The sequence below is a fragment of the Uloborus diversus genome, chromosome 7 (genome assembly GCF_026930045.1).
Source record: "Uloborus diversus isolate 005 chromosome 7, Udiv.v.3.1, whole genome shotgun sequence".
Classification (NCBI taxonomy): domain Eukaryota; kingdom Metazoa; phylum Arthropoda; class Arachnida; order Araneae; family Uloboridae; genus Uloborus; species Uloborus diversus.
In genome coordinates, this window is record NC_072737.1 from 132,766,517 (window position 1) to 133,054,874 (window position 288,358).

The window sequence follows — 288,358 nt, forward strand, 5'->3', positions numbered from 1 at the left end:
TTTGCTAATCGAAGCCAAAGCAGTACAGCACCGAAGGATCTGTACTTTAGTACTTCGGAAGAACAGAGATGTCTACCAACCCACTGGAGGTGGATCGTGCGATTTAGCCGTCGCTGGGGGCTAGTATGTTATTACAAATTGAATATTTAGTACACGATATTGTAAACGGTGTTGTTGATATGTCTGACTATTTTAAAGAAAGAGAGAAAACTTGTATGAACTGCTTCTGTTTTTTATAGGGAGGGGGGGGGGAGACAAAAGTGCACCAACCCAGTAAATGAACAATCCCAGTTGACAAACAGTACAATTTATGGTCGTTTCTCTTTTGGAATTGTATAGAAGGAAGTTATTGTTGCAAATTCGTCAAAGAAAAAGCTTTTGAAACCTTATTTTTTAAAACATATTAACTGCTCATTCACTGGAGGGTGTTCATTCTTTGGCGGGTCTACTCTAATTGCAATTTTGATTTTTGTTGAGATTATGATAAACTCAATTAAATATTTTAATAATTTCATAGTTGCAAGACAGGATTTATTTTTTTTCGTTAGGAATGAATATCTAAATATCCTGTTGAAACACATGCATGCTCTGTACAGGATGCACTGAAAGGAGTTTAATGAACACTCCTTTTGCCCAAGCAAGTTTTTGTTAACCAAGAAATGATTGCACTATCACCTTGTTTTGAAAAAGTAATTATTTCTCAGCTCTCAAGCTTATCTCAATGAAAATTTGGAAAGACTTTATATCTGTACCTCATAGCCAGAAGAAGGTAAGTCACATTATGATAATTTTACAAGAGTGAAGAAAAACTTTTTTTTTGGCACACGCAAAAGATGAGATGCACGCTCTTGTAACCCTGGCAAAAAATTTTAAGGATTTAGTTTTAAGAATTACATTCATATATCTCGATGCAAAATATGTTTCTGCATACAAATGCACTAATAAACGGAGAACCGCAATTTTTGGACTTATGTCAGTCTGGCTCTGAGTTACATATATTAGACAAAGAGTAAGAGTTATCCACAATCTCTTGATTTAATATCTGTAAAGCATATGACTATTGCCGACGAGAGGCCATGTCAGCTTAGTCGGAAAGTAGGGGCCCATTGCTTGAGGGGGCCGTCTCGTAAAATATTATTAATATAAATTTGGCAAGTTTTAGGGTTTGAGGAGGGCCTGACAACCAAACTGACAGGGGGCCTGCCTTGACCCTCGGTGGCCTCGCATATAACAGAAAAAAATATCGTATGAAAATGGCAACAATCCTAGGAAAGATTTAAAATGAGTTATTCATATGTACTACACCAGTTTTGCACTATTTCCTAAAGACTAATTAATCAAGATCAATTCTTTTTCGTAGCACAATGCACACTCTACATATATTTCTTTTACTCTCTTTATATAGTTTTGCATTTATTCTAGTCAGATTTTTGTTTATTTTCTTTCAAAATTTTTTTCAAATATTGTTCATTTCTACATATTTTTATAATGTGCTTACCTAATTTGAATTTATTCTTCAGCCGTTAATCATTCAAAAAAAAAAAAAACATTTTATTTCAACGTGGAAGAATCTAGTCTTGATTAAAATCTTCCAGTTGCGATATATATTTTTAAAAAATATTTGTGATTGATCTTATTATTTTACTCCTTTTAAAATTGCATTCATTTTTTATAGTCAGGTTACTATTGTTATTATTTTGTCTTTCTTCATGTTCCTAAAAGTGATGTATTTGAAAAATAATTTTATGAGCTTATTGCTGTTTTAATGTGTCAGATATACTTGTACATTATTATATATACTTGTACAGTATTTCAATAAAAATATTTGTTGTTAAGATTGCCTTTTTTTCAACATTTCTCTGTGTATTATAGTGGAAAGAAACAAAAGGAAAGGGAACCACGAAACAAAAGCATAAAATAAGATTAAATATTTTATTGAAGTTGAAATTTCTAATGATTTAAATTATTTACGTGTTTTATTTAAATTTGTGTTATATAATTGCGATCACGGTAGAATCTTTGTCACAGATGCCACATTAACAAATGAGTGATATAAAAGTTAAGATAGTTTTGTTCAAAGGGGCAAGTGATAGCTCTTTTAGGGGCTGTCCATAAATGATATCACACTTTGTTTGTAACAAATTTTACTCCCTGCCCCCCCCCCCCCCCACGATTGTATAATAGTGTCATAATTCACCTTACCCCTCCCATTGTCACATGTCACACTTTTTTTAGAAGCATATTATTTTAAAAATGCGTGATGTCACACCTCTTGTTGTACTCTCCCTTTCCCTTGTCACAAACTCACAATCCCCCCCCCCTTTCCTTTCTCGAAGTGTGTTACCATTTATGAACGACCGCTTAAGTTAAAAGAATAAATGAGGTATTTTGAAAAGGATGGCAGTCATATTGTTTAGTGTTATATTTCAGTGAATTTTAACTGTGTGTTAATGTTTTTGATAAAAAGCTTTTTGCTCGAGCACATTTTCATTTCAATCTGTAAGCGTACAAGTTAAAAACAAAAATGAATAAATAAATAAAAACGAAACGAAAAAAATGAACTGAATTTTAATAAAAAGTACTTTTATTATTTTTAGCATGCTTTCAATTTCTACATAGTATCAAATGAAATCTCCAAAAAGTGTGTGTTTTAACACGCAAAACTCGAGAACTCCCCGGGTTGGTTTCGCTGATACTTTTAGTTAGTTTTTTTTTAACCCCGAAAAAGGTTTGTAGACCGATTAGAAAAAAAAAATCGAATTTTTAGTTCTTTTTTTATTGTAATTTAGGCTCAATTTTCAAATTCCCGAAATGGGGGTGAAAAATTACCCTCACATGTTATATATCGTTGGAAAGAGCAGATGTTTCTGCTTTAATTCTCTGACGTAATTATGGCGGGAGTTAATTGCGTGTTTAACTCCATTTTTTTCAAGGCTTCGCTGCACTTCAGGCACTACCTTTCTTCATTGAAACTATCAATAAAAAGTGAATGAATTGTCCCACAATTTTCTTTTTGACACCATTGGAAAGAGGCACTTTTTTTTTACTGCTGATCAAACTCGACCAAAGGTCGAAGATTCAACCTTCTATCTCAATTCGATAAAAACTGCTGAAAATAGACTTGCTGTAATAACGGCTTGCTGCTGTAGATAATAATAGACTTGCTGTAATAACTTGCGGTAACTTGCTGAAAATAGAATTGAGTGAAGTTCAAAAATCTCTTCTCCATTCAAGTTATAACCGTTTTAATTTGTGCTGCCCCCCCGTAGTTATGCTTTTTAAATCCTTCGTTTCTTTTTTTCTTTCTTATTTTAATTTCTTAAAAGTATCAGCGATCCACAAACCTGCTATGTTAATTATATTTGGGGAAATGCCTTAGAGTGGTGGGTGATAATAGGGAAAAAAAAAAGATTTCTTTGTATGTCAGAGTGGGATGGGAAATTTACATTTGCTCTAAGAGCTTTGTATTCATTTTATAGTACGAGTAGGGTCGTGCGGGTTCAGCTAGTATATTTGTAAAACGTGAGAATAATATTGTTACGAGTTCAGCCACTTTAAGAAATTCTTTAAATGACTGCACAGTTCTTGAGAAAACACAGGAGATTTATTTATAACTATGTACAAGAAATATCGTTAGCAACTGCTAAATTAACCATAGCAATTAGGCAAATATCAATTAACACCGTAAACTTAACGGTCACACACGTATTTACATCGAAATACGCAAAAACACAGCGCAAAGGCAAATACACATTTTCCAGCCAACGGCTCAGACCAGTCGAACTTTTTATGCGGCGGAGGCTATTTATAAATCCTTGAAAAGTTTTCACAATATTCCATTGAGAAATTTCGATTACATTCTACCAATTTCTGATATTTCCTTTTTATTCCATTCACAAATCTTATCTTTCAGAAATGGAAGGAATATATACTTCATTCGAATGTAAAGGGGTTGTATATTCATTACCTGAAACTATTTACAAGTTACGTTACTAAGACAATTTTAGATGAAAAATAACTGAATAAGCGCCGAATTTAGCCAGATTACAACAAATTAATCATAAAAATAATTAAATTTATTAATATTTACAGAATTTGCAACAATATTTTAAGAACAATCAGAACCGCAATCCTTATATAAACACTTAATTTAAGCGGAAGACATTGAATTTGTTGTTCTTTATTTCATACTAGTGGTACCCCGCACGGCTTTGCCCGTAATAGAAAAATTAAAATGTCTTTTGGTTCGCCTGTATATTTACAAATAATGTGTGGTGAATTTTCTTGCCAATTGGCTTGTACCCATGTTATGGTTCTACGTTATGATAATTTCGTATCTCGCCAATTGGCTTGTGTCCATGTTACGGTTCCACGTTATGATATTTTCGTAATTTACTCGTCCATCTTATGATATTTTTGTTCTTAAAATTGGAATAAAAAAAGAACCACACCGAATTTTCGAAAAATCGCTTCGAGGTGCCCACTCCCATGCTATAAAATAACTTTGTGCCAAATTTCATGAAAATTGGCCGAACGGTCTAGGCGCTATGCGTGTCACAGAGATCCAGATACCCTCCGGACAGAGAGACTTTCAGCTTTATTATCTTTATCTTTACTAATAATAAAGCTGAAAGTCTCTCTGTCTGGATGTCCGGAGGATGTCTGGATCTCTGTGACGCGCATAGCGCCCTGACCGTTCGGCCGATTTTCATGAAATTTGGCAAAGTTAGTTTGTAGCATGGAGGTGTGCACCTCGAAGCGATTTTTCGAAAATTCGATGTTGTTCTTTTTCTATTCCAATTTTAAGAACAAAACTATCATAAGATGGACGAGTAAATTACGAAATTATCATAACGTGGAACCGTAACATGGGCACAAGCCAATTAGCGAAAAAATTCACCATACATTATTTGTAAATATACAGGCGAACCAAAAGACCTTATAATTTTTCTATTACGGGCAAAGCCGTGCGGGTACCACTAGTTAGTAATAAAGAAGAAAGAGTAGCTTATTTTCTTCCCTTTCTAAACAATCATCTTCCCCGTCTAAAGCTTTTTCAAATAAAATTTGTTGGAAGGACATCTGCCTATTCTATCAGGTTTCGCGACGAATTCACACTTCACAACAACAATGTTGAAGTTTGTCGAACTCTTCAGAATTGAATCGGGGGGTGGGGGAATCTAATCGGAAAGCAAAACAAGGAACTGAAATGACCTGGAGAAATTCTTTTGAACAAAAAACGCTCGATTCGAGTGTGAGAATTCCCTGGAATGTTATTAGGAGGGAGTAAGACATTTTCTCTTACTCATATAACCTTACTTTCTTTCATTTTCTTCTTCTTTTTTTACCAGCATTTTTTGAAGCATTTAGGTTTAAATAGTTCATTTAAAGCTAAATGCTCATTCGCTTTCATTACCTTTTCAATTTCTTATACTTCGAAATGTTAAAGGATTCTTTCCTGAGAAAGGTTTGGTTGAGGTGGACGTCAAACAACATTTTAAGACTCATTTTTTTAAAGCTGGACAAAGTAAATGGGGGCCTGATAGTTAACAACTTCAATTTTTCTGAAACTTTTAGGATACTTTATAGTATTGTGATTACAAAAAAGAAAGCTTCTTTCCTCTCAAATTTGACTTTTTGGCTCACGAGTGGAGGTCAAAGTTTAAGATCGTGAAAAGATCTAAATACTATTTGATTGCTTTACTTCAAAAGCAATGAGTGAACCAAGCCAATTCTTTTAAATTAGGATACTGCTTGATACTAGGTACATTCTAGTATAAATATTATGGTGGCTCATGGCTTTGAGGGCAAAGGTCAATTGAAAATGCAATTTTTAAAGCTTTTTTTGCCTTGTTTCAGTCTGGATATCTGCTAAAGCCGTGAGTCTAAAAATCCTATGAGCTCAAACTCACATAAATACTAGAACGAATCAACAGCCAAATGTACTTGAAACTCCCAAAATTTAATGCTTCCAATGTTATAAAATTTTCTGTAACCTTGACTACAACATGACAATTCTTCTCACTAAGTTGATCCGCCATTTTGGAGCACTATATTTTGGAGATCGTAGATACTCAGGAATTGGATCTCGGAAGCTGAAAATTTGCATAGGTTAGTTTCAAAGACATCTCTACACCTCTATGAAATTTCATCCCCTTCGGGGATGACCAAGCAGGGACAATTTAAAAAATTTTGGTCAGTTGACGTTGGAATCACCCTGATATAATAACATTGTGACAATTCACATGCATCCTTTGTTATTTTTGGCTTTATTACAGTCATAAGCCAACAATGCTATATTTTAGGAAGAGGATTGCAATTGGGTAAGAGATTGAATGCATAATTACAGTAGAATTTGCATATACACTACTTAGTAATAAACTTTTATAAATAAACAAATTTATTAAATTTCGCTCAAAAGTAAAAACATAAATAGAACTTTAAAAAAATAAATAAAAAAAATAAAAAAAGAAATTAAAAAAAAAACAAGGAAAAAAACAACAACACAGGTTTGTTTGACAATAACAAAAAAGCGAGTGAAATGTGCATAAATGTTTATATCAGAATGATTCCAAGTCAACTGACTTGATTTTTCAAACTGTCCCCACTCAATCATCCCCGAATGGGATGAAATTTTATAGAGGCGTAGAGATGTCTTAGAAACTGGTAGAATTACGGTAACCGGGTAGCGGCGATAAATATTTCATTCTGGCAACCCGCTACCTTACCTTGGCGACGGAACAATTTTGGTAACCCTAAACCAAAGTTGATTTGCTATTCGTTTGGCCAATCATCCATTTCAGAATTCACCTTTACAAAATTGAAATTTATTTCCCCAATAAATCTTGTTTTTAATTCCATAGAATAATATTTTTAATTTTCTCAAAGGATTTTTTTTCTGAAAATTGGCAACATACTGTGTTTTTTCAATTTTTAGATCTTCGAAACATTTTGTGAAATTTTACATCGCGAAATGTTTGTTACTTTTAACTTTTTTAAGTTTTAGAATTAAAAATTAGTTATTCATACCTTTTGGACACTTTTTTGGAATGTTTTCGCAGTAAGTTATTTTCTTCATGTTTTATTGTTCTATCTTAAACTTAATTTTATTAAAATTTACCGCATGTTTTTATTTTCAAATATTGCAAGTATTTTGATTGCTATTAAAATTCGCAATCGGAAACTTTTCAGACAACCTGTAAGACATGTTGAATCTCTATGGGGCTTTAAATCTGCAGAAGGCTTAGAGAGTTTTTTTTAATTCTTTTTAGTTCGTTTCAAAAGCTTTATGAATTCAAAAACTATTTATTACAATTATATTCTGCCTTTTAGTATTTGTGTGTGAAATTTCGATTTCGATTTTGAACACTTTCATAAGACAGTGACAACGGCATTTAAATTGACAAAAACAGAATTTAGTTCTTTTTTTCGTTAAGAAAGTAACCGAACAAAATTAACTGAGCAATGAAAAACTCCGTAATTTCGAAATTCTTCGGTTTACTTACTTTCTTTTTCAATATTCTAATACGTATATTAAAGCAATCAAATTGTGGCGTTTTAATGCGTCACCTATAGCCTATAAACAAAAATTATTAAAAGTTAAAAAAATATTTTGATTCGTTCCATAAATAAATGGTTTCTTAAAATTGATGGACAAAACAATATTCGTAACTACAGCGCCCGAATACGCAATCATTACAAAATTTTATTCATTATTATTATTTCAATTTATTATTCGAATATTTACAAAACTGCCGAAAAAACTAAAACATTGCCACATTGCATTCCCCGTGTGTCTGTTGACGTAAACACAGGCAGTTTGTTCTGAGTATTTATTAACGCAATCTATGTATCTTAGATTGCTACAGAAATTGTTTCGTCCCTTAGCAGTATTCTCGAGCTTCTCAAAATAATGTTAGTTTTCCTTATTTCCTTCTAAAACGTAAGTTGATTTAGAAATGATGAAAGCGTTCACAAGAAAACTCTGAATTAACAAACTTGGATATCGTTATACCAGGTAAAATTTTTTATTGTTTTGTGTGAATTTTTAAGAATATGGTTTTTTTTTTTAAAATCTCAAATTAATTTAACTAACCATATTTTGCAGCAGCATTTAGTTGGAATGGACAGTATGCAAAATATTTTCTTGAATATATTATCGTAGAACAAAATGAAAAATGTTCAACCGCAAGAAAGAATTTATTTTACTGCTTTTATTCTCAGCTGAAAGGTTTCGCCAAATTTGTTTAGGGTTATAGTTTTAGTATTGTGCGAGCTAAGTAACCTTGGCGAGATTCCGCATTTTAGTTAAACCATTTTTATTTTTTATCATGAGTGGAATAAAATGGTAGAAAGATTAAACAGAATTCGATAAGTAAAAAGAAATAATGGTATATATCAATTGAAAAGAAAACTACCACCATTTATTCGTGAGAATTTTGTTGATGATTTGCATAGCATGACAGAATTAAATCATAATTCAGAAATTAGAAACATACGAAACATAAAAATTTTTAATCAACCGATTCGGCAATTTGAGAAAAATAACTCAGCTACAAATGCAAAACAATTAGAGCTAGCCAAGGAAGGTAATGAATTATCATCTTCTACTTTTGATAGTAATTCGTAATGTCATATAATTAAACTAGCTGATTTGCCCGGCTTTGCCCGGTCTACCTTGAAAATAAAAATTGTGTCAAGTGACGTATATTCAACAATCAGGCGTAAAAAATAACTAAAACAAAAAAAACCATCATGATTTCCCTTCCAAACAATGACGACAGATATTTAAATACTTTTAAGAAATTAAATCCAGAAAGATGATCTAAAATGCGTAACCATGGAAACACAAAATAAAATAAGATTAAGGAATTAAAATGCGAAAGAAAATGGTTCACAATTCGAATGGAATCGCGATTTCTTAAATTTGATTTAAAAAGGCTTGTAACTTTTTTTCCTTTTGAGATAAAAGCTTATTTTTTCGACCATAGGTCGAGTTAGATCTGGAGTAAAAAAGGTCAATTTGTCCAATGGCGTCAAAAAGAAAGCTGTGGGACAATTCCTTCACTTTTTATTGATTTATTTAATAAAGAAAGTAGTGCCTAAATTTCAGCTAAGCCTAAAAAAATTCGAGCTAAAAACGCTAATAACTCCCGTCGTAATAAAGTTAGAGCATTGAAACAAACTGCGTAGAACGCGGAAAATTCTACCCTTTCTAACGATATGTAATATTAATATGTGCAAGTAATTTTTTACCCCCATATTTGACAATTTATGTTAAAATTAGAAGTAAATTGGAATAAAAAAAGAACTATTCATCGAATTTTATTCGAACTGGTCTGCAAACCTTTTCAGGACTTAAAGGAACAAACTGTGAAAATTTCAGCACAATCGGCCGGGTAGTTCTCGAGTTTTGCGAGTTCAAACACACAGACGGTTTTTGGGGACTTCATTTTATACTATGTAGAGATTATCTAGCATTAATTGTTATTCTTGTCAGTCTTATGGCCACAATGAAAATGTAGTTCCATCAAAAATTGATAAATATCGAATTCAACATCGCGGAAATGGCTGCTTAGAACTACGAACTACGTAATTTGCTTTAATATTTGACGTTTAGTAATGCTTCTTGAATTCTCATTTCTTTCTACGTGAGCCAGAATATCAACAAGACTTTGAAAATAAATTTAAAAAGAATAAAGTGAAAAAATCATGCATACGAACAAAATTTACTAGGCTTATTAGCATTTTCTTCGTTACCACGTGCGTTTGTTTTACCCTTTTCGTCCGCCATTAGATTGTGGCTACAGTGCCCCCTATAGTTCGTTGGAGTTGCGAATTTAAGCTTTTCCGAACGGATTAAGTTTTAACATAAAGTCGTGAAAAAACGCTCTTTTATACTGAAATCATCATTTTTGAGACCGTTTAATTAAGTAATATGATTAGATCTCATGGTTTTCTGATATGAGTCTAAAACTAAACAACGTATAGCATAATTACAGCTCTTGTTCAAAGTTATTGACTCAGGTGTTATAGAGTAATTGACCTAAACTTTGATTATTGTTGTTTAAAATATCGGCTTTGAGACCGCATAATAAAAAAAGTTGATTAGTTTGCCAAGGTTTACTAACCTTGGCCTTTAAACTCCACCACTCAGACTATAACTACAGCTGTGTCCCAAAGTAGTTGACTCGTAGCGAACAAAGTTGTTGACCTCTAAACTTGACCATTTTTAAAAAAATCATTGACTTTGAGACCGTTTAACTACTAAAGCCAAGAAAAACGAAAGCTATTTTATATTTTTCTTAGTTCTATACTGTGGTGAGTAATTAATCATATACTTATTTCCAAGGGTTACTCACGGCTTTAGCAGATATCCGGGCTCAAACAACGCAAAAAAAAGTTTTAAAAAATTGCATTTTCAATTGACCTTTGCCCTCAAAGCCATGAGTGAGTCACCAAAATATTTATACTTGAATGTATGTAGTATCAAGTAGTATCCTAATTTAAAAGAATTGGCTTGGTTCACTCATTGCTTTTGAAGCAAAGCAGTCATATATTTAGCTCTTTTTTTCTCACGATCTTAAACTTTGACCTCCACTCGAGGGCCAACAAGTCAAAATTGAGAGGAAAAAACGTCACTTTTTCTTATCACAATACTAGTAAAATATCCTGAAAGTTTCAGGAAAATTGAAGACATCAACTATTAAAAGTGTCCAGCTTTAAAAAAAAAAAAGACTCTTAAGAACCACTAAAATATTGCTAGCTAGAGCGCGCCTTGGTTTTTTTTTTGTTTTTTTGCCCACAAAACTGTGACTTCGTTTTTCTTTCCTTTCTTGCGCTCTGAAACCTATGCGTCATCGTTTTATCTTGCTTTTCTTTTTTTTTTCGCCCTCTAACTTGTGCACCTTTTTTTATGCATCATCAAACCTGTGCGCGTTCGTTTTTTTTTTTTAATTTTTTTAATTCACTTTTTGTAGTCAAGGTTGGCGCTCCCTTGCAGGACCCAATCCGCCCTTGGTTACAAGCGAGTTTGGCTGTATTTTACAGCCAAGCATCAGAACGTATTTTATGTACTTCAGAATAATGTGAAATGTATTTATACTTTTTTATGAAAATCGGGGGGGGGGGGGGGGGGGGGGAGAGGAAACATCCAGCATCCCGTCCCTGGTATTCATTTAAATTTTAACGTCTTGAATTTACTATATGTTTTTCACCATCACGAACGGTGATAGGACCCTACTCGATGGGTTTTTTGTTTCTACAAATGGAAATGGGGAAGAAATTCGCACCCGTCGTATTATGACTAGTGATTTTCTAGAGTTATTAATACGAGGCATATCTATAGAAAAAAAAGAAATGATGATTAGGATGCAGTAATAAAGATAGAGATATTGTTGCCAATTCGCACCAGTACGCGTATCATAAAGCTTTTATTTACAGCGTATACCATAATGGTATTTTTATCTCTTGTCAATCTTAAATGATGGAAACTTTGCATTTAGATGGAGATTTACCATTAAGTTTATTTCTAGAGGCGTTTTTCCTGAAAAACGGCATTTTATGCAAAAAAAGAAAAAAAAAACTTTTTTTTTTTGAGTAATCACGATTGCTTATTGCTTTCATTTGACTGTTTTTGGCGTGCTATCATTTTTCCCACCGGCGGGCGCGGCACCACCCTCTGCCAGCACCACCCGTCGCGTCGGCCGGCCTCACGATGCTGCTCCTCTAGCGAAAACCGTCTCCAGGTTGCGTCCATATCCTACACACACACGCATACATACACGCATACATACACGCACCAATCCACACGCACACACAAACACATACACACACGCATGCATACAGACAGGGCCGATCCTAGGGTGTCGGCCGCCCGTGTGCAAAGACCTAATGTGCTGCCCCTCAAGAGTAATTTGCATATTTTGACTAATCTTTAACGTCTATATAAATCTTTCTTTAAATTTCTATGCCAAGTTCAAATTTAAAAAAGGGGGGGGGGTTTCAGAAGATTGATTTTATAAAAAGGAAGAAATTTTTTTTAGTAAGAAACTCCTTAGGTACAATTTATATCTTTGAAGAAAGTAATAGATACCAAACTTTACTAGTCGTAAAAACGCATTTTATAGTGAGATAAATACCTTTGTGCTGTTGTAAAGAAACGAAAAGTAACAACGTATAAAAAGCACAAATTTGCATATTACCTTCTGCGAATTTGTGCTTTTTATACGTTGTTACTTTTCTCATTTTATAGTCTTTCTTCGGTGACATCAGAGAAGGGACGGAGGAAGGGGAAGCGTGGGGGGGGGAGGTGTCAGGGGTTCAGGGGAGGAGGATTGCTCCAAGAAAATTATCGAAATTGGCGTATGAAAAATGTTTTTGTTAGTCTTTAGTTGTGTTTGGTTGCAAAGACATAAGAGTCAAGTATATTCAAGGTGCATGGAGAAATTTTCGAAATTGCAAATATCGCAATTTTAGGAACTTTTTCGAGACTTTAGGTGAAAGTAATGTTGCAGTTCTTTGCTAAAATTCTTTCAAAATTGAAATCAATTTGAAGCTATTTTTTAAGACCGTAGCTTAGGAAGGATCGGCGTTCTTCCCGAAAAATCTCCGAAACTGAAATTTTAAACCCGCAATTTTGGGTTACCTTTGTTAACGTTGCAAGAGGGAGGGAGATTCAATCGTCTCCCATCGAAAGATTTCGAAATATAAGTTTAAAACGCAAATTTAGGCCGTCTTTGGTGACGGTAGGGGATCTGGCGGCTATTCTCCGGTAATTTCTCGGCACTATTTTTTCGAAAACCCGTTTTTGGCTATATTTGAAAACAATAGGGAAAACGTGAAAATATTCCGAACCAAAATATTTTTCGGAACTGAAATCCATTATAGGCTATTTTTGGGAAGGAAGGATTTGGGAGCTCTTAAGCGGATATTTCTAAAATCGCAATTTTATATTATCTTTGGTGCCGTTAACAAAACTGGGAAGCTTCTACGGATCTTTCGGATATTTTTCAACATTAATGTCTGAAAAATACAACCATAGACTTTTGTCCACCTCACTTCGACGATTGATGTATATGCCCTACCACCGTGAAAAGTTACATAAGCCTGGCACTTCTCCGGAATTCTTTAGAAATATAAGTCCCAAAATCGTATTTTAAGCAATGTTTGATAACGATGGGACTAAGAGCGGGCGGGGGTTCAGTGTGCCCTCACGAACTGTGTTGTTGAAACTGAAGTCAATTTCAGGCTAGTTTAGGCAGGAAGCTGTGGCTCCACGGAACCCTCTAAAACGAAATTTTCAGGTATAGTGATTGCGTGGGAGAAAAGGGGGATCCGGGGTCTTTCCCCAAAAGTTCTTGAAACTGATGTTTGAAAAACGCAATTTTAGTTTGTTTTTCAATACGTTAAGTGAGAGGGGGTGGAATTAAGGGCTTCTCTAAAGACGCTAATTGAGACTGTCTTTGGTAGTAATGTTTGTGAATGGATTTCGGGGTCCTCCACTGCAAAAATTTTGAAAAATGCCAAAGCAATTTTATATGACGTTTGATGATAGGAAGGGCTGTCGTCTGAAAATACGTTTTGAATTTCGGAGCCAACATTTTTAGGCTATTTTTGATTAAGTTAAGATGGAAGAGGTGAATCAGATACTTAATTGAGTCCTTAAGATCGAGGGTTCAACCAGCGAAATTTTCCGAAAGTAACGTTCTAGAAACAATTTTAAGCCTTCTTTAGTTTCTTCAAGGAGGTCATGGCATCCTTTTGGATCTTCGTTTTGGAGCTACATTTAAATTTGCTTCCGGGGGCAAGGGCCCTGTCCTCCTACTTGATCTGAAACCGGACAGTTCATTCAAGATTTTAATCACAAAAATTGTCGTAAAGGGGGAAAAGTACAACATTTTAGTTCATCATTCATATATGTCACTCTCAAGGGAGTCGCAATTTTCCACTTTCTCTCCACGCATCCACGATTGTTAAACACAGAGTTTGTTACATAGTTAGTTGTTTGAAATGCTTGCGAGAGTATCTAATCAGTATAGCTTTTTTTTTAAATAAATGAAATATGTCTTCATTGTTTAGGTTTATAAAAGCTTGGGGCGTAAACATTAGTGGCCGCCCTCGGTGCTCCTTTTAGACGGCACCCTTTCATGCTTCAGAAGGGGGCCTTTCCCCTCCCCTGTATGTATGCCTGATTACCGGTTCTGTCACAAACTTTGCAACCAAATGAAGCATGTGTGTTAAGAGTAGACATTAATCGACAATGAACCAACACAATATTCCCTAACATTCTATTTTTCTAAAACTATGCTATGCTGTCGGGAAATCGACACATACTTTGACAATTGATTATTTAAAAATCAGCATATTTATTCTATATTATAAGTTATCTTGTGAGAAATTCTTGAAAAATTTTGCTTGATTATAAGAACTATATGATGCGGCCTGCGGCCGCCCTTTGCTTTGGCCGCCCTTGTGCGGCGCACACTCTGCACACCTGCTAGAATCGGCCCTGCATACAGACACCTACACATGCACACAAATACACACAACTGCCCACACATTCATGCCTGCACACAGACACAAACACATATGCTTACACACACATACACATACCCCGCCCCCACGCACACAAACACTCATACACACAACTACCCACACACTCATGACTACACACAGACACAAACACACATGCCTACACACATACACATACCCCCCCCCCACACATACACACACTCGTGATTGCGAAAAACATAATTTGAACTCAAGATGACAAAATTCAAATTATTTTTTTTTTTTAAATTGTTTAATTTGTTTGAGTTAGCCTTGTATGAGCGCACATGATTTGTAACCATGACAACAAAAATTAGTCTCTTTAAAGAAATATTAAAAACAACGATATAGACGTATTCTCGTCGTCATGATAATCTGAAAAATCACAGGAACATAAAAAGTCGTCAAATGAGGTAAATAATTCGTCATTGCTCAAAATAAATTAAGAGGAAAGCTTACAGTGTAACAGAAGACCTGCATGCTATATGTTAATTTTATTATCGAAGTTCCATTTACAGGTCCTTTTCTTACATGAAGTAACTGCAACGCAACAAATTTTGAAACGGCTGTATACTCTCCCGCGGTCAAGTAGGTTTTAGCGATTTTTACGAGCCAAAATAGGGGAAAAATCTATTGGCAAGTTCAAAGTTCTTTGATTTATTGCGGTTGAACTTATTCAAGGTTAAGTAACTCTTTTTCATACAGATTTGTAAAATGAAGCTGCGTTGCTGCAAGCTGCGATATCAAAAGTTTTAAAGTTACATCGTTGCCTGACGTAGTATCATTTCACAACAGTTCTCGTTTTTCCGCAAAGGGAGAAGCTGTGCAGTAGAACAAGATGTACAGCGTAAAACATCGCACCGAAGTAGCTTCCGGTGTTGATTCATAGCTGATTTGTGAGGTGTTTGATTGAGTTTATTTAAAAAAACACTTTTTTAAAAATCTTGTAAAAATTGTTAAAAAATATGCAGTTTTGAATAAAATAATAGCAAGGCCATAACGCACAAGCATGAAAATGAAGTATATTTTTTGTTTCTTTTACTTGTTATTATTTCTGCAGACGATCAATATTTTAATGTTTTTTTTTTCATTGATGATTTTTTTTTCACAATTTCTTTCGCATTTGATATTTGCACGTTATTATTTTGCTTCAGATTCTTAGAAATGGTTATTACCAGACTAATCCACTATAATATTAAAATCTGTTCGCGTCCGTCTGTCTGTCTGTCTGAAGATCAATCTTCTCGAGAACTGCTGCGAATCGAGAGTCAAACGAGATACCGATGAATTCGAAAATTTCCAAAGAAAACAATAGGACTAATCTCGTAATTGTGCGACTTTAATTAGCGGAGATATTAATTAAAACCTTAATTAACATAACGTTATTCAGGAATTTTTATTTCTTTCCTGTTGCCATTTTGCATATGGGTGAGCAAGTAAAATTCTAATAATTCTTTTAAAAGAGTTTTTTTTTGGCTGCTATCCAAATCTTAAAACAACGTTTCCATCTAGAAATTTTATCCTTTATTTTATCGTCTGTCTTTTTTTTATTTTTTACATTCAACGTTCTTAACTCTTTTCAGCATATCAAAGTTGTTTCTTTAGCTATGTTTATTGATTGTAGTGAAGTTTATCATTCACCGGCCTCATATTTTGGTACATTTAGGATGTGCGACTAATTATGTTTATTTTGTTGGATTTTTTCCAGTCACATGGGTGAGTTTTCGAATTGTAATAACTCTCTTTTTCCTTCCTATTTCTATTTTTGAAATACAGTTTGTATTGTTAAAAGAACATGTTAAAATAAAGATTGTTTGGATTTCTTTAAGTGAAGCAGAGTTGAACAAAACAGATTGTTTTCAAGGATTTTAACTAAGCTAAATTGGAATCTGATGACTTGGTATTAAATTAATGCTTATTGGTATTTATTTAGTCTTGGTGCTTTAGTTTCACGTAATCAACCAAAAAGTGTGTGTCATTTTATGTAAAAAGCTGATTGTAATTGTACATAAATATTTCAGATATAGTCTATCAGATGTAATTCTCATTTTAACGTGAGCACAGATTATAGTTGATAATGCATATATTTTTATCTTTTGTGCTCCTTGAAAATACTCATAACTTGTATCATTGATAACTATGATTAACGTTAAAGAGATTTTTGCCAAAAATATGCTCTACTGGTGTTTTGCAAACCTTGCATTAAGCGCATTTATTTACTCCTTAGCGCTTTAGAAACTGATGTCAGAGTAATACAAAAACATCAGTTGGACATCTCTTTCATTTTTTAAGCAGCCCGTGCAACGCCGGGCACGCAGCTAGTCCACTATAATATTAAAATCTGTTACGTCCGTCTGTCTGTCTGTCTGAAGATCGATCTCCTCGAGAACCGCTGCGAATCGAGAGTCAAACGAGATACCGATCAATTCGAAATTTTCTAAAGAAAGCAATAGATCCAATCTCGTAATTGTGCGACTTTAATTATCGGAGATATAAATTAAAACGTTAATTAACATAACGTTATTCAGGAATTTTTATTTCTTTCCTGTTGCCATTTTGCATATGGGTGAGCAAGTAAAATTCTAATAATTGTTTTAAAAGTTTTTTTTGGCTGCTGTCCAAATCTTAAAACAACGTTTCTATCTAGAATTTCTTTTTAAATTCGTTTAAAATTGGTTGCTCTATTCGGACATAGCCTTTATTTTATCGTCTGTCCTTTTTTTATTTTTTACATTCAACGTTCTTAACTCTTTTCAGCTTATGAAAGTTGTTTCTTTATAGACGGAGAGCCCAGGGCCACCAGACCTGGTCAGACCTAAGTTATTTTCTAAGTAACAAAATGTGTAGGACAGAATAGAGTTAGCATGTACTTTGAACGTACGCGTAATTATTAACTTGGACCGAGGGCCAATTTGCAGGTATTGGGTACTGAATGTACGAAAAAACAGTGCTAACCTAAGTTATTTTCTAAGTCTCAATTTTTATATTATGATACCCAGGGAGCTATTCCAAAACATTTTGTAAGCTGCCAGACCAATCGCATGGGCCAAATATCCCGCCAGACACAGCTAAAACAACCTACCAAACGGCCAGACACATACCGTGGGCACTAATGGCTGCAAGTGGCGCAACCTTATTTATTTTCTAAGTCTCAATTTTTATATTATAATACTCAGGAAACTATTCCAATGCATTTTGTAAGCTGCCAGACTGGTACAGGTACTGGGTACTGAATGTACGCAAAAACAGTGAAAACTTTACTTATTTTCTGAGTGCTGATTTTTCACGTGCTCGTACTCACAGCGACGTTTTAACTGTGTCTGGCGGGATGTTTGGCTCATACGATTGGTCTGGCTGCTTACAAAATGTTTTGGAACAGTTCCCTGAGTATCATAATATAAAAATTAAGACTTAGAAAATAAGTAAGGTTGCGCCACTGGCAGCCATTAGTGCCCACGGGACGTGTCTGGCAGTTTGTTTTAAATGTGTCTGGCGGGATGTTTGGCGCATGCGATTAGTCTAGCAGCTTACAAAATGCATTGGAATAGTTTCCTGAGTATCATAATATAAAAATTGAGATTTAGAAAATAAGTAAGATTGCGCCACTGGCAGCCATTAGTGCCCACGGGACTTGTCTCTACCGTTGGGGCGATTTTTGAAATCTTTGTTGGTTTAAAGTTTGTTAAGTTGAATGTTCTGAGCCTTAGAAACAAATTTCTTCAACGTGACTAAAATCTTAACTGATATCAATTCAAATTTGGTTTCAATGTATTCGAAATAGTACAGTTATGGAAAAAGAATACATTTAAACATCGAAAATGCACGAACAATTTATGTATGCTTCTGGTAACAAATTTCAGTTATATTTAATACACACAGATAAGAAAAACAAACCATATAAATCAAAATGTCTTTAATTTCAGCAGTTGTTAGAAGCACTAAACAAGTTTTTATTGAAGGAGAAACAACTTCGTAAAAATTAAAAATAGCACAGCAGGTTTTGAAACATTTGGAGACAAATTATACATATCTAAAGTAAAACTTTATGTCGGCTGATTACCAACTGAGTAGCAAATAAACAAAATATTCTTCGCCATTTTTATTTTGCCAATTTGAATTTAAGCTTTTATTCTTTCGGAAAAAGAATGATCTTCCATTGTGCTTTATTGAACTGAATCTGGTTAATAGCAGCTTTAGCGTGGTATTCACACGGAACACAGAATTCGATGTCTTTGGCAAAAATGGCAGCAAAACTACACTTGAGTTATGTCAATTCTGCAATAGTTCTTCTCTTCTGTCTTTTCTTTTGTCTAGTTGCAGACTTTGAAAGTTCAATACAATTGCTAGTCGTGTGAGATCAACCTTAGCATTAAGTGCTAAAGAAGAATTTCGTTTGAAACACCTTATAGTATTGTTCTTTACATTTCCATAATTTAGTTAGCTATATCATTTCATAACTAACAAATGTATTTTAATAACTAGAAAGACACCGTGCAGCATTAATATGCTTCGGAAACATATGAAGGGTACAGGAGAAAACGCCCGCCCGTCAGTTTTTCAAAAAAAAAAAAAAAAAAAAACTTTTGAATTTTCAAAATTAATTTGAATTCTGAAATTTTGAATTTAAATTATGTTTTTCGCAATCACGAATTGCGACAGGGCCCATACTCATTGGGGGCTAATGTTTCTAGAAACAGCTCCTGTACCCCGAAGTCTACCCCTCCTACTGGGCGGTTACGTGTGTATAGTTGTGTGTGTGTGCAGGCGAGTGTGTATGTGTAGGCACGCGTGCGTGCATGTGTAGGCTTGTGTGTGTGCGTAGACCTGTGTGTATGCACGTAGGCGTGTGTGTATGTGTGTGTGTGTCTGAGCGCGCGTGTGTGTAGGACATGGACGCCATCGACCAGGAGAAATGAATTCCAGGAGGCAGTGCTCGGAGCCGCGACTGCAGAGGCCGGTGGGCGCTGGTGCTGGTGTCCCTGGTCCAAGCTGAAAAAGGAACCAAACGCCAAAAACGGTGAAATGAAAGCAATAAGCAAGCGTGATTGCTAAAAAAAAAAAAAAAAAAAAAAAAAAAAAAAAAAAAAAAAAAAAAAAAAAAAAAAAAAAAAAAAAAAAAAAACAGAATAATGATGTTTTCTAGTGGTTAAAGAAGTATACTTTTCGAATTGTTTATCATCGGTTGTACGAAACCCCGCAAGCCAGCTTAATATTTGCTTGAAAATAGGCGGTACTAGGGGATTTTCACGTCAGTCAAAATTCAGATACGTATTTCTTAAAATTAACTTTTTTTTGTCTGGATCAGGATTTCCCCCTGTACCCTTCATATGCATTTCATGCTGTTAATTCAGGCAATATTACATTAATCATTGTTTTTGGCATTTTTACTTAAATGTGAGTGAAATTAAAAATGATTTTTTAAGAAATTAATGTAAGAGATTTTTTGTTCAAATATTCTAATAAAATATTTTATTCAAATTTTAGACACTAAAAAGTTTAGGCAACATTATTGACCAAAGTAAACGGTGTTAGACAGCTGTAAAGCTCATAAATACAAAAATCACATGAAAGAACTTTACGTCGTTTAGCACTTTTAAGCTTTTACTACGCAAACTTCAAAACGATCCATTTTATACCCCAGCTGCATAATAAGAAATATTGGGCTTTGTCTAATTAACTACTTAAAACTTCAATGCACTGCTTTTAATTAATTAAGAAACAAATTCTAGGCTCTTTTTCTGCACATTAAATTTCCTATTTTTTTGATTTATTGACGAATTTCATATCCTTCACGAAAAATTAAAAGAAATTTTACGTGAAATCTCTTCATCCATATAACTTCTTTTGAGCCTTCAATTCTACTTAGTAGAAACGTAATGCTTGGTAACGTTTCTACTTAGTAGAAACGTTCTTGCTATTTAAGAATGCAATTATGTAAAACAAATCTGTTTCTTTTCTTATGAGCGGGATCAAATATAGCTAGAGTAGTGCTTTGAGGTCTAAATTACTCAAGACAAAACTAATATTTGCTGAAAATTTTTGTATCATAGAGCCCTATCGTTGACATACCATTACAATAAACTATATCCCTAACATAAAAAATTGCAACGTTTACACTTTATAAAAAATACCCTCAGGATTCTGCAATTTTTTATGTTTTGATGTTAAAGTGTTTGATTCTGAGCTACAACTTTATTTTAAGACTTAAAAAACGAGAAGGAAGAAAGATCACACATATGGACGCAATATCACACCATTTTGGATCGTTTTTTTCTATTTATATTGGTACAAACGATCCACTTGATTCTAGACATAATAATCTGAATCACATTTTGCTTATAAATTATAACCGTACTGATCAAAACAATCAATACTGTATGTACTCCACTAGCTCATAAATAAGGAAATCGTGCAAGAAGAGTTTTGTGTCGTTCAAAACTAAACGATCCACACTTCTGTCGTCTTTTGACACATGAGATATCACTTATTTAGGGTTCATTGCTACCCAAAAGCTGCTGATTACAAATGAGTCACGAAGGGTTCATCAGCAGGGTAAGTTAAGAACTGCTTTGCTGTCCACTTATTTAGGGTTCATTGCTACCCATAAGTTGTTGATCACAAATGAAAGGTTCATCAGCAGGGTTAGTTCAGAACTGCTTTGTTGTCCTTTGTACTGAAGCAGTTCTTCTAGAACTGCGATACACACACGACACGTCGCAAGTAGGATGTCCATTTTGTGCCCCGGTTCACGTCACAGCTGTTGAAAAGCAGCCTTGTTCAATAACACTGATATCCGCTTTCGATCAGGGCTCGTTCAATATCCAGAAAAAATGTAGTTTCAAGGTCTTCCAAGCGTGCAATTGTATACTTGAGCAGAGACGTAGTCAAAATGGACGATGCAAGTTGCAGCATTGTTGTCGTAGGAGAGTTCAGCTACTTTCAGCTCTGGGTTGACTGAAACCTATTTCAACAATAAAAATATAATTAGCAACATGTTTGTTTCTAAACGGAACATTAACATCTTCATATAAATATGACGTCATATATCTAGTATAACTAAAAACACAGCTCCGTAGCAGCAGCCACTGGCCGTCATTGAACGCGCGAATCTTGAACTAAACGGGCAAAACGTAGACTCAGGATGAAACTGCAACTACTGATTTCAGTGGAGGCAACGCTGATTGCATCCTCGGCAAAAGTTGTTTGCACGCATGTGCTTTTCGGGCCCTTGCAGAGAGACCATGTAAGCCTAGTCGAAAAATAGGGGCCCGGGCCTTGGGGGGGGGGCGGCAACACGAGCGCAAAAAAAAGAATATAAAAGAAAGGAAAGAAAAAAAGAAAGGAAGAATTAAAAAAGGGGGGGGGTGAAGGGGGACTCCGAATAAGAGAGAACGTAATGATTAAGTAAAATTTACTCTTCTGGTATTTACTGTTGTGGCCCTTAAAATAGAGTTAATTGCTTTCCAGTAAGCAGTTTTGATTTTTTCCCCTTCTTTTTTCCCTTTTCTTTTCTCCCCCCCCTTTTCTTGTTTCTCCTCCTTTTTCCTTCTTTCCTCCTTTTTTTCTTCTTCTTTTTTTGGGGGGATGGAGGGGCCCTTGCCCATATATTCCGTTGCCCATGGAATCAGTTTCTCGTTGTATATCTACCAGTAGACTTTGGTTTAACGCGGGGGTTACTTTCTACAAAAATGTCGCGCAAACTAAGATCGAATATTAATGTTAAAATAAGTGTTATGTTCCTAAAATAGAGGTGCGACATCGATGTCGATGTTTTAGAAACGTCGATGTTGATGTTTTTGTTGAAACATCGATGTTTCACTGTCGATGTTTTTTGAACATCGATGTTTGGGTTCGATGTTGATGTTTTTGTATTTTAATTGAAAATTATGATAAAATTTCTCGGAGAGAAGCAACATCGATTGTAAAACATCAATGTTTCCAAGCATCGATCTTCAAAAAAAAAAAAAAAAAAAGTGCAGGAGCTGAGCTCCTGTTAGCTACCATGCAAAATAAGCTGAAATAAGGTTGACAACTGCTCCACAAAAATTGCGAAGCTCATGAGCTCCGCAAAAAAGTTATTTTGCTTCGTATTTCCCGGCCGAGCGTTTTCGAGCATGACATTGTGTTTAAAGCGGTTTTTTATTTTTATGCTAGTGCTAAAAATGATTATCAAAGCTCAAAATCAATTTTAGACAAGTGGTTCTCGTTTTTTTTTCTTTAAATTGAATTTTATGCAAAATACCGAGCTGCTCCACAAAATCCTCAAATTGTTCTTCCAAAGTTGGCTCAGATATACACGGAATCTTCCTTGCTTGGAAAACAACTTAGAACAGAATCAATGAAAGTAAACCCGCTGCTGCCAGTATTTAGATTATCTGGAATTTCCCAAAACTATTTCCGCTTCAACTGAGTTATGTTAATGAAATTTCTGGAATAATAGTTATAATTTGACGAATTGATGCAATGCCGAAAAAGAATTCACTGATCCACTAAGAAACATTTGTTAGAGATTATCATATATGTAAGTCTGTAGTGCAGTATATGGAAAAATGTATGCTGTACATAGTTTAAACGATCGATGTTTAAAAACATCGATGTTTTTTGGTCAATTTATCATTACCATCGATGTTTTAATTTCGAACATCGATGTTTTGAAACATCAATGTCTTGCCATCGAAGTCGCACCTCTACCTTAAAAAATACTCTTCATTCTAGTGATAGACAAGCACATAATGAACTGAATGTATAATTATTTCGAAGTCTCTGCTAGAAGTGTATAAGGAAAATATGAATAAATTAACTGTTTACAAAAATAGTGAGTTGTGATAGTCTGTTGGCAGTTATTGATCATGTTTTTGTGTAGTTCTTGGTAGGGCATTAACGCATCCATGATTTCTCACTTCACTTCCATAACGGGATCTTCTTTCACTAAAAAAAACCCAGAAATATCATTTGCCATTGTCAAGGAATGTCTCAAAACTTTCAATGCGAAAAATGTTGACTGTATGTCATCAATGTCTGTAACCTCGTTAGTTTCGTACTCCTTCGTCACTTCTAAAAGTTCTTCTAGACTTCGGAATCCAATTTAAAAAAAAAGTCGTCAGTGGCCAAAGATCGCTTACTAGCACGCAAAAATAATGTTCATTGCATGCTATCAGCATTCTCAAAAGTTTGGATTCTGTAGGAAGGGAAAGCTTTTTCCGTTTACAGTGCCGCTTCTACGTAAAATAAAAACTTTTCCACGTAAACAACATAAAGACGTTAAATCTTAAACCCAGTATAATCAAATCCGCTTAAAAGAAATCCGTGTAAATTGATGGTCTACTGTGAAGCATTAAGATATAAAAGACAATAAATGTTTTCATACATATTTCTTTTTAAATTTCACAATATTGTATTTTAATACATCTAAAATAAGAATTTACAGTTTCTGTTCAAAATATCGCTTACTTTTGACCAACAGAAGCAGCTAAGCTTACTCTGGCTACTAACTTAAAAGCTGCTTTTTTCCGTCTGATCTATACTGCTTTAACGCAAAAGGACAAACAGCGAAGAAATGAGCCATTTGAGGACCTCAATCACGTTTTTGGCTTGGAAAAGAGCAAATTAGTGCCAAGCAGACGACGAATGGGAATACTTTTGGTTAGCTTTATTTTTCACTGTAGAGAAAATGTCCACAGGTAACATAGTGGCAAACTTTCCGGCAACCTATGGTCTATGTTTTTGGTGAACAGACTGTAAAAGCGTTTATGCTGTTGCTGATATAAACAAAAGAATTAATTACATTCAAAGATGCAAGTTTGGATCTACCAACAATTATCATTAATAAATGTTCATTCGCTAGCAATATTGTTGCTGGACCAGCTCGTCTCTGGACTGATATAAACAAATAATCGGGCTAGATCATTTTTGAATACTAATAATTTGTAAATTATGTTTTTTTCATGCTATGTATGGACATCAAATTCTTAATATTAGCAAAACAAAAAAAAAAAAAAAAGAAAAGAAAGGAAGAAAAGGTGAAATTATCGTTAAAAAAACTTTTTTGTTGTTGTTGAAAACACAGGAAACTTCAATGCTCTACTGTAGTGCTCATGGTCTTTAAGGGTGAAAAAATCATGGTCTTTAAGGGTGAAAAAATAAGATACTAATTAAAAAGAAATCTGATTCCTTGTAAAAACGAAACTGATCATGTTTATCAGTACAAAATCAATCACGAGTTTGTGAATAACGCAAAAATAGCCCCCCCCCCAAAAAAAAGGGGGAGGGGAGGCAGTTTATTTATTTTCAGACAATTTTATGGGCAGAAGTTAGTTTCTTTTTTCCCCCCAAGAAAACAACTTTAAATTTAAAATTCTCCTGCATATGTACTGTAAGTATTAAAAATTTCTTCCCCCAAAAAATAAGTCTATAAATAAATAAAATAAAAGAATCTTTAGTAGGTTAATGGGGGGAATGTAGGGCAGAGTGGAATAGTTATGCTAAATTACTTTGTTTTGAAATGAAAAAAAATTAAATATTTAATTTAAATGTATAGTACATAAAGAAGAAAGCATGTATTGAAATGCTATCTTTTATGTTTTGGCAATAAATTTGTTCCTTCAAAAAAAGTGAAAAATTTCAATTTATTTTATTTATTTATTTAGTTATTTTTTTGCATGGGAAAGGAAAAAATGAAATATTTTTCTGTTGGAACATTTTTTATTTACTTATATAAATATTTTTTATTGAAAAAAAAATGAGCCCATAACAAAACAAATCTAACTAATTAGATAAATAACGAATAAATAAAAAAGAAATTAATGAATAGTTAAATTTATGTGAGCATAAATTGGAGTAAGATGAATAAGTAAGTGAATAACTAATTAAATGAATGCATAAGAATTTATTAACAAATGAATAAGTACACTAATATGTAAATGAATTAATAAATAAATAAATTAAACAAACTATTCCACATTGCCCCATATGCACTTAACAATTCGACTACACAATTAAAATCTAATATTAAATAAATAATTACAGACCTGAAACTCAGTAGGTCTCAACAGCCAACCCCTTCCAAAATAGAAAACATTTAAAATGAAACCAAAAATTAAAAAAAAAAAGATTAATTGAGCGTTGCTTCAATTTTAAAACTAACCGATGAAATCGACTCTAGTAACTTCGCGTATGTTTTTGAAAGTGATAGTTCTGCTTTTGGAGCTCATTGAAAAGTGAAGTTATTGGTGTTAAGTTGATTTACCATCGCAATGCCACTATGAAGGTAACGCAAGGTGATACACAATGAAAAATATTTCCCTTTTCCACAAGTTCCCCACAAAAAAATCTTATTTCTTTTGCAAAAATGTTTTATTACACACGACCCTCTTCCCAGTCACCCCCTCCTCCAACCAGTCAGAATTTTTCGGGAGGGGGGAGGAATTGACTCCTCTGACTGCTCAAATGACGTATCTGTCCCCCCTTCCGTTTTGAACTGATGTGCCTTTTTCTTCAGAAGTACTCCATTTTTTTTGACCGATATCAACAACATGGTTAGTAACATAGTTAAAGCGTTGACCGATAGGCAGCGTTGCATTGCAGTAAATTATTTTATCATACGACTTTTTCTCGCTTTTTCACTTCACCCCCATTCCCTTGCATAAAGAGCATACAAGGTACATATGCTCATTAGAAAGAAAAAGAAAAATCTTTTTGAAAATGATTTTTTTTCTTTTTTTTTTTTGTTAGTAAAGGTGATTTTGTAACAGGAAAATTCACTTTCCCCATTTGATAAATCGCTGCTGAGATATAGCATCCTTATACAATTTCCACTTCCAAGGTATAACGTTTTTTGTTCCGTCATTTCTTTTAAAACGAGAAATGTACTTTCGCTTTTTCTTTTGATGACTCTCTGATGGCACCAGAGGTGAAAAAGTTGAGAAACAATGCATAAAGCCGGTGTATATGACCTAGATCTCTTGATAGATAGCGCCATTTTGCATTTCGGATGTTTTTAAGTGAAGATTCTTGTAGATACCTGTAAGCTGATGCAACCTACATTTTATTCCAAATAGCTGCTTATTCAAAACGCTTGAGTTTTCGTGTCATTTAAGTGATTATTATCATATAGATGTAGGCATTGCACTAGCTAAGAAATTTTTAAGAAGGTGCAAAATTGGAAAGTCTAGTTAGGTAAAAAAACTATTGGATTGCTTAATTTGAATGCATATTCAGATGGACTTTTTTTTTTCTTTCTAACTAGAAAATCGCCCGTCATGGTATGACAGGTGAAAATTGCTTCTACATTTGAACGAAGTCATTGCCTGTTTGGTGATATTTTGGTAGCTGAAATTGTAATCCTAACTCCAGTAGATAAACCCTAAACTCCAGTAGGTAGCGTTACCATTATTTATTATTACCAAAGTTATTTTTACCATTTTTTCGTATCTTCATTCCCCTGAAATGACACAATCTTATCAGTAAAACAGTTAAGACCGGATCGAGTTCAGTCTTGTCAGAATAAAGCCTTTCCCTGCATGTTAAACATTACCAAAATATATTATCAAATTATCATGCCATGGCGCAAGTTTCATTGTTGAATCACGCGCGTTACTCAGTTTGCGGAACAGCTCTAGGAATTTAATTTTGCCAAGAGATACTCCTTGCCAAACGAGTACTCGAGGGATCTTTTACATACCGCATAATCATACGACATGGACGCTGTTGATTTTCTGCATCTTGAAAATCCACCGACGAGAGCCAGGACGGAACCTGCGCCTTTGTTCAGATGGACTATAATATGATAAAGAATGCTTAAAAGTATTTTGCTCAACCTAGGGGGTTCCCAAACTTTTTTGATTTATGGCACCCTTTGAAGAAACAGAAGTGTCTCTGCGGCACTCTAGTCTATCTCTATTATGAATATAGGGGAGGGTGGTCCAAAGCGGGTAGACTTTCATATGCCTCCCTCCCCATGGTGTGGTGTGTAAGCGGCGATGCATACGTATGTCGCGTTTGCATGAACACCCCCGAGTTTTAATCAGTCCCAGCGAAGCGGCAGTGAATCGGCAGGGCGCAACCAGGCTTAAAATAAAAAACATGATACATATCTTTAAAAAATAAATAAATAAATAAATAAAGAAACTTGGTAACTTGTGATAAGTTGAAGACCAGCTTTTTTTTTTTTTTTTTTTTGACTGTCAATATTTTTACGCTATTCTGACACCATCCACCTACAAACTACAACAGTCATTTCTTTTGTTTCTTTTTCAAATTTAGGGTTTTATTATTGAAATAAAAAACATGCCTTCGGGAAAAATGGGTCGGGCAAAGCGTGTATGGGATTTAATGATATATTTATTTATAATTTCGTGACTCGAGTGCTGACTTACGTTTTCTATTTCAATATGATAAGTATAACTTTAAAAAGTTATTTTTTAGGACGGCACAATTAATTAGTCTATTAATTTTATCAGGTATTTCTTTATGTTTTATAAACAAATGTGCGGACCCTAAATTGGATAAGTACAACTTTTTTATATATTTTTTTATAATGGCAGGTAGTTAGTCAATTATTTTAATCATTTATAACTTCATATTTGATTGGCAAATGTACCAAATCACAATTAATTAAACTTACTCGCTTTGGGCTCCCTGGTAGGGCAAGGCAGGTTTTTCAAATGTTTGTAAAATTTGATAATAAATAAATAGTGGGTTTAAAATAATGCAAAAATCACTTTTTATTTTGAATTTCAAGAACCATACTAGGAAATAAAATCGAAATTTTTGCGATAAAAATCCAAAAACTACAATTTTCGAGCGTTCTTCGAAAACCTATCCGCTTAGGGCCACCATCCCCTACAGTGAAATCCCGCTACAAGGAATATCAATGCAACAACATATCAGTTTCAACGAAATAAATGTTCAGTCCTGTTTTACTCTCTATTACCCCCGTTGCTTGAATTTCATTACAACGACATTCCCGTCACAGTGAAAATAATTTGCGCTCTCTTGAAGTTTGCTGTAACGGGATTTTACTTTATATTGATACCATTGGACTTTGCTCGGCCCTCCTTGCCTCTTCCTGCGGCACCTATTTTGGGAACCCTTGGCTCAAACCATTGCGCGGATATTACATTTTTACGTATATTTGCAACCTATTCACGTAACTTTAAAGTTTGGTTTTGAACTTTTAAATGTTTGTAAAAAGAAACGATCATGTATTATACTATAAAGTATAACTTTCTAAAAAATATTTTATTTAAAAAACAATACAAGTGTATATGTTACGGGTGTGATCGAACAATCACTCTAGTAACACGTAAAAATCATTATTTTTTTAAGGATAAAAATTTGTTTTAGAAAGTTAATTACTTCATAGAATGATACATAACGGCTCTTTACACTCAAATACATAACAATTAAAGGCCATAGTTTAAAATTCTGAGAATGGAGAGGAAATATACATCGCTCGTTTGGAAGAAGAGTGCTACAGTAAAAAAAAAAAAAAATTAATTTCCTTTTTTTTCCCCTCGCTTAAAGTCCTTCAAAGGACGATATCTTCTCTGGAAAATAATGACAGATTTTTTTCTCAAAAAAAAAAAAAAAAAAAAAAAAAAAAAAAAAAAAAAACAAAACGTTTGTGGAAGAGTGCCACAAAACGAAAACTATTTTACCACGCTTTTTAAAATATAACACTAAATACTTCGATTATTTTTCGATCACATTGTGTATATGAAAGTATTTCATCTCTTTTTACAGATAAACACTATTTCAGATAAACACTGTAGGAATTTATTTTTGATTAGTAATTTGAATAATTTAGAAATTTAAGACGGTCTGAGAAACAATGGTAAAATATTCTTTGATAAAATTTTAACGTGGATATAAGTTTCTTTTAATGCAAAAAAAAAAAAAAAAAAAAAAAAAAAAAAAAAAATCGTTTAAATTGTTGACACTGTAGAGAAAACAAAAAGTTAAAAAAACTTGAAAGAAACAAAAGAATCAGCGGGTTACGACTGCCAGATAGATTAAGGAACACAATGGATGGAAAAATTTGAAGGTAAGGCGAGAAAAAAAAATGAAGAAATATTTCTGACTTTGACAATGAAAACATCGGAGATTAATCAACAGGCTCAACTTTCCTTTTTGAGTGGGGAAAGTATCGAATAAATGAAACAAAAGACTAGTTCATATTTGGTAAAATGACCTCCATTCGACCTTGACTCACTATTCCGAATGCACTTCCTCCGAGTATGGATATTTATCCATCAATAGTACTTAACGGGATGGTCACAAAGCCAACACAAACACAATGCCACTTTTATTTCCCCATTTTTTATCCTGGACAGCTCGCATTATTTCTTCTCAAATTGGATTCTCCCTAATGGTTTCCAAAAGGAGTGGAAATGAATGAGTTTTGTAAAATTCCGAAATAATATAGCGTGAGGTTATTCTTTCACGCTATTATATTTTCTGTGAAATTTCGGGACTGTGACAACAAGAAAAGGGCATAAAAAACAATAACAATAAAAAAAGGTCACGCGAAGCCATCTTTTTATTGCCTCTTCTCTTGTGCTCGTGTTTTAAATAATGAAATGTGGCAGTTAATTTCAAAATATGAAATATTTGAGGTCAGAAACTCTCCCTCTCTTTCTCTGGACACTAGACGTTATATTCCCGTGAATGTCTTGGAGATTGATGGTCTTTCAACAATATTACAGTGAACAATGCCTATTATGAATGCAAAAAACCCACAAACGCAATTTCAATTGTGCTTTGCATAATAAACAGGAGGTTAAGAAATATTCGAAGGTAAAAACCGTTTACTTATTTTTTAAAGAGTTTTAGCAGTGAATTATCAATTAAATAATTTCGAAACATCTGCTGAATAATAGTAAAGAATCTGTAGTAAATTATAGTGCAGATTCAAAATGTGGTGTGGAGGAAAAGCTTTTCTCTTAGAATTTCAGTATCCGTAGAAACTGAAATCGAATCACAAATTTATATACAGTATAACCCCGATTTAACGCTTGTCTATGGACTTCAAAAAGTTATCGTTAAATCAAGGATATCGTTAAATCCAGATGCATATACATCAATTAAGCAGTTAAATCCGGACTAGTGAAATGTATCATTAAAGTGAGGAAATCGTTAAATCGGGTATCGTTAAATAGAGGATATACTGTATTTATAATTTATTCGTAACAGATTTTATATTTTTTTACATATTGCATTGATTCACATTTCTTGCGCTATAGCAATTCAACAACGAAATTACACGTATGCAACCTGATAGGATTATAGTCACTCGATTTGAAGTTTTAAAAATGCTACCTATTTGAAAATAGAACTGTGATTGATTTTTAATCTTCCGAACCATTTGATTCTCTGCTTAATTTAAATCTCATTTGATGAATCACTCAATGAAATCCAAATGAAATTTGAAGACAAATCACAGTGTTACGCTCATAAGAATCTGGTCTCTGGATCTTGGATTTTATGTGCCGTAATATGGAATTTTTTCTACTGCATTTCTAACGTATTTATTTTTTTCAGTAGCCGAAAATCGACATTTTGAAACACCAATATTTATTTTTGCTTTTCTTCCGAGGGAAGGAACTTGATCGATTTTTTAAATTCTGCGTCACGAAATTATGTAACAAAATTTTTAGAAAATGCCAGTATTACAGTCTTAAAAATGTTTTGCAAAACCGTGCTTAGCCAAAAAAAAAAAAAAACTTTTTGTAGTTTTACAAACATAGCAAAATGTTATAACACAATAAAATACAGAAACAACATTGCGTGTAAGAAAAGTTTCACATTTAACTCATGATATTTATCCGGCAACATTTTTGAAATGACAATCTCTTTTTTGTAACCCAATTGAGAAAATTTTCAACTGTCGGTTATCCATATTCTTCAGTCTTACCTTGTCGAATATGCTTAACCTTCTCGAATATGTTCATTCAGTTTGAAATTATTACCAACATAATATCGAGGAAAGTCTTTCAAATCGCGGGCGGCGAAATTTTAGATAAAATTTTAAAGTTTTAAATGTTGACACTGATTGCTTATATGGATGGCCACACGTCAATTGCACTAAGTCGTATGCTGTTGGTGGTTCTATGTCAGCTTTCGGCTCCTGGGAGTACCATTCCTTTGAAAGTAAAATAACTTTAAGTAAGGCTATGAAATCGTATTTGTCGAAATTCATTGGCAGTCAGTAGTCTATCAGTATCAGTCAGTGACCTCCCGATAAAATAAGTGCGGAATTAAAATTCAGATTTTGTTTTAAAACTTATATAACTTCATATCCACCTTCCTCATCAATAGAACAAGAAATGTTCAAAAGTCGAATCTTCAACCTAATCAAACATTCACCGATCTTGAATTTTATTTAAAAGACCAACACAGTTTAAGCGTGAAAGTCAATAAGTATTAGACGAAACTGAATGGTTTTACGTGTTGGCTTTCACTTTAAATTCATTTAATTACCTAAATTAGCAGCAATGGGTGCAACTTTTAACCACTAATTAGGAAAACTTACTGTTGCATTTTTTAAGATCATCGACTTTTTTATGGATATTTCCATCCAATCAATATTAATGGAAATGTTCATGAAGAAAAAAAAAGTCATGAATATTTTAATTTAATCAAAGAGTCACTGACCTTGAAATAATATGTTCCTGGACGAATGTCAGTGATGTCCACCCACTGGCAATCGATGTTGTGGTGGTAAGTGTCGACGCATCCTACGGATATGCCTTGATCTCCGTAGTTGGCACAGGCGTACTTTTTGGGAATGTTGGTGTGACATTCATTGTCCTCTAAGCAGAAACTGGCCTTATGGCCCTCGGCAACTTTGTTTCCCCGTGAATCAATGAGATCAAAGTGTGCAAACACCTCCATGCTGTGGTAATGCCTGAGAAGAGAAAGAAAGGGTGAAAAAATCGATTAAGAACGCTCAACTTTCAGCAACCCCAATTTTTACAAACCCTTCGCAATACTAGATTGAGTAATGAGCTTTGCAATAAATTACCAATTTAGTAATGCATTGTTAACTTTAGAAACCCATTTCTTGAAGTACAGCACATCATGTTCTACCATTTTAAGCCATCTTTTAACCAGTTCTTCGATGTGAGGCGATAATAACATTTTATCATGATTATTACGACGATAATCATAACTACTATAATAGTTATTATTTTTCTGTTACAATAACTATCTTGTTGAGACGATGCCGATGTACTCTACGAAGCTTTCACCTTTAGCATGGCATGTAATTTCCTTTTGTCTTAGGTACATTACGGTCTTGATCGAACTCATGAAGCACAAGTTCTCTAATAATCTTAATTTGCTGCTCATTTTTATTGAGCCCACTACACATACCTTGGTGTCAGAACTCTATGATACCAGTTTTTTATTTCTATATACAACTGTTCAGGTACATATGAAACTCGCAAACAGTCCGTTGCAAAAATTTACGTATGCAAAAGATTGCAAAACTTTTGACTCACCGCAATAAATACATGTTTGTATTAAGATTTTAGTCAATGCTTTTTGCCAACCCTAATGTATGAAGCAAGAAGTTATGTAAGTTTCACTCCGGATATGACAAAGGAATATTGTAAACATTCTAAGTACGTTATTGGTTCTACACTAGTTAGTGAACAAACCCTCTTTTTGGTCTATTGTTTAATCATTCATTGTCCCTTATTCCACCATTAGAAATTACCATTCTTTCTTCCTAGTGGGTCATGTTTTGTAGATTGTGCTTTAAATCTGAGAACAGACAAATGTAATAGACAAATTCCGCAGACATAGAACAGACAAATTCTACCGTCTGATAACAGTTCATTGCAACAGATGTATTTGATTGTCGTCACATTCAAAAGGAAACCAGTATAAACCTTAACCAGCAGAGAATTACGAAGACTTGTGACAATCTAGATGTTCAGAAAGATTTTTAATCGTATCTCAAGAAGGGACCAGAATAAACCAAATCGATTAAAAACCAAACTACGGTGTTTTATGAAATGGAAATTTCTTTTTTAACGCTAAGTGTTTGAAAACTCTTTGTGTAAGTGCAACAGATGGATCTTGATATTATATCGTCAAGCCATGAGCAATTTTTCCAAGGATCACCTGAATTCGAGTCATTTTGTATTGAGTTTTTCAGTTCAGTAAACTTAAACTAATTCTTCAATAATTCCTCTGAAACGTAACATAAATTTAAAATTTAAGTGCATGCTCGAAATACCACATCGAAAGAAATCTCCATAGAGTGCAACTTAATAAAACATAGAAATTTGTTTTAGCAATCAGCAATAAGACGCAAACGTAGTAAGGTATGTGCTGGATCGCAACTCTTTACAACTTTTACATGAAATGTTTTGGGCTTTATTAATTTATCAGCATCATCATATTTTGCCACATCTATTGCAAAATTTCGCTTATTCTCTCGTTATTTACTAACTACGGTTTAGTTAAGGTCTATGAAATTAAAGTCAATGAATAATTATTCATGGACTCAGCTTAAAATTCAACGTGTTTCCTCGATAACATTTGCTCATCATTAAAGTTTATTTTGAAATTTCAGTCAAAAATTATCTAACATTTGAGGACTAGTTGAGCTTAATAATGAGCTGCGAGTAAATAATTAAAAAAAAAAGCCTTAACAATAAAAGGCAATATCCATAAAATATTGAGCAATGACCGTCACACAAGTAGTCAATAATTGCACCATTAGTGATAATCATTGGAGATATTACTCTGTGTCATTTGAGATCATAGCTACTTCGATTCTGGCATAAGATAACATATATTTAAACCCCGATCAAGAAAAGCAAAAGTGGAGAAAGTCATTAACTACTACCTCAAGCCAGTTGATCGATGACTTGTCGGGAAAGGTATTTGTCCCACCTTAGATATTGGCAACTGTCTTATCACGTACCGTACTGAAAACTGGTTATCAACCTCTTTGAAAAATCCCAGAACAAAAACGTGGGATAGGTTTCTGTGGGACAGAGGTCTGCTATTGTTGTTTTCGTCTTTCTATTGATGAGCCCTTTGATGGTATTCATGAGTAGGCTTTGCTTTAAGCAAAAGCATGTCTTCCTTTTCGTTCACCCCACGTTAAGCCCACAAATATAATTATGCAATTCAATAGCGTTATTAAGTATGATATATAGCTTTATTCATGTAGGCAGGATCAAATAATTTTTAGATTGTTCCAAATAAAGAAATGAAGCATTTCATTTTTTCCTTATAAAACAACTCTCTAAAGATGAGAGGTGTATTTAGAAAAAAATAGTGATTGATCGATACATATACATTGATATAACTGGCATATCACTAGATAATGACAAGGTACATGCAATTGCGTCCATACATTTACATGAACTGATTTTTTTTTTTGACATAAAGTTAGATTATCCAGTATACAAGAAAAAAGTTGTCACATCAGTGACTCCCAACCTTTTTGGACTCATCGCCCTCCTCCAGAGATTGATTGGCCCTTATCGCTCATCCCCCCCCATATTGCTTGAAAAAACCATAAGTTGGCGCTATTATTAAAAATAAAAATGCCCACTTTTAATTTGAAGTCAAATGTATGTAACATAAAGTAATTTAATCCAATCACTCTTAGCTCAAAATAAATACTGTCAAGCCCGCTTGTTAGAATATCGGTTGAAAGAATGTCCCGCTTAACGTAATACATTTTCAATGTGCCAAACCGTTGTTGTCCATTATTTGTATCCCGCTTAATGGATTATTGCGCTCATTAGAACAATTTTTCGTTTAAAATTGGCTGTTCCATTGAGAAGGCGCGACTGTAAATGGATAAAAGTCTACCTTTTACGCATTTTTGTTTTTTTCCAACAAATACTGATTGGTATTTGAGGATAAATAATTTTCTAAGATCATTGACGAACTTTTCAAAATCAGAAGTAAATTTTTATGAAATTATTTTCTTTTTTAAATGGAATCTGAGGGAATTAAAAATTAAAAAACAAAATTGAACATTTGAAAACGTATAAACTTGGCAATGAATGATGAAGTAACTCCTTAAGATCCTTAGCCGAGGTGTGAGGAAGAAACTCCTTCGTTTCTTTTTTGACTTTTGATATTTGTCTGCACTCTTTAACAATCAGTTTCGAATACATTTTCAATGATGATATCCGCTGGATTCATGTTATTAATGTCATTTTGTCTTTCAAATGCTCATCGCCTCCTATTGCCCCTCAGGAATTTATTGTCCCTTTGAGGATCCAAATAGCCCATTTGGGGGTGATCGCTCCCAGGTTGGGAACCATTGTGAACCTCCGTAATGACTAAATAGATTGATCACTTTTTGATCCATCATAAGTAACCGTTTAAGTAACTAAACATTCTTCTCAAAAACTATGAGCAACCCCTTTATACCTCGAAGACTTCCCAAAAATGAGAGCTCTATCCCCAAAAGAGAAATCCCTGAAAACACTTTTCTTAAATATTTCAATGGCACAGTTTGCACCAAGACCCCACTCTCCTGGTGGACACCCCAGGATAATTTAAGCATTAAGTTAAACATTTACAGTCAAACTACGTATTTAGTTTTAAAAGATATTTTTCGGAACATTATGATTCAGAAATTTCTCTTTCAAACTGACCACATCACCACACCAACCAGTGTCCTCACCAGCAAGTACAGTTACACAACTGATAGTATGCTTTAAAGTTGAAAGATAATCAACCACTTAAGTTCACATTTATTGAAAGAAACCACGAAATCAATTTCATTCTTCTAATATCAAATCCTTGAGAAATAGGATATCCCAACGAAATCTCTTTCTGCTATGTCTTTTAGGTGTGGTGTGGGTCGATGATTAGAAAGTGAGTAAATGACTCGGCAATGATTTCGCTTTCTCTTCCATAATCGGCTTCGGTTGTTTAGGCAATTTTTATAATCGGAGCACTACTAATCAAGTGGGCAGATTCGGCGCCATCGTTCTGCAACCCTTGCCTGCCACGGCGGTGAAAGAAAACAATCAATTCTTATTCACACGGTCATAAAGTAGAATTATGTTCCCTACTTTCAGAGACGGTTACTTACTAGCATTTTCTAGTTGCTATGTTACACGGTTTTTTACAGTCTAAGATAAATGCACCTAATGTGGGTGGAGTTCCAAACTTGCGTTATTTAACCTCTGAAAAATGATCTCACGTAAGAGGATGATTGAGAATAATTTGGGAAAGCGTGTGTTACTTTGGCGCGTGGATAAAAGTTTTGATGTGTGCAAATGAAATAATAAAAAACATCATTTTCTATGATGTTTGAAACCTGCTGTTAGTTCTAAAGCAGCTGCATACTGGATACTTACCATTTTCAGATCTAGTTGCCGGATATTAGCAATTCTTTTTTTCATGTGGTACCCTTATCGGTAGATATCGTTGCCTCTTGACGTTCTGCTTCCAACCAGATAGAGGAACTTGAGTTCTTACAATGCGAATTGAACTTGTATTTTAGTTTATCTGAGCGTGTCAATGCAGTGAAAAACAAAGCAGTGTAATTGGCTATTTTAAGTTTTGAGTAAAGCGCATACAAAGTTCAAATACCAGCGTTCGTTGAAAAGAATTTCTGAGTTATACTCTTTAGCAACAACTACCAGGGTCACTCGTACCATATCTTGATCCAAAACAGTTGGGAGTTCCTTCTTTCACTTGTACTGCATTCTGTTCATGGAATACATAGACCGAAAGTAAACAAAGGGTTTATAGAATGTTTGTCGCTATGAAACTTTCGGGGATTTTCTATTGAATAAAAAAAAGTTAACCAAAAGGATTCGCTTTCGCCTTTTGCTTGGCACCAATTTATTCTTGTCCAAGCCAAGCACGTATTTGAGGTCACCAAATGGTGCAATTATTCAATTATTTTCTGCATCATGAAAGTTCACTAACTAAATGCGCATACTTGGGTGTAAGAGGCCAATGCCTTACCTCTGCAACTCTTTGTCATACCTAAAACATCAACCACATAAATGTTGATTACACTTAAGATGTCTGCAGCGTATGCATAATTGTGCTTTCGCACCATGACTTTTTATTTTCGACAAACATATTTTTCTGGTGGATGAAATCACCAATCAGGGTAATGCAAATTACTTAGGCCACTAATGCAAAAAAAATATAGGCTAAGTGCTTAGTATTATGCGCCAGTAGCACCTATTTTCATGTCAAATTTTGAATAATTTACGAATTTATAAAGCTCTGATCTTTGGAAATGATTCGAGCGTAGGTTCTTCGCTACTGAAATTTTTATGGCTTATTTTTTTCTTCTTTTAGATATAAAATTTAATCTTGTTTATTTTGGAAACCTGTATTTTGAATTATCGAAGGCTAGTTAATTTTTATCCTCTGTTTCCCAAAGTTTGCCATTTTATATGTAGCTCGTATTTTCTGACTTTTTACAAATTTTTGGCGTAGAATATGCAAATTCTTGCCTTAGTAAACCAAATTCAAAAGAATTGAAAGAACTAGTCAACTAATGTTGTATCGGGGGGGGGGGTATCGCAATTTTTATTTTAGATTTCATTGTGTTAGAACGTTCCTTTTTATAACTTATTTTTATACCTAATGTACAGAAAAAAGTATATAATTCTTGAAAATCCTCAAATTTCGACGGATTTTCACGTTTTCAGGTGTGTTGAATCCATTTTGACCATTTTTGGAAAATGTGTCTGTCTGTGTGTAAGTTCGGGGCACTCCCTGCCAAAAAATAATGGGTACACTGTAAAAACGATTCAGAAACGTTTCTGGAAAATCCCAATCTCTGCCAGAAACATATATTGCAAAATACAGGAACGTTTCCCACTAAGTGTCAGTAGCCTTTTTGAAATTATCATTGAAACTTTCTGAAGAATTTGGTAATCTCCCCAGTCAAAGCTAGTCCTGTCTCAAGATCCTTCAATTAAAAATAAGTAGGTTTAAAGAACATTAATTAGAGCTCTTATGATTTACCAAGCGAAAGCTCCAGAAATATTAATTCAACCTTGGCCAAAACTAAGGCAGAATTGCAAGTAGGAACGAAACATCTCCCTTGTCTGCAATTCTTACCTTGCAAAGCTTCAGCTATCCAGTGACTTATTCGCTCTCATTGGCTCAAATGTTTTCCCTAACTGCGAAAAGTCTGCATTCATGCAACTTGTATCAATTTAGGAAACTTTTCTGCAAACATACTTGATTTTACGAGGAAACAGATGAAAAATTGTGGAATCTTGAAACTTTCCATGGAAATCATCAGTAACATTTCGTAATTTTTTTACTGAACGGTATTAGTCATATATTCTGTTTTGTTTCGGGAAATTGTTGTTAGTCTTACCTCTTTAATAATCTTTGGAGAATTCTAATTTGAACCCTCTGAAAGTTTCCGAGATTGGGAAATGCAAAATTCTAGATAACTAAGACTTTGACAATGCAAATATTTAGTTCTCAGTAAAATAAATCTTTGCATAATCTGCGCCTTTTTGGAGCAAATTTGTTAACACTCCGGCACTTAAACAATACAAATCTACCGATAGTATGGATCTTTTTAATATGAAACACTAGATATTTTGGATGATTTTCATGCAAAGTTACACTAAATATATAATCTGGGTCTCTCTAATTCAAATTTCTGGAAACTTACCACCTGTTTATAAAGAGAAGTACCGAAGAGTCACGGAAAAAAAAAGACATATTCAAGTCATCAATTAAATAGTAACTTGCGTAGTGCAAAGTAATGAAAACACAATCAAGAGTGGTTAAAATCCTGTACAATATTACATTCATAAGTTGGCAAAATAGACCTATTTATTTAGATCAGTTTAAGTTTTTTATTAATATTAAGCTAATTGTTTTAATACAGAGTAGGTATTTAGTAGATATTTAATCTCTTGAAGTAAAACTTTTTTATTATTAAATCAGCAGCAAGCGTTCTTTCAATTTTTTCGGAAAAATAAATCGGTTCTTGCCCCAATTAAACTGGATTAACCAGATTCTACGATATTCTTTCATTATTAATTATACTACTTTTTTAACTATCTATTGTTGGGGAAGAACGGGGGCAATAAAAGAAAACAAGTTTCCTCTCTTTTAACGAGGACTAGTTTGAATTACTATTGGTTGATGAGAAAAATTTCCAGGCTTCCAGTTATAATACTAATTAGTTGAATTTCAGATTGACAGCAATGAATGAAATCTTCTGAACCTATTTCTGAAACTGGAACTGATATCAGATTTTAAGGTATTCGACTAGAGGTTTAGATAAACTTTTTTTCAAACCTAATTATAACACAATATTAATGTTTTTTTTTTTAAGAAACAAAAGTTTCTAAAAATACGCATTTCAATTATAAATAAATCATAAATCATTCAGTTTTTGAATACTGGTGATTGTTTAGTAAAAATGACTGAAACTTATGTTATAAGAGAAACGTTCAAAATTAAAAAAAAAAAAAAAACTAGATACTTACAGTTTATTTTTATAATTTTACATATATATAGATGTTTTAAATGTACGGAAATATAAAATAGTTAAGTCGACAGAACTTTTCCCAAATGAATAAATTGGAAATTTGTTTTTAATGATACAATACGTAAAGAAAAAACATTATATTTCATAATGATATTCGCATTGAAACAGTGTTTTTCAGTTTTGGCTGTAAATTTGAGACCTCAAAAAAAAAAAAAAGGTTGAAAATTTTCACTTTTCTTTTTCATGGGGCTAAGTGATATATTGAATATTTTTCTGATAAAATATTTTCAATTCGATTATTAAAAATATTTTTTATCAGATGAATCAGTAAATAAAAGGTTGAGTAAATAAATGAAATTGTAATGAAACTGCAAATAAATAATTTAATAAATAAATTAATATATGAAGAAAAATAAAGGATTGAGTAAAAGAATGAATGAATAAGAAATTAAGTGAATGGGGAATTAAATATTTAAGTACAACCTCCATAAAGAATAAAAAATTAATAAAATAATGAAGAATGAAAGAAGAAATTATCCTCTATACTTGAATATTTTTTACACTAGAGAGATATAGGTGTCCCTTTGTCAGGATTGATGTGCAGTAGGATAAATCAGTGAAGGAATTTTCTAAGTGATTGATTTCATATTAAATAAGTACTACATAAACTTTTAAACACTTGAGGAGATTTTATATATAGATATCGAATATTTTATTCAAAATTGTTAACTGCGTTTGCTATTCTTAAAAACACATTTTACTGTATGCGTTTTAGGAGCCACATACAATTTCTGAATGCATAAAAATCGACCTTTTTAACAAAATTGGGAAAAAGTAAAATCACTGTTTTTGATTAAAAGTTTCTTTAAACTTACGCATTAAAGCGAATAGCATACCTCTGTTCCTTTTACTCCCCCTTGATGTTTGCTTTTTCCGCTTTGCTATCCCTGACTTACAAAGTAGCATATTAAAAATAATAGTAGTCTCTTCGTAAATATTTTCTGTTTTAATGGTCAGAATGCAATTAATATGTCCAATAATACTTCACATGTTTCCCTAACGCGCATGACCGGTGGAATAATTAAGATCGTGTTGGATTTATTACTTCCTTTTACAAAAGGGAAGTATTGTACTCGAGAAAAAATTTCAGTCAAAAATCGACCTTAATTTCCATTTTACTCATCTCCGAATGAATATTGAGTTTTCTTTTGTGCCTAAGAACGTATAGACAGGTGAAATATCCATAATGACGATTCTTGAGTTAATTACAATGGATTTTCTCGTGACGTCTGCATGTGTGTATGTCGCATAACTCAAGAACGGTAAGTCCTAGAAATTTGAAATTTGATACGTAAACTCCTAGTAGGGTCTAGCTGTGCACCTCCTTTTTTGGTTGCATTCGGATGCTTCTAAAGGGGTCTTTTGCCATTTTTTGGGGAGAAATCATTGTTAATTTCGATGTAAACTCAAGTGGAGTTATAATTTGGCGGACACTTGGCGATATATCGCCAGTCTTTTGGTCGCCAAGTTTTGTCGACAAATTTGGCGATTTTTTTCAAAAATTTGTTTCAATTTGGCCACTGTTGGGAATATTTAGTAAACTATTGAAATATTTGAATGAAACTATGAAGTCAAAAACAAGTAAGCTGGAAGAAAATGCAAGAAAAATCGGATTGAAAATAAATGAAGCCAAGACGAAGATGATTGAAATCAAAAGTAACAAAAATGAAAAAAAATAGTATAAATGGAAAGGAAATAGATGAAGTTGACAATTTTATTTATCTTGGGGCATATGTTTCATCTGAGGAATTACTAATAATGATATATTAATAAGAATAAAAAAAAGCTCAATATACCTTTAAATCTTTATATAAAATATTTAGATCTAACAACATACACACAAAACTCAAAATACAAATTTTCGATTCAACAGTTAGAGCAGTCCTACTCTATGGAAGCAATACATGGAAGCTAACTAGACAGCCAGAAAAAGAGCTTGATGCCTTTCAAACTAAAAGCCTAAGAAAAATATTAAACATATACTGGCCAAATAAAATATCGAATTCAGACCTGTACAAACGTACAAATTGCAAGCCGATAACCACACTGATAAAAAAGCACAGATGGTCATGATAGGACATGTTCTCAGAATGCAGGCAATAGACCCTACAAGAACTTCTCTCACGTGGACCCCTGATGGCAAGAGGAAGCGCGGGCGTCCAAAACTAACCAGGCGACAGATGGCCATACAAGAAAGAAATGCCTTTGGTTGGCCAAGCTGGGGGGGGGGGGGGGGGGGGTGCCAGGGAGACGGCATTAAACCGGTCGGGATGGAATACCACGCTAGCGGCCTCATGTGCCACTAGGCGTAAAGAGAATCAAGTCAGTCAAGCTATTGAATCACATTAAAATTGCCAGTAATGGGAAAATGACATTGGAGTAAAAGGAAGTCATGTGATACACACATCAACTCGTTTTTATTTCAGGACTATACATGTCTCCCATGGTTACAATTTTAATTCGGAAATGATGGGTAAGAGTCACGGAAAACAAGAGACACTTTTATTTATCACGACCTTTGTCACGGGAAGTCAGGCAGAGCACTTTCATTAAACACGGAGAATTTTTGTACTACCCCTTAGTGACGAAATCGATGCGAATGATAATGCAGTCGGACCTCCATATATCGAAGTAGCATATTGCGGGACAAAAATTCGATATATAGTGATTTCGATACATGGAAACGATCTTATTTTATCATAAAAGTATCCTAAAACATTAAAATAAAAGCTAATTTTCGTGTATGAAACCCAATTTATAATTTATACGAACATCGGATGAAATGAAAGTTGATGATTAAAATATTAACAGAAATTACATTTTTACGCCAACCATTCATCTTCATGTTCTTCGGCGATTCAACTTGATCGCAACATTAGGGGATTTTCGTTTTAACAATGTGATCGAGACAAAAGTAAAAAATCAATTTACTTAACTTGAGTGATTTTTACTGAAGCTAAGAAGACTAGGAATGATAATCAACAAACATAAGGGATAATTTGAAAATGATTTTACAGTGTTACTGGTTACAGCTAAGATTTGAAATAAACTTGAAGGAATTTAAGAACTTCAGAATGGAACAACGACTTAATTACACACCCTTCAACCTCAGATTTCTCGCGAATTCCGTAGCAACCTTTAGTGAACGTAATTTTCTCCTCTAACTTTCATTTTTCATGAGACAAACAGCCTAAAGTGGGAAAAAAAATCTACGAATGTCTCGAAAAAAATTTCGACACATAGAGATTTTTTCGATATATAGAAACAATTTTCTATATAATGAAAATAGAAATTTGCTAGGACTTCGATATATAGAAAATTTCGATATGTGGAAGTTCGATAAATGGAGGTTCGACTGTATAATTGAAAATTGTGATTAATATTTTTGAACTTATTTATCAAGGAACTTATTACTTATTAAATTGAATTATCAGGGTTTATGTACACTGAGTTCTTGATTAAGTTGTTTGTTTTACAAAAAAGTCTTGATTCTTCTTCCATCCACGATCCGCCCTTATCTGTACCCACTGTTAAAGTAATATCTAAATACTAGAAAATCGCCCGTCAAAGTATGACGGGTGAAAATTGCTTCTACATTTGAACGAAGCAATTGCCTGTTTGGTGACATTTTGATAGTTTACATTTTAACACTAACTCTAATGGATTAACCCTAAACTCCAATAGATAGCGTTAACTGTTGACCCCTTTTCGGATTCTCTGTTCTCCCAAAATGAGTCTAACCAGTAAAACAGTTAAGTTAACCGGATCCAGTTCAGCCTAGTAAAAACAAAGCATTTCCCTGCATGTCAAACATTACCAAAAAATTTGATCAAATTATCACGCTGTGGCACGAGTTTCAGTGTTGGTGACGTCAGGAGCGTTATTCGACCAGTGAATTAGCTATTACATATGAGGATATTTTGATTTAAAATACTGCGAATTATTAATTCAAGCATTTTTCTATTTCTGAAGAAGCTGCTAATCGATATGATTTATTGTTAATTCAATTCTTTACTTAAGTTTATAATTAAACACTATTGATTTTGGAAAATCGTTCTAGAGAGCGAAAACCATTATGTGCAGATTTCAAGGGAATAAAAGCCATTGAATTTGTCAAAAAAGAACTAGCAGGTCTTGAAATACGCAAGCTATTCTTATTCTCACGGAAAGTATTTGCAATGGGTGCTATGCAAAGAACAATACTGAGGCTATTTGTGAAGCTTCCAAACCATAGTTGAGGCATTTTAATTAACATATCTTTAAACTGTTCCTTGTTTTAAAGCGTGGAACACCTCTGAACAGAAACACGCATAAATAAGAAAAAAAGATTCCATTGTTTACTATATTTACAGTTAATAGACTCTGTTTTGGGGAACATTTATAAGGTATGTAAGCAAATGAAGCCAGCTATAGAGATAGAGTTGAAAAAAAAAAAAAAAGGGAAACAGAAAACCCTATTTGTCACAAAAGGTTATTACTTCTGTTGTTTAGCTAAAAATTTTACACCATAAGGTGTTTTTTTCAAACACATTATTTAAAAAAAAAAAAAAAAAAAAAAAAAAAAAAAAAAAAAACATGTTGATAAATAAAAACATTATACCGAGAAGTTAAAATTTCAAGCAATGCGGAAAACTGGCACTACTATGGCTGTTGTCATGGTGTGAAACATGCTTTATTATATTCAGTAAATTACCGCCCATTAGCCAGGGCTAAAGCAGAAATACATGAAATACACCGCCAACTCAGTCATTTCCAGCAGAGGACTGCAGTTTCGTGCTTATTAGCACTCATCAGCCCGGCATAGGAAAGTGACTGAGCTGGAGATGGAAAACCTCTTGGAAGTCAAGAGGGCCAGACAAACTGGTAGCTAATGTAGAATTAGCACAGACCAGCCGAGTGACCGAAGCAATGGTTTGGTTCAACTCGAAAATTGATGGCAAGGCATGGTATATTCAGTAAATTACCGCCCATTAGCCAGGGCTAAAGCAGAAATACATGAAATACACCGCCAACTCAGTCATTTTGCCGGGCTGATGAGTGCTAATAAGCACGAAACTGCAGTCCTCTGCTGGAAATGACTGAGTTGGCGGTGTATTTCATGCATGCTTTATTAGTTATTCTTGTGCTATAAAAAAGGAGGGGGGGGGGGTCCTGTAACTACGAAGCAAGTGCATGCAATGTCCTTTACAAACATTCGCCTTACTTAAATCAGAATTAATAAAGTAAATCCAAAGAACAAAAGTACATGCATTACTTACGCTCGAAATTTATGCATTTAAATTCTTTTAAGTATGTATTTTTTAATAACATTTTTTTCAATAATTTTAATTAAAAGAAGATTAAGTTTTATTACCACTGCATTTGACTTTTCTTCGTTTTTTGTGGGTGTTTGATGAAAATTACATTGTCTTCTAATAATGTACATATGAAATTAATTTCAAAATGTTTTTATTGTTCGCAAAAAATGACCAGATTACAACTAGTATGTTGAATCCAACTAATGGTAACAGCACCAAAACTTCCGTTTGTGCACTTCGAATTTTATTTCCTATTGTCGGTGGCAATGTAATAGTAGGTTTTAAAGTAAAGACTTGTAGGGGTGTTGACTAGGAGGGGGGGGGGACTCATGGCGCAGATTGCGCCATTGAAATTTTTAGGGGAATATTTTTAGAGGTGCTTTTTTCTTTTCCAGGAACTAACGTCTTTGTGGTGTTTAGGAAGGGGATGCGCCATTGCTCTCTGAGGGAGAATAGGCACCTCTGAATATTTTATTACGTTTCAACATTTATTGCCGTTGTAAAACGAACTGACCCACCAGTTGACGTAGTTCATCAGATTGCTAAAACAGTTTAGATGTTTTCCTTACAAGTTAAACTAATCAATCCAAACTCAGGGCCTGAAATTATTTTTCTTTTTTAAAGTATAAGATTAAGTTAAAGTTAAAAGAATCAACAGCATCCATCACTCTTCCATGTCTTTTGACAGCTCAATGAAAATGTGCAGATAGGAATAAGAAAAGATTATTGCTGTTGGTATGAAATCCAAAGCATGTGACCTCAGCTGTTTCTTCAATATGCTATGCATCATAACGCTTAGTAATATCTTGTTCAGTATTTGACTAAATAATTATTTACAGATTTATTTTCCTTCTTTCCAGGTCAGGAATGTAAAAGAAAAAAGAATCAGTAATAAGTTTCAATTTTTAATTTTTATTAATTAACCCCGGGAAAATTAACATATCTAATTCGTGTATTATAAATGAATTTAATTCAATTTATTCGAAGGCATAAATAGAATCCATGTTTTATAAATCATTTTAATTTATTTACCATTATCTATTATTTTAAGGGCTGCCATAAGGAAACTACTCACAAAAACACTAAATCGAATATATTTGATAAGAAGTGACTTGTCACTACAATCGACGATAAAATTAAACGATATTCATGATAAAGTGAGGAATGAATATATGAGGAAATGAAGTGAGGAATGAATTAGCATTATTGCATATTAGAGGCATTTTCTGAAGTCTTTATAAAAAATGTAAATATTTACCATTGCGGAGAATATTACAGGTGTTGATGACAGAGTTATCACAGACAAAAATGAAAGGTATATCGCAGACACTTGTTTCAGGGTTATAAAAGACCTCTTTTATAACGAAAAAAAAAATAGCTTTTGGACCGTCCTGCTTCACTGTTGAGCTTCACTGCAACGCAAATTGCAGTTACATTGCAGTAAGATGGCCGTTCCTCGAAATACATCGTTTACTAGTTGTAAAAATAACATATATTCATTGTAAATTGGTTTCAAAGCACCTTTAAAAAGTTTTGAATGCCTGTTTTTTAAGTTAAAGCTGGCATAAGTAAGTTAAACAGACTTTTTCTTGGCCCCAAAAAATCCGTCTATCATAGAATCTACCCTAGAAAAATAGCATTCCTGCAAATGTTTTCTTCCAACTATATCACTGAGTGCAACAGATTAGAGGTTAAAACCGAACTATGGCAAAAAGTCTACAACGATAAATTGAGAATGGATAGAAAATTTCGGAAAAATGATTGTAGTAGAAACTTTGAGTAACATCCTTGAAAGTGCAACGAAAATTAGACACCAAACTCCTCTTCCCATGAATCAAATACTTCAAATCGAACAAAATCTCGTCCTCCCAACTCGTCCTGAACAAAAAGTTAATTAGGGGGTACTTGGTGTTTCTTCCACATTAAAAAAGGGGCAAACTGCTTCCAGATAAAGAGACACTTCCGGTAAGTTAATAACGGCAATTAAAAAAAAATGTAAGAGGAAAAGCTCTTTAATTTTAGACCATCTTCCTACTCCATTCTAGTGGGTATGGAAAACAAGGGATTTAAGTTTCATGATGAGGCTTGCGTGAATTTTTACCATTTTAGAAAGAAGACTTGCTTTTGTGATCAAGTGTTGTTAAACTCTAAAGGGACATTGATCATGCATTGAAGGATGCAAAAATGAAGGCAAGGTGCACCGAAGGTTGCCTTAAAAGGAGCAGGAAGCAGCGTCCTTTCAAAAGTGTCTGGGGGGGGGGGGGGAGGGGGAGAACACAAGTACACTGTTTTGAATCAAAGAATATTGTAAAATTTTAATAATACTTACAAATGACAAGCATGCCATTGCCATGACGTTTTTGGCAAGAACGGTCTGAAGTCTGTTGTCCCAAAGTTTCCGATTCTTGCTGTGAAACGAAGTACTCGGCGTTGAAGAAATTGCCAGCCTAAAAAATAAATAAATTGTTTGCTTGTTAAAAATTAGCCGTGTGAAAGAGATTAGCTAAAGTATTTATTTGAGTTAATTCTGTCAAAGTTTGTTTACACTCCTGTAAGGTTAGCACTTTCAGAAAAAAAAAGACATGCATGCATTTTCTCATCGCAAAAGTAAAAGTCGATACTTTTTATTGCAGTTTTGAACAATATTCGCCGAAGGGAGACTTTATCTGCACTTTTAAAATTAGAAATAGATAAATTATTCGGAAGTTTGGAACATTCGGTGTGTGTAATATATTGTAGTGTAAACAGCAGGGCAAATACAACTAATTCCTCTCTCTCTCTTAAGAAAGAAATAATTTTATTTGTAACTGCAATATGGAGTCATTTTACTCAACTTTTAAGGATATTTAAAGAATGATTATGGTTTAAAAAGTGAATATTTACACATGATTGTGATATAGAAAAAGGAAAAAATCCGTCATATCAGTTTTTAATGTTCAATTGCAATTTCGGAAACGAACTTGTAGATTAGTTGGATACGGGAAATCGGTGGTAATTTAGACATTAGTTCCGTTTGTGGTCCGGGAGTTACGCACATGACTGAGAACTACAGTCAACGCTCGATTAGACGAAACTTGATTTTATGAACACTCACGATTTTACGAACTGCTTGCCAGTCTTAAAATGCTTTTCTATTTTACGAAATCACAATTTTATGAGAACTTTTCTTGGTACCAAACGTTCCGTAAAATCAAGCAAATCGTCAACTGTAGTAGGTCAGAGATTCAAACCCCACCATTGCCAGGCGCTACTTTGCGGCCTTTTCACAGTCTGGTTTCCCTTTATTCTGATTGCTACAATATTTTCCATCAGGGGCGCACCAAACTCGAATTTTCGGAAGGGCGGAAATTCTCAATTTGCAGAATGGAACTCCAAATTTTGCCGAATGATGATAATTTTGCAGAATGGCACTCCAAATTTCGCCGAATGGTGATAATTTTTTAGAATCGTCTGACAAAATTTGCCGAATAAGAACATTTTTGGGAGGTCATAGTAACCGCTTACCGGTGCGCCCCTGCTTTCCATGTAACAAAAATTTTGAAAGTTTGACTGATATCTAAAATGCTGTTCCCATATATTTTGCTCCAAGACCAATTGATTTTTATCGAGCAGAGAATGAAAATTTGAACACTATATTTCAAAATAATGTTGATTACAAGAGTAATCAAACACTAAAAAAATTCATGGAAAATAATGGACAGCTAATGCGTCTAATTTATGCCAGGAGCGAATCTGGTAAAAAATGGGAAATTTTTCCGCTAAAAGTCCTTCCGGAAATTCAGCTGGAATCTTTCTGAAGAATTTAAAAACCTTCCCAATAGAAGTCAGTCCTGTTTCTGGAATAAAGCAAGAACTTTAAGAGAAAAGTTAGATATGTGTATAGTAATAACTTGACACCATTTTGATTCACCAGGAAAAACTCCGGCATCAAATATAGGCAAAGCTCTAGCAGAATTTCAAGCGAAAAATAAACGGCTTATGTGATTGCAATTTTTTCAAAGCTATAACATCAAAACGCTGCATTTGGCCCTTGTTTAAGGCAAAGTCAGTCAGCAAAGGTCGTAAGCGAGCTGAAGGAGAAACACCTAATAATGAAGCATAATATACTTTCACACCGGTAGACAAAAATATTTTCATAACAATGTGAAATCTGCCTTCATAAAACTTCTAGCGATTAAGAAGATGTTTTCGCAAAAAATACTTGATTTTCACAGGAAACTGGTGCAAACCCGTGAGATCCTGGAACGTTGCCTGGAAACAATCTGTGACGTTTCGCAATTTTCTTACAATGAATTATCGATCAAAAATAAAAACCTGTCAAAAACTTATCAGTTTAAAAAAGTGACATTATTTTCCAGTCCCCTAGTACTCGTAATGGAAGCTGCTGTACCCACGGACGGTTGTACTTACGGACGTTGGTCGGGAAATTCCGGGTATTGTAGAGAGAGATCGGATGGGGGGTTCAACGTGTGTGTCTCAGCCCTCTCCAGTACTTCATAAGTTTTCAGCGCCATCAAACGAACATGTAAGATTTTATCACATATTTTCGGTTTCAGTAGGATCTAATTAAAGAAAAACCCATGTATAATTTCGTTTTGTTTGTTTCTTTATTTTTTGTACGTTGACGATTGTATTATTCCTTTTTGTTGCAGGTATCGTGTTTCCCTACGTTTTGAAGGTGTTGTTTCTGATTTTTAATGTCTTGAAACTGTGGTCTTGTTGTTGTGACTTTCTTGCAAAATCAAAATGGCGTACCTTTGTACCCAAGGACACATGACCATATGTGCCCACGGACTGCAACTCTTAGTGTCTTTGGGGCACACCTCAGCTTTCTTACAATGTGAAGTATTTCAAAATGGTGTCCCGTCATCAACGTCTGAAATTTACTTTCAACAATGATGATTAATTTGGAGTAAGTCTTGAAGATATAGTGTTGAAGTAACTCCCACTTGTTGTAGGATATACAGACCGTCAATCCCAGCTGTTTTCATTTGAAGTCGCATTTTTTTTGGTTTTTATTGGGTTAATCTAAACTCATTTTTTTGTAATGAGTTAGTAGTTTTGTTAAAAGATTCAATTTTTATATAAATTGAAGACATTATATAAGAACATAGAGAGCCATACTGATCATGTATCTAGGATTTTTTTTTGTTTAAAAACATATTAGACTCTCTTAAGAGTAATATATTTTTTTGAAGAATTCACTGATGTTAAAAATTAAGAATAGTTAAAATATGGAAAAAAAACCTTTAGGTAACTAGTATGTTGTTGTTACGAAACTTTCTTCTATATTTTTCTTCTTTTTTTTCTGATCCCTCCCCATGCTTGACGAGGAAGCAATATTCCCAACAAAAACAAAATTACACATGCAAAAATTTGAAGACCATCCCAATGTCTGAATTATTGCAAAAGCAAAGCAAAGAGCAAAAATTGAAAGTTATTTTAAAAGCCTTGCTTGAATTAATTACAAATATTTTATTTAATAACAAATATAAGATGGCAACAGTTAAAAATTTTAAATCATTGAGATAATATTTCTGATCATTTCCATACAATTAAAATCACGAGAAATACGCAGACGACAATCTATTACGATATATCTTTCTTATTGTTGCAATAATAAAGCTATTTTTATTCACAAAAAAAAAAAAAAAAATTTGAATTTTGACATCTTGAATTCAAATTATGTTTATCGCAATCACTAGTGTGTGTATGTAGGCGTGTGTGTTTGTGTGTGGGGGTATGTGTTTGTGTGCATGGGTTGTGTGTATGTGTAAGTAGGCATGTGTGTTTGTGTCTATGGGGGGTATGTGTATGTGTATGTAGGCATATGTGTTTGTGTCTGTGTGCAGGCATGAATGTTTGGGTAGTTGTGTGTATGTGTGTGTATGTTTTTATGTGTGTATGCGTGTGTGTATGTGTTTGTATGTATGTATGTGTTTGTGTGTGTAGGTGCATGTGTTTGTGTGTATGTGTGTGTGTGCGTGCGTGTGTGTGTGTAGTTGTGTATGTATGAGCGTGTGTGTAGGACATGGATGCAACCTGGAGACGGCTTTCACTAGAGGAGCAGCATCATGAGGAGCCCGTCGACGGTGATGGTGCGGAGGGTGGCGGTGGGAAAAATCAAAGGAACGCCAAAAACAGTCAAGTGAGAACAATAAGCAATCGTGATTGCTCAAAAAAATAAAAAATAAAAAAAATCGACGCCACTTGGAGCGATTGGCGTCAAAATTGAACCAAAGCCTGTTTAAATATGGATTCACATATATTCCAAATTTCAATCAGAACGTAGCATTACTTCTTAAGATAGGGCACTCACAATGGAAAAAAAGAACGGACGATTGAGCTACCCCCTTTTTATTTGTTGACACCAAAATAAAGTCAGTTCTTATACCCACTAATGGCTACTTGCCGATAAATTTTTCTTTCATTCCGTTCATTATTTCTTGAGATACAGCAGTCACAATTGACGACAAAAAACGTTCTATAGCTCAACCCCCGTTTGAGTTATTGACATCAAAATTGAATCAGCACTTGTTCCTGTTAATGGCAACATATGGACCAAATTTTGTTTGATTCCGCCAGTTACTTCCTGAGGAATAGCAAGCACGCGTAACTCAAAAAACGTCCCATTGCTCCACCCCCCTTAGAGGAATTCGCGCCAAAAACCAATGGGCACAAGTTCACATAGGGGCACATATGTGTACCAAATTTCGTTCGATTTCGTGCGGTACTTTTTGCTATAGAGCGACCACAAAAAACTGGTCACACACAGACGTGACACACACACGGACATACACACATGCACACACACACAGTCAGACATTTTCCAAAAATAGTCGAAATGGACTCAGTACACCTCAAAACGTTCGAATCCGTCAAAATTCGAAATTCGAAAATTTGCACGAATCCAATACTTTCTTCTATATATTAGATATAGAAGAAAGTAAAAATTGATTTAAAATTCGGTTAATTTTCAAAGTTTGATTTCTGTTGGATTTTTTGTTTGATGTTATTTTCAATGGATGTTTGAAGTATTTCAATATTAAATGGCTTATGAAAATGTAATCAGTTCTTCCTACCTATTTATTTATTATTACTTTCTTCTATATCTAATATATAGAAGAAAGTATTGGATTCGTGCAAATTTTCGAATTTCGAATTTTGACGGATTCGAACGTTTTGAGGTGTGCTGAGTCCATTTCGACTATTTTTGGAAAATGTCTGTCTGTCTGTGTGTGTGTATGTATGTGTGTGTGTGTATGTATGTGTGTCACGTCTGTGTGTGACCAGTTTTTTGTGGCCGCTCTACAACAAAAACTACCGCATGAAATCGAACGAAATTTGGTACACATATGTGCCCCTATGTGAACTTGTGCCCATTAGTTTTTGGCGCGAATTCCTCCAAGGGGGGTGGAGCAATGGGACGTTTTTCGAGTTACGCGTGCTTGCTATTCCTCAGGAAATTAATTTCGGAATCAAACAAAATTTGGTCCATATGTTGGTACAAACAGGAACAGGTGCTGATTCAATTTTGGTGTCAATAAATCAAACGGGGGTTGAGCTATAGAACGTTTTTTGTCGTCAATTGTGACTGCTGTATCTCAAGAAATAATGAACGGAATGAAAGAAAAAATTATCGGCAAGTAGCCCTTAGTGGGTATAAAAACTGATTTTATTTTTGTGTCAACAGCTAAAAAGGGGGTAGCGCAATCACCCGTTCTTTTTTTCCATTTTGAGTGCCCTATCTCAAGAAGTAATGCTACGTTCTGGTTGAAATTTGGAATATATGTGAATCCATATGTAAACAGGCTTTGGTTCTATTTTGACGCCAATCGCTCCAAGAGGTGTTGATTTTTTTTTTTTTTTTTGCGAATAAAAATATTTTTATTAATGCAACAATAAGAAAGATAAATCGTAATAGATTGTCGTCTGCGTATTTCTCGTGATTTTAATTGTATGGAAATGGTAGGAAATATTATCTCAATGATTTAAAATTTTTAACTGTTGCCATCTTATGTTTGTTAACAAATAAAATATTTGTAATTCATTCAAGCAAGGCTTTTAAAATAACTTTCAGTTTTCGCTCTTTTGCTTTGCTTTTAAAATAATTCAGACATTGGGATGGTAGTCAAGTTTTTGCATGTGTAATTTTGTTTTTGTTGGGAATATTGCTTCCTCGTCAAGCATGGGGAGGGATCAGAAAAAAAAAGAAAAATATAGAAGAAAGTTTCGTGATGGCCACAACATACTAGTTTTTTATATGTCCATGGGTACAAAGGTCTCTGTTCGTGGGGTGAACGGGTTGTTATACCCAAGGACAAAAAAGACGATTTTAAAGAAAAAATTTTTGCAGTTAAAAGCTTTTAGATTTTCACCTGACAAAAATTGCCAAATTAGATGATAAGTTGTAGATTCTGTCAAAACATTTTACCGATCGATTGTTCATTCACAGAGCCCAGCAAAAATTGAAAAGTAAATTTTGTCCGTGGGAACAGCAGCTTTCCCTATGGTGTGAATTTTCCTCTCTTCACTATACATATCAGTGCTAGACGAGCACCCCGCTCAATGTCCCAGTGAAAGACATAACCAACAATCCTTGTAGAACACGAGTAAATCAGAAGACGAGTGATGGCAATAAGTCTACAAGGCAAGACCAAGGGCATCCCAAACTTAAATTTGAGGGCGGAAATTCTTAATTTGCCGGATGGAACTTCAAATTTTGCCGAAGGAAAAAATATGGGTATGCACATGCACACCTATGTATAGTTGATGAAAAAGGTACATACGGGCATTTAAAAATTGCAATTATGTTTCCACATTTGTTGGCAAACCGTCGGACGAAATTTGCGAGGGAAATTTTGGAAGTTTGTAGTGACCTCAACCGTGACCTTCAATCGTGGCACCGGCCGCTGGGAAAGACGCGAGCATAGGAACTTTTGTTTTACCACTGGATGATCAATGCTTCCCTGTACTCTATTTTTACGCAGTGTAAATATCCTTTTAATTTACATCAAATGTTCCAATGGTCTCAAAAGGTGAGCTGTAAATTGCTAATCTAAAATTTCTCAATCCTTTATATGAGAGTCGAGAAATGATATGTTCACACTGAATGCTTCTCGTGTGAAATTCGGAAGTGAACTGTTATTAGAACAAAATCATTCGGTCCAAATGCAGCGAATGTGCAATGTGATGAATATGCGTATTGAAGACAAAAGATCAAATAACCATTCGGGCTTTTGTATTTTTTGAGAAATTGTAATGCTTTTCGGATGCTATTTTTTACTCAAGGCAATTTAGTCCATTTTTTGCAGCTGTTGAAACTTTATTCCAAACATTTAGTGCTAATGAAGGAGACGTTAACGATTTTGCGCTTTTGTGCAAAAATTGGTCAATGAAAATTTCCTACACAATGCGCTTTTCTAGTTTAACCACCGTTCCCTACCAATTAGCAACGATATCTATTAATCAATCGGGCAACAAAAACGTATATTTTCCCTTCGTTCTGACTATATCTCTTTTTGTTCAAGTGTCAAATTATTTGCAAGTCTTAACTCTGGGAAAAATTCTTATAAGTTGTCTTTTTTTATGACACAATAGCCAGCTAGACTATCCTAAAGGTTGGAAATTTATTTATAGCTACTGTCCGTATTCATGTTGCTTTTTGAAATACAACTTGTCAACTTTTTACTTATACCTGAAATAACCGTGGGCTGTCATGACTACAGAAGTTGATCATGTAGCACTTGTGAGCGTATTGACCAATGATACAAACACATGTGCATCAAGTTAATACACTGAATGTATTCATCATATTCATAACTTTTTTACTTCCTTTTACAAAAAAGGAAGTATTGTATTCGCGAAAAAATTTTCACTCAAAAATCGCCCTTAATTTCCATTTTGCTCACCCCCAAATGAATGTTGAGTTTTTTTTTTCGATTCGACCACTTGCGGAAAAGTGCCTAAGAATGTATAGACACGCGAAATATCCATTTTGACCATCACCGAGGTAATTACAACGACTTTTCTCGTGACGTCTGTATGTATGTGCGTATGTGTGTATGTGCGTATGTGCCTCGCATAACTCAAAAATGGTATGTCCTAGAAAGTTGAAATTTGGTACATAGACTCGTAGTGGGGTCTAGTTGTGCACCTCCTATTTTGGTTGCATTCGGGTGTTTCTAAAGGGGTCTTTTGCACCTTTTTGGGGGGAAATCATTGTTAATTTCGATGCAAACTCAAGTGGTGTTATAATTTGGCGGTCACTTGGCGATATATCGCCAGTCTTTTGGTTGCCAAGTTTTGTCGCCAACTTGGCGAAAAATTTGGCGATTTTTTTTTTTTTTTAAATCTGCTTTCAATGTGGCCATTGCTAGTGATATTTAAAGAGTTAGAGAGAGAATCCCATTAAAATTGCAATAATAGGGAAATAGCATTAAATTGGTGTAAAAGGAAGTCATGTGATGCACACATCAGCTCGTTTTATTGAGCGTTTGACGTGCTCTGATAGGCTCCTTTATTCCGAAGTTTTCAAGGGGGTGAAAGTAAAGGGTATAAAATCAATGCATTTTGTATGAAAAATGCATCAAAATACAAGCAAAAATGCATAATTGCATTATGTTTTTGAAATTCAGGGTGTGGGGGGTCAACTGAACCCTCCCCCTTCTGACTGCCTAAATAGAGGACCTGTGCTGCCGTTAGTAGCAATCACTGGGGACTGAATACTCTTCAGCTTAATATGTATCTTGTACGCGGTGTATTAACACACTATAATATTGTTCACAACCAAATGTTTACTACCGAGCCCAATACAAAATGAATCGAAATTTTTTTTCCTCGATCTATCTCACCCCGGCAAAGAAACAAAGACTCAAAAAAGAAAGAAAGAAAGAGAAAAAAAAACAGCATTGGAGAAAATCGAGGTATACAACAAAACTTAAGTGATTTAGTCTCAAATATACGAACAAAAAAGTTAGGATGTGATGTTTACTGGTTCGTTTTTGTTTAAGTTAATAGTACATACTTTCAGTTCAAAAAAATTTTCTTCTAAATTATAAAATTTTAATGATGTATTCCTATTGATTAATCGTTTTTTACGCCACCGCCCACCAGTGATGTAACTTTGTGCGAGTTCTACGACAAGAAAGAGCACGAAATGTAGATTTTAAATCAATGACTAGTATATTTCCCCCAAATTTTGAGTTGTGTCACTTTCCCTGCTGGGATGCCATAGATTGTTTGATAAACGATGTTAACATTTTAAAACACTACATTTAAATGGTTATAAAACATTTTATTTTTCTTCTTATTAACGAGATTTATAAGCATATTAGCCATCTAGGGGAAAACTTTTTCCAAGCATTGTAAACATGAAACAGCAGTGAATGACTTAAGCCTTCACCGAGTGGTCATTTTCATCCGGTCGACACCGGTAGCTTGCACCGGATGCACATATCGCATACATAGAATGAAAACTGCATATCTCTAAAAATATTATCATCATATACGTGCCCTTTTCATTCTACCTGTGCGATATGCGCCATAGTCACACTACAGGCAGAGAGGGGAAGGACCCCCCCCCCCCAGAACTGTTAGTTTTAACACATATTGTCAAGCCTAATTTTTTCTGTTTAATTTTATCATCAAACTTGAGAATCTTTCCAGCATGAAAAACTTAGGTTATAGCCTGTTTTAGATTTACTACAAGACATGAGAGATTTCCTACTTAGCCACTCATATAAAGTTGAGCTGGCCAAGGGATAGTTATGTTTCAAGGAGTTCTGTTTTCGTAACTGGTTTGTTCATGCTTGGGGGGAGAGGAGTGGGGGTTGTTATTTGAAACAACTAAAATGTAGAGATTTAGGCAAGGTGGTCAACGAACTTTTTACGCTGAAAGTGGTATTCTAAAATTTCGTTTAGAAACTTCAACTTCGTAACAATTCCGGGAGAATTTTTCGAAACCCCATTCCCCTTACTTCATCAAAGTTCGTCTAAAATCACGCTTTTTGGAACTTCAGTTTCGAAAAATTACTGGGGGAAAGTCACTAAACCTCTTATTTCCCCTAACACTGCCTTCCATATCTAAAATCACGTCTTTCAGATTTAAATGCTGCCAAATGCCCCCGGGGTGGCCTCCAGACTCACATTGCCAAAGATCATCTAAAATTGTCTTTGTTGAACTTCAATTCCGAAAATTTTTCCGAGAGGGAGACTCGAACCCCACTCCTTTCCTCAACGTCGTCAAAGACGGTCTACACTTTCGTTTCAGGACCTCAATTTGGAAAAATTACTAGTTCAGGGTCCCTCAAGGCAGGGGCGATCGCCCCATCACCCTTCCCTTGTATCCGTTCTTAGGAGTGGCAGATTCAATTTTCTGTCCTCTTTGCAACCGTGGAGTGCCTAAAGAGCACCTCAATGTCCGACATCAGACGTAATATCCGTCCGACATAAAGCATGCCCTATTGCCATCAACTCTTTTCCTTTTAATGCTTTTGACAGTATTTTTGATGATTACTTTTATCCTTCCTGTCTGTATGCTGTTTGTTGACTAATGACCGAAAGGTCGAAAGAAAAAGAAAGAAAACCTCAGAGTACATAATTGAAGCTTACCTGGTCTGGATCTGTCATATGCAGTTGAAGATAAACAATTTTCTTCCAATGCACATTGTAAACTAGACATCGCAATGTTATCGATGTAGGAGGTTCTTTCAATTTCTTTTTCGTCAACGACTAAGTCAGGCAAAGCTATAAAGAGATTTAAAAAAAATAAGAAATCAATTTAAAAAACATTTACAAATGTATAGTTTCTGAGTAGCATTATGATTTTTGCAAACGAAAATTCACTTTTAAGATGAAATTAGTTTTAAAAATCAAAAGAAAATCACCACATTCGATACTAAAAAAGTAGGGGAAAAGGGGGCTCGTGTGAACACGGGGCACATGTGAACATGGTTTGTTTTACTAAGATCACTTCAAGCAAAAAATCTGAAAATTTCTCAAATAAGGGCAGTACTAGTTGTACGTCTTGGACAAACATTAGAGCAACAATCTGTGGTGGCAACTTCTTTGTTTTAGCAGATGTTGAAAAAATTTTTATCGCTGTCACGTGAAAACAGTTGCTTCACGTGATAACATTTTAAAACTAACTGCCAATTTAAATCTAAGTATTACGAACCATTGTATGAGCATTCAAGTAAATTTATGACTATGTTTAATTTTTTTCATTAAATAAAAAATATTTTATTTTTGCGAGTTAGCTCTAAAGCAGACGATGAGGCATTTGTGAACACAACATGTAGGGACACAAGTGAACAGTTCCCATAGCCGCTCTCCGTAATATTATTATTAGTGAAGGATATTTTAAATGTTTAAAAATGTGCAAATACTCATAATTATTATTTTCCTGTAATTAGTTTTTAAATTTATTGTTAATTGTTATTAATATTATTAAATATTTATTTATTTATGTTTATTTTTTTTAAATATTTTTTTTGTCACTAAAAAGTTGATCAATAATTTAGTTATATATATTACTTACAGGACATAATAAGACACAAAATGTTTTAATTTAATTAAAAACTGAAATTCAAAATCATTTTAAAATACAATATCAAACAATGTATGAAGCTTAAGAGAAAAATATATGTAGAATAACCCTTACAAAATAAAAAATTCTTTGTATTATGTAGTCATGTAAGTTTTTTTCTAGTCTATTCAGTGACCAGGACAGGCTGCGAGACTTTAGAATTTGACAGTGAGCAGTTATATGTTCGGAAAAAAAAATCTTAGTGCGTCCATTACTATACAATTGAAACTGACGCAGTATAGATTACAAACCTTTCAACGTATTTATTATTTAGGTACATGTTTCATATTGAAGAATTTTCCTTTAAAATATGATGCTTCTCCTGCAGTTTTTACCCACGTTCATATGTGCCCCTGGCTTGCTCACATGTGCCCCCTTCTAGGGGCATATGTGAACAACTGCAGACGTTTTTTAAAAATATCATAAAGTAAAGAAATATATTTTTAAAACGTCCCAAAAGAAAATCCATGACACATAGAAAAGTGTATTCAATCATGGGAAAATTTTTGCGTTGAGAAATTGATAATATTTTTTGAAAAGTAAAGAAATGAAATAAATTGTTCACATGTGCTCCTTTTTCTCCAATATCTTCAAATATAAATCTCTGTGTTTTCGTTTGAGCAATATACAATCCCAGAATTCAGACATATTAGAACAAAGTAGATACAAAAACCCAGGATGTCAGCAGAAGAACGTAATGGGGAATGCATTTTAAAACGTTCAATTGATTAATTAATTTCATTTTCAAAGGTAATTTCACGTAGTTACCTCTTTTCAAATTATAATTAAGTTAAAATTTGCTTGAAAAATGGTTCAGGAAATGGTACGGATATATTTACTGATCTACAAGGGTTAAGATTCAAATTACGAACTCAACTTTTGCTGAAGGAGCATTTTTCATCGTGTGGTGAACCTAGATCTCAACATACCCTTTCAATTATCGTTTAAACACTTCTCCAAAATAAAGTATAGTGAACTTAATGTACAAAGTGAAATTAGTGTAACAATGAACAATGATCGAGGTGTTGGCAACCGAAAGCTAGACGGTGGCAAACTCTTCTACTGTTTGACCACGGATTGTATGTAATTTGGCAATCGGCCAAGTAAAGACGATTCCATGTAAATGAATCTGGCAGAGGAGGAGGTAAAATAGCGATGGGATATTGATACACGCATTTTATAATGTCACTTGTGCTTTATTCATTTATTGCATTCTCTAAAATGAAATAAGGGGAAACATAAGTAGTTACTATGGAAACAACAAAAAGAAAATAAAATGTTTTCATTTCGTTCGGGAATGTAAAAGCAAAATGGTAAGCTGAAAACTAGATTGTGAATGAATAAATCAATTAATTTTTGTAGTGAAAATATAGATTGAATATACTTTAATTAATACTTTAATTTTTAGATTAAAAAATATTGCTGTGAGCAAATTTTCACATTTACAAAAATGGAGCTAAATATGCAAGAGTGCACGTCTGTAAAATCAACTAACACCCCTATAAACTAATAGATACGTCCATTTCCGCCTATAAACCGGACATTAGCCTTTCGATGTAATCAATGGTCAGACAGTAATCTACAAAATAATTCTTGCTTATAAAAAATTTTGCTAGAATTCCAAAAAAGTTGTAAGAAGATGTAAGAAAGTATTAAAAAAAAAAAAACCTAAGTGTTTCTTTCATTTATCGAAGTATTAGATAACCTGTAATGAAAATTTTGTTTTGGGAAAATGTATTAATATATAATAAACATTTTAATTTAAAATATTTTTTTTTTGCAAGTCGAAAGTTTGAAAAAAGCACGTTAGTCAATCCTTTATCATTTACTGCACCAATGAAAAGAACGAAATTGCATGGAAATAGAAAATAAAGAAAACGTTATGGAAAACCGGTTATACATATTTCTTGTTTTCGTTTGTTTCTCTGTTTATTCATTCATTTATTTAAAAATCAAACATAAAATCCTTAGTGAAGTCCTATAAACTATTTAGTTAGTATCAATTAGGCACAAAAATATTTTATTTTTCAAAGCAAAACAGTTTATTTCGAAAGTAGTTATAAAAATGCTTTGAGAACTGGTTCTATTTAATAGGAAAAACAATTTTAATTAGCATCGTTGCTGTCCAAGAAGCTTTTAGACAACCGGAACAGACCACGCCCTGTAAACATGTTTGGAAAATTTAAAGCATATTTTCGACACCTTCAACAAGGTATTTTACAGTTTGTCAAATAAAACAATCGTGCAATCAGAAAGAAATGGGGTAAAAATAAAATCGAAAAACCTTTAAAATTTGGTACGCATTTTGCACAGTAACTGCCGTAAATATTCAGCGTGAACCTAAACATTTCGACATTTAATCTAATTTAGAACTCAAGATTTTTAATGTAACTTTCGTGATTAGAATCATCATGAAAATTCCGTTATTTCCTTTAAAGAAAAGTGTTTTGATCTGCACTAAAAACAGAATGTTTCCATGTCCTCATGTCTGGTAATCGATTTTCATAAAATTTGGTTAAAACATTCATGTGAAGCATGGAGGTGTGCAAGTTTTTCTAAAGTTTGATTTCGTTCTTTTTCATTTCAATTTTTGCTCTTTCTTAGCGAGGGAATTACTTAATCGTTTTGAATTTGGTACCATTAGAAAACTCATAAAACCTACACCAGACAAATGTTGCTCTCTATGTTGAAAATCGGACATGCTAAACTAGAAAAAGGGGTCTTTTTTTTTTTTTTTTTGCGTTGGCGAAAGTTTATATTCAAAGCTCAGCTCAGTTTTTTTCATCGTATGTACGAGGCATTAGACGGTTACAGTAATAATGGACGGAAATAAGGAATCGAATTGAAATATTTTCCCAGTTTAAATGTCGTCTGCTTTTAGTAATGGAACTGCACTTTCGGAAAATACATAAATAAACAAATAAAGAAAAAATTAAAAAAAAGGGGGGGGGGGGAATGATATTGCGAAATTGATTCTAAAATGATAAATTTAAGGAAAACACATCTTTTTAAGCTTTAAAGATAAAAGTTTTTTCATTTTTTTAAAAACGTTTGTAACTCTACGCTGATTAATAAAAAAAGATCATCTTTTTTGTCTTACTTTTTATACATTTAATGCATTTTAGGTAAATTAAAACTAAAATCCAAAATTAAGTTCATTAATTGTGCTTTACCATGCACATGGTTCAGTTTAATCCTAGTAGAGAACCAATTATCCGGGAAGTTCGGGATCATCGCTGTCCCGGATATCTGAATTTCCCGGTTTTCTGGATCACTAAAAAGCGCTATTGGCCGTTTGTTTATGAAATTTAAATTACTATAATAAATAGTAATACAGTAAAACCTGTAAAGTTGACCACCCTTGTAAGTTGACCACCTGTCTATGTTGACCGCTTTTGTCAGGAACGGAATTAGTTCTATCTCATATAATGAAGGAAAGCCTCTGTAACTTGACCACCTCTCTATCTTGACCACCTGTCTATCTTGACCACTAATGTTCGCCAAATTTGGTTAGGAGTATTGTAAAAAACCCTTTGTAAGTTGACCACTTGGTTTATTTATTTATTTATTTTTTTTAACTTTCTTCAGCAAATTATTTTATTTTATTACTTATTTTTTATTATTATTATTATTATTTTTCATAGCTTTCCAAGAATATTTTTAATGCTTTGATGACGGAACAGCATTTTACTAACTAAACAGCAGCATAAAGCTTAACGCTGCTCTTTATTCTTCAGACTTGTTTTTCATTTGTTGTTCTATTTGAGATAGCTATTTGTACTCTGTTCAATGAAAATAGGTGTCAGTAGTAAAGTTCAAAGTCTTTTCTTTCAGTTGCAATTGTTGTGACAACACAGGAACTGTACTAAAAAGAGAAGGCCCGGATCTATACATTTTGATTCCCCTGCAACAAAATATGTAGCGCCCATACCTACAGGCCAGCAGTGTCTCTTAGTAAAGTCAAGAAGTCTTAGTACTAGTTTTTTTTTTTCTATTTTTTCTTCAATTTCTAGGGCCGTTAGCCCCTTTAAGGACGCGGGCCTCTCGCATTGCGAGTACGCAGATCTGGGCTTGCTAATGAGTAAAGTTACATGTTTCTGGTGCAAGGGATTAAGAGATAGGACATTTTGATTTTGCCTTTATGAACTGGGAGAGTCGAGCTTGTTGCTCTTTGTGCTATAAGTTTTACATAAAAAGGCTTCAAAAAGAAAATTAGCTGAACTTGAGATTAATAAAAAGTATGAAATATTAAAATTAACTGAAAATGGAAAAAGCCAGAGAATATTAGCTGGCATATAAGGAATTTCTAAAACTAAAGTGTCTAATATAGTTAAAAAGTATGGTTATAGATTGCACCATCAACTATCCAAAAAATACGCAAATCTAGTTTTCGGTGTTTCCCGCGCTTTTCCGACATTACTTATGCTCCAAACGGCTTTAATTAGAGACTATTCAATAAAATACTGCATTAGAATGTGACAATATTCATTTCTTTAGTATTCAGTTGGAATAAAACACGAAAATTTCAGAGTGTACTTTTTTAATTCAAGAAAATATTTCGGAAATTTTGCCCCGCTTTGAGGATAACGCTCTGAGTTCGTTTTTGAAAACATTTTCCCGAATTATAGATGAGTAATATGGTATTTATTGAAAAACCGCTCATATTATTTTAGGTACTTTAAAAAAAAATGCTTAGTTTTCAAAAATTGCCGAAAATGCGCATTTTTTAAAAATGGCGGGAAAATCGGCAAAAGGTTGCCGATTTTCTGGTTTCCCGGTTTTTTGGTTCCCGGATAAAAGGTTCTGCACTGTAATTTTACTTTATAAAGTGCTACATAATAGTATCTTTCTCAAAACATTTTCGTTTGTTTTTTATTTCAACACTGAATTCTTATTTTCTAACACTGCTTTGTTTAGTTTCCTTCGCATGCAGAAGTGTAGCTTTCATTGTTACTAGAAATTCATTAGAAAACAATGAACTGCAGTATCTTGACTTCTAGCGTGCGTACATGAGTAATATGCGACTGTAATCTTATTTTATTATTCCTTTTTTTTTTTCGTTTTTGTCACAAAACATAGAGTTATTGCTTTGGTTAATCAATTGGTCGTCGTTGGTGACAAATTTTCAATTCTGACAAAATAATGTTGGTATTGAAAAGGAAAAAAAATAAAAAAGAAAAGAAAAAAACAAACTACTCTATTACTATATACATGACTTGAGCAAAGGCAACTCAACTGGTCTTTTAGTTTTCTACCACGGACAGCGCCGTGTAGATACCACTACTTTCAAATAAATAAACAACAGTCAGTATTTTTTACAAGCTCTGAGAATCTATGAAGTGTTGCGGAATTAACTAAACAATTTACTGTGATTTCTGCTAAAAAATGGCAAACATTTCGATGAACCTATGTTTATATATTTTAAACTATAAACATTTGAAGTAATAGTTTATATACAGAAGACCGTTTTAAGGAACTAGTAGGTTACGGATGCACGCATTTTAATGAACTGGTCCGTAGAAACTAGGTACAAATGTACAAATGTCGAACGTGACCTTTTAGAACACTGCAAACCGTCTGAGTCATGAAAAAAAAATTATTTGATCAGTCAGTTTTAAGGTTTAGAATTGATGTAAGTAGTGATAGATGATTCTGCTGTTACGCGTGGAAATTTTTTGATAAATATTTCCTTGCAATTTCACATATGTACAAACTAATAAGGGATGAAAGTTAAAAAATTTGTTGATGCTGTAAAAGTACTTGACATTTTTGAACAGAAACTAACTTTTCGTTTAAAGAAGAAAACCTTTTTTGAGGAAAATACTTGGGGAAAACCGGGGCACGTTTACGCGGATTTTTTTCATTGTTATGTTTTAACTTAGGAAATTTTAAATATTGCGGTTTTATGAAAGCGTTAATGGAGTCAAAATTGGTATATTCAGTTGTTGCTCAGCTTGTGTTTTTAACCGAAAAAACAATTTTTGACTCCAAGTCGGTTGCGTAAACTTGCCCTGGACACGGGGAAAGTTTACGCATATTCATTTTGACACCTAACGTAGTTCTGTTAGTGTTTTGAACATGTCTTACCATCGCTAAAATAAAGCAAATTTATTACAGACTGAAGTGTATAAAGTTGAAGCTTAAGGGGCATGAAGACAGCACTATATGATTGTTAGCTATGAGATACGAATGCGTAAATTAATTGAAAATTAAACGGTAATTTTCAAAACTAAATAGCCTGAAAATACTAAAAAAATTTGAGACAGTTTGGAGCAAAAGAAGTGTCAGGGGCACGTTTGTGTAAGACACAGTAAGAACGATCGTAAAGGTGCACCGACGTTCAACGCTTAAACTTGCCCCGTCACCAAGCTTGGAATTATTTTTAACGTGCAGAAAATTTTAATATTTCAGTTCATACAAATACAATTATCAAAAAATGATAAAATTCTGCTAATTTATACATGTTTGCTTTTTCTTAACTAAGTATTATTTATTCACTATAAGCTTCAAAACGTTCAACACAAAATTCACTCAACTTGGTAGAAAACAGATTATTCTTTCTGCATGCTGGACCGAAGCTTGACTGATGCTCAAAACTTGTGAGAATACTTGCAAGGGAGTAGCATCAAACTGTTATGAATGTTGGCTTTCCAGTTATAATTCGTTTTGAGAAAAGGGCACTGCGCAAACGTGCCCCGGTCTACCCTATTGCTACGAAAAAAAATATCGAAACTCTAAAAGAATATTTTTTGAACACGGAACAGAAAAGTTACGAAAGATCAATGGAGAGATGAGCTGCATATCCGTTGCCAACGTGAGCACAATATTTTCCTCAATTCCTTTTATTCGAAAAAAATGAGAGAGGAAAAAAAGGGGATTTTAAAGTTCATTTAAAACTTAACTTTTTTTTGCCTCTCTCATTCAAGTTTTATTGTTCACCAGTGGTACCCGCACGGCTTTGCCCGTAATAGAAAAATTAAAAGGTCTTTTTGGTTTGCCTGTAAATTTGCACATAATGTATGGTGAATTTTCTCGCCAATTGGCTTGTGCCCATGTTACGGTTCCACGTTATGACAATTTCGTAATTTACTCGTCCATCTTATGATAATTTTGTTCTTAAAATTGGAATAGAAAAAGAACCACATCGAATTTTTGAAAAATCGTTTCGAGGTGCACACCCCCAGGCTACAAACTAACTTTGTGGTAAATTTCATGAAAATCGGCCGAACGGTCTAGGCCCTATGCGCGTCATAGAGATCCTGACAGACAGAGATCCGGACAGAGAGAGATCCTGACAGACAGAGATCCTGACAGACATAGAGAGATCCGGAAAGATAGACTCTCAACTTTATTATTAGTAAAGATTTTCAAAAAACTTTTTATTTATTTGTCTATCTTTGCTGATTTCGACATTTAATCAAAAACGCTAACCTAGGGGATAGATAGGAGAAGCACTTACTTGCAGAACAGACAACTCCAGCAATGTTGTCTTCGCCAGGACAGAAAACTCGACCAACTCTATCGTGTACGCAATCAGCTATGTTGTGTTCACTACCCTTGCACTTGACGCCACTTAGCACCATATTGCTATGCTGGCCTCCGTAAGTTCCACTCTGTAATTAGAAAGAAATCGTTTTATCCAGTTTCACGCAAGAATATCCATAAAATAATGTCCCTACTCATATTACAAGCAGAAGACTTTAAATATCCAGCCTAAAAACATTCAAAGAACTCTTATTGCCCTTTCTATTGTATTTACCAGTAATCACAGTCTAATTTAATTTCCTTTTCACTTGTATACTTTGTTTATTTTAATCTTTTATGCTTTTGTATGTGTTTCTGTATACAGTGGACTCTCTATTCTGAATACACATGGGACCAAACAAAAGTAATCAGATTATGGGGTGTTCATTATAGAGGGAGAATGGAGAATACATGTATATGTATTCTACTGCGTTAATGCACTATGTTCAGTACTTTGCCTAGTGCAAGTGCAATGTCTAATTCAACTCAGTAGGATCTAAACTCTTGCATTCCTTTCTTTTTTCTTAATTTAAAAAGTTTTACACAACATTCTACCACAAACTATTACAATATAGCTACTGGTACAATACCTGGAGCGAGAAAAAAAAAGTAATTTTTAATCTGTTTTTGCAGTGTGTATTCTCATGCAAGACACGTGTGCGTAAGTACGTATCCAAGTGAAAATACTTCGGATGATTATCAGCCGCATTTTGCTTTTAGGTAATTGCAGTTAAAAGGTCTTGAATACTACTTAACACAATGGCTGGATTCTTGAAATAAATTCAGTGGCAGAAACTTCAGGCTCATATTGCTTATCTGAATGATTTTATGTGATGCAGTAATATCAGGAAAATAATTTTTATTCTTCCTCTCTCCATCCTCCCCTTGATACCCTTTTTTACTTCTATTAAGTGCCTAATACACCACTGAGCTCCACCTCTGCTCGCTGACGCTCACCAACCCACAAAAATTGCTTCGAAATCTTATTTAGTTCGCAAAGATTTCCATTGTCTGTAAGAAAAAATAAAATTGAAATACGCATTACGATTAGAACAAAATGAAAATCTCCCTCCCGTAGAAAATAGAATTTAAGTAAAAAACTCAAAATAATTGAAACAATATTTAAATCCTGCTCCCACACGAAGACATAAATAACTTCATGGGAATATGCATTATCAAGTTATATAAATAAAAGAGAAAAAACTTTTGAGGAGCACCCCTTCCTCGGGTTCCAAACTAACTTGCACTCAGTTTCACATATCATGCCTCAAACCATGCTAAGAGGCTTCTGAGCTTTGCAGGACGGCAGTTTTGTATCTTGATAAGTTGTTTTCAAATTTATTGTCTATAGCAACATTTTGTGCTTTGGTTCCACGTTTGAACTGAGTTAAGCCTAGGAGTTTCGCTAAAGAAACCGTTATATCTTCTGTTTTAATTAGTTGAGAAAATTGGAACTAGTTCAATCTAATGCAGAAAAAAAATGCTCTTTCGAACGACACAGAATGTTATGAAGATGTAAAATCTTTTATTCCTTTAACAGGCAATTTGTGAGTGATTTTGGCTTAAAAAATTAATTCCAGAAAAACTTGTTCGAAATTTGAAAAAGCGCTCTGAGGAGCAAACCCCCGGAACTCGAAGCAATTATGAATACAATTTCAAGGCTGTAGGTGCTATATTGACTCTTAAACACAGAAACTCCTCAAACATGCTTTCACAATTTTTATGGCGTTACTTTTTTTAAAAATACACAGAGGAAATTTACCGATTGCTTTATTATGTCGTTGGCTTCATTATTCGTTTTTTGTGGAGGGTAAATTTTATTTTCATATTGTTTTTAGAATTATGCCAATTGAAAATACTTCCTAAATTGGAGACCACATGGCGATGACGTATTTCCAAAATAGCGAAAATGGGCCGAATATGAGATGCCTAACCAATGTCGATTCGATGATATTTGTAGAAATTCCCTCAGAACCAATGACAAACATTGTCAATGCACTGTCTGTGTCAATTTGGTGATATTTGGAAAAAAATCTCAAAGAATCAGTGACAAATAGTGTCAATGTAATCATGAATCTCTATAAAACTCTTTCCTCCTTCGTTTTTGCACAAACTAGAGGGAGTAAGTATTAAATCTATTCTTTTACTTTCTTCAAGGTATATAATTTTATACTGTACATGTGGTGTGCACATCAGATCCCCTCCCCACTCTAATTTTACTGTTTATATAGTATTTTATGCAGGTTAAACATCACTCACCTGTACTGAAGATTTAGCATGTCCCAGCCCCAATTGGTTGCAGACTACATTGGCTTCCAACATGCCCCATCCATCACCGCAAAGCAGGCCCCATCCTTGAGGCATACGAACTTCAACCCTTCCTTCTGTTGTTGTTCTGCCTCCTGCCAGCCTGATGGACAGATCTTTTTCCGTCACAAGCTATAGAAAAAAAATTCGTGTTACTTCTTTCGGAAAAATAGACAACTGCAAAAATATAACTTAAATACACACGCATCATGTTTATCAAACCTGTATTTGCCTTCTAATTATTTCACTTAGGGGGGTTCTCTTCCTCTTTTTTTTAAGCAGGCGATTGCTGATGAAAACTCTTAAGTCGACTCTTAAGAAACCGTTCTGTCTCTTCTTACCGTCGCAGGCCGCCTAAGTGCTTACTTCAAACACTTCACATGTGCATGCTGCAGGCATCGTTACCATGTTGGGAGCATGCGTATGAGATGGAGTTTTTCCTTCGAACAGCATGCTAGAGAACCTTAAGAACATATGGAAAATTCCGAGTACACATGGGCAACATTTTTGAAACGCTTCAATTCCAATAAAAGTGTTCTAGTTGTCTAAATGTGCATTGAAATCTATTACGAATAAGTTTCGTTAAAAATAAAATGTACTGAAATATGCTCCAAATGTGTCTCGCCAAGGAAATTTCTTAAATTTAAACTTGGGGAAACACATTTGATAACAGGTTGGAGGCACAAATGAGGGTCAGATTGGGAACATATTTGGGAGCACTTGTAAAATCATCGCTTTCTTCCGGACAAATACGACTCCAATTTTCTTTAACTCTAGTCAATAGAATCTTTCAATATCATACTAGTAGAAATTTTGTTGCAGTGAGTCGTTGTCAATTGGTGCAGCGAACGCCGTCAAAAAGGATGGTCTTCCCTGCTGGAAGGCCGTCTATTGCCTGGCTGCAGTTTACATCTGCCCTACTGGTATGATCAAACGAAATTCTTAGGCGTAACGCTAAAAGGTGGCATGATGCGGAAAAAAGGTATGATCATATGAATGTTCCATAAGTGCTGTAAAAAGTGTCCCAATATATGTGTGGTACAAAGTGTTTTAAAAGAAGAAACAAGTGTCAGGATTCAAAAAAAAAAAAAAAAAATCTCAAATGTCTCCCCAAAAGTGTTTAAAAAGTATTCTGAATCAAATATGTGTTTTGAATATGCTCTCAGAAGTGTTTTAAAAGCTATTTTAAAACGTGTGCGCCAAAGTGTTCTGAAAAAGGGGATAAGTGTTCGTGTTCAAAAGGTGTTTAAAAATCTCTGACGATTTGCAATGCTTCTTGAGTTACGTGAACTGCAAGCATGTCCGTAAAATTATTAATGTTTACTTGTGATGCATAAAAGTAATGTGTATTTAATGAAGGTCCTTGTGCAGATATTAGATATTCTATTTTATTTTATATAAGAGTTCTATTTTATAACCATAAACAATAATGGTTGTTTAGTTCCTAGAAGGAATAGTGAAAATATTTAAGCCCCAATTGAGGCAAAAACAAACTGCTACTTTTGAAAAAGACCTACAAAGCGTCTTTTGCTCAGTTGGTAGTAAAGTGAATTGATAAGGAAGAATGAAGCTTCAATCATATATTTTTTTTCGTTTCTAAGATAAGCGACGATGACTGTTTAATTTCTTAAATCGGTACTGTCAAATTTTAATTTATAAAGAAGGTTACGACATTTCGCTGTTGAAAGTAGATAATATCGAGCAGTTTTGGACAGGAAATAGAGATGCACGGAGAGATAAGCGTTTTGAAAAAAGATAATTTGGGTTAGGTCACCCAATATGACGGTACTGTCTATTTTGGGGTACCCATCTTTTTCTTTTTCATATAGGGGAAAGGGCGGCACATGTGAACATTTGTTTTCTTTTCTTATTTTCTCGAAAGATATTATCAATTTCTCAGAACAAAAGTATCCCCATGATTGACTTGTCTTTTTCTTGTGCCCTAGATTTTTTTCAGATTGAAAAAAATATATTTCTTTACTTTATGGAATTTTTAAAAAATATCTTCAATCGTTCATTTGCGCTCCTTGTAGGGGGACATATGTGAAAAAGCCTACGGCGCATATGAACAGGATCGAAAAATTCAGGACAAGTGTATCAAATTTCAACGAAAAACTCTTTAATGTGAAACATATAGGTCTATAACAATGGGGTCGTTTCTAAAATTTTAAAAGCATATTTTTCTGAAAGAGCATGCTTAAAAACATAGGATCTGACCATTTTTTAAATAATTTATTTAAGTTTAATATTTTAAAAAAATTACTTAAATCGGTGCGCTTTCATTGTTTACACTTCTGTCGTGTGACATCACAAATGATGAAATGCCATTCAATGGTGCCATTCACAGAACAAATATTTAATTCGCATCTTTTCTCACGTGTATTGGTAACGATATAGTTGATAGCAAGCGTACAGCGCAATTTTAATTCGCTGCTTGATTATCATAACGTGGAAACGTAGTAGAAAGATGCGCCAAAATGCATCATTTGTGACGTCATAAAGACCACGCCTTGTTTTCAACCACACCTTATTTGAAAAATCGAACATTTTAAAAAATTAATTAAAAAAAAAAACTGTTGGGAAAATGAAAGCATTTTCTGGATCCAAGTAATTTTTTTTGCTCATTCTATCCATTTCAGTGACTAAAAGTAGTACTTTTGACTGAAGGAAACAACCCCATTGCACTATAGGGTTTGCTACCTATACTGCGTCAGTTTAAATTGTACAGTAACTGTTAACAGAAAAATATTTTTTCCGAATTGTGTAGCTCTGCTAACCGTCAAATTTTAAAGTTTCGTAGCATGCTCTAATCACTGGATCGACAGAAAAAAACTTATAAGGCTAAACAATACAAAGATTATTTTATTATGTAAAGTTTGTTCTTGTTATATAGTGCGTTAAAGCTTCATACAGAGTATGATTATGACTTTTAAAGTTATTTTTAACTTCAGTTTTTAGTTAAAGGAAAATATTTTGTCTTTTGTTTCTTTCTAAATATTGTATAAAATTAAACTGTTGACTAACAATTTAGGAATAAAAGAATTAAAAAAATAAATTATAAAATAAATAATTAATTAATTGACAATAATGAACATTTAAATTTACAAGCTTATTGTATGAAAATAATATACATCTTTACACCTTTTTTATAACACTTTTAATAAACCTACATTGATATTATACAACGGAGAGGATATGGAAACTTTTCACATGTGCCTCTACATGTTGTGTTCACAAGTGCCCCGTCATTTACCTTAGAACTAATTTTCAAAAATAAAGGATTCTTAATTTAATTAAGAAGTTTAAACATTGTCATGAATTTATTGAATGTACGCATAATGGTTTGAAATAATTAAGGTAAGTTTATTAGTTAGTTTAAAATATGTTTTCACGTGAAGAAGACAGCGATAAAGTTACATGCAACATCTGCAAAATCAAAGAAGCTGTCCCCACAGAAACAAAAACTGGCTCCTTGCTATAAAAGTTTGCTTCAGAAGTAGAACTGGTACTGCCATTACTTCAGAATTTTTGAAGATTTTTTGCTTGACGTTATCCTAGTAAAACATACCATGTTCACATGTGCCCCCTTTCCACTACATGCTTTTAATATCTAAGGAGAATGTTGGAAATAGCTCACTAAGATTTGATGCTTTGTGTTGTGACCACAAAGAATGGTATGAGCTGTATTTTTGGGAGTTATTGGTATTTGTTTCTCACTTCCAAAGTTTTCACAGTGCTGCAATAATCACATAGCACTGTTCTTATCCGTTAAAAATTTATTAAGTTTTTATTTCTATGATTTTGATAAAGAATTTTTTTCGATAAAGAATGAAAATCAAGTTAGAGGAGCGTTCAATATGGTGTGTTGTGTGACGTAGTGCAAAATACGCGCAATAAGTGAAGCACGTTTGTTTCTTCAGAAAATGAAGAATGGAAAAGTGAAATGAAGATGAAATTGGTGTTGTGTGTGTCTGTTGCTCAGAGTGCTTTTCTAAGATGAGACTGTGCGGACAGTGAAGGGGGTTTATGTTTTTTATCCATAATACAATTTTCCTCGAAATAAGGACGATTTGAACAAGGTGGAGTAGATTTAATACAGGTGCTATAAAGTTAGAAAAATATTATTTTTATGCTCACACTATACTTTGACAGAGATAAAAAGTATTTTGTATTTTTTGCGAATTAATTCTGTATGTTGAATTCACTCAAACCTGTTTTTGAGCCGTGGACCGCATAAAAAAATCCCATTAGAAAATCACCCAAAACTTCACCAGTGGCTAGAAAAAATTGTTTCCGCAACACAATTTAAAAACATTTTTTTTGTGCGGTAGATAGTGACGGTATAAAAAAGTATCAAGTTGAAAAAACTCAAAACTTACGAGCAAATTTACTTTGCTCAGCTTGAAGCATTTTATTGAAATAATCTGCAAATAATGACGATCTTTGCAAACTGTCATTAAATTTACACCATAATCATATAAACGACGAGTGTTTATTCAAATTTTAGACAAACGAATGAAATGTTTAAATTCTCACTGTTAACATTTGTCCTAGTCAATGTTTAGGCCGATGAATATTAGTCAGTTTTATGAAGTTTTAATTGTTAGACAAAGAATTCGGTCAATAGTTTGAAAAAAAAGTTAAAACTTTTTTTCCGATTCGTTGCTCAAAATTTTGTGATTACTAAATTTTCCAAGAGTTTCAAAGCTTTACTCAAAATTAAAAGAACCAAGTATCGTATGCGTTACTGTTTTAGAAGTGGTCTTAAGTAAACATTTGTAGTAACTAAAAGTACCGAACCACAGTAAAAAGTTAAACTTGGTAAGCAAGTATTCAAGAGGTTAATTGCAAATAAGAATGTATTTTCCTTTCATTTTCAAGTACGATTTGAAACGCTAGGTACCTACCAGGGTTTTCTTTTTTAATGTTCACATCGGAAATAAGTTGCGAAATAACGCATATCAGAGAAAAAAGAAAGTAATGTGCACAAAAATCGTAAAGAATGTAAAAGCTTATACAAATCATAACACACACTTACGCTCCGATAAATTGAAGCAAATGGCTAGAATTTCAACGAATATACTAATTTTTTCACTTTTTCGTTAACAGAAATGCAATGTATTAGTAGCAGCTAAGCGATTCGTTGAACTAACTCCACCCTACCATAAAAAATAAGAGAGTGAGAGATAATACAGAATAAGAAGGAAAAAAAAGATAAACATCAGAAATATGCTTTTGTCGTAGTCTTTTGCGGTTAGATCAGCCGCAATAAACCTTTTTTTTTTTCTTGGACAGCATACAAATAATAACTATTTCCTACAGGCTGCATAAAAACTATCAAACACTAGTGTGTCATTATCCGATAATTTCGCTGGCTTAATCGAAAACACGGTCGAAAAAAAAAGCAATTGCTTTTAAGTTGTATCTGTACAAACATGTCTGTGAATATCATTCTCTTATACGACTTCCTAAAAGAGACTGAATATTTCTTCGTTTTTCGGAAACGAGAGGAATGTTTACATCCAGTTTGGATTAAACAATTGAAAAGGAAGTGAGCAACAATCAAAACAAAACTAATATCTAAAAAAAATGTAGTTCAAGACTTTTAAGAATAAAAAAATATTTGGAAACACTGAAGGTAAAGCATTGTGAAACAATTATAAAACAATTTTTTTTAAAGTAGATAATAACTCACCAAAACTTAAGAGTAGTTGCAATTTTATCAATAAATAAATATAATGACAAAGTTGAAAGAGGCAGGAGGAATTGATGCTCATTGAGCTTCAATTCCTAGAAGATCACAGATTCTATGATTCCTAGAATCTTTGAGATTCTATGATTTACTTTACATTCACGCTGTAATGTTTTGCGCAATAGTTTCAAAAATAAAAACACTCACCCTTATTGCAGTTTTTTCCACTGGGTAAGGAGGTATAGAGTTGGGAGTGTTTTGGGGTGCCGGTGACTGATTAATCGCCCTGGCCCGCTGTCCGTCGCAGATGACTCCGGCCGCTTCCGCATGGTTGCAGTCATGAACACCCCAGCCGTCGAATCGACATCGGTCCAACCTGAACTCTCGACCCGTGCAGAACATGTTGTCCATCCAAATGAGATCTGTAAATGAAAGATAGCCCACGTTGATTTTCGTTTATAAAATTCAAATTGAAAACATTAACACGAAAAACTTACACTGAAAAAGGTTGAAATGAGACTTGACAACGAAGTTGGAAGGAAGGTTGAATGACGTTTTTAAATTAAAACTTAAAGCATGGTTTTATCTGTAACTTCACAATTTCATTTTTGTAACATCCCCCTCTCCTAAAAAAACAATAATTTTGACAAAAGATATTACGGGCAATGAACTGTAACGAGGGCGTGCTGTTTTCTCTGCATTGGATCATCCCTGACAGAGAAACAACTTTTACAGAATTTGTTTTTTCGATTATCAGCGCATTCAAGGGGCTGATAAAATTAGTTTGCAAGTTTACAGCTAGAGAACAAAAGGGTTTCTTTTTTACAAAATAATAATAATAATAAATATTTAAATAAAACTTTTCTTGGTGTTAAAAAAGTGCCAAAAAATATTTGTTCGTTAAGAATAAGGAAAATAGTTATTGTAATACTTATACATAAGTAAAAAAGTTACTGAAAAATCATAGAAAAGTGCAATATTTAATCGTGGGAGAAAAAAAAACACCCACGTTAAAGATGTAAAAAAAATTATTATTATTATAGTATTCTTTTTTTATTTTTAATTTCATTTTATTATTTTTATTTCTTTTTATTATTTTCTTGAGTAACGAAACTTTTTTAACGTGGACGAGCTATAATCTCTGAAAATCAGTCACATTTTTTGGCTGACCGGTTCCCCCTATATATATATATATATATATATATATATATATATATATATATATATATATATATATATATATATATATATATATATATATATATATATATATATATATATATATATATGATAGCAATATAAGGAATGAACAAGAACTAAAAATTCTTTTAAAAGAATGAAAAAATCCCAAAATACCCTGGGGCCTCATCAGGGGGTACTCCCCAAGGATAGGGAAAAACCATGAGATGTTTCGTGAGTGCTGCTGGCTAAATTTGCCTAAAAAAGCAGCACTAGCCCCCGACATCTCACAAAACAAGCAATTGGGTTACTGAAAGTCCAGAATATCAGCATGACATGAAATACAAACATTGAACCTTTTAAAAACGAAAAATACAAGTTTTATCTAAAGAAAATAGAACAATATTTAAGCTACAAGATTTATATAAAGAAAATAGAACAATATTTAAACCACAAGAGAAACAAAATTCATACCTGAACTCAAAATCAAAATAAAGAACGTACAACCATCAAATTCATGGAACAGAAAAATCAAGGAACTGACAATTGACTATCGCTAGTCCTCCACAAGACTGCAAATGAAATGCTTCGTAAGATGCTCCGGATATTGGTTTTCAGTTAGGGTAGCAGTTAAAATTCGAATCTCTGTTTTCAGATTTGTTTTATTATTGCATAATAAAACTAATCTGAAAACAGCGATTCGATGCAATAATAAAACAAATCTGAAAACATCGATTCGATGCAATAATAAAACAAATCTGAAAACAGCGATTCGAATTTTAACTGCTACCCTAACTGAAAACCAATATCCGGAGCATCTTACGAAGCATTTCATTTGCAGTCTTGTGGAGGACTAGCGATAGTCAATTGTCAGTTCCTTGATTTTTCTGTTCCATGAATTTGATGGTTGTACGTTCTTTCTTTTGATTTTGAGTTCAGGTATGAATTTTGTTTCTCTTGTGGTGTTCTGTTTTCTTTACATAAATCTTGTAGCTTAAATATTGTTCTATTTTCTTTAGATAAAACTTGTATTTTTCATTTTTAAAAGGTTCAATGTTTGTATTTCATGTCATGCTGATATTCTGGACCTTCAGTAACCCAATTGCTTGTTTTGTGAGATGTCGGAGACTAGTGCTGCTTTTTTAGGCAAATTTAGCCAGCAGCACTCACGAAACATCTCATGGTTTTTCCCTACCCTTGGGGAGTACCCCCTGGGTATTTTGGGATTTTTTCATTTTTTCCTTCTTTTAAAAAGAATTTTTCGTTCTTGTTCATTCCTTATATTGCTATCAAATGTGTTATCTACCAGTATCATAGAGCAGCCTGTGGCGCCTATTGAATTGAGTAGTGAAGTTCATTTTGGTTGACTTGTCCAGATCATAAATACAATATATGATAGTGTTTCTTTATATATATATATATATATATATATATATATATATATATATATATATATATATATATATATATATATATATATATATATATATATATACTTCGATCGCCAGACCCCCAGTTAAGAATCGCTGATCTATAGTAACACACGTAAGTTTCGAGACTATCTGGGATTAATTGCAAAAATAGTTCAAGAGATCAAATGAAAATTAACTGTAAGTAATTTAGTGCAAATTTTCTTTAAATATAAACTGTGATAACTGCTCTAAATTGATTTATATTATGAAAGTGCTTTGATTTATTTAAGTTCAAGCTTTCCTTCAGAAATTTCACGCTAGTGCAACATGAACACTTTTGAATATTTATTGCGTTTTTTAGTGCAATGTCACTGAATTAAAATCCAATCACAACCATGTGTTTGTTTGGAAAAGTAGAAATTTATGTAACACATTTAAATAAGTTCATAATAAAAAACACAATCTTATTATAATTAACATAATAATTTTAGCAGTAAGAACCGACTCAAAAGTTTAAAAAATAAATAAATAAAAGAAAGAAAAATAATAAGTGTATGTTCTTTCTAGTGAATTTTCTTCCACAGTAAAAACCCAGAATAAAATATTTTATGTTTGGAAACAAAACAACAGTTCAAGAAATAGTGATTTTATTAGAATGTTAAAATGTAAATAAGACCTCAAGAAACTCAAAATAAAAATTAAAAAAAAATATTTAGTAAATATATTCCTTCAGTTTTCTAAGTCAAAATAGATAGGTTTCATTTGACTTTATTAATTAATTCCCAACACATGTCCTCTTCTAACGATATTTACGCACTCATTTGTTACGAGATAAGAAAGAATAGTGAAAGCTGCTTTCAAACAACTTTTTTATAATCATTTAAAGAAACATTATTTTCATTTCAAAACCGCACAACGGAAATAGTAAAAAAAAAAAAAAAAAATTTGGTGAGAAGATGACGGAAACGTTTAATAAAATTACTCTGTAGTCACTTAATCTAATCACAAGCCTTAAGGATAAGTCACGGTTAGTAAGTTTGCACGGAGATGAGCAATTTTTTAATCATTTACATATTTACATAAAGGTAATTCCTCTGTTTGCAGTTATCCGTTTTGCGGAACGGCTGTTCGAAAAAGAGGTCTAGACTCAGTCATAAGCAAATTTTTGGAACTTTTTCTTACAATGAAATAACATATATGTGAATGTATGTAGGAGGTTGTGGGGATTAGTGAAATAGTTAAAAAAGTTATATTTTGAAAAATGAACAAAATAAACATTTGTTATGAAAATTAATGCACATAAACAAACAACAATGTATTTTGTAATAAAGCTTGAACTGAAATGTTATTTTTAATTTTTCGTGGTAAATGTGTATCTTCACACAAAAAAAAAAAAAAAAAAAAAAAAAAAGTGGAATGTTTTAACTTTGCACTATACATGGGGTAAAGTGTCAATATCTCATTTTCCGAAGCAAATATTTTCTATTTCGTATTAAATACATATTTCTTCAAATGGTTGAATAAATATATATTAAGCAAATAAATAAATTAATAATTTTTTGAGTTAAGAAAAGAGTGAATGAATAAGGAAAAAAGTTAATGAATAAATCAAAGAATGTAAAGGAATTAATTAATCAATTAACACGTAAATGGTTTAATAAATCATGGAATAAATAAGCGAACTAAACTATTTCCCTTTGCTCTATTTACATTGACCCGCGTACACTTGGAAAATTGAACTAAACATTAATTTTAAGTCAAAAGATTAAAGCCAAAATTTACTTAATACTAAACAAATAAATACTGCACTGAAGATGGACGAAATCTTTATAATTTTTAATAACAAAAACTAATTTTGATAAACCACAAACTATTACAAAATGATTATCGGATTTTGAAAATGACTTGTATTATTATATACCTTGATTACTAGAGTTTTCTATTTTTTATTGGAATTAACTAGTTATGTTTCACAACTTGTTAAGATTTGGCAAATACTTGAAAGAGCTAACTATTAAATATTTTATTACTAGTGGTACCCGCACGGCTTTGTTCGCAGTAGAAAATTAAAACGTTATTTGGTTCGACAGTATATTTACAAATAATTGATGATGAATTTCTCGCCAATTTGCTATGTTCATTTGCTTGCCCATGTTACGGCTCCCCGTTATGATAATTTGGTAATTTACTCATTCACGTTGTGATAATTTTCTCAGCAAAATGTTCTTAAAATTGGAATAGAAAAAGAACAAAATAGAATTTTCGAAAAATCGCTTCGAGGTGCACACCCTATGCTACAAACTAATTTTGTGCCAAATTTCAAGAAAATCGGAAAACTGTCAAGGCGCTATGCGCGTCACAGAGATTCTGACAAACAGAGATCCAGACATTCAAATATCCAGACAGAGAGACTTTCTGCTTTATTATTAGTAAAGATTTCACTTTGCTCCATGTATTTCCCTAACGATATACAGAAATAAAAGAATATATATTTTATACATGAATGCAAAAAATCACATACATAGATTGCTATTTTTTACCTACTGCTTTGGATTCTTTCCGTTTGGGACATTATCCTTCAGGACGATATAAAATGGGCACGAGTAAACGATAGAATTCAGGATGATATTTGCGACAACAAAAGCAAAGCAGGAAGAGCCATTTTATGGCGTTCCATGTCGTGATAATTCTGATTCATAAATCAGTGCTTGAAAAAAAAAACATTTAAAGTCAATTTGCCATAATTTAGATTTATTAGTTTTTCTGAGGCATTTTTAAGGCAAGTTTCGTTATGTGTGGTAGCTTTTAATGATGATTTTTTTTTTTTTTTTTTTTTTTTTTTTGGCAGTCAAAATTTTACCTTGCTGCCGAGAACATCATTGAAAAGAATGTCTGAAAATGCAAATAAAATAAATTTTGAGCTTTGTTTTTAGAAATATTTTATGCTGAAGGTTTTCAAAAGATAAAAACTGTTCTGGAAATTTTGGCATTTATGCTTGAAATATCAAATTCTATTGTGATTTTTTTGTGTGTATTTATTTGAGAATGAATATAAGGGAAATTCTCGAGTGTGTACTTTACAAAGCAATCTCTTCAAACAATTTCTGTGATACTGATATTATATCAAATATGGAGTTTTATAGTTCCAGATATTTTGTAGTAGTCTTATTAAATTGAAAAATGTTTAATAATGAATAATCAACTTACTTTGCATGTTTTCCAACCTTATATGCATTTTCAATACTAATGCGTATTACACCAGCACTTATAGAAAGTTATTTGAACCTTCATATCTTTTTATAACAAAAAAATCTTTTGCTTCGCACTTAAAAATTGCCAAATTCTCGCCTTTTTATCCTACTTGTTGTTCACAAATGTTTTTTACCTAGTATTTTTTTTTTCAGGTAAGCATAGATTTGATTTCTTAAAATTCACTCTTATTATTATACAGTAGAACCTCCATTAAGGGACACCTCTATTTAAGGGACATTTTTTCTGATCCCAGTCCCTTTGAATAGGGGCTTCCATGTATTTACCTCTTATTAAGGGACACTCTGTTTAAGGGACAGTTACAAAGCCAAAAAATGCAAAAAAATAATTTATTACCGCATAAGAAAGAGTGAAATTACTGGAATTTAAGGTTCACTTTTCCTCCAAAAATATAATTTGAGGTAAGTTTGACGTAAACATATGTGAAGGAAACAAGTAGCGTATTGTAAAAAAAAAAAAAAAAACTTGCTGAAATTAACATGCATGATTTGCCCTCTCAACAACTTATTCAAGTAGGTTCAGGGCCGACGGAGAGTGCACAGCAACTTATTAGCTTTGTACATAAAACTTGAAATTTGAACATTAATTGTAGTTCACATAGTATTACATTGTAATTTACATAACATAAAGCAAATATATACGATGAATTACTTCAAAATTATTTCTGTATTCTACAAAACCTAGCCATTACAAAAAATGTTATTAAATTTTAATTAATAAAATAATATAAACTTAGAAATTTGAATAATTGTGAATTTTATTTAGCATATAAGAAACATTTTCAGTATTTAATCATAAGTGTAAATGTTTATTGTGATATTATGCTACTAAGCACATGGCATGCATCAATTCATCTACCTTTGAATAAGGGACACCTCTATTTAAGGGACCAAATGTCTGGTTCCCTTAGTGTCCCTTATTGAGAGGATCTACTATATTTAACAGTTGGCGCCGCCACCTATTTTACAAATTTTAACTATATTGTGAAATGTATTTTTGATTCCAGCCAAAAAAAAAAAAAGCTCTAATAATCAAGGTATATAATAACACAGGTAATTTTCAAAATCAGATACTCATTTTGTGTTTTTTTGTGGTTTATCAAAAGTAACAGTATTTGGTAAATAGTGACTTTATCGTTGTTCAGAGTATTGCAGCTTTCAGAGCAAGTAGCAATGGTTATTTTCTTAATTTTTTTTCTTTGGTAACCCTTTTAATTAACATAATCGTAATAACTGTATGTAATTGTACAGAATGTATTTATTTATTTATTTTTTACTTTAGATTTGCTTTTCAAGTGTTTGAAGTCTTTTTATATACCATTAGTACAGCTGGTAGGCGAAACTTTGATTATCATGTAAGGTATAGTTACGTCATTTTGTTAATTTTCACATGCCATTGAAATCTAGGGTCTCTTTTTCAACAGCTCGTGAACAGTAAAATATGAAGTTTCTCAGTAGAATTTTATTTTAGTCAGGGTGTCTATTCTAGGTTAGTCTTCAACTTCCATGCCTTTTCCAACGATCTTACTTCCATAACTTTAAATAAATTACAGAACTCAGATCTGGTTTATTGCAAAGTAGATAACTAAGGTGTAAAATCAGTCCTACTCACTAAAGCAGCAAGCGACAAGCAAATATCTAGAGAAAACTCGATTTAAATCCCTTTGGTTTCAAAGTAAAGATTAATTGTTGGGATCTTCCAACAGGAAAAGGGAAATAATGCAAAGCCATTTGGAAAGGATTCATCAGTTTTCACTCCTTTATGGACCGAATTAAGGAGGGGAGATGCAACAAGTCAATTATTCTAATATCTTTGGCACTAGCACCTTAAGAGGATGGTGAACATTCAAATTCAAAAAAAAAAAAAAATAATAATAATAATTGTTCTGAAATGTATCACAGACATTTACATTATTATTGCATAACTTTCCCTAAAATTTATAAACAAATATTTAATTTAATAGATTTATTAAATGTTTTGTAATTAAAAGTGATGTATAATTAGCAAAAAAAAAAAAAAAAAAGTTTCAGGCGTGTTAAGTTTCAAAATACAATTATAATATTAACACATATCATTGCTTACATATAATGTATAAATAAAATTAAATATTATTTTTTGGCCTAGCACAAGAAATTTAAATGAAAAAAAAAAAAAAAAGAGAGAAATACATTCAACAATTCTTTTTTACTGAGACTTTAGAGTTTACTAAGACTTTTTCCCCCTGATATTGCTATTTTATGTTTCAAATTTTAATCGGAAAAAAATCTGTCCTCTCCTCAGGAGTTATAAGTTTTTTTGACTTTTAAAGTTTTTCCTGGTGTCTGAAAAATCTCACTGATTTTTCTCGATTTTCTAGGTGTGTGGATATAGGTACCCTGTTCCGCTGTTGATGACTTTTTACACACTACATTTTTGCTTTCAGAATGCTTTGATGCCTTTCTCATAAAAAAAATGAGGAAAGAAAAAAAAAGGGGGAATCATGACCTAAAAAAATGTTCTTCCTTAAGATTTGGAAGCCGATGCGTGTTCAGAGACTTCGAATGCCAAATCAATTTACCTGCCGTAAGCGGAAAACCGTTAAGAAAATCGTTTGGACCCTGAGGTGGAAGCTCTTTTGTGACCTCTGTCACATTTACGTCAATTGTAGTCACGTGATATTAATATTTATGACTAGAATAGTTTCGCTTTCTACTTTGGCATCGAAAGTTCCGCAATTTAATATTGAAGATTTAAGTTCATGTTTTTTCGACATTATTAACACGATGTGGATCATTTACAGGATTTGGTACATAAGTTACATCCTTTTGTACAAAAATGTAAAAGGAAAATCATAGGAATGATCAAAAACAGTGATTGGATCGTAGTTTAGAATAAAAGCTAAATTTACTTTTCTGTAAAAACTATGAATATTGAAGCACAAAATTGCAAGGCGTATTTTGGGTAACAATCAATTCTTTATAATGAACATTTTTTTTTTGTAAATTTGAAAATTTGCAATTTTGCTTTTAAATACGCAATTTTGTTTGTAACAATACATACCAGCGAATGAAAAAGCAATCTAATAAAACATCCTAATCTATTTTTTCAAAAATAAATAAATTAAATGAATATTTTTCCAAACTTATTATTGAAGGAATGTAAAAATATCACAGTAGTAGTGATAATAGACACGTATTAGAATCAATTAATCGCATTAGACGCATTGCAATCATTTCACAGATGATTGGGGGACAATTATGTAAAAGGAATCATTTTGAGTAAAAAGAAAATTAAGAAAATAATCTACAAACTGTATACTGTACTAGCGATATTTTTAACTCCTCTACAAGCATCACCCCACTAGACTGTCACACACTATCTCTAATGGGGAGATGCTACAATCATATTTCACGCATTGAGCATCGGAAGTATATGCTTCAAAAGAATAGTCAAGCCTATTTGAGCCTTTTGCGTTTTTTTAAAGATACAACACACCTCTCTCTAAATATCAAAAATTAAGAAAGTTCAAATACAGATATCCTTTTCTTGACGTCTTCCATTTCATCCTCTTAAGGTTAGTACAAGTATTTGGAATTGATTACTATTATTGACTTTATTGCTTCCGCATAACAACTATTACTTTATTGTTTCCAAAAGCAACGTTTGTGTAGAAAATCACTCCTCCGAAGCGAGTTTCGCACTTGTAATAAATGTTATTGAGTATTTCCACGCTGTGAAAAACACCCTAGCAATATCTGAGGCTGATACAATAGAAACGGAATGCTACATTATAGTACGTTGTTTTAGAGCAGCTGAAGAAACACACATACTATATATATATATATTTACGTACACGTGCGTGTCGGTATGTACATAGATGGATAAGATAGCTAGATTTAACTTCACTCAAATATCAATGCGAGTTTAATGTGCAGCATACAAAGGGAAAAAAAGTATGCTTTGCATCAGACCATAAAAAAATAGCGGATCATTAGAGCAACAAGATTTTGATTTTTTTCTGCAACAACAAATGAATACAAAAAATAACTATATCAGGCGAAATTAGCAAGTTGTAGCGGCTTTCACAACTCTTCTCTCCAGAAATGTCGAAAAACGTGTTTAAGAAATCAAGTTTAGGTAAATTAGCCACTCCATATCGATTATTAAGTGCTTGTGTCTTTTTCCACTCTCCGCAAGTGGTCGAAGTTATGTGGGTCAAGACTGCCCCGAGTCCGTGAGATGGCTCTCTTGAGCTGTTTCTTAACAATCGGAAATGTTTCTTTACCGACACCTGCTGTAGCATTCCAAAGCAATTAGAGTGTTGACTTTCCTAATTTCTGCTCATATAGAGATCGGGCGTGAATTCTTAAAATAGCTAGTTCAGTTCCTCTGGCAATATGAAGGCTAGAATGGACGAAAATCGTAAATTCGCTGCTGTCAAATTCCTGTCAGATATGTAAGCAAAAAGGCAAGAAAGCACTCATTTTGACTAAAGAAAAAAGTTAATTAGAATGGTTTGGTTTGTTGGCGTTATGATTTTTTCTGCTTCCGAAATTGCACTGTCCTTTCTCGCCTCGCAAGTGCCTCATGTTTTGTGAGGGCAAGAGGAACTATGCCATTTGCACCAAGTTCCTCAGTAATTAGGTTTCTACTGAGCATATTCTTTACTGTAGGTCACTATCTAGGCTGGAACTATATTCTGATTCTCTTCTTGTGATGAACTTAGAGTCAACAACCTTTTAGACCTTTTCTCACTTTGTCTATATTCTGATTTTCTTCTTGTGTTGGACTTCTCGAGGCACCAACCTTTTAGACATTTTCTGACTTCATCTATATTCTGACTCTCTTCTTGCGTTGGAATAGAACATCCTTTTAGACTTTTCTGAAATTGTATATATTCTGATTCTCTTCTTGTGTTGGACGCAGAGTCAACTACCGTTTATACTTTTTATGACTTCGTCAAATATTAGCGTATCAGTAGTAACAGCAACGACATCAATAGCAACTGTTCAGTTTCCTTTTCCAACTCTATCTTGTATCTTCTTCCAACTATATTTTTGCTATTTTTTTTCCATTTTTACTCTTTCTTTTTGGCATACACTTTTGAAAAAATAGCTCAAATTGGTAACAGTAGGCACAAAAAAGAGCAAAAACTGTCTGAAAATAAGCCGTTTTGTCGATGGAAAATGCCAAAATTATTCGTTCAAACGTTGCTCCTGGCGTTATCAACACGAATTTACGGCAATATTCTCAAAAGCATTTATTCAATAACATGATTTTAATACGACATGCAGAATTCACTACCAAAAAGTGAAGAAAAATAGAAATAACTGCAGGATTCGTTCAGCGTTAATGCCTCTTACAACATTGTTACTCCGACAGCATTGGAAAAATGTTTAAACACGATTAAAGATATTGCCTCTGCTTTTGACGTTTCCGCATCACTGCAGTAAAAACAAGACTACATATCCACCAGTTCGATTTCAGTTTCTCTTTGTTACTGCATGAAGAGAGAGAGAAAAAATAAAAGTTATAAAGTGCAACGAAAAGCAGACTTGAGTACAGAAAAAGAGAGAGAAAAAAAAGGAATTCAAAACTAGAAAAGAAGCTATCGACAAATATTCCATCACAAAGAAAAAAAAAGGATTTTTCTTTAATTCAAAAAATATGATCTGTGTTGAACATAGCTGAAGACTGGACTTCTTAAGGGATTAATGTTAATTAAATGTGTGGACTGAAAATGATCGGTAGTACATTAGAGAACTATTAACTGTGACCCGGGAGAGAGAAACCACAGTTGTCTTTGTTTCATTTTGCCTTTTAACGGAAGAAAACGGAGAAGAGAAATTTTCCAATGGGGCAGAAGTGGAGAAATATGGAGCAACTACTTAAGAGGATCCAAAAGGGCTTCGCTAATTTCATGTCCTCTATTTTTAGTTCTAAGAATATTTCTTGACCCCGTTTACAGACACGTTTTTAGAGAAGACTTGTTTTCGCTTTCGATTGCTCTATATTGGATTAATGCTTCATTTAGAGTTTTAACTACATATTTGGAATTTGTCTTGTAATTTCTTGCGCATGACAAGTTGTGCTTAGTTAAAATTAAACATAAAATAATTTTGTGTTATGAATAATAAGGTAATTGAAAATGCTTCATTTAGTTGAGCAAATCTAAAACATTTTATTTTTAAAGCTATTTTAATACATTCAGTTATAGTTGGGGCAAACCTAACCTGGCCGCATTGTGAAGGCTGCGCAGATCCTAATTACAGCAGTACAACACTGCCAGGTTAGATTTGCATTTTATGTGTCGGAAGCGGAAAGCAAATGCGTCATCATCATCATGATAATCACCATTATCATCACTTTTTCCGTATCAAGAGAGTTACATGTCTCAATAAAATAAAAATAGTAGCTATGTTTGAGAATGGCTTAACATGAACGGAAACGGGTGTCTGCGTTACAGCCGTAGTGTAGTTGCGAAAATATATTTGCTTAACCATTTAAATTTATCTATCAACTAGTGGTACCCGCACGGCTTTGCCCGTAGTAGAAAAATTAAAAGGTCTTTTGATTCGCCTGTATATTTACAAATAATGTATGGTGAATTTCTCGCCAATTGGCTTGCCCATGTTATGGTTCCACGTTATGATAATTTGGTAATTTACTCGCCCACGTTGTGATAATTTGCTCGGTGAAAAGTTCTTAAAATTGGAATTAAGAAAAAAGCGAATTTTTGAAAAATCGCTTCGAGATGCACACCCCCATGCTACAAACTTTGTACCAAATTTCATGAACATCGACCGAACGGTCTAGGCGCTATGCGCGTCACAGACATCCAGACAGACACTTTCAGCTTTATTATTAGTAAAGATACCTAATTCAAATACTATAACTACTTGTTATAGATCTTCATTTTCAGACATTTTTTAAAGTATGATTAAGTTAAATAACTTTTTTAAAAAAAAGTTTTATTTAGCAGCTTTCTTCGGATTTTTCGTTAAGAAAAATAATTAAAAGAGGACAAAACAATAATAATCGTAAATATAAAAATATGAGAAGCTATGTGTGCTGTAAAAATATTAAAGAAAGTCATATATAACAAAAAAGTATCATAAAATATTATGTACCCAGGTCTTAATTTCTTATAAGTGAAGTGCGGGAGCTCTATAGTCTTTGAAACTTACTTTAATGCGTAGATGGTCTGAATTTTGTCCAATATGAAAAATGAAAGAAGGGTGGGACCACCTGAGTTTTCGTGAGTTCTCATGAAACTAATAGTTGCATGTACGTCAAAAATACGACAATTGTAAAAAAAATCTTAAAATAACACTTAACGAAATTAATTTATATTGTTTAAGTTGATAAAAAGGAAACTAAAACTAAAAATCTTCTGCTTAAAAAAAATCTCTTAGGATGTGTGAATGCGTGTATCTAATTGTTTACTTTCATTATTTTTTTTTGTTTGTAATATTTTTAATTTAAAAGCTAAGTAATAAGAACGAAAAACCTTCATGACTAATACCGAATCCTTTACAGCATCCGATGAAGCACTCGTCAATATGTTCTTTGAAAAAAAACCCGAAATCTTTGAGTAAATTTAATTGTTAGTCATAATGATAAAGACTTAACGATTTCCCTGTTGATAAAACTAGTTATTTTGCTGCAAATGTTTTATCCTTATATTTGTGTAACAAATAACAAACGCAAACACATTGCTACTAATTGTTTTATTCCCTGGATGAATAACATGATTTTATTTTACTTCTCAGACAACAGGCAAAGAAAGAAACGTCGTTTCAGAACATAAACAACGCTTTGATGAAATGGAGCACATCGCAAAGGTAAACAACATTCTTCAATATTTACAAACAAATGATCATTAACAACCGGAAAATACCTTGAACAAAAAGAAAAAGAACCCTCTGCGTCATTTCTTGTCAAAAGAAAATAGACTTAATTTGTGAATAACTTAACATCCCAAACGTGACCTTCTGTAACCAAGATGCATCATCAACCACCCCTCATTAGGAATGATTCAAGGTTGGGAAGGCAACAAAAAGTCCTTGCGTTCCATTTGAATTTCTGCTTGAGAGTTAATAAATTCTTTAGTTTAGCGCAAAAAGTTGCAGATTTACGCCTTAAAGTTTGCGTGCGTAGGAAAATGCACCCTGAATAAGTTGCAAACGATTTCATATCGAGCAATTTTAATATTGTTAATAGTAGTAATAATGCAGGACACCAAAAAGACCTTGCGCTCCATTTAAATTTCCGCTTAAGATTTAATAATATAAATGCGTTAGCTTAATGTCGAATAGTGCAGATCAACGCCTTGAAGTTTGCTTGCGTAGAAAAATGCACTCTGAATAAGTTTGAAACACTTTTAGGAGAAGTATTTATAATAAGTTTCTGTTGTAATAAAATAGGAATAGCGATCTAAAACATAAAATATTAATACTCTGGGAATTAGTGTTTGGCTTATGCAAATGATTAAATATCGAGCAATTTTCTATATTGTTGGTAGTAGTAATTTAACAAAAGGCAACAAAAAGACCTTGCTCTCCATTGAAATATTTCTTCCAAATGTAAGATGTAATAAATCTATTAGCTTAATGTAAAAATTGCAGATCTATGTCTTGAAGTTTGCTTGCTTAGAAAAATGCACTTTGTTTTGAATAAGTTGGAAGGACTTTAAGGGACAATTAGTATCTGTTGTTATAAAATAGGAATAGCCACCTAAAATATATAAGACTTTTTAAAGCTCTGGGAATTAGTGTTTGGCTTAAGCAAATGATTAGATATCGTTATTATTAGATATCGATGAACGAGTCATTTCAATATTGTTAGTTGTAGTAATCAATAACAAAAGGCAATAAAAAGACCTTGCTCTCCATTGAAATATTTCTGCTTAAGGTTTAATAAATTCATTAGGTTAACGCAAAAGGTTGCAGATTTATGTCTCGAAGTTTACTAGCTTAAGAAAATGCACTTTGTTTTTGAATAAGTGGACTTTAGAGAATTATTTATTAAGACAGTTGTTTATATTTATTATTTATATAAAATAGAATTAGCATTCATAAATACAATTCATAAAATTGCTCTTTTCTAAACGTTGAAGGAAAATTTTATACAATTTTTTTCTTTTATTTAAGCCTAATTGTTGAACAAGCCTCATTTGACACAACTCTTCTTTTAGAGGTAGATCATGCAGTATCGGGAAACAGCTAGTAAATAAACAAATAAACACGCGTGAAATAAACTGAAAATTATAAAGCATTTTATAACGGCGATACTATTCCCATTTCTGTAAAACAAGAACACTGGACACGCAAGAACATTACTAAAAGTGGCCAATCTCAGATAAATGAACATTTCAGTTTTCATCTTTTTTTTTTTTGTGGCAACTCGCCTATCGTTTCCCTTCAAGCTACTCAAGATTAAAAATGGCAGTTGAAAGTGAACTCTTCATTGTTCTTCCTAAGCAGGAAGTTTAGGAGTTATTTATAAAAAGTCGGAAACAAAAGGGAGAGTTTGGTTAAACATACTTGCTATTGTATTCACTCTCTAGAGCTGACGATAAAAGGAGGTTACGGTTATAAGCAAATAGTTAAATCAAATTTCTTTTCAATGATTCCATCGCTAAATCGAGATTTTAAAGTTAAAATTATTTTAAAAAGACATAGAAAATAATATTGTGGTATAATTCTATCACCTTCTAACAAGCGTATTTCACGCATTTGTAAACCAGAATCTGCTCAAAAATTTGGCGGAGTGTATTTTTTTCGCAATCTTGCTTTTCTTACATCTTGAATGAAAGTTTAACACCTTTCAAAATGGGAGGGATAAGCAGTTGGAATTTTTAAAAGATTACATTTGGATGTTTTGTTATTTTTGTCAACGCGTCAAATACTCTAAATGTTAAAAATAAAAATAGTTAACATCTTTCATGTCTCTGCAATATTTCATGTCATACTTAGAGAGTTGTTCTAGTTATGCAAATGATGTTCAAAAGACCACTTTGAAATTTACAGATATGTGTTGTAATATTCACAGCAGTGGTCCAAAACAGCACCTTGTTAAATGAACAGCTACAGTTTGCTGTTGACTATGTGGGATGTAAAAATTTTTTTGTAAAATTTGAGAAATAAAAATTAATAAATAAAGAAATAAAACAAAACATTATCGTCAGTATATTCTATTGACGTATTTTCTGTCAAAAGCAAACAATAAGTTCGTCCAGACTTAAATAAACCTACTATTGCACATTTAGCAGGGTCTGTTTTAAAAAAAATTTTACGATGCGATTATACATACTTTTGTTTTTACTATTCAAATAGCTTTATTACCGTATTTCATTATTTCAAACTCACTCATTGCGTTAAAAATCTTCTTTAGATCAGAACGAAGAATCTACATGCTCTCACATGCGTGTCATCGTGAAGCTATCCAACCAAATCTAACACCAAGCACAATCTATTATTTCATTCCTTTTTTCCTCGGAAAAGATAATTTGAGATTCATTTAATTAAATTAATTAACTCGAAAAACTGCAACCAAAATTTGTAGTTTGGTTTTAAGCGGAAGTTAACGAACTTTATGTTGTCTCATAAGGAAACGTATATTTATAAATATTTTTCATTTACTTCAATGCAATTTCGTTTCCGCTTAAATGAGATTTTTTTAAAAATCAGAATTCAACCTTTTTTTGAGGAGACCGAACATGTTACTCTAATTAAAAGCAGAGCTCCAGAGTCGGAATCCGACTGATTTTGTGAAAAATGAGTCGGAGTCTGGAGTCGAAGGTTAACAATCTCAAGAGTCGGAGTCGGTGATTTTCCGTCAAATCCCGCAACGCAGACTGCTTGTGGAGTTAGAGTCAAAGTCAGAGTCGAACTGATTTTGGGGTAAAGGAGTCGGGAGTCGAAGGTTAACAATCACAAGAGTCGGAGTCGAATTGATTTTAGGGTAAAGGAATCGGAGTCGAGAGTTTGAAGTTAACGATCCCAAGAGTCGGAGTCGATCATTTTTCCTCAAAGCCCGCAACGCTGACAGTGCTTGCGGAGTTGGAGTCAGAGTCGGAGTCGAATTGATTTTGGGGTAAAGAGTCGGAGTAGGAGTCGAATGTTCTAAAATTCCCAGAATCAACTATTTTCCCTCTGACTCCGCAGCCCTGATTAAAAGTGCAGATCTCGATAGTGTTAGAAAATTTACGAATATTTAAATGAAGATACAAAGAATCAGCAAATTTTACAGAACTTATTTTTTCCAGAATATTTCGCGAGTACATCTTAATTTACAATAATATTTTAAAACTTGATTGTTGCGGATCAATTGGGTGTATGATCAATAGAAAACCGATTCCATTAATTAGCTTCACTTAAACTTGGGTAGTATCTTATGTGTTTGCAGTAAGCAAATAAAAAACGACAGCCAGAGTTTTTATTTTTCAAAAGGAAAAATTAAGCAGTTTTTACCATCTGCCAAAGTAGTAATGTCTATTATACGAACAACATTTGACAGAATAAAAAACAAAAATTGCGGCATCCGTTAAAAAAACCTTTACCAAATAAGTCATTTAAATTTCACCATATATGAAACAATAAATTCTTGGCAACTACTTGTCTGTATTTTGTAAAAATCAAAATGATGCCACTCAAGATACAAGGGAGAAAGATTACTGTACTGTTTAAGTTTATCTAGCCATTTTTTTTTATGTAAGTAGAAACTTAATTCAATTATTTTTTCTTCTGCAATTCAACTTTTGCAATTCGATTTTTCCAATATATTTTTCAGAATTTACCTTGTTATTATCACTTTTCTCATAATCTTATTTCTGGCAACTAACAGCTAAATAAATGTGAGGGGGTGGGAGTGGGGATCTTGAAATTTATAGGGGATTTTTTTTTCTCTTTTTAATCAGCAGCTGTTAGAAACATGATTTGATGAGAAATTGAATTCATGTGAAAACTTACAAAATTATTTTTTTTGTCAACATACGTTTAACAATTATACATTTAAATCGCGCACTGACCATAATTTTAAATTTGAAAAAATTCCGAAGACATTGCGGCAGATGCATTTGCGGAAAATAACAAGAAAGTTTTGTAGCTGCTAATTTCCAGAAAAGATTCATTTTTCACCGAACTAATCAGCTAAAAGATTTAAGCGTTCTTTTAACTTAAGGAAAATCCCAAATGAATAAAACAATTATTTTGTCAGGGGAAAAAATTTTCTCTTTCTATTTTCACGCAGCTAGGTATTTCCCGTTCATTCTTTCCTTCACGTTAAAGGTCCACGTGACATTCCAGTGTTAATGGACCCTCAGTGATCAGCTGACGGGAGTGACATCACTGTTACGTCACGCTTTGGGGATAACCTAGAATTTTTTGTTTCTCTTCTGAAGGAAGCGAATCGCAGATGAACCGATGACTTTTTTAAGTTATTTTCGTAGGAGACATCTTTTCAAAGAAGATTTGTGCAATGGATCCCCTGCGGGGCAGAACTGGTAAAATTTTCACTTGGTGTTTTCGGTTTCGTCACAAGAAGCGAGTTTTAAGCGAGTTAGTGACGAAGTCGGAAAGTTTTTAGGGCAGTAGGTGCTTCGCTAAAAGTGGAGAATACTTGAAAAATGAAGTGCTTAGTAGTGAGATTGATAAGATAAAACAGCCGGGAAAGGTATATTTTAGCCTCAATGACAAAAGTTGAAAGATTTTAAGCGTTTAGTTGAACTTCAGCACTGGATTATCACTCTGCAGAGATTTTTTTTCTTCCTTTTTTTGGTAATGGTGTCCTGGTCTGCTAGTCATTGAAAAAAAATTTCTACACTTTTTTTTATTGGGAAAGGAGAAATTTTTGACAAGTTATTATCGAAGCAAAACTGCTAAGAGTGCGAAAAAAAATCAAAATGTTACCAGTGACAACTTTTTGCAAACATGTTTTCAACGTATTCCATTTGTCATAATTTATCATAGATTTCTATTAAAATAAAAAATATGGTTTCCGTTCCTAATTTACATCATTTCCTGAGCAATGTCTACTAATGTTTAGAAAAAAATATTATTAAAATGAAACTCCCTTAGTCGCGCTTAGTAATATCGTTACTTGACATAGCTCATCTTGATTAAAAAGGGATATCGCCACAACATAGAGGCGAGATATCGAAACGTTACGTGAATTTGGAGAATGTTGTATTTAAAAATAATATGAGCACATCAGTCAAAGTAAAAAATACATTTCATTCGTCATAAGGTCTTGTTTTTCAACCATCAAAATGAAAATTATAGGTTTCGTTTTTGTACAATGTCTAAAACTGCTTTAAAAAGTATACTCTTAAGCCGAACCTCAGTTAGCGATGTATACTTACAGCGTTATTCGACATTGATCGTCTTGATTAATAGGGGATGTTTTCTTACAAAACAGCTAAGGTATAAAAATGGTTTAAAAAAAAATGTGTAGAATGTCCTCTAACTACATACAGCTGATTTTTTATTTAACGACTTTCAAGGGACCATTAAAAACGTTCTTTAGTATAAAGCGTCTATGAACAGAATGTAACGTAATTTCATATGCTTTCCTACTGTTTGGTATCTGTAGTCTGATTTCACTTTAAAAGTACCTTGAATTTAAAAGCAAACATAACTAAGAATTGGCAAACAATATTTAATGCAACTAAATTTCCTAATCACATGTAGAGTTTTCAACAGTCAAGTTTAAACAAAAATCTAATAGAAATCAAATGCCAGAAAAAATATGAGTTACTGAACATGAACTAAAATTAACAGGCATTTTATAGCAGTATCTTCCTGCGCCACCCACAGTTAAAATCAAAGTTACATAAGATTCTAAACACAGATTTTTTCTAAAACTACAGTGCAGAGTCCGAGACATAAAACGTCGTCTTCAAATAGAGAAAGTCGTTAATTAAAGTGTCGTTAAATATAGAACAATCTGTAGTATGAAAAAACCTATTAATCAACAGTATATTTCATTTGCCATTTTTCTTATTTTTAACTATCAAAAATCAAAATGCAGTTTCGGTTCCTAATGTATGTCATTTTCTGCGCGATGTCTAAAATTGTTATTCAGAAAAGTATATTATTGAAACAAACCTCACTGAACCACGTCTATACTCACATCGTTACTTGACATTGCTCACCTTGTTTTATGTTCATTATAATTTCTAATTATTTAACAAACAAATTAAAGTTGTTATTTCGTTCCTAGTTCATGTCGTTTCCTGTACAGTGTCTGAAACTGTTTAGAAAAGCATATTTTTGAACCAAAACTTCTTTAGCCGCGTTTGAGCGCATATTTTCCTGAAATTTGCTTATCTCGATTGATAGCGGTTATCTTCTTACGAAACAGGTGAAGTATCAAAAGATTGAATTAATATGGAGAAGGTTCTCTTACTGCACAATATAGGCAAATAAGGTAACAAAATGTATAGAACAATCGCCACAATTTCTAAGTTTTTTTTACAATCAAAATAAAAGTTGTAGTTACCGTTTCTAATATGTGTCATTTTCTGTGATTTAAAACTATTCCATGCTTAAAACTATCTAGAAAACTACATTCTTGAATCGAACCTCCCTTAACCAGGTTAACTCACATCGTTACTTGACATTGCTCATCTTGATTAATGGGGGATGTTTTCTTACGAAACACGTGAGACATCAAAACGTTGAATGAATATGGATAATTTTCTCTAACTACGTAATATCAACAAATCAGTTAATTGTATGCATATTACATTCACTATCTATTTTTTTTAAACAAAATAAAAATTGTACTTACCATTTCTAATGTATGTCATTTCCGGTGTTCTAAAACTATTTGGAAAACTACATTCTTGAAACGAACCTCCCTCAACTGGGTTTACTCACATCGTTACTTGACATTGCTCATCTTGATTAATAGGGGATGCCTTCTTACGAAACAGGTGAGATAACAAAAGATTGCGTGAATTTTTCCTTTCCAACTTTCGTAAGACCTGAAGGCGTGATATAAATAATGCATTTTTTATATCACCAAGTTAGAAACAGAGAAAGAAAAGTGTTGACCGGTGATACTTTGTGCATTTTTCAGAGGTTTTTGTTCACTTGTAGATAAACGTGTTACTGTGTCAAGAACAGATTTACGAGAAACCTTAATGGAAACGAAAACAGATCTTTGAGCTGAGATAGGGGCGATTGGTTAAGGTTAATTTGCAATGCAACACATGTTAGGAGGCACGCGAAAAATAATTTTAATGGTATTTCAAAACTTTGAGGTCTTGTAAAGGATGCTCGTTTATGAATGTTTTTGACGATGTATAAAAATATCATGATACTGTCGCAGCAGTCACTGAAATCCCTGATACGTTATGACGTAGAAAACTCGGCCTGAACTCCATAATCGTTTAGAAACAGCGAATAAATTGTAATTGTTCACACGTGAATTAGCAAATTTACTCTTGTAAACATTGTTTTTGATTATGTTTTAAATATTGGTTCTCAGTTTATTTTTTACGTCCTAATCCCAGAGTTTTCCTTCCAGTTTTTACTTGTTGCTAAAAAACAATGAAAAAATATATAAATGTTTTTTTTTTTATTCTAAAGAATATTTCTGTATGCTTTTTTCGCGCTAAAAAGTATGAAATAAATTAAGTATATGCTTCTGGATTAAAATACTAAAAAATGCAGTTGATCTTAATAACTTTATCTTGAATAATTCTAAAGCAGCCAATAAAATTTTAATTAAAAATTGAGCGAAAAAAAGTAGGCGGTATACAACTTTTTTACGAATAGCTTTTACTATACCGCCTCGATTTCTTCAGCGGTGTAGAAAGAACTAAAAGAACTATTTACTTGGAAGTACGTAAAAAAATTAAGAGACTTTAATGGAATGGAAATGATCACATATAACACTGGTTTGACGATTTTCTACGAACGGGATTGAAAGAGGATCTAAACCATTCGGGCTGTTTTAATTATAGAGCTTATTGATTGCAGAGAATAGCTAATAATGATGATTGGCTTGATGTAGGCAAATAGATAAATATACAGACGAAACATAAATAGTTCAGTATGAGAGGCTCCCTGAACTTAAATTTTTGGGAGGGTGGATACTCCAAATTTTTCCGAATGATAAAATACGGAAATAATTAAGTACATCAAATGAAAACTGACATTCGGGGTGCTTAAAAATCGCAATTGTTGCAACATCCTCAAATTTACCGAATCGTCAGACAAATTCGCCAAATAAGGATTTTTTGGGAAGTCATAGAGACCTCCCGTAACCTTGCATCGGGGTGCCGTACTCTGTACATATACGAGCAAGGTTTGAAAAACAGGGCACCTGATCGCCCAAGTGACTAAACAATCTACTTTGGTAGTTAGTTCTTTCAAAAGCCTGGTAGCACTGAATTCGCTAATAAACTGTGTGAAATAATTTATGTGGAACCAAAGATTCAACAAGTTTTCGGCACTTTCCGTGCTTTAGCTGTTACGTTAAAAAAAATAACTGTGACTGAATAAAAGATAAATAATATACTTCGCGTGTGCTATGGTGTTTAGTTTGATATATTATTGAATTAAGCAAAAACTTAACCGGAGTTGTTTTTATGATGACAGTCTTATGAAAAAAAAAAAAAAAAAATCTATGTTGCTAAATTTCTGAAGATGGAAAAATTGTGACATCTTAACATCATAAGTTCAAGATCAAATCAAAAGTCATCTGGTTTCTTTCGTGTTTTTTCAAAAAGTGTAGGGAAAAAAGTAAAAAAAAAAAAAAGACAAGAGGGAGGAAGTGGGAACATGAAGTGTGACATCACGCATTTTAATATGAAATATGTTTATGAAAAACAGCATGACATGTAGCAGGGGGGGAGGAGGAGGTAAGGTGAAGTGTGACACTCTGTGAGCCAAGAGGAAGTGGCTCAAATTTGTCGAAAAACGTGTGATCATTTCATCAAGTGTGATGGTGATAATAATAATAGTAGTAACATAATACTACTACTAATAATAGTAATAATGTTGACAATAATAGAAAAAATGATAGCACTGTTACTAATGATGATGATGATGATATTAATATAATAATACCACTACTACTATTATAATGTCGATAACAGTAGTAATAATCATACTACTACTACTACTAATAATAATAATAATGATACTAATAAAGTAATAACAATAATATTGATAAGGATGATACTAATAGTAATAATAATAACACTGATAAGGATGATACTAATGGTAATAATAATAATACTAATAATAATGCTACTAATAGTAATAATTCTGATAACAATAATGAATACTTTAAGGTGTAGTTCAAATTGCCTAACGATAAAAAAGTAATTCCGAAAACTTTCTACCCGGAAACTATATAAAAAAGAAAATAAATATCTACGACGTTTAAACGCGTAATGAAAAAGAGAGAGAGAGAAAAGGCCCTCGAGAAGGGTTCATTACTAAGGTTAGTAGGATAGTGAAGAAAAAGCGAAGCAACACATAATCAAAACGAGCGTCAGCCAGTTCTTTCCCATTTTATTGGAACGTTCGTCGATTCCTCCCCTCATCTTTTTTTCCTGGTGACCTTTGTACCGTCGTCCCACCTGTGTGTTTGTGTACCAGTGCTGCCGAGCGGGGAAAAAGATATAAAAAGAGTGAAGTTCTTTGGCCCGATTATAACAGTGAATAACGACCTATTTGTGGGTTGCAAGATCTTGTTGAGGAGGGTGGGCCGCTGAGGTAGTTAGCTTAATGAATTGAGTTTTTTCGCGCAATCAAGTTTCCGAAATCTGGCGGAAAAAAAAAAATACTGCGTTATTACATAAGCGCCAACTTTTCAAGTTTCTTGACTGCGAGGCGATCATGGGTATATTGTTTTTCCACTAATCGGGATGATGTCGAATAATACCTTCAGGTTGGATAATGCGAATGAATAATAATAATAACAATAATACTAACAATAACAATAATAACAATATTAATAATAATAATTACAATAATAAAATGATAATAATAATAATAATAATAATAATAATAATAATAATAAAAACAATTTCAATTTTATTTAAAAAAATACTAAGTTCTCGCTGAGATAGGGTTTTTTTCTCCATTCATACACCGAAAATGTTGCAAAAGATCTAATCACGGAAGAAAAAAAATATTTAGGGGGAAATAAGTCAGATAGCAATATCGAGGGAAATCTTACAGTCACGTAAAACTTTTGTTTTTTTACAAACAAGTATCTTTTTCAGGTAACTTTCGTGAATTTTGTAAGTATTGTTGGGCTAGGGAGTGATGGTGCATGAATTGGAAGCGAAAGCAGAGCACTTACATTTGTAATAGGTAGGATTAGCAAGAACGCGACAGTAGTATAGTTTGCATTTCCTTATGTTAAACTTATGACCCATTTAAACAAAAAGAAAAGTGCGAAAAGAGTCTAAATGTCTAAAGCCTAGGTTATTCAATGTGCTTTTTATTTTTTTTTTCGCGTTTTGGAACATTTAAAATTCCAAAAAAAAAAAGATAGCGGAGATTTTTTTAATTTTATTTACTAAAAACCTCAGGACAAATGCAGAAAAGACGAAAAATACATAGCCTAGCATTATTTAAAAATAGTTTTTAATCGTTAAGTATTGTTGATCCGATAGATTCTTTCCTCCCCTTCCCCAAAACGTTCTTCTTTGAAACGCCTTTTTTTAAAAATAAATATTCATTTTCTATCACGACTAAAGGTAAAGAAATGAGCAAATGGTGAAATAGAGAACTTTTTCCTTTGTTGAAACGATGCAATAAATTGGACGATGAGAGAGGATAGTGACTTTCATTTTAAAAACAACCTCGTCCCTTGAAAAAACAAAAAGTAATTATAATGGAAACCTTAGTTTTTTTCTTTTTTTGTTCAAAACTTTTCCAACGAAATGTCCTTGGTTGTCGGTGTTTTCACCTTTGTGAATATTTGGTTTCAGTGGTTCCTTCACCTTAATGTGTACATGCTGTTCAGAAATGCGTAATGTAGGGGGGGGGGGGAATAGATTAGTCAAAAACTTGCCATCCAATCAAATCCCGTGGGAAAATTTCCTTTTGACTGAAAAGGAGTGGACTTTTTGCCGCTTTCTCATTAAATTTTTGCGAAACTTTTTTATAAACAAAGAACAATTGGTAGGGCACCATTTCTAACTTTGATTTATTTTTTTTACCGAAATTGTTTTCGTAACTATTGATATTTCCAGTGTTTGTATAATGAAAGTGTTCCCACCAGTCAAAAGTACTACTTTTTGGCAATGGAATTGATTGGCAAGCAAAAAAAAAAAAAAAAAAAAAGAGCCAGAAAATTCTTTTAAATTTTTAAATTTTCACTGATTAGTTTTTACATTCACTTCTTACTTTCTGCGGCATTGTTTGTCACTAATACTTAGAACATTTTTTATCAGCATGTTAAGATTAATAAACTATTTTTAGTATGTTAAGTTATTCCTTCGTTTTCGCTTTCAAAATCATTTATTGTAAAGCCTTTTAAAATGTAGAGCATATTAGCATGCGTCGCTATTTTACGTTTTCTTTTATTTTCAGAAGTTTTCATATACAGTTGCCTCCGCTTACATAAATCACGTTCATCCTAAACAATTCTGATTCCATAAAGCGTTTGATTCAACAAAGCGGCTAATTCAATAAAGCTTGATTTCGTTCTGTTTCTAACGATTTGATTTATTAAAGCAGCTGATTCAATTAACCGGCGTCCACTGTATTTATGACTAGTGGTACTCGTTCTAGAAGATAATTACTCGTAGATGTTACCCTGCTTCAGAGATATTTTTTACGAGAGTGTGTAACGCATTGAAAATCGAAAATACGTCTCAAAAATTTAATCGAGCCTCTTTTGACGCTTTCTATCTAAAAAAAGTCTATCACCGTGAAAATTAGGAGAAAAAAATCACTTTGAATTTTTGTATTATTATTCATTTATTTTTTGTTTTTTGCTTTTTCTTACTTCTTTTAAATTCAAACTATCAAAATTACGCTGGTCGAAAAATCGAAATTGTGCACCATTCTTTTCTTTCCTCCCATCTTCCATTTCTCCCTTAGAAAATTAGCTTTTTATGAATTGATTGCAGTTAAGGCTTTACTGTTTTCGAGTTAAAAAAAAAAAAAACCCCGAACTACTTGTAACCGCACAGTCATTGCACACACGAAGAAAACAACGTTTAAATTGTTCAATCTAGAAAACAGAGTTTCAGTATTTGTTCCAAATTTCTAAGAAGATAATGTATAAAAACCTTTCAATTCGTAACTCCAACGAACTATAGGGGGGCACTGTAGCCAATTTGAAATGGCGGACGAAAAATGTAAAACAAACGTACGTGGTAACGAAGAAAATGCTAATAAGCCTAGTAAATTTTGTTCGTATGCATGATTGTTTCGCTTTATTCCTTTTAAATTATTTTTCAAAGTCTTGTTGGTATTCTGGCCCACGTAGAATGAAATGAGAATTCAAGAAGCATTACTAAACGTCAAATATTAATGCAAACTACGTAGTTTGTAGTTCTAAGCAGCCATTTCAACGATGTTGAATTCGATATTTATCAATTCTTGATAAAACTAAATAATAATTGTGACCTCACAAGAATAACAATTAATGCTAGAAAATTTAATATGACATTACGAATTATTATCAAAAAAAGATGATACTTCTTTGCCTTGCTTGGCTAGCGCTTATTGTTTTGCATTTGTAGCTGAGTTATTTCTTTCAAATTCCCGAATCGGTTAATTTAAAATTTTTCTGTTTCGATGTTTCTAATTTCTGAGCTATGATTTAATTATGTCATGCTATGCAAATCATCAACAAAATTCTCACGGATATATGGTGGTAGTTTTCTTTTCAGTTTGATCTACCATTATTTCTTTTTACTTATCGAATTCTGTAATCTTTCTACCATTTTATTCCACTCATGATAAAAATTAAAAATGGTTTAACTAAAATTCGGAATCTCGCCAAGGGTACTTTGCTCGCACAATACTAAAACTATAACCCTAAACAAATTTGGCGAAACCTTTCAGCTGAGAATAAAAGCAATAAAGTAAATTCTTTCTCGGTTAAACATTTTTCATTTTGGTCTACGATAATATATTCAAGAAAATATTTTGCATACCATTTTCCATTCCAACTAAATGCTGCTGTAAAATATGGTTAGTTAAGTTAATTGGAGATTTAAAAAAAACCCATATTCTTACAAATTCACACAAAACAATAAAAATTTTTATCTGGTATAACGTTATCTAAGTTTTTTAAACCAGAATTTTCTCGTGTTAACGCTTTCACCATTTCTCAATCAACTCACGTTTTAGAAAGAAATAAGGAAAACTAACATTATTTCGAGAAGCTCGAGAGTACTACTAAGGGACGAAGCAATTTCTGTAGCTGAAAGCAATTGAAGACACATCGATTCGTTAATAAATACTCAGAACAAACTGCCTGTGTTTACGTCAACAGACACACGTGGAACGCAATGTGGCAATGTTTTAGTTTTTTCGGCAGTTTTGTAAATCACCGCAAGGTAGCGTATTCGAGCGCTGGAGTTGCGAATTTATGAACTTAACTCTGGGAATGACTCAATATGAAGACTACTCCTTAACAAAATTGTATTTTCACTGTATACTGTTCTTATTCCTCAAAAGTTCTCACATTTCTTGTTTCAGCTTATCAGGATAATGCATCTGCAGTAGAAACAGAATCCACTATAATATTAGAATCTGTTCGCGTCCGTCTGTCTGTCTGAAGATCGATCCTCTCGAGAACCGCTGCGAATCGAGAGTCAAACGAGATACCGATCAACTCGAAATTTTCCAAAGAAAACAATAGGACCAATCTCGTAATTGTGCGTTTTTATTTCACGGAGATATTAATGAAAACTTTAATTTACATAACGTTATTCAGGAATTTTTATTTCTTTCACGCTGCCATTTTGCATATGGGTGAGCAAGTATAATTCTAATATTTGTTTTAAAAGAGATTTTTTTGGCTGCTGTCCAAATCTTAAAACAACGTTTCCATCTAGAATTTCCTTTTAAATTAGTTTAAAATTGGTTGCTCTATTCGGACATAGCCTTTATTTTATCGTCTGTCCTTTTTTTATTTTCTACATTCAATGTTCTTAACTCTTTTCAGCATGTGAAAGTTGTTTCTTTAGCTATGTTTATTGATTGTAGTGTAAGTTTATCATTCACCAACCTCATATTTTGATATATTTAGGATGTGCCACTAAATATGTTTATTTTGTTAGACTTTTTCCCGTCACATGGGTGAGTTTTCGAATTGTAATAACTCTTTTTTTTCCTTCCTGTTTCTATTTTTGAAATAGTTTGTATCGTTAAAAGAACATGTTAAGATTGTTTGGATTTCTTTAAGTGAAACAGAGTTGAACAAAAAAGATTTTAACTAAAGCTAAATTGGAATCTGATGACTTGGTATTAAATTAGTGCTTGTTGGTGTTTATTAATACTTGGTGCTTTAGATTCACGTAATCAAATACACAGTATGTGTCATTTTATGTAAAAAGCTGATTGTAATTGTACATAAATATTTCAGGTATAGTCTATCAGATGTAATTCATTTTAACGTGAGCACAAATTATAGCTGATAATGCATATATTTTCATCTTCTGTGCTAATTGAAAATACTCAACTTGTATCATTGATAACTATGATTAACGTTAAAGAGATTTTTACAAAAAATATGCTCTACAGGTGTTTTGCAAACCTTGCATTACGCGTATTTATTTACTCCTTAGCGCTTTAAAAACTGATGTCAGAGTAATACAAAAACATCAATTTGACATCTCTATCATTTTTTTAAGAAGCCCGTGCAACGCCGGGCAAGCAGCTAGTTTAAATAAGAACGGTTGAATGATGTGCGCACTCTTAAAAATTACATTTGTTGCCTCCAATTCTATAAATTCACTTTTTTTTTAAATGGGAAAATATATACAGTCGAATTTGTTTATAACGCCCTGATTTAGCGAGAACCCGGACATTGCGAGTAAATCAGAAATACTTGGATGGTACAATGTAAAGTCTATGGGAGCATAACTCGCTTTTAACGAGCGAACCCCGATTTTAACGGCAAACCCCGCTTAAACGAGCAATATTTTTGTGATTTATAAAATTTCTATAGACTTCCAGCTCAGCTTAGCCCCTTTTGGTAAATTTTCTTTAACATTCCAAAGTTAACCGACGTTAGTGATAAATCATGAATTCTGAGAACAAGCAATGATAGCACTTTTTTAAATTTGTTGAGTAAAGAAACATTTGAAAATTACATATGCTTGCATATGTGCATTCTTCAAAAACGATGACATAAGAAAGAGACGTTCAGACAGTTCAAAGCAAATTAACTAACTTCTTTGGTACTGTACAGTGACAAACGAGCTGATATGTGCATCACATGACTTCCTTTTACTCCAATTTAATGTCATTTCCCCATTACTGGGAATTTTAATGTGATTCAATAGTTTACTCTCTAAATATCAGCAACAAAGGCTAAATTAAAACAGATTTAAAAAAAATCGCCAAATTTGTCGCCAAGTTGGCGATCTAAATGGTGATATATCGCCAAGTGTCCGCCAAATTATAACACCACTTGAGTTTACATCGAAATTAACAATGATTTCTTGCAAAAAGGGGCAAAAGACCCTTTTAGAAACACCCGGAGGCAACCAAAAAGGAAGGTGCACAACTAAACCCCACTAAGAGTCTACGTACCAAATTTCAACTTTCTAGGATCTGCTGTTCTTGAGTTATGCGACATACATACGCACATACGCACATACATACATACGTACATACAGACGTCACGAGAAAACGCGCTGTAACTAACTCGGGAATCGTCAAAACGGATATTTCGCGTGTCTATTAGGGTGGAACGAAAAAAACAAAGTTTTTATTTTCGAATCGTAATAGTGCGGAAAAGTTGCGATTGGTGAAGACTTACAAAACAAAACAAAGATTTTTAAAATCGGATAATATCTTCCGATCCCGCAACGAGCCTGAATATTTGAAAAAATGGAAAATTTCGTGTTTTCTTAGTGATTTTTCAAACATTTTGTTTTATGTTTCTTTTTAAAGCTCTAAGATGAAAAGTTACGATTGGTGAAACCTTCAGAAATTAAAAAAAAATTTGAAATCGAATAATACCTTCTGATTCAGAACCAAGCCTAAAAAATCGAAAAAGTTGAGAATTTCAGGATTTTTCCGAATTTTTAACATTTTTGGATCAATGTACTTTTTCAGGCTACAGAACGGAGAAGTTACGTTTAGTGAAGACTTCAAAGTGAAAAAAAAATATCTTTTTGAAATAAAACAATATCTTCCGATCGCGCAACGAACCTACATGTTTGAAAAAATGTAAACTTTGGGCCCTTTTTTCAGCTTTTTTTTTTCTTTTAGTTTAACGATCCTCATAAGTTCGGTATGAAATACTAATGGAAGAACGTTTGTTTATAAAACAAATGTGATATTTCAGTACTAGAGCCTGCCTGTAAATTGTCCACATGGCCCTTTAATCCCGCGATACTTATATTTGTTTATGCCGCTTAGTACAGTGTATGCATCTAATACGCCCCATTAGCGAAATAAAGAACCGCAAAAATTTCACAGACGATGCCATTCATGGTTTCTGAACAATTCAAATCTGTCGATACTTACCTGACAATCTAAAACAAGTTGTTTGCCCAGTCATTGAAAGAAACTCTTTCTTTGCGCATCCCGAAAACTTATTAATGGCAATGGTGTTTAATGAAAGGGGGCACATAAGAGAACTAGCATTTAAAAACGTCTTAAAAGCCAGAGAATCTGTTTCTAAAGGTAAAAGCATTAGAAACTTTGTCATTCCATCTCTAAATTTCGAAGCAGAGGGTTACACAGAGATAATTAATTGGAACACGACAAAGCTATCTTCTCCACCTTTTCTTCGAAAAGTTCCTAACAAAGACATTGAAAATTTTATTGTAACAGGCACAATACCCGACTGGGATATAAAACTATTCCTCTGCCATACGCAAGCTGTCGAAAGATGTGTGAAGCTAATGACGGAAGCTTCACTCAAAGTGTGTGGATTTAAATCAAAAGATGGCTACATAAGAGCAACATTGAAATCCAGATCAATTATGCCCGAACTTTCCAAAAAATCTGATTATAAATTAGCTTCAACAACTAACACTTAAAACAATAAGACTTGTATACTGGATTGTAAATTTGGTAAATATTTTATAACTTTCTATTATTTGAAAATGTTTCATTGTTGTAAAGAATGGTAGTTTTGCTTGTTTCGAATATACCTTAAAAGTCAAGAAATAAATTAATGTTTATGTGTAATATAGGTTTTTTTTTAAAGGCTTTTCCCTGTAACACCGGGGAAAAAAACAACAAGAACAATTTTATTTTTAATCACTAAGAAAAGATGAAATTCTCATTTTTTTTACTTTTCATGCTTGTTCCTGGATCAGAAGGTATTATTTGATTTCAAAATGTTTTTTTAAATTTCTGAAGGCTTCACCATCGTAACTTTTCCGTCTTAGAGCATTAAAAAGAAACGTTGGAGCAACATTTTTAAAAAATCTCTAAGAACACATGAAATTTTCCATTTTTTTTCAAATTTTTAGGCTCGTTGCGGGATCGGAAGATATTTAAAAATTTTTGTTTTGTTTTTTAAGTCTTCACCAATCGCAACTTTTCTACACTATTACAATTCAAAAATAAAAACTTTGTTTTTTTCGTTCCACCCTAGTAAACAACTTGTTTTAGATTCTCAGGTAAATATCGACAGGTTTGAATTGTTCTGTGAACATGAATGGCACCGTCTGTGAAATTTTTGCGGTTCTTTATTTCGCTAATGGGGCATATTAGATGCATACACTGTACTAAGCGGCATAAACAAATATGAGTATCGCGGGATTAAAGGGCCATGTGAACAATTTACAGGCAGGCTCTAGTACTAAAATATCACATTTGTTTTATAAACAAACGTTCTTCTATTAGTATTTTATACCGAACTTATGAGGATCGTTAAACTAAAAGAAAAAAAAAGCTGAGAAAAGGGCTTAAAGTTTACATTTTTTTCAAACGTGTAGGTTCGTTGCGCGATCGGAAGATATTGTTTTATTTCAAAAAGATATTTTTTTTTTCACTTTGAAGTCTTCACTAAACGTAACTTCTCCGTTCTGTAGCCTGAAAAAGTACATTGATCCAAAAATGTTAAAAATTCGGAAAAATCCTGAAATTCTCAACTTTTTTGATTTTTTAGGATTGGTTCTAGATCTGAAGGTATCATTCGATTTCAAATTTTTTTTTTATTTCTGAAGGTTTCACTAATCGTAACTTTTCCATCTTAGAGCTTTAAAAAGAAACATAAAACAAAATTTTTGAAAAATCACTATGAAAACACGAAATTTTCCATTTTTTCAAATATTCAGGCTCGTTGCGGGATCGGAAGATATTATCCGATTTTAAAAATCTTTGTTTTGTTTTGTAAGTCTTCACCAATCGCCACTTTTCCGCACTATTACGATTCGAAAATAAAAACTTCGTTTTTTTCGTTCCACCCTAGTGTCTATACGTTCTTAGGCACTTATCCACGTGTGGTCGAGACGAAAAAAAAAAAAAAAAAAAAAACTCAATTTTCATTCGGGGGTGAGCAAAATGGAAATTAAGGCTGATTTTGAAGTGAAATTTTTTCGCAAATACGATACTTCCTTTTTTGTAAAAGGTAGTAAAGAAAAAGCAACTATGATGAATTTTTATGATTTTTTCACCAATTCGTATTATACTCGCTTATAACTAGCAAATGTCGCGGTCCCCTTGCGCTGGTTATAAGCAAGTTCGACTGTATACATTTTCTATGTACATTGAAATATCTATACAAATTATGAAAATAATTTTTATGTTTATCCCTTTTAGTTTTGGGAGAGCAAAATTTTTCGAATTATTTTTATTGCTTACTCGTGCAAACTAAAACGAATTCATTAAAACGAAAATTAAAATTAGACAATATTCTAAGCGTTAAAACTATTTTAAATGTATTCTTCTTAATTAATATTATGATGCTCTTTCAGTGGGGCTCTCTTTCTATGGGTGCATTCATTATGGAACAATTTCAATCATTTTTTCAGTTTATACGCGTGACAGTAAACATTTAAATATTAAAGAATTTATTTGTTCTCATGTGGACAGAATGTTTTGTAATTTTTTTTCTTTCAATAAAATAAAAAATAACAAAATCGAACTCATAAAAATTGCTATGAAGTGCATTTTACCAAGTGCAGAGCAAAGATTTTAATCATTTGTCTCAGCGCCATATTAAATACAGTCTAACAACAATACTTTTGATATTTTTATTAACAAAAGAGGATCACGTTTACTAAACAGCTGAATGTTGAGAAAAAAGAAATAACTATCTAATTATTTAATTTACATTCAATACACTGTATACATTTTACCCATTCAATAATGCATATTCGAGAACTTCTACTGCGATATAAATCAGGTTATGTTTCACGAGAGGTGCTTTTTATTAGGAGAACGGGATTCGGAATACTTCACAGCGCCTATTAATTGCCTAATGCATATTTAAATAGGTCTCTCTGAGTTTAATTATTCAAATTAGTAAAGTATAATAAAATTGGTTTTCACGTGTCAGCGAAGTAATTTCCGAATCGAAAGTATTTTGCGTTGTGGGGGATCTTTATTACAGTGAAAGCAATCCAAAGCTAATAAAAATTTTCAAAGAAAGAATAGAAAAATGGTAACTTGCAAATAAACAATTTGTATTTCGAACTGTCAAATTAATTATATAATGAATCAATAGAGGTATTCATAAATAGAATTTATAAATATACATTTTCGCGGATAGCAAACTCGGGAAAAAGTGAACTATGAATTTTCTTCCGGATTCGGCTTTTTTTGTTACAAAATAAAATTGCGTAGTTACTGCGTTGAGTTAAGATTTTTATTCAATCATTAGTGGCACTCGCACGGATTTGCCCGTAGTAGAAAATTAAAAGATCATTTGGATCGCCTGTATATATACAAATAATGGATGATGAATTTCTCGCCAATGTGCTATGTTTATTTGCTCAACCATGGTCATGTTCCATTTATGATAATTTGGTAATTTACTCGTCCATGTTATGATAATTTGCTCGGTAAAATGTTCTTAAAATTGGAATAGAAAAGGAATCAAATCGAATTTTCGAAAATTCGCTTTGAGGTGCACACCCCCACGCTACAAACTAATTCTGTGCCAAATATCATGAAAATCGACCGAACGGTCTAGGCACTATGTGCGTCACAGAGATCTGGACAGAGAGAGATTCAGACATCCAGACCGACAGAGATCCAGACATCCAGATAGAGAGACTTTCAGCTTTACTATTAGTAAAGATTTTATGCATTAGAGGAGAGTAATACATTTTATGAAATCGCATTTTCCAACTTATCAACAACCAACTGATTTCTCAAACGCTCTTCGGCTGCCATATAAATAACGTCTCTCTCAAACTTTTTTTCTCTCTCAACACTTAATCTTACACTCTTCCCTCCACTTGTCACGTGTCACGATAAATTACATACACATATCGTAACGAAAACTGTCTTGATTTCGGTCACGTTTCTGGTTACCCCCTCTCTCCCCTTGTAACAAACTGTCACAATTTCACGAACACTCCTCCACCCCCTTGCCCAAGAGTAATATTATTTTGGGGCAACCCCTCATTAAAAAATGTTAATTTATACTAGATATTTTCCTGAACATTACTGCTTATTATTATTCGTATTTATACAGAAAATTTTAAAACATGAAATATGTGAAATTTTAGTCCTATAAACTGTGAGTAAAAATGGTTGATTGTTCTTATGTACGCGCAATAGAAATTGTATTTTTAAGTTCATAATTTAACGATTTTTTAAAATTTTTCAATGAATTTTTAAGCGCTTTCCTAGGTTTTCAATTTAAAGAAATTAATGTTTCTGTTGTCGTTTCAAATCTGAAATTACAATAGCAATAACTTAATCGAACTGTAAAAGAAACAAAAGTAAAAGGGAAAAGTGAGGAAAGAAACATTTTAAGGACCTTTAGTTCGAACGTTGTTGCGAACCAATGCAGGAAAGATAGGTTTATAACGATAGTTGGCCGAAAGCTTCCCAGTGGTATAATATGGATTTCTACGAAAAACTCTTCTCAGTTAATGCTAAACTGGCACTACATTTTCCAGCTCATTTTAGCCGCCAAATTTGAAAGGATATCTCCAACTACTGTCAAAATTATGACGTCACTGCCATATACATTCTCCAGTACATCCGTTTCATGTTGAATTTTTACTCTTATCGCCCCCTCCCCCCGCTCCCTAAAAATGTATAACTTAGAAAATCCTCCTGCTTGTATTTTATAGGCTTAAAAATTGACCTTGAAGCTATTTACTTTCGGGAAAAACAAAAGGATATCTTCTAGTCGCATCTCCGGTGACTCCACTATCCATATTGTGCGTCACAAACAAGGCTAACGAAACCATTCTTTAACTTTCCATGCACATTCTATCTATTATAATTTATCACTTTTCACATGTTTAATTTTGCAATAAACTAAAAAACTTTTTACTGTATCGGAAATTAAAAAAAAAAAAAAAAAAACAATCTGGCGATTTTTTTTTAACTTTAATTGCTACAAATCAAATGATCCGCATACATAATGCAACCACATTTTGCATCCTACGAAGTAGATAAATATTGATGCGTAACTTTAGAAAGCGTTTTATCACGCGTTGTATACAACGTGTTCAATTTCCTTTTCGCTAAAAAGATAGGACACTGACCCATTAACACTCAAGATCGTAAAAGGTGTCAATCACATGGCTAAGTTTTATTATATAGCGGCCTTTTTCAAACACAACTTTTCCTGAACAAGTTCTTGCTACGAAAGTCATGTATTTACTTATTCAAATCAAGATATTGAAAAAAAGGTTGTAATAAACTTATTTTTAGCTGCTTGTGGTTTTCGCACAAGCAACAAGTCAACGTAGTGTTGGTCAAAGAAGACATACCCACTTTAGTATGCAAATAGCACGTCGTATCTTGTTAAAATGCATGAGTGACTGAAGTAAACTGTTCATAAACGTGCTTTGAGGAGTGTTGGTGATAAAACAGTCATTAAATGAGTTAAACTCTGTTGCTAACTGGGAAAAATGGTCTTAATTGTATACGGTTGAAACTCTTGCTTTTTTTTCTCTCGCCAATTTGGAAAGTATATTTGGATAAAACATGCATATGACTATAATATGCAGTTGCGCTTTCTTCAGGTTATATTTTTGCCTTGCTACGAACTTTATTCACTATAGGTGATAAAAAGCAATCTTAATAAAATTGAAAATAAAGATATCAAATTTTCTGGTACATCTCTTGCCCCAAAACAGAGTAGAGTTTCTTCTACTACTTGTACTGGTTCTCGCAAATTTTTATATTTTGGCTCCTTTTGCTGCTAGCTACTTCAAATGAAAAGTATAATTTCTTGGAAATTTTTGTTTGATGAACAAAAGAAATTAGTATGCACGGGAGCTCACTGGAGCTTAACTCCTTTATTTTTTTCAATTCGGCGAAGTTCAGATTATTTATACATTAAAACCTATTCTGAAGATTAGAGCTCCCATACTTCTTTTGTAGATATTAAGCATTGATTGGAAATCAAAGGCATTTATAGATTGGATTGTCCTAATGGAAAATCACCTGTATTGGACCACTGCCTAAATTGGACCCCAATCGTTAAACCAACACAAAGTCTTGTGCTGCCTTTTATCAGTGAAAAAGCAAAGATTTTGGTCTGCAGGTTCCGAAGGTAATTACTTTTAAAATCTCATTTCGAATTCTTCTATCGAATTGCATAATAATGCAAAGACATGAACTGAAGGATGTGTTTCATTATTTTTATTCTTATTGTTCTTTTTTTTTACCGTGCAGTGAAATAAGTAATGCATCATTTTAGCCTTCCACAAATTATTTTCCCAACTTTTGAAAATCCATCTAAATACAAAAGAAAAAATAAAGAAAAAACCCCGTTATGTCTGAAGTAATTTACCACCCTCAAAGTTCGAGCAGGTACGTTCCCACGATTCATAGTCAGTTCATCTTTGCAGAATTCCAAGACACGTCTGGTTTCTACAAAAACACCAAAAAACATATCATTCTGAAGATTTTTTCCCCCTTTATCGAAATCCTTTTTGTAATTGCCAAACCACGCAAATTACGGAAGATATTTTTTTTCTTCTTTTCTCTTTGTTGAATCTGCGAATAAACAATTATACGACTATAAGAAGAAAGAACTTGGAATTCACGCTTAAGTGATGTAAAAGACGTAAGAGGGCGTAAGTGAGAGCGAGATATCTGTTGGGCAAATGCCCCTCCCACCTGTTTCTAAGAATTAAAAATAAGTTTAAGTCGTGTTTTCATCAACGACGTAATTTAAATAACAGAATTTAAAAAAAATACTAGGCACTTTTCATATTGCGCTCAAAAGGATAAAATAACTTTTCTCGGTCAGAAAGGACAGTTTCAGTATTCCTGTAGTTTTCAACTATTCCAAGAAAATGACAACTCAAACGAAGAAAAGTGCGGCTCAAGTCATGTAGAGAATTTCTCATTATCCAGCTTTTAATCATAAATTTGAGTGCTGAAACATGCATATTTTTTTTAACGGAAAAGTTTGGTTTGAAATGATTTGAGCCGCACTTTTCTTCGTTTGTGGTGTCATTTTCTTGGAATAATTGAAAATTACATGAATACTGAAACGATCCTTTCTGACCGAGAAAATTTATTTTATCCTTTTGAGTGCATTATGAAAAGTGCTTAGTATTTTTTTTTTTTTAATTCTGTTATTTTATTCTTTTTAGTGTAAATGTATTTCAGAAGTAGAAAAATGTTACCTTCACGAAACGTTACCCTAAGTTTTTATGTAAATGCTCCATACTAAAAGAAAACGAATCCTACATACAAGACTGAAACTTTAAGCAATTGCGCCAAAAAATGTATCCTTGTTCCTCTCTAAGATATATTTGTGTGCTAAATTATTAGAATCATTTGTATATGAAAAGGTTTCCAAAACTATTTTATGATTCACAGCAAACAAGTTATTCGCGATTAAGATCTTAATATATCTCTTTCCTTAGCCCCGTCATCGTTATCGATTATGGGCATAGATGAGGATAAAAATCCTAAGAAAGCAATGATATTGAATACATTTCATGCTTGCTTCGGAGAAGCCTTGATTCAAAATTTACATTATGATTGCTATTAACATTGCTATTGCAAGGCAAAAAAAATTGTAACAATGGGTTTTATATTTAAACATTAACCGAAATAATAATTTTATTTTAGAATTTTAATTTTTCAGCGTTAAGTTGTATCTTAGAATGAAGCAAATCATTTAGTGAAGTCCCGAAGTCTCTAAGTGATCTAGATGTTGAGATAAAAGCAAAATCAGGCCTCAGATTACTCCGTGACAATCAGGCCAAGCATGATAAAAGTGCTTAAAAAACCACGATCATTTCAGATCGTTCAATATACATGACGAAGCTTTGTTGCACTTGGAAATTGTTTTGAACATTATAGTACACAAATAAAGAGTAATGTTAGAGTATGATGAAACGTGTGTTAAAAATTTATTTTTATTTTCGGCAGTAAATTTGTACCTTCAAAAAAAAGTGAAAAAGTTTCGCTTTTTGTAGCGACAAATAAAATGTTTTTCTAATGAAATAATTTTTATTGGATTATTAAAAATCTTTTTTCTCGAATGAATAAATAAATAAGCGAGCATTGAATAAATAATGAACATTAAAGGAATAAATCAATAAATTATTATATGAGAAAAACTAACTGAGGGTATAAAACAGTGAATTAATAAGAAAATAAACGAATGAAAGATTAAATAAGAAAGTGAATTAATAACTGAAGGAATGTAAATGTTAAGTTAATGAATGAATACGTAAATGATAAAATAAATGAATGAAGAAGTAAACGAAATTATCTTTGCCCCACTTTGTTTTAAATAATTTTGTTGTTGAAAGTAGGAAAATTCTTTGATATTGCAACTATATTTTTTCAAGTTGATGAAATTGGTTTTTACACTGCTCAAAAATCCCAAAAGGAGTTTAATCGAACATCTGATGCTCTTATAAAAAACATTCAATAGGATCCACGATTCAATATCAAATAAAAGACTTTGGGCAAATTTTATAAATAGGCTGGGGAAAAGAAAAAGAAGCTTTAGAAAGGAAGTTTGGCCTGTGAATAGGCATGTGTTTCATTTCAGTGACTTTTTTTTGTTGGTTAAAAATGATTTGATGCAAGAAATATCACCAGTTAGTTCATCAATACTGTGCTAAAGAAGAACCAAATCGAAAGATCACTTGCGAATCGTGTAAAATAACTATCGAGTTTAATCATTAAATTTGCTGACATTTACCTTGTTGGTACAATTTAAGATGCGCATGGTCCATTTTAAGGACAGGAGTATATTCCTAATTTGGATTTAACATTGTTAAAAAATACTTTATTAAAATACTATTTTCGTTTTTAAAGCAATCATGTCTATTTGAGACTATTCTATATAAATGTTTCTTATGATGGCCGATTTTTTTCTTTTTGTTTTGCATAATCCATAATAACACAGGCCTCTTGTGCCTAGCGGGTCCAATGTAGGTGGTCTTCCCCTAAGATTTTTTTTTTTTTTTTTGTGTCGTTTTCTGCCAATAATGATTAAAACTATTTATAGATGATTGGAGCAGTTAAAAATAGAGAAACTGTGGTTCAAAGTCCTCTTGACAAAGAGTTTAAAGCTTAAATCACGTTTCGTTATTCTATTCCCTCGCTATCGGCATGCTTTAATTTTTGAAATGCAAAAAATCGTCAGCAGCCATGAAGTGCTAAAGATTATTTAATTGCCTATTTGGCTCTGACACTCCTGGTCAAGGTGAATTCCTCGAGCAATTCCCCATCGTAATAGCCCAGGTAGCATCTGGTACTAAACTGGGCGTCAAAACTCTCGGTACTATTGACATCCGCGACTTAGTAGCGATGGCACATGAAAGACTGGATGCCATTACGGAACATCGCACTAGGTCTTCAGGAGGCATCGCACTAGGTCTTCAGGAGGCAAAAAGCTTCTTACGTAGTCCCATTTCAAAGAAAAAGAAATCGCTATGCTTCAGTTTAAGGATGATAGATACGGGAATCTCATCCCCATTGATGTGTTTCGGTAATTAGCCCGACGTAAATCTCAGCTGAGGGTGGGTTGGGTATTCGCATAGATTAAAGTCACTCCATCTAGGTTTTAATCAGGATCTCCTACGCTAGAAACGTCACGTGCAATAGGGATCAACGCTCTGCAACAAAACCACCTCAAGGACAACGGCCTATTTAAACGGAGACGGAATAACAAAATGTCGGCTGCCTTGATGGGTGTTTGAAAGAGGGGTGGAAGGAATCGTGGTTTTCATTAAATGGGACAGATTTCTGCTTTTTTCCCGTAATGATATGTTTCGTGTTATCAACAACAATTGTGAAATTTGGAAGTGGATTAAAAATTCTAATTCAATCCTTAACACAAAATTGTGTGTATGGTTTTTGGAAAAAATACATTTTGGATAATTTGGATACACGGGGCACCGAGTGCTCCATCAAATAAAACGCGTTTAACCAACCACACAAAAATTTATTTGCTGATTAAAATGTATTTTAAACAAAGACAGTATGTAAAGTTATTATTATTACTGTAGTCGAGCCCGATTTATATGGAATAGCTAATTTGTCGCGAAAAATAATTCTAATAAGCGGGATATTCCATTATCCGGAATCAAAACAATGAATTACAACGGTTGGCACATTAAAAGTATATTACATTAAGAGGAATATTCCATTAACCGGGATTCTTATAAGTGGGCTCGACTGTTTTCTTCTTATTACAGTGAAATCTCTCCAAACGGCCATCTGTCTTAGTCTTAAGCGACCACCCCTCTTAACGGCCACTTTTTTGCTGCACAGATTTTTCAGCCCATAGACTTAATTTTAAAAATACCCCTAGCAACGGCCACCCAACCCTTCTGAACGGCCGCCAAGTGGATGAGTCCATTCCATTTTTCAGGAAAATCTATTCACTTTCTGTTTCTAATCTGCAGCTTTTCAGTTCAAAGAGGAGAATTCTTATTGATCTTTAACGAATTCCAATAATTTTGAAGGAAAACTCATTCATGTTTATTTTATGAGTTGGTCAGTTTTTACGTGTAATCTGGGTTGAAAACAACACTGTCGGAGATCATTTTATGAATCTCGAATTACGTATTGAAACTCTGAGCAATATGAACGCAAAAAATCGCCAAGAGAACTAATAGAGTATGATTCCGAATTCTTTCCAGCACGAAACAGCAATGGAGGTCTTTGATAATTACACTGTCGACTGAGAGAAACATTTTCTGGTTAACGAGTCAGCGAAAATAAGTGTTTTTCAATCAAATCTAATGTTAGTTTCGGATTGGTTTAAATTAACTAATCAATTCGCTGTGTGTAACTATCGTCTTTTGAGTAAATACATTTTTATACCTTTCAGGCACTAATTCGGCCTCTGACAATTAATTTGCGTTTGTAATCATGAGCAGACTAAACTTTCAACTGAAGTGATTTTGAGGATAATAAATAAAGTCATCGGAAATTCAGATGCAATGACAAATAAATTGGTTAAATTAATTTATTTAACCTTTTGAATTGAAAAAAAACATTTTGGATTGCAACAAGCAACATTTTGAATTCGGTTTTAAAAGCAATTGTAGGAAAAGATGAAAAACCTAAATCACAAAATGTATCCTTTCTTCGAAAAATGTAAACAATAATTAAATAACATAATATTTTCCTTTTAGAACAGGCTCAAACTTCATTCTATGCTGCTGTTATTATTGTTATTATTATTATTATAAATACTATTATTATTGCTATTGTTATCATTATTACTGTTTTTTGTTGTGGTTTTTTTTGTTGTTGTTACTATTATTATTAATATTATTGCTAAAAAAAATCTTGGAAGGGTGCCCTGTATACCCTTTGTAAGCACTGCCGTGTTAACAGGAGACGAGTCTTACCAGAGTTGGACGTTGACATTCGAACATTTTGTAATATTGTTTTTAAGTGTAAGTATGACACTTACGGTAATGCTCCAGTTGTATTAATGACAATAAATAGTACAAAATCACTAGAAATTTAATGCTAATTTGCTTAAGCAAAAACATACTTTTGGAGTTATATACAACCTATCTCATCACTTATGCTGCAAAAAAAGAAAAAAAAACATCTCACCAATTATAAAATATTGTTTCGTTAATACAATAATCAAATCGTTTAAAACGAGCAATGAAAGTTTGCAAAATATTTTACATAACTGTAGTGGCAGTTAAAAAGTACTCTCCTTGAAATATTATTTTTATAACTACATATTTTTACATTAGTAAACTATTTAAATGGGTTTTAATTTCTGAATCGTCCAAAGCATATTTCATTATTTGATAAATTATGTGAAATACTCATTAAAGGATGCAGTAGCGAATTATGTGTTTTTTAACTTCTTATTTCAGTTACATAATTTTAGGAAGATATTAAACATGTTTAGAATGATTAAAATTTCTGTTAGAAAGATTTATAACTTTTATATGATTTACCTTTTTAGGTTTTATTTTCTGTTGTGAAACAAATTCTTATCTGTTCAGAATTCATTTAACTTTTGAAAACTAAGTTTAACGTTTTCATTTCACTTTCATCATGCTTTGTTCTGGACCGGCAATGCAATTACTTTTAAATTAAGCTTTGATGAAGTATTTAAATCAGTGCTTAAATTGTTTTGAAGCGTTCTCCTTTTCTTTTAAGAGTGAACTTTTACCTGCGGGGAAAAAAAATATTTAAAAGGCATTTTCAGATTTCCAACTATTGTAGAAATAGGTCATCATTCTGCAAACACAATGATAGCGAAACCAAAAGAAAAATATGTCTTCACAAAGCTAGCCAAGTTTCAACAAAAATATTTTATAATTATGCGCATATCAAAATGACAGCTTTCACTCTTTTTCTTCTAAACTTTCAAAGACCTCGTTTTCTTTTAAAACAGTTTAAAATTGCATTTTCGAAAAGGCTTTTAATCTTAAGAATAATTTCAAATGAAATTCATTGCAGAATTGCTATAGACATTGAAACGTAGAGAAAGCTGACCTCTGCTCGAAGTCCAGTTGCATAGAAATACGCGGGTGAAAGTGTGTGTGTGGTGCTTCAAGTCATTTGTGCTTCTTTTGCAAATTTCATTCAAAATATTCTTTCATTCAAAAGCCCTCAACAGAAAAGAATTTTAAACTGTTTCAAAAGGAGGACTCTAAAAGTTTAGACGAATATCAGCATTAGCTGAGAAATAAATATATTTCTGAAACTTGTTCGTTGTATGAAAACATATTTGCTTTCTGGTATCACAACTTTTGAGTTTCATAATGATGCTCCAGTTCGACAACCAATAGCCAAAAGTCTGCTTTCATATATATATATATATATATATATATATATATATATATATATATATATATATATATATATATATATATATATATATATATATATATATATATCATCGAGGAATTATTTTCCAAACATATTACGTAATAACTTTACAGGGGGGGGGGGAGAAATTTTCGACAGACACATAGCAAGACATTTACTAAACTTGAAGAATTCAAAATAGAAAATTTTGCTAAGCGTGAAAAAAAAAAACTAAAGAATTTGAAACATTTCAACGGCATTCTAGACAGGAGAAAATGAAGCATGGAAACCTATAATAAGTAGGTAAATAAATCATACGAAGGCAACTTGGACATATATGTAGAATTCAGATATATATTGTATAAAAAAGCGTGGTAAAACTGAAAAGAATATCAAAAGGATCTAAAGGATACCAAGAAAAACAGAACCCGTAGAAAGAGTATTTGAATGGGAATTATTTTCTCCTTCTGTATCTTGAAAGATGACAAAGTGTTTTTAAGGAGTGTGAACAGGGTTCGATTGAAAATTTAAAAAAAAAAATGACTGTTATATAAAAAGAAGGATTAGCTGTTATTTGCTATTCACTGCACACTTTAACAATAATCTTATTACAAAATTAGATACAGTAAAGAACACAACAAGAAATTATTCAATGTTTTTTAGCACAAATAAACAGATGATTGAATACACTTGTTTCGGGGTTAGCAAGAACCCCTTTTTTAATTCAAAGTGTGAGCTTGTGTGCGTTAAGACACATTTATTTACTTTTTACAGTAAATAACACTTTTTCTTTTAAATACATTTAGAAACATTAAGAGTTATTTCTTTTCATCAAGTCATAAGAATGTGCTGTAATATTTTTCAGTTTTATTAACGATTAAGATTTTTCCATTCTCTGGAATTTTATTTTCAACATTCGATGGCAAAAAAGAAGCTTTTACACTTCGAAGGCAGAAAATCCTTCAATGATCTCTTCTTAGGCTAACAATGTCCTTCCTCCAAAGAACAACTTTTCTTCTCTACAAAAATCCTTTCCCATCTTTGTGAAACTTATTTGTACCTCACGAACTTACAAAATGAAATCGGCAGCAATCTTTATTCAATTTGTTAAGAAGATTACCGTAATGTCGGTAGTTTCGCTAATCCTCCCCCTGCGTGATGCTTCACTTGTGCAGACGTTGTGGAGTTATTGTTAGAATTTCTATAAAAGAAGCCGCTTTTATCATTTGCACTATCCATGACAGTAGGAAAGATTAAAGCTGTGATCGCTAATGCCTGCTTTTTGAAGTTGCAATTCGACGCGTGAAAGTGAAAAGCATTAGCGATTCCATTCATACAATGGGTTCTATTTTGGCTTAAGTGGATGAGATTTGCTTTCAGTTTTCAATGAAATGCAAAGTTTTTTTTTAATGCTTAAGTTTTTCACTACAGTTCCGTGCACATTGAGAACACGTTCGGAGCACTTTTGTTCAGAAAAGTGCTTTAATTGCCTCAATCCGTACTAGAATGAGCTCCTTTAAAAAGGAAGCGTACTGAAATATCTTCCGAATGGGCTCCGTTAAAAAGAGATTGTATTAATATGTGTTCTGAAAATGCACCGAATGTGTCCTGCTTGGGATATTTGTTACAGTTAAGCTAAAGGTCATATTTGAGAACAGATTAGCAACATATTTGGGCACACTTTTGAAATCGTCGCTTTCTTTTTGTCCAAGCTAAAATTTAACAGTTTTCTTTAATTATTAGTCGCTTGAATCCCTCAATATGATACTACTAGAAATTTTGTTACAATGAATCTTCACTGCTTCTTTTCGCGAATGGACCCCTAAAAGATGCCCCTTCCCTGATCACAGACCGTCCATTGCCCGGCTTCTGAGAACTGCCGAGGCAGACGTAAAATTAGCAGCAAAAACTTCTGTAAAATATTTAAGGGATTTGGGAAAAGATGAGGATTCCATAAAAGTCTAAACAAAGTCCTAAAAAAGTGCGCTAAAAAGTGCTCTAATAAAGGTGTCATGTTTTGGTGTTTATATATTTTACAAAAAGGGTTCGAAAATTGTGCTAAACCAAATAAGTGGTCTCAAATAGGTAATTCTCAGAAGAGCTCTTTTATTTTAAGTGTTCCAAAAAGTGTGCTTCAAGTGTTCTAAAAAAAAGAGACAAGTGTCCGTACACAACATGCGTTCAAAAAGTGTTTTAAGATTTGCAGTGTATTCTATTTGAACATAAATAATAAAACCTAATCCAATAAATAAAGAGGAATTTATAAAAAATGTTTTTAGGACGGAGGAGTATTTTTTTTTTTTTTTTTGAGTTTTATTTTTTCTTTAACATTTTTAATAATGATTTTGAAAAGGACTCTTTTTGATCCAGATATTTTTATTAAAAATGTTTTTTTTTCCAGTGGGCGTTTAAAAAAATCATTGACTGATTACTTATTTTGCACTATTGTACCATGATTGAGGTGCTATAGCTTAAATATATTTTGCTTTCTACTGATTCAAAATAAGTAGCTACATACAGTTACTTAACTGAAAAGTTAAATACAGTCTAACATCAAGTATTACAAACTCTATATCTTCTAAACAAATACGGCTAGAAATAAAAATAGTCGGAAGAGAAATGGGTAAAATTTACCAAAGTAAAATAGTAAGTGAAAGGTTCCAATTAAAACACCAATGAGAAAAGATTATTCTTTTATAGCTCCACTTAAGAAAGTTGTACATGTTAAGCAGAAACATATCTATTTTTTATGAAAATAAAATAATTTTTCATTATCTATGCTAACCGTTTTCAGATTAAATTGTCATTGAAAATAAATGAAAGAAATGGGACTCTTCATCCCACTTCTTCTGGCTAATCAAATGGAAAAATCTTTCCACCTTTTCACTCATTCCATTTCGATAATATCTATTCATAATTGCTTAAGAAACATTTTAAGTGTCCAAAATACCACTAGTATAATATTTGTATGTAATCTTATAGGAAAATCTTAAGCACCTTTCATTCACACTATTTTGATACTATTTGTTTTTAACTCTTTAAGTAACAATTTATGGTGTCAAAAAAAAAAAAAAAAAAACCGTTATAACATTTTTTATGTAATCATGAGAAAATCTTAACCACTATGCCAGCCATTCTATTTCGATACTTTTCATTCATAACTGTTAAAAGTAAGATTCTAGGGTGTCAAAGGGAAAAAAAACAATACTGTAATATTTTTATGTTATAATACGGGAAAATCTTAACGACCTTTTCACTCATTCCGTTTTGATAATATTTGTTATATTTGATAATATTTGTTGTTGTTGTATATAACTGTTTAAGTATGATTTTAGAGTGTCCAAAAAAAAAAAAAAAAAAAAAAAAAAACTATAACAATTATTATATGTAATCGTATGAGAAAATCCTTTTCCACCGTTTCAGTTATTTCATTTCGGCAATATTTATTCGTAACTGTTTAAAAAACATTTTAGAGTATCTAAAAACGCCATCGCAATATTGATTTAAAAAAAGATATTAGAAAAAGCTCTTTAGTTAATACTTGCAGGATGAAAAGAAAAAATACCTAGGTACGCAACTTCAGCGTTTGAAAAAATCGGCTACAAGCGCTTCCTCAACAAATACTTGAACATTCTGAATTCCCTCTTTTTTGTAACAAACGGTCTTCCAAGCAAAAGTGATTCCATTAGCACTATTACGGTCAATTAATGATACATTTTATTGATCGCAATAATTGAAAGGTTTCGATGTCTGATTCTATTTCAATGATAACATCAGGCATTCAGAAACGATTGTCTGGTCCATTGATCCATATCCAACGAAAGGGAAGTCTTCGGCTCCAGTTAATATAGATGAAGCGATTGGTTAATGAGCTTAGACGGTTTTCATGCTTGCATTTCCTTACAAGGAAGCACTAAACTTACATAGATGAGTGCAATGTCCAAACGCATCGCTTTTACTTTCGTGAGACGCATAATTGATTCTCCGAGATCTTGCATGTGCAAGTGAGTTTTAAGGGATGTAACAGTTACTATCTCCACTCCCACTTTACTTATAGGAAATGTGAAAATGGCTATTCTTTACTGTTGACAACTGTGTGTATCACTTTACAAAATGTTTTATCCTTTTGTATGAAAAAAAGGTAGTTGTTTTTCGCTACTAGAAAATCACCCGTCTATTACTTTCGTGAGACGCATAGTTGATTCTCCGAGATCTTGCATGCAAGTGAGTTTTAAAGGATGTAACAGTTATTTTATCCACTGACTTCACTTCTGGGAAATGTAAAAATGGCTATACTTTACTATTGACAACTGTGTGTAGCCCTTTACAGCATGTTTTATCTTTTTGTGTGAAATATAAATATGGAAGCTAAATTTCGTTACTAGAAAATCACCCGTCTTTTACTTTCGTGAGACGCATAATTGATTCTTTAAGATGTTGCATGCAAGTGAGTTTCAAAGGATGTAACAGTTACTTTCTCCACTCACTCTTTACTTTTAGGAAATGTAAAAATGGCTATTCTTTACTGTTGACAACACTTTGCAACATGTTTTTGAGCAATCACGATTACTTATTGCTTTCATTTGACCGTCCTTGATGTCCGGTTCCTTTTTCAGAATGGACCAGGGGCCTCTGCAGCACCGCCGTCCATCGGAGGACGGAACTGCTCCTCTGGTCCTAGCCCCCACTAGCAGCACTGTCTACCGGAATCCCCTCCTCCTAGGCGGTAGCGTCCATGTCCTGCATACACACACGTCTACACACAAACAAGTCCTTACACACATACACACACGTAACTGCCCAGGAGGAGGGGCAGGCTTGGGAGGACATGAGCCTTTCTAGAAACAATAGCCTCCAATGAGTAGGGTCCTGTCGGAACTCGTGATTGCGTAAAACATAATTCGAATTCAAAGAGTCAGAATTCAAATTGTATATATATATATATATATATATATATATATATATATATATATATATATATATATATATATATATATATATATATATATATATATATATATATATATATAATCTTTTTTTGTGTGAAATATAAAAATGGAAGTATTTTTCGCTACTAGAAAATCACCCGTCTCTTACTTTCGTGAGACGCATAATTGATTCTCCGAGATCTTGCATGCAAGTGAGTTTTAAAGGATGTAACAGTTATTTTCTCCACTGACTTCACTTCTGAAAATGTAAAAATGGCTATCCTTTACTATTGGCAACTGGGTGTAGCACGTTACAGTATGTTTTATCTTTTTGTGTGTAATAATAAATATGGAAGTTAAATTTCGTTACTAGAAAATCACCCGTCTTACTTTCGTGAGACGCATATAATTTATTCTCCGAGATCTTGCATTCAAATGAGTTTTAAAGGATGCAATAGTTACTTTCTCCACATACATTTTTTCTAAAAAATGTAAAAACGGTTTTTTTTACTGTTGACAATTGTATACAGCACTTTACACCATGTTTTATCTTTTTGTGTGAAATAATAAAATTGGTAGTTGTTTTTCGTTACTAGAAAATCAAGGCAAAAAGCTGGAAAATTGTTCCAATTCTTGTCTTAAATATTTGTGAGTTTATATGTTATTTGGGTCAGTTTGCTCACGTACACTTAATATAAACAGTATATTTACAGCGCATACCATTATGTTTTTTTTTAATCAATGTTTATTTAAATCAATCACTGTTTTGCATTGAAAAAGACTTTCCATGAAACGCCGAAATACGTGACTGCAGTAAACTGTAATTTGTGCTATTCGACGTTTTTATTTCTTATTATTTTTACCTTGATCTGGGTTTTGCAACTGGCTGTTCTATTCAATTTTTTAGAAAATTACCAGTCTTTTATCGGATGTCTTTGCATCCAAAAGCTCACTATTTTGCATTGAAAAAGGCGTTCATTGTAATGCCGAAACACGTGTCTGCAGTAAACTGCAATTTGTGCTATTTGACGCTGTTATTTCTTATTTTTTACTTTTTATACACAAAAGTATTTATTTAATTCAGATCATGGTAGTTAGAATGTTAGGATATTTTTCAAAGTGCCGGAATCCTTTTCAAAATACTTTCCTTATTTTTTAGCTTCAGGAAGGGAAAAAACTGATCCATTTTAATGAGTTATTATAAGTGATAGAATTTTCTCACCAGCTGTTATTTTTAAAAATTTAAATTCACGTACACCTTCTAATATTGAAAAGCGCTCCTTTGTTCAAAAGAGAAATAATGAAAAACTAACTGCAATTGTTTTAATATGTAAAAGGTAACTTAAAAATTTTCTGAACGAATTACATATCATAATTACATAAAAGGCAAAAAGCCAATAAATTACTTAAATTCTTATATTAAATATTTTTTAATGAAAATTAGTAATTTTTCTTTCACAACAAATCGGAAGTCAGAAAATCCATTCTTTTCCTTATTTGACGAAAACGATGTGTTGACGTCACATTTGCCGTTACAGTTACAGTTGGCCACCCATCTGCCATGCCGGAAAAATGATGTCGGAATAAAATGAAACTACCGAGATTCACGTGTCGTCTGCTATGTATGAGATCAGTGGCGTGTACAGAGCGATAAAACTGATGGCTACATGTACGTTTTTACCAATAGATTATTTTTCTATAGCGTGATTGTTAAGTGCTTGACGAAAGATAGGAAAGGCAAGCAAAATGTCACCATTTATTATTCAAGGCCTAATGTGACATGCAGGTGACATTACTTTGAATTAAATGTCAATTTATCTATGCATGGATTTTGTATACAAGGTAACCTCAAGGGCTGATAGGGTAAAATACTATAAATGGACCCACAAACGTTCGATGATTAAAAATCGGAACCACATCTCTTCGTTCTGTAATCATGATAACTATGAGAGGTTTATTTTCTTTATTTTTTATTTCAGGCAAATGTCAATGATTTATAATGTTTGAAATATGTGATAAAGAAAGGGTGTGGGTACAACTTTATTATTCATCCATTTTAAATATTACAAAGCACAAAGTGTTAGTATGATCAAAAAGCATCATTGAAATTATTAGTTTTCGTTGTTTAAAAACTACTTAACGTAAAGTTCTTGCTCTTGAATTAAAACCATGAATAATGGTGCTTTTAATTTAAAAGGAAATTTAAAGATTTAACTTTGATTGAATCTTTGAAAGCTCTCCTTTTGTAAAACGGGGAGTGGCCACTTTCAGTGTTAGTGCATTTTTAGTTCAAGGAAAATTCAACGATTAATACAATAGGAAGTCATGATTGGTAAATTTAGTTCAGAGTTTTTAAAAATTGACTACAATTCCTCTTCCTCTTTGTTTATGTTATTAAAGCATTACTGTTTCTAAGTTAGTGGGATGCTTTTGTAGTTCATTTGCATTTGCTACACTTCCCATTAAAAAAAGGGTGTTCGATGGTACCCAGGTAGCATCAACTCATCGGATTTTGCTCGGCCGATCATCGACTCCTCCTAAACTCATCGCGTAATGCACGCTGATAACGTTACGATCAGAATCCGAGAACGGTTTTCGATGAGCTGTTTTTTATCGGAAAACTATATCCTTACGATCAAATTTTCCGATGAAAATTTGCCGAGCTGCATTTCATCGGAAAAAGAGATCGTAACGATCAAATTTTCCGATGAAAATTTGCCGAGCTGCATTTCATCGGAAAAAAAAGATCGTAACGATCGAATTTTCTGATGAAAATTTGACGAACTACATTTCATCGGAAAAAGAGATCGTAACGATCAAATTTTCCGATGAAAATTTGCCGAGTTACATTTCATCTTAAAAAAAGTAGGTCGTTTAAATTTTCCGATAAAAATTTTCCCAATCTAAAATTTTTGGAAATCTCCCAACTGTTAAAATAGGATAAGTTTTATTATTCGAATATCTGACTATTGATCAATCGTAAGGCTATACGGATCAACATTCAGGGTTGAGAATCGGAGGTAAAATGACTGAAACTTGACTCCGAATCCGACTCCTGGATTTTGGAAGGGTTTACTCCGATTTGCTGCAAAATCAATTCAACTTTAACTCCACGATTCCAACCCCGATTACCTCACTGGAATTGCGAACAAAATGAGACTCCGACTCTTGAATGATTTCTCTCTATCTCCAAAACAATTCCACTCCGTTCAATTTGACTCCCAAAATTACCGATTCCGACTCAGTTTGCGGGCAAAATGATCGACTCCGACTCTTCACTAGCTGGCGCCACAAGTATATTCACTGAATAAAATTCTCACTTTCCGTTCAGAAATCTGTCATGACTTTGCCATCCGATACATGGCGCCACAAATAATTTTTCATTTAATACATTATTTTCCTCATTGGAAAGAGCATTACTTGTATAGTGGTTAGCATATGAATCTCGTATTCCAGCGGTCTAAGGTTCGATTCCTGGCTAAAGCGACTTAGATTGAACTCATGAATTACGTTTATCAAAAGTTGGTAAATTAGAAATTAAATAAACAAGGTATTAAAATATATTAAATAAATGTCCCAAATGACGTCATCCGGAAATACCCCTCCTGAAAGTTTTCAGGATGGCGGAAGGGTCACGTGATCATCCAAGATTGCGGATTCCCCTTCCCTCTGTTAATTTTTTTTTCCCTCCTGCTTGTCCCTATATCGCAGTTATTACTACTTCTCATCGTATTTTCATCCAAAATTCATCGCTTCGGAACAGCACTGCTCGTATATTGCTCCAAATCTCATCGGTATAGGGAGCAAAATTCATCGGATTCCGATGATCGGATTCTACTATTGCCGATGAGACATATTGGAGCAATTTCCGATGAAAACTCATCGGAATCTGATCATCGCCCGATCAAAGTTTGATCGGATTTCGATGAACGGCCGATGATCGGCCGATGAGTTGATGCTACTCGGGTATATTTTAACTTATTCTTTTACATGGCAATCACTGAAAGTTAAATACATTTAATAAAATCCTAGGTTATTCTAATTAGTTCTGAGTATTTAAGAACTGAATGTGCTTAAGATTTTTAGGAAAACAATTTATTAAAGAGCATATTTGTCTCCGCAAAATATAAAAAAGAAAAACAAAACGGTTTTCAAACAAAGTATAATCACTTATGAATCATAAATTAGTTCTATAAAGAAAATTCTGTCATGTACTCATTTCTACAATGTAACTCTTAACTGCTATGGACGGACATGTTCTGGGTCTTGCATTACTGTCTAAATCATTCTAATTCATTTGAAAAAGAAAAGACATTAAAAAAAATTGTTTGGATGGAGCCCAGGAATTTGGAGAAAAATAAATCAACGGTGAAAAGTTTGAGTTTTAAACTCTTTCAAATTAAAAGTTTTTTAACTTGAAAGTTTTTTTTTCTTTATTTTTCTGAAAACTCTGATTTAATCACACTACTAATACACATATCTCAACCTGTTAAAGGTGCAATCACCTCAAAGCATACGTGTGCTTTTGTGTACATCTTATATATAATAAATATTTTTAAAAAAGGAAACAATTTTTTAAATAAAATAAAATCATTGTTATAATGCTTTTTTCCTTTAAAAAAGTTTTTGCCATCAAGTTATCTTTTTTATGATTGAACGCTTTTTAAAACTGAAAAGAAAGATTTTTTTTTTTTTTTGAATTTAACAAATCTGAAAACTGTCTTTTATCGTACAGTTTTATGTTCTTCTAAAAGTAAATAATAAGTAATCAAAAATATGTTTTTAAACTAAATTGAATTTGCTGACTTTCGCAGAATGAATTGTAACTAGGATTTTGAAAGTTATTTAAACAAAATCGACAACATTTTCTCTTAGTGCGAAAAAAAAATGTTTTTCAGTTACAATGTTAAATATGTTTCTAACTTTCGATATTCAGCACCTTCATAAAAAGAACGAACAATAATCATTACAGCTTGATTATTTTTTTTTTCTAAAGCTGTTTGATACTTCTGTATAAATGCATTATACAAGCATTGATTGTTTGCAAAAATTATTTTCTTAGGACATCTTTTTACGTGAATAAGGAATAAATTTATAAAGTTTAAAAAGAAAAGCAATTTACTGCCAATTTCGATTGTAACTTGGTTCGTTTCCGGAATTTTAGGGTCTGAGCGCGTTTTTTTTTTTTTTTTTTTTTTTTGAACACCCCTATAAAGTATTAAAGTGATTGAAATATACAAACATTCATTTCTTAATATAAAACAGCAAAAGATAATCAAACGTAATAAGCAATGGCCATTGTAATGAAGCAAAATTACAATTAAAGCGACAATGTTAACATAAGAAAGTAATATTTTAAAAAATTGCACAAAGTAATCAAGAGTTATTTGCTACAGGAAAAAAATAATAAATGAATAAAAATCAACGAAAAAGAAAATAAAAAATATATTCTGAAAAACTGAATAACTTTGTCCTTAATTACTTTGAAACGAAAATATAAAAAGAAAATAAAATTTGACTTAAAAAATTGACCCTGAATTTTCAGGGTCTATTTTGTAGAATTTCAATGTGGTTAATAATTTTACAAATTTTATATTCAATTAAAATAATATTCAAAACCGTTCGTTGTTGCCGCGAAAACGTTCCTCAATATTTTTTCAAAACTTTTAGTTATAATATCAAAATTTTCGTTTATTCATAGCCTCCGAAGTGTGTAAAGTAATGAATTACTGATATGAAAATTGCCTATTTCATATAACAGATAGGATGAGGAGTTCCAAAACTACTAATGACATATTTTATGATGTTAAAACTACTGGAATCGGCGAGGGGTTGAAGAAATAACTGTTACATTTTCCATAAACAGAAATTAACGAAATTCCGCGTTGACCAAATTTGTGCCTTTTACCCCAGAGTGCGAAATGTACTCTTTAACTCCCGCGGAGCAATATCCGCCTCTAAATGCCTTCTCCTGTCTCTCTTCTTCCTCTTCACGTATCAATGCACCGGTATCCGACCTCACTTTCGTCTTCGACCTCACTCCTTGATGACGTCATCTTTCCTTTCTGTCCGTTTTTCTGACGACCTCAGGTTTGCGGTCGTGATACATTAGTGATTAGACGGCGTTAGTCTGCAAAACAGACCCTCAGGCTTCCCATCATCTGCATACATTTACAATCAGTGAAAGGTGTGTTTTTACGATAGCTCCATAAAACTTTTTTTCCCAAAATACAGCTTGCCTTTCGAAGATTGCAGAAATAACATCATCTCTAATGACATTCCGTCATTCACAGGCACAGATATGAGGGAGGGGCGATGGGTGTGACCTCTTGAGACACTCTCCGCAATCTTAATATTTCCATATTTTTTTTAATTAAAAATTAGAAACTTCCTCGTGTTCACAAAGTGTATCACGAGGCTTACAGGAGTAAGTAATAAAACAAAAATTAAAAATTAAATTGTGTAAAAAGTTAAATTATTTACAAAGTCAAACAAAATGATAAAAAAGGAGGCTAGCGTAGGGGGATGTTTTCAATATTAAAGTTCAAAAATGTATTTTTAGACGAAGTTTGGTGCTAGGGGAAGGGGATTTCGTGGCTTTTGTCCGGAAACGTTTCGGAATAGAATTCGTCCGAAACAGATGTGTAAAATCTGAATACGTAGTAAACGGTAAGCAATAAGAGTGAATCACCCCTCCCTTGAAATATTTCTTAATCCGCCTTTGGATTCAAGGAGTCAAAATTTCTGTATGGTAAACTGCCACACACATATTTTAACTGTTTTGTTAATTTATTGGTATACAAAAAACGATATACCCCGAAACAATGATATAGTTGTTCAAAATTAGGAGAAATTGATCTATATATAGATAAAAATGGAGTTTGATAAATTTGTTCCTTAAGATCTCAGAAACTACCCGGCTGAAACTTTCACCATTTGTTCAGTTTTGTGCTGGGAAGATTTGTAGACTAGTTCGAAAAAAATCCGATTGATAGTTCCCTTTTTATTCCAATTTTCGCATAAATGCCCCAATATGGGGGTGGAAAAAAACGTGCACAAATTAACATTATATGTCCATCGAAAGCGCTTATTTTTCTGCTGAAGATGGCATTTGTTAGAAAGTTCTAAGTTGTATGAAAAACGAGTTATGAGCTTTTTCTGATCCATGTTCGAAGGCTTTCCTCAACCCAATTCATTATTTAGTGTATCATCTCAACTCCCAGTTCATAGTTAGAATTGTTGAATGTTTTTGTGTTTCGTCTGACTGTTTGAGGCTTTTCTCAAGTCAAATCTTAAAGTAACGTTTTTCCACAAGATTGGCTAAAAATAAATGGATTTGGCTGATCATTTTACTTTTAAACGGAACTTATGTAATTAATGGTTTATTATTATTATTTATGCTGATTGGACACTTGCTCACTATATCCAACCAACCAGCAGAAATATCGCCAGAATTTTTTCAGAAAGATTTCAGTAGCTGATGCATTTGGCAGTTTTTTCCACTGTCGCTGTTTTTGAGCCCAAAGACTACGTAATAATGTTTCTCAGTTTTCACCACATAAACAAAATATCGCCAATCAAAGATACTTAAAAAAAAAAAAAAATACTGGGTAAAATAATTCAACAACTAAATTAGGCAAATCCATAAACCGCACAAAAACTTCAATTAATTTTTCTTTTTGCACGATTTCAAACTATCGCCAAATTTTACTCCTTATTTTGGAAACATTTCGGATGAAACCGTTTAGCGCCATTTTTTTTTTTTTTTTTGACCAAAAGTATCTTAGCATCTGGCAAAAATATTTCTATAATAAAAATTAGTAAGGAGAGGGAGTATTATCGAAAGTGTCCCAAAATGATTCTCGCAAATTTGGTAAGATTTTAAACCGCACCAAGTGTTTACAAAAATTGAAATTTCCCAAAATAACTAAAGCAAGTGTAAGGGGAACACGGGCGGCTACATTTTTTAAAACAGTTCGTACATCAATAGCCATACAGAGAAGGTGTTAGATTTAAAAAAAAAGTACTAACAGATAAATCTTTTTAAACATGTAAAGTTTAATTTCATATTTCGGAAATTCTTCAAATTTGTATATGCTTAAATGTCGTGCTTTCGTTTCTAATTGAATACTATTTTGTTCTTTATACTTATTGCTATTTTAGTTTAATGAGTAAGGAAGAAGCTCGATTTTTAATCACGTCAAAAAGGTTTGTTTTGAATTGTTGTTCCTCATAATTATTACTGACCCAGGCAACGCCGGGTATTTTTGCTAGTTAATTTATAAAATTCATGTCAGAAATGTGACACAAAAAAGATTATTTCAATAGATGTAATGAAACTTTAAAGCGAACAAATAAAGTGTTCTATGTTTAAAACTCTTTCTTTGTACTTAACAACGTCACAAGATTTCTATCATTTATAATTAACTTATTTCATGACCTTGCCGGGAGAATACAGCCCGAGCCTTCTAGCATTTTTTCATTTTCTTAAAACAATGATATTAAATATTTTTACTCTAAAATAACTGCTATTTTTTTTTATAAAATACCACATTATTTTCATATTTTTTTAATTTTCAATCAAGCAGTTTCTAACTAAATTATTTTTTTCTCCTAAATCTCGGAAAACTTCTTAAACGATTTCCGCTGTATATATGCGAATGAATATTGTTAACAGTGTAAAAAAAGTATTGTCTTTGGTACCAGGGCTGCGGAGTCGGAAGGAAAATGGCCGACTCCGACTCCTGGATTTTGAAGCGCCCGACTCCAACTCCGACTCCGACTCCGGATTTTTTTTTTTTTTTTTTTTTTTTTGATTGTATTTTTTCAACTCCCTTTCTCCCTTCAGGGGAAGGGGGAAAACCTCTAAAGATTGAAATATGAATTACTTTTTATGAAAATTTCGCATTTTGTTTTTTATTGTAAACCCAAGACGCATACAACGTTAGAAACTCAATTTAAAAATCAAATTTTCCAATAGTTACGAGTTAAAAAGTGAGATGACTTAAAAATCCCGTTTTAAAAAATTTGAAAATAATTATCTGTAATTTTCCCCCCTTTAATGTTTAACGAATAGATATTGATCAAATCGTGTGCTTTCAAATTTTGAAAGCTGTATCTTGAGAGAAAAAAAGCTTTTTTTCTAAATCCAAGCTCTTTAGAGGGGGTGGTTTGTCCCGGGTGTCACCCATCTGATAGATGACACCCAAAGTTAATTTCAGAGTTTAAAAAATATAAATACTTTAATTTTGAAAATTTTCGCAAATATATTTTAAATTATATTTCATCAATAAAATTTCAACGAAAATAGGGCACATATACGTCAGGAGCTAATTTTACACAAAATGCGACGGTATACAAATTTGTACGAATAGCTTTTACTATACCTATATTTCTACTTCGCTAAATTTTTAATTTAAATTTTATTGGCTGCTTTAGAATTAACCTTAATATGAAAATTTTAAGATGAACTGCAATTATTGAGTGTTGTAATCAGTCATTTAAATATTTTCTTTCATACTTATTAGTGAGAACCAAGCTAATAGAAACAGTCTTAATAAAGAAAAAAAAACATTAGATTATTTCATCGAATCTTTTGGATTCGTGCTTTCGCGCCAGAACTTCTTTGAATTTGCCGATCATCCTTAAACGTTTCAACCTTAGCTACGGGCCTCGACTTTCTAATTTGTTACGTTTCTTTTACTATTTTATAACTGAGATCGAACAAAACACTATATTTCTATTTTTATTTGAAAGTGATTACTTGAAAATGTTAGGCAACAAAACCGTTTGCTGACAGTTGCTATTAATTAAGTTAAAAAGCAAGCAAACTAGGGGACGGCTACAGAAAGTTCGGTAAGCACTCAAGCTAGCTGACAGTTATTTTCTCATTAGTATCTTTTTATACATGTAATCGAACCAATTGGTAGTCAGTTTTTAAAAAATAAAAGGAGAGTCAGTGAAAAGGAAAGAAAAAAAGAAGCCCGGAGTTGGAGTCGGCATGTTTTCTAACGACTCCGACTCCACAATACTGTTTGTTACTAATTTTTGAATCTAGTGTTTATAAGCATTTTTTAACAGTTTGTTACGACATTTTCATTATAAAGCATCTACTCGCGTGAAAAAAAAAACATTACAAACACCATTCTCAATAAATACTCTTAAATGAAAATCAGCATGCTATGGGGAGTAAACCCAAAATTAACACCATTTTTGTATTTTAAAAATGATGAATGCATATGATTTCATAATACGATTTGTAACTATAATGTTTTTCATTCAGTTTTAAGAAAAAATAATACTCTTGATTGTTTTCTAAATTTCATTGGCATTGGAATGTTCTAATGTTCTCAGGACATCCTTATGCTCGGAGAGTAATTTTTCATATTTTTTTGCATCTTGACATATTTTTTTTTGCATCTTTTGCATTAACTTGCGTCTCAATTTTTGTCTGCTGATGTTCAAAAACATTTTCTTTGCATGTGAGTGGTGATTCAGGACCTAACACTTCAATGTCGAAAAATTCTACTATTTGAAGATGGTAATAGTTTCCCTTAAAAATTTAATGATTAATACTCTGAAAATTAGTCTCTATGTAGTTGTTGGTGATTTTTCAAATTTAAACTTTCGTCTAAACTAATTTATTATTTATATAATAATCAACTGTTAAAAAGTTTCTTTATACACAAAATCTTTGAATTTACCGATTGGTTCAGAGTCCTGGCTCACTAGAGTCCTCGTGTCAAGTGTTTGAAAATATTTGTTGCTCACTGCATTTAAGCATACTCTGTGGTTAAATATATTTAAATTTTTTACTCAAGTCACTAGTTAAGCTGACCAAGTCAAAATAAAAGTATAAATATACTAGCAGAAATTAAATCTCGAGAGAAGAACACAGTGATACAATAAGTGTAGTAATCACTGCAGTTTTATAATCTTGAGCAGCTGCTTTTTGCAAAACTTTAATTAAAATACACTGTATTTAAAATTATTTGCATTTTTTACTCAAGTCACTAGTAAAGCTGGCTAAGCCACTATTAAAAGCAAACATGTAAGCAAAAATTAATCTAGGAGATAGGAACACAGAGATAGAATACTTATAAGCATTGCAGTTTTATTTCAAGCTCCGCTGCGTGATTGCCTTTTGAAAATATTTAATTAAAATATACTGAATTTAAAAAATGTTTACTTAAGTCATTAGTTAAGCTGGCTAAGCCAATATTAAATGCAAAAATATATTAGCAGAAACTAAATCTCGAGCAAGGAACATAAAGATAGAATACATGCAATAATCAGTGCAGTTTTACTCTAACTCCGATACATAGTTGCCTTCTTCAAAACTTTAACCAAAAGTCACTGTTTTTAAAATTTTTAATATTTTTTACTCAAGTCACTATAGTCAAGCTGGCTAAGCCAATATTAAAAACAAAATTAATGAGCAGAAATTAAATATCGAGCCAGGACATTAGAGATAGAATACGTGCAATAATCAGTGCAGTTTTATTCTAACTCCGCTGCATGGTTACCTTCGGCAAAATTTTAAAATTGCTTTTCTCAAACGCATTTGAATAAAACTAAAATTATCTGTTTAGGCAAATATATATCGTCAGCATTTCCTTTTCGAATTCATCTGAAGAAACCAAAAACATAATAAAAATTTAGTTTTCCTTTTGTCTTCACCCTATTCAGGCCAATACCACTTAGGGTGCAATATTTCTGAGCGTAAGCATTGGTCGTCTCTACAACGCTGACAGTGAGTGAGAAAAACCCGTTGGAAAAGAACGCAAAAAGAGAAGGAAAAACATGTCAAGGGTTTCGATTTGCGTATCAAAAGAAGAAAAAGCGAAAGGAGAAAGCGTAAAGTAATGTCGATAAAAACTGAGGACTCACGGCGTACGACAGCATTATTGTTACTTGAAGCAGAAACAATTTCTGAGCTGTTGTTATTCTTTTTTTTTTCTGGGAGAGATTCTTTGAAAGAAATATCTAGCGTGTTTTCGTCACTTTCTTTTGCTTTTTTTTCTCTTCTTTTTTACGAAGAATCACCCATTCTTATTCATTAACAGAAATTTCGCGGGCATATATTTGCACTTATTTTTTATATATCTGATAGATACAAGGACGATAATTACATTAAAATTTTCACATGATTTTTAGATTTTAACTTGGTCAACAATGTTCATTAACATGTAAAAAACAATATTGATTTGTTTTTAGGGTGGTTCGACAAAATCCATTTCCTTATTTCGGAATCGCGTTACCTCTCAAAAGTTGCAGTTTGGTATCCTCAATTGGGAACAAATAATAAAAATATACTAAGTTGACGTATTCAGTTCGCGCATGTGGATGAAAGTTTGAAAAAATATGCTAAAACCTGAATTTTTCAAAAAATAAAGAAAAATAGTTTTTTTTAAATGTTTTTATAACGCAACAACTTGTCAGTATATAGCGTAGTTTGAACCTAAAAAGAATATTTTATAGCTTTTACATAAGATCTTTCATTTGCGTATGCGCTATAAATTGTGCTAAAATCTCCTGCCCAATCTAAGGCGTTCGCGCAAATTAAAGATCTTATGTGTTGTAACTATCTGGAGGTAAACAAGGCTTCTTCAAAAATAACGTTTCTGATTCTTTTTGCTAGTTTCAACAGGAAAAATACTTAAAAATATATTTACATCTTTAAGTACTTTTAACTTTAAAATGAAGTGGAGACTACCTCTAAAAAGAGGCCGCTAATGAAATTGTTTCCCCTGGCTACTAAAATTTTTTCCCAAATTTAGGTAAAACCTTTGGTTTCAGGTAAAACCAAAAGTATTTATTTTCAACTCGTATGTTTTAACGACGAACTGATATTTACGCTTTTGAAGGATAATCTGGATTTTTTCGGTAAAAATCAGAAGAAAACGTATTTTTGAACAGTCGAGGACACCTTGCAGACACCCCTCAATTTTGTTTCAATTTTATAAAGTAAAATGAAGTTTGAACAAATGTTCCAGTGTTATGGATTAGTAATTATCGCCTTAATTTTAATTTTCTTATTCGTTTCTATGAAACAATAAATCGCATAGAAGCATAACAAAGATTTCGATACAAATCCATATTTTCTTCCTCCATTTTAGAGCAAGTATTTTTATTACTTACAAAAGATGAGAAAATTATTAAACGTTTCAAGACTATTTTCCTGTGTCTGAATTGCATGTTTTTCCTGGAAAAATGATTCAAAATATCACAAAATAAAGTAACAGTTCATACTTTTTTGGATAAGTAAAAAACTACTTAGCACTAATTTTTTTTTTTTTTGCTTAAAAATGCATTTCGCAAAAATACAATAAATTTAAAGGTAATTATATAGATTTAAGTAAATAACGGCATCAAAAGACGATCAGCAGATATATATAATTTTTTTTTTTAGATATAAGTATTTTTGAAAAAACTCCTATACTTGGTAGCAGTACTTACTATTTTCATTTAACCATTTATTAAGGAATTATATTTATTTTACTTAAGAAAGTTTTACTTTTTTTATCAATGAATCTATTTATTTATTTACTTTTTAATTAAAATATCACTTTATTCATTATTTTTTTCAATTCAGTAATGATTTGTTTTTAATTCATATAAATGTCTTATTTTTCTGTTCTCTTTGGGTTTTTAAAATTACTTACTGTCACGTAATAAAAAAACGCAATTAATACTTATTGAACTAGTTTAGTTGACAGATTATAGGGTTATTAGTAAAATGTATCTGCTAAGAAATTAATTATCTACTACCAATAATAAATGCTAATTTACCAGTTAAAACAATACTGAAAAAATACATTAAAAATAGTTATTTTAGTTTGACTGTTAATTGACTCAAGGTGCTGATTTACTGCATAAAATTGTAATTTCAAAGTTAAATATTTAAATCGTGATTCCACAATCGTTTTGGAAAAGTTCGCATGACCTAAATATTCGCGGAAGCTCAAAATGAGACAAAAATAAATATAGTATTACAATGAAAAGCAAAATAAAACAAAGCGTAAATATTTACACATAAATATATCCGGCATTCTGTGAGAGATTGACACAAAAGTTTATAAACTCCGAGGCCACACCATTCAAGCATTAATACAATCGGATGGTTTTCAAAACGCAAAGCAATACTCATTTTATAAAACGAAAACACTATCTCTGAACGCCTTCTTTTCTTTCTCATCAACACTGTTTTATTTTCTTATCATGACACGTTTTCCAAGACTACAACAATAAGTTTTTGTTTCTGATAGTGATATACGTTGTCTTGGTTGTTTTATGTGGTTTTCAAAGAATGTATTCATTGTAATATTTTATTGATGCTGTGAAGATAATGAAAATAAAAGGTAATCGCCTAAAGAATGATTTTTTTATCTGGTGATTTAAAAAAAAGCCTTTTTTAAGTTCAATGTTTCAACGTTTGGTAGTTAGATTTTTGAAAAGGGTATTTTTAGTCAATATCACAAACAATTACTCAAAGCATAGCTGAAGTTGGAGAAGGGGAGGGGTTGAGGCATGTGAGGGAACGCCGTTTTTTGAAATGTTTGGTTTGTTAGAAACAATGCAAATTTAATGTAACTTAGTTTCAAACAGTTTTTTTTAAAGTAATTTATTTAATACAATAATTGTAATAATTCATACAATAATTGCTTTTGAAATTAAAGCAATACGAAATTTAAATAAGCAAAAATGACACTTTCTGAACTTCCGAAAATGTTATCCAGGAAATCTATCCTATAAAAAGGATAGATGTTCCCCGAATGATGTTTTTCCAAATACAGCAATGACTCCAAGCATATAATTATTTCGCAAAAAAAAAAAAACTATGAAGCAATGGCAATTATTACGTTTTCGTAGTGTCGATAGTTTAATCCAAAACCGCTATTTTACGCAAGTGGAAGAGGCAGGGAAACCAAAATTACAGATGGAAGAAGTAAAACCGTACATATGCATAATAATTGTATTGATACCCTTAAACTTAAACAGCATTATAAAAACAAATAGCAAGATCGCGCAGTGAATTATGAAACTACTTTTCAAAAATTCTGCAAAGATGTTGTTAGCATTATTATCATTATTATTATTTCATTTTATTTAAATTTTAGCATGAATTATTTTAAACGGAATCAAAACAATTGTCGCATCATTTGAAAACTGTTTAGAAACTTCACAGAATAAAATTTACTACGACAAGCGAAATAATCGATTAAATCGTGAATAATCGATTTAAAACACTTCAGAGACCAAATATCATCGATTTTGTAATTGTATCGTCAAATGAAATAAACTCGATTTCTTTATTGAAAATTGAATAAAACAAAGTAATTTCATGTCGCTCGCATTAATTTTATGAGTGTTATAAAAACACGAAATAATACGATTTCCACATATTCTCTCACCCTAAATTCTTAATTGCACTGCAATCTTCTTTTACATTTAAATATATGTACTATTACGTTTATTTGTGTAGTTTGTTGGTATTGTTTTAAACATTTCATAAAAATATCTAGCATAACCCACTGTTTTTCAAAACATATAGATGTGTAAGATTTAATATTATGGGGACAGAGAACAATTTTCTGCCAAAAATTATTTATATTGCAATTTATTTTAGCTATCTCTTCTTAAGCAGCTTTGTTTAAAAATGACGAAAAGTCTAGTTCATTTAACAAGTTCATAAAACAACAACAAAAAATTATAATAAATAGAAAAGATTAAGGCAGCAAAAAAAAAAAACTAAATCTTTTCTTCTTTCTCTTCTATAAAGGACTGATGATATAATTTTTAGATTTTTTTCTAACTTAAAGTACGTAAGTGCTTAGTATTTCTAGGTTAGAAAGAATGTTTTTTTGAAGGGAATTAATCATTCGGCACTGATAAAGTTCTGATGCTTCTGAGAGATGATAAAGAATACTTTCAGGCAAAAATGACTTACTGAACCAGTAACTTAATAAACAAACATGTTGGTAACACACATAAACACCATCAGCCTTAGTGGGTAAATGTGCACTTTCACTAAGCTGGGGCAAACCAGATCGTTGCAACTAAACTACGCTTAAGCGAATTGCTGAGTAGTCTACTCTCACTAATTCAGTGACATCACGTTACTAATATATGCACATTAACATGATAATTCAACTGACGTTTTAACTAAGAGTACTTTACGATGTTAACTTGAGGATTGAGAAAGTTGGAATGTTTATAAAGCTAAAGTAATGTATTCAAAAACTTCGATTCGGTGCTGTATTTCTTTTTTATTTTAAGAACTTTATTACATTGTGATGCTAATTTGCTTGTTAATGGTTCATTTACAAGACATAAAGGTATTTACAGATGTAAAAATGTTGACGTTTATTAGTGGGAAAATCTTACTTTTTCTTTCAACGTTTGTTCAAGACATATTTTAAGTGAGATAACCATACAAAATCAGTTATTTTCACCAAAATAAAATACAATTTCAATCGTACTCTGCCTTGAGAAATTGATTTTTAAAACATCAAAATATCTCTCAAATGTAGTTTTTATAGGTTAATTTTATATGTTATATAGTTGCTGTTTAGTTAACATACTTGTTGCAGTTTAACATGGTATTTATCCATGAGAATAATATTTGATTTATTATTGATTTTTAAAGCATCAAAACACCTTTTAAATGTAATTTTCGTAAGGTTAAACTTTGATATTACGAGTAAATAGTTGCTGTTTAGATAACATACATGTTGTACTTTAATATGACTTTCTTTCCTAAGAATAATACTTGATTTAATATAACTCTTTTAGTGATAATAGTAGTTACTTTATTTGTTATTTAAAAAAATGCAATATTTCATTCAATCTGATTTCGTCATTATGGCTTGAGTTTAAACTATTAAAAGTTATTTTTATGTAAAAACCATTTAAAAAAGTTTTCACGGGACACAACAACATATTTTTTATTTGTTAAAGCAATTGAATTAAAAAAGTACCTCAAGTTTAAGTCTCATTTCGAAAACATTAAATGTTATTGAAGGGTACATAAAAATAAACATATCACTATTAAACTAGTCACTAAAGCATTGAAATAGATTATTCTTATCTTTTTTTTCTCTACATATGTGAAACATAAGAACTGTATTCGTTTTTAATTTCCAACTTATTTTCGTTTTTTAATGCAAATATACACAATTGCAGTCTTAGAGTAAAAGTTGAGTTTTATGATTAAAAAATAAATAAAAAAGCAAGAATGAATTTAAAACTTCTGTCTTTGTTTTCATTTTTGTCATCATTGGATAATTTATTTAGCAACTTTAAACTGAGATTTGAGAATTTAAAATGAAATTTATTATTTAAAATTAAATTTGCCCATTAGTTTGAAATTTAACCGACTCAAACGAAGACAGTACTTATGCAAATTTTAAACTTATCGTAGATGTTCTGTATTTCTTTTCGGAAAGAAATTTCATATATGTACCCAAACATTTACGAGGGATCACGAAAAGGTTTGGTAAATTAGATAAGACGATCTAATGATAAAACAATATTTTACTTACCCCTTCCTCGCCCAAATTGAGAGTTGAAAGTTGCCCTTACGGCTCTGTTATATCCGAGCATTTTGCAGACGATGTAAGCTTCTCGAATGTCCCATTCGTCGTCACAGATAGACCCCCATCGTCCTCTATAGTACACTTCTACGTTGCCTTGGGTAGGATCCCTACCCCCAACCAGTCTGATAGAGCCATCTGGATAGGCAGGACTATCTTGGGCTTGTACGATAGCCCATAGAGTCAAGAAAAACAGCGGTATCATCACTATTGACTTTCCTGAGGACTGATTATGCATCACAAATTTTGGTGAAATAGTTCCTTGGAGAAAGATGGTTTAACAGGATTTAGTCCAGTTTGGAGTTTCTGTTTGGAGAACTTGGTGCAGAAGAAACGAAAGGGTTGAAGCAAAGGAGAGAAGCAGGACACGGCAAGTTTCAGTGTGTTAAGAAAAGTGAATCCAAGCAACCACTGGTCGGAGAGAGCAAGGAGCAGCCAGCAAGGCAACCAGCCGTTGACGCGCGTAACCTATTTCCCCAGGAATCAGCTGGACCGTCGAACAGCGTAAGCCGGTTGAGAAGGTTTTCTTTTCTCTCTTTCGCTCTTAGCTCTTCTCAAAAACTAGGACTGAAGGCAAAGAGCAACAGGTAGGGTTCTCCAGCCACGCGCTCCTCGACCGTTTTCGCCGGCGGAGAAAGTTCGTTTACAGGAAGCACTATTAATCCGGATCGTTTGTTATCACACACTGTCTTCCCACTGCTCTCTCGACGGATGAATCCTCAGGAGCCAACAGGTGGTTTCGCCAAGGAGAGGAAGCGGACTAAAGCCGTAACCAGGAGTGATGGGTCCTTTTAAAACCGCGCTGGTTTCGCAGATCGAGTTGTCTGTCTGTCTATCTTACCCGTCCTCAGGCCTCTCTATTTCTCATCCTACTCTCCCTTTCGCTCTCCCTCCCCCCTCTCTAGAGATCCCCGCCTCTCCTCTCTCCTCCTTGGCTTTCGGTTTTCCTCCCCCCCCCCCCCTTTTGGTTGCAAGGTATTGGATATTTATCTGTTTATTTTACCGCCAGAGTTAAGTTTGGTATTGTTTATTTATTATTTGTTAATGTATTAGTTAACTCCGGAACTGGGAGGGAAGGGGGAAAGATGACGTGCGCTCGCTCGTTTCGCTGGTTGGACGATCGCGCTGGAGTCACGTGGGAGCACGAGCTCGCGCTCGCATGCACACAGGTTTTTCGAAGGTTAACGGCGACAACAGTTGACTCTCTACCGGTTGCGGTCCACACCCACACTACTCGGTGCGAAGTACGGACGATCTCTCGCACGCATCCCACAAACGGAGGCGAAAGATTCGATACGCAAGAGTTGAAGTGAAAGTTTTCTCGTTGTGGACTAGCCTAAAATATCGACATTTTACGGCAAACGAATTTATAATTTTGAGATCAAAGTCACGCATTTTCTCTCTCTCTATATATATCTATCTGTCTATCTATGTCTATCTATCTATATCTATATCTATATATATATATATATATATATATATATATATAACCATTTTTCTTTTTAAGATAAATAAATACCTTTGTGCTGAATAGTAAAGTCAAAACAAACAACGTATTATCTATCAATGCACAGCAAAACTATACGGTCCAGAAAGCTAAAATTTGGAATATTAGAACGTCGGAATTCAGAATAATATTTATAACGTGAACCCTCACTAAGAATAAATTTTTGGAACTTTTTATTTCTAAGGGGTAGGAAAACCAAAACATTCGAAATTTTACGAGGATCGTGTCTAAAAATGTCTTATCTTTGTAGAGCCTTAATTAAGGGATACAGTTAATGAAAACTCATTTTTACATCCACCTGGACTTGCATCAATGTTAAGAAATTTTCCAATTTTTTAAAATTGGGAACCGCTGAAATCCGTTAAAAAAATACTGCCTTAAAAGGTTTTCTGAAGTCTCTAAACCTTGAAGTGCTTTAGCTGTCTACAAAAAAGTTTTAAGCATTTTTGAGTGAGTGAAAAGTGATTTCCAGAAAACTGTCTACACGAAATTTTAGCTCTAAAAAATTGCTCAATAAAATATTCTTGCACTTTTCTCCCCCCTTTTTTTGAGTATCGTGAAATAAAATTCTTGCAATTGCTTTTACAACATTGCGGCTCTGACGGTAACCGCGGAATTTAAAATTTCCACCTTTTGATTATGTTTTCACGACTTGGTACGTAAGGGACTGTGAGGCAAAGGAAAATAGTTAAGATAACTTACTTTTTTCGAAATGAACAAATTGGAAATTGTCCTGAAAATTATGGTACATAAAGAACGAACAATATGTTTTACAACAAAACTTGAACGGAAATATTATTTTTTATTTTTGGCAGTAAATTTGTACATCCAAAAAAAAGAAAAAAAAAAAGATGGAAAATTTTCACTTTTTTTTTCATGGAGCAAAGTGAAAAATAAAATATTTTTCGAATGAAATATTTTTTATTCTGTTATTAAAGATATTTCCAATCAAATAAATGAGGAAATAAAAGAAGGAATCACTAAATAAAAAGAAAATTGAAACGTACTCGACTAAATAAATAAATTAATTAATAAATGAGAAAAAAATGTGTGAGTAAAATAATGAATGATTAAGAAAATAAGTGAATGAATGAATAAATAAAAGAATTATTTAATTTAAAGAGAAAAGTAAATGAAATAATTAATGAATAAATACGTCAGTGATTTGATAAAAGATTTAGCAAGTAAACGAAAAATATTTCACTTTACCCCCGTCCATTTTACCCTCCATGCACTTGACTAACTGTATACAGCATTTAAAATGCAAATTAATTTAATATTAAGCAAGTAAATGCTTCACCGAACATGAGAAAATCTCAGTTAATATTTTTAACGTTAAAAACAAGAAATTTATCATTTAATAATAACAAAAAGGATTTTTGACTTACAGCCAAAAATTACAATATGAGAATCAATTTTTGAAAATTACTTTTATTATTTTATTCTTTCATTTGCTGAGGTTACTTTTTCTTGACTAGAATAGAATACATGCATTGATGCATTACTACATAGTTAAAATACTACCAGATAGGTGGCTCTTAAAGCAAAGTAAATTTTTCACTATTTCACTTTGCCTTACGTTCCCCATGTTTTATGATGCCAACAGACCGGTTGATGTATATCATTTAAATTTTGATTGAGCTTTTATCTTCAAAATAATTGAGGTTTTGATAGATAATTTTTAACGTTATTTAAAAATAATTGTAAAAGTCTTAATGACGTTAATATTAAAAACTGATCATGATGCTAAGGATTTTGCGGGACTGTTGTCTTGGCGACGGATGATGGAAAATTCCCTCATTCATTGGAACAATTCCCCCTGCATTGAAAAATATTGTACTTGTTTTAAGAAGTGTTTTTTTTTCCCGTGTATGTTATTAGACCGCTTTTGATAGAGATTTTCTGAACTATTCCAGTCGAAGATTTTTAGAAGAAAGCCCCCTCCCCATGATGGACATTTGAAAACTGTTCCCCTTATTGTATCGGGGATTTTTAGCCATTGATTTCCTTACTCTAATGAAAATTTTAGGGAATACTTTTCTTCTTCTAAGGTAGAATTTTGAGTACAGTCAAGTCACGACTTACGCGAGGGATGCGTTCCAAGACCTCTCGCGTAAGTCGAAATTTCGTGTTGTGGAAAAGAATACGTGTAAAAACTTTTATAAATATACCCAATTGTTTTATATACTCGTAAACACCACCTCAAACTGTTAAAAACCGTTTTTAACTATACATTACTGTTTCTTACATAAAAAAAACTAAATTTTTATTTATATTTCAAAGAAAAAAAACCCGTCTTATTAAGCACAAAATACTGCTACGATGCACGAAATCAATGATCAATGGGAAAGAAAGACATAAAATAAACCAATACGGTACGTACAGAATGAAGTAAGAAAAACAAATGCACAATAGTTTTAGTGTACAGTTGATCCAGTACTGATATTTGTAACTTTAGAAAATGAAGATGTCGATGATTTAAGTTGCGTGACCAAATCGTTAATTCTAATATATTTTTTCATGCAATTGCTTTGCTAGTTCTTTTAACAAGTTTTCATCTATGGCAACACCCCTATTCCCGCTTTTTTAAATTCCCAATACAAGAGCAGCTTCCATTTTCATATTTTTTGCATTTTTCTTAGTTACTACTGAGTAACTTTTACGGATTTCCTTTTTCTTGACTTTTAATTGTACATATGGACGATTCACTCATACCTAATTGTCGTGCTACCTTCGACGCACATAGTTGTTCAAGCATATAATCTTTAGCATTTCTTTAACTGTCAGAAACTTTCTCCTTTTCTTTCGATCTTCACAAGATAAAACATCATTCTTAGATGTCATTATATTTCAACAACTTTCATATTTAGAATGAAAAAAAAATAGAAAATGAGGAATAATAATTTGTGTAAGCGATGTATCAGACCAGTACGGTGTGGGAACTTCCGCTCTCAGTGATACTAAGGGGATGAAGGTCCATTCACGAAACATTTTTTTTAGTAACCAATAACAAAGCCGATACTTACACACCGCTATTCCTTTCCGAGAATTTTCGTGTTGCGGGCGAGAAGCTCACGTTATGTCTAAAATTCTTAACTTTAAAAAAGTCGCGTTATAGCCTTTTCGCATAAGTTGGATCGCGTTGTAGCGGGAGTCGCCTGTACTATTATCCTCATTTAAAGAACTTTTAGAGACTGCTGCTCTTACTTTACTGAACATTTTTAACATCACCATTAGCGTTATTTGAGAACTATTGTTTTCCTTCTGATGGTGATTTGTAGGGACTGTTCTTTTCATTCTAATAAGGGTTTTTCAGGATTTCACTCTAATAGGGCTTATTCAAATGAAGATTTGTTTACGCTATTTTGGAAGTTCCTTTTGCTCTAAACTGGCGTAATGGCGATTTTAGTTATATTACGGAGGGGTGGGGGGGGGGTTGTAGAGGGGAGGAATCACATGATATTTGACACCCGTTTCTTCCTCCTCCAGGAAGAGATGCAGCAGATATCTTGCGCTGCGCCGGGCACAATATGATTTAAATTGGTGTTTCTAAGGGGTGTGCATGTGGTGTACCCGAGGTGAGTAGGTGTTTATCCGCCACACAGATATTTTGGGAAGTTTTAACCGATCGTAACTGCGAAGCATAAAAATGCAAGTAATATTTCAAAATAATAATATTCAAGTAAGACACGATCGGCTGTTGATAATGAAGAATCAGGACCAATGCATTGGTCCTTGTGGGTCTCATATTAACGTTCTGCACCCTGGTTTTACTATCGTAATTCGTCTTATGTGCTTCGCTTACCATGATAATGACGGATTATTACCAAAATGGGTCTAATGTTAAGGGTCAGTTAATTAATTTTTCATCGTTATTAGCCCAATATGTCGCGTTTAGCTTTTCTTGAAAGTTTTATAACCCCTATTGTCAAAGTTAGGGAAGATAATCAAGAACTTTTATTTTACTGTCTTACTTTGTAATTGGAAATTGAAGAAAAAAGAAGGAAACACTTAACTGCCCATCTTAAAAAGAAAATCACAACCAGGTCTTCAGAAAAAGCTAAAGAATATTTTCAGACATGCAGCATCATCGTACTGAATTTCATTAAGCTAATAATGAAAATGACACTGCAATACAACTAACTTTGCAAAAAAATGATGGTTGACATCAGAAAAAAAAACCCTGATTGACGGATGGAATGAATGAAAGGAAGAGGAGATATGAACTGTGTGTGTGAGGGGGGGGGGGGGGTTACTAGAAATACAGTTTTGATAGCCACGATGCTATCCGAGTAAATAATGCAATGATTTGGTCAACACATAACAGATATCGGTTAGTAATAGACGACCAGTTCCTAGTTTAATTAATGGGTTGTACCTGGGATATAGTAAATGTGTTGCATTGATGTCTTAAAAGAAATGATGAACACAAAGTGAAAGTGACTCAGCTAGTGGGATCAGTTTCAGAACACTTAGCAAATTCTCATGGTGAAGCAGTATTAACTGGCACAACGATCTATGTAGCTCAGATTTTTTGTGGGGATAATACCATCAATGTTTTGATTCCCTTTGAATAGTTTGGAACTTGACTGTAAGGTGGTAAAGGTGCTGCCAGCCCCAAATATATTTTTATTATGTTAAGCCCTATGACAAAGCATGTAATTTCCAACCCCTCACTCATTCACGTCGCAAAAATCTTCTCAGTTCAAAATCTGCAATCCGCATTTCTCAAGTCAAGTGGTGCTAATCACAAGAATTTTACTCGTTTTGTTATAATTCTATAAATACATTCGCTCCCCCTCACCCTATTATTCAGATTCCAAGAAAGCATTTATTAACCGTGTAAGATAATTGAACACTTGGGAATGGACGTTCATTTACAGCAGCTAATATGAGAGGTTGGTGCGGTACACTGCTCTGGACAGGTAAATAGTTTTTTTTTTTTTTGCAAGTTTTTTTTTTTTTTGAATTTTTGTCATTTACTTTACTTCAGTGTTATTGTAAAAACAAGCTTATTTGAGGCAGTGAGAAACAAAGGGATGTAAGTGGACATTTTCAAGTTTTGAGTAAAACGCGTTTAAAGATAACGTCCTAGGAAGACTTTCGTTGAATTTTTTTTCTAAATCATGCTGTATAGCACCAACTACCAGAGTTACTAGTACTATCTCTTGTCCCAAGACAGAGGAGAGGTTCACCTACCATTTTTATTGGTTGTCTCGAAATTTTTAATTTCGACATTTACATCCCTTTGCTTCTCACTGCCTCATTTGGTTTACGCTGAAAATCAAGCATTTTTTTAAACCATTAGCCTAAATTTAAACAACAAAATTTAAAACATGTTTGTGAGAAATCAAAAGCATGTGAGTGTGTTTTCTCTCATACCTCAAAAACTCATTTCCTGTGGGTACTGCCATTGACCTATCCTTGTCATTTCATACCATGCCACGTTGATTGTTAACGAAAAAAAACATGTCTCGACTTGCAGCATTTCCGTTTTGATTGCATAGTTGCGGTTGAAAATAAGAAAAAGACTGAAATTACTCCTTTCATTGAAAACAAACAATATCCAAGAAAAGTGGAATATCGCAGGTACGTGAAATTAGTTTTAGCAAAGCATTTTAATATCCCATCTTTGACATTGTGAAAGGCGTTAAAAAAATCTGGAGGTAATAATCCACAATACCTGCTCTAATACGAGAATCTAGAATTCAGTCTAACAAAAAAGGTTGACAAACTTTGTTGTTATGGTTTAAAGAAGGTAATGACTCGTATATTCCTCGTAATGATGCTTTATAGTTTTCAAACTGTTTTGAAATAGAAAACTTTTGTGTTTTATGGGAATGCATTGGAGAAATAAAAACAGTATGGCTTAGTAACACGGGTCTTTTCTTGTGACTGCGAAACTGTTGGAAACAATGCTGCTTGGATCAGAAAAAGGAAAAAAAAATTTTTTTAATTACAAAAACATTTCTACTATGGACTATAAAAAATAAATAACACACAGGTACTAACGTACGATTCGTTGTCACCATGTGTTCTGATTAACTATCCTAGTTATGAAATCAAAACTTCCACAAAGCGTTCAAACTGCAAAGTAGGGTGTTTTTTTTAATTTTTAAATTTTTTTAAAGTAAAAACTTCGTTTGGCGCGTGAGGCCTTTTTTTGAAATGGAAAAAGACAATTGAACTCGAGACACTGTTACTGACACCAGGAATGCAATGCATGCGCGTTTTGAAGTGAAGACTTCTTTAGGCGCGTTGGGCATCTTTAAGCGAGTGCCCGGTTGGCCGAATGGCTAAGCAGCTAGACTGCGGGATCGGAGATAGCGAGTTCGGGCCTCAGGTTCGAATATTAAATAGAATTTAATTTAACGATGTCCAATAATTGCAATCTTAGCAGAACGAGACATAAAACTACAATTGATGCAGTCTTTACAAGGTATTTAAATAGATTCGAATAAAAATTGTTTGTTTCCTATTTCAGTTACCATAAACCAAAAGTATCGATTTTGGAATGTAATGATGATAATCATGGTGTGTGTGGACAAAATGATGATGATGATAGAAGAGTTGTTGAAATTGTGGATGCAAATTCATAAGTTTCACCGGGATTCATTTCAAAGGATACCAATTAATTAAATTTCATATTTCATGTATTTGTAAATTTACGTTTTAAGCAATCGATTGCAATTTTTGTATCTATACTAATATTATAAAGCTGAAGAGTTTGTTTGTTTAAACGCGCTAATATCAGGAACTACTGGTTCGAATTCAAAAAACATATTTGTGTTGAATAGTCCATTTATTGAGGAAGGCTATCGGCTGTTCTTTTAAAATCAGATTGACCGAAATATTTGTAATTGGAAATTAAATGTTGGATGAATTGTTTAGCTCAGTGAATTCGTAATAGATGACGGGGTAAGTTAACTTTTTGAAAGGGCGCTGGTCGACAGTGTTGATAGCTTCAAGGAACCATCTCATGCTCGGATGCGTGGATTTTCTTTTACGCTATTGTGATCAGCGAACAGATTTTTGAACGCTTTTTTTTTTTTCGATGATCAGGTACATAATTTGATTTTGTAGAGCTTTTCCATTGGGTTTTCGTTATTTCTTCAACTTTTTTTTTGTTCTTATAGTTGAAGATACGTAGTTACTTATCTAAGTAAATACTTTTATTTGTCGTATATTCAATTGTGATTAATCTTTATAAAGTTTTTATTATAGCATTGTTTATTTGGCAAAACACTTTAAATTGCAGGTGGAAAAAACCGCTTCACTCGCTAAAGGGCAGGGTTACGATAGCGTGGTTGCTTGGCACGTTAAGCGATTAACTATGTAGTTGAAGGATTAGTTTGAGTTTTAAAGCTACTATTAATATTTTTATGTGGTTTGGAGAATAGTTTTAAATTCCTAAGAGACTTTAATAGGTTTTTTGAAAAAGTGTGTACGCATTTAAGTTGAAGAAAAATGATCATTTCACATCAGAAGAGGGCGGGGGGCGACGATTTTTTTGGTCTAACGGGCTTCCTTTAACTTCTTAGCACGGGCATCGCCGTGCGGGTACTGCTACTGTAAATTATGCAATATTTTTCATGTACAATAACGCATTACATGAGACTTGTAACATAATTTTCATGAACGAAAAAAAAAACACTTTATTTAAAAGTATCTCCAACGAAATAAAATATTTCCTGACGATTCAAAAAATTCAAGTTTTCACTTCTGACTGCACTTTCGGAATGACTTTTCCCTTTTTTTTTGTTGAGTACTTAGGATGTTTACGCACGTATGATACTCCTATATGAATATTAAAGAAATTTTCTAATGCGAAAAAAAGAGAGAAAGTAGTGCATAAGGTGTATTTCTTGAAGCAGATTCTTTAAAGTTCAAATTTCAAGCTAGATTAGTTTTGGAGAAAATTGAGAGCCAAATTATCATTGAAAATCGGAAGAAACTTGATATGTTTCACACTCTTCAAGAAAGAGGTTATGATCCTGTGAAAGAGTGGAAAGAAGCTCAGAAAGCCATAGAGAAGGACGATAAGGAAGGAAGTTAATTCCTCTGATAATGATAACTGCTTTTGGTGGACCTTAGTATGACTAGTGCTGTATACAAAATAAATGATAAACGTGAAGTGAAAGTGGCGCAGTTAGCGGGATCAGTTGCAAAACAGTCAGCATATCATCATAGTGAGGTAGCTTTAATTGGTGTATAATAATCAACCTAGTTCAGAATTTTGTTGGCAATAATGTCACCAATCCTTTTTTCTTCGGATAGTTTGGTACACGAATGCAAGGTGGTATAGATGTTGCAAGCCCCAAACATATAGGGTGTCCAAAAAATCGTTGACACATTTTTACATTTCATAAAAAAGGAACAAATATTCGTATTAATATGCAGTTTGCTCCATAATACTTCACAGGCTCATGAATTTGTTATGCCATCGCAAAGAAAAAATAAAAATTTTTCAAATAAAAAAAGAATCGACTTCAAAAAACAAAGAGGAACTAAAAAGTAAAAAATGATTGGTCATACTTGCATACGATTTCCTACCCAAAAGTATAAATCAAATTTATTTTACAGTTCCGGTACAAAATTCAACTAAACTAAACACCCAATTATAAAATAAACACTGATTTTAGTAACTATACAATGAATTATTTTATTACCTAACTAATTATATACGATGTCTTAATTTTTAATAACCATTTGAAGTAAGGGCCTCCTATAAACTACTACCTAAGTACTAAGCTGTATACTGCCTACATTTCTTCTCTCAAATTTTTTCTTTAAATTTCACCAGCTGCTTTAAAAATAACCTAAATGCTGAGATCTTAAGATTAACTGCAATTTTTTGAGTGTCATAATCAAGAAATCATTCCTTTTCTTTTCTTTTCTTTTTTTTTTTTTGTACTTTTTAGTGCGAAGCAAGATTGTAGAAATATTCTAGATTTAAAAACCAATTTTATACTTTTCTTTCTTTCTTTCTTTTTTTTTTTTTTTTTTTTTTTGACTGAAAAATTCAATTTTGAAAAATATATTCTAAGTTATAAAAAAAAAATAAATAAAATTAAATAAAATTAAAAAAAAAACAGCATTCGTAACTGAATTCATTCTTATTAAATGTCTAATTAAATATATAGGAGTAAAAAACATACTCTTGCAACAGTAAACAATGAATATTATTTTGTTTGTTTAGCAAATAAAATGAAATTCATATGGGTTTCTTTCGTGATAAAAATCAAACTTTATGCTCAGAACACCTTGATTACTGGCCAACTGGGATCAAAGGCAATCCGTAGCACCGGAAATCCCGATGGTCCAAGTAGTAAGGGTAAAAAGCAAAACAAATGCTTTAATATGGGGACTTACCGTTTATTTCGATAAACATCATGTTTTGTAACAAAATCACATAAAAATCTTTACAAGGCATTAAAAAAAAAAAATAAAAAATAAAAACATTTTTTCTTAACAATTAAATTGGCCTGTCACCTGTTTGGAATAAATACGACGTTTGAATGAAACTTAGCCACGTGATCCTATTGTTACATTCTTGCTATTATAATTTGCAATAACTACCTATGTAAACATAAATTTTAGAAGAAAGGACGAATTCGATCCGGATCATCTGGATATCCGGGTACAATGGTCCGGATAAATGAATTCTTCTGTAGGTACTGCTCCTCAAAGCTAGTTGCAACCATGGAGCAGGAATAAGTAAATGGAGGGAGCAAGTCCAATCATTGGCTAAGCAAAAGATTGGGCAAAGAGCTCAAGTCACGTGACTCAACAACGACGAATGGTTGACACGCTTTGCGTGAAACTAGCTAAGGACCCCTGATTTCTTCCAATGCTTTTCCTTAAAATCTATCACGTGACAAGGAATCTTTCTTTCACGAGTGAAAGTCTTCCCTCCCTCCATTTTATCTCTTCTCAATGGTTGCAACTATGCTCAATGGTTGCTATCAGAGCTGCAGAATCAGAGTTGGGCTGATTTTGGTAAAAAAAAATCGGAGTTGGGAGTCGAAGGCTTAAAATTTCAAAAGTTCGAGTCGGAGCAGACGGTCAACTCTTCCAGTGCTTGCGGAGTCGGAGTCGGGCGGATTTTGGGATAAAGGAGTGTGAGTCGAAGACTCTAAAATTCCCGAGCTGAAGTTGGTCATCTTTCCTTTGACTCCGCAGCCCTGGTTACAACTTCGATTACAGATTTTAAGGGATTACATTACCTCAAAAATAATCAAACGATCAAACGAAATTTTATTGCTCATTTTGAAACTAAAATTTATTTCAAACACAAGGGGAAAAGTTTCATGACGTTAGCTCAAATATTTAAAACGTTATTAGAGGCTTCAGGTCATGCTCGATATGTTTTCTAATACAAAAGAAAAACTTTAAATTGCTTTTTCTCGATGATCGTTTTTTTTTTTTTTTTGGTATGTGTGTGTGTGTGTGTTTATGTTATTGAAATTCCTACGGATTTTTTTTCCTAATTAAGATACAGTTTTAAAGTAATATTTTTTGCAGTCAAGATGATATATTTAACAAAATCGTGCATTGAATAAGCATTTTATAAATTGCTAAAATGTTTAGAGCATGTTATACCTTTAAAAACAAAATGTAAAAAAATGTTTTTCGATTTTTTACATAACTAAGCACAGACAATTTTCTAATAAATTATAAGCAAATGAATGCACAGATATTTTGAGACGATTATTGTGATCGTTCAGCAAAAAACATTTTTTAAACAAGTGGAAGAATAAAAAAGCCTTGGGAATTTTAAAAAACTGAATTTTTCCTAATTTTTTTCGAATTTGTAAAAAAATGGCAATATTTTAAAATTTTGAAAATGAATTACTGGTTGCTAAATAAGTATACATGTTAAGGTTTCAAAGAATAACATAATTTACTAAAATTAAAAAAAAATTGTTTTTAAGATATTGTGACCCCTTGAAAACTACTACTGATCAGAATAGATTAATTACACATGTAATATGTTCCAACTGTAATTAACTGCAAACATTTTCTCGCGGTCGTCACGGAAACTCCTGTTTTCATTTTCTCAGAAAAAAAAAGTGCTTAGCATTTGAAGGGGTTTAAGCAGCACTTAGAACGTCTTGCTTTCGGACATAACTGGACCACTGCTTACAAAAAGCTGTTTGGAAGTCATGCAGTATATCAAACTATGCGTTTTTCCTCTTCGTGAAATGAAAATGACAGCTAAATTATTTCCCTCGATTTCCGGGATCATCAGATTCTTTCAGTTTCCAGTTGTAACCGAGTAAGGTGTCTAGAACGCTTCTCCATTATGTCTCATAGGAAAATTTTATGAAAGTACTTGGAAATACCCCGTGTTTTAACTTGAGATATACAGATCGAGTTTTTACTATTTTGTAGGAAATCTATGCTCTTGTGAATACTAAATTGAAGAATTCGTATTAATATCAAGGAGTCTCTTGCAATTATGTGAAAGCTTCCGATATAGCTGCAATTTCAACTTAAAAACAAAACTTCACTTTTCTTGTTCTTTCTCGTTTTTCTTCTCTTTTTTACTCTCCCCCCCCCTTTTTTTTCACAAATCCTTTGATTTTTTTTATTAAATTGAAAACATATACCGATTTTTCTTCTCAATGACCAAAGGTTTGTGTTTCAATTCGCAACTCAAATAAACGGCGCTGCAGCCACTGTCTAATGGCAGATGAAAAAGGTAAAACAAACAAATGCCGTAACTTATAACTTACTTTGACGCATTGTGAATGACAGTAATTTTTCATCGTGTTTGTGGGATGCTATCTTTTTTATTCTGAAATTACATTGCACCACAAACTGTCTGAAGCCTGTAATTTACCCCAAAGAAAACACGTGGAATGGAATGTTTTACCTTTTTCGGTAGTATTGTTATTCACCGCAAGGTAGCGTTTTCAAGCTCTGGAGTTGCGAATTATGTTTTTCGCATGATATTTATCGTCTGCTTTTGTTTTCCGCCTACGATAAAAGTATTCCACATTAATTTTACTAGGAGTTGCAAATTCGGCAAAATGATTTCGTGGAAGAATTATGAACAAATTATGAACTAAGTTAACGATGCAGAATTTAAATTTAAAAAAAAGAGAGAGACAAGGAAATGCAAGTGAATAGTTCGAAGTTACACGGAACTTCTTTTTTTAACCAAAAGGATGTGTTTAAAGACATGAAGACCTATAACTTGAAGTAACTGTATGTGATACGTATTTTAAAAATTTTGCACTTTTTCAACGTTGTTGCTTACAATTTTTGTTTTTAGCAAAAAACCGGAATTTATTTTTCGAATTGAATGTGTTAAATTTTAATCAATAAAAGACGTTTTTAATTTGCTTTGAAAAAACTATAACTTTATAAATTGTATTAAAGTATTAATTAGGTTTCTTGAAATGTAGTTTTGAAACACAACATTTGTTCCAGTTTCATTTTATTTCTTTCAATGTGAATTATTATTCTTATTTTTGATTTTAAAAGCTAATAAATTACATTTACTGCACCTTCTTTTTTTGTTCTATTCTGAAAGTAAAATGTAATTTTTTTTAACCACAAGAGCTACTTAGGGGCTTTTCATTAAATTCGTAGGGATGATTTTGGAAATTTTTGACCTCCCCCCCTACCCACATGTAAGGGTATGTAAGATTTTTCAAACTTCTCTCCCCCCCCCATTCTTACGTAAGATTCTATTCCGTTTTCCAAAATAATAAGATGATGCCGCTCGGCGAAATTAAGTACGCGGCGTGTAACATAAAAAATATCTCAACCACTGATGTGTAATAGTAACTTACTGTTTGACCATGGATTGTATGTAATTTGGCAATCTGCCAAGTAAAGATGATTCCATCTGAATGAATCTAGCAGGGGAGAAGGGAAAATAACGATGGAATTTTGAAGCAAGCATTTTATAATGTCACTAGTGCCTTATTCATTTACTGCATTTTCAAAAATAAAATAAAGGGAAACAAAAATAGTTACCATGGAAACAACAAAAATAAAAGAAAATATTTTCATTTCGTTCAAAAACGTAAAGCAAAATGGTAAGCTCAAAATTTCGTTGTGAATAATAAATCAATTAATTTTTGCCGTGAGAATATAGATCGAATATACTTTAGGTTTAAAAAATGTCGCTGTGAGCAAATTTTCATTTTTACAAAACTAAGGCTAAATAATAGTGAGGCAAAAGTGCACATATGAAACAAACCAACTAACCTCCCTATAAACTAATAGATACGTCCATTTCCGCTTATAAACCGGATATTAGCCTTTCCATGTAATCGATGGTCAGCCAGTATTGTGTATATAGCGTTTCATATAGCTCGATGATCTCAATACAGCTCTTTGACTAATGTATACAAATCTTACATCACTGGAATCGTTATTATATTCACTATCATTAAATTATTTTTAAAAACCTTTTGTGTAAAGAAGTATTTACTAAAAAGTTCGAATCTGAACTGAATGTTTTTTCAACATTTTTTGTATACGATGCGACACTAATTAAAAATAAAACATGCCATACATAGTGCATTTCTTTTATGATATTATGCACTATTCATTCTTTGTAAAACAAGTAAAAAACAGCTCATCCTAATACGTTTGTACCTTCCAGATGTGAATGATATATTATCCCTGCCAAACCACTTGACTGCGCGATTTCTAATACAAAATAACTTATAAAAAAATATAAGGGGGAGTAAGAATGGGTTTGACCTCTCCGCACGCAAAGTAAGGAAATGTGGAGATTTTTCCAACCTCCCCCCTCGGGACCTTTACATAGTTAATAAATGACCCCTTGCTTGACACAAATTAGATGAGCATATCTCGGTTTAAAAAAAGTATTATTTAGTTTTAGAATTATACAGCTCATTACAATATTTTCTAAAAATGTCTTCTTAAACATTAGAAAGAAGTTTATGATCCTACTTTGTGCTTAAAAACTTAAATAACCTTTTTCTTGGGGATAGAAGCTAATAGAAGACACCTATTTGTGTTCTTTTGTGCTCGTGAGTAATTTGCATGCCATTTATTCTCTCTCGGCAAAGAATAATTTATGTTATGTATGCGCATCCAATTATTTTTATAAGTTTATGAAGCAAGAAGTTCTTGTTGTTGTCGTTTCATAGTTAATAATCACTCTAAAGATACGATATGCTTTTTTTGGGTAAAAACAAAATCAAGAAAGTGAATGAGTAAGGTCGTTGATGTTACTGGAGAGAACTAATTATCACTAAATATTCCTTTTTGAAGATGGTGCTGGTGGTTATCGAGCGTTCTTGGCTATTTAACTTGCTAAGGGTTTTAAAAACCGTCTTATGTCTCTGAATTTTAAACATTTTACTGGGTTAGCCCAAAAAAGAAAAAAAAAAAAGATCGGACTTTGAAAATTTTATTTTGAAACTATTATTCATATCCAAGTGATTGATACACGAAGTTGAAAAAAAATGTAGCAAGTTCTCTTTTTTTCTTTTGCAACTACTCAAAATGTGAATTTTTTGCGACACGGAAAACGTTTTATTTGTTTAATCCAATTCATCCCATCCCACACGTTGTGTAATATCATACTGCCAATGGGGTGGTTTCCTTCACTCAAAAGTACTACTTTTAGTCATTGAAATGGATAGAATAAGCAAAAAAAAAAAAAACATGGACCAAGAAAATACTTTCATTTTCCCAATATTTTTTTAAAATTAATTTTTTTAAATGTCCGATTTTTCAAACAAGGCGTGGTCTTTATGACGTCACAAATGGTGCATTTTGGCGCATCTTTCTACCACGGTTCCACGTTATGATAATCAAGCAGCGAATTAAAATTGCGCTCTACGCTTGCTATCAACCATATCGTTGCCAATACACGTGAGTAAAGATGCGAATTAAATATTTTGTTCTGTGAATGGCAAGATTGAAAGGCATTTCATCATTTGTGATGTCACACGACAAAAGTCTAAACAATGAAAGCGCAGAGATTTAAGTAATTTTTTAAAAATATTAAACGTAAATAAATTATTTAAAAAATGGTCAGATCCTGTTTTTAAGCATGCTCTTTCATAAAAAAAATACTTTTAAAATTTTGGAAACGACGCCATTGTTCGTAATGGTGCGCAAATGCGTCGGTCAATTGAGTCAGTGAGAAGCATAAGGATGAAAGTGGACATTTTCAAGTTTTGAGTAAAACGCGTTTAAAGATAAGCTCCTAGGTAGGTTTTCATTGAAACAATTTTCTGAATCATGCTGTAAAACCACACCTAACAGGGCTACTAGTGCTATCTCTTGCCCAAGACAGATGAAAGGTTCATTTATCATTTGTAATGGTTATCTCAAATTTTTAAATTTTTCCACTTCCCTTTGCTTCTCACTACCTCAATTGTTCTTAGAGAGGCAAAAAATCCAGTTTTTGAGCTACAGGAATAAACTCGGGAATTATGGGGAATAAACCTGGAACTTTGGGGAACATTGGGAACTTTGGGAGTAAACAAATTCTGTGTTTTTCCCACGTTGGTTCTAGGTTCAAAACACGATTATGTAAGAATTTTTCAGATATCAGTGCAAAAAAATCTTTTATGTTCTCTGAATAGAACAAGCTATTTAAAATTGAAATCGAATTAAAACTAAAAATATTCTTATTGAACAAGATTTTTTTTTTTTTGAATAAAACTCGAATTGTTGGCTGACGTCCAAAAATAACTCCGAAGCAACTTTTGCTGACATGATAAGTATTATGAATGATATGACTCATTTCAATAATGTTACTAAAGCGTGCTAAATATACAAAAAAAAAGAATAAAATAATAGTTTAAAAAACTAAAAAAACACGCTTTCGTAGCAAAATGAACTAAAAAGTGAAAAATAATCTTTGGGTGATAGTAGTTGACCAATCACTTAATTTTAATGTAATACAAAAAAGCATGGGGTGCTGTCTATTTACATTTTTGCTTGGACAACAAATGGAAGAAATTCAAGACAACTGATAAGAAGCCCCCCACGCTTTTTTGATATTACATTAAAATTAAGTGATTTGTCAACTACTATCATCCAAAGATTATTTTTAACTTTTTAGTTCATTTTGCTACGAAAGCGTGTTTTTTTAGTTTTTTAAACTATTATTTTATTTTTCTGCTTTTTAGTCTTATGTTGGAGAATTATCAAGTGACGAAATTATTTATAAAACGAGTGCGAGGTAATATCATAAAATTAAGACAAGGGCACCCCGATGGAAAGCTACTGTGAGTCATCGATGTATGTTTGCGGAAATCATATTTATACTACTTTGAAAATTTGAGATGCATTTGAATAAAAGTTTTGTTCAACAATGGTCTGATCAGCAATGAATTTCCAATTGAAGGCTCACCTAAATTTTGGCATGAAATTAGTTAAAAACAATTATATTTCATGTTCTAATTACCTTGGAACATTGGAACAAATTTTGTCTGATGCAGAAAAATTTAGGGTTTTTGTAGATATTTTTAAATAATTTTTTGCGAGCATTTTTTATTGTATTTTTTAAAAATTTTCCTTTTTCACATTGTTGGATTTATGCCAAAATATTTATTAAAATTGGAGGAAACTAACAATTAAAAGAGTTAATTAATTAATTTGATTATAGAATATTGCATTGTCATCGGGTCTGAGATCGCGTGCCAAATTTCAAAAGAATCCGATCGCAGGAAGTGGGCGAAATTTGAGCTGCAAGATTCCATTACAAGATACATACATACATACATACATACATACATACATGTGAAGCTAATAAAAGCGTGTTAAAAAGAAAAAAAACGCAGATTAGTAGTGTTCGTAAGAGTTTTTAACATCAAAATCATTCAGTTAAATACAGTTTCAATTCAAACCAATTGAAAATAATCAGTTAAGGATAGCTAAACAATCTATTTGGCATAGTTGTTTTAGAAAAAAGTTTCGTAATTTGCATTCATAACAGTAAAAAACATTAAAACTTTCAAATCGTCTAGGAAAGTTGTTAAAATATGAACCTAGTTTTCCTTTCTTTAAACTACTTGAAAATTCCCGGAATTTTTCTAAATTTCCTTCTCGAAAATTCTGATTTATGCCTGGGAATAAACCCGGCTTTTTCCTTCCTTTGCAAAGCTAATTAATTGTTCGTGATGCCGCACAAATACGAGCTTAAAAATCTTGTAGCATTTTCGGCATCGGTGTTGATAAACTGTCTTTGAAGTAGCACCATAAAAAGAAATCACATAGCATGTGGAATGAACTGGGTTGAGATTAAATGTTCGTGGTGTTACCAAAGGTTCACATATTAAATATATTTGTATCGGGAAGAAAAAAACTTGATACATTTTTCTTTCATTTCTGTATCAATTATTTTGATATTACTGTTCCAAAACTACAACTGTATAAAGTACCACCATCCTTTTGTGCTAAACCTGTAAATTTCCTTACGCATTTGAAAGGGATGATGATGCAACTTTTGTTGCTGTAATAACAATTACTCTTTATTATTTTTTAAGGGACGAGAACTATTTTTACTTCCTTTTACTGAAAAGGACGTATTGTATTCGCGAAAAAAAATTCACTCAAAAACCGACCTTACTTTCCATTTTGCTCACCCCCGGATTGAATGTTAATTTTTTTTTCGACTTGACCACACGTGGATAAGTGCCTAAGAACGTATAGACACGCGAAATATTTATTTTGACGATTCCCGAGTTAGTTACAACGAGTTTTCTCGTGACGTATGTATATATGTATGTATGTATGTGCGTATATATGTATGTGCGCATGTATGTCTCATAACTCAAGAACGGTATGTCCTAGAAAGTTGAAATTTGGTACGTAGACTCCTAGTGGGGTCTAGTTGTGTATCTCCCCTGTTGGTTGCATTGGGGTGTTTCTAAGGGGGTCTTTTGCTCCTTTTTGGGGGAAAACCATTGTTAATTTCGATGTAAACTCAAGTGGTGTTACAATTTGGCGGACACTTGGCGATGTATCGCCAGTCTTTTGGTCGCCAAGTTTTGTCGCTAACTTGGCGACAAATTTGACGGGTTTTTTTTCTATTTTTTTAAAATTTGGTTTCAATTTGGCCACTGTTGGTGATATTTAGAGAATAAATTATAGAATCACATTAAAATTACCAATAATGGGGAAATGACATTAAACTGGAGTAGAAGGAAGTCATGTGAGGCACACATCAGCTCGTTTTCTTTGACATACAGCAAAACGTTCTATGTTTTATTACACTTAGCATTGTTATTTATATTTATTGACAGAAAAATAAAACTGAGACGATCTGCTGTACAAACTGACTTCAGGCCCCCCCCTCCCCCACCTCCATCAATTAAAAAGCATCACATAAAATTGATTCCTTTGATCAATTTATTATAAAATCCATCTTCAAAGTGTTTGTAACAATAAACCTTGCTTTACTAAAGGTAATCAAGCAATTATTCAAACGAATCCATCCTAAATGACGGCTGTCCCTGATTTTGAGCTTCTATTCTTTCTTTATGTTCCAAATTACAACTTTTGAGCTCTGCCATGGTAAACATTAAGTAAATGACCCTAAGTTTGAAAAATTATGAATATTTAGTGATTAAGTATACCAGTCTGAAGGCCAAATCGGAACAAATGAATAAATGAGATGCTTTAAAAAAACAGACAAAAGAAAAAAAGAAAAAAGAAACTCGCTTTGTAATCAGTCAAATGAGATGAAAATTCCCAGCATCTTGAACACGGCCTTCGATATTTCTTAAGAATAAACCAAACCGAAACGACCACATCTTAAATTGAACGAGGAAGAGAACTCTTTTTGTTTGTTTTACATCGAAAAGAATGACGCGAAAAGCACACAAGACCTCATTCCGCCGTTGGGTGTTAATTGTTTTAAATTTTCATGGCCAGACCACGGAACTTCCGTGTACGCAAATGTAAAGATGACAAACAGGACGAACAATTAAAAGCACAGATGTCACCGACGCCCCTGAGATGCGAAGCAATTAGACAACACTGACTCGGGTTTCAAGAGCAACTTCGGAAGAACCCTGAATCTTAACCTTTAGACGATTCTCAAGAGTTTTGATGAATTAGTAAACGTTCAGGTGTGAACTTCTGACGAAGGAATTAATAGTGTTAGATACAATGTACTAAGAATCAGTTTGAGTTAGCGTGTGTCAATATTTAAAAATTTTCAGCTAAAGGGAATAATCAAAGATGGATAGTGTAAACTTGACATATTTTTCAAATGCTGAGAAGGAATGGTGGTTTAAATTTAATTTTTATAAATTAATCTCAACTTTTAGACAATTCTCAAGATTTTGAATGAGTTAGTAAATGTTGAGGTGTAAACTTCACACGGAGGAATCAATAGTGGTAGGTACAATGTAAGAATCACTTTGAGTTAGCGTGTGTCAACATTTAAAAATTTTCAGCAAAAGTGAATAATCGACGATTGATAGTGACATATTTTCAAATACTGAGAAAAGAATGGTGGTTTAAAATTTATTTCTATTAAATTATTTTGATTTCTCTTTTTGGTAAAAATCTAATATAAAAAGCACATGGTGTTAACTGGAGATAGATTTAAATGCTGTGAAGGAATGATAAATGGAAATTTTAAAAAAATAAACTATTTTGATTTTCCTTTTTTTTTGGTAAAAATCTAATGTAAAAAGCACATGATGCAAACGGGAGATATTTTTAAATACTGTGAAAGAATGATAGTTGGAAATTTTCTTCTAATAATAAAGTACACTGTTTTAACTTTATGGTAAAGTGAATAATTGCTGGTACATATAGTAAACTCATAATATTTTCAAATATTGAAAATAAATGGCAATTGACAAATTCTTTCAAATTAATTTTGATTTTTCTTCTTGGTAAAGTGAATAATCGAAAGTACATAGAGTATTACACATTTATATACACTTGAGATACTTTCGAATACTAAGAAGAATGGTAATTGAAAATTTCCTTTTAATAAATGATATCAGTTTTCTTTTTTGGTAATTTTAATGTGTAAAATTGAGAAAAAGCAATGTTGCAAGAAGGTAATTACAAGCTGTGTAAATTGGGATTTCGTAACTTAAAGACATTTCTTCGTCTCAATACAACAATTTAGCTACAGATACATCAGTATAGCAGAAAAATAACAAACACGTATTGATTAGTGAATAAATTATAACATGTATAAAATTTCAGAAGTAATCATATATATATATAACTCGTATATTATAAACAGAGTTAGTTAAAGAGATGATAGATGACATTTAAAAAGTTCATAAGAAATACACTTTTGTAGCGCCAAAATTCCCCCTGGTGGTGACTTTTGGTACTATTTTCTTATTGCAGGAATCAAAATCCCATGGTCAGCTATGTACGCCCATGAAATTTGGCGATTTTCGTCCAACACTTCACTACTTCACTTGCTAGAGGGCTCTGAACACCTCACGTGTTATTTTATAACCACTATATATATATATATATATATATATATATATATATATATATATATATATATATATATATATATATATATATATATATATATATATATATATATATATATATATATATATATATATATAGGGAGAATGTGAAAAATAATATATTCTACACTCAACCAGCGCATAAATGTGGCTAAAGCATTAAATGTATTTTAAATACTTGGTGTTATGCATGTGTTGCACCTAATCACCGCAAGGTTTTCGCAGTTTGTTCTTTTAAATCCTGAAAAGGTTTGCAGACCAGTTCGAAAAAAAAATCGATGAGAATGCATTGAAAACCTTCGAAAATTTCCCGTTTTTTAAAGTAAGGATTTCATTCCGTTTTTTTTTTTTTTTTTTTTTTTTGCATTATTGTTTTCTGTTTTTAGGCAAATTTTGAAATTTGCTTTTCTTTGATGATACAAAATATTATTGCCTTTTGTTTCTTCGCACCTTGAAAAGATTTTTTCAATTAAGACAAATAAATGAGTCAACATGAACATGAATACCACTAAAGTATACTGTTATGCAGAACTTCTTTAATCGCATGTAAACTGGTTCTAGTTGTGTAAAATAAAACGTTATTTAAGTTGAAACTTTAAAAAGATTAAAACAAATTATAAGCTTCTGAATTACAATAATCTGACGTGTTGGAACACATTCATCTCTACATAGTACAAAATGAAGTCTCCAAAAAGCGTCTGTGTGTTTGAACTCGCAAAACTCAAGAACTACCCGGCCGATTTTGCTCAAATTTTCACAATTTGTTCCTTTAAGCTCTGAGAAGGTTTGCAGGCCAGTTCGAAAAGAATTCGATGACTAGTTCTTTTTTTTATTCTTATTTAGGCCCAATTTCACATAAATTCTTGAATATGGGGGTGAAAAATTGCTTGCACATATATTAATATTACATATCGCTGGAAAGCGTAGAATTTTTCGCCTTCTACGCAATTTCTTTCAATGCTCTAATTTAACTGCGGCGGGAGCTGCATTTTTAGATCCCATTCTTTTAGGCTTAGCTGAAATTTAGGCACTACTTTCTTCACTAAATAAATCAATAAATAGTGAAGGAATTGTCCCACAATTTTCTTTTGTTACTATTGGAAAAAGCGGCATTTTTACTCCAGATCTATCTCGACCTGTGATCGAAAAAAAGGAGTTCTATCTCGAAAAGAAAAAAGGTTACAAGCCTTTTTAAATCAAGTTCAAAAAATCTCATGTCCCATTCAAATTGTTAACCATTTTCTTTCGCATTTTAATCCCTAAACTTACTTTATTTTATGTTTCCATGGTTACGCTTTTTAAATCCATCTTTCTGGATTTAATTTCTCAAAAGTATTTTGAGATCTGTCGTCATTGTTTGGAAGGGAAATTTTGTATGATGTTTTTTTTTATTTATTTATTTAAGCCTGATTGTTGAATATACTTCACTTGATACAATTTTTATTTTCAAGGTAGACCGGGCAAACCCGGGCAACGCAGCTAGTATTTATATACATGTACACTATTCTTACCGCCGTCAAATTTTTAAAGCAGCCGTCGAAAATGCTTCTTTGCGTAAAAAGGTGAAATGCATAAAAAGCAAATAGTGCTAAAAGGTGAACCATCTCGCTGCCTTGGCAGCAATTTCAAAATTATAAGTAATGATAATAATAATAATAAGTTCATATGGGTGCAAATTCAGTTGAAATGTAAAAAAATCTGAGATAGAACAACTTTGAATCAAAAACAGTCGTCCAAACGAAGGCACACTATTTTCAGTTACATTTACATCCATTAGAAAGAACAAATTTAGAACACAAATAAGTTTCGTTCAAATCAACTTCGGCAAACTTTTAAGCCAAGAAATCTTATTTGATGTAACATAAAAATATTTCTAACTGGTGTACATCCTTCTACGAAAACAACATATAAATAAATTAACGGGCCACCCTGTATTTCGCCTCCAAGCAAAAACATATCACAAAATTATAATTTTTGCCGTGAAAAAAGATATTAATATTCCAGGCCATGATAAAATCATTCAAGTTTTAGACTGGCCCGGGGCTCTTCTTCGAAAGGTCGCTTCGATATTTTCATTTTTCTTTCCATCTCAGAAGCACTTTCCTTAGGCTGGCAATTAATTAGTTTCTATTTCATCCATCGTTTTTCTTTTAACTTGTTCGGCAGTGGTGTATTCCTCTTATTATGCGATACCCTGGACGACCCCTATTCACTCACTTTCCTTTATGAAAGGAGAGTTAATTATGGCGCTATTCCTCCTAGTAGTAAAAGTATTTTTTAATGTTCTCATGCCCCTATTTCTCATTTTTTTATCATAGGCATTCGCGCATTAGGTAATTGATGTGGTTATAAATTAGGCTGTAATGTAAAGAATATGAAATGTGGCAGCTTTGTAATACTCACACAAAGGAGGATGATAGTTTTTCACTGATTGTTCACAACAGATTGTAACAGATTGTTCACAGAACGAAATATTGAATCGCATCTTTACTCACGTGCATTGGCAACAATATGGTTGATAGCAAGCGTAGAGCGCAATATTTAATTCGCTTCTTGATTATCATAACGTGGAACCGTGGTAGAAAGATGCGCCAAATTGCATCATTTGTGACGTCATAAAGACCAAGCCTTGTTTGCAAAATCGACATTTTAAAAAATTAATTAAAAAATAACTGTTGGGGAAAATGAAAATATTTTCTGGGTCCATGTTAATTTTTTTACTCATTCTATCAATTTCAGTGACTAAAAGTAGTACTTTTGACTGAAGGAAACAACTCCGTTGAATGTGCGTATACGCACACATTTTAACATAACAAGTGCAAAATAAAGTAAGAAATAACGTCAAAAAGCACAAATTGCCGATTACTGCAGACACGTGTTTCGGCGTTATACGGAACGCCTTTTTCAATGCAAAAGAAATGAGCTTATATATAAAAAGACATGCGACAAAATATTTTTTATACAATCCTATTTTTTTTTTCTTGCCTCTTTCTTCCAATGACATTAAACCTTCCACAGTCACTGAAACCTTAAAAGTTGAAACCATTTTTAAATTAACTCTACGTACTGCTTTATATCTACACTACTTACGTGCGTAAACGAGTGACCGGAACAGTATGTTCGAAAAAATTCTTCTCTCTTCTCTTACACGTATTTGGTGTAGTTTAGCTTGATCTGTTTCCGTAAATCTGTTTGCAGGATTACTGTCTTTTTGCTGTCTCACCTAATGTATTACATACATATGCGATCCGTTTGCGATGATGAACGATCTTTTTTTTTTCTTTGCTTTTACATACATTTTTTAAAAAATACAGTAAAACCTGTAAAGATGATTATCTGCCTGAGTTAACCACCCTTTTAGGTAAATGATTAGTTCTATCTACATAATATATATATATATATATATATATATATATATATATATATATATATATATATATATATATTGCATATGGTATATACGTATATGTTCCCTATGCAAATCCAAAAATCCAAAGTTTTCGTCGGATGTCGACCAAATTTGGCAAGGAATTACTTGGGCACTCGAGAAGAAATATAGGAAGGTTAATTTTAAGGCCCGAAAATGGCATTAAATGGCTCTTTCTACCCGAAATAATTATCCGATTTCTTTCATTCAGGTCATTTGAAAGCCAGCGAAGAACACCCAAAGAGTTCATTCATTTCCTTCGAATTTCAATAAAAAAGATTGCAAAATCACCGGGAAAAAATTAAAAAGCACTGCTAAGCTTAATGGAACAGGAATTTTACATCGGAAAATTATCGTTTACGCTATCTTATTTTAAATTCGCTTTCAGAAGGTTGCCACTTTTTTTTTCCTCAGCAGTGACTAAATAAAAATTTGTTTTTGTTTTGAGGTAAAATTTCGCCTTTTTGATTATTATTTGGCAATTTATCTTTTTATTTTTTTAAAATTGTATTTATGGAAGGTTGCGTTTAATTTATTCGTAACTTTTGATTTGCCCATTTTTTCTTTGAGAAGGATTATTTTGATGGGAAATTTTGTAGGATTTTTTTTCTCTAATTGAAGCTTGGTTGTTGAACATGCGTCACTTGACAAAACTTTTATTTTCCAGGTAGACCGTGCAAAGCCGGGGAATGTAGCTAGTATCATATAAATCATCTTCTATAAGTTGACCGCCTGTTTAAGTTGATCACTTAAGTGGTTCATCGCAAGTGGTCAACTTACACAGGTTTCACTGAACAGTTATCGCTTTAGCTATAGTTTAAATGAATGAAAGTGTATGATTTCTTGATGCTATTGGATACACTGATATCGTTATTTCCCCCTATTTTACGCATTACCCACGGATTCGCTTATATGCGGTTTCCTATTCCGTGGATAATCGAGAGTTTACTATATACCCAAAGGTGTATACGTGGAGAATCTCCATTTTCGAAATTTGACGGATTTGTGAAATTTAATATACTCTGAACACATTTTGACGAGCTTTGGAAAATGACTTTTTTCCTCTCTCTCTCTGTGTTTGTGAAAACCTTTTAAATAGAATTTGCAGTGAGCTCTAAATCAAAACTAGTATGTTGTGGCCATCACGAAACTTTCTTCTATATTTTTCTTTTTTTTTTTTCTGATCCCTCCCCATGCTTGACGAGGAAGCAATATTCCCAACAAAAACAAAATTACACATGCAAAAACTTGACGACCATCCCAATGTCTGAATTATTGCAAAAGCAAAGCAAAGAGCGAAAATTGAAAGTTATTTTAAAAGCCTTGCTTGAATTAATTACAAATATTTTATTTGTTAACAAACATAAGATGGCAACAGTTAAAAATTTTAAATCATTGAGATAATATTTCCGATCATTTCCATTCAATTAAAATCACGAGAAATACGCAGACGACAATCTATTACGATTTATCTTTCTTATTGTTGCATTAATAAAGCTATTTTTATTAAAAAAATCAACACCTCTTGGAGCGATTGGCGTCAAAATTGAACCAAAGCCTGTTTACATATGGATTCACATATATTCCAAATTTCAACCAGAACGTAGCATTACTTCTTGAGATAGGGCACTCACAATGGAAAAAAAGAACGGGCGATTGCGCTACCCCCTTTTTAGCTGTTGACACCAAAATAAAATCAGCTCTTATACCCACTAAGGACTACTTGCCGATAAATTTTTCTTTCATTCCGTTCATTATTTCTTGAGATACAGCAGTCACAATTGACGACAAAAAACGTTCTATAGCTCAACCCCCGTTTGAGTTATTGACACCAAAATTGAATCAGCACCTGTTCCTGTTAATGGCAACATATGGACCAAATTTTGTTTGATTCCGCCAGTTACTTCCTGAGGAATAGCAAGCACGCGTAACTCGAAAAACGTCCCATTGCTCCACCCCCCTTGGAGGAATTCGCGCCAAAAACTAATGGGCACAAGTTCACATAGGGGCACATATGTGTACCAAATTTCGTTCGATTTCATGCGGTAGTTTTTGCTGTAGAGCGGCCACAAAAAACTGGTCACACACAGACGTGACACACATACACACACACACACACAGACAGACAGACATTTTCCAAAAATAGTCGAAATGGACTCAGCACACCTCAAAACGTTCGAATCCGTCAAAATTCGAAATTCGAAAATTTGCACGAATCCAATACTTTCTTCTATATATTAGATATAGAAGAAAGTAATAAAAAAAAAATGTAAGAAATCGAACAAGATTCAGTACACAAATGGTCTTTCAAAGGTCGCACCCGAGAAGATGCTGTTGTTGGTTGTGCAGAAAAATACAGAGCTGCGGAGTCGGAGTTGGAGAGTCGGATTTGGACTGATTTTGGGGTAAAGGAGTCAGAGTAGGAGTAGGTCTTTTTCTCTCTGCATTTACAGCTCTACCAGGGTTACTGAGTCGGAATCGGACTGATTTTGTGATGAAGAAGTTCGAGTCGCAGGCTCGCAGGCTTAAAATTCCAGGATTCGGAATCGGATTTGGTCATTTTTCCTAAGAATCTGCTGAACTGGAAAAATGTCTCGTCTCACTGGCTGAAATTGTTTCTATGACAACAGGCGGAGTCAGGAGACTATTGGATTTTGAAAAGATATTTCCCATTTAAACGCAAAAATTAAATTTGAGGTTATTGCTCTTCACTGCATAATCCAGCAAGAAACCTCTTTGTACACAAATGTTTCCAAAAGAACTCAGCAAAACTATAATGAATTAATTTGAAAGGTTTTTTTTTTGGGGGGGGGGGGAGAATACCGGCGAATATTCAGATAATCTTTGAAACAACACGCTCGCTTGCGGCTACCGCAAGTTACACGACACGGCATTTGTCTTAAGAGGCAACAAACGATTTACTATTTGCTTAATAGGTAGGGGTGCAACGATGGAGGTCGTGAGAGGTCACTGTGACTGCTAAAATAATTTCTTGTTCGGCTAGTTTTGCTGACAATTCAGCAAATCCAGAACTGTTCTTATAATTACTACATTCTCATTTTATTGATACGAAGTTTCCATCTGTTTTTTAGAAAAACATTTCTAACCGTTTGCCTTCGAATGTGCAATAATCATTCGCAACACCGAATACCTGCTGTTTTGGTAGGTTTCAGAATATATTTTTCGATTCGTTACGTTGAACATAACAACTGGCCACATGAATCGGCTTCGCGCGGAGTACATCTGGCCCATGGGCCGTAGGTTGGGCAGTGGGCACCACTGTTCTAAACGTTTTTATAGCTGATTTAAAAAAAAAACAACTTTTAATTTTATTTTGCAAAATTATAAATTTATTCATACAAGTAATTGTATCCAAATAACTAATTGTAATCTTAATACAAGTAATTATCCATCACACAAGACTTAGAATCCATTCACAATATGAGTAATGTAACTTTTAAAACTTTTTCCTGGAAAGGAAGTTGTAGATCAGCAAAAATTAATGTCGTTGCAAACGTTCAGTGAATAACGTATTAAAAAAAAAGGAAAAAAAAAAAAAAAAATAAATGAAAAAAATATACGGTATTTTAAGAAACGCCCCGATAGGTTTCAAAATGATTTACAACAAACATGTTTCGGCTTTCCCATTCGTAAAGCCTCCCTATTACTCTCCCAATAAACTTTCTGCAAAATTAGATGAAAAAATTTAAATCCGAAAAAAAAAAATCTAAAACCACAGATTTTTCATATTAAAACCATTTTTTTACAAACTAAAACATTCAGTCTTAAAAAATAAACTATTTTTCTCTTTTAATTTGATCAAAAGTGTTCTTTCGAGTTTTTCAAGGATTCACCATAAAATAATGCGTTTAAAAGAATTGTCTTACAAAAAATAGAAAAAAAAGGAGAGGGAAAAAAATGGAAAATCAATAATGTCATTTTTACTCTCATAACCTGAAAATTGCTTCACAAAATTTTTTTACTAGTTAACTTGTTTTCATTAGTATTAACATGCAAAAAATATTTCGATTTGACTCGTATCAAACATTCAAGTAGTGATCTTTAAGAAGGGGGTTCATAAATCGTTTCCTATGAGCTATTTAACCTAAATTAGAAGCTGTCAACACGCTATTGAATAAGTTATCTGTTCAGTTATGCTTTTCATTGTTGTTCGGACACCTCAATGTCCATCATCGCCTTCGACCTCAGCAGTGGTATTTTCAATCGCCTTGGAGCAAGTAGAATGAGCACTTTAAACAATGGCGGACACTTTCCCACAGAACATAAAACTAACCGCCATAGAAAGACTGAAAAGCGACATTTTAGGCAAAGGCCAGTTAGTCCGACACACGCTTTTGACCTTTTGGACACAAAAAAAGAGTAAAATTTTAGCATTGTGGTCAACTGTTGGAATTCACGTAGTTCAGAAAGGAATCCTTGACTGTTGGCGGACAATAGCCACTACGTGAATTTTTTACTTTATTTTAAAGTCTCGTGAAATGTAAAAAAATATGAATGAATATATTTGAGCCTGAATATGTATAATATAATAAAGAGAGGGGATTTAGAACAATGCATTTAATACTAAAATTAGGGTTTAAATTTTACCAGCTTTGTGGCTTCAAAGGAATAATTTGTCACGCGTGTTGTCATTTTATTTGATTTGAATTCCAATGCTTCTTTGAGAATGCTATCAATATTTACGATCTGAGCGAAATATGATTGTGTGAAAAAAATTTATTTCTGCTTTTGTTTTCAAGGATGGGTGTGAATAGGGAATAAATAAAACTGATTTGGTTTAAACTGAATTATTATGCTTTTTTTTAACTCCAAAGGATGCATAAGTAAAATTTGAATCTCAATCTTTTTTCAGAACAAACCTCATTGGAATAAATGTACTTCCTTTGTTAAACTTCTTGGATTTTTTTTTAAAATTACGGTTGGAAAATAAAAAGCATTATTTCGAATACAAGTTGTATTAGCCAAAAAAAACAACCACAAAACTCGTAAAGACACGTTTAAGGACTTGGGTATTGTAATTAATAGAGACTTTATTGTAAAAAAAAATCATATGCAAATCCTAAGTTACGGAAATGAATTGTAATTTTTTATAATGCATTATAAGCCTAGCATTAATAATACATTTCTACCAACTTTGCCTTAATTCCCTTTCTGTTTTTATAAGTAGTTTCGCTTTAAAGTGAACTATTGCTGCTTTATCTACTTATTCGATTCTAAAATTTACATTCACTACTTTTTACATGAATGTGGTTCACTAATAAAGTTATTTTCATTTCAAGGAATTTTCTGTTTTAATTTCAAGTAATTTTCAAAAGGATATGAATTTATTTAAAAAAAAATTCTCATCTTTTATCATCCGAGTTTGTTAATATAAGGCATGACACAAATGTCTGTATGCGAATTTGAACGCGTATTTCAATATGCTGATCTTCATCCAATAAATTTCCCAACTTTGCACCCTTTCCCGTAAAAGTAAAAGAAAGAAGAAAATATCTTGAAGCAAGGCTTTACGCATTTCCAAATTATCGTTAAAAACAAAAACAAAAAAGTCAAAATGAATAAATAAATACATAAATAAATAAATGTTGAAACATTATGAGTTGGATCTCGAGGTTTTGAGAAAGGGAAAATGGGTGACTGCCAATCTGTCTAGGTTCTGATGCTTTGTTTGTTTGCTTATTTTCTACTGTATTATTCAATCCTTTTCGCAAATCATGAAAATAAAAAAATTTCATACATTTTTTTTAACAATAAGTAATTCCTGCAATTATAGACAACATATGAAAAGACGACAACTTAACTCGTTCTTTTTTTTTTCGTAATTTCAAATTGTGTGACCAGCTGCTTCAATCAATACTAAGAAGTCATGCAATGAATAAACCAAAACAAATATAGCAAAATACAGACAGATGACGAGCTTAAATGAAAGAGAAAGTTCAATGGTAAAAAAAAACACTATTAAGACGAAGCAAAATCGTCTTCCAACCTTCATTCAAATAAAAAAAGAGATCAATACATCATTTTGTAATGCACAGTTTGTGCGGCATTATAATTGTAATTAGTCTCTATTATTTCTTAATTTCAGAGCAACTGCTGAGTATAAAACGTCTTCAGGATGATCTTCTGCATTAATAGACGCTGCAAGCAATATTGCTTCCAAATGGGTTTAATAACTGTGCTAACTCTCCTCCTCGACCGTTAAAGGTCTGGACTTCGTCCATGTTTGGTCACCTGTTGGAAAATGGTAAGATAATGCAGAAAAATGAGATTCCTGAATGACGAACACTTTAAGTTCTAGATTAGTGGTCGCCAGTCGCCAACGGGTGAATATTTTATTAAAAATGGCAACCAAAGTCAAGTCTTAGTCGCCAGAAGGGGCAACCATTTATTTCTTTATTTGTTAAAAATCACGCTTCCGATTTTTAGACATTCAGCGCATCAATGCACTCCATCTTGTCAACATAATCCTGAGCTAATTCTCTTTTGAGGTTATTATTATTATTATCATCATTATCATTATCATTATCATTATCATCATCATTATTATTATTATTATTATTATTATTATTATTATTGTTGTTATTGTTATTGTTATTGTTATTATTATCATTATTATTATTATCAATATTATTATTATCATTATTATTATTATTATAAATAACATTATCATTATTATCTAACTCAGTGTTTCTTAATTTTTTTGATAAGTGGAACTCTTTTGAATGTTTACTTTCTTCGTGGAACCCCTGATATGTTACCCTTAATAGTATAGTTTGCATGCAACATTGCATGCAATGGGGGTTTTTTTCCCCCGATAAAAGCGCTTTTTTTGCTTTAAAAAAATATTTTTCGACTTAAAACACGAATTAAAAAAATTAACTCAAATTTCTTTGGATACTATCTACAACTCGTTTCAAAGAAAATTTTAAAGTTAATATCGTTAAAATATCGAATAGTTTCTATTTTTACTATGACAGATACATCCTTAAAATCAGGCTTTCAGGGGAAAAAGTGGCATTCTCAGATCAGCACTATGTCTGTGGTGATATTTAGTTTTTGTTGACAGATCAGTTGAAAATATAAATTTAGTTGAAGTAGTAAAAATGCCAACAAGAAATTTCGTGACAATTGAGGACACTTATCTTCAAAATTTTACCAGAATTTCACGGATGGTATTATTTTAAATTTCTGGAGCAAGGAAGAATCATTTAACCATAGACTAATAATAAGAATAGACCGAGCTATGGCAACCCTTTTGCTGCTCATAAACCAAACCATGTGACTGGTAGATATCCTAGCAACAGCGGGCGTTGATCGTAGCAGACGATCAACGCCCGCGAGAAATAAAATAAACAGAATTGATAGAACACGGAAGAATGATCTTTTATGGAGTACGATATGCAAATTTGTTATTCTAAGTTGTAAATATTTTGTTAAGATAGTGAGTTAGGTAGTACCGTGTAATTTTTTTAGTCAATTTCAATAACTCTCTAATCAATTAAAGATGCAAGCGCCTAAAAAGAATCGGCAAAGGATAAGATTTTTACCTACAATTTCCATTTAAGATACCGATTAGCACATTTTTGCGTTAACGCAAAACGTTTACGCCAACGCTGACGTAGCAGTTCCGAATGAAATAAAAGTTACTGAAAACTGTGATCAAAAACTAATTACTAATTTCAAAATAATGCATAACTAAAAGAGAAACAGTTCAATCTTTGCACATGGAAAAAAAATTATAATAAAAAGACATTACGTCTTAAAATACATGTCGAGTGCAAAACTATAGATAATCCTTAGCAACCATGCTGCCAAAGTTTTCGCCAAGCCTCCCACCAATCACATGATGTATCCATGAACCAATTTTTTCATCAGCAAGTCTGGGAAAGCTCGGTTTACTCTTATTATTAGTTTATACATTTAACATTTCATTAAAAGAGTCTTTTTATAGAGCTGACATAATTGAAGGACATACATTACCAATGAATGGCTTTTTAAACCACGATTGACATTTTTTCAGTGGAAAATATTCATTAGACACTTAACTCAAACCTAATTTTTAAGTAACTAATTCGTGGAACCCTTGAGTGATCTCCATGGAACCATAGGGTTCCGCGGAACACAATTTAAGAAACACTGATCTAGGTGAAGATATTTAAAAAAAATAGTGACGAAAATTCAAAAGTGTCACTCATTTTTTCTCACTCTTGTAGCTACTAGCTACTATTCAGAATGTCTAGTCTAGAGCTTTAACAAACACCATCGAGAATTTTTGTATCCTTTAATTTTTGACGAGCTTTTTCTAAGGGATTACGTCTATTTTGTTTTCCAGTAATAATTTTCCTTTTGACTGAAAATGTTTTTAATGTTTTTTCTAAACATTTTTGGTACATAGGAATTTAAGTCGAAAGCTTTCATTTTGAAATTTGTATTGTTGTGTAGCAATCCTTCCTATGTTTAGCATCTCCTATCAGATAATGATCCTTTCCAAATCCAAAAACTTGATCCGCCTTTGTATATAACGTAGTTGTTCATAATTTCTAAGAAATCTAATGTTTGAAACGATTTTTAGAATGAAAACTACCAATATGCATTTTATTTTTGTCTCTACTTTCATTTTTACAGTATTTGAGTGTCGAAATCGGAACATTTAAATTATAAAATGAAAATCTGAGTCGTAGAATTATTTTCATAGTTGATTCCGTAGCTGTTATACCGTTGCTAAAATGACACTTAAGTCCAAGGTAAGATTTATTACTTCCATGTCAAATTCCAGATCTAGTAATTGTTTCGAGTTGAATTTTCTACATTAAAATTAACTTCTTGGAATTGTGTCGAGAGCTTTGGACTGTTGAATGTAATATATTTCACTTTCAACAGTGCAATGCAATGAGTTGTTAAACAGGTATATCTGATTGGAATCCGGTAGTTACTGTTTTAGGAGGGATTTCAATACAAAGAGCGAGACAACGGTTGAAACTAATTTAAACCGTTCTTTTCAATTTTTCTGAACAAGGAAAACTATGTTTTTTGAGCATAAAATGAGTTTTGAAATCCGTTATTATTGTAGTACTCTGGAGCTTTGTTTATTCATCACTAAGGAATTAGTGTGACAAAAAGGATTGTGAAACTTGAAAGGTTGTTTACATATACAAGATTGATGGCCAAACATTAACAATAGACGGTGTAGTTGCATGAGTCCATGTCGAAAAGGACCACTAAATACTTTCTAAAACCTATTTATGTTTCAGTAGTTTATGGAATTTCCGATTAGTGAAAACTGTTATCCTTCCGTGATGAAATAAAATGGGGCGGTTTCCTTCAGTCAAAAGTACTACTTTTAGTCACTGAAGTGAATAGAATGAAAAAAAAAAAAAAAAAAAAAAATACATGGACCCAGAAAATACTTTCATTTTCCCAACAGGTTTTTTTTAATTAATTTTTTAAAATGTCCGATTTTTCAAGCAAAGTGTGATCTTTATGACGTCACAAATGATGCAATTTGGCGCATCTTTCTGCTACGTTTCCACGTTATGATAATCAAGCAGCGAATTAAAATTGCGCTCTGCGCTTGTTATCAGCCATATCGTTGCCAATACACGTGAGTAAAGATGCGAATTAAATATTTTGTTCTATGAATGGCAACATTGAATGGCATTTCATCATTTGTGATGTCACACGACAGAAATGTAAACAATGAAAGCGCACCGATTTAAGTATTTTTTCAAATATTAAACTTAAATAAATTATTTAAAAAATGGTCAGATCCTATGTTTTTAAGCATGCTCTTTCAGAAAAAATATTTTTAAAATTTTTCAAACGACCCCATTGTGAATGAAACAAGCAAATTTATTTGGAACCAGATTTCCCCTTTTTTCTTTAAAATGTTATGCTATTTTTTCTAATTTTAAGCTTTTTTTTTTTCTTCTAATTTATTTTCATTTTTTTTATTGCTGCAGAGGCAAGAGTTGAGAGGAAACTTCATTTATGCCGGAATAAAATGTGACAAATTCTTTGTAACTTGTCCAGTAGAAGTAGTTGCTTTACACTCTTGCTCAATTCTATCTTGTTACATTTGCTAATTTTTAACATCATAACTGCATCAGTCCCGTTCCTCCCAACCCTCCCCTACATTAATAAATAGCTAAACAATGCTTTCAATTTCTTCGTATCAGATGCTACGTATGTAGTTCATGTTTAACAGTATTTAAACCAGTTCCATGCGTAGATAACATAGCAATATGGTATTTAAAAAAATCCAGAGTCGTATAACCGATTTAAGTCTTTAATCAATTGTTCTTACATTGTACTTAAATAGTTATACCTATTTTTTCTTTTTTTGCAATAATCAACTTGACTCACAATATCCAGAGTTCATTGAGTTAAATCAAGTGATTAAAAAAAAATCATTGATTTATATCAATTGATTTGAATCAAATGATTTTTTTTTCAACAAAATCATTAATGAAAATCAGTTCATTTTTTTTTATCTATTAATTTTGCATTTTTTTGAATGTGTTGCTCTAAATTTAACTACACTGCATTATGCAATCTTAACTTCAACAAGAAAAACTTCATAGATCCCCTTTTCCGTGTGTGAAACTGATTTTTACTCTTGCAATATTGCTTTTACTCCAAAGTTAGAGTTCGATTCAGTACATAACCAAATTGAAAATTTGCAGTTTTCCTATACACCATCACTAATATGGTTAAGAAAAGTGATTGCTCAACATATTCTTTTACACTAAAACATACATGATGATGGAAACTTTATTTTTAAGCAACGCATATAACAAAATCACTTCTTATCGAAGAGTATTCTAACATATTTATAAATCTTTAAAATGTATTGGATAGTTAGAGAACTTATCTTAGCTTTAAAAGTGAGCTGAATAGATTCACCTACTGAATATATTATGTTTATAAATGCTAAGTAATTAATAACAACAATTCCTTGATGATTAAAAAAAGAAATCCGATTTAATCAATTAATCCTATTTAAACCAAAAAAATCCGACGTTTTTTATTTGGAAAAATATCACAAACCCTGATGGATCACATGTATCCATTCTGCAACACATGTGCGACTCATACTACACTGAAAATTAGATTAATGTGATAAAATATTTTGAGGTATGCCTTAATTTTTATAAATATTTTTAAATGTAGCTACAGTTCTTGAATCATGAAACTGGGAATCAATGCAGAAAATTTAATATAATGTATTTTTTAACAACTAAAAAAATATTAAGAGGACTTTTTTGAGTGATGTCACTTTTTGAGGGGTAAGGGGTGTTCTTGAATTGTGATACTTAGTGACAAAGAGGAGAGAAAGGGTAACAGGAAGTGCGACATCACACGTTTTTTAATTTTTTAATATGCGTGTGAAAAACAGCGTGACATGTGACAACAGCACGTTAGGAGCTAGACGAAGTGTCACACTTAGTGGCAAAAAGAGGATGGGATCATATTTGTTGAAAAGAAAGTGACATCATTTATGGACTGCCCCAAATGGGACTCACACGTTGCTGCTTTTTTAATTGAGATAGCAGTTCTAGCTCTTTATTACTTTCTAGTTTTACATTACTTGTTTGGAAAAGTGTGAACTCTTCACAGATTTCATTACACAAAGTAAAAAAATAAATAAATAAAAAATTCGTCAATTTTTTTTACCCATTGTATAACCAAGCATTTAATGCCCACAATAGCAACAAAAAGTACACATATGCTTCGGGACTTCAAGAATCTCTTTTTCAATGCAAAAGGATGTGAGCTAGGGAAAACCATAGGAAATTAATACATTGTATACTTTCTTGTAACATGAAACGGTAACATCTTGCAGGGGCGTCCCGAAATATAATTTTTGGGAGGGTGGAACTTCTCATTTAGCCGAATGGAACTCCAAAATTTGCCAGTTGATTAAATACGGGAACGCTAACATAAGTAAATGAAAAAGGACATTCGGACATTTAAAAATTGCAACAGTGCAATTATGTCTCCAAATTTGCCGAATAGCCAGACAAATATTTCCGAATAAGGAAATTTTATGGAGGTCACAGTGACCTCCCATCATAGCGTCCTTAATATCTTGATAGGGGAATTTGAAAAACATTTTATTTTGTTGTACAACATAATTTCCTTACCATCAAATGCCATAGGAGTTCCATAAAATGTTCATGATTCTGACAATATTTAGTCGATGGAAAATAGACCAAAAATAATCACATGAATTCCTCGAGACCAAAGATGGCTGCCCTTTGCGACGTGTCTTTACCCACTCTAATTTGCTACCACGCTTCTTTGTTTCAACATAAACATAGAACGTCTGTCCACCTCTTATCAGCATCATAATTACGAATTCCCATTGCTCCCTCCTTAAATTCTGCACTCTGAGACCTTGACTCGACCTTGGGGATTTTACCGTCGTCGGGTCACAGACCCCTTGACATGCGATAAATATCTTAATTTTAGAGACTAAATTGTTAGAGCATTAAGTGAAAGTGATGCCGCCAAGAGTGATGATACTTTGGCACGAACGATTGAAAAAACACCCATAAAATGTTTCGTCGATGGTGCTGAGAGTTATCTGAAAGCAATTGTTTAAAATTGTTCAAAACAACTGATTTCATAAAGCTATCAGAAGAATGTTTTATTTCTGTTGTATTCTGATAATATTTAGGCCATTCTTCAAAAACATTAAAATGGAAAACTGAGGGTCCTTAAAGAAAATTAATTAATTGCAATAAAGTTCTTTATGATAAGCCAATTTTCCGGTTAATAATGAGTAAAAACAAAAAACATCTATTAATGCTGAGCATCTATATAATCTAATGCCAATGGTAAATTTCTTTTATTTTATTTATTTTTATTTGGAATTCAGTTTCAGTTACCGTCATTTATTATGGTTATGAGACTCAGAATCTGCTCCACTTATATGACAGCAAATGTCCATGCCCTAAGAAATTCTCAAGATTGCTTAAACGGGTCATAATTATACATACTTTCGACCGGGAGAGGAAAAAAATCCAAACCATATTGTTCATTCAATTGTTGTTCGTTAATATCTGTTGAAATTACGTTCAATCTTTCTTCCAGATACTTATTAGAAAGCACGGTATTGTCAAATGATGTTGACATTGTGATTGTTTTCAATGTATTTAGACGTAGAACAAGATGTTGGAAATATTTTTACAAAATAACTAGGTAAACCCAAATTGAAGAGAAACAATAAAAGGCACTTGAAACCTGGAATTACTTTCAGGGTCGAAAAAACAAAGCATTGAAATCCTGATGGATCACCTCCCCACCAACAGGGTTAAACCAGAGATGCAAAACTCAATATCCTGCAGGTGGAATAACCAGCTGCCCGTCCATAGTTATCTCTTATCAGAAATATATCCTGCTTATCAAATCTCTTCAGTACAAAGGGATTCCTTCTTCTTTCTGTATAGGAGTGGTCAACAGTCTGAGGGCGTGTGCCTCGGTTTATCCCGATGTCGGTGTAATGTGACTTGAGGAACACCAGGGTTATTCCGAAGAATCCAAGGACGACAGCGTCTACAAGGATGCTCGAAATAGCCAACGGCTTCTCTCTGGATGATTGGGCATTATTTTAGAAATGGGAGTGAGTTTGAACAAATACTTTTGACAGAACGAAAGGATTCTTTTGTTTTTTTCCTGCTTTTTGAAGGGACTTCCCATATTAGCGTATTATTGAAAAAAATAATTGCAGGCTAGACTTGTTTTCTTTTTTTTGTGAGGATACTCGAATTTCAATCAGAAAGAAGTTAAGATTGCTTTTGGAGGGAAAGTGTACATACTTTGTCCTCTTCAAGCAGTTGGTAGAGAAATAGAGCAAAACAGCAGTTTGTTCTTGAAGTTTACAGATGAAATTCGTAACTTGTACGAACGCATCTCTCTAGATAAGCATCTTTTCTTAAATTTAGACTTTTAAGATCTTATATCTCGATAACGATCCTGTTTCAAACATCCTGCAAAAATATTTAATGAAGATTTTTGCTTATAGCATATTTTGTGAATCACGAAACAAACAGTACATTTCCATTTTGAGTCGCAATAATTTACTTTCATTTCAAATATCCTGCATAAAATATTTGATCAAGATTTATGATTTTTTTTTTTGTAATAAACTACTAAACAAACAGATCACTTCCGTGTTGAATCTTAAAAATTTGCTTCTCTTTCAATCATCGTTATTAGTAAACTAATTCGTCATGATTTTGGTTTTATTTTAGTTTTTAATTGTTTATTTTTATGTATCAGGACTTGATCATTTTGTCAAGACTCCATAACGTTTTGGAATCAGTAAACCATGATTTATAAAGCTACACAAAAAATAAATTTTGCTTTAATCTCCTCTCTCAGAGGCTGGTGTGATCACGCAATCTTTTTTTCCCCCCTCCCAGAATTTCAGCGATAAGAATACCTGCTTTCACTACCAAGTTCCCCCATTTTCACGTATGTAGGCTAATGTTCTAACCTTATTGTTTTTTTGTAACGTTAGGATGAGTTGAAAAGTAAAAGGATATTGCGTTCTCTGGAAAAAAAAAACATTATACTATTCCTTTTATTGGAAAATGATGAATTTTCAGATCTGTAAAGAGGAAGGGTAATTATTTATTTATTTATTCATTATTTTATTATTATTTTTTTACATCTACTTAATTCATAGATTTTAATATAATTTCTCCATTCTACTCTGAGTACGGAAATGAATAATGTATTCAATAAATACATTTTTATGAGATTTGGAAATGAGTGATTTATTCAGTGCATAATACTTGTATAATAAAATTAGATTTCAAACAATTAAATTTGTTAAATTGAAGCTTAAAACTTGCTCTACATTATTTTCCTCAAAAAGAAAAAAAAACAAAAAAAAAAACAAAAAAATAATAATAATAATAATAAATAAATAAATAAATAAAACACATATGAAATGGATACTAACTTACGTCAGCGTTTTCAACATTTTTTGGCTTGCGAATCGGTGAAATTTGTTAGAAAAACTCTCGGATTATTTTTTCTTTTCTTTCTTTCATTTTTTTCTTTCTTTTTTTTTCTTTTAAAGACGTGACCATAGTGCAAATCCTCACTAACTCCGCAATGAAGCGACACTAGTTGAAAACAGAGCATTGTGGGGGGGGGGGGTCTAGTTTTTAAGCAACAGTAATTTAAAGTGATGTAGTGTCTCAAATATTACAAGACATGCAAAAAAAAAAAAATAAATAAATAAATAAAATCGTATGTGATATTAACTGGTTAATTTTTCTTGTCTAAGTGAACAAAGCATAGTTCTAGTTCGAAAAAACTACTTTTGTATTATGAAATTTCAACAATGTGCTACAGTTGATTATATCTATCGTTTTTGTGACACAATGCACCAGCTATGTAAACTATTTTCTGCGAGTTTTGTAGCTTTAAAGAGCATTAAATTTAAATTTTAAATCAATAGTGAAAAAAGTCAAATATAACTAACTAAATTAACTATCTAAAAAAATTAGGTTGACAAATTTTCAATAGTTAGTTTGTTTTTCCAAAATGTCGAGTTGTGACACTTTCGTTGCCAGGGTGCGATGTGATTAAAAAAAAAGAAAAAACTACAAAATAAGTTAAGAGTAGCGTTTTTAAGTTGACTTTCTTCCAGCAATATTTAAATTCAGTTATTGAAGTATTTATTTAGACTCATATTTTATACCACACTATATGAATTCGGGAGCAAAACAAGATTTCGCTCTTTTTTTAAGTATTTCATTTTATTATTTATGAAACAAACCTCGTGAAATATTCGATAGGAGAATTATCACGAGGTACCAGATCATCGAATTTGATTGGATCAAACGGTTCAAACGATCGATGCGTTTCAGCTTCTACATTAGGGTAACGGCACCAGTAACAGACATGCTTAAGACATCGCTCCCAGGTTAACTCAATTTTATAAGCCTTTTAATGTATTTAGACCTTTAAAACTATTTTTCACTCATGCAACTACATCTCATCTAATGTTTGGCTGCTTCTGGATCATGGAAATTAGTTAATTCTATTTTTATTTGCTCAATTTCGAAAAAAGGCCCGAACCCCAATAACAGTCACCGACAATTCTAAACATACCCAGCAACAGGTAGGATGAGGAAAGGATGAAAAATGTACAGAATCCCACTTTTCGCTTCAAAATGTTCAAAAGTTTTTTACTTTTAGACCTAAAACCTTCTTAAATTCAAATGAAAATGAAACACCGGTAGACCTCGTTGTTGCTGTTCATAACCTTCTACCAATGCCTTGTAAATACCAACTGGCTCATAAATTTCACTCTGATATAACTAGATGGTTACACCGTATTCATGAGTCGCAGCAACGTAGGTTTTACCTGCCTAAAATTCTTATTATTTAAATCCGAATTTACGACTTTCTGGACCCTTGTCTGTTACTGGTGCCGTTACCCTAATGTAGAAGAGCCACCAGTAAGCCCTTGATACTGGAACTGTATTCGCAACTCCAGAGCTCGAATACGCTACCTTGCGGTGATTAACAGTACTAAAGAAAAAGGTAAAACATTCCGTTCCACGTGTTTTCTTTGGAGAAAATTACAGGCTTCAGAGAGTTTCTGGTGTAATGTCATTTTAGAGGAATAGAAAATAAAGTTTCCCACAAACACGATGAAATATTACTGTCATTCATTAAGCTTCAAAGCAAGTTATAAGTTACGGCATCTGTTTGTTTTATCTTTTTCATCCGCCATTAGACAGTGGCTGCAGCGCTCCCTATAGTTTATTGGAGTTGCGAATTAGAATAAAACTTGCGCTCTCTCAATTGTGAGTGCAGGTTTTTGTAAGTTTTCCGTTTCAAATTGGGGAAGCTCAAATAAGCATCTATAATTATTTTGATTTCATGACTAAATTTTAACCTTAGTTTACGATTAAGAAAGAAAGCCATTGAAGATTGCATTGTGACGCGCGAAATTAAAATTTATAACCCTAGAACATTTTTACATTTTACTAAAGATTTTTTGTTGCTTTTTTTTTCTCAGACTTCTTTTTTAGGTTTAAAGAAAAAAAAAATAAATACTAATAATAATAATAAAAAATAAATAAATAAAATTAAATTAAAAATAAAAAAAAATGAATTTTGACATTTTGAATTCAAATTTATTTTTTTCGCAATCACGTGTGTGTGTGTGTATGTAGGTGTGCGTGTTTGTGTCATGGCATGAATGCGTGTGTTTGTGTGCATGCATGAGTGTGCGTGTGTGTTTGTGTCTGTGTGCAGGCATGAGTATGTGTGTATGTATGCGTGCGTGTGCGTAGGATTTGGACGCAACCTGGAGACGCTGCTCACTAGAGGAGCAGCATCGGGAGGGGCCGGTCGACGGTGGTGCTCCAGAGGAAGGCAGAGGGAAAATAAAATCATAGGACATCAAAACAGTCGAATGAGAACAATAAGTAATGTGATTGCTCAAAAAACAATTGTACTTAGCTGAAACCCTTCGTCAATGATATGAAACCTCAAAGTTAAGAGTGGAAACTCGCAATGGCACCTTTCCACAATACCCATGATCAAAATTAGAAAAAAAAAATTTTAGGACCACCATACTAGATAGCTGTGTTATTCCATTACTTATCCACTCATTAAAAGCGATTATTTTCCTTTTAACGTTTTTAATGATTGTTTTTATCGTTCGTTTTTATATTCGCAAACTCTAATAAACTTTAGGGGGCGCTGCAGCAACTGTCTAATGGCGGATGAAAAAGTTAAAACAAACGCAGCCGTAACTTATAACTTGCTTTGACGCTTAGTGGACGACAGTAATTTTTCCTCGTGTTTGTGGGAAGTTTTCTTTTCTAATCTTCTGAAATTACCGTACACCACAAACTGTCTGAAGCATTTACCCCAAAGAAAACACGTGGAATGGAATGTTTTACCCTTTTCTTTTGTATTATTAATCACCGCAAGGTAGCGTATTCAAGCTCTGGAGTTGCGAATTGCGCTGCTCGCCGTTTTGTGACCAAAAAAATCGAGACTTGCATTAAAAAGAAATCCATTCCTGATAGTCAAATTTCCAAGGTTGCGCTTAATATCTCCCGGTTTTTACTTTCATCCACTTTTTTTCTTCCAAATCTAGAAAAAAATAAGAGACACATAAAAATACAGCCGACATGTAAATAAATTTTGAAATTAATATTTCATCGTTCAGTGCAACCTATTCGCAACTCCAACGAACTATAGGGGGCACTGCAGTCACTGTTTAATGGCGGAATTGAAAACTAAAACAAACGCATGTGGTAGCGAAGAAAATGCTAAAAGTGTTGCGATTTTTGTTCGTATGTATGATTTTTTCGCTTTATTCGTTTGAAAAGATTTTTCAAAGTCTTGTGGATATTCTGACCCATATAGAAAGAGATTAGAAACCAAAAAGTATTACGAAAGTAAACAATTAATGTAGAACACACAGTAAGTTGTTCTGAAGCAGCCATTTTCACGATGTTGAATTCGGAATTCATAAATTTTTGGTTCGCTTCGAACGGCATTTTCATTTTGTACCGTTTTTTCTATACATTAGTACATATTAAGTTCAGTTTCGTGACATTTCCAGCATTTGTTGACATTTTTGTCACATAGTGCACATACGTGGCAGACTGTCAAGAGTAACGTTTAACACTAGATAATTTATTTCTATGACTATATGATTGGATATCCAAAGAAATCATGCATTTAATTCATTCGTCATGGAAATAATTTACCTGATATGCGAAATCTTGTCAAGATACATTATTCTTTCACATAATTTTAAAACCATAACACTATAAACAGATTTTTGGCGAACTTTTATTTTTTTTGTTCAAATTCTTAACGTTCTTTCTGGATTTTTCAATCTGTTCTGCGATAAATATTTTCAAGAAAATTTATTTGCATACTGTCTATTTCAGTAGGATACTGTAGTAACAAATTTTATTTAAATCATTTATGTGGAATTAGGTTAAAGAAAAGTGTCCAGTCAATGTTGTTAAGTTCGTTTTTTTTTCATCGAATTGAAAAACTGATATTTATTCAAATTCACTCAGAACAAAATAAATAAAATGTGTACTCACAGTTTATATATGGTGGTAGTTTTCTTTTCAGTTGATTGACCATTATTTCTTTTTACTTATCGAATTCTGTAATCTTACTATCATTTTATTCCACTCATGATAAAAATTAAAAATGGTTTAACTAAAAACGCGAAAACTCGCCAAGGCTACTTTGCTTGCACAATACTAAAACTACTATAACCCTAAACAAATTTGGCGAAACCTTTCAGCTGAGAATAAAAGGAATAAAGTAAATTCTTTCTCGGTTATTCATTTTGTTCTACGATAATATATTCAAGAAAATATTTTGCATACTGTCCATTCCAACTAAATGCTGCTGTAAAATATGATTAGTTAAATTAATTTAAGATTAAAAAAAACTCATATTCTTACAAATTCATACAAAACAATAAAAATTTTTACCTGGTATAACGTTATCCAATTTTGTTAATCCAGAGTTTTCTTGTTTACGCTTCCACCATTTAATACTTTTTTGAAAGAAATAAGAAAAACTAACATTATTTTGAGAAGCTCGAGAATACTCTTAGGGGAGGAATTAATTTCTGTAGCTGAAAGCAAACTAAGACACATCGATTGCGTTAATAAATACTCAGAACAAACTGCCTGTGTTTACGTCAACAGACACACGTGATGCGCAACGTGGCAATGTTTTAGGTGCAGACGCAGTTTTATTAATCACCGCAAGGTAGCGTATTCGAGCGCTGGAGTTCCGAATTCTCTTTTTTACGCGGACAATAAACCCCGTAAATATATGTTCTTCTAGCATTTTGCAGCTAAGGACGAATTTTACATTTATTACAAAATAAGGAATATTCCGAGAGCTGTTACGACTCGCTTGGAACGCAAATGTTTTGCACTCAACTCCATTCCACGCCATTTTTACTTCTATTCGAATTCTTCGCTGAAAATTTCACACGTTATGCTAAATTTTCAACAGTAAATCTGGCAGCAGTGCTATTCGTCAAAGTAAGATGACAATTCATTTATTCACATGGGCCTAAAGTACAACGCTTTGATGCTTTTTCTGAAGGCTGGTAGGAGCGTAATGTTCTCTTTCAATAGAACGCAGCGTCCTTCGTTTACCAATAGCAATTACGCACACTACAGAAGATTGGCTTTGCGCCCTTAAAGTTCTTATTTTTACTTTGTGAACAAAGGGTATTTTGTTTCACGGCGATATTTTAAGTAGATATTTATTCGCTTGAGGTGTTAATGTAATCAACCATTTTCGTGTGAAATTGAAAAATGGATAATACTTTTGGTAAGTGCGAAATTCATTTCAGGTCAGGGGCGGCATTTCAACATTTCATTTGGGGGGTCGAGTTTTTTAAACATGAATTTTCACAATATGAAATAAAATACCAGTACATTTTTTTAAGTAAGTTCATTAAAGAAATTCAAATTTTAATTTCCACGCTTTTAATTTATTTTATAGTAAACTGTAATAGAAAAGATCTTGATACTGCCGTTTCTAAAGTAAATTTTTAATGTTCGATTTTTGGAATCCAGAAAAAAGGAAATCTTGGTACTATATTCCGTCAATGTCCAGTGGCATGCTCTTGGCAGTATAGCTAAAGATGAAAGTCTTGTTTGTCCCATCATGCACCAAAGGAAAAAAAATCTCTAACCTTCTGAGACACGAAAATGATCTTTCACAGTTAGCTGAGTTGATTGGAATAGGTGAAAAATAATTGAAGCTACAAAGTTATGTTAGAAAATGCATCTTTAAAAATTTTCTCTTTAAAAAAAACACGCAAGTTTAAAATTTGTGCTCTAGTCTTCATTTTTCATCATTGAAGTACACTGGCTCTTCACAAAACAATTCTTTATACTTCGTTCAACAACTTTTACATGTAACTGAAATATTTTATTTATCTTGTTCAATAACCTGCAGATATAATATTGAACTTAGATTTATCACTAAATCTTGTGTTAATTTCATTAGAAACTGAATGAATCTATTATTTGATACAAAATATTGAGACAAACATAGGACTTTGCATCATCATGTGAATTTGTGTCACTTTTTTAAATATTTTTTTAAATGGGTCTAATAATTCCAAATTAACAAGAAACTCATATAATAGGAGCTCAATCAAGAGTTCTAGCTTTAACTTTTGAATACCATTTTGTACCTCTCAGTTAAAGAAATACAAAAGTAAACCCAACAAAAGTATTTGTTGATGCACGAATTTTTTTCAAAAATAGCGTGTCTTTTGTAAGAAGTTTCCATGAAAATATACAATGTATTGAATTGCTCAAATATGCCTCTTAACAGGAGGAATCAATGTTAACCCACTAACTGAACGTACATTTAAAATATAAGCGCAACAATGAACTCAAAATACCAAGGAACTTCTCGTAAAAATCGGGCCAGTCACACCTGTGCACTGCCCTTTCACATTAGAAGCAGAAGCATCATCTTAACTCAGAACTTAAAAGTATGAGGCATTTAACCCATATGAGGAAATTTCTTCTTCAGTTGAAACAAACTTCTTCTCCATCTGTTTTTTATTCTGGAAGTTCTGAAAATGATTCATGAATTTCTAAGTTATTACCCTAATAGCGAAAAACAGTTGCTCGTGTCTGGACAGGTCTCGAATTTCATCAACTTTTACTGAAGATCGTCTGCAGATTTTTTTTTTTTTTTTTTAAATTATTGCATATGATCACTGATTCGCGCGTTATGTGAATTGAATTTCCCGATTTCTTAATATTTTGCGCAAAATATTTGGGGGTGCAACCGCCCCCTCTTGCTCCCCCTATTTGCCGCCCCTGGGTTACATTCGGATGCTCCAAAGGGAGTTTTTTGCCCCTTTTTGGGGGGAAATCATTCTTAATTTCGATGTAAACTCAAGTGGTGTCATAATTTGGCGGACACTTGGCGATATATATCGCCAGTCTTTTTGTCGCCAAGTTTTGTCGCGCCTGTTGGTGATCTTTAGAGAGTAAACTATTGAATCACATTAAAACAGCCAATAATGAGAAAATGACATTAAATTGGAGTAAAAGGAAGTCATGTGAAGCACACATCAGCTCGTTTATTTTCCAGACAATGCTAAAAATTGGGATAAATATACTGAAAGGTAGATTTCAAGGTGCAGTATGAAGTTATGTGCATCATACATGCATATTCACAAGACGTCAGACCGCATGGTTTGTAAAGGCAGAAAACGATTCGACGACCTATCTCTAGACGTTCGAAGTTACGCTCAAAGAGCAACTTAATACTTCTGAAATGAAAATTCTGATTTTCAAATGCAAAAGTTTTAGTTAAATATCATTTAACGTTTCTTAAACACTTTTTCCCAAATTTTTCGGTGGGACCCTTACTAAGAGGCTTGGACACTCAAGGGGTTCACGGACCACAGTTTAAAAAACCCTGAACTTTATGATGAAGAACTTAATTAAAATATTGTTTTATTGCGCTGAAATATGAAATTATTATACAGTTTCAACACGCCTCGTTATTTCACTTTATCTTTCACCCCCTACTTTTGTTTACGCTATCGGACATCAAACTATTATAATACTTTTTCGAATCGATTGAAATTTAAGAGAAACTCATCAATCATTTGTGTCTTGAGGTGTGAACAGTTATTGGAGGAAAATCCTGCTTTCCTCACGAAAATTCTGTTTTAATTATGTCCCAGCTGACAAGTAATGTCAACATCCAAAGTTAAACGACACAAGTGGTATTTTATTTACCATCTTTTACAGTTTATTTCCGGTTGTATTCCAGTTTTATTTCGAGCTGTAACGAGTGAAAACCTCGTGAGGTTTTCGCCCATGCAGGGATGACTCAGAGAAAAAAAGAAGGTTCTAAACAAGTTTAATGGAATGAGAGTGAGATGTTTTTGAGTTTGGAATCTTGTAAATGAGCGACTAGTTAAATAATGGAGGCGTTTCGGTCACGATTTGGAAATATTTGCATTTTTGCATGGGCAAAATTATGGATGTTGCTGGGAGGTTGAAAAGAATTGTAGGGATTCATTGTTAAGATAGAACTCTACCTTGAGGTTAAATTGTTGCTTGTTACAGCTGTTTTGGCAACAATGTTTCTTACTTCACTGAATTTGACACATGATTTATGCGAACTAAATGGTTGGTTAAATTTTTCGATTTTGTATGTTTGGTTACGAATAGGTGAATTTTGAAATATTTATATTTGCAGCAATATGTTTTTTACTTCCTTTTACAAAAAATGAAGTATTGTATTCGCGAAAAAATTTTCACTCAAAAAATCGACGTTAATTTCCATTTTACTTACCCCCGAAAGAATGATGAGGTTTTTTCGACTCGACCACACGTGGATAAGTGCCTAAGAACGTATAGACACGCGAAATATCCATTTTGGTGATTCCCGAGTTAATTACAACGAGTTTTCTCGTGACGTCTGTATGTACGTATGTATGTGCGTATGTGCGTATGTTCGTATGTGCGTTTGTTCGTATGTGCGTATGTTTGTTGCATAACTCAAGAACGGTATGTCCTAGAAAGTTGAAATTTGGTACGTAGACTCCTTTGGGGGTCTAGTTTTGCACCTCCTTTTTTGGTTGCATTCGGGTGTTTCTAAAGGGGTCTTTTGCACCTTTTTTTGGGGGGGGGATATTGTTAATTTCGATGTAAACTCAAGTGGTGTTATAATTTGGCGGACACTTGGCGATATATCGCCACTCTTTTTATCGCCAAGTTTTGTTGCCAACTTGGCGACAAATTTGGCGATTTTTTTTAAAATCAGATTTTAATTTGGCTACTGTTGGTGATATTTAGAGAGTAAACTATTGAATACCATTAATATTGCCAGTAATGGGGAAATGACATTAAATTGGGGTAAAAGGAAGTCATGTGATGCACACATCAGCTCGTTTTTTTTTTTTTTTGTGATGTAAATGCACTTTACCAAAGTAGTTGTCTGAATGAAACATAAGTAATAACAACTTACCTGTAAGAAAGTGATCACAAAATGGAAGCAAAAAGAAACATTCATCACAAGATTACTTCTACGTCTCAAACAATGACGTTTTAGTAGGGGAAGCTGCTGTACCCACGGACAAAATTTCCTTTTCAATTTTCGCTGGTCTCTTTGAATTGATAATCGATCGGCAAAATTTCTGGCAGAATCTACAACTTATTACCTAATTTTGCAATTTTTGTCAGGTGAAAATTTCAAAGCTTTCAACTGCAAACATTTTTTTTATTTAAAATCATCTTTTTTGTCCCTGGGTACAATACCCCGTTCACCATACGGACAGAGGCCTTTGTACCCATCGAGATATAAAAAAAATAATTAATAAATAAGTCTGATGAACTCAATTATACTCAATACATTTTGATAAGCCGTTTTGTATTGAAATACTTCAAACATCCATTGAAAATAAGATTAAACAAAATATTTAAACATAAATCGAACTTTGAAAATTTACCTAAGTTTTTCCCCCTTTCTTTAATCGACCCTAATGTTTAACATCAGTGAACGCTTTAAAAAAAATTATTTCCCTTAATAGAGCCTAATACGCTTTTAAACAAAAAAAAAAAAAAAAAACTAGATACATGACTAGTATGACTCTCTATGTACCTATATAATAACATCAATTTATATGAAAATGAAACCGTTAACAAATTTACACAATACAAAAAACTCAGTGTAGATTAAACCAACAGAAACCTAGAAAAGTCGACATAAATGAAATAAGTTGGGATTGACGGTCTGTAGTAGAGCCTACAGCAAATCGGTGTTTACTTCACCTTATATCTTCAAGCCCAACTTCAAATTAGTCATCATTGTTGAAAGTAAATTTCGGACGTTGATGATAAGGCACCATTTTGAGGAACTTCACATTGTAAGAAGACTAAGGTATGCCCCAAGGAGACTAAAAATTGCCGTCCGTGGGTACCCTTACAAAAATGATTGATAGAGCTTTATAGAATTCTATAGAAATTTATATAGAAGCCTATAAGAAAGTTGCTACAGAAATTATTTCTATAATAATTCTATAGATATCCATATAGAACTTGAGAATGAAGTTTCTATGGAGAATTTTTTCTATAAAGTTCTATAGAAACTGTTATAGAATTTGAGCATAAGGTTTTCTATAGATAATAAATTCTATAAGATTCTATAGAATTTGATCAGAAAACTTCCCTTACTGTAGAATTTTGTAAAAACTTGAGAATTCGTTCATTTTGTTTACAATTATAGTTTTCATTAGTGTTCATATAATACTTCTAGTTTGGAAGGGCTAAAAAGCCCTAATTAATTAGGAAGTTTAATCCCTAAAATGAAATGGTTTAATTCCTAATTAATCTATTTAATTTTAAGAATAATTATTTTGACAATTAATTATTTGTTAAGGTCATATTTTTTATTACAATGGCGATTTGTAGTATGGTCTTTAATAATAATACTGTTGCATTTTGTCATAGTTCGATGAAAAAAATCAAACTTAATTAAATAAAAAAATCTACTCATAAAACATAAAAATTAATTATTATTTACAATGTTTAAGTTATTTTATAGTAAAAATAAAATTTCCAAACATTGAAATTATTTCTAAGTGTCTTTGTCATTGTCATTGTCTAATAAATAAAATAATCAAAATTCCAAGATGCAACTCCGTATTTTGTCGCGAGAGTTTGCCAGCAATATTTCTCTCAATCTCTTTGCGCATGCGCCAGTCTGTTTTCCCCTTTCTGCCCCCAACGGCGATAATCGTCCATCTTGCACGTGCGATCGTCTATGCGTTGCGCTCAAAATGGCTGAACCTTGCCGAATTCGTTAAAAGTATATTATTTTTGTGTTGTTTTGTTATATTTATATTTTTATTGTTATATTAAACAAATTGGGAATGAAAAAAATTATAAATAGTAGTTATGAAACAAAACTTGAATTTTAAATCCAGAATGAACTTCATTATGCATCAGAAATAAGCATTTGATTTTACTAAATAAATAAAGCTCATGACTGAGTAATGACATTAATTTACTAGTGATTTTTGCATTAAAAATTTATATGTAAGTAACAATAACCGAAAGTCTGGACGTGTTAACATTGTTTTTTATACTGATAGGGGTTTAAATATTTAATTAGCACTCCCAAATGGTACGACTGTCCAGCGTTATGAAGTGTCTTTATCTAACAATAATGTGTAATCGTTGTAATAAATTGCTGCACCTAATATTTTTAGGCATAATTTGGTTTTGTCAAACATATATTAATTATGTAAAGCATTGTCATTGTGTTTTATGAGACTCTTAATAGGATCTAGAGGCTGTCTAGGAAGATCTATAGAGGCTCTATAAAAAGATCTATAGAAGTTCTATAAGAAGATCTATAGAGGCTCTATAAGAAATACCTGTATAGAGTATTATAGAATTATGGCCCAATTTTCTATAGGATTCTATAAAAATAACTCTATAGAATTCTATAAGAAGTATATAGAATTCTATTGAACTATTTTTAAAGAAACCTATAGAATTTTTCTCTATAGAATTCTATAGAAAACGGCCTATAGAAAATTGGGCCATAATTCTATAAGACTCTATATAGGTATTTCTAAAGAATTTTTTTATAGAATTCTATAGACCATTTTCATAAGGGTACACATGGTTATGTGTCCTTGGGTACAAAAGTACGCAATTTTGGTTTTGCAAGCCAGTCACATCGACAGGACCAGTGTCACGAAATTAAAAATCAGAAACAACGCCTTCAAAAATAGGGAAACATGATACGTACATTAAAAATGAATAACACAATCCTCGACCTTCAAAAAGAAAGGAATTGTATATGTATATATAAAATATATATATATATATATATATATATATATATATATATATATATATATATATATTAGGGTGTCCCAAAAAAATGAAAATCGTTTTTTTAAAACGCATACCCCTTTATTTTTTTCCTTTTATATAAAAACCGTTGTAAAAAAAAGTTTCATGCAATTTGAAGCACGGAAACCCGTGCCGTCTTGCACCTAAAGGCCTAAACGTGTAAATAACACGTGTTTAGCGACGCGATACTTTGCGAAGCTCAAAGCAACTGTAGTGCACAGAAAACAAATGAAAACAGAAAAACATTTGTTGGGGGGGGGGGGCTTATCCGTGGCAACTTGCAAACTGTCAAACGTGTCAGTACGAATACATTCCGACGAGCAACGAGCGCTTTATAGTCATTCCATAGGGAACGAAGCATGGCAATGGAATAGCAAAGTTCGAAAAAAGAAATATTTTTAATAGGAGTCACGTAAAGCACTAAATTACGGGCTTGAAACTTCCTTCTAACGGACAAGTTCTGTCTGTTTTGTTTTATGACATTCGAGAAGTAAATTTAACCATCAGTGAAAGTGCAAATCCCGCTATTCGGTAATGCATCATCTTTTGGGAAAAGACACGCATTCCCACCAAATCGTTGCCAAATTGTGTGAATAAACTTAAAAACTTGTATCAAATTTGGAGATACTTACAAAAAAAATGCAAAGAAACTGCAAGAAGTATTCAGGCAGGGCCAACAAGAATTTGAGAGGAATTTAAACAATTTATTCAATAATTGCACATGCTGATGCAATTCGGTTAATCAAAATAGAGAAAGAGGGGATTTTCTTGCAACTCCAAAAAGAGCCCGACCGACGTAGTCACTTTAGGTGGAGCGGATAAAAAACTGGCCGGCAAAGAGGAAATGGCTCGACGTTGAGCTGTCAAGGAAGAAAATAGGCGCATTAAATACGATTCCGCTTCAACATCCTCGGCATTGTATGAACCTGTACAAGAAGATTCCTCTCCGAGCTTTAGTGAAAATATTAATTCGGAAGATTTCCCTGAAACATATAAATCGGTACCTGGAACAAGTTTATCAGAACCTGGAACAAGTATATTAGAACCTGGAACAAGTATATTAGAACCTGGAACAAGTATATCAGAACCTGGAACAAGTATTCCAGAACCCGGAACAAGTATTATCAGAACTTGGAACAAGTAAATATGTAATGAGGAGCGATTTTTTTACTCCAAAGTCAGTTGTTTCATTGGACAGGTGTCCAAGTATACGAGATTATGTGTTTATTCTTGAAGCTACTATTGACGCACTTGGATATAACATTGATGAATTTCCCATAGGTAAATCTTCAATTCAAAGAATTCGAACTGAAAAGCGGAAGGAGCACGGAGAAAGAATAACAATTGGTTTTCAGTACGAGGTACCATATGTAGTGAATTTATCTTGGGATATGAAGCTGTTGCCTGTTTTGGGTGCTCAGAAATCAAAAGAAGATCGCATATCTATAGTTATTTCATATGGATATGACGGAACAACTCATTGCTGAGTCTAAACTGGATAATTCTACAGGAAAAGAACAAACACAGGCTGTTTGAAAGGCAGTTTTAGATTGGAATCTCGAAGACAAAGTTAAAACTCTCTGTTGTAATACTATAGCTTCCAAAACAGGTCCTTCAAGTGGTTCTTGCGCTTTTCTTGAGCAAAAAAATTGATACAGAAATGCTTTCCCCTTTGCTTGCCGCCATCATATATATGAACTAATCTACCCCACTAAAATACAGTGCTATGGAGGAGCTTCGGAGTTGTTCTGAACTGTACCCAAATTTGGAAAATTTACTTGGCTTTTACCGTGCTGAACTTACTAATATTACGGTCAGGGATGACTATCAAGATTTGATAGAACTGCCTATCATATTTTTAGGTGGAAATACAGAAAATGAATTTAAAAGAATACCACCGGGAGCCATGCACCAAGCTCGATGGATGGCTAGAGCAATTTACTTCTTAAAACTATTACTGTTTAGTTCACAACTAAAATTAGATACGAAGGAAAGTGAAGCATTGTTTGATGTCTGCTTATTTTTAGTGACAATATACATGAAACTATGGCTTCAATGCATTTTGCCAGTCAAAGCGCCCAAAAAAGATTTGTGCTTTTTGAAACAAGTGTACGAAAATGTAGACTCAATTATCTCAAAAGCTGCTGTACAAAAATTCATCCAGCTTTTATGGTAGGGTCGATAATATTTCATTCCTTGATGTGAAAAAGACTGTCTCAATGCTTAGAGCAGTAAACGATGCAGCTGAAAGAGCGGGAAAAATGATGCAGGACTTTCATGGTTTGCTAACAGCTGATGAGGAACAAAAACAATTTGTGTTACTTTGCGTTCAAGAACACCGGAAGCTCTATCCTGACTGCAAAAAGCAAACATTGAAATAAAAATATATACATTAATATTTCTTGTAGTCTAATATTGTTGTAAATATCTGCTTCAAATAAATTGATATTGCGTGTAGTAAGGAATTTTACGATTAGCAATCTTTACACTGTAGTCGCCGTACAGGATTTCAGGTCCAACTTTGACCTCAAGTCGGCACGGGTTCCCGTTATTTTATTGCAATAAAACTTCTTTCGCATGTTTCTGAGGTGGAATGGAAAAAATTTGGAGGGTATGCGTATTCGATTTCACATTTTTTTTTCGCCACACCCTAATATTCGGACACCCTAATATATATATATAACTTAGGTCCTACTATAACCGAAAAAAGTGATAAAATCTTACATGTTCGTTTGATGGGGCTGAAAATTCTTGAAGTACTAGAGAGATCTGAGACACATATGTTGAACCCGCCATCCGATCTCTCTCGACAATACCCGGAATTTTTCGACCAACGTCTGTAGGTACAACCGTCCGTGGGTACAGCAACTTCCCATACCCTGCTGTTCCCGAGCTAACGACTGCTCGGGGTAATACTAGAATAAGAGAAATAAAAAATATTTAAATGGTTCTGTTAATTTATAAGGGGCTCCCAAAAATGCATTACGACGGGTTCCAAAACCAGTAAATTCGCCACTGTACCTAAGGAGTTTTCAAATTCATTGTGCATAGTGGGAAACGAAATTTTTTTTCAATTTCAGAAAGCTTTACAATTTAGAGAAACAGTAGAGAAATAGAGGATGCAAGTGATTTTTGTGTCTATGGCTTTACAGCACTTACAAACAATGCTCGTTTTCCCTTATATTAAATTACTATTGGTAACCGTACGGCTTTGCTCGTAATAAAAAATTAAAGGTCATTGGTTCGTTTGTATATTTACAAATAATGGATGATGAATTTCTCGCCAGTTTCCTATGTTCATTTGCTCACCCATGGTACGGTTCCACGTTATAAGAATTTGGTAATTTACTCGTCCATGTTATGATAATTTGCTCGGTAAAATGTTCTTAAAATTGGAATAGAAAAGGAACAAAATAGAATTTTCGAAAAATCTCCTCGAGGCGCTCACCCCTATGCTACGAGCTAATTTTGAGCCAAATTTCATAAAAAATAGGCCGAACAATCTAGGCGCTATGCGTGTAACAGACATCCAGACAGAGACAGAGATCCAGAGACAGACTTTCAGCTTTATTATTAGTAAAGATAGTCAAAAATAATCTCGTTCCCTGTTTTCCAAATTTTTCTCTAGCAAATAGAAATTTTTTCTTATACCTTACCAGTTTCTGTGACTTTAGATGAAAGCAGTTTCAGTAAATTAAAAATTGCGAAAAATTATTTAAGGAATTATATGAAACAAGAAAGGCTTTCAGATTTGGTCATCATCTATGGAAAATTGATTTCACCGAAATTATTGCCACATTTGCTTCACAGAAAAGTTATTTTATGGCTTGTTTTTGGTAGTCTGTGTAGAAAGACTGATTTGCAATTTGTGCTACATGTTTTTTTTTTTTTTTTAATATTACATTTTTAGAATGAATACTGTTGCATTTCCAATCGTAAAATGTCGATTTTTCAAGGTATTTTGTCGCTTGTATAACCTATTAACTGGCCAGGTTTTGCACTTCATTTTTCTTTTTTGCATTTTCATGAATATTTAGAAAGAACAATGTGTTTTGAGGTACAACTTGCATTGAAAATCATTTTTAATTTTTGGCAGTAAATTTTTACCTTAAATAAAAAGTGAAATATTTTCCCTTTTTTTTTCATTGGTCAAAGTGAAAAATGAAATATATTTCTTATAACATTTTATTCTATTCGGTAGTAAAAATTTTTTTGATCAAAAAAATGAGTAAATGAAAGAATGAATGAATAAATTATAAGATAATGAAACAATAAACATATAAATAAATAAAATAGTGAATGAATAAACAAGTGAAGTATTTAATGAAGAAATTTAATTTAATTGATTACTGAATAAGTTAAAGATTTAATGAATGATGCAGTAATTAAACGAAATGAGCCGTTTCACTTTTTCCCATGCACTTTGCCCCGCATGCACTTGACTGACTAATTGTGCAAATCATTTAAAACACAAATAAGTTTAATATTAATTAAATAAATGGTGCACCAAATATTAGTAGGCCTCAATTAATAGCTATAATGCTACTAACAAGAATGTTATCATTTCCTAATAACAAAAACAATTTTTGACTCATTACGAAATAGTACAATACGACTTTCAGTTTTTGAAAATTGCATTATAATGTGTTTTGATCTTCAGAGATAACGTTTTTCTGAATGGAATAGACTGCAAGTGGTACTACATGGTTAAAATAAATAGGTGGTGCAAAAAAATTGAGTAACTATTTCACCATTTCACTTTGCTCCACATTCCCCTAGAAAGGCTTATGTCTATCCATGAACTAGTAACAATGCTTAATCTAAGAATGAATAAGAAATCTGGACAGGTAAACTAAAATGTATGCCAACTTGTCACTTTTAGAATCTCGGAGTAACCACGTTATTGCAATAATTCCCCCCAAGAGCAAAGGGACCCTCTAAATACCACAAACCCCCCTTCCCAGAGTGATCCCCCCTCCCAAAAATGAAAAAGATACCCCTAAAAACACCCCTCCCCTCTACCTTAAAAACTTCAATGGCACAGTCATTTGCCATGATTCCCCCCCCCCCTCTAGGTGGGCATCCCTGTCTTACAGTCTATTATATACCTTTCAACGGCATGGCATAGCAGAGATGCGGCCAGTCTGGCTAGCAGGAGATATTGTCTTCTTCTGTGAAAGTATATTCACCGGTACTAGTATAGTAGTAAATTACTCAATATTTAAATGAGTTCACTTTAGTTCATTTGCATCCGTATCTCTTTATATTATCCATGGCATTTAAGACAAAAGAATTCCACTTTGGGAGGCAGCGATTATAATACAGTAAAAACTGTGAAGTTGACCACCTGTCTAAGTTGACCGCTGTTTTCAGGCACGGAATAATCCTAATCATATAAATCAACCTCTGAAAGTTGTCCACTAAAGTAGTGCACCGCAAGTGGTCAACTTACAGAGGTTTCACTGTATAACATTTACGCTGCTCTGAGATATTTCACAAGACGTAGAACTCGAACACTGAATAACTTATTGAATAGCTTAGAGAACAAAGTTTCAACGATTGTTTGTTAAGTGAAACCCTTTTCAATATTCACTTTTTTCATGTAACCCCTGATTTTTTTTTTCTTCTTAAGAAAGTTTCGAATTTCATCATTCTGAAAATGATTTACTAGTACGTAACACAAAGAAATGTTATTGCAAATAATATGTATTATTTTTGAAAAGTAAGTATAAAAATTAATTCTCAAAATAAATCTAAGCTATCTGTTTCAAATAAAATTTTGAAGTTTAATTAAAATAAGACACTTATTTTACAATCGCAGATATCTTTGGTGTTAGGCTTCATTGATGAAAATTGAATTCGTATGTCAGGTTTAGTATCAACTGTGTTGCAGTATTTATTTTACTGCCGAAGAATAAGATGAGAACCTCTTTTCACGTGGAATTCCATTAACGGTTGACAGTTAACCTTTAAATAATTAACAACACAGGCACGGATCCATGGGGGGTCATGACCCCCTTCCTTAAACGACTAAATTTTGCTTTAAGTTGCATTTTGGGGACTTATGTATCAAAAAATTTGCTCCAGACCAACATGTTCAGTCCAAAAATTGCACTCTGACCACACCCCTTCTGATAATAACTCCCTTCAAAACCGGCAGCTGGATCCACCCTCTCAAACAACGCCAATGCATAACAGTGAAAATTCTACAATTTCTTAGAGGAAGCAATCGGAATTAAGAGTCATTTACAAGAATCAATTCACAGATTTCGAAACACTTTCCTAATCACAAAGCAATACTGACGCAATGTTACAAGCCATCAGACTCAAACTCTTCAGGACCAGAAGCCAACTGTTTTGCTCATTCTTTGTTGCATGGGCGTTGAATCCAAGACGTTGACGCACTTTGTCATTCCAAAGGTCGATGATCCTCATGTCGGAGAATCTGCCAGCAATGTGAATCCCCCTCTTGAATTAAGTTATATCCGACCTCTTTTGTAACGCCTATGTAAGTACAGAAGAAATTTCGCAAGGTCACTGGGGCTTTAAAAGAACTACTATCACTGACCTACTAAATGTTGGAAATTGAGGAGGAGTTGGTCCTTTAGGTTCTGTGCTGGTTGTGAGAATGAAAGTGTGCCATTTTCAGTTTCGTATATGGAGCTCCCTTTTTCCCTCACCAGAGTTCGAGGAAGAGAAATATAGTTGTTTTCCCATGATTAAAAATAGCTTCAATCTGAAAAAAATTTCTTTTGTGAACGTAGTTTTCAGAAAAACACAAAGTATATCATATAATTTTGATGGAAAATGCATGTTCACTTAAAAAAAAAGAGAGATAGAGAAAGATAGAGAGAGAGAGAGAGAGAGAGAGAGATTGATCTGAAGTGCCCGAAGAGCAAGAAACAAGTGATGTAACATTCTTGTCAGCAGCAGTTTGTTAAAATAAACATTTAGGAATCAGATAAAATAATGCTTCACTAACTTAATCGCAATGCTGACAACGGATCACCTGACTTGCTATCTACCCAAGTTTAATTGCTTTTAATTTCTCCTAAGAAATAAAAATCAATCACCCCTTCAAGAAAGGGGTGATGGATTTTTATTTCTTACTCCTTTCTGTCAATGGCAGATTTACCATGTCGGAATTGCTTAAATTTGTCACGACACAGAGTCTCCGAAAGAAATTCAAGACATATGAAAAATCCTTTTTTTAGTACTGTTCATCTTTTAAAACCTGTAAATTCGCTACTACTTCCAAAAACAACGAAATAGAATCGTCGAATACCACGTGACGAAAGCGAAGCCAAGTACCTTCTCCTGGTCAACGAACAATACCCTTGATAAACTTAAAGCCCTTCCCATCTCCTCTTTTTGCCTCGAAGGATTAAAAAGGGAACGTCAAAAGCGCGTCACAGAATACAGAAATTATAGTGAGTTAGAAAAACAAGTTAATGAAAAATACAGCCTTCTGTTTCGATGATTTGAGAACTGTATAATTACATGCATATTTTAACTGATAAAATGGTAATTATAGGAATGATATATGAAAATGAAACCAGAGCTTTTTTTTTTAAAGGTAGAATAGCTTTTTAAAAGGATTTTTTTCTTCTTCTATTCGTTCATGAAGAGTGACAGCATGTAATAAAAACTATTTTCATTCCAAATTATATATTTCGTGACGAGTGAAGCACAATTCAGTAGAGAAAAGTTAAATGAGATGAAATAATTTATTCCTTGAGTACAAAAGTGCGTATATCCGGATAGAAAATTGCATAGGGTGGTCTAGCATTACATCTTCAACTCCATAATTTACATTTATCACAATGTAGCAACGTAATTGGTTATTATTCATTTCGAGATTATTGTTATTAATTGAAAAAAAATAATGGCAGACAATTGACTGCTGTTATATAAGTTATGAGGATTTTTTTTTCTCTTCTGCTTTTCAACTGTTTCATCTTTACTTGTTGAATATTAAAAGTGTCTCAGCGGTTTTAGTTGCAAATCATTTGCAAAGAGAGTATGTTCTTAAAAAAAAAAAAAAAAAATGCCGTTATCTTGTGCAAAGAAATGTAACCAACAATTCGAAGACGGTTGGTGGGATCGATTAGGTTTAATGTCGCAAGAGCTTTTATGGCGATACTGCGCCAAACGGTTGTTTTGCATGACGAAAATTTGCACTGAAAGTGTTTAATAGAATAAAGGACACATAACTTCCAGAATTTTGAAATATATTGTCGAAAAATACACATAAACAAAGTTTTAAATTTAGAAAAACAGGACAAAAGAATGCACTGCAAGAAAGTTTTGGATTTAGTAAGAAAATTAACAAAACCTTCATTGACAACATAAATACAAACACAATGAGATGAACACTAAATTAAATAAAGAAAACCAATTTCTCAAAGGAATGGGATCAATTTAGGATGAAGTACGTCCCCCAACAATCCCCTCAAAGACGGATTGAAATGACGGAAGAATTTAAAACGAAAATGATTGAAGTTTAGACAATGATAAAGGATATGCAACACTGTTTCGAAGACGGAAAGACAAAATTGCATCACATGCAGCTTGGGAACAACTACACAGAAATTTAACCCTATTGAAGTTATAATTCTCTCTCTGTCTCAATAACGTCGTAATTATAGTTACATCAAAATTGGATTTTCAATTTCAAAACGATAAATATTGAAATTGCTTTAAGTAAAAAAAAAAAAAATGTAAGACGAAAATGAAATCAATAAAAATTTGCAAAATGTAATTTTACTCTTTAAAATCAATTGTTTTCTCTCTTTATGAAATCATTGTTAGAAAATTTATATTCATGTCCACCAGACGCTAAAAGCAGGTTCTTAAGTATTAATATAAAGGCTGTACGCCTTTAATTGAAAAATATTTACAGAAGAAAAAAGAGGAGGTAAAATACTATACCACTATATTGACTTTAATTTATTTCTTCAATATAAGCAAAAAATGCCAAAAACATTTAATTCATAATACCCTCAAAAAAAAAAAAAAAAACTATTTACATTTTTTCGCTGCCAATTTTTTTGAATTATATAAGTCTGATCTTTAAACTCTATTTTAATTCGCAACTCCAGAGCTTGAATACGCTACCTTGCGGTGATTAATAATATTAAAGAAAAAGGTAAAACATTCCATTCCACGTGTTTTCTTTGGGGTAAGTTACAGGCTTCAGAGAGTTTATGGTGTAATGTAATTTCAGAAGAATAGAAAAAAATGCTTCCCACAAACACGATGAAAAATTACTGTCATTCACTAAGCGTCAAAGCAAGTTATAAGTTACGGCGTGTGTTTGTTTTACATTTTTCATCCGCCATTAAACAGTGGCTGCAGCGCCCCTATAGATTATTGCAGCAGCGAATAAAATGTCGTCTGCTTTAAAAGACAAAAGAGGAAAAATCAAAATGAAAAATTGGATGAAAATAAAATGTGAATGTAACTGTGACAACCATGCTTGATTTTATTCGCAACTCCAGTGCTCGAATGCGCTACCTTGAGGTGATTTAAAAAATTAAAGAAAAAGGTAAAACAATGCGCTCCACCTGTGTCTGCATGTAAGTATAGGCAGTTTGTTATGAGTATTTATTAACGCATTCGATGTGTCTTAGATTGCTTTCAGGTACAGAAATAGTTTCATCCCTTAATAGTATTCTCGAGTTTCTCAAAATAATGTTAGTTTTCCCTATTTACTTCTTAAAAATGAGTTGATTGTTAAATGGAGAAAGCGTAAACACAAGAAAACTCTGGATTAATAAATTTGGATAACGTTATACCAGGTAAAAAATTTTATTGTTTTTTGTGAATTTGTAAGAATATGAGTTTTCTTTTTTTTTTCTAATCTAAAATGAATTTATCTAACCATACTTTACAGCAGCATTTAGTTAGAATGGATAGTATGCAAAATATTTTCTTGAATATATTTTCTTAGAACGAAATGAAAAATGTATAACCGAGAAAGAATTTACTTTATTGCTTACATTCTCAGCTGAAAGGTTTCGCCAAATTTGTTCAGGGTTATAGTTTTAGTATTGTGCGAGCAAAGAACCCTTGGAGAGATTTCGCATGTCAGTTAAACCATTTTTATTTTTTATCATGAGTGGAATAAAATGATAGAAAGATTACAGAATTCGATTAGAAAAAAGAAATAATTGTAGATCAATTGAAAAGAAAACTATCACCATATATCCGTGAGGATTTTGTTGATGATTTGCATAGCATGACAGAATTAAACCATTATTCAGAAATTAGAAACATACGAAACAAAAATTTTAAATTAACCTATTCGGCAGTTTGAGAAAAATAACTCACCTACAAATACAAAACCATTAGCGCTAGCCAAGCAAGGCAAAGAAGTATCATCTTCTTTTGATAATAATTCGTAATGTCAGAAAAAAATTATGTAGCATTAATTGTTATTCTTGTCAGGTCACAATTATTATTTAGTTTTATCAAGAATTGATGAATATCGAATTCAGCATCGTGGAAATGGCTGCTTAGAACTACGAGCTATGTAATTTGCATTAATTTTTGACGTTTAGTAATGCTTCTTGAGTTTTCATTTCTTTCTACGTGGGCCAGAATATCCACAAGACTTTGAAAATTAATTAAAAAACAATAAAGCGAAAATATCGTGCATACGAACAAAAATTTACTAGGCTTATGAGCATTTTCTACGCTACGGCATGCGTTTGTTTTACCTTTTTCATCCGCCATTAGACAGTAGCTGCAGTCCCCCTATAATTTGTTGGAGTTGCGAATTCGAAAAGAGAATAGTTCGACACGAACTTTTTTTCTTTCTTTTTTTTTTCAGCTAGAACATTTCATCCTCATATTTCATTTTTTGATTTCAACAATTTTTCGTTCAATTTTGAACAGATCAAAAATTTTAGTATTAGTGCCTACGGGAAAATGTAAGGCAAATAAACATCACGAACCTAAAAGTGGATTTGCTTCAAATAAACTTTGTTGAAAACAGCTCTTGAAGAAAACATGTACAAAAAGGAGACATGTACATGTCTCCTTTTAGGTGTACTTTGGGATTTTTTAGAACAAATAAAATTATTTTAACATTAACATCTATGGGTGGGGAAGGACATTTCAAACCTTCTCTTTCTAGAAAATCAATTAATACTAAAAATTAATTTAATTGCAACAAATTGAGAAAATTATGCAGACGATACCCATTAAGCCGTTTTAAAAATATCATCCTCATTCATCTCGGTCGCCACTTTAACCATAAAACTTCGATGGAACTAATTCTATCTGGAGCAGACGGCCAAGTTTACAGTATTTTCAATAATCTTTTCACCTAACTTTCCAGTAAAAATTATAAAAAGAAAATAAGGAAAGATGAATTTTTGACGTGCTGAATTCAAATTATGCTTTTCACAATCACGAGTGTGTGTTTGTGTGTGTGTAGGCGTGTGTGTGAGTACAGACATGCTTGTGTAGGACATGGACGCCACTGCCCAGCAGTTCGCTGGAGGAGCAACATCGGGGAGCTGGTAGACGGTGGTGCTGCAGAGGGAGAAGGAGAAAAATATAAAATCAAAGGACGGATGAAAGGATGCTTAAAACAGTCAAGTGAAAACAATAAGCAATACGTGATTGCTCAAAAAAAAAAGAAAAAATCATGAAAGGTTTAATGCATTGTAAAAATATCACTAAAAACAAACAAAAAAAAATAATAAATAAATAAATTAATTAATTAACGGAGCGGTATCGACAAATAAAAAATTGGAAAGTTGGGCTTTGAGATGTTAAAATGTTTGTCTGTCGGATTGTGTGTCCCTCTTTCCTAAAGTAAATCAGAAAATAATACAGAGCACCTTTTAAGAACGATACCCATCTCCAAATGAGATCAAAAACCTTTCTGAAATTATAGTCCAGTCATTTGGTCGAAAAACAAGAAGTTCTGTCTAGAAGTAGACGAGCCTACTTTCCCGTATACCCATACTACTTTCTAGTACCTGATCAATATTCTCAAAAATAGCTAAAATCGCAAATTTTTCAAACATATTTTTAAAATACTTTAAGCTGATTTCTAGGAATAAAATATATTCCTCACTCATCTAAAAACATTAAATGCTTTAAAAAAAAATAGCAGCAACTTTTAAACAAAGCAGCTAATACACTTTTTTACATTAAAAAAATCTTTAACAGCTTTCAAAACGAAAAAATAATATTTAAAATTAATAAGCTCATTAAAATAAATACATCACATCAAAAAAAAAAAAAAATCGTTTCTTTTTCCCCTGTTGCCAAAAACGATTTTTTAAATGAATTAATGCACTCACCAAAATAAAAAAGAACAATAAAATTTCAACTTAAAGAAATAATTTTCATTGTCAAAAAAAAAAAAAAAAAAAAAAAAAAAATCGTCTGCGCATATCTTTATGTAGAAACATAAATGACTTCGAATTTATTTGCCGAAAACTGAATACCTAAATTAAAACTTTAGCATAAAAATAAAAACAAGTCAAATCAACAATAATTATTTCACAGTCAAAACCATAGCTGTGGAGTCGGAGTCAATCTCATTTTGGGGTAAAGGAGTCAGAGTCGAATATCTAAGAATCGGAGTCAGTCATTTGTCCTCCGTGTATAAATTTTTGCCAAAGCTACGAAGTCAGAGTCAAGTCGGGGAGTCGGAGTCCGATTAATTGTCGGGCATAGGAGTCGAAGTCGGAGTCCGATTAATTGTCGGGCATAGGAGTCGGAGTCGGAGTCAAGTGCCCCTAAATTCTCGGAGTCGAAGTCTGGAGTTTGGCGTCAAGAGCTATTTCCAACAAAATTTGTTTGAAAAAAATCCGCCTTCAAGTACGGAATCTACATTGACTTTCAGTTTTTCCGTAGGAGCTAATGTTAAGGGATTTGAACTGTTCAAAATTGAACGGAAAATTGTTCAAATCAAAAAGATATTTTATATACAAGTTTTTCATCAAACGCTTTTTCCTACAAAGTTTGTTTGAAGCAAATTCGCCTCACAGTTCGGAATTGCCTTGAATTTCCCCGTAGGCGCTAATGTTAAGTTTTTTTGAACTGTTCAAAATTGAACAAAAAATAGTTCAAATCAAAAAGTGAAATATGGGAATGAGGTGTCCTCGCCGAGATCTTTCGAACAAAAAAAAGTTTTTTCGAATCGGACTATTCATTCAAAAGTTATTAGGGGGGGGGGGGGACAGACAGACCGACAGACATTTTTCCCCATCTCAATACCCTACTTTCCAATTTTTAATTTTTCAATATTTATTTAATTATTTTATTTATTTTTGACTTTTTTTTTTGTTTTTTGCGATATTTTTAAGATGCATTAAGCCTTCTTTCAGGTTTTTTTCTTCTTTTTCTGACTTTTACTGGGAAAGTAGGCTAAAAATTGGTTACCTGGAAAGTTTTCCGGGAGTTTTGAAAATTGGTAATTTTATAGATTTTGATGTGCTCTTTTCGATTTTCCACTTTGCCACCCCGTATCTTTGCCGCTCGCGCCGCCATATTGAAAAAATGGCATCTAAAAGCGGTATTTTGATGATATCTCCGTTCTGACTTATTTTACGATAAAAACATATTTTACAAAATTATAAACTAGAGAAAATTTCCTACAGTTTATGTCACAACAGTTTTTTCGTAAAATAAATAGCTTTGGCGTACGAGCGCCGCAAAGTATTATTTAACACGCGTTATCACAGAATAAGTCGTTCCACACCACTTTGAGGTTTAGTTATCATAACACATCGAGGAAACGCAGAGTTTAATTACTAAGCATATAGTACAAACACAAATTCAATTGATTTACAAGTTAATTTACTAACTGCATAAAAACTCACAATCCACAAATTAAAATTCCTTTTGTGGTAGAAATGAGCGAGAGGAAAAAGGCAATACGGAAACCAAATTCCATTTCAGTTATTTCTTCCTATCTGCACTAAAACACCGACTCTTCCTACCAGGCGTCACGTGGATTCCCCCCTCTCTCCCTTTCCGAAATTTCTACCTTTAGAACTCAATAAAATATTTTAGTCTGCGTCATCAATATATTTGTTACGAAAAAATTATTGAAAAAATGGCGTCTAAAAGCGGTATTTTGACGATATCTCCTTTCTGACTTATTTTACGACAAAAAAAAAAAAAAAAATACAAAATTAATTTAGGCATTATATATATATTAATTTACATACAAAATTAAACAAGAAAAAATTCCTAAAATTTATATCATAAAGGTTTTTTTTTTTTTTTGCAAAATAAATAATTTATGCGTACGAGCGCCGAAAAGTGTTATTTAACAGCATTTTCGCGTAGATATTTTTGATCGACCAAGAGTTATTACTTCACCGTCTTCAGTATCGATTGAGACGTCATGCAATTTCTTCGACATCATCTGCGATGGGATCATCAAATTCATCATGAGCTTCTTTGTTTTCTATTCCATCATTCGTTTGCTCGAAAACCGTCTCCGTTTCTTCCTCTTCATCGTTATCATGTGATAAACTTTGCGAATTCTCACAATTACCACCTGTACGATTAGTACACATAACGGAGCATTTTAACCCGGCTTTTCTGCATCCACAGGCTTTTTGACATCCTTTTTGCATTTGCAAGAAATAAGTCTTAGTAAGGTCTGCGGAGCTGGAGGGTCAAGCGTCATAACCCATTAAGCACAAGCGGATTAACCCATTCTTATTTCTATTCCACCCCCTCAGTTCTGGGTATTTTCATTCCTACACCACTGCTGAATCTGGTGATAAGATCGAAAAGAATGTTGTCTTGCTGCTGCTTCTGTTGGAGGTAGCGACGAAACATTAAATTTACTTTTATATGAGAATTTTTCAAAGCACTCATATCTGTAGGCGTTTAAAATCATGTTCTTCTTCTTTTTTTACTTTTCACTTTACTGAAACCGTGTAAGTCAAGAAGGAAGTCTTCTCCAGCTTTAGCAATGATCTCTGGATCAACATTTGGATTTTTAAACGCTTTAATAGAATCACTTAAATTTGGATTTTTTCGTAGTATGTTAATAAATTTCTTTTTCCCTTGATTGAGAAGGGCACATGTTGTATCACAGCCACTAAAGGCATGCAAGAATAAAATATGATCGGCGGGTGACTTATCGATGGTACTGTCAGTTGTATATATTTGTCGCGAAATTTTTCCTTTTCCTGGTTTGAGCATATATATGTTTGGTCGTTTAGATAGAGCTGTCAAAAGAATAAGAAGATCTACATCTTCGCCTACAACAATTACGGAATCGAATGCTGAAGAAACACTTATCGCAGTATTAATTATTAAAGTGTCTGCATCTTCTGTGGCTTGTTTGACCACAATATTAAAAAAATAATAATAATAATAATTTGAAATTTGTCATCTTGAATTCAAATTATGTTTTTCGCAATCACGAGTGTGTGTATATGTAAGCGTGTGTGTTTGTGTCTGGGGGGGGGGGGTTTGTGTGTGTGTGTTGGTATGTGTGTTTGTGTCTGTGTGCAGGCATGAGTGTGTGGGTAGTTGTGTGTATGTGAGTGTGGGAATGTGTGTGTATGTGTTTGTGTGTGTGTGTTTGTGTGTGTATGTGTTTGTGTATGTGTGTAGGTGTATGTATGTGCGTGTATGTGTATATATGTATATGTGTGTAAGTGCGTGTATATATGCGTGTAAGTAGCATATGGACGCAACCTGAAGACGGCTTTCGCTAGAGGTGCAGCATCGTGAGGAGCCCGTCGACGGTGATGGTGCGGAGGGTAGAGCTGGGAAAAATCAAAGGAACGTCAAAAACAGTCAAATGAAAGCAATAAGCAATCGTGATTGCTCAAAAAAAAAAAAAAAAAAAACCTGGTGATATAAATTGTAGGAAATTTTTCTTGTTTAAATTTGTATGTAAATTAATATATATATAATGCATAAATTAATTTTGTATATGATTTTTTTTTTGTCGTAAAATATGTCAGAAAGAAGATATCGTCAAAATACCACTTTTAGACGCCATTTTTTCAATAATTTTTTCGTAACAAATATACTGATGACGCAGACTAAAATATTTTATTGAGTTCTAAAGGTAGAAATTTCGGAAAGGGAGAGAGGGGGGGAATCCACGTAGCGCCTGGTTGGAAGAGTCGGTGTTTTAGTGCAGATAGACAGAAATAACTGAAATGGAATTTGGTTTCCGTATTGCCTTTTTCCTCTCGCTCATTTCTACCACAAAAAGAATTTTAATTTGTGGATTATAAGTTTTTATGCAGTTAGTAAATTAACTTGTAAATCGATTGAATTTGTGTTTGTACTATATGCTTATTAATTAAATTCTGCGTTTCCTCGATGTGTTATGATAACTAAACCTCAAAGTAGTGTGGAACGACTAATTCTGCGATAACGCGTGTTAAATAATACTTTGCGGCGCTCGTACGCCGAAGCTATTTATTTTACGAAAAAACTGTTGTGAAATAAATTGTAGGAAATTTTCTCTAGTTTAATTTTTTAAAATATGTTTTTATCGTAAAATAAGTCAGAACGGAGATATCATCAAAATACCGCTTTTAGACGCCATTTTTTCAATATGGCGGCGCGAGCGGCAAAGATACGAGGTGGCAAAGTGGAAATTCGAAAACAGCACATCAAAATCTATAAAATTACCAATTTTCAAAACTCCCGGAAAACTTTCCAGGTAAAACTACCAGATGACTGAACTATTACCCACCTGGATAAAGCTTTTAATGGCGCAGTCTGCTCGATGTCCTTAACCCTTCCCATATCCAACCCTGATATAAAAGTGCTGTGGAGTGAAAAGAGAAGTATTTTAACTTTAAGTTTGTTGGGGGGGGGGGGGGGGAGGGGAAGCAGGACGGACTGTTTTACTTAGATTTTCAAAAGAAATTTTGAAAATCGTTTAACGTGGGACAATGGGAAGCTCACGAAATATCACGGATTTCTCTTAACTGATAGGAGATTTAGCAGTTCACGGTGTCAAAATTGGCGAAAAAATCTGGCGAACTGCACAATAAAAAAAATTCCGAGACATTTCTGGAAAATACTGGGCAGCTAATGTGCTTAATTTCTGCCAGTAACATTAGTAGAAAAGAGGAAAGTTTCGCGCAAACAATTAAAAACGTTTCTGAAACTAACCTGGAATCTTTCTAAAGAGCTCAGAAATCTTTCGTTAAAGCCAGTCATATTTCTAGAACAAATCAGGAACCTGCATTGAAAAGTTAAATGCGTTTGTAGTAATAGCTTTGCAGCTTCCAAATTTACCGGGAAAGCTCCTACAACAATTATCGCTGAAGCTAAGGCAGAATTGCAAGCAAATAGAGAACAACTCATTTATCAGCAATTCCTGCAAAGACACTATACCCAGAAACTGCAATTCTCCTCCGTTTGGGGTTCAGTCAATTCAGGGCCGGATTAAGCCAGCGCGGGGCCCGTAGCAAATGTTTCCAAGGGACCCTCGTTTTCGAATGATATAGTAAACAATATAGAACTTCTTCATAGAAACGGGAGGTGTACTTATAACATGCATGAATACATAAATGTAGATATAGTTTTAGGGCGTTACGATGGTTATGATCCCCTCCTATTGCCCCTCGTCTTCCCGTTACTACATGTTTTTAACTTTCAATTCCAAAAACGCAATTTTTGGACGATATAAAGGAAGGGGCGTCCGGGGGTTTACCCCCCGGAAAATTTCCGACATTTCAATTCTAAAAACTCAATTCTAACGACCCCTGATCATATTAGGAAGAAAAGATTCGGATGTTATTATCTGGAGAAACTGTAGTCAAAGAACGCGATTGCATCCTATCTTAGGTAAGATCAAAGGAAAAAATTTGGGTTCACAGCGACTCTTCAGGCAGTTTTTTTAAATTGAAGTCTTAAATAAAACTTTAGATTATCCTTAATGATGTTGTAGAGAGAGGAAAGAGTGGTGTTCAAGGAGGCCCCATTGGAAAATTTTTGAATTTATTATCTGTTACTAATCTAAAAAAACAATTTTAAGCAAAAATTATTGAAATTATATACTCTGAAATGGTGTTTTTTTACGTTCTTTGGTGATTTTGGGGTGGATTTTGCGAAAGACATCCCCTAGAAATTTCTCGAAAGTGAAGTTGTGAAAACGTGATAGATAGGCCATCGCGGGTTACGTTTCGGTATGGGGATGGGGTTCAGGCACTCTCCGAGGCAACCCGGAAAATTTTCGAAGTCTTAAAAGTACATTTTAGACTATTGTTAACAATGTTAGAGGGGAAGAGGTATACTTCCATTGAAATTTTACGAAATTATAGTCCAAAATACGCATTTGTAGGCCACTTTATTAGAAGACGTTATAGGACGGGATCATGCTCGAGATTGCACCCATGGAAATTTTTCGAAACTGAAGTTCCAGAAAGCAGTTTTAGCGGGTTTTCGATTATGTTAAACAATTTTCTTCCTGAATATTTCTGAATTTCAAGTTTGAATAAAAAAAGTTTTCGGCTACCTTTGGTGATGCAAAAGAAAGGGGTTAGGTTCGGGGCATGGGTGGCAGCTTTTTAGTTCCCTCCCACTCAGAGGAAAAAATTAAAAACGATATTTAAAGTGTTTCTTCTACACCTAATTATTTTAGTTTATCAAAAAATAATATTCTCTTAACAATCATTTATTTCGCTCAGCATAAGTGTGAAGTCTCAGAATCTTTTTCTTTTCTTCTATCATGATCTCTTAATTTTGCTCATTGTTGTTTACAGTGTCGGATCTACGGGTTGTGTTACGGGCGGAAAATTTTGAGGGTGATAAATTGACATTAAGTTAAGTAACCAAAAAGAGTTTAGGATGACTAATAATTACATTTTCAGGGCTCCAATTTCGAAAGCTTTAAAAAGAAAGCACTTTTAAACAATTTCTGGATGGTAACCCTTTTCCCTTTCTTGTCTAACATCACCAAAGAGAGCCTTAAAATGTGGTTTTAGGATTTGTGCTTTAAGAATTTCTTCATCCTCCTTCTCCTGCTATCAACAAAAATTGCTTAAATTTGAGTTTTTAGAGCCTAAATTCCGAAAAATTCTGGAGAAAGCCCTTAAATTTTTTTTTTAATTTCAAAAAAAAATTTCGAAAGGAGAATACCCACCTACTTCCCTAGCGTCTCAACATTCGGGAGAAAAGGCTCTAAAGCATCACTCTTTACTTAAAGTTAGAACTAAAGATAGCCTGCGTCTTGAATATTTCAGTTTCTAACATTTTGCGATGCAAACCCGTATCCCCCCCCCCCCGATAACGTCTCCAGTGATAATCTAAAACTACGGTTTGAAACTTAAAGTCAGAATTGTTTCTGAGGGAGTTCAGACCCTCATACCTTTCTCTAATCTTCCCACATTGCTTGAAATTTTGTTTTCAGCTATACCATGGGTCGATTCCTCAAACCCTTTCTTCCCAAAGATAGCCAGACATTGACTTCAGTTTTGAGCACAATTTAGGAAAGAACCCTTTCCCCTTTCCTCTATTGCTATGAAACAACCAAAACTTTTTTTAAGGCTTGAATAGCTGAAAGTTTTAGGACCCTAACTCCACTCCCTTAAATTTCCTAAGATACCTTAAAATTGACTTCATTTTGAAAAAAGAAAAAAAAAAAAATCCAGAGAAAACCCAATTCTCCGTTCTCCAAACTTTGTCTAAAATTGTAATTTTTTAGGTCAGTTTTGAAACTTTTCTGACCCAACGGAGTTTTTCTCCTTCCACTAAGAAAGATTAAAACTAAGAAAGACTAAAATTGCGTTTTTAAGACTTCAATTGGGAGAAATTTCTAGAAAGCAATCTATCGAAAAAATAAGATTTTTAATTTACCTGAGTATTTAGAAAAGTTAAATATAAAAAAAATTAAAAAATTAATTTGAATTATGAAATTTTGAATTCAAATTATGTTTTTCGCAATCACAAGTTGCGACAAGACCCTACCCATTGGAGACTACCCTACTCACTTTTTTCTAGTCACGGCTCCTGTCCCTCCAAGTCTACCTCTCCTCTTGAACGGAGAGGTGTGTATTAGTTGTGTATGTGTAGGTTTTTATGTGTGCGTAGACCTGTGTGTATGCACGTTGGCGTGTGTGTATGTGTGTAAAGGCACTGTGTGTATGTGTGTGAGTGCGTGGTGTATGAGCGTGCATGTGTGTAGGACGCCACCGACTAGGAGCGGCTACCGGGGGACGGAGTCGCACCTGCAGGTGACGATGGGTGCTGAAAAAGGCACGGACACCAAAGACGGTCAAATGAGAACAATAAGCAATCGTGATTGCTCAATAAAAAGAGAATGGTAGAGAGAAATTTAAACGGATTAAAGTACGGAAAGTAGTTTCTTTTCTGGATTTTTTTGTCACGGCGCGGGGCCCCCAACAGCGCGGGGCCCGTAGCATTTGCTACTTCTGCTCTATTGCCAATCCGGCCCTGAATCAATTTGGAATGACTGTAACTGAATTGAAGGCAAAATTCCTAATAAAGAAAATGAATATATTTTCACACTGGTAGCTGAAATTGATTTTCGCTATATTGGGAAGACTTGTAGCGATTCAGGACTCTGTTTCGAGATTATTCTTGTTTTTCACTGGAAACTGGTGTAAACCATTGAAATCCAGGAACTGGTGTAACCATTGAAATCTAGGAACATCTGCGACGTTTCGGTATTGTCTTACAGTGTAGTATCCAATTTATAATGCCGCTTCCGTTTGCTTTCTGTTTCATTTCTTCCGTTTTCTGCTGAACTTTTACCTTCATCGAACCAAAAGAAGTGTGCAGTTGGACTCTCTTAATACGATCACCTTTAATACGAAATCACGGCTAAAACGAACAATTTGTTCGTAAAGTTTAGTCCAATCTAATTGCATTAAAAATTTCACGTATGATACGTACATTAAATTGAAAGTATCGGCTAAAATGAACAAAAATTTATGATCTCTATACTTAAAATGTTTGTAATTGAATACTGTAATTTTCTTTTTTAGAAATTATTCATCATTTTTGTTAGGTATTAGAAGTATCATTGTGTATCAAGAAAAAAATGATGAATATTTTGCATAGAAAATAAAGCTCGTACATTTGTTTACCTAAGGACATTTCAATTATTTCGAAGATAAAACTGTTCATCTTTCATTGCGGATTGCAACCTATTCCGCGATTGTTATCTTTCTTTTTCAATATTTCCAAAAACATTCATGGAAAGAAATATGCGATTTTTTTTTCTGAATGTACTAACAGTTAGGTTACAATGTAAGTATTAGTAGTAGTATTTTTTAAACGTCGATAAGCATTACTTTGTTTTTTACTGTATCACTCATTCGTGGTTGTTACGAATGACGGCTTATACGAACAAATTAGTGGATTTTCGACATTTTGTGTTCACCGAGTTCAACTGTAATTACAAACCATTTTTATTTAAAGTAAGTACTAAATAGAAAGTTTCTATGTTAAAAAAACTCGAGTGAATGAGTATTCTTTCGTATAAAAATGTAATTATAGTTTGGCATTCCTATGTGCAGTAAAAGTGAAAGGCTTAAAAACTTAATTATCACGTTGAATACATTGTTCTTTTCTCCTCCAGGCTAAACGGTGCAGTTAATAACACATGGGTAGCAGATTATTATCAGGATCGACCAATTCTTAGAGGTCATATTGAAGTAGGTTACTCGAACTTTCATACATATTGGAGTATTTTTTTGACTCGGGAGCATTTAGAACGTATGAGTAATGATTCGGATCCCTGGAATTTAGAATTAAATTGATTATTCATTGAGATTTTATTGTGATTTCTAGTTGCACTGAGCTCAAGTTGGTAAATGAGCTTTTATATGGTTTTAATAGCCATATCATGCTATATAAGGGGACTCATAAAAATTTAGATTTTTAGTGTTTAAAAACATTGAAAATAATTTGGGATTTTGAAAGTATTGCAGCACGTACAGAGTCGAATCGGTTTCATTTCGGGTTGTAAAAATAAAATCAAGACACTAAAAAGTTCGAGAGAAAATGTAGTTGTATCTCAATTCGCAACTCCAATAAACTATAAGGGGTGCTGCTGCCATTGTCTAATGGCGAATGAAAAAGGTAAAACAAACAAATGCCGGAACTTATAGCTTGCTTCGACGCTTAATGAATGACAGTAATTTTTCATCGTGTTTGTAGGAAGCTTTCTTTTCTATTCTTCTGAAATTACATTACACCATAAGCTGTCTGGAGCCTGTAATTTATCCCAAACAAAACACGTGGAATGGAATGTTTTACCTTTTTCTTTAGTATTGTTAATCACCGCAAGGTAGCGTATTCGAGCTCTGGAGTTGCGAATTAAGATGTCGACTCTAAGTCTTTTAAATTAAGTCGTTAACTGCCAGCCAATCAGCTATAAACTTCGATTTTATGATCTGAAAAAGCAATTAGACAGACTGCTCAACTTAGAATTTTCTATAAATGTCTGGAGCTTGGGGGGGGGGGGGGGAGCAGGAGTTTTCATTTGACGTACATCAAGTTTAAAACTGGTATATTTTAAACAGTAAGCAAACTACAGAAAATATAGCCATGCTTGAATGGTGGAGAGTGGAGAGTGCAGAAAGACAGTCAACAGAAGTTTTAAAAATTCAACTGTCAGTTAATCAAAGAAATACAGTTGGCTCTCTGTTTAACGACTTTCAAGGGACCACAAAAAATCGTCCTTAAGTAGAAAGCGTCCTCAAATAATATGCTTTTAAAACTATAGTGAACCATCTGGGACCGTGAAAAGCCGTCTTTAAATAGAGAAAGTCTTTAAATAGAGCGTCGTTAAACACAGAGCCAACTGTAGTTGTTAAGTTGAGATACTGAAATACACAACATAACAACGCCTACAGTAGCAAATGACTAGTTATGTGCACCCAACCAGTAATGGGCAGGTTTGTCTTGCATTGTCAATCTCAAGTTTGTAAGGTATTCCAGGAACACCATCAGTGGATTTTCAAAGTAGCATCTTTCGAGAGCACCTCCACTACATTTCTTAAACATAAGTTTTATGCACAGTGTAATTTATAATGTTAGTGCTATTCACCAATAGTGAATTTTCTTTGCATTTAAGTTTTTGAAGTGTTTCTTTCTTACGGACCTGAGATTCCTGTTTTATCAGTTCGCAGTTTTATTGCTACGTACTCATTCTTAGCTTACAGAACGTATATTTTTTCCATTAATTAAAATATTTATTTATTTTTCAAGTCAAAACTCCCGTAGCTAGTAAATGATAAGTTTGTATTTATGTTATGGGTCTCTATGAACATAATTAATTTTTTGGCCTTTCTTACTCAAAATTATTATTTAGAATTGACGATAAAACATGAGCTAAATTTGACAAACAAAAAGTATAGCAGGAGAATAGTTTTTATTTATTTATTTATTTTTGTTGTTGCTGTTCAGATAAACCTTTCAAAATCAATTTATCAGTTATGCACTATTTGATATTAATGTTGCCCGTAAAAACAAGTCAAGATATTTTAACTTGATCTAGTAAAAAAATAAGTTTTTTAATTTTGTTGAATATTTTTATTTATTTATTTATTTATTTTTATTTATTTATTTTTATTTATTTATTTTTATTTATTTATTTTTAATTATTTATTTTTATTTATTTTTTGTGTGTGTGTGTAAATACTGAAAGTAATTGAATTCATCTAGTTTGACATTTACAAGTTTTTCGTATGCCCATAACTAAGCGAGTGTGAACATAACTGGTCAATTCAATCCAATTGATACCCCTCCCCCCAAAATGTATAAATCACACTTGAAAATTAATGCCAATTAAACCCTGTAAAAGCGCAGTTTCCAAGTTCAAAAACCATGAAAAAAAAATGTTTTCATGAAACGGAACTGCTGCATTACAATTCAAGAATGATCCAAAATTAAAAAAAAAAAAAAAAACCTTAACCATACCCATAACTACTTGTTTACCCTATTATATTTGCGATTGGGGTTTTTACGGGGAGTGAGCTCTTTTTGGTGCACTCCCATGATAAGTTGAATTCAACAACTTGTGCTCTTAAATAGTTGTTCAGCATTTATTATCGAATTAACTATTAAATGCTCTAAATTTATTCAAAACGGTGATTAACCTCGTTCGACATTGGCCATTTTTAAAAAAATCCATGTTTATTGTTAGTTCTCTTTGCTGAGAAAAATAAACTGTTATGTAGCATTAGTAGTAAATATTGCTTTATAATGTGATATAAGTAATTACCAGGGCTGTTGTGTCGGAGGGGAAAAGATCGACTCCGACTCTTTGAATTTTAAAACCTCCAATTCCGACTCCTTTACCCCAAATTCAGTCCGACTCAAGCTCCAGGAATCCGAGTCTACAGCCCTGGTTATAACTACTAAAAATTGAAAGATTATGTTAAACAAACAAAATGCAAGCTGGATTCTTACAAAAACAGGGGGGGGGGCTCTAAAAGCAGGGGCGCAGCTCCCCCCCCCAATATCGTGGAAACCCCCCAAAAGCAAGAGCTCCCCCCCCCCAATGTGAAAAATACCCCTAAAACATCCCTCCCATTAAAAATTTCAGTAGCGCAGCCTGCGCCATGCCTTTTAGGTGGTTTAGGTGGGCACCCCTTACAAAACATACGGATTTTAAATAAAATAGGTTTAGGAAATATTCTTCTATGAAATCAAAAGTGTGGTAATTTGATAATAGTATTTATATTTTTACCTAACACAAAAACAAATTGATTTAAAGTTTCCAATAGAAACTACAATAGATTTAGCAATATAATTTTTCTTTAAAATGAGACGTTATTTGAAAAGAAAATCATTGTTAAATGAAGCTTGTTTTGACCATACTTTATGCTAATTTTCATAATAAATAATCGTCATTAATTGTTCAAAGTACAAAGTAAATAAAACAACACTTTTTATCTTTAATTTTCTAGACTAATTTCGAGCTATTTGAGCTTTCAGTTTTTTTTTTTTTCTTTTTTTAATACAATTTTTGTTAGTGTCAAAATCTTTAATTGTCAAACAAATTGATTTTGTTCCTTCAATGTTCTTTCTGCTTTTCAAGACTAAACTTCGAGCGCAGAAAAAAACTCTTAATAAAGAGATTGTAACACGATATCTTATACGGAAAACGTGACAGAATGTATGTTGCCATTGGGTAGGGTAGACCGGGGCACGTTTACGCAGTGCCCGTTTTTTCGAAACGAATTATAACTGGAGAGCCAACAGGCATAACACAAGTTTTTGAACATCAGTCGAGCTCAGATATAGCATGCAGAAAGGATAATCTGTTTTTTACCAAGTTGAGTAAATTTTGTGTTGAACGTTTTAAAGCTCATTGTTAATAAATAATTCTTAGTTAAGAAAGAACATATATATCTAAAAATTTGCAGAATTTTATCCTTTTTTGAGAATCGTATTTATATAAACTGAAATGTTATTAAATATTTTTGCATATAAAAAATAAATCCAAATTTGGAGGCGGGGCAAATTTACGCGTTGACGTCTAAGCACCTTTACGCAGGTTCTTACTGTGTCTTACTTTTAAACTTGCCCTGGCGCTTTTATTGCTCCAAACTGACTCAAAACTGTTTAGTATTTTCAGGCTATTTAGTTCTGAAAATCACCATTTAATTTTTAATTGAATTACAAATGCGTATCTTTTAGCTTACTATCATATGTAAGCTATGTATTATGCTGTCTTCATTTCCGTTCACTTTTTTACTTTATACACTATTCAGTCTGTAATAAATTTGCTTTGTTTTAACGATGGTAAGACATTATTCTCAAAACACTAACAGAACCACGTTAGGTGTCAAAATAAATATGCGTTAACGTGCCCCGCGTCCGGGGCAAATTTACACAACCGACGTGGACTAAAAAATAATTTTTTTTAACGGTTAAAAACACAAACTGAGCAACTACCGAATATACGAATTTTGACTCCATTAACTGATTTATAAAACCTGCCATGTCTAAAATGTCCTAAGTTAAAAAACATAAAGTTTAGAAAAAATCCTCGTAAACGTGTTTACTCTACTTTTTGCCCAAGTGAAGGTGATGTTTCTTGATAAAAAATATGTTTATTCTTAAACCAAAGTTTTTTGATTATTTAATTTTGTAATACACTTCATTAAAAAATACAGATAGAACTAATTTTCTGCAAAAACGTTGTTTCAACATATAAAAAAGGGTTCAAAATTCCTGAAAAAAAACTTTTTTAGGGTTTTTCTCCTATAGGTATTTATGTATAAAAAACAAAATACATGAAAAGTGCTAAAGTATGCTACCGTATACGGCCAAAAGAGCCATGTGGGGTTTACATAATGAAGACCGAAAATTGTTCAGCACTTTTCTATCTCAAATATTTAAGTAAATGGGTAATTTATTAGTCCTAAGGGAGTCATGATCTTCAACATAAATATGAACTACAAATTTCGATACTAGGATAAAGCAAAATACTATTAAAGTTCAAAGTCAAAATCGAATCTCAAGCAGCTCCAGGCGTTGAAAGTTATTTTCAAAGCAAGGCGTTTGCTTATCTCTTTAAGTTGTACTCCACCCCCCTCCCCCCAAGATACAACCCTCTTGGAATCGCAAAGGCCTTTTACACAACACTACGGGTACACTGTAAAAATAATTCAAATACATACCTGGAAAATAACGGGCAGCTAATGAGCTCAATTTCTGCCAGTAACAAATTTTTCAAAAAACAAGAACCTTTTCTGCGAAAAGTCAGCAACCTTCCTAGAATTATCCTTGAATCTTTCTAAAGAATTGAGAAATCTTCCCGGTAAAAGTCAGTCATGTCTCTGGAAAAAATCGGGAACCTTACCGGAAAACTTCGGTAGGTGTAAAATGATAGCTTGGTACCTTTCTGATTTACCATGAAAGCTTCTAAAGCATTATTGCATTCACGGCCAAAGCTATGGCAGAATTGCAGGTAAGTACCAAGTATCTTACTTGCTAGCAACTCCTGCAAAGCTGACGGAATCCAAAGACTTATATTTCGCTCCGGAGTTTAGTTAATCTGGAAGGCCCGTAATGGAGCTGAAACTAATATACTTGGGGGAAAAAAAATTATATTTTAAAGCTGGTTGCTGAAAATGTTTTTGACAACAGTAAGAAGTTTTCATTCGTATAACTTGTAGTAATTTAGGAAACTTTTTGACAAAAATACTTGGTTTTAACAGGAAGTAGTTGTAAATTGGTGAAATTTCGGAACGTTCCCCAAAATTAATCTGTGACGTTTCGGAATTTTCTTACAGTGTATCTGAATACGGATACAAAAATTAATTTGTAAATAGTCCCTATAATTTAAAAGAGAAAGTATCACGCCCTCAAAAACTTAAGATTTCGTTAAATCTAGTGTATTTATACAAAAATGCTTTCAAGACCTAGTTTAAATGATATTTGTTTGCATTTTCCCATTAAGAAACACTTGTGCAACAAAGAAGGATGTTATAAAATAAGGACACTGTTTTAAAAGTAAACAAGCAGTTGAGGCTCAAGAAAAGCAAGACCTTGACACGCCTAATGTAATCTTAATAAATACGTTAAATACGAAAAGAGTGAAATAAATAGCTTTTATCGTTCCATATGCAAAAACAAAAAAGAATACAAAAGAGTTCGCCATTGAGTTTTATTGTAAAATGCCATTTCTACCTGAAAAAGCGGAGCAGTCATGGAGATAAAAAGGCCATACATTTGTATGAATGTAAACGATAGTTAAACTGCAAGTCACACCGAAATGAAAAAAAAGCGAGAGAGCATCGTGCCTTTTCGCTGCATCCCTCCGAGTACACTACTAAGTGAAAATTAATAAAGGGGACGAAAAGGCTTAATATTCCGGATTTTTTGACGAAAAATTAAAAAATTAAACATCAAACACAATCATAAAACAATTTTTTTCTTTATGGCGAATGGGGTTGTTTCCTTCAGTCAAAAGTAGTACTTTTTGTCACTGAAATTGATAGAATAAGCAAAAAAAAAAAAAAACATGAACCCAGAAAATACTTTCATTTTCCCAACAGTTATTTTTGAATTAATTTTTTAAAATGTCCGATTTTTCAAACAAGGCGTGGTCTTTATAACGTCACAAATGATGCCCTTTGCCGCATCTTTCTACCGCAATTCCACGTTATGATAATCAAAAAGCGAATTAAAATTGCGCTCTACGCTTGCTATCAACCATATCGTTGCCAATACACGTGACTAAAGATGCGAATTAAATATTTTGGACCGTGAATGGCAAGATTGAATGGCATTTCATCATTTGTGATGTCATCGGACAGAAGCATAAACATTGAAAGCGCGCCGATTTACGTAATTTTTTAAATATATTAAACTTAAACAAATTATTTAAAAAATGGTCACATCCTATGTTTTTAAGCATGCTCTTTCAAAAAAAAAAAAAAAAAAATACTTTTAAAATTTTGGAAACGACCCCATTTATAAAAATACTGTAGCGAACCTTAATGACTGAATTTAACTGTAGTCTGCAGCATTTATTACTTCGAATTTGTGTTTTGTTTCAGTTCGCACCTCCAGCGCTCGAATACGCTACCTTGCGATGATTTACAAATTAAAGAAAAAGGTAAAACATTGCGTTCCACGGGTGTCTGTTGGTAAACATAGGCAGTTTGTTTATGAGTATTTACTAGCCGCCTGCGGCGACCAGCTGGTTCGCCTTCTTACGCCATTCGCCTTTCTGTGCTAACAACCACCTACGGCTCATTTACCTTTTTAATTCAAGTTTGCCGCCTTCGGCGGCTGTTTAAATAAATTTGGCAGCATTATCAATCAATCCATCTCTATCTTTTTTTTTGTGCCATTTTTACGCCAAGATTGGCGCCTTCGGCGGCTATCTACCTTTACGATCCATCTCTAAATTTTCTTATCCATCTCTATTTATTTTAACATCCCCGCCTACTTCCTAATAAAAACAAAGATCACTCAAAAAACCGCTTTTTTATTTAAGTAGAGCAAAAAAAAGTTATCTTCAAAATTCCCCGTAGTGTGCAAAAAGTACCGTTTGACAAAGAAAAGAAATCTCCCTGCTTTTAATGAATTAAATGCGCACAACTATGAAATGTAACGTAACATAGGTACAGCAAAACGACCGGCTTGGGGGGGGGGGATGGAATAAGAAAAAAATGCAATCCCTAAATAAAACAAAAAAAGGAAAGAAAAAAAGCAAGCGCTGCCGGAAAAACACGTGGTCATCACGTCATAAAATGTAGAAGTAAGCTATATAGTAAAAAAAAAAGAAAAGATTAATATTGCTTGCGATTAAGATTCCGTCGTAAATATCGAATCGAAATCCAAGTAGTGACGTCAGAGGCATAAAGGAATGAAGAACCTTTTTTCGACCGATGCGTGGAAAGACATGATGTGTTCAGCATTAAAAAAATTGTAAAAAAAAAACTATTGCTTATTTTTAAGAACTTTTTTCTTTTGAAGAGGGCGAAATGTTTTTACTATTACCAACTTAAATTTTAGAAATGAGGCTTTGATACTTCTTGCAGGATGATATTAGAAAAAAATAAAACCCATGAAAAGCTGCAAATTAAAGGTTTTTTCAAAAATTCGTAAAAAATACAAAAATTGCTCTGTCTTCAATTTTTTTTCATTCATCATATTTAAAATTAAATTTTCTACACTATATTACAAAAAATATTTGAGTGGTGCGATTGGTTCGGGGTCTGTGAGGTAAAAAGTGCAAAAAAACGCATAAAACATTACATAACTTTTTTTCTAATTAAAATATCAAAAATCGAAGCCCGAGGTGCACATCTTCGGCAAAAACAACACCTGTATACCAAATTTCATCTTTCTAGGCCTTACCGTTTTCCCAGGAAGCGCGCCACACACATACACACTAACATCTTATTTTATTATATGTATAGATTGACGCATTCGAAGTGTCTTAAGCATTGGTTTCCTAGAAGCGAACACGCTTAGCGTCGGCGTCGTTCCTCGCCGAGGCGAAAACTTGATTCTTCTGCTCATGCGCGCCCGAGCCAATTCGGCGTTCTGAGTGGTCACGTCGGAATCCACTTGACTTTGATTTTAGCGTTACGTCGATGAGCGACGTCGAAGATCGGCGATTCGCTTCTAGGAAACCAAGGCTTTAGATTGCTTTCAGCAACAGGAATTGTTTCCTTCTTTAATGGTATTCTCGAACTTCTCAAAATAATGTCAGTTTTTATTATTTTCCTCTAAAAAGTTAGTTGATTGTCGTAAATGGCGAAATCATAAACACAAGAAAACTCTGGATTATAAACTTCGCATTTGCATGAAATTAAAAACAAATATGCTGTTCGAAGCTTTTTTCTTTTTTTTTTTCTTTTTTAAAGAGGATAATGTTATAGTAGGTAAAATTTTTTATTCGCAACTCCCGCGCTCGAATACGCTACCTTGCGGTGATTAGTTTTTTCAAGAATTGATAAATATCGAATTTAACTTCGTGGAAATGGCTGCTTAGAACTACGAGCTACATAATTTGCATTAATTTTTGACGTTTAGTAATGCTTCTTGAATTCTCATTTCTTTCTACGTGGACCAGAATATCCACAAGACTTTGAAAATTAATTTAAAAAGAAAGAAGCGAAAAAATCGTGCATACGAACAAAAATTTACTAGGCTTATGAGAATTTTCTACGCTACGGCATACGTTTGTTTTACCTTTTTTATCCGCCATGAGACAGTGGCTGCAGTGCCCTTTATAGTTTGTTGGAGTTGCGAATATAATGTGTGTATGTAAAAGAGTACGAATCTAAAACGAATTCTAAAATGAAAAACATTACCCCTAATGTTTTAATTATTTGCTTCTCATATCGTGATTTTAACATGTTCAAGTTTGTGGCTATATTACTTTGACGTGACTCACAGATTAAATTGAATTTATATTTGAAACCTGCCCCCCCCCCCCCCCGCAACTCAGTTCTAAAACCGCTTTTGGAGAGAGAGGGGGGGGGGCTGGAGAGAACTAATTTGATGCTTCACATATGACAAAGGTCGCGTTCAAATGGGAGAACCGGTTCAAAACGGGCGTTTAAACCATACGATGGCGGCGGTTGATAACGTCAGTGGTTAGTGACCAGTTGCTATCAGTTGTTTTATCGAACACTTTGCATTGATGAGAGGAAACTTGAAGAAGACGAATAAGCGTAACCATTCCTATTTATTTTTAGTTTAAGTTTCTGATATTTTAATGTTGAAATATACCACATAATCTGAGTTATCATAACGTGGAACCGTAACATGAGCAAGCCAGTTGGCAAGAAATTCATCATACATTACTTGAAAATATAGAGGCGAACCAAAAGACCTTTTAATTTTCTACTACGGGCAAAGCCGTGAGGGCCACTAGTTTACTATAAGGAGATAAGGAACTTCTTCCTTCAATGCCATAAGGTAAAATTTTCTGGTCAGTTAAAAACGAAAAGTTGCTGCCTGAAAATTGTGCTTGAATTCGCATGCATTAGGTTGTGTAGTTGTAAAATAGTGCTTTCAACAAGTAATCATTCGAATTTTCTTTTTCCAAATCGTGATCAAACAACGCAACAAGAAGATTTAACTTCGTCTTAATATGTTCAATAACAGCTGAGCAAACGCATATTTTTATTTTGCACCAAGACATAATAATAAACAATTATCGTGCTTGTTTTTTTTTAACGACGAATTTTGAAGCAACTTTTATTATGCAGTTTTTTCTACGCTTTAAAGTACAGTAAACACCCGATTATACGCGAGTGGAATATCCGCGGGGAGGATTATCCGGCTCTGATTACAACTAATGTTGCACAAAAAAAAAAACTTGCCCCCCCCCCCTTAACTGAGTCCTAAATCCGCTTCTGGAGAGGGGGGGGGGGCAGGAGAGAACTAATTTGATGCTTCACATTTACGTTATAACAAAGGTCGCGTTCGAATGGAAGGACCGGTTCAAAACGGGTGTTTAAACCATACAATGGCGACGGTTGATAACGTCAGTGGTTAGTGACCAGTTGCCATCAGTTGTTTTATCGAACACTTTGCATTGACGAGAGGAAACTTGAAGAAGACGAATAAGCTTAACCACTCTTATTGATCCTTAGTTTAAATTTCTGATATTTTGATGTTCAAAAATACCGCGTAATCTGAACTGACCTCCAAGTGGCAGTTAGTTTGCACGACCGGTGTATCGGCCGGTGATGCTACTAAACCGACTTCTGTTACACTGGGTTAACCGATGTCTATATTATTAAAACGCTTCACGTTAGAGTTCGGTTAACCCAGGTCATAACCAGATGGCTTATTCGAACGTAGTCAAAATGGTTAACAATATTCAATTTAGCATAATTTCCTCGACATACATACAAAGGTCGAATAGAAAATAGTTAAACATTCTACGGAAATCAATTTTTTGAATTTTACTCGGTAATACTCTAAATAAGTAGCTTTATAAGGCAAACTACTTTTTCTGTATGAAAGATGCTAAAAACTTGTCGTTCTTTCCTCATGAAAAGGAAATGAATTTTCTTCGTATGAAAAACGAACGTTGAGCGGCGAGCTACACAAGTAAAAATAAAATTTTATATATTTCATTAAGAAATTTTCATATCTAGCATTAAATAAGCTGCAGCTATATTCTGATGGAAAGTTTCACCAGAATAATGGTACTTTTACAAACACCGTTCGTGAAATATTCGTGAAATGTTTAATTAAATTCACGGTGAAAGGCTGAATCACGTTTTAAGTTTTTCTCCAGTAAAAAGTACTTTTTAAGAAGCTGCTTTTGGCATGTAGCAAAAAGTGGAACTTCATCAGATCAGATATTAGAAATAGGGCTCGACCGATGGCATTTTCTGGCCGATGGGCCGATGCCGATTGTTGGCCGATTGTTCAAAGATGGCCGATGGCTGATGGCCGATTGTTTTCCTCCAAATGGCCGATTGCCGATGGCCGATGGCCGATGCCGTTGGCCGATGGCAAAAAAAGCAAATTGAAACCCAAAGATTGTCAGAGATTTAAAGGTTCATTGATTCATTTCACTTTACTTCCTTTCTACGAATAAGGAATTTTAATCACCAAAAAAAAAAAAAAAATCAGATTTCGACCCCGATTTCTATTTTGCGATCACCCAATTTAAACTTCACAAGTTTTTCGGCGCATCTGTACATGCTTATGTACCTAAGAACATATAGATGACCGAAATATCTATTTTGAACACCTCCTTAGTTTATTATCGCAAATTCCCTTGTGATGTCTTCATGCGCGTAAACTTGCGTCACTCAAAACGTAATGAAATAGTAAGTTGAAAACTCATACGTACGTAGTAATATCTAAAAGTTCGTGGACAAGTAGTATAAAACCTTACGCTGAATAGTTCACATTACCGAAGTACGCCTACCTACAAAATAGTCACCTTGAACAACTATGCACTTCTGCCAACGTTCGTATAGCTTTTAGAAGGACTCCTAGAAGACATTTATCGCATCCTCCTGTAAGGCCTAGCTGCTTTAACTTCATCGCGGGGAAGAAGGCGACTTTCATGTTGTTGATGCCCGGTTCGATTGGTCAATACTCTGGTATGACAAGCAAATAACAAAACGTTTCGTCGGACTTAGCTCCGTGTGATTTTTACCTGTTCCCAGCAAAAAAAAAAAAAAAAAACAGTTGCATGGACGCCGCTTTCTTCCGTCAGGAGAAGATAAAGCTGCATCACAGAAGGTAGCGAAAAATGGCTTCCAGGACTGTTTCCAAAAGTTATATGATCACTGGCAGAAGTACATAGTTCCTCAAGGGGACCTTTTGAAGGTGGATGTGCTTCGGTAATGTGAACTATTCCGGGTAAGGTTTTATACAGCTTGTCCCCCGAACTTTTGGATCGTACTATGTACAATCTGTATAGGGTGTAGTTATGCTTCTCCTTTTTTGATTGCTGTATGATGGAAGACAAAGAACAACTGCCGAAAAAAATAAAAAAAAGAAAGAAAGAAAAAAAAGAAGGAAGAAAAACAAAGAGACTGTTGACCAATTGATTTTTTTTTTAAATTGAACATATAACTAAGATTTCAGTAATATTGTAATAATGTATGGATTTAGGTACACTAAACATAGTTAAAAAACATTAAATTATGTTGTTTAATCATTCAAAAAAAATAATAATAAGAATAAGAATAAGACTATGAAAACGTCAACAAATTACGCAATTAAAGTAGAAAAATTGCACGTGGACATTTTTCAGTCATCAATTTAAACAAAAAAGGTAACACATTAATTGCAATATTAAATCATAATAGGAATGTTTTTATACCTATTTAAAATTTATGAATGGAAAAATTTATATTTTTCATAAAAGCTATAACAGTGACATAAATTTTGCGGAAAAAAGAAATAGCCATGAAAAGAGAGAGGTTCTTAAACCGCAGCTAAAAAAACAAACTCAATATTTACACCAAATTAATAACTGAATACATATACTACTTGATCTGATGTTTGCACACGTAATATTGAACAATTTGATTGTTTAATCTTTTATGAAGCACTACAAAAAAATTCAAATTGAATTTTTCAATTTAACAATAATTTTCTGAAATTTAAAAAATTGCATAATAGAAGATCTTTGAAACTTTTCTATAACATATTATTAAAAATATAATGAAAACGAAAAAAACTTATTCATTGATTTTATATAAATACATAAAAATAGTTACTTAGAACAGAAAAAAAATCGATCGCTTTTTTTTGATGCAAAATAGATGGCGCATTACGAAATATAGGTGAAACAAGTATAAGAAATACGCAAAATGACATTTCTTGACCAAAATAAATAATCGCTAAATATTTAAGAAATGCTTGAAACGACGAGGTGAATTAGGGGGTCACCCTCTGATTTTGGAGTAACTCAAAACATTAAACTTCGGTCCCCATTTCGGCTTCATTTTTTAGTACAGAACCGCTACCACCAACGCCTCGGAAGAGTTTCCGAATCTACTTCAGCACTTCCGAAAAAAAAAATTCAAAAGTCCCTTCGATTTCCGAATTATGTCACCATTCAAAACGTGTTTAATCCATTTCTTACATTAATGCTCTAAATTCTTCCTAAGCAATAGATAAAGCTTGAAAAATCGAAAATCTAATTTTATGAATGGTGTTAGTTTTAAACAACTCAGAAGTATAACTAGAGTTTAATTTCAGAAATTGAGGGAGTGGTAGGAGGGGCACGCAATCGTTCTCGGAAATACAAAAAATAGTCGTAAATAATAAAGTTCAAAATAATCATAAACATTGAGCAGAAAAACCCTTTTAAAACTTGCACCCGAGTTTGTTTTGACGTGCAGTGGCGGATTTAAAATAAAAGCAAATGTTGCAATTGCGCGAGAGACCTCATAACAATAGGGGCACCGTAGGAGTTACAAAAATGTTTATGATAAATGTTTTACAACTTCTGTGATAGAGAAATAGGGCCCCAAAATGTATTTCGACGAGCCCCAAACTTGTAGCTCCGCCGAAGCGATACAGAAAAGAATGCATTACTGTGATTCATATTACAAATATCGAAATATTAAAAATTACCGTTGGTTCAACGGGAATCTAACAAAATGAAGCAAAACCGGTTTCGCCAACTCTTATTTGTTTCCATGGTCTCCAATTCGGCAATATATATCACCAAATGATCGTTAGTCTGAGACGCTATATTAGTTTTGCATTGAAATAAGTAATTAATAGTCACAAAAAATGAGCTCATAGACTTTTTAGAACACCCGATCGAAAACAAAAAGGGAAGTGCACAACTGGAATGTACGCACACGCCACATGCGAAAATTTAACCTTCTACAGCTTACCGTTTTTGAGTTATGACTTATGAGAGATACATACGTACATCCAGCCGCAAGAAACAACGTAATAATTAACTTGTATGGTACCTGAATGCAGTATTAAAAACTCTCTCAGGGGTGACTAAAATAGAAATTCATACTGATATTAAGTAAAGAATTTTATATGAAAACAATAACCCCCTTTAAAGTAAGACAAAACAACGTTAGAAGAAGCACAAATTTGCAAATTACAGCAGACACGTGCTTCGGCGTTACAGGGAGCGCCTTTTTCAATGCAAAAAATAATGAGCTTATGGATGAAAAGAACAACAAAGGTCCTTTTTTTTCAAAAACATCGGCCAACTCCATCGGCTTTTCGATGTTTTTTAAGGCCGATGGGCCGATGTTTCCTGCAAGTTAGCATCGGCCGCCGATGCCGATGTCGATGGCTAAATTATTGAACCATCGGCGCCGATGCATCGGCTGCATCGGTCGAGTCCTAATTAGAAAGCCAGCGAACTAATCCAGTCAACCAACATTTTTGTTCATGCATTTCCGATTTATTATTGTGATTCTAAAAGAAAAATCGCATTAAAAATAGTGTTTTTATTTTCAAAAGCGTAAATGCTTGCCATTATTTAAAATATTTTTTTACTTTAATGTTGTATTGTATCACTTACACTTCGTTTTTAGCTTACTTTCCCAGTAAAAGTCAGAGAAAGAAGAAAAAAAGCATGAAAGAAGGCTTAATGCATATTGAAAATATCGCGGAAAACCAAAAAAAAAAAAAGTTAAAAGTAACAATGAAATCTTTACTAATAATAAAGCTGAAAGTCTCTGTCCGGATCTCTGTCTGTCTGTCAGGATCTCTGTGATGAGCATAGCGCCTAGTCCGTTCAATCGATTTTCACGAAATTTGGCACAGAATTAGTTTGTAGCATGGGGGCGTACACCTCGAAGCGATTTTTCGAAAATTCGATTTTGTTCTTTTTCTATTCCAATTTTAAACACATTATCCCGAGCAAAATTATCATAAGATGGACGAGTAAATTACCAAGTTATCATAACGTGGAACCGTAACATGGGCAAGCCAATTGGCGAGAAATTCATCATACATTATTTGAAAATATACAGGCGAACCAAAAGACCTTTTAATTTTCTACTACGAGCAAAGTTGTGCGAGTGCCACTTGTTTACTATAAAGAGATAAGGAACTTCCTCCTTCAGTGCCTTAAGGTGGAATTTTCTGGTCAATTAAAAACAAATAGTTGCTGCCTGAAATTTTTGCTTGAATTCGGATGCATTAGGTTGTGTAATTGTAAAATAGTGCTTTCAACAAGTAATCATTCGAATTTTCTTTCTCCAAATCGTGATCAAACAACGCAACAAGAAGATGTAACTTGGTCTTAATATGTTCAATAACAGCTGAACAAACGCATATTTTTATTTTGCACCAATACATAATAATGAACAATTATCGTGCTTAGTTTTTTTCTTAACGACGAATTTTGAAGCAACTTTTATGTTGCGCAGTTTTAACGTTTTAAAGTATAGTAAACTCCCGATTATCCGCGAGTGGAATATCCGCGGGATGGATTATCCGCGAGCTCTTTAACAATAAGGAACATGTATTTTCGCAGTAAAAAGCAAATAACAATGTTTTTTTTTTTTCCGAAAATTTGTAAATTTAAACTCAGTTGTTTTATTTATTTATTTATTTTGCCGAAAATTTGTAAATTTAAACTCAGTTGTTTTTGTTTTATTTATTTATTTATTGTGCTTTTCTTCATCATACATATACTTGTTCTTTATTGATGTTACGGTCTGTGGTGCAAGAATTCAAACATTTATACAGTAAGTACTGTACATATTTTAGTATTAGTAGTATATATTGTATGTTATAGAAAAACTTGCATTGAAGCAATATTTTTTATTTTGTCTGTGAAGCATTTTTTTTTAATCGTTCTTTAAAGTCTTTTAAGTGTGATTTTTTTTTTTTTTTTTTTTTTTTTTTTTTGTTATCAAACTCCATTTGCTGGTTTTAATAATACTTATCTTCAATTTCAAAACTTAATAAAACGATTTAAATCGTTGAGCAGTTTTAAACGGCAAACCAAAATGTACTGATTTTTTTTTTTTTTTAGTTTCTACAAAAAGATAGTTTTAAGCTAAAGACTTAATTTCAGCGAATTTGAGCTCAATGACAGCTCAATTTTCAACTTAATGACGCATTGTGCTCTGCAAAGTTAACTTCTGGCTACACCACTGAATCATTTTAATGGTCAGTTTGCACCAACAATGACAAAAACTTTGTTGACTTTTTGTCTGCACTCATTGGACCTACATAATTCAATCAACACGACTGGCCGATCGCTTTTTTACTGATTGGTTGTCTTTTATTTCATCGATAAAACTTACTTTCACCCTGAGGACCATTATTTTCTAGTTACGTTACATGTAACAGATTAATCGTCGTTGTTGATGTGGTAAAACATAGGAACAGTCGATTGTGACAGATGTAATTTGTTGATTTCACTGCGGTGTGGGTAAGTATGAAAAAAGTGCGTTTAGGCGATTAACCCCGTAACGTGTATATTATTGTTCTAATTTTCTTTTCAATGTTCTTTTTCACTGCACTAGCATAAAAAAATCGAGCATTAGGTAATATTATCTTAGTTTACATACTCTTATAAAACAATTACATGCAACATATAATTATTCTCTGTGTTTTTTAAAATTAATTATCAATTTTATAAAACTTGTAAAGTGTGTGACAGCTGAAATCCCAAATTTTCACACACGTTACAAGTTTTATAAAATGAGTTATTTAACTATAAAGAACTCAGAATAGTTTATATTGTGCATGTAATTTAGGAGTACAGTGCTGGCCAAATTATTAGACTAAGACTTTTAAAAGCAAATTCTTTTTTTGATTACATAACTATAGACACATTAACGAACAGTGAAATAATTATCTAATATTTAGTATGCATTTCCTTGTTCTTGATGAGCATTTTAAGTCTTTTTGGCGTACTTTTCACAAGATTTACACCATTTCTGAACTTATTAAAAAAGGAGGTAATAAATTGTTTGTACACACTATTACATATACTCATATACGCATACTCACTAATTACCTAAAACTAACTTTAAATATAACAGAACACACTAATAAAAAAGAACTAGTGAATTGTTTAAGCTGATTAAGGATATGTTTCTGGTAGGTAGATAAACAAAGAACATAAACAAAGCAGACAGTGCTGCCACCTGCAAACATTAAATTATGCTAAAAAAACGTAATAATCAGTGCACAGTATGTACTGTACTGCAACAGTAAAATAAATAGTATTTTAGTACAAATAGTGTACAAAAAACAACAAAAAAAAAACTCTTTAGTCTAATAATTTGGCCAGCACTGTATGTAAAATAAGATAATACTAACACTTGATTTTTGACGCTAAGCTAATGAAAAAGAACTTTGAAAAGAAAAAAAAAAGAAAAAATGTGACATACGTTTCCGTTGAATCGCCCTTTTGGGACTTCTCATTTTCACTTATTTCTTTAAAGTTTTAAGATTCGTTTTTTTTTTAAATTTAAATGCAGTTTTAGCATATTGTGCTAAGTTTTTATTTTTATTTTTGCATAATAAAACTTTTATTTCTTCCATCATTGCTGAAATAAAGTATACAAAAGAAAGAAAAGAAACGATTGATCAAAAAATTGATTTTTGAACGCATCCGGCTCGCATTGTTCGCAAACCGCAACGATGAAAAATGAAAAACATCGAACAGAAGAGTCCGGAATGACGCAGAAAATGGATGAAAAACAATCAAAAACTGTCTTTAAAGTGAGTAAATTACAGAGCTTTGTAATCAATAAAAACAAAGAGCGTGAGAAACGGCAGATACCAACACTTCGCCCACGTAACGTTTACTTTACGCTAAATTTAGGCCAGTGAACCGTAATGTGTTCATGACCTACCATTTGTTGAGCAAAAACTGATGATTTGCATTCTTTCTAAACGGAACTAATTCTTTTATGTTCGTTAGGGAGAAGGAATTTTCGTAAGCTACAGCTATCTACTAGATAAAGAATTACTTTAATCGAGTGCAAAAAAATTAAAGTCATTTAAAGAATATTTTAAACGAGACACCTTAATTTATTGTAAAAAATGAAACTTTCATGAATGCACAATATTTAACTCTTTAAATTTTGAACAATAAAAACGATATTTTTATCACATTAATTTTTATGGCTATGGATCAGGGGTTCTCAACTTTTCCAACCTGTGTTTTGTGGTTTCTCCGATAATGGGGAATTTAAAAAGTTTCCTTTTTAATTATATTTTTTCATTTAAAATCAATTCCCTTCTTTGTGCAGCTGACAATCCCTAAAAATTTCATTTGAATTTTTTACTGAAATTTTCATTACGGTTGTATTTAACCGAATCAGCACCTAAACGTTTTAACGTTATTTAAGAACATTAATCTGATGGGATTTTGAAGAACTGCCGTCCTTATTCCAATGGCGAGTTTTGGGAAATATTGTCCTTATTCAAAATGGAATTTTTAGTGCTGTTTTTTCAATCTCAATGTTTTTTTTTCCTTTCTTTCTTTTTTTTTGATGCGTTGTTAATGCTATTTCGGAAATTTTATTTACTCTGAATGCCGTTTTTATAACTATTTTCCCTATCCAATTTGACTTTTTTAAAGCGACAGATGACATTATTGAAAAACTATTACCCTTATTCTGAAATGGATCATAGAAAACCATTTATTGGTTTTGTTGTTCAAGGTTTGTCTTTATTTTAATATCCCAATTTTGGCTATTTTTCTCCTCTTTTATTCAGAAAAAAACATTTACGCCTGCGTCACGCGTCCTCAGTTCCATTCTTCGTCAAGGAACGTGCAAAAATTGAGGCAGCGCACACAGCATTTTGATAGCGATTGGGATTTTTAGAGACAGCATTGATTTTATTTTTTAACTTACCTTTAAGACAGCGGTTCCCAACCTTTTCTCCCTTGCGAACCCCTTCCAAACTCTGATAGAAGTTGGCGAACCCCTAAAAAATTTAAAAAAAATTATATATATATATATATATATATATATAAAAAACCGCTCGCGCGAGCGGGCGCACACACACAGAAAATAATTTTTTTTTTTTTTTTAGTTTAATGCTGTTCCATTATTTAAACTTGAGTTGCTATATAGATATATATGGGTCTTAGTTTAAACAAGAATGAAAGCATAATTGCAAAACATAGAACTATTAATATTACTACGAACTAAAATTATCGCTAAATATGAATGCAAAACAGATTCACCAAAAAATAAACACTGAATATTCTGTGTTGAGCTTCTATCAACTTCGAAAAAATTTTGAAAACGGGATATTTGTGGAACAAAGAAGCTCAAAATTTAGGCTGAAATTTTTCTGACACAAGGGTACATTTATCTCTATTACTAAATCAGACATAAATTAAAGAATGATCTTTAAAATACCTTTCAGGGAACTGTCTCAGATTAACTAAATGAACTTTTTTCTTCCAGTAAAATGAGAAAAAGTTCTAGGTTTAAATCTTCTGTTAAAGGACTACGAACCTAGCTGTTTGATAAGGATATACGGCGCACATTAATGGTTTGATTGCTGAAGAATTTTCTTGTAAACTATGCCATGAGTGCTGAGCAAAATGCGTAAATTAAAAAATAGTAGAGGCGTCTGTCTATTTTTTAAAAAACGCATTTACTCTACTTTTTACACAAAAGGTAATTTTTAGCGAAACAAATATTTTTAAGCTCACTTAATACAAAAGAAATTTTCTAGACAAATTTCATAAATTCCTAATTTACATATAGCGAAAATTACATTACATGGTTAAATTCCGTTTTTTTTTTTTTAATTTTATTTTTTATTTTTTTTACTGCATAAACCTCACACTGCCGAACTTTCACCCACGAAAATTTTCTAAAGTAATTAAGTTTTTATACTTCCTGTGGTATTTTTGGATTGTTAGCCATTCTTTCTCTTTTTTCGACAATAAAGCTTAAAGTAAATTGTAGTCTATGCAGTGTGAAAATTATAGCAACAAACAACAGCGTGATCTCTTTTCTATGCATTTTAAACTCAACTAAGATAAGAGCGATAGACCTTCTTCGGATCCAAATGGTAAAGGAACTAAACATCAAAATAATTGAGACGCTCACATATGCTCCATGTAATGTTTTCATCATCAAGTAATGGTTTCATGCTATGAGTATAGAATGAGCCAGAGACAAATGAATAAAAAAAGAAGCAAAATTTGCTCAAACACCTGAACATGAGATTTCATCAGAAACAGGCATGTTAAAACTCTGCTATTACAATATTTTTTTTTTTTTTTTTTTTTTTTGCGACTCCCTTGAAAACCTCTCGCGAACCACCGGTTGGGAACCGCTGCTTTAAGAGGAACTAATGTCCTTATTCAACGGGAAATTTTTATGCACCAATGTCCTTATTCGAGGAATAATTTTTTAGTCGCTAATATCCTCACTGTAATGAGTTTTTTAAAGAAATTGTTGTCACTATTATTAAGGGACATTTTACCCAAAATGTTTTCTGTTTTATTCACGCCTGCGGATTGAACACGGGTCACTTGAACTCATTTTTATCTTCGAGGCAGACCGTACAACGCGGGGCAACGACACAGAAAATCTATACTAATATTATAAAGAGAGAGGGCGGATTTTTGTGTGTTTCAAGGTAATCTCCGGAACCACTGCACCTATTTGAAAAATTCCTTCACTATATGAAAGGTGCTTCCTTACTGAGTAACATAGGCTATAATTCGAAAAAAAATTCGATAAGTAGTTCTTTTTTTATTCCTATTTAAGCACAAACTTCATGTAAATTGCCTATTATTGGCTATTAAAGGGGTGAAAAATTGCTTGCACATATTAATATTATGTATCATTGAAAAGGGTAGAATTTTCCACGTTCTAAACAATTTGTTTCAATACTCTAACTTAATTACGGCGGGAGTAATTTGCGTTTTATAGCTCGAACTTTTTTAGGCTTAGCCGAAATTTAGGCACTACTTTCTTCATTAAATCTATCAATAAAAAGTGAAGGGATTGTCCCACAGTTTTCTTTTTGACACCATTGAAAAAAGCGACATTTTTATTCCAGCTCTCTCTCGACTTATGGTCGAAAAATTTAGCTTCTATCTTCAAAGGAAAAAAAGTTACAAGCGTTTTTAAATCAATTTCGAAATATGTCATTTTGATTCAAGTTGTCAACCATTTTATTTTCGCGTTTCCACGGTTACGCTTTTTGAATTAATTGTTTATTTCCTTATTTTGCATTTAATTTTTCAAACTTATATTATTTCATGTTTCCATGGTTACGCTTTTAAAATCCATCTTTTGCATTTTAATTTCTTAAAAGTATTTTAATATCTGTCGTCATTGTTTGGAAGGGTAATTTTGCATGGTGTTTTTTTTTTCTTTTATTTAAGCCTGATTGTTGACTATATGTCACTTGACACAATTTTTATTCTAACGCAGCTCTTAATATATAAAGATTTGAAAGCTACTGTTAATGTGATTTTATACCTTTTTGTTTGTTTGGCGAAACATTTATTATTGCCAAAGAAAAAATATCCGCTTCACTCGCAAAAGGGCTAGGTTTCGACAGCGTGGTCGCTTGGCACGTTAGGCGCTGAGCAGGTTCAGTTTAGGTATTATTGTTTTAAGGCAACCGTTAATGTAATTCATTGTTTTGGCGATTTGTGTTGAAAGAAAAGAAACTTTTGATTTGTTTTTATCCGAGAGATTTGTACGACATTTTCCTTTTTTTTTTCTCTGACGACGATTTTTGAATGTTCCACGGGATGTTTTTTTGTTTTCGATAGACGGATCGATTATGATAGCGTGGTTGCTGGGCAAGTTTTGGGATAAATAATAGAGTTGCGGAATCATTTTTATATATGAAAGATATTATTTGATGTTTTTTTTTTTTTCTTTTTATTTTTTTTTTATTTTTTTTTATTTGGTGAAATATTTTAAATTGCAGTAAAAACCGCTTCACTCGCTAAATAGAGTTTAAAACAACTGTAGATTTAATTTAATGATTTGACGAAAAGTTTTAAATTCCAAAAAAACTTAAATATTTTTATTTATTTATTTATTTCTTTATTTTGAAAATGTGTGGACGCATTTTATACAAAGAAAAATGATCATTTCACATTAGAGGGTGAGGGGGCGTGAATTTTTTTTTACTCGATGGGCTTCCATTAAATTTTTAGCACGGGCATCGCTGTGCGGGTACTGCTAGTAGTCTACAAACTATTCTAATAAAATGAGTAAAATCAAAAAAAAATTTGTTAACGAGCTCAATTTTGCGGATTTGTTCTTTACAAAAATTACAAATTCAGTGAAAATGCATTTTTCGTGATTGCAGCTCTTAAATAAAAGCCTTGACTCTTTTTGATAGGAGTATATATGCGGCTTTCAGATGATAGGTATTCACCTGGAGTATGTACTTTAATAAAATTATTTTTTTCTTTAGGGGGTGGGGGATTGATTTTTATGTGTTGTAAGTATGTCACATATTTAAATTAAATTCTTTTTCTTCAGGGGAAGCACGCATTTTAATTTTCTTCTAATTGTACTTCAATCAAATTCTTTATTTAGTCCAGTCAATGAGTGGCTCAAAACAGGGGTGTAGCGTGCATGGAATATGCGATAATATTTGACTTCAGAATATTGTTAGGAGGTAGTTAGTAGGTAAACATACTAAAAGTTCCCAACCATAGGGGGTGAGCTAAAGTTGGGAGGGAGAGGGGAAGAAAATTTTGGATTTTTCGAGAAGATCTCGGATACGGTGGAATAAGTGCGTTTAAAATAACAACTCAAGCTAAATAAACTTCCTACGGAACTGTTTCTACACATATTTGTCAAATTTCCAATAATTTTCCATGTATATGTTATGAAAAATAGATGATTTTCAGAAAAATTCTCTCTTTTTATCAAACATTTGCTCCTTGTGCCTTCCAGGATCAGTATTCATGAAAATTATCAATGACAAAGTTGTAGAGCTTTACATTTCCTTCAGTTTAATATGCTATTTTGTTATATTTTATTCAACCAATCAAAAGTAACAGAATTTCAAACACTCACTGTCACGGCAAAAAATGGAACCCTTGCCATTCAAAAATTTCAAACTGACTCGAAAAGATCGCGCACTTTCATTTTCCCCAATGAATTCGGCAATCCTGATGGATAATAAAGAAGTACTTGTGGATTACTACAATACAAATGATGCTTAAGGGAAGGGGTCGTGAAATTGTGACAAGGGGAAAGAGCACAGTAAGAAGTGTGACACCAAGCATTTTTTGATACGAATATGTTTATCAAAAGAAGCTTGCAAAACGAACTTTGTGACAAAAGGGGAGGGGGTCAAAAATATTGAAAAAAAGTGTAACATCATTTACGGACAGCCCCTTACCAATAAATCAAACGGAGATTTCCAGAACTACGTATATGCAGTTTGAATTAGCTCCATACACATGGCATTGTTTAGCGAAAGTAAAATGAGGAAGTGCTGAAAGAAAGACCTTCCTCAGTAAGAAATTTGTTAGAAGTAATTAATAAGTAAACATACTGAAAGTCCCCGATCCTAGAGGGAGTAGTTGGAGGTGGGAAGGGGGAGCCAAGTCTTGGTGGTTTTCTCGGGAACGGCAGAAAAAATGTGTTTCTGAATAAAAGTAAAAGTTAACTAAATTTATTGTGAAATTGTTTTCATGCATATATATCACATTTCCAATAATTTTTAGGTATGCGTTCTTAAAAACCAATATTTTCGGAAGAAAAAGAGTTATCTCTTTCTTATTGTCTCAGATTGTCTGCACGAATCAGGCGCTCAAGGCATCTTGTGCAGCAATCATGTAACGAGGACCCTGACGGTTTTCTGTGTCTTGAAAATCCTCCGGCTGAACACTTGAACTGCAGATTCAAACCTGATACCAAAGAAATACGAAGCCTATGCCCAATCACCACGACACCCAGCTGACAAGCGATCAAAAATTATAAAGTTCTAGCATGAACTCATTTTCGTTATTCTTACAGAAATGAATATGTGACACTATGGCATGATAATGAAAATTTTGATAATAAAAATAAGGTAAATGTAACTGACAGGCAGCACCTGGACTTGGACATTTTATGGTGATTACTCGTGCAATGGATGATTAACTGAAACAACTTCTTGACGCAATCAACTCTGTGAAGAGTGATATGGCGGCTAATCAAAATCAATTAAAAAGTGAAATGGTGACTATTGCAACTAACCAAGAACATTTCAAATGGTGATTTAACTGCTAGGACTGCTAGTCAAGAAGAAATAAAAAACGACCTGACATCGATGAAAACTTTAATGGAGAACAAATTAACCGCCATGGAAAATAAAGTTGACGCTATCGAAGAAAAAGTTGATACCGTGAAGGATCGAATCACCACCGTGGAAAAACACATGGAAAAGATTAAAGAATTGGAAACAAAATTATCAGCATCCAGAGACAATGCTAGGGACTTTGTGACTTCAAACATGGTTTCTCGGCCGTCAATTAAACCGGTTGCATTTGATGGGAAAAATTCGAGGCAGGTACACAAGACTCAGTTCGAGATTGTCGTCGAAGCGAACGGATGGAACCCTGTCTCCAAAGCCTACCATCCTGCGGCATTGTTGCGGGGTGACGCTGCGGATATTTTACAGACCCTCCCGGACAGCCAGCTCATGGATTTCACCGCCCTCGCATCTGCTTTGGAGCTTCGATTCTGTAAAAAATGCCAGAAGGACTTTAGACGACTCCAGCTGAAATCTCGTCTGCAGGAGACTGGAGAGACTCTACAAGAGCTGGTAGCGGACGTTGAGAGACAGTCTCATCTGTCTTTGACTGCCCTGCAGAAGTTAGAGACAACTTGGCTCTAAATTACTTCCTCGATGGAGTTCGGGATCTTGAATTCCAGAAAGCTTTTCGAATGGCGGACGTTAAAGATCTGAAGTCCGCCGAGGTGTATGCCATGAAGTTCGAGGTCGCCCAGCAAGCAATCCGCAACTATCGCCATTCAATCCGTGGTGTGAAAGCTGATGAACCTGATCCGGTGTCGTCACGGTTTGCTGAACTTAAGAAGCAAGTCAAAGAGATAGCGAGAAGCATTACTAGCAATAAAGCTCCTCAGTTCCAAAAGAATCAAAATCTGATGTGCTGGAAATGTTGCCCTATTCCAAAGTTTTTCAGATTTCCTCGACGAATGGTGGCAGTAATGAATTTTTCATTTTCACATATGTATGTGGGGGGTTTCCCCGCAAAAAGCTTGTGGACGCAAGAGTCAATGTTACCATCATTAGAACCAATGTGGATTGTCAATTTGGACTCAAAATTCTACGGACGCCGCCCTGCGTTACCCTCCAAACTGTGACCGGTTACAAAATCGAGATTGGAGGTAAAGTGAACTTTGAATTTGTGTTTGGGAATGCTACCTACTATCATACGGTATTTGTTGCTGATATCACGGACCCCTTCATTCTCAGATTGGATTTTTTAAAGAAATATGACTTCACCCTTGACTTCAAGACTAATAAACTGCACTTGATGAGAGAAGGTGTTGCCGTTTTCCGCGCAGAAAATGACGTAAAATCCGCTCATCAAATAATAGCACAAAATGACTTCACCATACCCTCTAGAACAGAATCATTGATACCTGGACCCATTAAAGAAAGTAATAGTTTTCGATATGGCCTCATCAAATATCCTACCTAAGCAATAACACAAAAGGAGTGCTGGTAGCATCTACGCTTGTGGACCTTTCTTAAGATGTAATTCCTGTGAGAGTCGCCAACGTGAGTGAAAAGCCAAGGAATATCCAGAAAGGTGAAGTGTTGGCCACTTGTACTCCAGTGAACTGCATCATTAGAAGAATCAATTCCCCCGAGAGTGTGTCTTCTGAGTCCTTGACATCGAAGTTAATTGGGAGTGCGCCATTATCGAAAGATCAAAAAACTGCTGCGGAACAATTGGTGGACGACTTCAAACATCTGTTTTCTTCTACATTGGAAGATGCAGGCCGTACGAATTTAACGCAGCACAGGATCTACACCGAAGAACATCCCCCTATTAAGCAGCATCCAAGACGACTACCGTTCGCCAAGAAGGAAGAGGTTGAGACCCTCCTGAAAGAGATTTCTCTTCACAATTGTACTTAAAAAAAATCATTTATTTGTTTTTCTTCAAATTGCAATCAACCTTAATTATGTACGCAAAACGTTGATTTTGATGGTGTTATTGTATTTTGTGTTGTCAAAATTTCAATCAAGTCAGCTGTTGTTCAGGGTTTCTTTGTTGGACGGCGATGGAATGTCACTTCACATCTCCCACCAAAACCGAGAAGGTCTTGTTACCATTCGGGGGAGAAATGGAGGAGTTGTCTTTAGTTGTCCTCTTGAAAGAGATGCAGGAGAATGACGTCATCGAACCCTCGTCCAGTCCTTGGACCTCTCTCATTTTCTTGGTCTGAAATAAAGATGGCTCCAGTAACGATTACCGACGGCTGAATGAAATCACCAAGAAAGATAGTTTCCCTCTTCTACGGATAGACGACATTTTGGACAGTCTTTTTGGACACAAGTGGTTTTCGACCCTGGACTTGAAGAGCGGCTACTGGCAGGTTGAATACACCCTGATGACCAAGAGAAGACGGCGTTTACAACCGGACAAGGGTTATGGCAGTTTAAAGTGATGCCCTTCGGCCTCTGCAACGCACCAGCTACGTTCAAACATTTTATAGAGATGGTGTTAGGAGGACTCTCCTATGAATCCTGTCTGGTCTACTTGGACGATATCATCATCATGGGACGCAGTTTTGAAGAGCATTTGGCTAATCTTAGAAAGGTGCTGCAAAAACTCAAAGAAGTCAACCTGAAGTTAAGCCCGTCCGCTTACTGGAGCAAATGCTTATCAAAGTCTGAGTGATATTACTGCGTCACCAGAAAGGAGTTGCTGGCCATATTTAAAGCTGTAGAACACTTCCATCACTTTCTGCCATCATCATCTTTTCCACACTTCCTTCACCGTCAAAAATTTCTGCTTCGGGCAGATCATGCCTCATTAACTTGGCTTTTGAACTTCAAGAATCCGGAAAGCCAAATAGCCAGGTGGATACAGCGGCTCCAGGAATATGAAATGGAGATCAAGCATCTAAAAGGTTTGTCTCACGGTAATGCAAACGTTTTATCAAGGAGACCCTGTCATAAGAACTGCCACTATTGTTCCCGAATCGAGAAACAGCATGGAACGACTAGCCCTACTGCCTATCAGGTGACAGTGGCTTTAACAATATCAGAACCTGATCCATGGAGTGACGACCAAGTTCAAAAAGGTCAACTTAAAGACCCATACATAAAACCAATTTTGGAGTTCATGGAAAGTGACGGTCGGCGACCTAGCTGGCAGGACGTTTCCATCTTCACTCGTGCAACAAAAAGATACTGGGCTTTATGGAACTCATTCCATTTAGGAGCGGCGTACTGTACCGAAAATGGGAATCCGACGACGACAAACTATTTACAAGATTTGTAACATTATTTTCTGAATCTCTACAACGTTTCTTCGAAACTATTTTGTACAATGTTTACTATAGGACATTTGATGCAATAAGAGTGGGGGGGGGGATGTGGGAGAAATGATCAAAAACAAACAACACTAAAAGTCGATATGATCAAGTAAGGATGTGTTTCTCTTTTCTCCTCCCTCGTTTTTCCTCTCTATCGAGAAATGTCAACGATTTATCGAACAAGCAATTTGTATTTTGATTGATCTTGATTTGCAAAAGAATGCATAATTTTAAAAGGTTTTTTTTTTTTTGCCTGTTTTTCTTTATATTTTTGTAGGCTTAAATACCCACATATAAGGCCTCAAAATACAGGTTTTTATATCTATTTTTCAAAAAAAATCCCAAAGGAGAAACCTCCGGACTCCCTGGGAAATGCGAGAATCCGGTCCCCTCCCAAAAAAAATTTCTGTATCGGCCTTGGTCTCGGTCAAACCGGAACGTCTGGCAAGCCTAACTAAAAGCCTTCTACCGTGACTGTTTATATTTCAGAAACCTTTGAAGTAACAATTTGAAATGTTTGACAATTATTTCACACTACTTCCCCATCCTTCGTGTGTTCGAAAGATTTCAGGAAGAACGATCTTCGTGACCTTGCTCTCATTTTATTTCGGCTAAAACAACTTAGCTCTCCGTGAGTCGTTTGTTTGTTTCTGGCAACGAAGTACAGAAATTTATGAAATAGGTTTTTGTGGTTCGAGACTTCGTCCTTAGAATTTAAAAATTTCTACGGCAACTCTATTCCCCTGAAAGCTTCATCATATAAACTTTTCATTTTTTTTTTTTTTTTTGTTCTTGCTTAAAATTTATTATCCAGAAGTAAACGAAAATTAGGCCTTCGCATTGTTATTCTAGATTCGTTAAGCGTTTCACTGATCCGAAGAAACAAAGTTGTCGGAAAGAAAAGAAGAATTTTATGAGATGTCAGTGAATAATAACTTTTGTAACGGTTTTGTGTTTAATTCAAGTTACTAATATACGTTCCGTTCAAGAATTGTTGTCAGATATAAACGCTAAATGTTCCCGTTTTGTTTCCCCTTTGTCTTTTCGCCGTTTTACTTTTTAAAATTCATCCTGTATAAATGACAAGTTCTGACAGCAAAAAGTAGAACTATCAAAAGATTTTCTAGATTTATTTTTGCGGAAGTTTGCAAAGCAACGCAAAAATCGTGCGCAGGAAAATTTATTGTTTGTTAGGTTGAAGTTTTCTTTGAAGGAAAGTTTTTAACCTGTATGTTTCCTCTTATTTTAAAATCCTGCACGCAAAATTTGTGCATGATGGATGCAAACTTTTGCAGGTGACTACATCTCTACTTCCTTACAAATCTAGATTTGTACAATATAGGGTAATGTTGGAAAAGTAATGTCATAGACAGTGGACTCTGTCTGCCTGAACACTCCCTAATGTGAACACCCCGATATTTTGAACGCATTTTGATGGTCCTGGCGAAACTCCATAGAAAATATAGGCTGATCTCTCTGTACTCTAAACACCCTGTAATATGGGCACCTCAGTATTAAGAACATTAGTGGACTCTCTCTATCTGAACGCTCCCTAATGTGAACACCCCGATATTCTGAACACATTTTGATGGTCCCGGCGAAACACCATAGACAACATAGGTTGATCTCTCTGTACTCTGAACACCCTGTAATATGGACACCTCAGTATTAAGAACACTATTTTTAACCCCATTCAATTATTATCTCTCTATATACTGAACATGTTCACAATCGGTACTCGGGAATTCCTAAGAATCAAGTTGGAAACCATGAAATATATTCATAATTTTATCCCAATGGTTGAAGAACATTAAGAATATGAAGAGGAAGAAGAGAGATTATCCACGTGGATATTGCTGCATTTCAAAAAATCATTAATCAATATGAGCCTGAAGTTTCTGCCACTGAACTGCGTATTTCAAGGGTCCAACCATTCAAGACCTTTATAGTACGATTACGACAAGCAATGTGCGGCTGAGAAGCAACCGGAAACCTTTTCACTTAAACAATTGGATGATACAACGTACCTTGCACATGAATAGATAATACAAAAACATATTAAATTTTTTTTCGGTATTGTACCTATAGCTGTATTGCAATATTTTACAGTTGTTTGTTACGAAAAACTTTTGAAATTAAAAAAGAAAAAAGTAAACGCAAGAGGTCCTACTAAGTTGAATTAGACATTGCAATAGCCGCCAATACAAAATTCAGTACCTCTATCTCAATAACTGGTGTAGCTCACTCGGCAAAGTACTGATGAACATAGTCCATAAACGCAATGGAATACATATGTATGAATTTTCAGTTTCCCCCTATATTGAACACCCCCATAATCTGAACACTTTTGTTCGGTTCCATGAGTGTTCAGAATAGAGAGAGTCCACTGTAGATGAAAATTTAGAAACGTATATTTGGTAGACATTTAGTCTAAAAGCTACTTACATACTGAGTAACTATTCGAGAACGGTAATAAAGGTCTTTTCCCTTAGTTATTTGGGAAGAAAAATGCGCATACAAACAATTTATGCATTCTAAAACTGCATGGTGAAGTTAATAGTTTTAAAATGGACACTAAATTGTTCGCGAAACACTGTAAAACAATAAAAAACTTTTTTTAACAAAAAGTTTTCAAATCATTTTGACTTGAAGCGTGGAAAAGTGAATACTTAACAGGTGTATACAGAGTTGAGCACTTGATGCCAATTTCGGAAATCAATTTCTGAAATCCTAATTACTTATCAGAACTTACACTTTATCAAAACAGTACCTTCTACTATTGCTGTTATATATTATCCCATTTTTTTCTGAATAAAAATCAGCAATTTTCAAAGCAAGTTATATAAAATGATTTACGGTTAGAGGCGAATTTACCACAGCACAAATGTCGCAATTTGCGAGTGGTCCCCATGACCATAGGGTCCCATAAGAGTAGCAAAAATTCACATGATAAATATCTTACGCGATAGACGGAGGGGCCCTCAAAATGCATTTGCAACGGGCCCCTAAACTTACCCTTAAATCCGCCTGTGCTCAAGTATGCCACTGCATTACACCTTGAGTCACTGTGTAGTGTACCTTGAACCGACTAAATTTTGCTGAATAGCAAATATAAAACGAAATTATTACAGTTTGAGCATAGAATTTGAAGAGTTTTCTTGATTTTTCAAGGATCCCATCTTCAGATTTGACTTGATGACCATGGGATCACTTGGGAAGTATATACCTTTTCAAACGAGGGGAAAAAAAAGAAGAATCTTCCAAATTGGTCTATGCGAGTTTGAGTTTACAGGGGGCACACATAAAAAGATTCCGACGAGTTGAGAACGTCTTTTTTGAAGTCGGTTAAAAAAAGAAAAAATCTTAATGCGCGGAACATTTTATACGATTGGCACTAAAAATTGATCTTTGTTCCTCTCCAGGATTTATTTGTGCGCTAATTTAGTTAGAACCATTTAAATGTCAATGGTTTTCCTAACTATTTTATATTTCAAAATAATACGTGTCACGTAACTCGTGAAAAAAAGTCACATTTCTCTTTACTTGGCCGAGTTATAGATTAACACCACATTAGAAACAGAGTATCTACTGTGATGTTGTATGATATGAAGATCAAAATACTATTAGAGCAATGATACTAAATGAATTTCCTGTTTGCTTCAGAGGAGTCTTTATTCAAAATTTACGATATGACTACTAAGGATTAATACAGGAGAAATATTTAGGAGGGTTATTCCCCCAAAGCAAGAGCTCCCCTAAAAAGGAAAAATACCCATCAAAACATCCCCCCCCCCACGCCAAGGAGCATCCCTGATAAATATTAATGTTTTATAGTACTTTTTTAAACACTGAGTAAAGAAAGAATCTTTATTTTATGGCACTTTCTTCAATAGTGGATTTTATATTTAATCGTTTAATATCGAAATTAAATGAAGTTTATTGTTTTTTGGCCACAACTTTTTCTAAAGAACAAATATGCTGAAGCAAAGGTGTGAGACCTAAGTTAGATTACTCCTATCTATTAAACAAAAAAAAAAAAAAAAAAAAAAAAAAAAACATAAAAATCGGTTCACTAAGTGAGACGCTATGAATTTACAGACAACAAAGCGCGAGTAAGAAATTTGAAGAGTTCCTTCAATTTCTCCAGGATCCCTCATACCCGGACTTGAAGACCATTAGACGACCAGGTGAAGTATACCGTTTTAAACAGAAAAAAAAATATTCCTAATCGGTCCAGGCGTCTTCTAATAATCGGGAAGCATAGTACATAAAAAAATTCCAACGAAGTCTGTTAATTAGTATTGCCATAACTGTAAATTAAACTAACGGCGTCATGAAATATTAAATCTAGAATGCTTTTCAAACTTCAGAAATTGGACACTAGTTACGATACATTTATTATGGAATATAAATTTAATCGTCGGCCGGGGGGGGGGGGGGTCTTCAATTCCCCCTGAATTGAACACTAAATACATTTCAAAACTAAAATATTTTTAAAAAAAAACTTCAATGACTAAATGAAGTTATTTATTAGCAAAAAAATTTCATATTAAATTTATTAATTCAACTATTTTTATAGCAAAATACATTTAATTTACTGATTTGCTACATGAGTAATAAATACATTAGTAAGCCTATAATTAAAATTAACTGGCACTCCCCCCAGGGGCGGCAAATAGGGGGGTCAAGAGGGGGCGGTCGCACCCCCAAATGTTTTGAGCAGAATGATAGAAAATGGGTGAATTCAATTTAGGTAAGTCGGTAATCAATGTTCATTAAAAAACGCACTGGTTCTCAGTAACTATTTGATAAAACTCGACACATTCCTACACTAGAAGAAGTGTTTTTCGTTATTTTGATGATGACTTAGAAATTCATGAAATATTTTCCGGCCATTTTAGAACATAGAAAACTGATAAAGAACCACGGTTAGTTTTGACTAAAAGAGACATTCCCTCATATAGGCTAAATATTTCATACTTGTGTGCCCAGTGTATCATCGATGGTATGTCCAATATGAGAGGCTCGTGCAAAGTGGTGTGGCTGCATGGTTTTCACAAGAAAATTCCTTGATATTTTACCTTCACTTTTACGCTCATTTTTTAAGTTTTGTATATTTATTTAATGAATGTTCATTGCTTTCTTCTGCTAGAAACACGTATCAGCTGCTCATGCATCACATGCTTTCATTAAAACTTCTTAAAAATGCATGTGGTTATTGAATTTAAAAAAAAAAAACATATCAACAAATATCTTTTATGGGGCTCTAGCATTATGCAATCTTGGAGTGACACAAGATGGTCTTCAAGAGTTAAAACCATGAAAACATATCTCCGTAACTTCAAAGCAGTGATTTGATGACTGGAAGAATTATTGCAAAACAATTCTTTCAATGGTGGAAAAGCTCATGCCCTTTAGCATGTATGACTTCGTTTAAATTTTTATTCAATTTGTTTGTATTGAGGAAAGTTTTTAAAAAAGTTCACCTTATCAAAACATCTTCAATCCGCTACCTTTAATTTTCTGACTATTCAAGCCACAGTTCAATTTAAAAAAAAAAAGTGACAAAAATCCACATGATAATGAAAATTCAAACATTGATTTTTTAATACTTGTATGAAGTAATAAATTTAGTTTCGAATAAAATTAGCGCAAGATTTGATGAAAATTATTCTTCTGTATGGTTGACTCTATATTATCTGGATTGGACTTTGAAAACAAAAATAAAATGTTTCAATTATGAGTAAAATTTTTAGCATGAGGCAAGAAAAATGACAAGCAATCAACTGACAGACCGGTTATCAAATCCAGAGACTGCAGTTTCGTCTTTGTTGTGGACTCATAATCAGTCTGGAATCGTGAATAACAGAGCTGGAGGCAGATGACATCTCATTGAAGCTGAGAGCGTCGACGAAACTAGATTATTCAATGATGAAAAATTAAGCCCCTCACAATTTTTGAAGTTGCCTGGGTGATTTTGAAGAGCAAGATATAAAAAAAATTTTCATACATAACTTTATTACTTCAATTATTTTGTAACTATTCTAATCAGCTCAGTTAGTAGAGAAAGTTTTTTTAATGTCTCAGTAGGTTAGAGAATTATTTCTGAAGCACAAATGGGCAAAAAAAAAAAAAAAAAAAAAAAAAAAAACTTTTCTATTTAGTTGTACTGGCAAAACAGCACGACACTGGTCACTGATAGCTGCTCTTCTGAATTCCAAAAATCATGCAATAAAACTTTTCCCAAAGGTATAAAAACTTTCGAGATGTTTTGTATGATAACTTATTAAAAAGTGAATCAAAATTTTATTTGTTTCTAAACACTAGTTTTTATTCATATTAAACCTATTTTATGACCACTTCCTATTAGCTAATGTGTGTTTGGGGCCGCACTGTTGCAATACATATTTAAGAAACTCGACCTCCCAAATGAAATGCTGAAATGCCGCCCCTGACTCCCCCCCCCCTTCCCTTCCAAACAAAAAAAGAATTTTTCTAATCGGTTCAGTATTCTTGGAGAAATACGAGAACATACATAAAAAGCCGCAAGACGAAGTCATAACCTCCATTTTTGAAGTCGGTTAAAAAACTTCTCCCAATCTAAGGCGTATGCGCAAACTAAAGATCTTATGTAAAAGCTAGATATAAAATATTTTTAGCTCCAAACTACGCTGTATATTGACCATTTAAGGCTGTTGCAAAATGAAGAAATACAAAAAAACTAATTTTATTATTTTCTGAAAATTTAAATTTTTAACACATTTTTTCAAACTTTCAGCCTTTTGCGCGAAGTGAAGAAGTCAACTCAAAATTGTTTTTTTATTATTATTCCCAAATTGAGGATACTAAACTACAACTTTTGAGAGGTAACGCGAATCCGAAAAAAACTAGTATGTTGTGGCCATCACGAAACTTTCTTCTATATTTTTCTTTTTTTTCTGATCCCTCCCCATGCTTGACGAGGAAGCAATATTCCCAACAAAAACAAAATTACACATGCAAAAACTTGACGACCATCCTAATGTCTGAATTATTGCAAAAGCAAAGCAAAGAGCGAAAATTGAAAGTTATTTTAAAAGCCTTGCTTGAATTAATTACAAATATTTTATTTGTTGACAAACATAAGATGGCAACAGTTAAAAATTTTAAATCATTGAGATAATATTTCCTATCATTTCCATACAATTAAAATCACGAGAAATACGCAGACAATTTATTACGATTTATCTTTCTTATTGTTGCATTAATAAAAATATTTTTATTCGCAAAAAAAAAAAAAAATCAACACCTCTTGGAACGATCGGCGTCAAAATTGAACCAAAGCCTGTTTACAAATGGATTCACATATATTCCAAATTTCAACCAGAACGTAGCATTACTTCTTGAGATAGGGCACTCAAAATGGAAAAAAAGAACGGGTGATTGCGCTACCCCCTTTTTAGCTGTTGACACAAAAATAAAATCAGTTCTTATACCCACTAAGGGCTACTTGCCGATAAATTTTTCTTTCATTCCGTTCATTATTTCTTGAGATACAGCAGTCACAATTGACGACAAAAAACGTTCTATAGCTCAACCCCCGTTTGAGTTATTGACACCAAAATTGAATCAGCACCTGTTCCTGTTAATACCAACATATGGACCAAATTTTGTTTGATTCCGCCAGTTACTTCCTGAGGAATAGCAAGCACGCGTAACTCGAAAAACGTCCCATTGCTCCACCCCCCTTGGAGGAATTCGCGCCAAAAACTAATGGGCACAAGTTCACATAGGGGCACATATGTGTACTAAATTTCGTTCGATTTCATGCGGTAGTTTTTGTTGTAGAGCGGCCACAAAAAACTGGTCACACACAGACGTGACACACATACATACACACACACACACACACACACATACATACATACACACACACAGACAGACAGACATTTTCCAAAAATGGTCGAAATGAACTCAGCACACCTCAAAACGTTCGAATCCGTCAAAATTCGAAATTCGAAAATTTGCACGAATCCAATACTTTCTTCTATATATTAGATATAGAAGAAAGTAAAAAATCGATTTTTTCGACCCACCCCTACTGATTAACGCCCCATTAAAACTAAATGCCTGTCGCTTTCTCGCTTTTAACACAAAGCAAAAGTGATCCCAAATTGAGGGAACGAGGATGATTAAATTATGGTACCTCTGCCATTGTCACATAATAGCTTAATTTCTAAATTTAAATATTGAAATTAACCAATTAACAGTCTGATTTGAATGATTTGGATCCATCGCCATAGTAACGCCATCCTTGTATTGCGGCCAGGTTGCCTTGAAAGGTGTACCGGAAATCAGCATGGACATTTAACGGAAGTACACTTTTTGAGGGGAATGCGTTACGTATTTAGTAGAGGAAGTGGTGCAAATGTGGAAACGTGTTCGTAATGAGGAAACATAACCTGTACGGCTTGTGAGGCGTTGCACTTTTGTGGTGAACGCATCAGCTTATTACTGTGTTTGTTTAGTAAGCCTATAGGAGCGTTAGTAGTCAACTCGTGTTTTATTATCAGTGAAGTTGTTGTTTTAAGTTTTTCTTGATTTTTCAAACTTTTGAGGAAAGTCTTTGAAGTTGCGTTAATTACATAGTCCATTAAACTATTTCTTAGTACTTAGGCAGTTATTGGTTAAGCAAAAAATACTCTACAATCTGGTATAATTAAGTGGATTCCTAGCTTGAAAATATAGCGTAGTTTTATCTTCATAGTTCAATATGGCTACACTGGGGGGTAATGTGGTGATTTTTCGAATGATGTTCAAGGGGAACTTTGGATCAGATGTTTGGTTTGTGAGTCTTGGTGCCATGATTTGTGCGCTGGATGTGTAAATGATCATTACATTTGTGACTTTTGCCAAGTGAATGTTTTATTTTATTTATTTATTTATTTTATTTTTTGTTTAAAAAGTTTAATTCTTAAGCCTTTGTATTAGTATAAATACACATTTAAGTATGAATTTTTTTAGTTAGTTTTTTTATCCAGAAAACAAATGTTTCCACATTACCAGCACATTTTGAAAATCGGGTAAAAGATTCGATTTATTATTAACTATTATTAATGCAATGTAAACGTAATGTTTTGCGCAAAACCAAAAGCGGTTATTGTTAAAATCTTTTTTTTTAAATATTCTCCAGAATTTAGACAAATTTCATTGATAAAAAAACTAGAAACACCAAAAATTAAAACAAGGGTTTCCACATTTGCACCACTTCCTCTCTTAACGGGGCGTTGACCTGATAAACTGGCAACAAATGTGAGCAGTCACAACCGTAGTACTTTAATCACTTTTGCATTTCTATAAATAAGTCAGTCCTTTTCTGTTCAGAGACCGAGTATATAAAATAATTTCAAAGCTGGAGGATTACCTCCTTACTGGGGAACCAACCACAGGAATAATGTACTAACGATAAAATATGAAATGTGTCACAAGTGAAAGAGCGTAATGACACTTTTTTTTTGATAAAAGTATTTGCCCCCGGTGCCCCCCTTATCGGGAAAATCTTGATGTATGCCGAAATTTTGAAAAAAAAAGCGCCAAATTTTAATACTTGGCAAGATTTTAAAATTTCTAATTTCTCTCCGATGCACGATATTTCACCTTTTGCATCTAGTAGTACAAGGGTCTCTAAACTACGACCCACTGGTCAATGGTGGTCAGCGAGCATTTAAAACCTGGCAAATCGGACCATATCACGGGACGCGGGAGCGTCCTGTCCCGCCAAGGAAACCAAACGTCAGCAGCCAACAGAAGCAAATCCACCGCCAAAGAAGAAAGATAATAAAAGCGACCAAGAACAAGATTGCACGCCACGGGACGCGGGAGCGTCCTGTCCCGCCAAGGAAACCAAACGTCAGCAGCCAACAGAAGCAAATCCACCACCAAAGAAGAAAGATAATAAAAACGACCAAGAACAAGATTACACGACAGAACAAATTGGGGTTTTTTGGGTTTTTTACCCCTCTGTATCTCAGCCCCATGAAGACCCCCGGAGTTGATTTTTGGTACACTCAATCTCTAGTGGCCCCTGACGCCGTAAACCAAAATACAATCCCCAGGACCATCAGGGGGAGGAGGTATTAAAGTTATAAAATCGCTGTTCAAAAAAGTTTTCGCTTTCTTTGACAGGGCTACAGCCCAGACGAAAAAAGGAATCAAGCTGAAATTTCTCACACACATTCCTTGTGACCTACTGATGTGCCTTTTGTGCCATTTGACCCCCTCCCCTTCCCCCCTCGTTTTTACCCCCCAAATTGTACCTTCCCGGGGTTCTATCACAGCCCCCCGGAGGTCTACGGTAATGATTTTTTGTATACATATTCTTGGGGGGCCATTGAGTACATATACAAAAATTCAACCCCCAGGGACATCATGGACCGGAGTAATTGAAGTTTGAAAATCACTAATTTCCCCTAAATTCATGTGTACTTACTCTCAGCTTATAGGGTTTGTTAATCTCTGACTGCAATTGCAATGCTAGAACAGATCTAAGATCTAACAATTATTCAGAAGCTGTCTTTGGAAATGAAATTCAATCAAGACTAATAAAGCATATCCAACAGTTGCAACTAGACGTTAAATCGCGGATATCACAAATTTGCCACAGCGACTGCGCATGCGCGCAGACTTATAATCTGAAAACAGAAAGCCCAATGAGCTATATTGTTTGTTTATACTTAAGCGGAGAAACGAATTAATGAATGAGATTAGAATGCTGTCCTCCCCCCCCCCCCGCCCCAAAGTTTTGCCAATACGAAATTTCCTCCCCCCTGTTTTTCAGTTTTGATATATTTATGGAGGGAAGAAATTTTAAATGTCGGCGCGAAACTGGGGTTAAACCATTACAACATTTTACGTGACAAATTATATGAAACTGTACGCATAAGAATACGGTTCATATAACTTTTTAATTGAAAGCGAAAAATAGCACTTTTTTATTGGTTTTCTTATTTTCTAAATTAATGGATTTTTCACAAACAACACATAGTGAAATGAAAATATATGAAATACGTGTGTGGATATCCGTGCTTTGCAGTAATTTGTTAGGTGAAAAAATTTTTGCAATTAATTTAAGCAAGACTTTTAATGAGCTTAGTCCGCGCGTAACATGCGCATTCCATTCGCTATGGCAAAATTGGGCTATCCGCGATTTGACATCGAGTAAAGTTGTATAGATCTTCTGACACATTCAAATTTAAAATATTTAAAGGCTTAGGTTTTTTTTTTTTTTTTTTTTTTTTTTTTTTTTTTGCTTGGTGATAACATGCGTTATTTCGTTTTTTAAATGAACTTTTAAACAAAACTAGGTATTAAACAAGACAAAGACTTCTATCAAGAAAAAGATAAATCACAAACAATTCAAATTATCCCATAAAACGTAAAATAATCTACGATTTAAGAAAAATGTAATTAAACAAAAAGTGAAAAGCTAGATTAAAATAGCCCTCAAGCTGTAAAACATTTAAAGAAACCTCCATGAAAATGTTGAATAATCTGTCAAATAAAGAAACTGTAATAGAATTTATTGCGAAGTTGTAAAATACTCGAAAACAATATAATTTAAAATACAGTATTTTATTATTCAAGAAGTTTTCTTTGCAACAGAGAGGATACAAGGATTGCAATAAAATTTAAACCGCCCAATTCTCGCAAAATGAACATATAATCTTAATATTCAGAAAATAACTTGACGTAAAATTAGGCTAGCCATTATTGTTCCTTAAAAACACAAAACAGCGTTGTTTCAATTGAAAATTTTCTGACTTCAAGTTTACAATTCTAAAAATACAGACAAAGTAATACTATCAATGCAAAAAGATGTGACATCTTATCAAAAACAACCCTGTTGTAAAAATTTCCCCGCCAAGAAAACCTTTAACTTTTCCGCACAAAAAAGAAAACCTGCATCCTAAACATAAAAACCCTCAGCCATAAAAAGTTATGATATCTAGTTTGCCCGCCAAGTATCTGTCAAACTACCATCCTCCCTCTTCTCCTTTTTCATCACAGCTACTTCCATTATAACCTCCTCCCACCTTCAACTCCTCAGAAATATGGATAGATCTTTTAAATTGTTTATCTTGTTTGGCGGGAAATTTTTCAAAGTGAAGTGGTTGTTTAGTGAGCAAAAAGCTTCCCACCAAACAAGATAAACAATTTAAAAGATCTATCCATATTTCTGAGGAGTTGAAGGTGGGAGGAGGTTCTAATGGAAGTAGCTGTGACGAAAAAGGAGAAGAGGGAGGATGGTAGTATGGCAGATATTTGGTGGGCAAACTAGATATCATAACTTTTTATGGCTGAGGGTTTTTGGGTTTAGGATGCAGGTTTTCTTTTTTGTGCGGAAAAGTTAAAGGTTTTCTTGGCGGGGAAATTTTTACAACAGGGTTGTTTTTGATGAGATTATAGATAACATCATGTAATTTAGCTCCCACATTCTTTCTATCTTTTAATCTAAGGTTAAAAAAAGTATTATAAGTTTTTGTTCTTTTAAATTAATTATAGTAAGATCACCACATTACAAAATTAGAGGCACGGAGAAAAGAAACTGGAGAATATTCCTACGTCAATAAGGGACGTAAGAGACTCCATTCATTACCTGTTAGAAACCAAATGTTTCTAACAGGTAATGAATGGAGTTTTTCGTCACAAAAACTGATCGGTCAAAAATGCATATTTCACAACTTTGCTGATGCACCCTATGACGCCTGACGTCTGAAGAATAACCAAAGAGCTTCCTTTTGGTCGCAAGGATTTCTCTCCAAAAATTAACAAGGCTTGCACGCTCTTCCTTTCAGTGAGACAAAACGGTGTGACACCATTATTTCGTAGGCTGCCAGTTACGTAAGCAATGAAGGCAGGCATAAAGGTTAGTCAAAGGTCAGTGACATTCTTGATGGAAAGAATGACATTAAGAAAGATTTTTCGAGCTTTGTGTTTTCAAATTTTCTGGGCCCTTACTGAGAACCGCTTTGACTGAAATCCTTGCCCGAATTAACTCGGTTCTTCGGAAGCAAACCTTGAACTCATCGAATTCTTGACTACAAGAAGTAAACAACAAGCTACGGTTGCATGCTATGAAGGGAGTGGTCGCACTTCAAGTGACGTGACTTCTGTCACGTCACAGGAGGAGGCAGAGACAATCATGAAAACATGATCATTTGCCATTTGGGAGAGAAGATCGTAGACAGAGGCGCCCGGATGGGAGTTCACGGGAGGTCACTGTGACCTCCCAAAAAGTTGCTTGTCCGGCAAATTTTTATGATTTGGCAAAATCATCATCATTCGGCAAAATTTGGAGTTCGATTCGGCAAAATAATCATTTAACGAAACTTGGAGTTCTATTCGACAAAATGTGGATTTTTATTCGACAAATTGCGGATTTACGCCCTCCCAAAAATTTAAGTTCGGGGCGCCCTGCTCGTAAATGTTGAAAATCATGTCTCCAACAAGTCTAATCTCTTTGACTTGGAGCATTTTTAAACTTCTTTAGACAATTTTATTGAGCAGAGTTGTACATTTTACGAAGAGAAGAACACCTGAATTGTAACAACAAAGTTAGCGTTTCACTTCGTGCAATTTTAACCATACATCGAAACTAGACGTTAAATCCCGGTTATCACAAATTTGCCATTTCAACTGCGCTTGCGCGCGGACTTAGCTTTTTGGGCTTTCTGCTTTAAGATTTCGTGTTTGTTTATATTTAAGCTGAGCTAGAATACCAACAAATTAATGAATGCGATTAGAATACTTTCACAGCGATTTCGTGATATATTATATGAAACTACGGATATGAATAATTGATAATTTTTATAATGTAAAGAGAAAAATGACACTTCAATATTTATTGGTTTGGAAATATTTATTTAACATAAAATTAAAACACGTTGTGTACTTCAAAAATGATTGGAATATAAGTACATATATCCGTCTTTTGCGGATAGTTTACGTTAGGCGTAAACAGCGTAGTGTTATACATTTTTATTAAGGTTGAGGGTTCGATTTTGTATTAGAAATGCTGAAATTCTAGTATGCTTTTCTGAGTTTAAAAATTTGTCTCTGAAAAGGGGAAGGGACAGAAAAATCAAACACCGAATCCATTAATTATTAAGACGCAAAACTCAATCTTTGCCGGGGACTAAAAACTAAATCAGAGAAAGCTCTGTGATTTCTAATTTTTATCTACTGCTATCTCGTATTTAGTAATAAATTTAAAATGTTTGTAATTAATTTCAGCAAGATTTTTGAAATTAGCAAAATCCGCGCGCAAGCGCAGTTAAAATGGCAAATTTGTGATAACCGGGATTTAACGTCGAGTTACATTGAAAACACAGAATATTGTTATGAAATCGCAATCTAAGTTAGTTAAGAATAGATCTAGATAATGTTTTTATTCAGACACTTTTGTCTTACAAAAAGGTAATAAGCGTTATAACAAAAAAAAAAAAAAAAAAAAAAAAGAAATCGCAACAATTAATCTAACTTTCATCCCGTTTGCATATTAAAATGTTAAAAGAATCATGTAGAAAGGTCAAATAATACACGAAAAAGTGCTGTAAACTTAGATGAACGGTATTAAAACTAATTTTTCCATATCACTGTAGTAAAAATTATATAAAAATTAGAAACAGGTGGTCATATTTAAAGTGCGGTCCACCTCACGATTGTTATCTTTTGGTTGGTTGGTTAGATTGATATATTTTGTTTTGCACAAGAGCCTTAGTAGGCTATACTGCGCCAAACGATTGTTTTTATTCGAAAGAGGTGCCAAAGAAGATGAATTGTTCAATGAGAAAAGGACACAAAGCTTCTAGAATTTTGAAAATTTTTGTGAAAAAACCATATAAACAATGTTTCAAACTTTGAGTAATTTACAAATTTTGAGTCCTTTGTACATCTTGGGATGAATATACTTCAAAGCCAATTGTAAGTAAGAAAAATCAGAGTTTTTCAATCAAGCGTTGTCGAACAATTTTTCTCTGTTAAGCATCGTTGTTTGTTTACAATTTTGCTAGCGGCATGTTCCTCATGAAATAACTGAGTTTTGGAGTTTGCTGAATGCCAACACAATCATGAATCAAGCAATAATAAAACTACTGCACTGGTTCAGTGCTACTTCTTATGATACCATAGAGTATTACAAACTGTAAAAAAAAGTTGATATTATTTGAAACAATTTTAAGACGTCTGTAATGATTTTATAGTCATGATAAACCAACGTTGCTGTTGTTTTTGTTGTCTTGTGCCAGTTAGGCTGCCAATTTCGGCTACGCAGCTTCACTTTTCCAACTGTACCGTAATTTGGTGGGAAGTCCAACTTCCACAGTACACACATGCCATAAGGACCCGTTTATAGGGCAAGCAACCATTCACAGCATAACAACACATTCACACAATGAAAGGACAAGGACTGGAGAGAGAATGCACATCATGCCTGGGCCAGGATTCGAACCAGGGACCTCCCCATGATAAACCAATCTATTTATAAAGTTAAAAATAGCATCTCGCTACACCCAATTTTCTCTTGCACGACTTGAAAGATGAGAACAAGTTATTCTATTATAGTAAGGGAAAGACCCGAACAGACCTGGTCATTAATTTTACAACAAACGAAGCAGTGAAACAAGAGGCTTGTAAAAGCGCTGCATTGCAAGCAGAATAATATGATACTTTCCCGAGGGAGCATGTAAAGGGGAGTCCAGAGGCCCTGGCTCCTTCAAAAACCAGGATTTTTTTAAAAATAAAACTTCAATATTCGTTTGGCGTTTGTGCAAAAATAATTTCCAAGTATTTCGCTCCAAAAGAAATAAATACACTACGACAAGAGAGAGAGAGAGCAGCCGGAGTCAAGTTACTAGACCGGGATCTGAAGGGGGTTGAGCATGCATGGAAAGGCTGACGCAATATTATTTCTGATTATTGTTACAGGCACGATGGTGATTATGAAACCACATGTCGTCGCCCCCCTGGGTGGTCGACAACCCCGGGGGAGGGGGGAAAGCAGTGGGGGAGCCGTTTTCTAAAACACTCATAACTCGCGAACTATTTGAGATAAAACATTGAAAAAAGTGGCAATCGACGCAACAAAACAAGGGCTTCATGAAAGCTAAATATGATTATGGACCCATCTTTGTTGGTTCTCCATTTTTCGCAAACAAGCAAAATTTTTGAATAAAATGCGCAAAACAACCATTTTTTGGACCAAAATAAATTCCAAATCAAAATTGTTTGATTTTTTTTTCAAATAAAGTCCAAAATATCATTATTCAGTTTTTTTAAATCATTTAAGTACTGTTAACGCGTTGAAAAACTAAATGACAGTAGCAAGCTCGAACACGATTTGCATTATTGTTCAGGATCTGAAGGGGTATTTTGAGCATGCATGGAAGACCTGACGCAAAATTATTTCTGATTAATATCACAGGCACTATAGTGATTATGAAACCACATGTCTTCGCCCCCCCTGGATGGTCGATAACCCCGGGGTAGGGGGGAAAGCAGTGGGGGGAGCCGTTTGCTAAAACACTCATAACTCGCGAACTATTTGAAATAAAACATTGAAAAAAGTGGCAATCGTCGCAACAAAACAAGGGCTTCATAAAAGCTAAATATGACTATGATCATATCTTTGTTAATTTCTGAGTAAAATTCTATTTTTCGCTAACAAGCAAAAAATTTGAATAAAATACGCATTTTTTTTTTCAAATCATCAAAATTATTTAACTGTTTAAGGAACCAATAAAATCTGAAATATCACTATCCAGTTAGTTTAAAATTACTTAAATATTATCAAAGCGTTGAAAAGTGATATAAAAGCAAGCTCAAAAAGCATTTGAGGTAATTCACAAAAGGAAAAAAAAAATAGTTTGTGGAATGTACCTTGAAGACTCGACGTAAACCAAAGTAAATTTTGTGGCTCTCCTGTTTTGGCGGTTTTATTCCGTAATATTATCAAAACAATGTCCCAGTTAAGTAATTACTTAACCTTTAACGCATTACAGCTGCTTAGTATGGGTCACAATGGCACTTTTTAAAAAATTAAAGTATTCAAGTTTGCAAGTACGAAGTAATTACGGAAAGGATAAATGATCAGGATAACCCTTTTGCAGATTTTACACCTGAGTTATGAAACATAGTGAGCGAGGCTATTGCCACATAAGCAACATCAAAATTTCAGTGGAACGTTAAAGAAAATGTGAATAGTCTCTTATCCAGAGAAGTCCTGCAATGGCAATGTCTTCAATAGCGATTGCAAAACAGCAAAAGAAAACCAAAAAAATATTTAACCTGGGAAACGTTAGCTCAAAAGTGATGTTAGTACATCTAAAAATCATTCCCATACAATAAGCCCAATGCTAGGTTAGGTTCATCAGAATGGTTCACTGAAGCAAAGCGCGAGGTCCGATTTCGTGAACGTAATTGAAAATGATACTTCTTGCAGCAAAACTCTGGAAGAAGCACCCTATTTTAAGAACAAAGCTCAAGTTATCGATGGAATGACTCTGGTCCATAATGTCCGTAACACTACTTTCAAATGTAGCAAACATTTTGCAGGTCTCCAAATAAAAAATAATAAAATTTTCTCTCCAATAGTCAAACTACAAGAGTGGACCTTGAACACGATCGGTACATCTCACTGTCGTTTTCATAACTTGAAAACCAGAAGTTTTGGAGAGTACATTACACACACACACACACACACACAATAATTTCTTGTCTTTTCCATCAGAAATAAATATAATATCAGCTCTTTACCAAGCTCCTGCAATTCTTCCCAACATGTGCTAAGAAGTATTGCTCAACTCTACTATTGAATCAATTCCCCTGTACCTTAGCAGTGCCTTTAAATGTAACCAAGTTTGGGTTTCACTTGAATGAAAATAAAACAATAAAGCCCCACACCTTATGATGCAGCCAATGTTACCAGAGAGTTTAATTCCACCCTGCGCAGGCAAGAACTGTAAATAATCTTGTAATTTTTTTATTAATAATTCATCTTGCTGTAAATACTGTGCTTTTAAGGTTATAGCAAAAACCCATAAACTACAAAATACTCGGAAGAAAACGATTCAATAGAACAATTACAAGTCAACAAAAAAGAGTATGATCCAGCTTTCAGAATTCCTGATATATTAATGCTTTATGTATGCATATTGATGTTCTACAATTATTTTTTAATACGGATTATTTTACTAATTTTATTTAATTAGTTTTTTCAGAACTCTAGTGTATAATTTTATATTTATATTCGTTTTCATAAAAGCTCAAGCTTCTCATTTTTTTATATTTATTTAGTACATATTATTTCTTGTATCATTGTTCTTTGTTGAGTGAATTATAAAAAGCAATATCCGCAAAACAATACCCGCAATATTCTTTTGCGCAAATTGAAAACATAAATTTATAGAAATAAATTAAAATTATATTTGAATTAAAACTACTCTGGGCCTGGTTCCCTAGTTCCTCTCAAATTTAAAGCAGTATATAACAAAATTAAAGCCATAGTTGAATACTTTGCAATTAGAATAAGTTTGTAAACTGAAGAATGAATAGTTCGTATAAGGATAATAAGGCTACTTTTTTCTCCTTAGCGTACTGCCGTTTTATTCAATGCGCTAACTTAGGCAAGTGCTTGCATTTTCTATTTCGCTTTTCAACGCTCACGTTGGTAATAATTAAGTAGTTTTAAACAAATTGAATAATGAAGTTTCAGGTTTTATTGATTCCCTAAACGGTTAAATAATTTAAAAAAAGAACTTATCTTTAAAAAAAAAAAGCTTTTCGTATTTTATTCAAAATTTTTGCATGGCTGCTAAAAAAGGAATTTTAATTAAAAACCAACAAAGATAGGACCATAAACATGTTTTTTCAAGCCCTTGTTCTGTTGCATCTTTTGCCACTTTTTTCAGTGTTTTATTTCAAATAGTTCGCGAGTTATGAGTGTTTTAACAAACGGTTTCCCCCACTGCTTTCCCCCCTACCCCGGGGTTATCGACCATCCAGGGGGGCGAAGACATGTGGTTTCATAATCACTATAGTGCCTGTGATATTAATCAGAAATAATTTTGCGTCAGGTCTTCCATGCATGCTCAAAATACCCCTTCAGATCCTGAACAATAATGCAAATCGTGTTCGAGCTTGCTACTGTCATTTAGTTTTTCAACGCGTTAACAGTACTTAAATGATTTTAAAAAACTGAATAATGATATTTTAGACTTTATTTGAAAAGAAAAATCAAACAATTTTGATTTGGAATTTATTTTTGTCAAAAAAAGTTTGTTTTGCGCATTTTATTCAAAAATTTTGCTTGTTTGCGAAAAATGGAATTTTACTCAGAAACCAACAAAGATAGGTCCATAATCATATTTAGCTTTCATGAAGCCCTTGTTTTGTTGCGTCGATTGCCACTTTTTTCAATGTTTTATCTCAAATAGTTCGCGAGTTATGAGTGTTTTAGAAAACGGCTCCCCCACTGCTTTCCCCCCCTCCTCCGGGGTTGTCGACCACCCAGGGGGGCGACGACATGTGGTTTCATAATCACCATCGTGCCTGTAACAATAATCAGAAATAATATTGCGTCAGCCTTTCCATGCATGCTCAACCACCTTCAGATCCTGGACTATACGGACCATCGAACTGGAGGAGGCCTGTAACTTTCAATCTGTTCACCATTGGCATAATGAATGGGGGGGGGGAGGAGATAGAATTAGATAGATAGAGGAAAGGAGGAGCCCAACTCCCTGGTGGCAACTTCAGAGAGCATAAAATTCAAGCGTAAGTCAAGCACGATTTGGGGTAAAAATGTCGCCACCAAAATGTCGCGGGGCCCAAAATGTCGCCGGCCCAAAATGTCGCCGGTTCAAAATGTCGCCGGTTCAAAATGTCGCCGGTTCAAAATGTCGCCTGTCCAGGAGCTCGCCGGTTCAAAATTCGCTCATTTAGTTGGTAAGAAAAATGTAAATGTACAAAAATGCTGTTTAACATCAAATTTGCGAATGAATGGTGACTGCCTTTAATGAATGTCTCCGTTAATAATGAGACTGGACTAAATGAGTTTCTTGATAAATTCGAAAAAATTTCTCTCATTTTGACTCGTAACTCTCGGCTGTTTTTCAGCAAACAAATAGAATACAAGCTAACGCACTTTTCCTTTTTTTCGTTATCTTATTTCTTGTGACTCGCTATCTACCAACTAAAACTTTCTGACGGCGTTCAGACTTTTCTTCAAGAATAGTGTATATGTATTTGTATGTGACCGATTTTTTGTGGCAATTCTGCCTCAAAACCTGTAGTAAGAATTCGAACGATACCCGCAAGTACCCATACATGATTTAGGGCTGAGTGGTTTTTTGCGTCAATTTGTTCAAGATAGAGGAGCAACTGAACGTTTTCATCGATGTGCGTGACTGACATTTCTCAAGAAAGGATGAACGTAATCAAAGAAAATGATAGGAAGCATCAGCGGGACAGATGTCGGTTCCAATAACACCAGAGGGTGGAGCAATCCAATGTTTTTTTTTCCTTTCTTTTTTATTATTTGTGACTGATATATTCAAGAAGTAATACATGGATTCAGACAAAATTTGCTCTACATGTATATCTTAAAGGGCGAGTTGTTTATTTATTTTTGGCTTCAATCATCCCAAAAGGATGGAGCACCGAATAATTTTCCTCCTTTTATATGACAGCTATAGCTCAAGAAGTAATGCAAAGATTCATACAAAAGTTTGGTGTACAAGTGAAACTAAATGAAAGCTGGTTTCATTTCCGTTCTAAGTTGAGTTTTGTCATCGTTTTACGCGAGTCAGTATAATTAAATAAACAATGAAAAATAAACTAAATTTAAATATATTACTCAAGACAGAGAGAGAGGTTGAGCAAGGTATCAATGAAGTCTAATTTAGCCATATATTCCTCTCATTTTTGTAACACTTTAACAAACGGGGGTGTTTAATAAAAACTGAGTTTGCATTCTTATACAATTTTCGCAGTAAAAATCCACTAATTAAAACAACGATTTTTTCTGAAAACAAACTTATTTGTTTATTATTATTATCAATATTATTTTCTTTTTGAACTACCAAGCTATATAAAACTGGAACTATTACTTTTTGAAACACATTTTAAAAGTAAGTCTAGGTTAAAATTGCTTTGAATAATCTCATGGATATCAGTTATTTCACCCTAATTTTTTCTTTTCTATTTAATATTGGAAAATGTGGTTCAGCTGACAAGCGCTATTTTGCGAGCATGAAAGTATCCCCTTGAAAACCTTCAATAAAATAGCTGGCCCTTGATGTTCTAATTTCAAGAATGTTGAGATTTGAAAACATTTGTTATCGCGTATAGTCTTTTTTCTTTGTCGCGTACAGTGTTTTTTTTTTTTTTTTTTTTTTTTTTTTTTAACAAAAGAAGAAAACAAAACTAGTGACAAAATTTTGGATTCTTTGTGATCCCATTTTTGGATCACAAAGAATCCAAAATTTTGTGCAATTGAATCCAAATTGAAATCCCCTGAGTTTTTTAGGATTCTTTGTGATCCCAAAATTACGTTTAGGTCTTAAACGTAATTTTTGTTTCACGAACGTGAACGAAACGAAAAAAAAAGTTGGTCTCTCTTTTTTTTTGGATGATCCTTGTCCATGATTTTTGACGCAAAAAAAAATTTTTTTATGACAAAGTATCCAAAAGTAAGTCAATACATTTTATTGATGGTCCTCAATGACTCGGTTTTTCGCAATCGATAAAGCGCCCTGAGTTTTTAACACTTAACTTTCAATTTTTTACCCTATAATGCACCTTACCATAAGACTCAACAGCAGACAAAACATTCGAGGTGTAAGAGTGAAGATAGCGTTTCACTACTTCCCCACTTTCACATAATTGAATGAAACTCTCATCATGCAACAAGCTACCGTAGTTGTTGACTTCGGCTGGATTTTTGCTTGTACCCTAGAGCTATTGAGGCACAGAAACCTAGTTACTTGACAAAAAGCAGAAAGGCATAAATGTTTGGAAGGAGAAAAAGAAAATACCTTCTGAACTCTTCTGAAGGAAAACATATACGGCTAATTAATATGTAACAGCTATACAAAGGATTTCAAATCACAATGAATCGTTTTCTTGCTCCTTTTTTTCACCCTTCAGCTTCGTTCTTTTAAGGATCGCAATTTCGAGTTCAGTTTATCTTCGGATTAATAAAAAATATTTTTTGTAATTACGAAAGGAGATATCGCTGAGTGGTAGGAAAAATGTAAATTATAGGCTTCAAAAAAATTTTCAGTAATGACAAAGATATTTGGAGCAAAATAATTTCTAAATAATGAAACGGAAACTGAATTGATTCATTTTTAATGAAACAATGGAAAAGGTATTACTTTTACTCTTTATCGGAGAGTTGAACTCATATAAATTAGATTGGAAAGTAAAGTAAACACAATATGACTTTGAATCAAACTGCTAATGAGAATGCAAAGGATGTAAAAAACAAATTGAAGATTCTCTTTTAATTCCGTACGATAACTTCCTTTCATTGGAAAAGATGTTTTGATCCTTGAAAGTTTGAGAAAAGTAATGGCAACAACGCTTTAACAAAAGTGATAAATTATTGCTTACTCTTGTCTACGGGCGGAAACAGGAAATCATTTTAGGGGGGGGGGTCATACTTGTAAATGACCCCCCCCCCCCCACACACACACACGCACAATGAACGAACCTACGGTTTTGGGCACGATAAATTTCTAAACTGCTTGGGACACCATAAAAAAAAAAGAAAAAGAAAGCACCAAATTGGCCAGGAATAATTCACCTAGTTGGGATAAACGTTGCAAATTAATTTCACAAGCAATAAAACGAAGTAGTAGTTCAACTATTTACTTTTAAAAATAATTAATAAATTGAAAAGATAATGTACTTCTTTACGTTTTACGAATTAAGTTTTTGAACTCAATGTGGACGAATATGTTGTCGACGGTTTAGGAGGGAGTGGGGGGTCATGACCCCCATGACCCTCTCCTTGTAACCGCCACTACTCTTGTCAATGCAACCAGGGGCGCCCCGAAGTTAAATTTTTGGAAGGTCAGAAATTCTCAACATGCCGAATGGAAATCCGAATTCGCCCAATTATGATACTTTTGCCGAATAAAACTCCAAATTTTGCCGAATAAGGAAATTTTTGGAAGGACACTGTGACCTACCGTGACCTCCCATCAGGGAGCCGCTGAATATATGTTAAGTTTTGCTGCTATTCGGTTTGTGTAAACGTTGAACGTTGGTTGCTCAGCAACCAACGTTCGGCATGATAAAAAAATTGGCAACTCGTGATAATTATTTTTCTTTTATCAAAAAAGGGATTTGTGGCAATAGTGAAGCAACTTTTACAAGAAACTTAACGGGGTCGTTTCCAAAATTTTAAAAGATTTTTTTTTTGAAAGAGCATGCTTAAAAACATCGAATCTGACAATTTTTAAAATAATTTCTTTAAGTAAGATTTTTAAAAAATTATATTTTATAAAATTAATTTTAATAATATTTTTAAATAATTATATTATATTTTTAAAAAAATTACTTAAATCGGTGCTCTTTCATCGTTTAACGCTACTGCCGATGACATCACAAATGATGAAATGCCATTCAGTGTTGTCATTCACGGTCCAAAATATTTAATTCGCATCTTTACTCACGTGTACTGGCAACGATATGGTTGATAGCAAGCGTAGAGCGCAATTGTAATTTGCTTCTTGATTATCATAACGTGGAAATGAGGTAGAAAGTTGCGCTATGGTCATTTGTGACGTCATGAAGACCACGCCTTGTTTGAAGAAGCGGACACCTTCAAAAAAATAATTAAAAAATAACTGTTGGGAAAATGAAAGTATTTTCTGAGTCCATGTTTTTTTTTTTTTTTTTTTGCTTAATCAATCAATTTCAGTGACAAAAGTATTACTTTTGACTGAAGGAAACAACCCCATTGTTAGTTCAATCGTAAGGTGTAATTTTTAATTGAATGGGAATACAGGATTCTCAAAGTTAAAAAAAAAGTTTTTTTTTAAATTCAAATGCTCAATACGTGAGCCTTTTTTTGATGCGAAAAGCATCTAATCTGTAACCTATTTTGTTCTTTTCATTTTTTAGTAGTAAATCAATGATTTAGCTCAAAATAATGACCCGTTTTAAGAAATTATATTTTCAAAGTTGTGACAAATATTAAAAGAATTAAAATTAAGAACACGAATTAAAGAAAAGTGTACCGTTTTTTTTTTTTTTTTTTTTTTTTTTTTTTTTTTTTTGCCGGCCGCCTCACTATGCTGCTCCTCTAGCGAAAACCGTCTCCAGGTTGCGTCACTTGCCCATACACTCACGCATACATACACAAACCTACACACACATACGCACACACATACACGCAAACACACCTACACACACATACGCACACACACACATACACGCACACTAACAAACACATACACACCTACACATACACTCAACTACCCACACAAACACACAACTACCCACACACACACACATGCTTACATACACATACACATACCCCCCACACACAAACACGCAGGCCTACATACACACACACTCGTGATTGCGAAAAACATAATTTAAATTCAAGATGTCAAAGTTCAAATTATTCCCCCCCCCCCCCCATGTTGAATGCTTTGTTATAACGTGAAATATTTAATTTGTATTTTTAATTCGCTCCACACGCTAATTTGTTTTTATGGGAATATATTCAAGTCTGCTTATCAATCACCTATGACAACACTGCAAGAATTTCAAGAATGCGTTTGTGCAGTATCTCGAACCTTTGATTTACTACTAAAAAATGAAAGGAACAAAGTAAAATACGGATTAGATGTTTTTGCGTCGAAAAAGGCTCGCGGATTGAGCGTTTGCATTTGAAAAACAAAAAAAACAAAACATTTTTTTTTAACTTCGAGAATCTATTGTTTTAATATGTGCAATAGTCTTGAAAGAATCGAATTTTTAAATTCGGCTATTTATTTGCTAAAACTCCGTATTTTGAAATTGCTGGCATAGGAAAAGTGCGTTTACCTCTGGATAATATCGTTATTAAAGAATGAAATAGGCATAAGTATTGAGCTAAGAGACTGTTTGTGTTTTTGGGCCACGAATATCATGAAAATCGACATTTTGCGATGTTGTTTATTGAAATTCATGCCGATATAAAAATTTTCATTGCTCGTAAAAGAGATGGTTTTTAGCCTACTTTCCCGTAAAAGGAAAAAAAAGAAGACAATAAATATCGAAATAAATATCGAAAAATTGAAAATTTGAATATAGGGTTTTAAGATGGGGAAAATGTGTGTCTCTCTGCCCCCCCCCCCAAATAACTTTTAAAAACGATTAGCCCAACTCAAACAAACTTTTTTTTTTATCGGCGAAGGTCTCCCATATTTCTCTTTTTGATGTGAATTATTTTCGTTCAATTTTGAGCAGTTAAAAAGAAAACTTAACATTAGCTCCTACGATGAAATTTAAGGTAAAAATCAATCCCGAAGCTATAGGGACAGACTTGCTTCAAATAAACTTTGTTGGAATTTTTGTAAAAGAAGAACATGTTCATTGGAACAATTTTTCATTTAATTCTGAACTGTTCAAAAAGAACTTAACGTTAACACCTATGAGGAAACATAATGCAAGAACTAAATCCCGAACATAAAGGCGGATTTGCTTCAAACAAATTTTGTTAAGAAAAAATAAAAACATGCATAGAAAAGATCTTTTCGATTTAAACAATTTTGAACTGTTAAAAAAAAAACAATTTTGAACAGTTCAAAAAACTTTAATATTAACGTCTACGGGGAAACTTAAGGAAAATATAAAATCCCGGATTTAAGTACGGATTTGCTGCAGACGAATGTTGTTGGAGAAAAAAATCATGATGAAGGAGGGTATTTTAAGGGTAGTTTTTTGAACAGTTCAAAATTTTTAACATTAAGGACGACGCGAAAAACTCATTTGACACGAAAGTTTTTTTAAAAAATTTGCAGTTCCTGAATACATTCCCAATTTTTGTTTTCAAGGAATTCAAAAAAAAAAAAAAAAAAAAGAAAGAAAGAAAGAAAGAAAGGTATTAATAAAAATCGAAATACTATATCGCGTAGACATAACATTGACGAAAGTCAAAGCTGAATATAACTGGATCAAAACGAAATGAATTTAAAGCATAAATGTTTTTACGAGGGTTGCGGAGTCGGAGAGAAAATGATCAATTCCCGACTTTCACTCCTAAAATTTTAGGACCGTCGACTCTGACCTCCGGTTCCTCTTCCCAAAAGTCAGTCCGACTTTGACTTCATGACTCCGACTCGGACTCCGCAGATTTGGCATAACTGCAGACTCGGAGACAAATTGGCTGACTCCGACTCTTGGAATTTTAAAATCTACAACTCCAGACTCTAACTCCGAGTCAGCAAGCACTGGCAGAGTTGCGAATTATGAGGGAAAATAAGAAACTCCGACTCTTGGAATTTTAAACCTTTGACTCCACAACTCGGACTCCGACTATACAGCCCTAGTTGGTTTTTACTGTGAAATAACGATTGTTGATATGATTTGTTCTTAATTTCATTCTGAAATTTAAATTTATATTCTATTTTTGGCAACAGGAAAGAAAAGGAAATTCGGAGTCTCTTATTTTTTAACAGAAAGAGCTGCGCAGATTTTTTTTTTTTCAAGTGAACATTTTATTTTTTTGTATTTATTTTCTAAAGCATATTAATTCACCCAGAATATTGATTAGATACTAGAAAGTCAATGTTGGTATACGGGAAAGTAGATTCGTTTACTTTTAGACAGAACTACTTGTTGGAATGTTCAAAAAGGGTAAAGATTTGTGGGATCAGACAAAGTTTGGAAGAAAGCATATTTTCATGATTAATGTTTATTTCAGTAGTGAAACATAGAAGATTTTAGGATATCAAAATACTGGTACAGACCTCAATTTGTCCATTTTTTAGAATCATCCACTTAAATTAATTTTATCACAGTTCCAACAAGTATTAAATACCGCAATAATTTAAATTCGTCAAATAAATAACCCCAACAATTTGGTCTAAGAATCAATATTTTTCTTTCGCCAGGAAAACAATAGATTAAGAGTTCCTACCGTGAGACATTCTTCTTTAAATTACTGTTATATTTAACATGTTAGTATTTTGCGTAAACCATTTAGGATTTCTGAAATATCCAAAGCTCAAAAGCACTGTATTATTACGAGTATATCAAAAAATAAAAATGTTAACACATCTGAAAAATTTATGTGCGGTGTCCTAATATGAAAATGTACCAAGGTAGTACCAAAACATTTTAAATTCGTAATTTATAATTGTTATTTCAAACATTTTAATGTGAACACTAAGCAAAAATGTAGTACATAGGTATCGACCGTTTTTTATTCATAGATGGACTTTTATTTGTGCTTAAATTTCAAAACATTTTATATACTTAATTTAGAAATGTTATTTTTAAATAATTATCGTAAACATTAAACAAAAATGTAATGTCCCCTTAAACAATTTGTACCACGAACTACGAGTAAAAAGTATAAAGTAATTTCTTTAAGTTTCATGTAGCTTTAAAACCCCATTGAGTTTCAGAATTTCATAGATTGTCTGGAAATTTTTGTAGCTGTGAATTTTTAATAGCTATCAAAACACTTTTAAGCTGTAACATAAAAAAGATGGGGCACACGCAATCAGTGGTGGATACAAGGGGAGGGCCATGGCGGTCATGACACCCCCCCCCCCCCAAATCGTCGACAATACCAACCGTCCACATTAGTATAAATATTGTACGAATAAAATGTAAACAATTTCAGTTGTCTTTTCAATTCATTAATTACACTGTGTGACATTTTTTTTTTCTATAACATTGAGTTAAAATCTGCTTCATGTCAATTTAAACCTGGTAAACATAAATATGTAAACTAAATTCCAGCAGCACGTACCATTTTAAAGTTATGACAAATTAAACTTCCATAAATTACTAAAAATTGAATCTTTTAAAATCAAATCTAAACATGTTTATTTACTTAAACTTTGAATTTTAATGAAAATATAGCTGTAATATACACTTATACATACATTGTGAGGAGAAATAGAACAGGTTTTAGCCAGGGCCGGATTTAGGGGAGGGCAGCGGGGCTACTGCCCCGGGGCCGCCACAACAAAGGGGCCTCCACAATAAAATTTTTACAAAATATCCTAACTTTTACGGGTCGAAAATATCGAATATATACATATATATCAATATATTCGGATATATCAAAGTATCGGATATTTTCGAAAATATGATGATCTTTTCGAATCCTGATTAGGGGCCTCCACTCCGTTGCCCCGAGGCCTCCACACTTCCAAATCCGGACTTGGTTTTAGCATTAAGTAGGAAAATAAGTCACATGTTGCAAAAAAAAAAAAAAAAAAATGATGAAAAATTAACTTTTTCTCCTGTGAATAGTAAAAACTCAGAAACCAACAATAATCTCTTTACATTCTTGCATCTCATTTTCATTAGTAACGTTCTTTTCTGTACGTTTAATATCATAATGAAAGTGCTCACCTTGCTCATCACTCGCCATTGCAAGATTAGGTGGGAAAATATCAAAGTGAGCGTGCAAATGTATCTTCAAGAACATTCTGCTCCTCATTTGTTTCGTATCTTTGCAAGTTTTTCACTTAAAACTTGGCATTTTTAGTTTTATGATCGACTGAAAATCCTCGAATTTCCTCTTTTAGAGACAACAAAGACGCTAGTTCTTCTTGGGTGAGATTTTCATCTAGGTCATCGTTCTTCATGAGCTTTCTTATTTGTGGGTTGACAAAAAAGCCTTAATTTTTACTTAATCTGGCTCAATTTGGGAAAAATACTACTAAAATACATAAATGCTTTTCCTTTTTTGTCCGTAGCTTTGACAAAAATATGTAACGACGGAAGAATTATTTTCTTATAGATTAAGAGGAAAATTCAAAAATTAAGTGTTGTCAGTTCAGAAAATTACAGCAATTCAAATTCAAATGAAATATTAAATAAAACAATAACTGCTGCAGATGATATTTTTTACATTATATACTATTAGGCTGTTCTGTACTTCTAGTTATTGAAATAAAAATGGAATTGAATTGTTTTTTATCACATTATAAACGAGGGGGCGGAAAATTGTTATAGAGGCTATAACTACGAAACGTGACGTGTTGGACATCCATATCATTTGGCAATTTCGGTTACAATGGTGTAAGTAATTCAATGCACGTGATATTATTCATGTTAGAAAAATCGTGTCCAAAGTGTTATTTTTGAAAGTAAATCTTTGAAATTTCTTCTTTCGTTGCTTATGAAATTAATTTGCAACGTTTATGCCTATAAGGAACATTATTCCTGAACAATTTCATGCTTTTATTTGACACCCAAGCATTGTATGAAATTTTTTGTACCGAATACCGTAGGTATGTTTAGGCAGAGGGGGGATCATTTTGTAGGCATGACCCCCTTCCCCTAAAATGGTAGTCTGTATCTGCACCTGCAACTCAACCAACAATAGATGCCAGTAATAATTTAACTATCAACTTGATCCATCAGTATGAACTGAGATGTAAGATTTTTGATTGATAACTATCCTCTAAATTTACAGTTATTGCGCTCCATGTTTTTCCTTTTAATGTATCTCAAGCATTTTGATAGTTTTAAAAATTTACAAGCACAAATTTTCCAGATAATCTGTAAGAAATTCTGAAACTGTGTGGGGCTTTAAATCTATAAGAAACAGAGAGAAACTATTTTATACCTTTTACACGCAGTTCTTTTCAAAACATAGTACATTAAAACTTTTCTACTTCATCAATTATTTTCTGCTTTTCAGTATTGTGAGTCTGAAATGTTTCTATAGAGTTTAAATACTTCGGTCAGACAATGACAGATACAGTAAAATTGACGATGAAGGAGTTTGGTAAATGTATTCAGACGATAAAATTGGCTTAAACACTAAACTGCACGACAAATAACAGTGTGACCCAAAAAACATTTAGCTTTTTTCTACATTTCTATGTAAAACATAAATTTAATGTAAGCTGACTAATTTTAATGTATATTTCTCTGCGAATAAATTGGAAACGCATAGCCGATTACAAAAAGATACCACAGAAGAGCCAAGCAGAAACAAAAACACTTATCTGCTAAAAAGAAGCAACTCCACCAAACATTGCATCTACATTTTCCAGCATTTACATTAAAAGTTTGCCAAACATTGTATTTACATTTTCCAGTATTTATATTAAAAGTTTGCCAAACTGTAATACGCCTTGCATATACAAATTCCCATATTAATGTATATTGCTTTAAAAATTTGAGACACATTTTAATAACAACATTGCTCAACAATGAATTTCCAACTGAAGGCCTACTTACATTTTAGCACAAACTTAGTTAAACACGACTAGAGCTGTAGTTCTAAATACCTTGGAACTTTGGAACAAATTCTATCTGATGCAGAAAAAGTAGGGTATGTATGGATATTTAATTTCAATTTGTGCAAGCATTTTTTTTTTCGTCCTCATATTGGTGGATTTATGCAAAGATGTTGATGAAGTTTGGAATAAACTAATAATTAACGGTTATTTAAATAATTTGGTTGTGGAATATGGCATTGTCGTCGAATTTGAAGTCGCATACCGAATTTCAAAAGAATCTGATCACAGGAAGTGGGTGAAAATTGAATTTCAAGATCCCACCCAAGAAGACAAGAACGAAACCAAGATAATAAACACAACTGAAGGGAGAAAAGAGGATGGGGAGAGGGCATGAGAAAGTTGTTTTAACTCCAGCGTTTTCCGCACTGCACAGACGAAATTCCTAGAAAAAGTTAGAGTTTCTTTTGGATTTCGTTGCGCTTGAAGAGATACGATTCACCTCTCTAATGATAGGGTACCCTTAGTTTTACTGTTGACCCGAGTTTCAATAAAATCGAAAGAGTTCGTTGCTTTATTTTAAAAACAAAAATTTAATATTGGACCGGCTGTTTTGTCTGTGGTGGACCGACCCTACTCAAGGCCATACGAAGCAGTCGAATGAAGACTATCTGATATTCTTTTCATTATTGCGTTCAGTTTTTTCTCTCAATATCTAATTCTGCGTTTGAAATCGTGATAGGACAACTTTTTTTGCCCTCGCACTAAAAATTAAAAAAAAAAAAAAAAAAAAAAAAAAGAAAAGAAATTCCAGTGCACTGTGTTTTTTTCCCTCAATTCTAAAGTAGCTTCGCATGTACTTGTAATTTTGTCGTAAATGTGAACTGTTCATTTTCTGTTCACATTTCATTTCACTTTGTTTATCTCAGACAAATTTATTTCTTGATTTTTTAAAAAATTGATTCACTGAATGCAACACGCATAGTATGAATTTAATTGGAAAATAGAGACTCTAAAAAGGGTTATGTTTAATCAAATTAGAAAGTTATATTTTTTTTTTCTGGGGGTAGGTTTATTCCACACTATCGGTACCCGCACGGCTTTGTCCTTAGTAGAAAATTAAAAGGTCATTTGGTTCGCCTGTATATTTACAAATAATGGATGGTGAATTTCTCACCAATTCGCTATGTTAATTTTCTCGCCCATGTTACGATTCCACGTTATGATAATTTGGTAATTTGCTTGTCTACGTTATGATAATTTATTTGGTAAAATGTTCTTAAAATTGGAATAGAAAAAGAAGTAAATTGAATTTTCAAAAAACCGCTTCGACGTGCACACCCCATGCTACGAACTAATTCTGTGCAAATTTCGTGAAAATCGACCGAAAGGTTTAAGCGTTATGCGCGTCACAGAGGGAATCCAGATATCCAGACAAACGTTGAGCTTTATTATTAGTAGTAAAGAAGATTGAGCATGTGTGTGTGGATGGGAGGAGGATGTGCATCCCTACAAATGGACAAGAGTACATTCAAAATGTCTAAAAAATATAAACTTTTTATTCTACTTGTACTTTGCTACTAAATTATGCTCATCAAGTAAAAAAATGTTTAAATATGATAAAAAGAAAGGGTGTGTCAGATCTCACTTCCTTCCCCTACCTTCATCGAACCGAGGGCTGGAAACAAATTTTTATTTTCTCTCTCCCCCCCCCCCATCCGCAGTTTTGCATGCACACAACCCACAGCAAAGTGAAGAATATACTGGGTGTCCTGAAAAAGACTGTTTTCAAAAATTTATAACGCGAAAATGGTTAATGATAAAAAAAAAAAATAATAATAATTTTTGCAGAAAATTCATGTGGTTATCCGTAAGTTTCGTCCTCCAGAGTTCAAAATTTTAGTTCAAATTTTTTTCAATAGTTGGCGCTGGAGATAAGTAAGTCAAAAAATAATTATTGCAATTCATCGATTTTTCCTCCGATTGCGACATGTGTTTGCAGCCGGCAACAGGCATTTTGAAAATATTGTTGCGTGATTTTGTTTATTAGAAACATTTTTCGAAGAACTAATTTTCTGTTTTTCTTTGATTTACGGTCTAACAATCTGCTTCGTCATCTATTAGAAAATTCTTGAACTAAATTTTGGAACTTTGGGGGACGAAACTTATGGTCCACCAAATGAGTTTTCTGCAAAAATAAGTTTTTTATCCTTAACTATTCTCCTGTCATAAATTTTTGAAAACAGTCAGTCTTTTTCAGGACACCCTGTAGCAGTATTGGGCATTAATCAATTATTTTTTCAATTGCCTGGTTAATTGATTGAAAAAGTAATTGCAATTAAAGTAACTGCAATTAAACCACTACTTGTACTTTGCAATTAATTTAATTGGTTTAATGTACGTTGATCGCTTCTAACAATTAAAATAATTGTTTTTTTAAACAAAACTAACAATTAACTTAATGTATCAATAGGCACAGCGCAGGGTACAGAGTTCAAAATATTATTTGATTTCGTATTTTCGTTCTGTGCTGATTACTCGATCGCCGCGTGAACTATTCTCGTCTTGGAAAGTTTTTTCCGCACGTAAATGTTTGTGTTTTAATTAAGGTTTTATAAAATTGTGCAAATCATTGTTTTATAGTTTAACCTGTAACAGGGGAGGTGAGAAAGAAGGACATAACAGGGAACGTAAAATCTCAGAGACCGCCTCTGTTTTTTTTTTTTTTTAAACAGTGTAATTAAAATGCATTTCTGTAATTTCCCTCAGATATTGTTTGGACTTTTACTAGTGCGGAAAAAAATTGTATTTTTAATTGAAATATAACTTTTTTGAGGAAATTTTGCTGGAGCCAAAAGATTTTTTTGAGAAAAGCCATATGCTGCAGTAAATAATTTATTGCTCGTAATAAAGTTACTGATATTTTATTGATATTTTATTAGTAGCTAACATGTGTATTTAAATAGTTAGATAGTAATATGGTACCCGTCCAGAGTCCACGTCCCAGGTAGACCAGTCGCCTGTAGAATATATTATACAGAACCAGTACTTTTTTATGAGTTAGTTTTAATTGAAATTTATAGGACAATTGACAATTGTTAATTGTAGTAAACTTATTAACAATTAATTAATTGTTATACAATTACAATTGATCAATTGTTAATTGTTATGGTTACGTTTATCAATTAATCAATTGTTAATCTTTAATTATCAATGCAATTAAAATTTGCCGAACTCTGATACGTATAAACATACAGACGTCACGAGAAAACTCGTTGTAACTAACTCGGGAATCGTCAAAATGGATATTTCGCGTGTCTATACGTTCTTAAGCTTTTATCCACGTGTGGTCGAGTCGAAAAAAAAATTCAGCATTCATTCGGGGGTGAGCAAAATAGAAATTAAGGTCGATTTTTGAGTGAAAAATTTTTCGCGAATACAATACTTCCTTTTTTGTAAAAGGAAGTAAAAATGAAAAGCACTTGAAAAAATAATTACAAGCACTCTCAGAAATGGACTTTCAAATTTGACGAAATTTTCTTCGTTTTTGACGAAACCACTTCCAGGGATATGCTCCGAGCGAACATTTCATCAAATTGAAGAAACTGCTTTTGTTAGTGGTTTGAGGATGCGAATTTCGTCAAATGTAACGAAATATTTCTTCATTCTAGTTTCGTCAAATTAACAATCATTTTCGTAGTTTTGAGAGCATTAGTTTCGTCAAATTAATTTTGTCATATATGAAGACGTTAATTTCGTAATTTTTTAAGAAAATTTCTTTTCTTTTTCTTTGAGCACATTAGTTTTTTTTTTTTTTTTTGAGAATACAGTCGAACCTCGTTAAATTCGAACACGCTTCAAACAAATAACTGCTGGATCAAACTACGTTTTAAAATATTCGATTTTAATGGTCCTTTTTAACGATGTTCGACTGAATTTTATAAGATTTGATCAAATCCTGAATTCTGAATTTTACCATAGTAATTTCCCAATTTAATGCGTGTATTCACTCTCACAGAACCGTCATTTACGACGATCTTTACAGTTTTTGAAAGTCATGTTTTTACACATAGGTGACCGTCGTTTTAGTTGGTTTTTTGTAAAAATTTTATTGGGTGCAGACTCTTTGCCATATTTGGAAAAGAAAATTGAAATAGCGGGCCTGCAGCTCCCCCCCCCCCGCTTAAAAACAGAGAAGTTATTGTTGAAAAAAGAAGTACACAAAATACGTCAAATAAATTTTATTACTGTAAAAATACAAACAAACCATTTCTTTAAAACAGTAAAACTAGTTATTGCAGATAAAACTCCCCATGGTATCTAATTAAACCCCCATAAGGGGAGATTTCCGTCAATAAATCCAGTTTTTGTCGGATCTTTTCCAAATTTGCACAGAGGTCCGTTGATGCTCAGGAATTCACACAGATTAGGTTTCGTCCTTCTGTGTGTGTGTGGGGGGGGGCACCCCATGGGGGTTTTCCTTCAAAAAATCCAGATTTTGTTGGAACTCTTCCAAATTTGGCACAGAGGTTCGTTCTTTGATGCTCAGGAATTCTCCTAGGGTAATTATCGTCTTGCTTTTGGGGGGCAACCCCCATACGTGGAGTTCTCTTATAAAAACCAGTCTCTGCCGGATCTTTTCCAATTTTTGCACAGAAGTCTTTTTATGCTCGGGAATTCACACAGGGTATTTTTCGCCATTTTATGGGGGGGGGGGGGCGACCCTCACGAGGATTTTCTTTCAAAAAATCCAGATTTTGTCGGAAATCTTCCGAATTTGGCACAGAGGTTCGTTCTTTGATGCTCAGGAATTCTCCTAGGGTAATTTTCGTCTTGCTATGGGGGGGGGGCAACCCCCATAGGTGGAGTTCTATTATAAAAACCAGTCTCTGTCGGATCTTTTCCAATTTTTGCACAGAGGTCCTTTGATGCTCGGGAATTCACACAGGGTATTTTTCGCCATTTTATGGGGGGGGGGGCGGGCGACCCTCACGAGGGTTTTCTTTTAAAAAATCCAGATTTTGTCGAAACTCTTCCAAATTTGGCACATAGGTTCGTTCTTTGATGCTCAGGAGTTCTCCTAGGGTAATTTTCGTTTTGCTATGGGGGGGGGGGGAGGGCAACTCCCATACGTGGAGTTCTCTTATAAAAACCAGTCTCTGTCGGATCTTTTCCAATTTTTTCACAGAGGTCCTTTGATGCTCGGGAATTCACACAGGGTATTTTTCGCCAACCTATGGGGGGGGGGGGGGGGTTGGCAACCGCTATGGGAGTTTTCCTTCAAAAAATCCGGTTTTTAACAGATCTTTTGCAAATTTGGCACAGAGGTCCTTTGATGCTCGGGAATTCACACAGGGTATTTTTCATCATTCTATGGGGGGGGGGGGGGGCGACCCTCACGAAGGTTTTCCTTCAAAAAATCCAGATTTTGTCGGAGGTCTTCCAAATTCTGCACAGAGGTTCGTTCTTTGATGCTCAGGAATTCTCATAGGGTAGTTTTTCGTCTCGCTATGGGGGGGGGGGGATCTTTTCCAGATTCGGCCTAGAAGTCCTTTCTGCTGTAAATCCACATAGGATAGCTTCTCATAGGGCAATATTCATTACAACATGTGAACACCTGAGCATTAAAGGAAAACTTCCCTAATGGGGGGGGGGTTACTCCCCTATAGCGGGACGAATATTCCAATCTGCTTGAACTACATCGCGATATTGCGATGCATCGCGATGTAGAAATTTTTACATTGCCCAGCCCTTGGAAATATTTTCGTCCGACTTCCACAGCAGATATTGGGTTCTGGAAGAATAAGTCATATGCCACTTTCATGCACAATTAAATTAATATATGTTCGGGGGAACATTGCTGGGGATTTTCTTCTTTATTGCATTGCATGTTAAATTCCAAAGAAAAAAAAGATTTTTATCCAACTAATACCATAAATTTCAAAGAAAAAGTACAATAAAATGGACAGCTTAAAGTTTGTATATCTTTCTTCTAAAATTAGATATAGAAAATGAAATTAGATAATCTTAGGAAAAAGCTTACCTTTTTATTTTTCCAATCAGTTATTTGTTTTATTAATTTTGCTTCTATGTAGAATGCTTGTTTGTCAAAAATTATGTTTGATACAGGAATTTTATTATTGCATGCATTACATACTTCATACTTTGATAAGAATTGTCTGCCGAAATGTAGAAGAATATTTAAAAATATTAATTTTTAAAAAATGCAGATATGAAATAAATCTGTTGGTAAAGTTAATTTAGTATAATTATTTTTAAAAATATATAAAATATGCCTGTGCTTTCAACCGCTAAATTTTTATTATTTTTTCCAAACATGTGTAACATGAAATCAATGCATATGCATAATGTACCAACACTTAGAATATTGTTATAACTATTGAAAAAGTCTTCGTCTGTCCTGGTGTTGATCATCTCCGCGATGTTGGATCCTTCCTAAAAGATTTCTAAGAAGAAAAAATATATATAATAATGTAATATGAATGTAAATGTGTAAGTCCATATGAGTGTATGGCATCATGCACATTGATCTTTTTTTCTATTTCGAGGAAAATTTTACAATTAAATGCAGCAGCTTATTTCTGAAATAAAACATTTTTCCACGATTTCTTTATAAAATCTCAGTTTTTTTTCTTTAGTTAAAAAGCTTAGATTCTCTTATGTCTTTAAAGAGCTTCTGGTTTTATTTTCACATTTTTCAAAATGCATGATTATTTTGATGCTGATAGCTATTTTCCCAAGCAGATTGCAAGAGTGAGTTATTTTTACAGCGGATGGGCAAAATTTTTATTTAGGCAGCCAGACAATAATTTCTCTCAGTTGGTTTCTGAAATTAATTTCTGAATAGTGTTCTGCCTTTTAGTCTGGTTTAATGTAGACCGGGATTTCTCATTTTTTGCTTACAATAGCTTGAGTTGGCAAATATGGCAATAATATTAATGCTGCATTTGTTTTTGCTACATAAACTATATATAATGGAAAAATTCAAAATTGTCACGAATCATGTAACACAAATTGACACAGAAAAATTTATAAATTGAGCGTATTAAGTGTGAAAATAAACAAAAAATGCCTATCATCACTATTATTATTTTCAGACATACTGCTATCTTTTCTTTTTTTTAAATCGAGGTTAAACATTAAAATTCTACCTTCAGTAACTTATTTTAATTTGCGAAAAAACTGAAAATCTTCAGTTGAAATATCAAGCAAAAAGATAAGAGTTCTTTATGGAAATTAATATTTTCTTTAATTTTAAATGATTTGTATTAAATTGATAGCTACTTTACTTCATGTTTTATGCAAGGAAAAACATTTAAAAAAAAAAAAAAAAACAGGCTTAGCAAATAATGAACTGCCGATATGCAACATAAATACTCAAACATCTGCAAAGGGGAAAGAGATTATATAAACAACAAGAGGTACGCCTTTTTATAAGTCCTGTCAACGAGCATGACAAAAAAAAAAAAAAAGGCATTTCGGAACTAAAAGCTGATACAAGCTGTTTGCATTTATTTATTTTTTTTTTTTTTTTTTGCATAAGGCGCTTTTTTCCTCGAGTTTCATGGGTTTGTTTTAAAGGTTACTAAACAATTATTAAAAAATATTTTGTAAGAACACTTTTGTGTTATACAGTGGCTCCCAAAAGTGTTCGTACACCTTGAAATTTTGTAGTAAAACCAGAATAACGCAAAACTGAATTTGAATATGAAGTCCAATTTTTTTTCACACCATTCTTATGCCATTCTGAATAAAACTCAGTAGTTTTTTTCAAAATATTGCCAGATTTTATTTTTGAAACTTGTCGAAAAATGAAGAGTCGGCGAAATAATACGCCACAAAAGTCGTCGTACACTCAAATTTTTTCGAATAAATTCATGATTAAAACTATCATATGTCATTTTTTTATTATTTTTGCATTGTGTTGACCCTTAAAAGTCATTTGGCTTTAATTTTTTGTTTATTTATTCCTTAATATTGTGTTTATTACTTTAAAATGACTGGTATTTGAAAAACACCACAAACACCATTCGAAATTTGAATTGTTTACTCACAGTAGCGGTAAATTGGTTTGAAATGTCCCTAAATTAGGTAATTTATACCGTTCTATAGTGAAGTGCTTGATAAAATGCTTTAAAGACAAGAATAGGATCGAAAACACGGTAAGAAAAGGTCAACTGGCAAAGTTAACAATGCGTGATCGGAGGTTTACAGTTAAACAAATTATGAAAAATACACATTTGAGTGCTGAAAAAATTTCTGCAGAATTGAATGAAACATTTTACGTTTAATTTTCACCTAAAATTGTTCGCCAAGTTGTCTGATTAACTGGATTAAATGGGACCTCTTCCTGCAGAAATTTTCTTGTTCGTGCGAATAACAGTAAGCTTACGCTTTCCGTCGCAAAATCAATGATAAATAAGCTCAAAACGTTTTGGAACAACGTCTTACTTATAGATAAAAATAAATTTAACATTTTGGGTTAAATTGTTGTATAACTGTAAATAAAAGAAAAAATGAGGAATTTAATCTGAAGAACTTAGTTGGATCAGTTAATCAGGACGGTGAAAGTGTTTTAGTGTGAGGGTGCATTACAGCATCAGGACTTGGAAATTTGGAATTTTTTGATTAAATAATGAATCATGCTGTTCATTTAAATATTTTAAAAAGCAATTTTAAACTATTAGCCCAAAATTTGGTAATCGGAAACAACTTTGTTTTTTATCGCGATAACGATAAGAAGCACAAGTTTGCGTTTGGTGCCTCAAAAATTGTCCTTATGCTTAGAAATACCCCCTCAATCTCCAGATTTGAACTTAATGTAACATATTTAGAGATATCTGGGGGCTATATTACAAAAATACAGCTTTGAAACGAAAATAGAGCTAGAAACAGTAAGACTCAAACTGGGGTTGAACACTTACTCAGAAATTACCCCAAAAAAAGAAAGAAAAAACAATGAAATCTATTCCCAGACGTTTAAAAGCTCTTGTTGATACTGCATGATGTTCTACTAAATAATAACTTTGTAAAAAGTTAGATTATTTACTAATTTTTTGACATTTTTTCGAAGTGTACGAAGACTTTTGTGAGATAGAATTTCCGGCACTTTTTGGTTTTTGATTTTTTAAAAATTATGTTTTAATGTTTTATTAAAAATTTTCATGTAGTTTTGTTAAATATAGATCATAGATCTTATAATAAAATACCTATTCCGAAATATTAATTCTAACCAATGGATAATGGCCTATTTCATTGAAAATCGTAGGTGTACGAACACTTTTGGGAGCCACTGTATGTTCTTGATACTTTTTTTATTTTTAATTTCTTAAAAATCATATTTTATTTTGTTATCAAAATATTTAATCTAGTTTTGTAAAGAATGAATTATAGATCTTATTATTTAGCCATTCCAAAATATTAATTTTAACTAATGTGCAATGTTTCATTGAAAATGATAGGTGTACGAACACTTTTGGGAGCTACTGTATAAATTATTATTATTATATTGAATAAAACATTACATGTATAGTGGAAGAAGAAAAAATATAAATACTTATTGGGGGAAGAGTACATATTCGTTTACGAAAATAAAAATGCAGAGCAAAAGAAATTTGATGTATTAAACTAAAAATATACTTCGTTTCACAGAATTTTTTTTTTTGTAAAATTCATGAAGACGAATGAAAACTCATAACCATGTAACATACCTATTCAGCGTTGAAATTAAAAGTTTCAATGTTCTATTCCCCTCCATTCATATAAAGGCGGTGTTTTCATCATCTGCGTTAGTTTAGTTACGGTGGAACTTTTTATGTAAGTTTAAATTCGTACAAATTCTTTGGTCATATTTGTCATTTATTTATCGTTAAGGGAAGTACGTTTTTGGAAACAAATGTCAACAAACCAACGTTTTCTTTTGCAAATAAAATATAATGCTAGCTAAGCCTAACGTGGAGGTGACTGAAAGTTAGTTTAAAAAACACACATAGTTCTAAAACTAATCGAACCATTTGTTTTCAATTTTAATGCGTTTTAAATACAACAATAAACACAACACTAAACAAAAATGTAATAATAAACAAAATAAGGCACATTGCACATACTAATTTCAATAAATACTAACCTTTTTAATGAATCCTATAGGATACTTGCCGTAGAATAATCGGATAATTTAACGAGCGAGTACAAGAGTGAAATGAAAACTCCCAGAATGCACTGCAATGTGACGAAATCAGGAGGAAAATATTTCGTCAAAAATTTGAGATTTCTGGTTTCGTCAAACATCACGTGATTTGGTGACGAAAGGATCGTCAAAAATAACGAAATAGTGCTCGAGGATTGCAGAATCGTCAAAATTGAGCGTTTCATTTTTGACAGTGAGTGTTTGAAAACCTTAAAATTTAGGAAAAGATAGCTATAAACTTTGAATTTTAAAATTTCCAACAAGTGAAAAGGGATGGGGGACGCCGAAATGGGCCAAATCCAGCTTCTTGATACGTCTTGTACATCAAACGCAAAAATAATGGTTATTGTGTTTTTGTATTGTGTTGCTTAAGATAAATTTTTGTAACTCACGTGTTTCATGTCTTGCTATTTATTTGGTCCCGAGTTCAGTATTTTTAGAAGTTCTTTTGTTATTGCTTGCTTCTATCTTATTTCTACTGAATAGTGTAAATCTGTTTATCAGGAGAAAACGAGCAGATGTGTGCATCACGTGACTTCCTTTTACTCCAATTTAATGTCCATTTTCCCATTATTGGCAATTTTAATGTGATTCAGTAGTTTACTCTCTAAATATCACTACCAGTGGCCAAATTGAAACCAGATTTTTAAAAAAAACCGCCAAATTTTTCGCCAAGTTGGCGACAAAACTTGGCGACCAAAAGACTGGCAATATATCGCCAAGTGTCGGCCAAATTATAACACCACTTGAGTATCCATCGAAATTAACAATGATTTCCCCCCAAAAAGGGGCAAAAGACCCTTTTAGAAACACCCGAATACAACCAAAAGGGAAGGTGCACAACTAGACCCCAATAGGAGCCTACGTACCAAATTTCAACTTTCTAGGACATACCGTTCTTGAGTTATGCGACATACATACGCACATACACACATACATACGTACATACGGACGTCACGAGAAAAATCGTTGTAATTAACTCGGGGGAAGTCAAAATGGATATTTCGGGAGTTTATACGTTCCTAGGCACTTATCCGCGTGTCGTCGGTTTGAAAAAAAAACTCAACATTAATTCGGGGGTGAGCAAAATGGAAATTAAGGCCGAATTTTGAGTGAAAGTTTCTTCGTGAATACAATACTTCCTTTTTTGTAAAAGGAAGTAAAAATGATACACTACCTCTATTCTTTTTCGTGTTTTTGCACTACTTGTGATTGAAAGCAAAATTACTGTTATCAGAAATCTTTAATTACATTCTTTTTCAACTTGAAAACGCTTCTGTAAAACTATATAATCAAGTATTAAAATGTCAGTGCCTGGAAAGAGCAAATGAAGTGCTTCAAATAGTTTAATTTAGAGTCCATTAAAGTAATTAAATGTGAGGGATCCCGTAAAAGGGGCAAGATAATTAATTCTGGGTTAAAAAATGCTGTGAAAAATAATTAATAATTATTTTTAAACTAGAAAATCGCTCGTCATTGTATGACGGGTGAAAATTGTTTCCACATTTGAACGAAGCAATTGCCTGTTTAGGGATATTTGATAGTTGAAATTTTAACCCTAACATCAGTGGATTAACCCTAAACTCCAGTAGATAGCGTTAATTGTTTTGGTTTCATCGTTTTCCTAAAATGAAAGTCTTACCAGTAAAACAGTTAAGTAACCGGATCCAGTTCAGCCTTGTCACAATAAAGCCTTTCCCTGCGTGTCAAACATTGTAAAAAATGTTATCAAACTATCATGCCGTGGCGCGGGTTTCATTGTTAATGACGTTAGGAGCGTTACTCGATCATTCGCTGTTATATATTAGGGGTGCGACATTGATGTCGATGCTTAGGAAACATCGATGTTTTTATTAAAACATCGATGTTTTTAACATCGATGTTTTACTTTCGATGTTTTTTTACTATCAATGTTCTGGTTCCGATGTTTTTTCGATGTTGTTGTTTTTGCATTTTAATTGAAAATTATCATAAAATTTGCTCCAATTTTCTCGCTAGATAATTAAGTTTATTAATGGAGTTGCCAAAAAAAAACATTTTTTTGCACCCATTTTAAAAAATCAATTTTTCTGTGTAGAGGATGATTTTTTTTTGAAGATCACTACAAGATAGTAGATTAACTAGAAAGTGAGGAAGAGGTCAAAGCTATTGGAAGAACCTAACACTAGTAATCTAGTGCCAGAACTTGCAGTATATTTCAAGGCTCCAGTTCTTAAACTAAAGGAAAATCCTATACGTTACTACGGTGAAAATTATAACTTTGAAAATTTAGAGCTGGTAAAAGTTGCTTTAAAGTATTTGATAGTGATGGCAACTTCTGTTCCATCGGAAAGAGATGTTTCTCTGACTGGTGGGATAGTCTGCGGAAAGAGAATGTGCTTCTGGGGCATAGAGTAATCCCCCACGGGGGAAAAAAATTATAAAACTTTAAAAATATGTAGGAAGGGGGGAAAACCTAAACTTATTTAAAAGAGAAGAACTTTAGTTAAAATTTACTTTGAAGAGCCTTCGGCTAAACATTATGGTACTCTCGTTAGAGGAAGCCACATCTCTCGTACATCCACGCAACCATCTTCTGCGCCAAAATAAAGCCATGCCCCCAACCGGGGAACTATCAACATACCACACCAGAGGATAGGGGGCAGGGCCCCAGGTGCCTCAAGCAACGAACTTATATTTCCGTGGCATAGAGTAAATAAATTTATATAGAGAGACCCCGTCTATGGTAAAAAGGAGATGAAATTGAAGTCGGAACTATGGGATACAGCGGTGCAATTATGGGTGGGGTTATGATAGCAACCAAATAAAGTTACTGGCGGATTGGTTTACATTTTAATTCATGTCATAATGCAATTTCAAAATTGTGCCTCATAAACTTGCAACAATATCTAAGTTTAAATTAACAACCAATTGAGATTCAGTAATGTAATGCTTTGAATCAAAATGTATCTCAAGATATTTAGCAAGAAGCTAAGGATCTTGGGATGGAGCGGTGGTGCAACTTTCGACTTATATTTCTTAGTATAGCGGGGCCTCTCTATGTAATTTCTTTACTCTATGTTCTGGGGGGATAAAATAAACAAACTTATTTTTCTCCAAATAGACAATGCCAATAGTCGGGGTTACTAATCGACTTCCTCCAACAAGTCGTCCCTCTATTACTTACGATTTGTGTTTAATTATTAACTAACAGTACAAGACATATTTCTTGCTCTTAAAAATAATTGCTAGAACTAATTTTGTATTTTTAAAATAATTAGCACAATTTTTTCTCATCATTCAACTGACGGTAAGTGGTATGATAAATTTTTTCTTAGATTCCTTTTTGGTGTAGATTTATTGAGCAATCACGATTGCTTATTGCTTTCATTTGACCGTCCTTGGCGTCTGGTTCCTTTTTCAGCTTGGACCAGGGACACCAGCACCACCGTCCACCGGCCTCTGCAGGCGGCGCGGCGTGGCTGCTCTGGTCCTGAGCTATACGCTTCACCTGGTCGCAGGCGTCCATGTCCTACACACATGCGCGCTCATACACATATACACGCACACACACACGCTCATACACACAAGCCTTTACACACATACACACACGCCTACGTGCATACACACAGGTCTACGCACACACACAAGCCTACACATGCACGCACGCGTGCCTACGTGTACACACACGCCTGCACGCACACACACAACTATACACACGTAACCGCCTATGAGGAGCGGTAGGCTTGGGGGGACAGGAGCTGTCTCTAGAAACAATAGCCCCCAATAAGTAGGGCCCTGTCGCAACTCGTGATTGCGAAAAACATAATTTGAATTCAAAATTTCAGAATTCAAATTAATTTTGAAAATTCGAAAAGTTTTTTTAGTTTCATTCAGTTTTCCTTATTACTATAACTAGTTTGTATTAATCGCTGCATGTGTTGTTATCACTTTTTGTCCTACTATAATACCGAGATGTTGCGAAATTATTCCTATTAAATTATATTAATGATTTGAGGTTCACTATTTTCAATATATTCGTCGAGCACGTATTCTTTTGTATTGCTTAAATTAGTGTGGTATATTCAAAAATGTATGTTATACATTGATAAAAAGATCGATGTTTTAAAACATCGATGTTTTTTTTGATTGATGTATCAATACCATCGATGTTTTAATTTCTAACATCGATGTCGCACCTCTATTATATATATGTGAGGATGACTGTCTTACCAGTAAAACACAGTCAAGTTACCGGATCCAGTTCAGCCTTGTCACAATAAAGCCTTTCCCTGCATGTCAAACATTACCAAAACATATTATCAACTTATCATGCCGTGACGCGAGTTTCATTGTTGAAACACGCGGGATATTCGATCATCGGCTATTATTTTTATTAGGATGTCTTGTGAACAATTCTGTATAGTTTTGTTACAAAACATGCTTATTTTTTTATTTTTTTAATTTTTTTTTTTAACCGAAAGGAGCAATCTGTCTACTTATTAATAATTTATACTGCTTATTATCGATATTCACCGTGTTATCCGGATTTTCGATCATCCGGATTGCTTTCGGTTCCAGATAAACGAAATTGTTTTATAAATGAATTTAGTAATTTTGCAATATCTGTTCAATTTAAAATCAATTTTTTTTCCTCTCACAATTGCTCTTTCAAAAGAACATTTATTGTAATTCAAACAATATCATTTTTTGTTTCAGCAAGGCTTTAGTTCTTAGCTTAAAAATGTAGTTACTCAAAGCATGATATACTTCAAAAATGCTTTTTAAAAAGAAATGAAAAACGAAAAATTTGTTGTATTTGAAGCAAAATTTCTCGTTACTGTTTCAGAATACATTCGAACGTGCTCTCTATTTTTGCGTAATAGTTTGAGAAAAGAGTGCTTTCTTAAAATTGTATTTAAATTATTAACAGAAAAAAAAAGATAAAAATGCGTTGAATTGAAATATGTTATGAAAGCAGAAACTGCAAGCATGTTCCATGCGCTTGCATATTTTTGATATTTAGTGCTCGAATTCCGTTTATTTTCCCATTTATGGTTTCCACTCAAGGACAAGCGTTTTACTTCTCATCAGCGGAAGAGTTTATTCATGTTTTTGTGGCTGTAATGCATATTCTGTTACTAAATGAATTCCACAATTATTCTATTGCAGCATAACTGTTCCATTTTCGTATAAAAGGGAATGCAGAAACTACTCATAATTCTCATGGTAGTCATATTTATTTTTATGGCAGCATTTTTTTTTCTTATTATTCAAACGGCTTTTTAATGAGTCGAAACTGAAACTAAACTTCTTTCATAGTCTTTAATGGGAAACGTTTTGACTGAATTCAGAAAAACTGGTATTTTAGAAAAGAATGTCAATTCTGTAAAAAAAGACAAAAAAAAAAAAAAAAAAAAAACTTGTGAGAATTGTGTGAAAGCTCGTTAATTACGGAAGTGAAACTCGC

At 33.2% G+C, this 288,358-nt stretch overlaps 1 protein-coding gene across 1 annotated transcript; it reads right to left on the reverse strand.

Moving 5' to 3' along the window:
• Positions 1-18,448: 18,448 nt before the first annotated feature.
• Positions 18,449-141,205, reverse strand: LOC129225572 (lysyl oxidase homolog 3A-like). The gene is made up of 8 exons (XM_054860020.1): positions 140,393-141,205; positions 74,703-74,917; positions 68,756-68,935; positions 66,432-66,585; positions 57,997-58,131; positions 47,714-47,831; positions 32,203-32,455; positions 18,449-21,511 (listed from the first exon to the last, which is right to left on the reverse strand). The coding sequence occupies exons 1-8, from the start codon at positions 140,679-140,681 to the stop codon at positions 21,389-21,391; spliced, it is 1,467 nt and encodes a 488-aa protein (XP_054715995.1). The 5' UTR covers positions 140,682-141,205; the 3' UTR covers positions 18,449-21,388.
• Between the last annotated feature and the right edge of the window lie 147,153 nt (positions 141,206-288,358).

Bases quoted from the DNA above. Each gene is read 5' to 3' on its own strand.
- LOC129225572 (XM_054860020.1), bottom strand. From the start codon at position 140,681: ATGCATAATCAGTCCTCAGGAAAGTCAATAGTGATGATACCGCTGTTT. The intron at 68,936-74,702 runs GTGAGTGTTTTT...TTTTTTCTATAG, and splicing joins TGGAAAAAACTGCAATAAGG to CTTGTGACGGAAAAAGATCT. The intron at 21,512-32,202 runs GTCAGTGACTCT...TTGTTGAAATAG, and splicing joins CAGGAACATATTATTTCAAG to GTTTCAGTCAACCCAGAGCT.